Raw genomic sequence first — 288,358 nt, forward strand, 5'->3', positions numbered from 1 at the left:
TTATTGGGCTACTGCATTAGGAAAAACTAGACTTGAATCTCCCTAACTTCAGGACCACAGAAAACTTTCATCATAAATGGAGCCAATTCATTGCCATAATGCTAACACACGCAGCTTTAGATCCCAACCGCTTCAACCCTGGCAGAACGACCACACTAAAAATCTTAAAAGACGCAGTCGCACGCTGGAGCAATTATGGCGCAAAACCAGACCCCTCGAGCATTCTCCCTCTACAAATCTGCCTTCCTCACCTACACCTCCTCCCTCCACGCCACCAAACAAGCCTACTTCGTAACCCTCATCAACACCCTCTCCACCTGTCCTCGCCGGCTCTTCTCCACTTTCAACTCCCTACTCTCTCCCCCCCACCTCCACCCAGTACCTCACTCACCGCCCACGAGATTGCCAATCACTTTCAAAACAAGATCGACACAATCTGTAAGGACATCGCCAATGCTCAATCTACCTCCCCACCTAGCCTCCCTCCCACTATAACCCCATCAACTCTCCCCTCCTCTGACCTCGCAACCACCCTGCCCCCCACCACACCTAACATCCCTCACACTATAACCTCCCCAACACTCCACTCTTTCAGCCTTGCTACCACTGAGGAGGTCACTAAGGTCTTCTCAGAAGCCGCCCCACCACTTGTCCCTTGACCCTGTCCCCACACAACTCCTCTGGTCACCCTCCTCCTCCATCCTACGCTCCCTCACCCACATCTTCAATCTCTCCCTCTCTACTGGCGCATTCCCCTCCCCCCTAAAGCACGCGCACATCACCCCCATACTCAAAAAACCCTCCCTGGACCCCACCGACTTGAACCGACATCTCTCTGCTGCCATTTACATACAAGCTCCTTGAGCGCTTAGTCTACAATGGCCTAAATTCCCACCGCACTGACAACAACCTCCTCAATCCACTACAATCTGGCTTTCATCCCCTACACTCCACCGAAACCGCCCTACTCAAAATCACTAATGACCTGCTAACCGCCAAAGCTAATGGCCACTACTCAGTGCTCCCTCTCCTCGACTTCTCCACGGCCTTCGACACAGTCGGCCACCCCCTCCTCCTTAATAAACTACACTCCCTTGGCATCAGAGACTCCGCTCTCTCCTGGCTCTCCTCCTATCTATCCCAACGCTCCTTCAGCGTTACCTATAATGCTACCACCTCCCCCTCTCTCCCCCCTCTCTGTTGGGGTTCCCCAAGGCTCTGTCCTCGGGCCCCTTCTCTTCTCCATCTACATCTCCTCCCTCGGCAAACTGATACATTCCCACGGCTTCAACTATCACCTCTATGCCGATGACACGCAAATTTACCTCTCCACCCCTCACCTCACCCCTTCAGTCTCTGCCCGTATCACCCACCTACTGAACGACATATCAGACTGGATGTCGCTCTATTTCCTCAAATTGAACCTTTCCAAAACCGAGCCCACCCCCATTCTCTCCATCACGACCAACAATGCCACCATCAGTCCCACCAAGCCAAAGTCCTAGATATCACTCTAGACTCAAACCTGTCCTTCCAACCCCATGTCCAATCTCTGGCAAACTCATGCAGGCTCCACCTCCGCAATATCTCCAAAATATGTATGTTCTTAACCCCAGACACTACTAAACAACTCGTTCACTCCCTTATTATCTCACGTCTGGACTACTGCAACTCCCTTCTCACCGGCCTACCCCAACACAGGCTATCCCCGCTTCAGTCTATCCTGAACTCAGCGGCCAGACTCATCCACCTTACCAACCGCTCCGTATCCGCCACCCCCCTCTGTCATTCCCTCCACTGGCTTCCAATTGCCCAACGCATTAAATTCAAACTACTAACATTGACATACAAAGCCATTCATAACGCTGCCCCAAACTACCTCACCGACCTGATACCCAAATACCACCCAACCCGTACTCTTCGCTCCTCACAAGACCTCCTACTTTCTAGCTCCCTGGTCTCCTCCTCCCACACCAGACTGCAGGACTTTTCCAGGACTTCCCCCATCCTCTGGAACTCACTACCCCAACCCATCAGACTGTCACCTACCCTGCTCACCTTTAGGCGCACCCTGAAAACCCATCTCTTCAGGGAAGCCTACCCCACCCACACCTAACTGCCGATCTCCTCCACTCCTCCTACCACTCCATCCCCCACAACCACTTCCTCCTGTACCACTATCCCCTCCCTCCTAGATTGTAAGCTCGAAAGAGCAGGGCCCTCAAACCCCTCGTGTATTGTTTTGTTACTGTATTGTCTCATGTACTGTCCCCCACTATAATGTACAGCGCTAAGCAAACCTTTTGGCGCTATATAAATACTGTATATTAATAATAATTATAATAATGCTCCCCTTAAATTAGCAAATTAATCTCCTTTCACGGCCTCAAATTAGAACTTTAGCTCCCAAACCAACAATACCTTCCACTTGACTGCAAAGGGCGTTACTCCTACTTGTCTCTCATTTCACAAGTAACCTCTTACTGCCAGTCCCCCCAGAACTGAAGACCACCTTATACAATATTAGCCATTCAAAAGTGACATGGTGCCCTTCCCCCCACCCCCTTTTACCAAATCCACTTTGGTTCATCCCTGTTTACCTTTATAACTTGTTTTTTTACTGCATTATTATATGTTACATGTTACAGGTTGACGGAGACCTGAGCCCAAGCTAGCAGCTACTATGCGGACTCTATTTTCAACATATCATATAGCACTTCCAAATGTGGAACACCCCCCACCGCTATTTAGGTGCTGGAGGGTCCTTCCCTCTTCGCTCTTTATTTCTACTGGCTTTGGAAGACTAATTATAGAGCATCTACTCTTTTAGTCCCACAGCAAATTCCCAGTTCTTACTTTCTTCCTCCATCAAAAGGGACATAATTTTACATTCCTGGTCATTGCCCCCTATCTTCCTCTCCTCTCCCGCCCCCATATATTTATTCCCCCTCTTAAACTCTATTCACAGACATTTATCCCAGGGATGGAAGGATTGGATGCTCCCTCATGGTCTTTCTTATGAGACTCAGCATGCTACCATAACATACGCTCTCTGTACAAATGTGATCTTGATCTCTATAACACTCATTCATTTGGACCAGCTTCCTCCTCAGCCTCCCTTTTTCATTGATATTTTGTATTTTTCTGTGTTGGGAAAACTCAATAAATTTTCTTAAAAAAAAAACAGCTAGATAATTTTAGCAAACCAATTTTGTAATGGGAAGTTCCAGAAAAAAAGTTAAGTCTCAAGTTCATTAGTACCTAGAGGGAACTTGACTGCTATATACAGGAAAATTGCACAAGTAAATTTAGTGAAGAACTTTAAAGTGTTTCTTGACTTTCTTACATTTCTAAATTGGGATTACCCTATGCAGGTAATCTGAAGAAGGAGACCATGTCACCTACTCATAGACCAGGATGCAAGATGATCAGTTTTGAACTTTTACATGTGACATGAGTAGCCCATTAGTTAATCTCCTTTTAAAGCAGTATTTAACACAAAAAGCAAACATTTGTTTTATTGCAGCTTACTAATGCTAAGATATTATGGCTGTATCATTTTTCTTTTTTTGGGATTTTTTTCTGCTATTTTCATCTGGTGATTAAGCCAGCAACTCTGCTGTTTTTCAGACTCTTCTGGCTCTCCAGAAGAATGTATCAGATTACATAGATGAGACCATCCATTTACCACTGGCAGGTGTGATTTGTGATTAAAATGATCAGTTTATATTTATGTAAAACCTTTATCCCAAAAGTAAATGCTGTAACTGATCATACAGTGTTAGCTGGAGTTTGGCTTCAATTTATTATTGTATTAAAATCTGCTAATACACTTACCACTCCCCCCCCCCCCCCAAACTGCAAATGCTGCTGTCTGCTGTGTCCTATGCTCATTCCTCCAAAGTGGTGTCTCATCAATACAGAAGGTGTGTTACTGGTCAGAATACCAGGTGAAAACAGAGGGAAAAAAGCCAAATAAAAGAAAACTGATGCAGTCACCACATCTAATGATTGGTAAACTGCAATATAATGCATTTTTGCTTTACTGCTTTAAGAGGTAATCCCCATACTACAGCCTGTAAAGACTACAGTGGTAAAGTCTCCACAATGTCATGCTGATGAGGTAGTACTAGGAGTCACCCTTGTTTAAGTATTGGAAAACCCATTTGTTTACAATGTACTACTACAAACACATGTTTCTGACCATTGCCTGTTTGCTGAAAATGATATAAATGCAGGTTTTTATTTTTCATTTTAATAGGACAGTGGTCTGTTAAAAACATTGCTGAAGCAGCTATTTTCTGTCCAGCATACACTCCTGTTTAAATCATCAGCATTTCAGCAAATAATGGGTATAAAGGGTCCTCTCTTTTAACCTCTAATTGTTTTATCACCTTAAATAACTTACCATATTTGATTTTTTAAGTTTTTTCCACTGGCTCATTTTGTTAACACCAACTTGCTGAGTTAAAATTAGTTTTATTACATTCTGAGATGTTGTTTATGTGGCACACACACCATTTTTACTGGCTATGAGACAATGCTAAAATTTAGCCAAGTTCATGCAAAAAGGAAAAACTATTATAACCGAATTTACATTAGTAATGATTCAGCTTCAATCTGTCAGTTTACCCATTCCTTAGCCAAACACCAGAATACTCTGTATCCAGTTAAGCCATAACTCATTGAATTACTTTTGAATCCACCATCAAAAATACCATCTTTTTGTTGCAGTGATAACATTAGGATTATTGCTTAAACATGAAGATATACCGTAATTAATGTTCGCCTTAAATATTGAAAAAACAAGCAAAAATGCAATCTAATTTAATGTATTTTTGGCTGCTGAACATTCATCTGTTCCCCTTGGCTGGCAAGAAATGTAAATCTAAACCAGAAAAGGAAAGAATAGCAGTTCAGAGGATATATTGCTGCTCACTTTTAGCAAACTATTATTCAGTAGTATTTTGAAACTTGAAAAATGTTGAAAAGAAAACAATAAAGTCTAAAAAGGCAAACACTGAGGATAAATTATGAGCATGCTGAATTCTAAGTGTATTTAAACTCTAACAATACATTTCTATTATTGTCCTCATTTCGGTCTGTTAAAAGAGAAGTATAACCAAAGCTATTTTGGCGATACTTGTATGGATCATAGAATTGAAGTTAATTCACAGAGCTGGTTCAGGGTCTGAAAAGTTTCAGACCATGTGGTCAGGATACACCCAGATGCCTGGACTGCCAGCTGGCTCAGTCTATCAGTGATCCAGCAAAAGTCAACTCCTCCTGCCCCATCCAGAGCCAGGTGCTCCTGTGAGTGCTGGAGGGACAGAGCAGAGAGTTGGTTACTGGCAGTTCCCGGCTCCCTGCTCACAAAATGCTGAGAACTGAGTGATTAGAAGTCTTTGAGTGCTCAGTTGTCAGTGCAGAACCGATGGGGGACAGGGCCGGTGGAGGACAGATGCACCATTGGATCTATGCTGCATCCTCCTAGGTGAATATAAATTGTTTTTTTTAAATTCCATATGTGATGGGAGTCACTTTGGGTGGAGTGCCATGCAACCCAGCTCACTTTGGAGAGGTGGGGAGACCCCTGTCTCAGCTCCCCATATCCCTATTATGTGTAAGTCACCCTGTGCCTGTTAGGGTTACAGGGTGATCTGTCCTAATATTATGTAGACATGTCTAGGAGATAGGTGGGGTGGGGGTTGTGGATTGTTTGGTGTTATGTGGTTGCATTCCATTGTTATATTGTGTGCCTGGCTTGGGAGCAAACTATTATGGGATGATGTGTTTATGTATATTGGCTTAGTGAGGGGGGTGTCTCCAGCAGCCCTCCCTCCTGATGGGACTGTCTGCTGGTGTGAAGTTTGAATATCTGTGGTTCTCCTGTTACTAAATGTAGATTGCCCCACCCTGTGTCATTATTCAGGGATGGGGGATTGCCCCCTGAGTGTATATATTGTGTGTCTGTGTTCAAATAAACTAGTCTACCTCCTGGTTTACTTCAAGACTGGTGTCGTCTAGTCTTGGTCGGCTCTGGTCGGTGTCAGATGGGGAAGCTGTATTCTAACGGAAGTACTGTCTGGGTTGGTTCTGTTACACCATACTTCTCTATTGAAAGCCATTTATTATATCTGTTCAATATATATGCAAAATATAAGTTAGCTGTTCATCCAGCCAGAAATCTTGTGAGCAAAGCCAAAATGATGCTGCTTTAGGTTTGTGACCGACTTTCACATGTTGTGACCTGGAATCCAGGGTGCTGCACAGCTCGTCTGTGAGATTCAGTAACATGCACATTAATGTTCCTGTCATACCTGCAATGTCATTTTAATGCTTCAATAAAGATACCAAGGATTGCTGCAATATTCTGGATTTATGTAAGTTACAGAAATCTTGTGAGCTGACAACTTCCTGTGCTCTCTGCCTCTGGATTGTTATCAGTTAGCATTGTACCCAGCTATTTCCTGTGGACTACAAAACACCTCTCCAATGCACACTGAAGAAGTTGGAGTACAATAGCCCCCAGCATTGATGTCAGTGAGTACATCAATGACACCCCGCATTGATGTCAGTGAGTGCAATAACAACTCAGCATTAATGTCAGTGAGTGCCATACTAGCCCCAGCATTGATGTCAGCAGCCATGATAATAGCCCCTGACACTTGTGTCAGTACTTTTAACCCCCACACACACATTGGTTGTTGCTGGCAATGAAATGTAATCCCTCCCACCCAGATTGATAATCAGTGGCAGTGAAAGTTAACTATTACACCCAACCCCCCCCCCCCCCGTATCGGTGACCATGGAAGTGAAAGTTAACACATGACCTGCATCAATGGTCGTGTAGGTGAAATTTAACTCCCACCGCCCTGCATCGCTGTTCAGTGGCAGTAAAAGGTAACCCCTATCCCCCTTATATTGGTGGTCATGACAGTGAATCTTACCCCCATCCCCTGCATTTTTGGCATTGGCAAAGAAAGTTAACCCCCCCATCATTTGCATTAGTGATCATTTACCTGACCACACGCTCCTTCTCCCCAGGTTGGGCCTTTAGATGTACTGTGGGCAGAGATAACTCACAGTAACATCTTTCTTTCAGTGCCGGGTTCTGGAACACAAAGAGTGTTCCAGCACCTGACACATCTCTGCCGTTCTGCAGCCCATCTAGTATCCAACAGCTTGCAGACCTCAACCAGAGGGCTGGCAGGCCTTGTGTTTGGAAACAGGGAACTAGAGCTAGAGAAACATATTTTTAAACTATTATAGGAACTGTAACAAATATGGATCCATGGCAGGACTATTTCTGAACCAATATATAGTTTTAGGAGGTAAGAGTGAAAAAAAGAGGTTTGAAGAGGGAAGAAGGGGAAGTAGGGGAGAGAAGAGTCAAAAAGAAAAAAATACTTGGGGGGAAGAGAGTAGGGAATTTGGGGAAGGGAGGAGACATACAGTAATAAAGAGAACTCCAGGCCCCCTTTGTTAGCATTTGTGACCTTTATTTTGTTCATTTAACCTCTTCCCACCTGCCCTCCTATGGCACTTTAACTGGGACTGAAGGCGGGAGAGCAGGACGGACTTCACAATCACATGGCCACTATGATTGGCTGTCACAGTAGTCACAAGACTGGGAGCCCATTCTACCAGCTCACAATAATGAATAAAGACCAGTGTCTAGGAGTGTGCAGCAAGTATACTCTCAGCATATAAAACCTCAGCCTTCTTGGACACATATGGGTGTTAAGGCCAACCAATGCTTGCTGACACATATATTCTTTATGTGGTCAGCAAGAGAATAATGTTGTAAGTAAACATGAAAGGTTACAGAGAACTGACATTTTCTTGAGGTAGCATCTCAGTTGAAAGGCCTCCATTTTGCTCACCTTTACTACCTTTTCCATGTAGTAAATATTAATTTTGCATACCAATTCAGCTATTGCTGGAGTATCATCTTTGCCTCAGTTTTGGGATATGATAGGTTGAGCTGCTGATAAAAAAGTGTCTAACAGTGCCCCTGTTTGAGGTTTTCCACTATAAACTGATCAGGGTAGTGTAACATGTGGGTTGTTTGGTATGTCTGAGTTATAAAATTTTTGGTATATAGTAAGCAGTACTTAAGACCAGAAAAGTGCATTCCTCGCATTGTGCCTATGCTTACCTATGTCTCCAGCACATTAGATGGGTTATGTTTATGTATAGTATGTCCGTTAAGCTTTTGTATTATCTGGTGTGAATTTTTCAATTACACTTCTAGGTTTTGCAGGAAACTGACATAATGTGTGAGATGATTAAACCATTATCATAATTTTGTCAGCTCAAAAGATGCTGTGAATTCCTTTCCAATTTGATCACAAACTTTGGAGGATCAGGGTAAATCTCCTTACGCGATAATATACCATTTTATGTGATAGTGCTTCTTTAAATCTGTCTTCCCTAATGTTGCTGAAATAAATGGACATGGTATTTATCAAAAAGAAAAATATATGAGCGCATACATTCAGATTATGTGGTCCAGTACAAGATCTTAAAGGAGTAATTATATTATAAAATAATATAAAAAACAATAGTGTTGCACTAACTCTTAACAATAAATGTATTTTTTATTTTTGTAGTAGTGCATGTAGCAATTGTACATACAGATATGGACGCGGACATCCATGTTGCTAAAGATCCTCCATCTTGTGTCATTCTCACTCCAAATCAGTCCCCCCCTCCCTTTTTTGTTGAATGGCATGTGGTCTGGCGTGGCTGAGTTCAGGAGTGCACAGGGCACAGCTGGATACCCTTCATGGTTGTAAACCCAATTAGCTGATGCCATGGTGTCTGTCCAACTCTGGCTCTGAGCTGCTCGTAAAGCTATGCCATGGTGTCTGTCCAACTCTGGCTCTGAGCTGCTCGTAAAGCTATAAACCCGTCAGTCACTGGACTTGAAAGCATTCCGGAATAGCAGTAAAACATACATCTCATTTGGCAACCACTTTTTCATACAATTTCATAACTTCTCGCAGGAAATACGTACAGTAACACAAAACATATATTCAGATAGGTCAGTTTAATGCGAATCACCTGATACCTTACATCCCTAGATTACGTCTACCCGAGTGCAGAAAGCGATATCTCTTTAACCGTCACAGGCAGATATGTCATATCTGATATCTGGACGTTCAGAATATCATTCTGCATATTATCCTACCAGTGGATAGGATGCTACATGTACCTATGGAAGGTTATTGACCCTGGTATAAACTCGGGAGGGATTTGGGTCACAGCCAGGGTCTCCGCCTAAACCCCCTCCCCACATGAGGCGACTGGCCCTTGGCTTCAGAGACATCCCCTGCTGGGGGACTAGAAAAGAGGCTGTCAGGCCCGAGACAGGTAAGATGAAGAGATCTCCCTTTTAACATCAGGAACCAACATTGGGAGAAACGGTACCCTTTTGTTCAGGACACTTGAATCTGCTTAAACCAGGACTCTGGCAAGTATTCTACCTCTCTAAACTTCTTTCTGTTATCTCTCTGGTTGTGTTATTGCTCTCTGTATTTATTTATATATATATATATATATATATATATATACAGTATATATTGGCTACATCTTTTTCTGTAAATATTTTTATTGCACCATTTTGACCTTTTTAGTAAAATCCTATTTTCTGAAAAGTGTTGAACTGCTTCTAAAGCTGTTTAATGCAAACTAAGAATCCCTGTCTCTGAAGAGCGCTACTGTGTGTTTTAAACTTCTGCATACATCTGCCTGCGGTGACAGTGTGTATACAGACGCTTATTCAAACATCATAGTGTCACTGCTAAGATTGGTGAGTTTCCTCCTTCTCTGTACAAAAAAAGGTGGTGGTGGCAGTGTGAAGGGTTAATTGAGTAATTAACCTGGCCCAGTAACAATCGCTCTCAGGCTGCGGCACATAGATTGTGGTCCAGTGAGCTGGAAAATCTTTGTGCAGGGTGCAGCTGAGCGTTGCATTGTTACGCATGTGACAGCGCGGTTTTAGATTGGCTAGTCCTTCGGTCACAAGTTGGTGAGAAGGGCTGGTGGTCTGACACCGCGCCCGTCACAGCGCACATTGCTCTTATTAGTATATCATTGGAGTAATTAAATTGCTTGCCACAGTCAATGTACCAAATTCTGCTGCCACTTTGTGTTTTCGACAACACTCACAGATGAGCTGAGACAAATTTACTAAACCCCTTATGAATTTCCAAGATATTTTCTATCTCTTAGTGGATGTGAAGGGAGTCACTTTGGGTGGGGGGCCCATGGAACCCAGCGCACTTTGGAGAGGTGTGGAGACCCCTGTCTCGGCTCCCCATATCCCTATTATGTGTAAGTCACCCTGTGCCTGTTAGGGGTACAGGGTGATCTGTCCTTATACTGTGTAGAGATGTCTAGGAGGTAGGTGGGGTGGGGGTTGTGGATTGTTTGGTGTTGTGTGGCATCCCATTGTTATATTGTTTGTCTTGCTTGGGAGCAAACTATTATGGGATGTATGTGTATTAGCTTAGTGGGGGGGGGGGGGGTGTCTCCAGAAGCCTTCCCTCCAGATGGGGCTGTCTGCTGGTGTGAAGTTTGAATACCTGTGTGTCTCTTGTTACTAAATGTAGATTGCCCCACCCTGTGTCATTATGCAGGGAGGGGGGACTGTCCCCTGAGTGTATATATCTTGTATCTGTGTTCAAATAAAGTAGTCTACCTTCTGAATTACTTCAAGATTGGTGTCATTTAGTCTTTTATGGTCAGCTGTCTGTTGTCAGTGTTCGGACGGGGAAGCGGTAATCTAACGGAAGTACCCAAGCGCAATCTGGGCCGGTTCTGTTACAGTGGACTCCAAGACTCCAGCACTACAGCATTGTTTTGCCAGCAGATCATATGCCTGGCCACTGCACCCATCACACTGACAGGCACATGGTCGAGGATTTCCAAACTAGATGGCCAGAGCCTGATGGGGAACTTTGAGACTAGCTCCCCATCAGGTCTGCGTAATTTTTGATCAATAGTGCTTGGCAGTGGTGAGATTGATAGCCTCTATTCAATCCAATAGGGGCTATCAAATCCACCCACTACTGTGCACTGTGAATTACAGGCAAGGTAGAGCTGATGGGGAGCTAGTCTGTCATAGTTCCCCATCAGACTCTGCCCACCATCAGTTTAGTGTGAGCTGCAATATCTTACAACCAATGATGTATATGTAAAACACATTTAAACATATAAATAAAGTAATGATCATACAACACATCATACCCCCACCTCCTCCTATATGCCAACTTTGATTTTAATTACCAACAGTTTGCTTATCTGCAAACTGGCAGTATTTTTTTTAGAATCTGTTGCAGCCATAGTGAGAGATTCTAAAAGCAACATTAGTAAGAATTGCATGAATTTGGCACACGTGTCAGTACTTGTACTTGGCGCAAGGTTTTCATGAACTGGGTGCAGGTCATATTAAAGGGGCCATACCACCAGGAAAGTGACATTACTGCTTTATTGAATTTCCCTATCTGTGTTATTTTGTGTGCCATCAGTATCTGGTCATGTACTTATTTTCTTTAAATAGTTAGCTTAAGTGTTTTGTTTGCTGTCTAAATTGAGGTTTTGCTGATCCAAATATACAAATAAGAATATATATATATATATATATATATATATATATTCCTGCACTGTCTCTGAAAAATATTAATGCCCATATTTCCAATTTCAACTACACATTTGTCTACCAAATTTGCCTTGGCATAGAATACCACCTGTGATGTCCTTTACATGCATTATCCGTCTGTTGGGCTTGCTGGTTTAGAGACCACTACTTGACATCCAAGGCTTTACATCTGACAGGACATTCTTGGAAGCCAGAATGTAAAGAGCAACAGGGTGAGACAAATTCTACTGCTGACAAACCTGAATGGGAGATACTGTACCTCCGTCATCAGTGAACAACCTTTTATCCATTTTTGACAGCAAAGATAGGACATCACAATCTTGTTGTCTGTTCAGAGCATAATGGAAACTCGCCTCTTCTGAAACTGCTTTCAATGTCTTAAAATCCACTCTCAACTCTTTGCAAAGTTGGACACTTTTATCACCCATTGAAACTCATCACTGACCTTGGACTAGGAGGTCATTGAGGTGAGAACCCCAGCAAAATGAAGAAATTCCAGATGTGGTGATTATTAGTTCAGAAAGCTGCATACAGCTGAAAAGATTGATTGACTTCAGCAACTACTATAAAGACTCATAAGTGAAGTCAATCTGATTCTCTGCAGCAGGAAGAAACTATTCCATCACTTTAGAATGCCTGTTTATGAAGGTCTTAGTCTCCAGTGAGCCCACATAACCACATGAATTGTTGCAAACAACTTCTCTATCACTTTGAAACCATGGGATGCAAACAGTTGGGAATCTGGGATGGAGCCATGACCTGTCCTCAATGGGATACTAATGCTGTCGCCTTCTCTAAGGAAGACTCTACAGTATTCTTCTGAGTGTCCATTCCCAAGAATGTCATTATTGTATTGAGATAAGTTGAGTTTTCCCAGTTGATGATCCATCCAGATCTGACCAGACTCTGAACCAGATTTTTCAGAACATGAGGCTATCAAGCTACCAGCAAGATGAAGTCTAAGTAATGGAGCACTTCAAACTCTTGCACAATCAAAACCGTAACTACACATAATGTATGTAGAAAGTCCACAGTTCAGTTAATTTGCCAGATACAACTGGTAGCTGGTAATAGTGTTGGAATCAGAAAACACTCACCATTGAAATGAACTGCTGCAGATAAAGTAGTGTACATAGACAAACAGAGTAATTTTTATGGCTGGATCAAGGTTAAATTGTTCATCAATGTCAATGTGATCTCTGTCTATGATGCTTTTTTGCATTGTAGGCATACTTTAACGATAGATTGCTATACTGTTTCACCATTGGAGAGATTTCTCCGCACCAGCACTGGAACAGGAAGTAAGAGAAGAAGAGTTCTACTTTCAAAATTAGGTGTTTAAGGGGGAGGGGCTAAAATAAATGAGTCTTACAAAGTTTACTCACTTCCTTCAGTCCATTCTTGGTAGTTAAAGTAATCATGTCAGGTACCAATGGGACTATACAGTAAATTCCTAAATCCTAAAACCATTCTAAACCTTTAAAGGAAACGACTCACAAATAAGCACCTAAATCTTCACTATCGGATGTTTTCTTGTTCAGTCTCTTTATTAGAAAAAAATGGATATGACAGAAAATAGGACTGGCAGGATACTAAGAGCAATAGTAACAGTAGATAGGCTGGTTGTACATCAAGATTGTTGAACAGTAAATCAACAAGACTGGCATAGGTCAGATAACAAGTCATCCAGTGTAGGTTGTGCCAAATTGAACATTGTGACCTACCCCATTATAGGGTGAAAATGGGTAAAGAAACCTAACTATACATTGTGAATAGATCTATAATGGAGATATACTGTACATTATATAGGGACACTTCCAGTTGTTTTAACAGTGTAGCCTTACCCCTGAACCCAAAGAAGGGACAGATCAGCCCCTATGGAGGCTTCACAGCTTGACACTGGGGTACCTTTTTATCTGACAGAGAGAATATTAACAAATAACAGCACATAATAGCAATGTTCTATTGTAATATCCTAGATTCAGTTTCTTAAAAATATCCATTGCCAGACCTGGCCCATTGCCAGGTCCAAAAAACATACTATATATCTGCGGTCCATGCTTGTAACAGTTCATATTTTATTTGTGTGTGCAGCTGCTCTTCTCCTCCAGTAATAACTTACCTCCCATGGTACCTTGGGAGCCAAGAAAAGCAAAAGATTATATAATTTTGTCCATTGCAACTGGTTGGCTGACTAAGTGCTTTAAGTCCTTGCTGAGCTGTATGTGAATGACTTATTGGTGCTTAAAACTAAACTGAAAGAACAAGGGGGGTACTGGCACACGTAGCAGCCATGCACCAGAAGATGTGCACTCCCTAATTTGCATGTTCTCCGCCAGAGGATGATCAGAAAAATACAAAAAGCAAGTTAAATCATATATTTTAGTAAATGTACAAACATACAGCTGTAGCTTAGTGTTCTAGCTTGATGTTCTCTTTTAGCAAGAGGATGCCCTTTAAATCTAATTATGTGTCTGCATGCTTTATGCGGTCAGTTGATGACCTTTGAAGTATGTACATATACCTCTATATGCCTTTCCACAAACAGCACCATCATCAAATGAGCTTCACAATACATACACAAATGAAGTAAGGTAGATGTGAAAACTATACTCAAGCTCTGATTAGTGAATTCTGCAGAAAATGTAGCTGGCACTGTCCTTATTGATCTTGGCAAGTGTAGTTTCCTGTCGTAATTTTAAACAGTTGGCTTGATGTACTTGCACCGTAGACCACACAATTAACATTAGAAAAGAATTTCTAGAATGTAGAACTCTCCTGTGTATTTCTGGTCTATTTGCAAACCATGTTTAATGCTTATGTTGCATTTTTTTATGATACAATATGTTACACTAAGATTTTTGACATGCATTTTGTTTTAAACGAGAAGCACTATAGATCGCATAGTAAGCAGTTTTTAGTAATTTAGCCAGTTCCTAAAACAAAATATAGAGTAAATGTCCTATATTGAACTCACATTGTTATTCTTTATAATGTTTGTGCTATGCAAATATTCATTCTATTTTTATAGTTAGCATACAGTATGTGTAGTACCTCCTTTACCCCCCCCCCCCGTCCCTTTAAAATACAAGATGGGCTAGTATTTGCTGTTTGCCCCAGTAAAGGTTCTCAGCTATAAATGGGGGTATGTAACAATTTGGCACCAGTCACTTTAATGCCCTTTTAGAGATATTATTCCACAATGAGCAACTCACAGGGAAACAGGAGTAAATAATTCAGACACCAAAAGGGCAAAAGGGCTTTTAACCTCTTAAGGACTGCCCTATAGCAGATATACATACGTGATTCTGCGCACAGGTGCCACCCTGTAGCAGTATATCTAATTTTGCATTTCTGGGTAGGGGCCACGGATGTCAATCACCGGGTCCTGGCTGGCAATTACCTGCCAGTGCCCAGTGATTACTGAGCATCTCCAACAGGGAGGAAGATTGTTTTGTTTACAAACAATCTTCCTCCCTGTCACCTTGAGCACACTGCTCAGGATGGCTGTGTACAGTACAGCCATCCCAATCAGTGTGCTTACAGTAAAGAAAACACCCCCCACCCCCTAGTAAAACACTCCCAGAACACAGTTAACCCTTTTATCGCCCCTCACATTAACCCCTTCCTGCCCAGTGCCATTAGTACAGTGTCAGTGCTTTTTTTTAGCACTGATCACTGTATTGGTGTCACTGGCGTGTCAATGACACCAAGTACATTCCCCCAGTGTCAGAATGTCCAACACAGTCCCGCTAAAAGTCGCTGATTGCTGCCATTACTAGTAGGGAAAAAAAATCCCATTATCTACACCGCCATTTGTAAACACTATAACTTTAATGTAAACCAATTAATTTACACGTATTGGGATTTTGTTTAGCAAAGACATGTAGCAGAATATATTTTGGTCTAAATTTATGATGAAATTTGATTTTTTTAAATTTGTTTACTGGACATGTTTAATAGCAAAAAGTCCAAAATATAGTTTTTCTCAAATTATCGGTCTTGTTTTGCTTATAGCGCAAAAAATAAAAAATGCACAGGTGATCAAATACCACTGAAAGAAAGCTCAATTAGTGGGGAAAAAAGAACGAACATTAGTTTGGGTGCAGAGTTGCATGACTGCGCAATTGTCAGTTAAAGTAAGGCAGCGCCATGATGCAAAAAATGGCCTGGTCATGAAGGAGGGTAGATCCTCTGGAGGGCAAGTGGTTAAAGTGATATGAAAGGCTCTGATTTTTTTTAATAGCAAAAATGTCATACTTACCTGCTCTGTACAATGGTTTTGCACAAAGCAGCCCAAATCCTCCTCTTCCTGGGTGTCCCGCCTGCACTCCTGGCTCCTCCCCCCTACTGAATGCCCCCATAGCAAGCCTCTGGGGGTACTCATGTATGTGTTCACTCCTAAAACCTGCTCTGTGTGTCTATAAGACATATAGGTTGTGACTCAGCCCCATCTACCACTTAACAGCATTGAGACCCAATAGCCAATGGCATCGCTATGGGGGTGCAGGGGGGGTGGACTGCGCCCAGAGTGACATTCACCAGAGGGGTGACACCAGGCCCTGCCTTTGGGCCGCGTCTGCCGGGCCACATGTATAAGGACAGTTGCATCCTGTACGGGGAAGACTACTGGGACACTCAGCGTCCCTAGGAGCAGCTGACAGCCAACAGACACCTTCCTCAGGTTGCACAGAAAAATGAGTGGTGCATTACTATGATTGGCGGTAGCACAAACCATGGAGAGAGAAGGCCGATCTAGAGCTCCACCCTCATGCATCTCCATGGATGCAGCAGAGCCAGCAGGCCGGTCACATGATGGAGAATCTGAAATATGCACAAACCTGAGAGAGAGACAGAAGCGTCACTGGAGGGGTATATGAGAGGAATATGGAGGAGGACTGAGAGACATGGAAAGGTATATGAGAGGGACATGAAGGGAAGAGTCATGGAGGAGGACTGAGAGACATGGAGGGGCACATGAGAAGGATATGAAGGGATGACTTAGAGTCGTGGAGGAGGACTGAGAGACATGGAGGGGTATATGAGAGGGATATGAAGGGAAGACTGAGAGACATGGAGGGATATATGATAATCACTGTGGCAGGCTAGGGGAGGAGAGCCAAGCCAATGCATTAGCCTGCTCAGTGTCCTACTGCTTGTCCTGCTGTCACTTCACAGAGGCAGGACAAACAGTGTTGTATGGGGAAAAAATTATTGGGGGTGAGACCATGTTTTATCGCACCAGGTGACACCAACCCTAGTGATGCTACTGCCAATGCCTTCCGCTGGTGTGTCTCAGCCAAAGAAGAGACAGAGGGAGAGCCGAAGGCAACCATGAACAGCGCTAGATCGAGACTGGGCTCAGGTAAATATTGAGGGGACTGTGGGGGAGCAGGACACAGAAGATGCATGAAGGTAAAAATCTCCAGCCTTTACAACCACTTTAAGCTGAGTCCAGCATCTTTTATCCTTTATAGCAGCCACAGCAGCCTCAGTCATCTTTAAAATGGGTCTCCAGCTTCTTTTTGAGTTCCTTGGCCTCAAAATAGACATGTGGATGCTGAAAATTCTTCTTTTGTTTTGGATGCATTCATTTACTGAAGAATTTCATTTCGTCATATTTGGTATGTTGAACCATTCCGTTTTAGGGATTCATTTCGTATATTCAGCATTCGGATTGTATATTTGTTGGTGCAGATGGATTCTAAATATTTTTCAGTTTTTCTAGAGGATTGCTATATATTCGATATATTATCAAATCAGGCAGATTTGAATTGTAAGGATTCAATATTTTTGGATGTTAGTCCAACCCACAAAGAGAAATTGCATGAGTTGATTGGACAAAATAGACTGGCGTCATGTACATCTGAATTAATGAATGGAACAAAATTCAGATACATTCGTTATCCGAATCCAAATTATCGAAGGAATTCAAAAATTGATTTAATTTCCCCATGGCCCAAACTACTATCGCATCATTTAATGTCATTTGAATGAAATAAAAAAAAAATTAACAAATGTATTTGTTTTATTAAACTTTTTCTGGATTTCTTGAGATTTGTTACTATGTCCATTTCGAGATTAGTATACATTAGAATCTCCCAAAAATTAAATTGTCATCCAAAAAATTAATCATAATGAAACGCACATGTCTACCGCGGGATCTCCAATTGCAGAGTCGCTTCTGGTACTCCATCCCAGGCATCACCTTCCAATTTCAGGGTACCTATCCTTTGCGAGAATCCAGCAGGACTACCCTGGAAAGGCTTTGCAAATGGCACTAGAAAAGGCCTCCTAAGCCACAAGCTTTACTGGATTAAGGACCCTGTGCACACATACCCCCCTCAGACCAAAACCCAGAGGAAGAGAGCTCACAAGGTCAGGCCCAAATATTTCCATCCTTACCTAGCATGCACCACTGGCAATAAATCTCCTAGTGGCACTTACTGGCAGCAGGCAGAATAAACAGCAATATTCATCTTGGGGGAAGATGAAATGAGTGCAACACTATCAACTAGATTTGGCACTCATTCCTTCTTAGGGCAGGGTAGCTACATATGCTTTATTCATCATGTGTTTGCCAAAGGAAACACTGAAAATTTTATCTGAAAGAGATAGTAGTTATACTAAGTATAGCTCCCCAAAATCTGGGAGAGGAGAGCAGCAGTACCATAAGATCAATTCTTCTGGACTGAAACAGAATTTGTCCCCAATGTGACAGCCAATAAATTTACCGGACTTCATTGTGCATTTGTTAGCATTTGATATGCTCCTTCTGTCTCTCTCCCTGTAGCCACCATTCAGCCACTCTCTCTTCCTGGCCCTGCATTGTCAACAACGCTCGTCTGCTCTCACTTACCAAAGGTGGGAGACGTCCCTGTTGTTATGCAGTATCTCATCGCTGCCTGTTCCACCTCCTCTGCCCTGATTTGCCATCAGGGTTGTGGTGCTCTTTTTAAACATCACAAGCCAAGAGACCTACGCTTGGTGCCTAACATTAAACTTCCATCTCCTGGACCTACAGCCACGCCAAGTGTCATGCCTCTGACTGTTCCTATTTGCTGACCCTTGCCTGGATAACTGATATGCTACTGATTACCCCCTGCCCTGACCTTTGCCTGGATAACAGAGATGCTAATGATTGCTGCCTGTCCCAACCCTTGCGTGGATAATGTATGCACTCCAAATTTCTGTTTGTCCTGACCCTTGCCTGGATGAATGAATACATTACTGATTCCCACCACCCTGAAGCTTCTTTGTATAGCCAGAATTCAGCCAGTCGCTATACTAGGCCATCTGACAGGATACATTAACTGTCTCTCTGAGGTTGCTGGGGATAATCTCAGCTCTGTGAATATAGGACAGACCCTAGGTCCTGGGGCATCCAAGTTGGTGAAACCATCTGAAGTGTCATGTTTATGCATAAACATGCATGAACTTGAAAATTTTAACCATAGTAATGATGGCATTAGGTAGCATTTCTGCAGAAAAAAATATTCTAGTCTGTCTGACATTTACAACACGGTCAAGTTCTTACCTACAAGGGAGATGGTTCTTGCGTCAGCTTGATGTAGCAATCTCTATTCTTACTAGCTGACATCAGCCAGTGTTTATCTGCAGACCGATATCATTTGTTTTTAAGGCTGTTATCAAAAAAATCAAAGCAGCGTAAATATAGTGTTTCAATGACAAACTTGTTTTCCTTGGGATGTTTTGTCTCCAGATTCCATTGGAGATGCACATGTGCAATATCTCTACCATTCTTGCACCTTGAAATGCATGGAAGAAGGAGTTTCTAAGGTGGGTGATAGTTTATTAGGTCATATTTTCTTTAGCTGGGAACCTGAGATACCTCATGAGGAATATACTTAAGAGGGGGCAACAGAGGGCTTCATGCTCAATAGATGGCCATGCTTGACCACTACCATGACATCTAAAAGCCTTAGTTCCAAGGAATCCTTTTATATTTGCATTGCAGTGCTGTGCTATGATAGCTATGATATCGGAGCCAACATCAAAACTTTAAAGCAGTGTAGGCAACCTTTGGAATGTTGAGATTTACCAAAACAACAAGGAAGAGGTCAAACATTTTTTTATTTAAAGTAATTAACTAGCAAGTCCTCAATAAAAAGTAAGGACTGTATGAAGAAAACATAGAAAAATATAATTAAACAAATGTCACTGTAAAAATATAAAGTTAGCCTACCTTAGAAGTTAGCTTCAATTAGAAACACCTTTCGCCTGGTGCAATGGATGTCTTTGGGGGATAAAGAAAGTTTCTTTATCCCCTGAAGATGTTTGTTGCACCAGACAAAATGTGTTTAGGTTGAGGCCAGTGGCATATGAGGGTGTACACCTACTGTTGATCCCTGGTGTGGTGTGTTTTATCTGTTTTACTCTGTAACCTTTGTGAGTATATATCCTCATACTCATTATTACTCTAAGGTGCTGCCTTTGAATAACCAGTGAAGGACCATGGAAGTGGTAGAGTTAGCGGTACCTTGAGTGGTGGCCCCCCAATTTGATGAGTTCTTTTCTGTTGATCTCTTATCATTTGTACATCTGTAATGTTTGATGAGAATCCACATGGAAGAATCCCAAACCACCTCACAACAAGTGTGCTAGTTCCCCTACCAATTTCAAGATTTCACATTTGGACTTCTATATATTTTTCCTTGAAGTTTACCCCTTTTCTTAAACACATGTTAATCATTTATTATGTGATTATTTCAACATTTATGCGATTCACATTGTTTATTAAGTTTTAACCTCTTGCCACTGATTGTACACATACTCTATATTGCCAAAAGTATTGGGACACCTGCTTTTAAATGCACATGAACTTTAATGGCATCCCAGTCTTAGTCCGTAGGGTTCAATATTGAGTTAGCCCACCCTTTACAGCTATAACTCTTTTGGGAAGGCTATCCACAAGGTTTAGGAATGTGTCTATGGGAATGTTTGACCATTCTTCCAGAAGTGCATTTATGAGGTCAGGCACTGATGTTGGATGAGTAGGCCTGGCTTGCAGTCTCTGCTCTAATTCATCCCAAAGGCATTCTATCGGGTTGAGGTCATGACTCATGGTGCATGCCAGTCAAATTCCTCCACCTCAAACTCGCTTATCCATGTCTTTATGGATCGTGCTTTGTGCACTGGTGTGTAGTCATGTTGAAACAGGTAGAAGCTATCCCCAAATTGTTCCCACTATGTTGGGAGCATGAAATTATCCAAAATGTCTTGATATGCTGATGCCTTAAGAGTTCCCTTCACTGGCACTAAGGAGCCAAGTCCAACCCCTGAAAAACAACCCCGCACCTTAATCTCAATGCTGTCAGGCAACTACCGTTCTCCTGGCAACCCCTAAACCCAGACGCATAAATCAGATTGCCAGAGAAGCGTGATTAGTCACTCCATAAAATATATCTCCACTGCTCTAGAGTCCAGTGGCGGAGTGCTTTACACCACTGCACCCGATGCTTTGTGTTGCACTTGGTGATGTAAGGTTTGGATGCAGCTGCTCAGCCATGGAAACCCATTCCATGAAGCTCTCTACGCACTGTTGTTGTGCTAATCTGAAGGCCACATGAAGTTTGGAGGTTTTTAGCTACTGCCTCTGCAGACAGTTGGTGACTTCTGCACGTTATGCGCTGACCGCACGCTGTTATTTTACGTGGCCAACCACTTTATGGCTGAGTTGCTGTTGTACCCAGTTGCTTCCACTTTGTTATAATACCATTAACAGTTGACTGTGAAATGTCCTTTCTACTAAATATTTCACAGATAGACTTATTGCACAGGTGGCAACCTACCACGGTACCAGGCTTGAATTCACTGAGCTCCTGAGAGCGACCCATTCTTTCACAAATGTTTGTAGAAGCAGTCTGCATGCCTAGGTGCTTGATTTTATACACCAGTGGCCATGGAGGCCATTGGAACACCTGCATCTAATGATTTGGAGAGGTGTCACAATACTTTTGGAAATATAGTATATATGCACCCTATCGGCAGGTGAGCTTTAACGCTGAGAGGCAGCATATATGCATGCCAAATGTAAACATTTCTGTGCTGAGAGCACGCACCTTGCATGCTTCTAACACGGTTACTGGCAGGTGCCGCAAAGCTCCTGATACCTACCTGAGATTAAGATGATTGAAATGCCTGCTTCTGCCTACCAGCATTTAGAACCTCTTAAAAGGCTGGGAGACAGTGGCGGAAAGAGATTAATATCGATTAAGTTTATTTTTTCATACATTTTACTAGTAGATATATTGGTTTTGCACACCTTTTAGACTAATTATTTTTGTATTCCCTTGTATTCAAAACAGAGATTGCTGCATTACTTCTTTTGCACTAAACGCACAATTGTTTTCTGTGTTTTTATGTACACTGATTTGTTTGGGGTTTTTTTTACCAAAGAAATGTCTCAGAATACAATTGAGTGAATGTATGAAGAAAAATTATTTGTAAACTTTTATCATGAAATGAAGAGCAACCATTTTTTTTTGCCCCAGAATCTTCTGCATTTTTCCCTTACAAAGTAAAAAATAAAAAACCCAGTGGTAATTAAATACCACCGAAATAAAGATCTATTGGTCTCCAAAGAAAATATATAAAATTTATTTCAAGAGTGCAGTGTTACATGACCATACTTTGGGAGTCAAGATATCAGTGCTAAACCCTGAACAATGGCCTCAACAGGAAGGGGGTATAACCACTTGCTGATCACCTGCCTGCACTGTACTGCAGGCAAGGTGATGTACTGGTACATCACTGCCTACTTCCCGGTTTAGGGGGCACAACCCCGCCCAACACCTGCTGTGATTGCGCACAACGGGAGCCTGTCAGCAAGACCAAAAACAGATCAGTTATTAAAAGCAGCACACTGTACATACATTACGCATAGTTGGGCACATATTTAACCCCTTGATTGCCATAGATGTTAACCCCTTTCTCAGCCAGTGTCATTAGTACAGTGACAGTGTATAGTATTATCACTGAATTAATGTCACTGGTGATGTCAGTGTCAGTCAGTTCCCCCAGCATCAGTTAGTTAGTGTCAGATTGCCCACCACTGTATCGCAGTCCCATTATAAGTCGCTGATCGCAGCTATTACAGGTTGAAAAAAAAAATCTAGTATATATGCAAATAGTTTGTAGGCACTATAATTTTCACGCAAACAATCAATGTACACTTATTGGAATTTTTGTAATCAAAAACATGTAGCAGAATACATTTTGCCCACAATTTATGAAGACATTTGATTTTTTTTTTAGTGGATATGTATTAGAGCACAAAAGTAAAAAATATTGTATTTTCTTCAAAATGTTTGGTCTTTTTTTGTTTATAGAGCAAAAAACCCAGTGGTGATCAAATACCAATAAAAGGAAGCTCTGTTTGTGTGAAAAATGATATCAATTCCCTTTGGGTACAGTGTTGCATGACTGCACAATCACCGGTTAAAGTAGCGCAGTGCCAAATAGCAAAAAATAGTCTGGTTATGAAGGAGGTAAAATCTTCTGGAGCTCAAGTGGTTAACGTGCCAGTCTTCAAGTTATTAAAGTACAAGTCAGCTAAGTTCCACTACAAACCTTTTTAGTAATACAATATGGTTGAAGCTATGTTACTATGTAAGTATTCTTGTTTAGGGGCCCTCATATATACATACAATACACATGAACCTATCAGTAATGTTTAGTTATTAGTTTTACGGAGATCATATATTTTTTTTTTAAAGGATCAGCTAAAAAAATCTTACTCAGCATAATTAAGAAACTCTATACAATATAGCCTTTGTGAAGCAGCATACCTTGAAAAACCCTAGAAGACAGTCTATGTATTAGAAATGGCAGCTTTGTTTCAGTGCTGTGCTCAGCATGCTGCTTGAAGGTATTTAAGATGTTCCAGAACTCAAACAAAAAATGCCTGCCCCAAAATGTAATGATCTGCTAACCAAAAAATAAATAACAGATGCCTGAAAGTGTCCATTTTTCCTTGGTTTATTTTTATTCAGTTCATTTTATGATTTACACAATATTTCAAGTGGCGTGTTTATATGAAAATTGATTTTACACAATAGCGCATTGTGCCTGTAGACACAAGTGAAGGAGGAACGCTAAAGGGATTGTCGAGAGTGTTTTCTGTTACCGTTGTAAAGGTTATTCCAAAGGAATTTGGCAATGTTCTGAACAGTGAAGTTTATTTAATGACAACCATTTGGGGAAAAGTTTTCAATTTCCAACCTGGACAAGAAAAATAATGAACATCACACACATTTTCCTTTTTGTCTTTTTATTCTTTTTTAATATTAGGCCAGTCTCACACTTTTCTTCTTTAGCAATGTGACTGACCCAGTCGTGGTGTGATGTATTGATGTATGTTATTGTATCTATTAGTTGCCATTTGGTAGCCCATACATACAGTGTGTTTAATTTGTATGTTAACATTGAAAAGGAAAAATTCTGAATGTGATGGAGAAAATGAACTAAAATCAAAAAGCTCTGCACGTTTCATTTTAGCACATATCCCAAAAACAAGAGGATTATTCCTCACTTGAGAATAAATGGACAGAGGTGTGACAATTATTTCTAGGTGCTTCAATGGCCAACTGTACATCCAGAGTTGCTGATACAGATACAGCCCAGTATCACAGAGATATTTATTCCAAACAAAAAATAGCTGTTCCAGGCTTGTTGGCCATCTTCGGTGCTGGGAAAAAATGGTTCTATAGGAGGAACACGGGTTTACCGCACGACATTCTAGTGTGAATGAGCCTAATATTGAAAAATGTAAAATAATGCACTTGGGAGCTAAATATATAGATGCAGTTTACTCACTAGGGTAAAAACCTCTGGGGAATAGAGGATGGAAAATAATCTGGGGGACCTAGCAGATCAACTCAGCAAAAGCAAGCAATGCCAAACTACAGCAAGCAAGGCTAGCAGGTCATTCACAAGCATTAAAAGGGTATTTCCTCAAGAGATAAAACTATAATTCTACCACTTTTCAAAAAACTCTGGTTTGGCCACATCTTGAGGATGCTGTCCAATGTTGGCCCCCAATCCTCAGGAAGGATGTGCTTGAACTGGAGAGAGTCTGGAGCAGAGAAACAAAGCTAATAATGGGGCTGGCAGACCTCAGTTATGAGGAACATTGATAAGCATCAGATTATTCTCCCTGGAGCAGAGAAGCCTAAAAGGGGATACGTTTGTGATATACTAATGGTGGTTCTGGCATTGGGAGGAAACTTATTTAATCTAAGGTGTCTAAAGAGGGGACACAGTCACAAAATGAAGTTAGACGAGAAGCAGTTCAATGTTAAACTGCATGAGGGGTTCTTTGCTTTTAGAGTGGTAAGGAAGAGTAACTCCCTTCCACAGTTGGTGGTGTCAGCAGGGAGTGTAGCAGGCAAATTTCATGAAGATAGCACCAACGGGCCATGTCTATAAAATGTGCATTGAAATAGCCACTCCAAAGCTGACCTGACAAGCTGATAATGCAACACACAACTGGGAGACAGGGACAGATTTATTTTCACCCCATAATAAGAAGTGCCTGAACAAAAACCTCCATAGCAGGATTACCAGGTATTTCATTACTGAAAGCTACAGATGTAAAAATAATGAATTACTTTTGAAATGACATTAGGGTGTTTAAAGTTTGTATGATATTTAAGTAATTAGATTTCCACATAGTTGTAGGATCTAAACAAAAGACACTACTCTAAATATTATTTTCTTCAGTCTCTGCTGCCCTTTGCTTGGTAAAGTGATGGTGCATTTGGCACTCTTATGACATTGCTTTTGCTGAAAAAAGTTTTTCATGAAGAGCTAACATGCTGGAAGTACCTGCCTGAGAACCACCCATCCCTAATGTGTTTCCTCCGTATGGGACACAAAGGCCCTGATTCACTATTGGGCGTGGGCGCATATTTATGGGCTTAAGCCCAATTTTCATGGGCGTCCGTCATTTTTTACCCTGCAACCTAATTCACTATTGAGCAGAGCCCATAAGCAGATGCCCAATCTAATTCACAAAAGGACACACGCCCGAAATCAGACTCACAAAACAGACTTGCTAAGAAGCAAGTCTAAAACCATGAAAAATCACTGCAGAGACATGTTCACTTAGAAATTTGCTTTGCCAAATATCAGGACTTCACTTTAAACAATATCTGCTATTTCCAAAAAAATTAAAAATGTGTTAAAAATCGTTTTTTTCAAGGAAATCGACACAGTAAAAATCTAGAAGCCCGTGCAGTGTCTTTGGCAGATACAACTGAGCATGTGCAGAACACATTTTAGACTTCTGCCATGGGCGTTTGCTTTTTAGCCACTGACTAATAGTGAATCTGATTGTGGATTCCTCTGAGAGCCGGTACTCGCTCGCGTCTATTGTGTTTAATAAACAGCACTCGGCATATCTTCATGTAATCTAACTAGATTTCCTTAGTTCTAGTGATTCTATTTTTGTTTCTTATCCTTTATAATTATTTCTGTAATGATTTTACTTATTTCAAAGGTCTAGATAATATTTATTTTGACAGCTGAATGTAAAAATAAAGGTCCACAATAAAAAAAAAAAAAAAAAAAAACAGCGTGGGTCCCCCCTCTTATCCATACCAAGCCCTTCAGGTCTGGTATGGATATTAAGGGGGAACTCCACGCTGAAATTTAAAAAAAAAAACAGCGTGGGTCCCCCTCAATATCCATACCAGACCCTTATCCGAGCATGCAGCCCGGCAGGTCAGGAAAGGGGGGGGACGAGCGAGCGCCCCCCCCCTCCTGAACCATACCAGGCCACATGCCCTCAACATGGGGGGGTGCTTTGAGGCAGGGGGGGCTCCCCCCCCAAAGCACCTTGTCCCCATGTTGATGAGGACAAGGGCCTCTTCCCCACAACCCTGGCCGGTGGTTGTGGGGGTCTGCGGGCGGGGGGCTTATCAGAATCTGGAAGCCCCCTTTAACAAGGGGGCCCCCAGATCCCGGCCCCCCCCCTACGTGAAGGAGTCTGCGGTAGATGCTCCCGCAGACTCCTTCACAAAAAAAAAAAGTGTGGTGTAAAAAAAACACAGTACAGGGTCTTTGACAAGTCCTTTATTAAAACAATGTCCCCCGAAGTAGATCCAACGTCAATCACGGCGGCGGCGGCAGGGACCCGAAAAAAGAAAAAAAAAAAAAGGTTCCGCTCCCGTCGGAGGCTTCCAGCCTTGTGAAGAGGCTAGCTGACAGTTCTTATATAGGTATGGGGCGGGGCCAGCCGGGCACATCATCCCCGCCCCTTACCTATTTGAGAAATGTCACCCTGTCTCTCCGCTGAGGCTAACTAGCTGAATGCAGGAGACAGTCTGACATTTCTTAAATAGCTATGGGGCGGGGCCAGCCGGGGACATCATCCGAGTGACCCGCCCCATGTCACATGCTTGCTGTTCCCGGCTGGCCCCGCCCCATAGCTATATAAGAAATGTCAGACTGTCTCCTGCATTCAGCTAGTTAGCCTCAGTGGAGAGACAGGGTGACATTTCTCAAATAGGTAAGGGGCGGGGATGATGTGCCCGGCTGGCCCCGCCCCATACCTATATAAGAACTGTCAGCTAGCCTCTTCTTCACATGGCTGGAAGCCTCCGACGGGAGCGGAACCTTTTTTCTTTTTTCGGGTCCCTGCCGCCGCCGCCGTAATTGACGTTGGATCTACTTCGGGGGACATTGTTTTAATAAAGGACTTGTCAAAGACCCTGTACTGTGTTTTTTTTACACCACACTTAGTTTTTTTGTGAAGGAGTCTGCGGGACCATGTACCGAAGACTCGTTCATGTAGGGGGGGGGGCCGGGATCTGGGGGCCCCCTTGTTAAAGGGGGCTTCCAGATTCTGATAAGCCCCCCGCCCGCAGACCCCCACAACCACCGGCCAGGGTTGTGGGGAAGAGGCCCTTGTCCTCATCAACATGGGGACAAGGTGCTTTGGGGGGGGGAGCCCCCCCTGCCTCAAAGCACCCCCCCATGTTGAGGGCATGTGGCCTGGTATGGTTCAGGAGGGGGGGGGCGCTCGCTCGTCCCCCCCCCTTTCCTGACCTGCCGGGCTGCATGCTCGGATAAGGGTCTGGTATGGATATTGAGGGGGACCCACGCTGTTTTTTTTTTAAATTTCAGCGTGGAGTTCCCCCTTAATACCCATACCAGACCTGAAGGGCTTGGTATGGATGAGAGGGGGGACCCATGCTGTTTTTTTTATTATTTATTTAATTCACGGAAATAATTTAAAATTCAGCTGTCAGTGGGAAACCCCGATGACAGCTGAAACATTCCTTCTGTCCCTGCAGAGAGCTCCGCTATTATATTTGACATTAAAAAGTATAGAGACTGCAACATTGTATCCATTTGTATCCATTCCGGATATAGATGTTTTTATTCGGATACAAATAGATACAATGTTGCAACCTTTATACTTTTTAATGTCAAATATAATAGCGCAGCTCTCTGCAGGGACAGAAGTAATTACTTCGCTATTATATTTGCAGGCCGTAGATGGGGCGAAAATCGAACAATTTTTTTACCATTGGTGGTAACGTCGGCCCATTGAACAACCGATTTTTTTTTTTTAAAACGGTCAGTTTTCGCCCCATCTAAGGCCTGCATTTTTCTTTTTCTTATTCTTTTTTTTTATTCTTCTTTTTCTTGCAGGTCATGGCTCATGTGCAGATTATTTATCTGTTAAAAGATAAGCCAATTTGCCGATCATTGCAGCTAAAATCGGCCGATCTGCAAAATTGGCCAATTTTTATCCAAATTTACCAATTAAAAAAAGTTGCAAAATTCCCAAAAATGGCTGACCAATTAACCCACTAACGGGCTGAAAATCAGCCAATTTTTTTTGCGGACGATTTTAGACCCATGTAAAGCAGGCCATAGATGGGTCTAAAATCGGCCGATTTTTCTGCCGAAAAGAAAATCGAACGATTTTCGGGCTGTTAGTGGGTTAATTGGTCAGCTGTTTTTCGGGATTTTGGCACATTTTTTTTATCAGTAAATTTGGAACAAAAAATTTTCAACTTTACTGGTAAAAAAAATATGCTAAAATCCCAAAAAATGGCTGACCAATTATCCCAATAACGGAAGAGGCCCTTGTCCCCATTAACATGGGGACAAGGTGCTTTGGGGGGGAGCCCCCCTTCCCCAAAGCACCCCCCCATGTTGAGGGCAGGTGGCCTGGTATAGTTCAGGAGGGGGGGCGCTCGCTCGTCCCCCCCCCCTTTCCTGACCTGCCGGGCTGCATGCTCGGATAAGGGTCTGGTATGGATTTTGGGGGGATCCCCAAGCTGTTTTTTTTTATTTCAGCGTGGAGTTCCACCTTAATATCCATACCAGATCCGAAGGGCTTGGTATGGATGGGAGGGGGGACCCCACGCTTTTTTTTTTTTTTTTACATTCAGCTGTCAGTGGGGAACCCCGCTGACAGTTGAAACATTAACACATGGCTGTCGCTCCTACAATCCCGCATGAGTTATGTTATCAACTCATGCAGCATTTTAGTAGTGAAAACCAATGCAGCGCTCATGTTTCAGCTGTCGGCGGAGTTCCCCACTGACAGTTGATGTAAAAGTATTGCAGGGAATTATAAACAATTTGTAAAAAACCCGGCGTGGGGTCCCCCCTCCCATCCATACTAAGCCCTTTGGGTCTCGTATGGATGTTAAGGGGTAACTCCACGCTGAAATTAAATAAAAAACAGCATGGGGTACCCCCCAAAATCCATAACAGATACTTATCTGAGCATGCAGCCCAGCAGGTCAGGAAAGGGGGGGGGGGACAAGCGAGCGCCTCCCCCCCTCCTGAACCATACCAGGCCACATGCCCATACCAAATTATTCAAACATTTGTAAACAGACCAATTAACTGAAATGGTTTGGCATTTGTACCCCAAATATGACGTTCCCTGAGGCATTGGTAAACCAAGGTACGCCTGTATTAGTATTGCAATCCTTTGTATTGGGATACATAGAACCATCATACATCTGAATTGGCAACATAGCACAACATTTGTGTCACATTGGAGATATCTGGCTAGTTATACTGAACTTGCCCAGGGACCTAAGATTGATTCACAGCACAGAAATACAGGCTGGGTTAGCAATGTAGCTCCGTGGATTAGTGGTTAGCACTGCTGCCTCACAACTCTAGGGTTGTCGGTTTGAATCCCAACCACGGCAAGGAAGTAGTATGATCTCCGTGTGTGGCTGTCTTCAAATAGATGTTCTGGCAACATCTTTGCTTTCTGTCTAAGTGATCCCTAAAATGTGAATTAGAATGAGGCCTTGTCTGTTGAAACACCTTCAAAGCTGCACCTTATGTGAATGTCATACAATGGTTTACACTCAACCCACTTTTGTGAAGGATTTGGCAAGCAAAGAGCTGACAGAGAGAGAGAAGAGCGAGCCAGTGAGATGAAGAAGAGTGAGCGAGAAAAACATACTGAAGAGTGATAAAGAGAGACATACAGAAGAGCGAGCCAGTGAGACAAAGAAGAGTGAGCGAGAGAGAAAAGACTTGGTTGGTGAATCCACACATCAAACTTGTCACAAATACTGGTATGGATTTTTCCACCAAATGCAAAGCAGACCGCACGCCTTCAAAGATTTATTTCCTTTGTTAATTTTCCTGCTTCGTTCACACTATATGCAATTGAAAATTACTGTTTAAGTTGCCAATTTTACTGTGTTTTCTAGAGAATTACTAACTAGTTGTGTTTTCAATTGTGTGTAGCATTGCGATTTCTATTTGAGTCTAGATGTTAAATTGCTAATAAATGGCCAAAATCTTCAAATACCTTTGAACTCTCACTGCAACAAATGGCGTACGTTAATACACTCACATTCACATTCATTATATCCAATATCAGGTACCATGTCAATTCACAAATCGCACCTGAAATTGCACACCCTGGATGCGACTTGTCATGCGATTGGCATGGCCAGCAACTTGCCCTTTGCATGGCAAATTGCACACAATGTTACTGGGGGCTAACACCACTGTCACATCTAATCCGATGCGGCAATTGCCCAACTTACAGTGAAGTTGCACGAGTTCACAATCCAATTGGATGTGAACAGAGCCTACAGTGGCCAATAGGGTGCGACTTGGTCTACGATTTGCAAGTCGCCTGTAATGCCAATTGCATGGCAATCGCAAACAATGTTACTGGGGGCTACCCGGTCACATTAAAGCAGATTTTTAAGTGGTGTTATTGACACCACAGTCACATCATGTGACTTGCATAGAAGTTGCATGATTTCAAAGTTAGGGTACATGGTGATTTCAACTGCAATTTGCAAGACAATCAACACCGATCTCTCAGCAAATTGCATGAAAAGTAGTGTATTCATTACTCTATTATTACTTGCGGCTCCAACCAAGTTTGAACCACAACAATATGAACGCTCCAATAGCGTGCACATTGAGTGGGACTTGGCATGTGATTTGCACAACATGCAAGTTGTAAATCGTCTGCAAAGTCGCACCCTATTGTCTGCTATTAGAGTGACCACATGGGTGCGTTTCAAACACTGATTTCTATAGTAGTACATGTACTACTTTAGTGGCAATTTGCATAGAGATCTGTGTCAGATGTCTTGAAAATTGCATTAAAATGGTCAACTTTACTGTAAGTTGCATGATTTGTAAATCAGCTTTGCCCAGAGTGTAATGTTTGGTGATGTTTGATTTCTGGAGTGTTTTACCAATTGATGGGAAATTCACCATACTAGTCAAATCGATTTGTCATTTTCAGTATTGCATACAAGATGTGGTCATGTGACTGTCTTAACTCATGCGAGAATCTGGAGGGAATTGTGACCATAGTAGCAATAACGGTTCCAATTGGGGTTCCCTTTCACATCCCTGCTCAATGGTCTGTTGTATGCTGCACACGTACATTTCACTGTATATTTCTTTCTGATTTGTGGGGCCTGTATACCAAGGGTTAATGCAGGTAGGAAGCGGATTCATCAGGTGAAAACACTTTCACTGACCAAACTAAGGTCAGTGGTGGGTGTGGCTTCATTGGGTGTGGGGCCTTGTTTGGCACGCTCCAAATACAACCTAGCTTATATAAAGATGTGCAGTAGGGAGTGATTTGGCCTGTTACTAGGCCGGGTGGTTTGTGACTAAGTCCTTGCTTGTAGTGGTTTGGGGGAAGAAGAGATTTTGTGCTGAATTGCCCCAGACACCACTCAGGCTGTGTTTGGAAGTGGGCTGGAAATGTTTGCATAATTTTGGCCTTGTAAAGTGTTTGTGTGTTATTGCACAATGATTGTGTTTTTTCTCTTTGCATTGAAAGCCTCACACATGTCAATCGTTTTGTTTAAAATCTGCCCTTGTTTTAACTTTGCTTGCTTATTTAGACTCCAATGCATTTTTCTGACAAACCTGCTGACAAATGTATGTGTAGGGGATTTGTAGAGGTGGGAGGGGATTTGTAGAGGTGGGAGGGTTTTTTTTCACATGCTTTGTTTTCTTGATATTTTGATCTGAAGACTTTTTTTTGTGAATGGATCTTCATACTAAGTGATTGTGTAAGTAAATCCTATGTGCATGAAAATGTTACTTGATTCATCTTCCCCTTTGTTTCCTGCTATAACCTGAGCACACACAGTTCACTAGAAGTATCTTTAGATTGTAAGCTCTTATGAGCAGGAGTGTTTTATTTTTGCCACATCAATCCTAATTTTGTGACTCACCAAGATATTGACTGTACCTACTTGTTCCTGCTGACCAAATAAATGACGATATATTTGATCAATAAATATTTGACCGATGTTTTTGTGTTTATTTTATGTTCAATATATGAACAACCTTAATAGTTACTTTGTATACTTATACAGTCATGGCCGAAATTGTTGGCACCCTTGATATTTCTCCAGGAAATCATGTATTTCTCACGAAACGTATTGCATTAACACATGTTTTGCTATACACATGTTTATTCCCTTTGTGTGTATTGGGACAAAACAAAAAAAGGGAGGAAAGAAAGCAAATTCGACATAATGTCACACAAACCTCCAAAAATGGGCTGGACAAAAGTATTGGCACCCTTTCACAACTGCGGATAAATAAGAATGTTACAAGCATGTGATGCTCCTGTAAACTCACCTGGGGCAAGTAACAGGTGTGGGCAATATAGAAATCACACCTGAAAGCAGATAAAAAGGAGAGACGTTCACTTAACCTTTGCATTGTGTGTCTGTCTGTGCCACACTAAGCATGGACAACAGAAAGAGGAGACGAGAACTGTCTGAGGACCTGAGAACCAAAATTGTGGCAAAATATCAACAATCTCAAGGTTACAAGTCCATCTCCAGAGAACTAGATTTGCCTTTGTCCACAGTGCGCAACATTATCAAGAAGTTTGCAACCCATGGCACTGTAGCTAATCTCCCTGGTCGTGGACGGATGAGGAAAATTGATGAAAGATTGCAACGCAGAATAGTCCGGATGGTGGATAAGCAGCCCCAAACATGTTCCAAAGACATTCAAGCTGTCCTGCAGGCTCAGGGAGCATCAGTGTCAGCGCGAACTATCCGTCGACATTTAAATGAAATGAAACGCTATGGCAGGAGACCCAGGAGGACCCCACTGCTGACACAGAGACATAAAAAAGCAAGACTACAGTTTGCCAAAATGTACTTGAGTAAGCCAAAAGCCTTCTGGGAAAACGTCTTGTGGACAGATGAGACCAAGATACAGCTTTTCGGTAAAGCACATCATTCTACTGTTTACCGAAAACGGAATGAGGCCTACAAAGAACAAAACACAGTACCTACGGTAAAATATGGTGGAGGTTCAATGATGTTTTGGGGTTGTTTTGCTGCCTCTGGCACTGGGTGCCTTGACTGTGTGCAAGGCATCATGAAATCTGAGGATTACCAAAGGATTTTGGGTCGCACTGTAGGGCCCAGTGTCAGAAAGCTGGGTTTGCGTCCAAGATCCTGGGTCTTCCAGCAGGACAATGACCCCAAACATACGTCAAAAAGCACTCAGAAATGGATGGCAAAGAAGCGCTGGAGAGTTCTGAAGTGGCCAGCAATGAGCCCAGATCTAAATCCCATTGAACACCTGTGGAGAGATCTTAAAATTGCTGTTGGGAAAAGGTGTCCTTCCAATAAGAGAGACCTGGAGCTGTTTGCAAAGGAAGAGTGGTCCAAAATTCCGGGTGAGAGGTGTCAGAAGCTTATTGATGGTTATAGGAAGCGACTGATTTCAGTTATGTTTTCCAAAGGGTGTGCAACCAAATATTAAGTTAAGGGTGCCAATACTTTTGTCCAGCCCATTTTTGGGGTTTTGTGTGACATTATGTCATATTTGCTTTTCTGCCTCTGTTTTATATTTGTTCCAATACATACAAAGGGAATAAACATGTGTATAGCAAAACATGTGTTAATGCAATACCTTTTTTGTGTGAAATACTTGATTTTCAGGAAAAATATCAAGGGTGCCAACAATTTCGGCCATGACTGTATAATCTGCTCAAATGTAGCTTGTAAGAGCGTGAATATGCAAGTGGGTGCAAACTGGCTTTTTCAAAACCAAAAAAAAACACCCACTTGCACCACAATATTGTTATGTACTAATGAATATGTCACATTCACTGTGCAGCCAGCTACAGGTTTTCTACAATTCGATTTACAGTAATAAAATAGTCCACACTTTGTTGATTTTTGGCCTTTGGCAACAAATATTAGCCAAGGTTAAAAAAAACAAATCAATAAGAAACACACATTTGCGAAAGCTATCATAGCCGCACATAAAAATGCGCGATTGCAAACAAATAAGCACCAAACAGGTGTCCGCATGGAGCATGAACGGCTATCCTGGAAATCCGTCATCACGTGCGCGCGCACCCGGAAGTGGTTGTGGGGAGTGTAAGTGGATGACAAGTGGTTGGAGGTTTTGTGTTGGTTGAAAATTTTGATAACTTTATTGGCATTTGGACATGGCGAGAGCACAGTTATCAACTGAGGAGATGATCCTTATATGTAAAGTAAGTGTGGCCATTGCAAATATGTTTATAACATGTGAGGGACAGGTAATTGTAATTTTGTGGGTGGGGCCTAGCAGAATCTCACTTGGTGCACATGCTACTTATCTGCACATTAGCTCCTGGGTATTGATGGGTCAATGATATTAACCACTTGCCTACTGGGTACTCCTACCCCCTTCCTGTCCTGGCCAATTTTCATCTTTCTGCACTGTTACCCTTTGAATGACAATTGTGCGGTCATGCCACATTGTACCCATCTTAAATTTATATCAGTTTTTTTCAGACAAATAGAGCTTTCTTTGGGTGGTATTGACTTGCTGCTGTGAGTTTTACTTTTTGCTCGATAAACCACAAAATAGCTCATAATGAATAAAAGTCTGTTTATATTATAACATTTGGTAAACTGGTAATTTAGCAACACTGATGTGCGTTGATGAGGCAGCACTGGTGGGTGGCACTGCTGGCCACAGGTGGGCGGAACTGTTGGGTGGCACTGGTGGGCACTGATCATCGGGGCCGACCCCTGCTTTGATAACTGCTGGTTCTCGGCAGTACTTTCCACACATTCTGATAGCGTGATGAAAGTGCAGCCAAGACCCGGCAAATGCATTTCCCGGTGATCAGCGTGTCATTGGACATGGCTGATCACATGGTAAAAAGCCGCTGTGATTGGCCTTTACCACATCACGTGATCAGCTGTGTCCTTAAGACACAGCAATCACGGAGAGCGCGTTCTGCCAGGATGTCATATGACGCCCTCCCAGAGCTGCCTGGATGCAGTGTAGCGTTATTCGGCTATCTGCGGTCGCCCAATAGGTAACCAGCTAGGCCTTCATGGCTAATCTTTGAATATCTGGACATGTATACTGCGTATAATGCATTACATTCTACAATGTGTTGGTGTACATGGTATTACAGTGTGCAATGCGTTGCTGGATTCTGCATGACAGTGGACAGCGTATCACAGTGTGCAATGCGTAGCTCCAGCCTGCATGACAGTGTACAGTGCATTACAGTCTACAATGTGTGGGTGTACACGGTATTACATTGTACAGTGTATTACAGTCTACAATGTGTGGGTGTACACGGTATTACAGTGTGCAATGCGTTGCTCCATCCTGCATGACAGTGTACAGTGCATTACAGTCTACAATGTGTGGGTGTACACGGTATTACAGTGTATTACAGTGTGCAATGCGTTGTACACTGCAGTGTGCACTAAAGCATTTTACACTCATGCACTGTACACACTAAAGCATTTTACACTCATGCACTGTACACACTAACGCATTTGACATTTTTAGTGTGCAATGCGTTAGTGTGCAATGCCTTGGACAGTACAATACATGTGCATACCCTGAAAAAGGGTCCTGCACATTTTTGGCCCGGATGCGGTGCAATTTGAGGTGTGCAAAATGTTTGTCTCTAATTGCAACGCACATAAATTGCATGTGATTTGCCCAGGAGTGCGGTGTTATACCACAATGCATGTATGTGAAGCCAGAATAAAAGGATGTGGATTTTGTCTACTTTTACTTGCGTATGTTAACATTATGTAAGTGCATTTTTTTTCTGTTTAACATGCTATAGAAATGCAACATGCATTTGGATGGAGTGTTTTTGTATGTGCATTTTGGAAGTATTCTAAACACACATTGACCCTAGGGCCACACCATATCTTATGCAGGCCATAGATGGGTCGAAAATTGGCCGATTTTTCGGCCGAAAATAAAATCGGCCGATTTTTGGATCGTTAGTGGGCTATTTGTTCGGCCGTTTTTCGGTATTTTGGCAGATTTTTTTTTCGGTAAAGTTGGAAAAAAAAACGGCCGAATTTGCCGATCGGCCGATTTTCGCGGCAATGATGGGCAAATTGGCCGATTTTTTACTGATAAAAAATCTGCACATGAGCAGTGACCTGCAAGAGGAAGACAAAAAGAAGAAAAAGAAGAAGAGGATGATGATGAAGAAGAGGATGATGATGAAGAAGAGGATGATGAAGAAGAGGATGATGATGATGAAGAAGAAGAGGATGATGATGATGAAGAAGAAGAAGAGGATGATGATGATGAAGAAGAAGAGGATGATGATGATGAAGAAGATGATGATGATGAAGAAGAAGAGGATGATGATGATGATGATGATGAAGAAGAAGAAGAAGAGGATGATGATGACGAAGAAGAAGAAGAAGAAGAGGATGATGATGAAGAAGAAGAAGAAGAAGAGGATGATGATGATGAAGAAGAAGAAGAAGAAGAGGATGATGATGATGAAGAAGAAGAAGAAGAAGAGGATGATGATGATGAAGAAGAAGAAGAAGAAGAGGATGATGATGATGAAGAAGAAGAAGAGGATGATGAAGAAGAAGAAGAAGAAGAGGATGATGATGATGATGAAGAGGATGATGATGATGAAGAAGAGGATGATGATGAAGAGGAGGATGATGATGAAGAATAAGAAGATGATGAAGAAGAGGATGATGATGAAGAGGATGATGATGAAGAAGAAGAAGAAGAAGAAGAAGATGAAGATGAAGATGAAGAAGATGATGAAGAAGAAGATGAAGAAGAAGAAGAGGATGATGATGAAGAAGAATAAGAGGATGATGATGAAGAAGAATAAGAGGATGATGATGATCAAGATGATGAAGAAGAAGAGGATGAAGAAGAAGAGGATGAAGATGATGAAGAAGAAGAGGATGATGATGAAAAAGAAGAAGAGGATGATGATGAAGAAGAAGAAGAAGGATGAAAAATGAGAGGAATTCCAGTATGGCAAAAAGTGTCCCTGCAGAGAGCTCCGCTATTTCTTTGACAGTTCCTTGACATTTACAGCGGTTGCAACATTGTATCTATTTGTTTCCGAATAAAAACATCTGTATCCTAAATGGATACAAATAGATACATTGTTGCAACCGCTGTAAATGTCAAGGAACTGTCAAAGAAATAGCGGAGCTCTCTGCAGAGACACTTTTTGCCGGCTGTAGACGGGATGAAAATCGGCCGATTTTTTTTTTTACCATTGCTGGTAACGTCGGCCGCTTGAACAGCCAATTTTTCATTTTTTAAAAGAAAAATCGGCCGTTTTTCTCCCCGTCTATGGCCTGCATAAGCATTAGTGTGCCTGGGGGAGGGGGGGACCTTTGGCCTTTCCAAACACAGTAGATGCTCCAAGAATGTTTCCTTGAACTCTTGAAATGGTTAAAAAGGAAAGACACTCTAGATAGCCTGCACTGAGAATTGACTGTCATGATGACGTGTCAATGATTATTTGCTCTCATTTTTCAGGAGTGGTACTGCTTGCGGTTGAAGCTGGTAGAAATCCACCTTCACGTCCTCCACTCACCTTCACTTGTGGCCAGTGGATATTTTGTGGCCGCAGGCAAGAACTGGCATCGAGGACCTGCATAATGACCCTGGCATGCCAGAGGTGATTTGGAAGCAGCACAGCAATTTGACCATCCCTTTCCTCTATGTTGGTTTTAGGGGTGCAGAATTGCTTCTCGTTCGTGAACGGACTGTCGCCGGATATCAGAGTCCCCATATTTTCAAGATATGTTTTAGCCATGTTGGCTTATTTTTATGTTATTTTCCAAGTGTGTCGCACCTAACCGCACAGTAGTGTGGTGCCATGCGTATTTGTGGCTGTGAATGGGGCTGTTTTTAATAGACGTGTGTAGGTGCAACAACGTTTTCATCATGGTACCTGCGCACATCTACATAGGGCATTGCATTTCTTTGCTGTGCTGGAAAATGTGTGTTCTTGCATGCGTTTCTGCACCACCAATGGTGTGAACAAGTCATAAGGGCTGGTTCACACTATAGAAACAGTCTAGATGTGTTCCTGATGGGTTTTTTTCATGCCCTTTTGGCATGCATGTTTAGTGTGTTCCAGTACATTTTGAATGCGTTTTGGACATGTTTACATTGCATTTTTATATCCCTTCCACTTATTTTTTTCTATTTTCTTTGTATTCAATGTAGTTAGGGACATGTGCGTTTTAGTACATTCAAGGACGTTTCAATGTGTTCCAGTACAGTTCTGTGCAGAAACAATGCAGCGTGGTCAACTTTGTTTACAGCACCTGCAATGCACTGAAAATGCAAGCGCTGATGTGAACTATGACATTGACAACCACATAACCTTCTTTCTGTGCGTTTGTGATGCCGAAAAAAGCAACTGAAACACATGTAGTGTGAACTGGCCCTAAAGTTTATTAGAGGTCAGGGAACGGGACTGACCAGGAATTGTGAATTCAATCAGACTAGTGGTGAGATACAATCAGCAATTGTATAATAATGTGAGATCTGAGCTGTAGCTGATAGAAAATGAGACACATTCACTTGATCAGTAAATAGATAGTTAAAGAGTGGGGCGGTGATCCATAGATTTGCATATGGGACAGGTGATGACGGGGTGGGGGAGGGGGTCAAGTTGTATAAGGAGACAGATTTAAAAGAGAAAAATGTTACAATGAAATATACACGGCATGAAACGTGCACATTTCCTAATTGGCAGAAGAGTACATTCATCCACTTTCTAGTCATTAGGCAAAATCATAATTGTTTGATCAATATTCCTGGCACTGACACAACCCAGAAAATTGATCTCCATTTTTTAGGATGTAGCCATGACTGGGATTAGAACCCATGACCCAAGTGCTGTAAGTTCTGAGCTCTAACCACTAAACCACTGTGGGAGACACAGTTTGAGTTATAATGTAGAATAGTTCCATTGTTTGAAAATGATAGAGCGAGCTGGTCGCTGATATAGACTAGTAAAATGGTATTACACAAGATAAATATAACCACGAACAGTAGTGCATGAACTCGTGAAAGGTCATCCACCCTTGTGACAGTGTACTACACTATTGAGCACCTTTCTGGCTCCTGTGGCTGAGCTAATTCCTCCCCAGGACCATTTGGGCACCCACCCTGATGGATGGATGGATGGAGCTGGATGACTAACCCATAACTGCCAGCATACCGCTGCACCCCCAGATGTGTGATGTGTATAACCCATGCACATTAATACTTTTGTTCTGGTGAGTGTAGACCAGTCCCAAGGGTGGTTTACCTTTCACAAGTTCATGCACTACTGTCCGTCACGGAGAGAGACCACACGTGCCATTCATAGGCACTCTCTGAGTTGGTACTCTCACACGAAGGACATTCCATTATTCAGGAATGATTCTATGAACTTATTTTAGCACCATTTACAATATTACATCATTGTTGCAATTCTTTGCACTTTTTGGTTTTTACATGCGTTCATTATTGATCACATGCATTTATAGCGCTGCACTTGTCTTTACCATAGAATAGTTACGTGATTAAAGAGAATGAAGATATATAATTATATTAGGAAATTAGAAGTATATAAATTATTTGAGATATAAGTGTGTAAATGTTTAATATTTGAGTACAGAATGTATGACATTCATTAGTAAATGCATTAGTTTCCTGATCATTTTGGAGACACAGCAAGAAAATAAATAGAAGAAAATAGAAAATTCTAATACAGGTGTATTTATTACATTCTACGAATTCTTTTGCCATCATGAAAACGCCAATGTTAATAAAGCCCGCGCTTGTGCGCCATCTAGCGAACATATCCGGTATTGCACCTAAAAATGTGCCAGTGATAGCAAAGTAGTCAATAGACGCTCGTCAATGAGCTTGCTAGACGCTGGTCAGACGACTGATTGATTGACCGGAGTCTGCCTGAATGGTCAGTCTCTGCTATTACACTCACATCTTAGTGAATCAGGGCCAAAGTGTTACTAAACCCACAACAGTAAAATCAGTCTGTATATGCAGTAAAGCATGCTTGTTATACTCACTGTGGAACCTAAGGGGTTAATCCTCTGAATTATGTAAAAAGGTTGTTCGATCCTGACTTCTCTGATCCTCCCCTTCTTCCAGTGCCTCCCTAATCCTGCCCTTCTTCCAGTGCCCTCCTCTTATCTCCTGATGAGACATATTGTGTGGAGTCACTCTGCACATGCTCAGATTGGTGTGTATTGCTAGAGAGGTTTTTTTTTTGGGGGGGGGGTGCATGTGATCAGTACTGGGCCAGTCAGCACTGTCTAGACAGAGGTCAGGGGTCCTGCATTCTCCTACAGCAAAATTAAAACTCCTCCTACAAGCTTTAACATATGCTCTGCTGGATACTGATAGAAGTCATAAGACTGCTCTAACTGCTGATGAGAAAAGGTATTTAGCTGTTTATATTTACTAAAATAATTGCACTTCCATTTTCTGTGTACTGTGGCAGACCAGATATAATGAATGCAGGGTCCTGGGTTTAATAACACTTTAAGCCCATAAGGGTAGAGTGCATCAGCAGTGGTGGTTTTCAGTTGAGGACTTCCAACATGTTTTTTTTGGCTGAAAAAAAAACATTTTTATGAGGCGTGACGTCAGAGTGAAAAAACATTTTTTGGTACAGTGGAGTTAAATATACTTTAATGTCGGTTACCAGTTTGAACAATGTCTAACTAAATAAAGACTATGAGAAAAAGATGGCAAGTCTTATAAAATATTTATTAGAATATCTCTAACAGAATATAAAACTCAAAGCATGTATCATTAAGCAAATGTGCCAAAAAAATTCAGAATAGTGCAGTTATTATGAGTTACAGAATATCAAGAGATTTACAAAAACACTCATCTGTAACATCTTCTGCCTTCATCAAGCACAACTACTCCTCATACAAATACATTTCAAAATTGAAATTTTTGTACCAACATGTGGTAAAACATTAAAAACTACCATTTTTCAATGAAAAACATTTAGACGGCATACCAAAACTGAATGCATATTAACTGCATCATAAACTACTATGCTGTACACTTCCTGGCCTGCAGGAATATTTGCCAGGTTATTACAAAAAGTTGCAAATTTATATAGAGTAATTTATTCATCATAAAAAAAATAACAGACACACACCTATTTGAATATATAAACAATATGTACATAATATACTGTAAATTCTAAAATTCCAAACAATACAATAATTTCCTTATATGAAATAGCAGCAATAAATGATCCACTGTGAGTAAAACATACTTCACATTTCTGAGTTGCTATTTCATTTTTGGCAATGTTCAAAGCTCTCATTTTCAGGTAAAGTGGTGGAAAAATGGAAGAGTGATTAGAGTTAGAATTTTTATTGTCAACAATAACTAGATCGGGTCTACCATATAATGTGTCAGTCTCCTGAGACTGCTCCTCACTGTTTCTGCCTTCCACTGTGTTAAAGCTGATGATAGAATCACATCACTCTAGAACAGCCTTTCTCAACCAGGGTGCCTTGAGGTTTTTTCAGGGGTGCCTTGACAAAATGAACTAAAAATTGCCCAAAACTTGTATACAAGCCAGCGGGTGGAACAAGCTTGCCTTTTAGTTACATAAAGCCACAGATTTTCATTGTGCGCCATTCTATCCACCGGCGTCCTGGCAACCAATAACATCATTAGTTGACAAGGAGGATGTCAGCTGCCTGCACTGCATCCTAGTTTGACCCTCACCTGCCCCTCTCCATCAGTGCTGGGGTCACATTAGCTCAGTGATGGAGAAAAACTGAAGGAGAAGAGAAACACTGGGATACTAGTCAGTACCAGTGTGCAAAAGAGTATTTGCTTTGGTAGAATAAATCACCTCTAATATTGGGTGTCCTGCATGTGTGGATGTTGCTGCGTTATATAAAACTATTAGAATAGTTTTTCACATTTCAGAATGGGTTGCCCTTTTAAAATGATGGACAGTCTTGAGGCACCCCATTTTAGAATGTGGTGCCTCAAGACTATCCAAATTTTAAAGGGTGACTCGGGATTGTCCATAATTTTAAAGGGTGCCTTGGGACTGCCCGTAACGTTAAAGGGTGCCTTGACTGAAAAAAAGTTGAGAAACACTGCTCTAGAAGATAGAGGCATCATGTACAGTGAGGGGAGGAGATTTCTGGAGGAACTTCATAACAACAACACACATCCACAAAGGGGTAACTAGAACGTTACATGTACTGATCTCTAACCCTTTCTCTTAGAGCAAGTTAATGGAACCTACACTGAAAGAAGATCATAGGCCATCATTGCCAAGCTCTCACTTTAAATGTTTTGGTTGTCTAGCTGTCATCTGATTCAGTGAGTTCAATACTTTGAGTCACAGACCCAGAGTAAATAAGGATCTGGAGTTCTCACTTTACTGGCTTGATATTTATTCTAGGTCAGTGATTCAGAAATGTACTGAAGCCATGTGTAACTGTATGACAGCCAAGCAATTTTGTATTTTCAGAGGTAGATGAGCAATGTCAGTCTATATAGTTTTTTTCCCTCATGTACATACATTAAAATCAATGTTTTATTTAGCTAACCAGAACTGATATTTAGGGTAAGTAAAAAACTTATCTGCCATCTTATTTTGAGACTGAACTATTGTATGCCCCAACCCTCCTCCCAGTCCTTCCCTTTGTGTTTAGCTACCTTCAATAAGTCTATTTCCTTGCAAGACTATGGAGAAGGTAACTCTTAAAATCTCTGGTTGCTAGCCACATACCATAAATCAATCTCCTCCCTAGTCTTATACTTACCTATCCTTGCTCTCTGGCTGTACACCACACAGTTCCTTCTTCAGAAGTCTCCCAGCCAGGCTCCTCTTTCATGTAGGAATCTCTATTCCTATAAACAGGCCTTCGACTGTTGGAACACATAACAGACAGCCTCTGCATAGATATTAATAGAGATTTCTCCATGCATGTGTCAAAAAAGAGCTGGAGCAGGAGGCTTTATAGGCGAGGTCTATGTGGCTCATGGGGTGCTGAAAATCAAATATATTAGTGGAGTGAGCACAGGTATGTATAATACTTGGGGATTGCCCAAAAAATGAACCAACTGTATCTTTGTTGAAGCCTATTTTGTCAATCCTCTTGACTAATGATGAGCTTGAGTTTGGGATTGGATTTGGTACAAATGTCATTGACCCAATATGTCCTCATAGCCATATTAGGTCATTGGCGCAAGCATACTGCCCCTTTCTAAATGTGCAATCTTCCACATGCAGCTTATTGGCCTAGCATTGACAGATAACTTCTGGAGTCTTTGTCATGGTATGAGATAAGAGACTGCATATTAGCCTTTTCCTACTGGACGAAAAAGTATAGTGATGTCCTATTTTTTTTTATTCCTTCCAATTTCAACTTCTTTAAACACTGAAACCATTTCATTTTTATGGACCCAGTCAATGTTTTAAAACACAGAATAGTGTTCTTCTCTAACTATGGTTTTATGCAGCAATTAGGTGAAATACATTAACCTGTTTTTGATAAAGAAAATTGCCAACTTCTTAAAGTAGCCCAATTTGGCTGGAGCAAGCATACTTCTTCAAATTTCTTACAAAATTATTGTTATAATGAATAAATTTAAAAATATTTTAATATCAGCACATTTTAGTATAGGTAACCAACCTAAGATTCACATTGGCAGTAGGGGCAGTATCTGCCAAGCATTTCAATTTGAAATTTTTAAATATATTGATGTATAATACAATTTGAAATTACAGAATAGTAGATGCAAACTTTCTTACAGATATATGATAACTGCCTTTAAATTTTAAGCAAAAACAAATTGTAGCACCGGATATTTCAGGCTAGTCCTTCAAAAGTTAAAAAATTTTTTGTATAAGAAACAATACTAAGATTTATTGACCATATTCACAATTGATAGCAGCTGCCCAGCAATTATCTGTTCATTTCAGATTGGTCTTCCATTGGTGACTCTCTCCATGCTCTTTCAATTAGCATGAGGTAAATGTAGGAAATATAAAAAAATAAAGAAACAGCAGAAAAAGCACTGCTCTTTATTAACATAAAAAATATATCTACGCCTGAAAGGAAGCCCAAATAATATTCAGTATTATTGCATCATCCATTGAAGGTATTCTTCACCAGCTGTCGCATTAAATGTATGTTATGTAAAGATATAGTTTTTACAACACAAGTGGAACCATGTAGCTTGAATGCTGAGAAGGGGCAAATTACAGCAGAAATTAATACATTAAATTTCTTTTTAAAATTTTCTGTGTTTCATACTGCCAAAATATTTTAGGATCCACATACATACTGTATTATATTAAAATGGGTACTATATTCTGTACAAGAACAATACATCTTTATACAAACTTTGAAACAGTTACTCCTTGACTGCTGAGCTTTCCAAGTGCTTCTCCTCAACAGTTTCAGATGACTGCAAATATTCTGAAAGCCTTGCTACCCAGTGGGTTATGTAAACTGCAGAAACAAAAAAAGTGGACACCCTTAGTAATGGAATTTGGAGATACTAAGTTTTGCAAATTAAGGAAAGAATGGGTGATGGTTGGAATGTTCACAGACACATTTTGACCAAGATAGACACCCCAATCAACAGACCTTAAAGAAACATTCTTGTAACTCTTGGAGGATTAAAACAGATGATAGGGCGAGTCAACTTGATAGAATGTTTGTTGAGTGCAGTAACATGTATATTTATATAATTTAAACAGAAGGGTAGAAACATAAGCCCCTAAAATCAGGGCTGCACAAGAAAGATGTTTATTGGGTAACCATACTCCTGTCTGTATAAATAGTTTTGCCAGTGAGACACACACATACAGTACATACAAGTATATATTTGAAAATGGCAGCAGGGAAACCCTGTAGTCACTACAAGTGAACAAATATAAACAGGGCCAGCATACATCACTTTTTATACAGTGATGTGCAAAAGTATTTGCCCCCTTCCTAATTTTTTTTGTCACATTTATATGACTAAGATCAAATTTTATTACAAAAAGATAACCCGAGTAAATACAAAATGCAGTTTTTAATATGATGATTTCATTTATTAAGAGAAACAAGCTGTCCCAACCTGCCTAGCCCTATCTGAAAAAGTAATTTCCCCGAAACCTAGTATCTGCTTGTGCCACCCTTGGCAGCAACAACTGCAATCAAGCGTTTGCGATAACTGACAATGAGTCCTACACACCACTGTGGAGAATTTTTGTCCCACTCTATTTTGCAGAACTGTTTTAACTCAGCCACACTAGAGGGTTTTCAAGCATGAATGGCCTGCTTAAGGTCATGCCAAAGCATCTTAATTGGATTTAAGTCTGGGACTTTGACTAGGGCACTACAAAACCCTAGTTTTTTGGGGGGGGTTTAGCCAGAGGTGAACTTGCTGGTGTGTTTTGGATCATTGTCCTGCTGTAAACCCAAGTGCTTTAGGTCGCAAACTAATGGCCAGAGATGTTCCTTCAGGATTTTCTGGAAGAGCACATGATTCCATCAATTATGGCAAGTCGTCCTGGTCCAGATATTGCAAAGCAGCCCCAAACAATCACATTACCACCACATTTGTTGCTATGATGTTCTTTTTATGAAATGCTGTATTCATTTTATGCCTGATGTAATGGGACAAACACGGACCTTAACTGAGACAAGTGAGGCCATCAGTTCTTTAGATGTTGTTCTGAGTTGATTTATGACCTACTGAATGAGTAGTCGCCATGCTCTTGGAGTAATTTTAGTAGGCTGGCCACTCCTAAGAAGGTTTACCACGGTTCCAAGTTTTCTCCATTTTTGGATAATGGCATTCACCATGGTTCACTGGAGTCTCAAAGCCTTAGAAATGGCTTTGTAACCCTTTCCAGACTGGTACATGTCAATTACTTTGTTTCTCATCTGTTCTTGAATTTCTTTAGATTGCGGCATTATGTGTTACTTTATGAGATCTTTTAATATGTTTCACTTTGTCAGACATCTTCTATTAAGTGATTTCTTCATTCAACAGGTCTGGCAGTAATCAGGTATGGGTATGGCAAGTGAAATTTAACTCTGCTTTCCAAAAAAATGTTTCCTAATCACGGTTCATTCATGATTTAGCAAAGGGTGCAGCAATTACTTTTTCACATAGGGCCAGGCAGGTTTGGACAGCTTTTTTCCTTTAATAAATGAATTCATCATTTAAAAACTGCATTTTATATTTACTCGGGTTATCTTTTTTTAATAATAAAATTTGTTTGATGATTTGAATCATTTAAGTGTGATGAATAAAGCTTAGGGTTGAAGGACAGGAAAAGCATAGCATGGCATGTGTTTGAATGGCAAATAGTCCATGAGTGAGCTGCGCTACCTTCAGCCTGAGATCTCATCAAGAAAGTGGGTTCTGTTAATGATTCAACAGATGGTGCCATTGAAGAGAGTCACCAGCACTCAAAATATTTTCTTTTTCACCACATTAGTGCAAAATCATCATGTACCAGTTATATTGTTTCGTGAATCTTGTGACATGATGATTTCACAATAAAGCAGTAAAATAAAGTATTTAAAGTGCTGGTGATTTCCTACACTTTGATGTTGGAATAGAATCACCACAGGGAAATGTGCGGGTAGGTCCATACTACTCCAAGCATAGTTGTTGGGCATCCTAGAAAACGAAAAGTTCTATACCTACTTAGGGAAAGAGACAACCAGCCAGACCACTTGTGCACATACTTACCTTACAATGACTTTAAACTACAGGAAGATATTAAGAAAAAAAAAACCTACAATTTAAACCAGGTATGTATTAATTTAAAAAATTACATTGAATGATTTTTTTAATTTGTTAGAACAAAGCCTGAATTTTGTTTTTACATTATCTTTCTGTAGGAAATTAGAGATTTCAATCCAGTAAACCCTTGCTGGTTTACATTAAAAGTTCTCTCAAGCACTGGGTGCCTATTGACAAGTTAAAATAGCAAAGTAATGTCTAAATCACTAGTCCCTGACCAAGCTGCACTAGTCACCTCTACTGAAGAAAATGGAGTTCAGAATATAGGACTGGAAATCCTTTCACAAGTAAATCTGTCACACTAATTTTAACTGTGTATTTAGCCATCTGCCTGGACTCTAGATTTCCACCATCAGATTACTCGCTAAACAGTTATCAAAACCACATCCAATCTGTGATTTCTTTCCGTATTTTTTCAATATCAACTTACTGCATCTAATAATGCAACTTTAGTACAGTTAAAGCAAAACTACTTTTTCTTTTCTTTTAAATTTAAATGCAAACACTCAACATTGCCTTTTTTCTTTTTTTAAATGCAAGTTGCAAGTTAATATAGTGAATACATGCTTGCTTGCAAAACTGTCTTGTGGTCTTCTCAAAAGGATTTCCAGCTGCTGTGCACACAGAGTAATAAGACCTAGGATACTCTATGACCTGTTGGCTTGGCTACAGCTGGCTGCACAGCTCATAGGCTTTCCACATCTCCCTCTTAGCATATCATTATGCTCATACACCTGCATGGGGTGCAGAGACCATCACCGTACAGAAGATTGTGGCTTCTCCCTGCCCTGCCTTCTCTTAGACAGTTGCATTTTAACGCCTTCCACTCTGCCCTATAGCTGAAATACTGCTACAGGGCAGCAGGGGTGCGCAAAATCATGTATATGTATGTGATTTTGCATTTATGGGTAGGGGGCATGCCACTTGTTCACAGCCTTGGCTGTCAATCACCTGGTCCCGGCCGGTGATTACATACAGATACATGGAGATCACTGGGTTCCAGCAAGTAAACAATACAGATCTCTCCCCTATCAGCTCCTGCACACTGCTTTGTATGGCTCTGCATAGCGCCTTCAGTGAAGCACACACACAGCCTCCATAGTGAAACATCACACAGTTAACCCCTTGATCGCCCCAGATGTTAACCCCTTCCTGCCCAGTGCCATTAGTACAGTGTCAGTGCTTTTTATTAGAACTGATCACTGTATTGGTGTCACTGGGGATGTCAGTGACACCAAGTCAGTTCCCCCCAGTGCCAGAATGCCCGCCGCAGTACGCTATAAGTTCCTGATTAGCAACTTACTAGAATAATAAAAAAAAACACCCCACCACAACACACCAATCAGAGCTCAAAGCTATAGACTGCGAGCACTGATCGGATGCTGGTTTTAATTTGTCAGGAATATGGTGATCCTCAAAGACACCTGCTGGTCACAATGGAACACCCCCTTCCTGCATCTCAAATACAGAAAGCTTGATGTCAGCTAACACGTGCTTTTTATTAGCACTGATCACTGTACTGGTGTCACTGGGAATGTCAGGGACACAAAGTTAGTTCCTCCCAGTGTCAGAATGCCCACTGCAGTCCCACTATAAGTCGCTAATCAGCACCATCTCTAGTAAAAAAAAAAAAAAATCCAGTAAATATATATCGCCATTTGTAAATACTATAAAACTTTCATGTAAATAATTAATTTACACATATTGGGATTTTATTTTTTTAGCAAGACATGTAGCAGAATGCATTTTGGCCTAAATTTGATGAAATTTTTTTTAAATTTTTTTACTGGATATTTTTAATAGCAAAAAAAGTCAAAAAAATATTGTTTTTTTGTCAAAATTGTCAAGTCTTTTTTTTATTTATAGCACAAAAAGTAAAAAATGCACAGGTGATTAAATACCACCAAAAAAATCTCTATTTGTGTGAAAAAAGGACGTAAATTAATTTGGGTGCAGCGCTGCATTACCGCGCAGTTGTCAGTTAAAGTACCGCAACACCGTATCGCAAAAAATGGCCTGATAAGGAAGGGGGGGGGGGGCAAATTATCTGGAGGGCAAGTGGTTAAAAAAAAAAACTAAGTGTCTGACAAAGGAGCAGGAAAGAGGGGGGGATTACACACACGTTCTTGACAAATAATGACAATTTTCCTACAGATAATACCCTGAAAGAGAATTGTAGCGGAACCGACCCAGACTACGCTTCAGTACTTCCATTAGAATACCGCTTCCCTGTCCGAACACCGACAACAGAGACACCACAGCCGATCATACAAGACTAGACGACACCAATCTTGAAGTAATCCAGAAGGTAGACTAGTTTATTTGAACACAGATACAAGATATATACACTCAGGGCACAGTCCCCCCTCCCTGCACAATAACACAGGGTGGGGTAATCTACATTTAGTAACAAGAGCCAAACAGGTATTCAAACTTCACACCAGCAGACAGTCCCATCAGGAGGGAGGGATGCTGGAGACCCCCCCCCCCCCACCACTAAACTAATACACAAACATATACATCCCATAATAGTTTGCTCCCAAGCCAGACACACAATAGAACAATGGGATGCAGCCACATAACATTAAACAATCAACAACCTCCCACCCCAATACAATATTAGGACAGATCACCCTGTACTCCTAACATGAACAGGGTGATTTACACATAAGAGGGATATGGGGAACTGAGACAGGGGTCTCTCCACCTCTCCAAAGTGAGCTGGGTTCCATGGGCCCCCCACCCAAAGTCACTCCAGTCACAAGAATAATTACATCACTTCCCACAGATGGCACCTTCTTCACCTCCTGAAATGAGCACTTTTACACTGCGGCGGTGCTTGTTTCCTGCACCGAGGGTGCAGTGCAGCTTACCCTCATGATTGGAGTGTGTTTGCTGCAGTTTCATATAGAGTTATATTGTGTCCAACTCCAGCATGCTGCATCTTTGGTACACTTTCAGAAAGCACACCAAATATGCGGGACAAAATAGAACTGTGGGAAAGCACAGCTAACTCACTCCAAACATGCACTGCAGCAGTGTGAAAGTGTCCTAAATAATAAATGGAACAGACTTAACAAGACAGCATATTAATGGTATAAAATAAAGGCTATCACAGCTAACAAAGATTTGAAAGATTGCATTCATGCACCATTTTAACTTGCAATTTAAAAGTATTTGTATTAAAAAAAAAATAGTTCTGCTTTAAGCAAAGTCAGTGTATAATTAAATATTTATTAAAATAAAAAAAATAATGAGTTTCATATATTAAAATGCTACATAAAAATCACTTATGCACGCTTACAGAAGTTTGTACGCACCTGGTATTATGGCCTTACTGATCAGCTTAAAATACTTACAGGAAGCAAAGTCTAGGTGGAGACTGTGAGCTGCAGTGAATGACTGGTTTTCTTCACTCATTGCATGCCTATGGCAAAACAGTCTTCAGATGCTTAGAGGAAAGTATCGTATCAAATATTACATTATACACAGAGGGAGAAGTGAACCGCAGAGCTGCTCTGACCTATAAGCAGCTTGTTAGTCTATGATTTATGGGATTACGGGAGACAAGCATTTATGGTACCACAGCTTCTCCTGAATTCACTTAATACCATCAGTTACACAATTTAAGAAGTAACAATGGTTAGTCTATTCAGCTCTTTGCACACAAACACAAACATGCAGTTGTGTGAACTGCCGTCTTTCATTGGCTATGATTAGAAATAATTACACTACATGCAACTTTTTTGCTTTAAACTTTTACAGTTATTGCCACTTGCAAAAGTCCATTAATAAATACCGTACTTAATTCTAAGAACTACATAGCTGTTTTGTGAACATACAGTGAGGAACAGAAGTATTTGAACACCCTGCTATTTTGCAAGTTCTCCCACTTAGAAATCATGGAGGGGTCTGAAATTCACATTGTAGGTGCATTCCCACTCTGAGAGACAGAATTTACAAAAAAAAAATTCAGGAAATCACATTGTATGATTTTTAAATAATTTATTTGTCTTGTACTGCTGAATAGAAGTATCTGAACACCTAAGAACATCAGTGTTAATATTTGGTACAGAAGACTTTGTTTGCAATTACAGCGGTCAAACGTTTCCTGCAGTTCTTGACCAGGTTTGCACATACTGCAACAGGGATTTTGGCCCACTCCTCCACACAGATCTCCACTAGATCTGTCAGGTTTCGGGGCTGTCACTGAGCAACACGGAGTTTCAGCTCCCTCCAAAGATGTTCTATTGGATTTAGGTCTGGAGACTGGCTAGGCCACTCCAGAACCTTGATATGCTTCTTACAGAGCCACTCCTTGGTTATCTTGGCTGTGTGCTTCGGGTCGTTGTCATGTTGGAAGACCCAGCCACAACCCATCTTCAATGCTCTGACTGAGGGAAGGAGGTTGTTGCTCAAAATCTCACAATAAATGGTCCTATTCATCCTCTCCTTAATACAGCACAGTTGTCCTGTCCCCTTCACAGAAAAGCACCCCCAAAGCATGATGTTACCACCCCCATGCTTCACAGTAGGGATAGTGTTCTTGGGATGCAACTCATCCTTTTTCCTCCAAACACGACGAGTGAAGCTTAAACCAAAAAGTTCTACTTTGGTCTCATTTGACCACATGACTTTCTCCCATGCCTCCTCTGGATCATCCAGATGGTCATTGGCAAACTTCAGATGGGCCTGGACATGTGATGACTTGAGCAGGGTAACCTTCCGTGCAATGCATGATTTGAAACCATGACGGCGTAGTGTTCTACCGACAGTGACCTTTGAAACTGTGGTCCCAGCTCTCTTCATGTCATTGACCAGCTCCTCCCTTGTAGTTCTGGGCTGAATCCTCACCTTTCTTATCATCAGTGATACCCCACGAGGTGAGATCTTGCATGGAGCCCAAGTCCGTGGGAGACTGACAGTCGTCTTTAGCGTCTTCCATTTTCTAAAAATTGCTCCAGCAGTTGATCTATTTTCACCAAGCTGCTTGGAAATTGCCCCGTAGCCCTTTTCAGCCTTGTGGAGGTCCACAATCTTGTCTCTGGTGTCTTTTGACATCTCTTTGGTCTTGCCAATGGTAGTAGTTGGCATCTGCCTGACTGTGGGGTGGACAGGTGTCTTTAAAGAGCTCAGACAGGTGCTACTAAGTTAGATTAATGAGTGGAGTAGAGGTGGACTTTTTAAAGGCACAGAAACAGGTCTTTGAGAGCCAGAATTCTTGATGTTTCTTAGGTGTTCAAATACTTATGTTCAGCAGTGCAAGACAAATAAATTCTTTAAAAATCATACAATGTGATTTCCTGAATTTTTTTTAAATTCTGTCTCTCAGAGTGGGAATGCACCTACAATGTGAGTTTCAAACCCCTCCATGATTTCTAAGTGGGAGAACTTGCAAAATCGCAGGGTGTTCAAATACTTCTTTTCCTCACTGTATGGTACACTACAAGTGTGATTTCCTGACCTGTTTGTAACATTTTTATATAATAGAGAAATTTTAATTTATATCTTAAGCAGGAGAATGATGTGTAATGTCATTGTTAAAAAAGGCAGAGCAACAAAAGGTACCACATATGTAAGGGGCCATTTTAGCTTCTGTTCTATGACTAGAAAAAATATTCCTTCAGTCAGGAGATGGGTGCTAGATTGAGGGGAGTTCTGCAGAAGCTGCAGTGAAAGTAAAGCAGCCCACAGATGAGTCTTTTTGTTTTTCTTTATTCAACTAGTAGGTTGAATGAAAACAAACAAAAATGACTAAATTGCCCATTCACACATTCCATATGAATGGGGGACCCTTCCCACTGAGCCTTTGAAATATGACAGCTGGCTGTACACCACCAGAGTACACTGATCAGCAGTGGCTATAGCCGACAGGGCTGATCAAGCAGGGGAAAATCCAACAGGCTGGTTGTATAGAAGTCAATTGGTAGATCCACTTCTGTACAACCAGCCTGCCCATATATGGATTGAAATTCTTCCAGTGCCTGCTAAACCGGATGAACTTTTCAACTAGGCCTGCCATGTGAGTGACCTCCTGCTGTGTTCCTCTCTATTATGGGGGAACGCAGAACAGGGTCAGAGTTACCAAAGGATTCCTTTGATCTGAGAGACTGCAATGAGTCATGAAACTACAGAGACCGTCACTGGTAAAGTCCTTGGTAAGTTTTAAAGACTGCTCACCTTTTCTTCCAAAAGGTTTTTGGAACAGTGGATCCACATCATGCTGTTTAAACAAAACTTGTACTGATAGACATATACTCACTGGCCACTTTATTAGGTACACCTTTTTAGTGCCAAGAAAATACCCCCCACGCAATTACACCCCCACCACCAGCCTGAACAGTTGATACAAAGCAGGATGGATCCATGCTTTCATGCGGTTTACACCAAATTCTGACCCTATTATCTGAATGTCACAACAACTGGTCTGTCCATTCTCCTCAGAGCTCTGACATCAACAGGGCATTTTTGTCCACACAAATGCCATTCACTGGATATTTTCTCTTTTTCTGACTCCATTTTCTTTAAACCCTAGAGATGGTGGTGCATGAAAATCCCAGTAGATCAGTCGTTTTTTAAATACTCAGATCAGCCCATCTGGCACCAACAACCATGAAACATTCAAAGTCACTTAAATCCCCTTTCTTCCCCATTCTGATGCTCAGTGTGAACTTCAGCAAGTTGTCTACACCATGTCTACAAGCTTAAATGCATTGAGTTGCTGTCAAGTGATTAGCTGATTAGTAATTTATGTACCAAGCAATTGAACAGGTGTACCTAATAAAGTGGCCGGTGAGTGTATATAAGTTGCCATTGCTGAACTTCCTCTGAAAATGCTAGACCCTTGGCTCTCATGCTTATCTCTGATTTTAAGTACTTTTTAGGTCACTGATTTGGAGTAAATAAGCAGAAAGGAAGTTCTGACAGTATGACTTTCTTGATTTGAATGCTTTCCAGGTCATTGGCTCAGGCAATACTAAAGCCGGATGGGGAAAGTGGAAAGATAGCACTGGACCCATAGGTTTATTTTACTTGTATTGTTATCTTAAAAGGTATTAATGTTGATGTAAACAATCTGGTTCCTGGGCAGGCAACTTTTACACCCCAGAGGATCTCCACAGTTTCCTTGGCTTGTAGTGTGATGTAAAAAAAGTTGTAATTGAAGTGCCACACCACTGCTAAGAGGTACAGATACAACTTTATTCTATTAAAGGTCAGGTACAATTCAAACAGTAGGCAACACATTTCAGGGGTCTAAGTGCCCTCTTTACCAGGGCTTGACTGCCTACAAAGTTAACAAACCAGAAGTGAACTGGAATGGTTTGGCTACCAAACAAGCTGCTGATTAGGCCTGTGATTTTAACTCATACTGGAAAAAATACCATTGTAGGTCCAGTTCACTTCTAGTTTGTTCACTTTGTCAGTTGAACCCTGATGAAGCGCACACTTAGACTCCCAAAATGCATTGGCTACTTTTTGAATTGTACATCTGATGTTTAATGGAATAAGTTGTATCTGGACCTCTTGGCAGTGGTTGTAGTGCCTCAATTTCAACTCTTTTTACAATTTTAAAGCCAGAGACAGCCAAGCAGCTACCATTATAAAAACTGTGTCAGAAAAAGCTTCAATCAGTACAAGTTTTCTTTGATTAAAACACAAACCTTTCCTGCTTAATAATAAGTTATATATTTAATTAAACAAGAAAGCATTACCAGATTATTTATGGAAAGGTAGGCAAAAAGAATCTAACATTCCACCACCAAACCAATGTGAAGCAGAGTAGATCCATCTTAAAACAGAAAGCATCTGCAGGTCTAACTTTGATCACAACTCCCAAAATAAGGCTTAGTGAGTGGAGCCAGCAGATCATTCATTTATGTCCATAGGTTGGCTGTGCATCAATAACATTCGTCCTGCTTTTTAGCTGCCATTGTGTCCATGCAGTGCACCGATGATAGCCAACAAGCAAGAAAAAAAAAAAAGTGCAGTTATAGAATAATATTATAGAGAATTGTATTTCAATCTGTGTTGAAAACCTGCAGTTTTGGATGCACAGTTGGCCCAGGGGAAGGATTTTCGTGACTTCACCCACAATTCTGAAGTGAGGAATTAACCCTTTATTTTTGGCATTTAGATGAAAATGAAGCAAGGTGACATTCTGCTTTAAGAAGGCTCTGCTGTATTTAATCATATAAAATTTACCTCTCTGAAGTGATCCCATTCTGGGTTGATCCAAAGTAGTGTCTCTTCTTATCAATTGGCATAACATCCACATAGCCCCCTTGATGATTGCGGACCACCCCAGCATGTAGAGCTGCTTTGCAGATGCTAGATATCTATGGCAGAAAGAAGAACAATGAAATTAAATGGTTTCAAATTTCAACTTTTTTTTAATAGCACAATGAACTTTTTCCTCCTGCAGCCGCTGCCAATCGGAGGAAGAAGAGGAGAACCTGGCTTTCAGTGGTTGCAGGAGGAAAATGGAGAGGATCGGTTCCAAGATATGTCGGCCACGCCACCCCTCCTGTCCAAGTGTAAAACAGAATGTGACAGGGAGACCACATGGGGGGGGGGGGTCAGCGTTACAACCCCTGAACAACCCCAGTGGATCTCAACTATGGGGTTTTACCTCCTCCAAAACCACAAATGTAAACAAGCTCTTACTGTCCCGAGCCTCCTATAAGGCTGCTTTAAGACTGATGCTCTGCGGTTTACCCGCGCTGCAGATGCAGCGAGGTGCACCTGCGGTTTTTCTGTGGGTTAGCTGTGCTTTGCCATATACTTATATTATATCTTGCAGGTGTGGTGCGCCAACCTCCTGCATTCTGAAGTTTTGGTGCACTTTCAGAAGTGCACCAAACCTGCAGGATAGAATAGACCGTGCTTCCCTGGTTTTAGGTCAAGGGCCACATCAGAGCACCCCACGCACCACAGGTTGAGCTCCCTTGTCCTATATGTATACCTATATGGTATACAGTAGGAAAACCATATGTAACATGACAATCATATACGTGCAGACATACATTGACCAAAGCGGAGGAAAGACTACACTGAGAATTTGGGTTGCTTTTCAACAGAACAGGTGAAGAAATATCTCCTTTGCAAAACGGAACTCAACAACTCAGGTGACAAAGAAGCAGAATAAGAAGGGTACCCACCCTGATGAGAGATGGGATAACCCAAAATAACAAAAAGGAGGGGGGAGCTAAGGGATCTGTATCTTAAAGATGTACTTTCACAAGTTCAGCCAAGACAGTACAGTACAGCAGCCTGCATACATTCCTACACATATCAGAACCAAACAAGCACTCATAGTTGGCTGCCTCTACAGAACAAGTTGCCCATTTTAAATACAGAAACAATTGAGTACTGTCCGTGATACTTTTTTTATTTGCATTAACATACAATTTTGAGGACAAGCTTTCGGGGAATGTCCCCTTCTTCAAGGTCTAAGCAGTACTAAGTTGTTTCTGTCGCAAATGCACTAATACGGCTACAATCAACTCAACCCATTTTATATAAAACTTGTCACATCTGTCCTGGTACGTTTGTACCCATTCCTCTGCTTCCATAATAGAATTGGCTTGTTTCTACTTCTCCATTGAGGGCACCTGTGTCTTTTTCCAGAATATCAGTAAAAAACGTTTGGTAGCATTTAATAGGATCAGGGGAATAATACATTTTGTTATACTCCCCAATGGAGATGGTGTGAAGGAGAAATTTTGTCAGGTCATCATGAATTCAGACACTAATGATATCTGGGATTAGTTTTCCGATGTAAGCCCTCCCTTGGGGCACTCCCACCATATATGAATATGTGACCTTTGCTGACCACAGCCTCTCCAACACCTATCCAAGACTGAGAGATATGCCAATGTTAATAGCTTCAGGACCCTATACCACCTCATTAAGAGTTTATAGTTGGTCTTTTGTATTTTAGAGTAGATAGAGGATGTGCCAGTCCCAGAATGATGCGTCTTTGGGATTCTGAAAATGAGCAATCCATTTCTGCCTCCCACTCTGTAAAAACAGAAGACCCATAAGGATTCCATAGTAATTCAAAAGCCTATATGAAGTGGTTAGCAGCCCCTTATCAATGGACAACTTAAGCCAAAGGCACTGAAACCCAGTAAGATAGTCCAGTGTTCTGATTCCCCTCAATTGAGTAGTGATAAAGTGTTGCAGCTGCTGTCATCTCCAAGCATCCAAAGGAAACATTTGACACACCTTCCTGAGTTCCTCAAGCAGGCACAGTTTTCCAGTCTGTATGAATTTGAGGCAACTAATGTCACCATCGATCGCCCATGACGTGAAGAAAGACAGGGTTTCATCTGGGGGCGACCCAACAGAAAAAGGGGAAATATTGGTGGAGACAGAGCCCCCTTTATTAATGTTATCCCATACTTTCAAGTACGAGAAGTATGTAGTGAGGTGGTATCTGAAAGACCCCAAAATAAGTGTGGGATCCCCGAGGCATGAGCCAAGTTACAGCCTACCACAGTTTTCTTAAGTATTACCAGAATGTTTGATGTCTCCAATGGAGTATTCTAGCCAGACACACTGCCCTTTAATAATTTCTCGAATTGGAGAGGCCTAGTCCACCCTCAGGTTTAGCTCTCATAAGAATTTGGCCTGGGCTTTGCATTTCTCCACACAATTTGTGAAGATCTACTTGACACAAGAAAAGAAAGTCTTCTGAAATTTAATAGGTACCATCTACAATAGAAACAACACTCTTGGAAATATGTTAATTTTTATAATATTAATTCTACCCAACAATTTAAAGATGGCCTTATCCTAACTTTCAAATCTTGATTTATCGTTCAAAGCATGGGAACATAGTGGTCTTTCTAAAACTTGGTCAGATTCCAGTCAAAAGGAAAGGATTGTCAGAGCCAACCATAGCCTAAGGTAAGTATAAAGGCAAGACTTTGGACTTGGAGAAAGTGGTTTTAAAAGTTCAGTAGGGTTCTAATCTCATTCAGGTCCACCATCAAACTGGGGTCCGTGTTATCAGCGTGTCCGAAATGTAAAACAATATATCATCCGCATAGGCGGATCATTTGTGTTCAATGGAATACACCTTAATCTTGTGAATGTTTTGGTTCTCTCTGACCTTAGGAAGCAATGTCTCTATTAGTGCAAATAACAATTGGAACAGGAGGCAACCCTGTCCCATTTCTGATCTTAAAAGGTGGTGAGAGGGTACCATTGACCTTAACCCTGTCAAAGGTTGTCCCATATAAAGCTAGAATCCTGTGTAATAATTTGGATCTCAAACCTAGGGCAGTTATGGTTTCTTCTAGGAAAGTGCAATCCACTTTGTCAAACACCTTTTTTGATGTCAGTGAACAGGAGTAGACTATGTGGATGTACTCACTGAGTGAACCCAGTGAGTCAAATGGTAGGCCCTTATTGAGTTATCTCTGGCTTCCCTACCCATAATACACCCCTGTTTGATCAGGGTGGACCACTGCTTAGAATAAATAATGTAGACGAGATGTGACCAGTTTTGCCAAGATGTTAACCCCTACCTGCCACCACTGTATACATCAGGAGCTTTCTGGTCCTCGATGGTAACTGTGCACACAACACATGCAAAAGCTTTTACATAGGGCCACATATATGTGGCCTCTTGGCATTAAAGCCCACCCGCCGAGAGGCTGCATACCTCCTGCAGGAAGAAGTTATTATCCAAATTTAAGAGGGAGTTCGGACGGTAGTAGTGTCTTTACCCTCTTAAAGAATGACAGTTATATGGGCCATAAAGGTGGTATGCCATTGTCCTTAGTCAGGGAGTTGAAGTAATCACACATATGTGGAGTAAGGAGAGATAGGAATTTATGATAATAAGTGCTATTGTAGCTATCTGGCCCTGGACTCTTCCCTTTAGAGAAGTCCTTAATAATAAGACCATTTTCCTCTTGAGTAATCAGTTTCTCTAAGGAGGCAGTTAATTTCGCAGATAGTTTTGGATAGTGCACCTCTGGAAAATATCTCTGACTCTTATGTCTGTGTACTAGACATTCTTGTGGCGTGGTCTCCACAATTAAGGTATAGAGGCTGTGCAAAAATCATGAAATTGCTTGGTTATTTGGGTAGAATGAAAGACAGATTGTCCCACAGAGGATATAAATGTATGCACATGGCATGTCTCCCTCTTTTTCTTAAGGCCCTAGCCAACAGTTTTCCAAATGTTTTCCCACATTAATAGAATTTATGTGCCCAATACCTCACATTCTTCTGGATCTGTAGATTCAGGAGGTGTGACAATCTGTCTCTCAAATCATTAATTGGCTTCCCAACTCTGGGGATTGAGAACATTGACAGTATGTATGTTTTCTAATTGTTCTATCTCCACAATCAATTGCTGTTTATCCTTAATTCTCTGTTTTTTGACCTGGGATATCAGAACTCCTCTGATGACTGCCTTGTGTCCATCCCAAAGTGTGCCTCTTGATATATCATCTGTACTATTAATCTCAAAATTTGATTTATTAGTGTCTGATATGTCCAAGGCAGTGAGGTAATCCAAAATGTTGTGCATGTTGCAGGTCCATTACTTATCCACACTGACATAGGGCGTGCATGAAATCGGATCCCACTTAAGCCCATCCCCCACCATAACTGAAAGGAGATAAATAAATAAAAAAAGAAACACAGTAGAATGAACATAAGGCCTTTTGTGAGGTCTGGAGGCAGTAGACCAGGAGTAAAGGAGATGTTCCTTTTGGGGGTATGAATATCACCATGACTGAGCTGTCCTACTCCCCCCCTCCCCCACCTAGACATAATCTAAACATGGTAAAGTGTAGCCTAAAAGTGACCTAATGAGGTCAAAAATGTAAAGCACAACATATACTGTACTGTCCATTGTGGACCATAGACAGTCTAGCAGGGGCTCTAAAAATCAAGTTCTGATAATCTGATCTCTTGGTGCCGATTCCCTGGGCTTTGTAAAGGAGACCTACCTCTTGCTGGACATCCTCACAGGGAAAACAGGGCTGCCAGCAGGACCACGAAAGTAGAGGTTCAGTTTGAGAGAACGGGAGCTGAAAAACCATGCGTTCCCTCACGCACATAGCCAGGACACGCCCCCCCCCCATGGTGCTTTTTTAAACACAATCTACCTGCTGGGTCTCATATGACATACTGTTCCCCAACAGTTTTCAAGATAGTATACGATTTAAAAAAAATAATGAAGTGCCCCCTACTCCTTAATTATAATTCACAATATTTAAGTCAAGAAAAATAAATCAATTGATCACATATACCGAAATCAAAAATAAAAATACCACAATGCGTCATAACCTCTTCACCTTGACTTTAAATCTTCACAAAGAAGTGAACAAACACCACCGCTGTGCACAGATGGGTGTACCCTCACCTTGTCAGTTGGACCCAACTGTTTTTAACAGAGGTCAAACAGCGCTTATGGTATCTCAATGCACTTCCCAGTTAGGAATTTAAACCGCCACTTCTTCTATACAGGCCTTTTTAGTGAGGCACAAAAACGTATCTGTAGAAAAAGCCTAGGATCTCAGCATGGCAGATCCTTTTGTCAATTTCAATACATTACTCCTGCGGGGTAGTGGTGGCAGATCTAAGACACAAGGCAGGTAAGTGAGATCTGGGAAGTGGAGCTGCAATCTGGGGTTGGGAGAAAGGAACCTGATCTATACTTCTCGAAAACTTTGTCTCAACCTGTTTGGGAAGCTTCTTGGTTTCCTGTTGCTTGCTTAGTGGTGTTGCAGGCTCAGGTGTCTTTCAGAATAGGGGTATTGTATTTATACTGAATTTATGTGACAAATCATGCAACATTTTGAATGCAAATAGGTGGGACCTTTGAAGTTACTCGGTTTGACATCTTTTTAGGTGTTTTATAGCAAAGGGGTGAAAGCATATGCACACTAGGATTTTCAATTTTTCTTTTTTTTTTGTCTTAATTATAGATTGTGTAATAAAAAATATTTTGCACCTTCAAAGTCATAGGCATGTCATGTACATCACAATACAAAGCCTAAAAAAGTACAAAAATACATCTTAATTACAGAATGTAATGCAACAAACTACTTTCGCAGGGCACTGTACATAGCCATTTAATAAGCCAACTAAAAAACAGTAACAAAGTTTAACTTTAAATTCCAATATCTAAATTTAGCCCTAAACGCAAAGTGTCCTATGAAGTTAAAGTGCACCTACACAGTAGCAATGTTACTTGTTCCCTTCTGGTCTGTTAAATGTACGATTGAATATGTTTTGCTATATCTGCTTTATATGTGCAAGAGATACCTGTTGATTTTTCCTTACATTTTTTGAGCTGATAACTTCCTGTGCTTTCTGCCTGGCATAGAAAGGAGTTACACAGATAATGAGGGGGGAAAGAAGAGGCGAGCCTTGTGTTTTTTGTAATACTTTGGCTCTGAATTCTAAAATATGGTGTCAACTCTGTCAACCTAATTTCCAAAGACTTACTACTTTGTCATGTCAAAGAAGAAGGTGAGAGCACACTATATGGTCAATTTACTAAAGGCAAATAGGCTGTTCACTTTACAAGGAAAATTGCACTTTGTGAGGGAACTTCCCTCAGAGCTTAGTGATTGTGTTGGCATTTCACTTTGCATAGAAAAAACAAAAAAAATAATAATTTTTGCTTGAACATGATTGAATGATGGAAGTCAGCAGAGCTTCACCATAATTATTAAAGGATAAGCTCGCATTTTGGACAAAAAAAAAAATGCATATATTTTTGCAGGTAAAAAAATGTGCATTTATTATTTTTGTCCAAAAAGAAGTCTGGAAAGCATTGCACCAGCAATCAGTAGATCACTGATGCCATGCAGGTCTCCTGAAGACCTGTCAGAATATCTGCTTGCTCATACAACTCGTATGAACTCAATGAACTGCCACGGCAATCCACTGCACCATGGTAGTTCATTGAAAACTACAAGCCTACAGCCACTAAGGCTGTCGGGACTTGCAGTTCATTCATTCACAGAAGTCAGTGAATGAATGATGCAGCCATGTGGGCAGAGCCCCGCACGTCTGCACCATTTTAAAATCTGACAGATTTGAAAGGGAAACTTCTCCTTGTATTATCTGTCAGAGGGAGGGGGGGGGGGTGGCGGGCACTGCTGCAGCTATGGGAACATGTTACATACCCTTAAAACGGGTGGAACACGTAGCATGTTCCCAAAGGTGCACTTATCCTTGAAGCTCTGGGGAAACTTCCCTTGCACAGTGAACAGCCCATTTGTCTTTAGTAAATTAACCCCTATATTTCTAGCATTCTAACAGATTTTTTTTGTATTTGAAGCATGTTTAAAGGGATTAAACATAGGGAAATGTGCATGTTTTGGAGAGATGTACAAAGCCTTTTTTTGCCTTGACAAAAACTTTAAAATCTGTATTCCAAAACGGATCTAGATATAATTTGTGACAAACATTTTACAGGTTTACACTTATGTCTAAAATGATGTCTGCTAAGGTCAGAGGTCTCCAACTCAGGTCAAGAAGATTTAACCTTCTGCTGTCTTCTCATCCACTAGCCTGAAGGGCTCTGGTAAATTACCAGTTTTAGTCCGTGGGTGGTATCATATAGCCTAAGTGAGCTCTTTTATTAGGACAGTCTGTTATTGTAACACAACAGGTGACTTAGGCAGTAATCTCTTATAAAGCTGTCAAGGATATTCTAAGATCGCTGTGTTTAACAGTCCTGTACACATTATGCAAGAAAGGTATTCAGTGACTTAATAATTCTGAAGAATAAAATCGTCTTAGAGAACATGTACACCTAAATGGATGACATTTCATTTTATAAAAGTGCTGTGTATTTTTTTTGTGAAAGCTGCAAATTTAACAAGCTTAAATATGACTTTTGAAATTACATTAAGAAAGATGGCAACCCCTTCTTGTCGCCTCCTTCCAGCTCTTTAACTGGATCTAAATGTAGGGAGGTGCAGGCGGGCATTCTGATCATGTGACCGCTGTGATTGGCTGTCACAGTAGTCACATGATTGGAAACCTCCCAACCGCAAAGTATCCATCGAGAGCTTTCTGTTAGATGGTAGTTGCACATATGCAGCCACTTGGCGTTAAAGTTCACTCGCCAAGAGGATGTGTATATGCAACATTTAAGATTTTTTTTTTTTATACCAAACATGTCATACTTACCTGGTTTTTCACAGAGCAGCCCTGATCCTCCTCTTCTCAGATCCCCCTCCGGCACTCCGGGCCCCTTGCTCATACCTAGTACCCCCATAGCAACCAGCTTGCTATGGGGGCACCAAAGCAGGCTCGCTCCAGAGCAGCTGCTCTGTGTCCATTCATGCACAAAGCACAGCTTGCCCTGCCCCCACTCTCTCCTCATTAGCTCAATGGCTGTGAATGACAGTAGCAGGAGCCAATGGCTACCGCCTCACCCAATGAGGGAGGAGAGACCTGGAAGAGCCAAGACTCTTGTGTACATGGATCAAGAGGGAGATCAAGTAAGTTTTAGCGGGCTGGGGGCGCTGCACACAGAAGGTTTTTTACCTTCATGCACAGAATGCATGAAGGTAAAAAAACCTTGAGTCTTTACAATCACTTTAAAGCTTCTAATATAACTACAGGTCTATACTTTTTTCTAAACACCATACTCTAAATGAAAGTACTTACATCAGAATAAATCCGGGTTCCAAAGACTCGAGCATAATGTGGACTTGCTTGAGCACAATTACGTGGACAGTACACTCTAGGAGAAAAACAAGTTGCATGATGGAATTAAATAAAATACACAAATGTATATAGTTTTGTGTTAAACAGTCAGTGTTGTCATTGTGGTTTAAATCTCATATCATTAACCTATAAACTGACCAAGCACTATGAAATTAGGGACATAGTATAACTGTGCACAATGTAGATTCACCTTTCCCACGCCACTAGTAAAAGTATTGTATACATAATAAGAAGAGCTAAAATTTGACACTATACTTGTCAATCAGTGACTTGAACATGTCTGTAACTATTCATGTTTGTCAACCTTTCAAGGGTCTTATAATTACTGGTGGAATGTCATCATAATAAATTACCTACTGCACTGCAAAACACAAGAAAGGACAGATAAAGGTGTTGGTTTTCCATTAGTAATGGGGAAACAAGAGCCAGCACCACTATATTTCATATTAGGCCATTAGTGAGTTGTGTGGGTAAAATAATGATCTCTCAGTATCAAATCCCAACTCCAGCCAGAGGTACTTATTTAATTTTTGAAGGAATGGGAAGAGTGACAGTTTCAGATTTTTTTATTGCCATCTGTGTCCCTGCTGGGAAGGTTTCCCCTCACATCCTGGCAGGACAGGAAGTAATGGGAAATCTTTTCAAAGTAGACACAGGCAAAAATATTTTAGTAAAATGAGAAAAGGTTAGAACTTGAACTTTTTTTTTGGTGTCTGTGCCTTCCTGTGCTCATGACAAATGGTGTGCATCCCTGGACCTGCAAACAAGGGAAAATATTCCCAACAGGGTCACAGACAGTGGTAAAACCTGATAGAATTAGGAACTATTCCCCACGACACATTGTCACAAGTGCTTAAAAAATAAAATAAAAGCAAAAAGGTGAATAACATTCTGCCTAAGAGCAGAGACTACTAAATACTCGTGATATGCTGTATCTTAAAGTGGAATTCCAGTCAAAATCTAAGGCTAAATCAACTCCCACTCCCATTTTAAACCTATCTAACCCCATAAAGAAAGGATCCCTATACATACCTCTTCTAAACCCGCTCTGTGTAAGGGGGTGCCCCATAGAAAGTCTATGGGTGATGTCATCTTCCAGGTATTTGCAGCTTTCGCTCCTGCACATAGAAGTCGCCGCTGGAGACCAGACTGTAGTGGCTTCAGAATAAGTATAGGGATCTTTTCTTTACAGTGTTAGATAGAAAATGCTAATAGGGGTGGAAGTAGGTTTAGCCTTAATTATATTTTGACTGGAATGCCACTTTAACTTTTTTTTTCTAGGATCCGACTTCCTTTTCAGAACTAAACCCACAACCAGTAAGGACATGGAAAGAAAATGGCAGTTAGTGTATGGCTAGCTTTGGTCTTGGTTAAGCCCCACTAATAGATTTGTACATTCAGCCTACGGGTTAAGCCTCACAAATAGTTTTCTACATTCAGCCTATGGGTTGAGCATAAGAAATCTATCAGATTCCTCCATCCTGACAACTGGCGTGGATGGAGAAATCTTCTTGGCCAAGCTATTGTATTCTCCAGTGAAGAAAAAAGCACCCAAGAAACGCAGAAACTTTGGTGTGAGTTCAAACAAAAGTAGCAAGAGGACAAAAACAGTTGAGAGCTCACTGGCTCAGATAAGGCTGCTCAAAACAGACAGGGCTACCTTCCTCTGGATACCTAACAGATACCCAACACCAATAGAAGGAGCGGCAGAGCAAACCACAAAAAGGACTACAAATTAAATCACTGTTTTACACAAAAAACAATGTATTTAAGGGCCCAGAAAAGAAAAACTCTCCCTTCATCAGGGCTTCAGTTAAAATAAAACTTGAATGGACTCAAAATAGGGCTTTCCTGTGTGAATCTATGTAATGCAACTAATTGCTGGATTAGGAGAATTACTAGTCAGCAGCAGCTGCGTGATCAATCGAGATGTTGCCATTGATTCACTGCATGTTCGGCCTACAATGTTTGACCTGGCTCCTTTGATAAAAGGTGCTTGATTTTGTAGGCCGATGAGCCAATCAGCACTGATTTGGAGGGGAATAGGTGATCTGTTTCTGCAAAACTCAGCAAATGTATGAATGCAACCAACCCCATATCCTGGTTTATGTAACACTGCAGTAAACCAGCTATATGAAACTCTGAAAATACTCCCTATGGATGATTTTAAGAGACAGCACAGGAGAGCAGCTTGCTTTGCAGCTCTTGTCTGATAGAAACCTTTAACTCAGCCATTTGATAAAGCAGATGTCCCTGCTTTGACGATTCATTCCAGTTCAATAAATGGGCTTTTTTTTAGCACAACTGAAAAATTATCTTGCTAATAATGTAAAAAAAAAAACAAAAAAAACCAAACACTCAACCTGCTGGCTGGATAGAAGACAACACTTCATTCATTATGTGTTCTACATACATGTTTTACTTGCTTTTTTTTTTTTGTTTTAATCCACAAAATACAAAAAGCAAAAAATATGCTCAAAACCAAAAATTAAAATAAGGGATAGTAAGAGCAAAGTCTATGTCATCAAAATGATCTAGAATAGGATATATTTTTCTATTTAAACTATGTGAAATAAAAAATACTGAAATTGCAAGTGTGTATTTAGGTCCTTTTTAGCTGTGCACAGTGACATGTCAGTTTTCTTGAGAAAAGTTCTGAACAATTGCCACTGATGCAACACGTACTCGTCTATAGTAAATCAGCAGTGCCAGCACAAGGGCTGCTGTGCATATCAGATTACTTAATTTGAAACTTCATTCACTGCTGAACTGGAAGGCAGCATACATGAAACAGCCGCAGGCATAATAACTTGCGCGTAGGAGGGGATTTCAGTGGACCTATAATCATAACAAATAACACGGTTTCAAATTGCAGCCATAAGAGAATTTGGAGCAAGTCCACGCTGCCACAAAGACATTCCATGGATTATTTACACATTTTCTGTGTAGGAAGATAAACTTAGAAACTCATTCTGACACACATTAGAAACATTTAATACAGTTTTAATAGAATGAGAAGGTTAAAACATTAATATTTTGAATACATGGTCTCAAAAGAGAGATTTAAATTATTTTCACACATTACCAATTTACTTCAGGCACAGGTGTATCAATATAGGTGACGATACTTTGAGTTCATTTTCTATTTTTTCATCCAGAAAGTAGGAAGACCTTTCACTAAGGGTACTATGCCCACCAACAGAGGTCACTTACCCCATACCCTTGCTGAACAGCTTCTAGGTAGAATAGGCATCACAAAGGATGATGGAGGACTTTACTGAGGACTCCATTCATTTTAATGTGGTTTGAAAGTCAGAGGTGAATGATGAATAGTTTTTCTACTGCTTGCAGTTCCATCTCCTCAGCTCTAAACAGGCGCAAGTGTAGATTCCCAGCCAAGCAGGGGCTACAATTTTAGACCATACCTGCTTCCTCCAAAATTTTTTTATATTGAAACAGGTTATGACAGCACGTGCTGTAATGCCAAGTTTTTGCACTAGTGATCCATTAAAGGACAAGAAGAGTACCAAGAGAAGGAACCAGTGGGGATACCTTCAGAAAAATGACTGTGCAGTGCTGGAGCAGGTAGGAGGGTTGGTATTATACATTGCAGTGATAAACTCATGTGACACTATCTGTGTACAGCCCACAAAAGCTATTTATATTTGCCTGTCCAGTGTTCACATCTTGCTCTTTCTGTGGCTGCCACTGAAAAATACTCAATGCTTCCTGACATGTGACCTCCTCCCACAATGCATTGGTTGGCCAACTTACCCCGAACACTGTCACATAACACAGGGGTGATACTTGTGCTCCAACTGATACCCAGTGTTTTGGGTTTGACTCCAACCAATACTGGGTATTCCAATAGTGCCTGTGATGGGGAATAGGGTGGGGTTATAGCATCAGGAGAGTGCAGGGAGAGGAGCATAAAGTGGTTTGTGGATGGGATTTACACAGATATCATCTTTGCCATGGAAAGAATTCACCATGAAAAATTAGACACTTGGCCATCTTTTTGTTCACCACCATTAACAGCAAGCTAGAGCCACATATGCCTAAGCTTTAAGATGGTCATAATATTAGGACCTGTAACAGTAGATTTTTTTTTAGGTACACGCAGCCACTTCTAGAAACACTATCATGATTTTTGCTTTCGGACAGCATTGGGAAAATATTAACATCACTATCATTGGTCTATTTTAACTCTCATCATGTGCTTGCCTGATTCATGGGCTGATGGACAGAGACTTTGTATGCATGATTAGAATCCATGATGTACAGTTAGAATATGTGCACCTCAAATGTAGATTTTACTATTCCAAAGTCTTTTAAACATGTAAATGCCTAAGAGCAGTGTATATAAGCAAGCTTTTGCCACACTTTCAGTAAGTTTAGATCTGAATGTCACATTAAACAAACTGTTAGAGGAAGACTTCCAGAAAGCTTCCTGCACTACTTAACTTGTTGAAAGCCTTCTGAATCCTCCTAGCAGATTGGTAAATGTGATAAACACACATATGCGGAATGGTGACTAACATCCCCAAGCTGAAAGTTAATGCTTTATAAAAGCTTGCTGTACACAATGGTCTTTTACAGGGAAAAACCATGCATAATAAAGATCTGCATTTGAGAACCTAAACATATTGTACATTTCTGCTCATCAGTCCAGGAATCAATCAAGCACAGGATTACCTTTAAGGTCATCCACAACTTCACTCCTCCATACGTCTCTGAACTTCTACATATCAACAGACGCTCCTTTACTCTCAAGTCTTCTTCTTTCATCCATTTCAATGTTCAATCTGTCCACCTGGACTACTATGGGACAAAGAGCCTTTAGGTGTTCTGCCCCCTGATTATGGAACACCCTGCCACCTGACATCCACAACATTGATTTCCTACCCGGTCTTCAGATCATGTCTGAAAACTCAGCTTTTTAAAACTAGCATACTTTGTCGGATTTCCCTGATTTTGTTTTTTGTAATTTAATGGTTGTGTAATGTATATTTATTTTATTTATTTACTTTTTTCTTGCTCTGTTGCTATCTTTGTAAGGTGACCTTGGGTATTCTGAAAGGTGCCTATAAATACAATCTATTATTATTATTATTTTTATGAAGAGAGCAGCCCAACACTAGGAACTGCTGATAATGAGATCAATGATAGTAATTGTGACACTGGGCGGGAAAAATTACAGGCACCAAACATATATGGATCGCAATTCAGCCGGTTCAGCAGGGACCAGACAAATTCTGATCCATGTACGGGCAGGCTGATTGTACCCAGGTTGATCTATCGATCTGCCTAAAACCAGCTCATCAGATTTTTCTGCATGCAAATAAAGCCAGCAGCTATAGCCGCTTGCAGTAATCATTGCATTCCCTCAGCCAACAAAATACAATAGCACTGCAGGAGGGATTTCCCCATCAACATTGAATGTGTGGTGGAAGGAAAGAAAATCAAATCATCTATGGGGTGCTTTAGAGGTGGCAGAACTGGCAGCAAGTACTTGGAAACATCTTCATTAACGTCCCACAAAAGTGGTCTATTACAGTGACAAGGCAATAGAGAAGTACAGGAGACAACTTTACAGGAATCCAAAATTTGTGTATGAGTGTTTCAAGTACCTACAATTGCCTTATTTTATCCATGTATCAGTTTAATAGTTTTTAGGTAGTGACAGGTGTTTTTCGGATGGTTTTCAGTCGTCGTAATCTAACATTTTCACAGCTGAAGCAAAGTAAGTTTTAGGTAACACTCCAGCTGTCACAGAAAAACATGTCATATTATGGAAGAATCTATTCATCAACAGCTGCAGTTATACAGTATGTGTTGCAAGGTCTATGTCCCATCCTTCCTTCAATCAGCACTGATCATTTTCCTTTTGGAATGACCAATGACGTCATTCAGTAATTATATATCAAAATTTGCAATAACACCCCTCCCATAAGTCTTCCTTGAATTTACTGGAATTGACATGAAGACATCGTTTTCTCCAACACCTAAAGGTTAGATGCAGGGTAATGCTAACTGTCTATTCTAGGAATCTGAAGCGCAAAACTGCAACAAATCATCATTTAGGAAAAATGGAAGCTAAAGAATGATGTAAAACATTTGGAAACAAATCTGCAAATATTACCTTTGTATTCTGCATTTGTACATGTGCAAGCATTATTTTATTTTTCTAGGTATGGAAGGTGGGTGGTGGTGAACCAAAGACCATAAAGTACACATGCAACATTTAAGCTGGTCATAAAATTGGGCCAGTTCAGCAGGGACTAGTCAAATTTAGATCCACCTATGGGCAGGGAAGTTATACATAAGTGGACCTACCGATCAATGGCTGTGCAACTATAGCTTGCAACACTGATCAATGTATTCTGATAGAAGGGAAGTCTCCCCACTGTCACAATACAATACCTCAGCAAGAGTGTTCCCCCATCCACGGCGAATATGTGGATGGTGGAATTGAGTCAGTTTTTTTCAACAACCCATGGTTGAAAAAAAAAAAAAGACTCCTCATCTATGGGTGCCTTAGAAGCTCAATAAACCTACACATACACAAATGCTTTTAATTGTGTTATACTGATAAGACAACAGGATAGGCCATGAAACATGAAGCCATATGAATGGAGGATGGATGAGGGTAATTTAATTTACCTAAAAATAGAGTTTGGCTAAAATAAAACTTTCAGTCACTAACTTGTGACAGTGCTGACACCCTTGCTCAGCAATCAGCAACAGAACACTCTTGGGTTTCTGTGACACAGTCCTATACTTTAGGAATGTTTTTCATACATACCAATATACCCACTGCTGAGATTCAAGCAAGCATCTCTACATGTGTCAAGTCAAGTGAATGTTTGCAAATGTCTAACTTTTATGTCCAGCTTAAAGTTTGTATGAAAAAAATTTCTTGTTGCAATAATCTTGTATAAACTACATACCACATGTTCATGACAAAATGCAGTACAGGCAGTCCCTGAGTTACAAACATCCGCATTGTATAGACTCTCGAGTGGATGTCTCCAGACTGACTTTTTTTTTTTTTTTAAATCTGAGTTCCTACTTTGCCCTCTTCTGTTCCAAAAAAATGTTCATTTACATCTGACATTCTACACTTGTTTTCTAAATGAAGTACAGCTAGCTTTAGACACCAGCAGTTCTTCATGTGGCTGGAAACCATGTGACCACACTTTCCCACACCCTTTAAAAAGAAAATTAACGCAGTCACCTAATTTAAGGATTGGTAAGCTACAATATATCAAATTTTTTGGGGGGAGGTTTAATACCACTTTAAATATTTCTTCAGGTATGGCAGAATGGTTTGTAAAAGCCCCATATGAGAAAACCCCAAATTTTTAAAGTTTCAAAGGCTGAACTATTTCTAAGCCTTAGTTCACACTGAATAAGACTTTGAAATTGTGCAACGTCACTTAAAGTCGCATAATTTCAAAGTTAGATGTCAGTGCAACTTCAGGTGTGGCTTGTAAGAAGACATCTGTGTGAATTCATGCACAGATGTTTATGCAAGTCGCACCCAAAATCACCAAAAGGTATTGCAGGGACTACTTTTCAGATTGGTGCAACTCCGAAAAAAAAGTCGGAGTCACACGGTTCATTGCGTGCGCCTTGTCATGCGATTTGAACTGTCATGTCACATCGGTGTGAACAGGGGCTAAATGTTGTAAACCCAGTCAGTTGCAGTAAAAAAGTAGGCAATACAAAATTAAGATATAAAGAAACCACAGCCATAGCAGTAAAGCCTGTCTCTAGCCAGCAAGCTGCAGAAAAGTATCACTGCTCTCTGTGTGAAAACAGTGGACTCTCTGCAGCATTCAGACACAACCCTTATAGGGCACATTCACACTTGCTTTAACTTCAGCACACATTAAAGCACCAACCCCTTCAGCATGCTTTTTTGATGCTTCGGTGATGCTTCAATGATGCTTTTTTGAAGCTTTAATGAAGCTTAGCAAATGCCCTTTGTGTGTGTGTTGATTTTCTATTTGTTTTAAAGGGGCCCAGTAGAACCCCAGCTCAATAGTACCCCCCTTCAGCAGTTCCCCAGCTCATTATTACCCCTGTTTAGCAGATTCCCAGCTTATTGGCACCCTTGTTCAGATACCCAGCTTATTAGTAGCTTTGTTCAGCAGATCACCTACTCAGTAGTACTCCCAGCTCTGCTGATCCCCCACTCAGTAGTAACCCCCAGCTCTGCTGATCCCCCACTCAGTAGTAACCCCCAGCTCTGCTGATCCCCCATTCAGTAGTAACCCTCAGCTCTGCTGATCCCCCACTCAGTAGTAACCCCCAGCTCTGCTGATCCTCCACTCAGTTCTAACCCTCAGCTCTGCTGATCCTCTGGTTTGCTGTTCCTCTTCTCGGTCCCTTCTCACCACCTCCTATATTGATCCCACACTGCTCAGTACATGTGATATTGCTAGTTGGTTTTGCCCCAGTCCCCCAGCCCTGCTGATCCTCTCCCACTTGGTCCTCTCTCTCTGGTCCCCGTTCACCTTCTGCTTTAGTGTTTCCATGTTGCACACCATGTGTACTGTCTAATCCTCTCTGGTCCAGACCCCGCTCACCTTCCTGCTGCTCCATGCTACACACCAGATGTGACTTCTGCTCCAGACACTCCCAGAATATATAAATGAATCTGAAGCGACTATGGATTATATCTGAGAGCCAGCTGTTGTTGTACAATATCAGAAACACTCTAAAAATTCATGGAAAGCCTTCCCAGAAGAATATAGGCTGTTATAGCCACAAAGCGGGTGGGGGTGGGGGGTTGGGGTTAGTGGCAACATGAATATAATTTGGAATGGGATGTCTAAAAAGCTCATCTAGGTAGTATGGTCAAGAGTCCACAAACCTTTAACTATATGGTGTATGAGCTAGAAAAATATATTATGTTGCTTCTGAAAGCATAACCTGTTATCCAGTGAAAAAGGAAACAGAATACATAGACAGAATAGCCTTTTATAGAATATACATAAATATTGCATTTATTTTCAATATATTATTGTCCTCAGCAGTACACATATTTTGAAATTTAAAGTCCAAAGTCACTCTATTTGCTTTAAATCCGGATGGAAAGGTTCACATTTTGGTTTCCCAGTGCTTCCTGGGATATCTCGTACCTGCAAGACCTCCAAAACAAAACAAAGCTATAGCTGAATAAAAGCCTAAGTCAACAAACCACCTCTCCAACGCTCAAAAGGAATAAACGCCAGTAAGAAAATGTGGTGTGAAATAGATGCATCTCGGGAAAAGCTTTTGGTGGTGCAGCCCTCCTCAGACAAGGAAATCCAACCATAGACTGAAAAAGAACACACGGGGTGCAAACACCTAGCGCATTACCCAAGATTTATTGAGAAAAATATAAAAAGCAAATTCCATACTCAAACGACAATGCGATAATGCATATATAAAACAACCGATGGTCAACCAACATGGTAGCAGTTTCCAATTGTTGGTGATGCCGACACGCTGACATGTTTCCTCAGCTCTGAGAAAGGGGACACGTCCCCGAAACACATCAGCATGCCGGCATCACCAACAGTTGGAAACTGCTATCACATTGGTTGATCATCAGTGGTTTTATTTATACATTATCACTTCTGCCGTTTGAGTATGTAATTGGCTTTTTATATTATTTTTTTCAATAAATCTTGGGTAATGCACTAGATATTTGCACCCATGTGTGTTCTTTTTCTGAATAAAAGCCTCTCAAAAGCTGCAGTTGCTGCAAGCAATCTTTGCTTTAGACTTCGGAGATGGTCTTAAGCACCATTAAAGTGACATGGGGTATGATTTTTTAAACAAAGCAAAAGCAACGTGTAAACAGGACTGTAAGCTATTTTATTTAATGACGGGGGCTTCGACTGGCATTGAGAGCACTTTAAAAAAGCTGGTCTGAAGCCACATTGTGAAGCACATATAAACAAGCCCTTACTGGGCAAGAGCTAAAACTCTACAATCAGCGGGGAACATTAAAGTGACACTAAACTCACATTTTCATTAAATAAAAACATGTGAAATGTTTAAATATTATTAGGATGTACAGTACCTTCTATTTCTCCCTTCCATCATTTCATATCTGAAATGCAAGCTTTATTCCAGTATTCTGAGACTATTCGTTCTCCATGCCCCCCTTGTGTATGTCATCTTAACTATCCTTCACCGCTCGCTCCCGCTATGGACTACACATCTATGTGCAAACGTATTCAGCGCCGTAGCTTCCACACGGTCCTCCCTTTTCTTATCACCCCACATCTCTCCAGGCCTAGGCTCTTCATTGATTTACAATAGCCAATGTTCTGTCTTTCTTTCTCCCAACACCTCTGAGCTTGTTGTAGGAGTAGTAGGGTGGAAGGAGCCAGCATTGGAATTGTATTAGACATAAAGTGGATGTGACTGGAAGTAATGTGTACAGCTCATGCTACACGAGCAGCGGTAAGACGCATTAGTGGAGGATCAGGAGCATGTACAGGACATAAGTGAAACGTGAAAACAATGATATGAGACATTTAGAAGACAAACAAACAAACACAGAGCCACAATATACTTTTTGCTTTAGAAGGACTTGTGTTAAAAAAACGTGAGTTTAGCATCATGTAAACTTTCCCAACTAGAGAGCTTCAGTCTCGACTTAGCAGGAGGCATGGCAGACCACTTCAGACAGACCATTGCTCTCACACAGAGTAGCGGTTCTTTTCTGCAGTGTGGTGGTGGGGGGGGGGGGGGGCGGACAATTTACTTTAGCTTTAGCTGTGGCTGCTTTAAAACTAAACCAATGGTAAGATTGTGTTCATTTTTCCTTTCATTTCACCTGATATGTAATAACATTTAAGGCTCATTTACACTGGCAGTAGCCCTTGCCACCCATCTGAAAAGCGATTCGCGGTGGACCAGTTTTCAGAAGGTCGTTGACAGAAGGCTAGAAGTTATTATGTCACCTCCTCACCACCTGTTTTAACCCTTAAAGCCCACACCATCCCACCGCACCACAACAGTGTAGATTGCACGAGGTGGCAAAGCAGCAACAATGTGACCCCATTCCCTTGAATGGGTCACGTTTGGAGATAGAGAGTATGATTTTTTGCCGCACCTGCAAAATAACCCTGTCTGGCTTCTGTATTAGGTTAGAGGGGCAGTCAGCCACCTATTTTTACTACCCCCTGGCCGCTTGTGTGAGTTCTAAAAATAAGAGTTCATTTTGGGTTGAAAGGATAAGTACACTTTTTGGACAAAAATAATAAATGCACATTTTTTTGTAGGTAAAAAAAAAATGTGCATTTATTATTTTGTCCAATGGAGCCTGGAAAGCATTGCACCAGTGATCAGTAGGTCACTGATGCCATGCAGGTCTCCTGCAGACCTGTCAGAATATCTGCTTGCCGTACAGGATGTACGGCCAAGCAGATATTCTGAAAGGAAGTTTCAATGAACTATCATGGTGCTCCACAGTGCCGTGGTAGTTCATTGAAAATTACAAGCCAGGGCTGCCAGGACTTATAGGCACTTATTCACAGAACTCTGTGAATGAGTGATGTGGCCGTGTAGGCAGAGCCCTGCACAGCCACACTGTTTTCCAATCTGACAGATTGTACGAGGAAACTTCTCCCCATACGATCTGTCAGAGGGAGTGGGTGGAGGGCGCAGCAGCAGCTGTCGGAATACGTTACATGTTCCACCCTAAAAACGAGTGGAACATGCAACATGTTCCAAAGGTAAAGTTATCGTTTAATGGTAACTCCACTTCCGTTAGAAAAATTTAGCAAATAAAGAAAAAAGAAAAAATAATATAGCATATACAATTGTTACACAAGTCATTAAAAAATTACCTTTCCTTTTTAATCTGCAGTGCTGTAATGTTCTGTAAAATGCAATGCAATCTGGAGACATTCTGTACACAGATGGTGTACAGAACCCCCCCAGATATGTCATTTCCTGCTTGTGTGATTGGCTTACTGATTTTTCCAGAAGTTTGCACAGATTTTGGGCATCCCTCGTAACAAAAATTTATTTTTTGGTGAGATACTCCCAAATGGAGATAACGTTTAAAGGGATGCAGACCCTGACATTTTCCTCAGAGCCCTGCAGATACAGCAGCTGCTTATTATAAAATAACTCCCATCAGATTCACGTTCCACATGGGCATAGAGAAAAAACCAGCAATAATAAAGTTTGTTAAAACCCTTGCAATGTGCATAGATCACCCAGAGGGAAATGTTTTTTTTTCTCAATAAAAGTGGAGTTACAAGGCAGAGTTTTCTATTAGTGTATTCAAACAAATGATTTAAGCTCACCTGGGACAATGTGATGCTGGAGACTGAAAAGGGCACATTTGTTCTGTGGTTGTTTCACATGTCACAGCCTGAACTAGAAAACACATGATTATATGTAACTATGTAGCTTTAACATATTACACAGTGTACAGAATAATCTTTAACCAAGATAATATACTCACAGGCTACTTTGGAAACTGTGAATGAGTTTGCAGACTGATATTTGCTGTTGGATAAAAAAAAATGTTAATAGTTTACATGATTAAATTGTAATAAGGATAGGTTTTCACATACACTGTTGTAATCTATCCTGTTATGATGCGTTTTGTTCAATTACAGGAGTGTCTGACATTGCTTACCCAATTGACTGGATCCCATTCCTATAGGATTTGATGAAATAATTTCTTCTTCCTTGTCTTGTGACATCCACCCATCCTCCATCATTGTCTATTGCCCCAGCATGTATAGCTGCTCTGCAAATACTTGATTGCTGCAAAAAGGGAAATTCTCACTAAATTTATCAATGCTACAAACAGTAATATTCACAGAGATCACTATTATTACAATGGCCCCTTAATGTGTTACTAAACACAGGACCCTGCATTCACTATATCTGGTCTCCCACAGTACACACAACATGGAAATGCAATTATTTTAGTAAACAAACTGCTAAATACCTTTTCTCATCAGCAGTTAGAGCAGTCTTGTGACTTCAGCTGAGCACTGGTTAAAGCTTGTAGGAGGAGTTTTCATTCTGCTCTAGGAGGATGCAAAACCCCTGACCTCTGTCTGGACAGTGCCGATTGGCCCTGTGCTGATCACATGCACTCTCCCAAGAAAAAAAAAAAACTCTCTAGCAATACACACTAAGCTGAGCATGTGCAGAAGGGCTACTGCTTCAGTCTGTCTTATCAGCATAGATATTTGAACAAGAGAAGGGGCAGAGAAGTCAGAATCAACCAGCCTTTTTACACAATGCACAGGATTAACCCCTTAGGTTCCACAGTGAGTATAACAAGCATGCTTTACTGCTACACACACAGATTTTACTGTTGTGGGTTTAGTAACACTTTGAGTCAGCATGGATACATTCCTTACATGTCACCATATACAGCAGCTGTATCATTTTTTAGAAAAGCTCTACTTTGTATCTTTAAAAAGCAATCACTGAGCTCCAGTGACAGGCTTAGCTGATCTGCTGCATCCAGGAGGCCAGAAGGAAGAATTTCCTCAGTCTCCCCCCCCAGTAATCAGACAGCAACATTGTAACTTTGGAGCAAGTCACAGGGCGGCAGGCTGCAGCATGGGGCTGATTTATTTCAGACATACTGTATGTCAGAAGCATAGGTAACAGGATTTATATGGTTGTATCATCTCTGAGCCACCAAAGTCCAGGATGTAGATGCTAATGCCTGAAAAAAGATTGCCTGGTCCTTCTGGACAGAGAAGCAGATGAAGGCATTGTCAGAGGATGTACTGTGACCTCTGTGAGAGGTAATACCTGGAAGTCTTAAGCTAGCCATACATAAATCAATTTTGTGCAACCTCCCTGCCCATACATTGAAAACCAAAATTAATTCTGATCTATCTGATTTATTGTTCAACTTCTGTACAACCACCCTGTCAGACTTTCCCCACTCGATCAGCACTGCGGCTATAACCAGCAGCGTTGATCAGTGTATTCTGATGACAGGGAGGTCTCCCTACTGTCAGAATACAATATCTCAGTGAGGAGGATTCCCCCATCCACCTCGAATGTGTAGATGGGGCAAAGGAGTCTTTGTTCAACCCACTGGTTGAATGCCAAAAAAAAAATGATTCACCTATGGTCAGCTTAAAGCCGGCCATAGATGGTTCAAATCTCGGCCAGCTCAGCAGGGACCGGACAGGATTCAACCCATCTATGGGTAGGCTGATTGCACTCAAGTCGATCAATGGATTGACTTGTTTACAATCAGTATTTCAGATTTTGTACTTGCGATTATTACTAGAGGCTATAGCTGCTAGCAGAAATTGGGAGAACACAATAGCTCCACGAGACGGATTCCCCATCAACACTGACTATTAATGGGGGAATCAAGCAATTTTCTTTTCTACAACCTGTAGTCGCTGGAAAGAAAATTGCATCATCTATGGCCAGCCTTGCACTTACACATGATCAAAACTGGAGCAGAGTCTGGAGTAGCTCTGTATTGCAACCAGTTTCTCTCTTTTATTTTCAAAGCTTAACTGAATAATATGAAGATATAATGGATTGGCTGCCATGCATAGATTCTCCAGATTCTGTCTGCTCCAGTTTGGAAAAATTGTCTCTATAATATTGCATGCATTTTACATGAATAAACACAGGGGTCAGACAAACAAATAGAAACACTACATGATTTGCAGGTGTGAAAGTGACCACATGTTTCACATTGAAAGTGGGCGTGATGTAACATTCTTTTGCTTCCGCTGTGTGATGAGACACCTAGCTAACAGGTGGGAAGCCTCACTTTCATCATTCACTGCGTGCACTGCTAGTAATACAGTCATGTCAGAGCTTACTGAGCTTCAAAGAGGGCAAATTGTTGGTGCCCACTTAGCTGGTGCCTCTGTGACTGAAGTTGCCAATTTATTTGACGTGTCAGAAGGTACAGTATCAAAGGTCATGACGACATACAGTATATAGCTTCCGGGAAAACGTTGTCTGATAAGCATAAGCACGGTCTGCAGACTGAAAGAGACAAAAGGACATTGTGCGGGATTGTGACCCAGAATAAGAAAACAACTGCTGCAAAAGTGACTGCAAAGCTCAATCTCAGTCCCATGAAAACTGTATACTGTATGCTGTCATAACCTTTGATGCTGTACCTCATGACATGGCAAATAAAATGGCAATGGCAATGGTACATACAATGGTCAGTGCTGCAGACTTGTGTACGTTCAGCCTGCCCATACATGGATCCAAATTTGCCCGGTTCCTACTTAACTGGCCGAATCTCAATCCATGCCTCAACACTTCCCATTGGAACAGAAAGTGGGAGGAAATCTTCCAAAAGGGACACCTATTCCAAAAGACAACTAAGATGATCCTTCTTACGCTATTTTGACACAGGCGGCTGAGCTGTAGTTTTACCACCCACTGGTTGCTCACCCAAATGCTAACATTGCAGCCTGACAGGGCTGTACACATTTCACAGCAGCAATGCTTTGCTTCTTGACTGCTGCATTTTTAACTCAGACTATCACCTGTCAAACTTGCTAATTAAATTCAAGTTTTCAGCTCCTGGATGCAGAATGATTTTTTACTACCAAATCCTCTTTGGTGACATTCAGGAGGTGGCAGGACTGCCTCCTGAACACCTGTCAATCATTGCTATACTGCCCTCTGAAAAGGGGGACAAGCACTGCCACCTCTCTGAAAGACTCATTTCTCTTGTGTTTCAAGTACAGGAAGTGAAGGAAAATTCCCCCAAACAGGGCACACATAACAAAACAAAAAGCTGACAGAAGCTTTAAATGTTCCCTATTCTATAAAAAAAAATGTGACTATAGATACACTTTAGTACACGATTCAAGGTAAACAGTACTCTATCATTCTGTATTGTTCTTTCGGACAGAAGCATTGTTTCCGTATTGTGGTACGAAGACCTACTTACCTTCCCCTCCCTCCTAGATTGTAAGCTCGAAAGAGCAGGGCCCTCGTACCCCTCGTGTATTGTTTTGTTACTGTATTGTCTCATGTTCTGTCCCCCACTATAATGTACAGCGCTGAGCAAACCCTTTGGCGCTATATAAATACTGTATAATAATAATAATACTTACCATCTCATAATGAACACTTCCTATTACTTTGGCTGTGCTCTCCAAACAGCCAGCTGAACATTCATATCTGTGAATTCAAACACCACAAATGTACCTTATCATTACTTCTCCTGGAAGATCACACTGTTCAGTGGTTTATTTGCACAGCATACAGTGTTGATATTTTGAATTATTAGCCACATTAATAGTTATTAAGGAAGTCAAAGATTCACTAAAAATAGAACACAAAAGGAAATAAAAACCACCCTTTACACCAGGTTTATATTCACTATTACATCTTCTACTGCTGCTATAATCAACTCCATTCTATCTTTAGTTTACAGCGTATGTAAAATTTAACAATGCATTTCACTTATTTTCTCCCTTTTGGTCTGTTAAATATACCATTAAAATAAAAAAAATATTTAAATAGTTTTATCATATCTGTTCGACATAGTCCCTAGTCCATTTTAGGAGAGAGAGAGGGTGGCTGTGGAGGAGTAACTAGAACCTTCAGGGCACCGATGCAAGAAACCATGACCCCCCCCTTCCCCCGCTGGGGCTCTTCCCTCCAAACCTGGGGACCTTCTCTACAAGCTCAGGAACCTTCCTACTGATCCCATCACGGGACCCTTTATTATGGTCCAGCAGTGGGACACTTTCATGTGTTCCTGCTGTCTTGGGGCCTGCCTAACAGGCAGAACACCAGGGCCCTGTTGCAAGTGCAACCTTTGCAACCCTGCTAGTTCCGCCACTGGTGTGAGTAGTTTTTAATTTGTGTTATTTAAAGTGGAGCTCCACCCAAAAGAAGAAGCTCTGCTTTAAGGCTTGGGGAGTGGGTACCCGAATGTGACAAGCATCCACTCCCACTTCCGCTGAGATCGCCTAGGAGATTGGGAGGGGACGTTGCCCCCCCCCTACCTCCCCATAGTCTTCTGAGACACGTGACAGGTACCAGAAGACTACGGGACCATTCACAAAGGGCAGTGCTACTTGCGCATGCGCATGCGCAGTGAGCATCCAGCTATGAAGCTGCAAGCTGTCACAGCCTGGTGCCCACATTGAAGATGCCAGCGCAGAGGAGATAGGATGGTCCGTCAACCAAGCCAGGGTGAGGACACCGTGGGATCGAGGGACAGGTGAGTGTCCGTTTTTTAAAAGTCAGCAGCTACAGTTTTTGTAACTGCTGACTTATTTTTTTTATTCCAACTGGACCTCCGCTTTAAATAAATTTTTTTAAAACCAGAGTTTAGTGTCATTTCAACTTTCCATAACTCCCTGCACACTATACTCAGCCCATCTCTGGGCAAAAAAAAAAAAAAGGTTTTCCCATGCAGTGGGAATTGCCCGAGCGGCAAGGGTAACTGCTCATTTTAGTCTAAAGGAAATATACTTACCTAATCCTCTGATCCTCCCTGCACAAGACTGGTCCCTGTGGCTCTTTTCCCCCACCGTTTAGCAGTTTTGTGTCTTGGACTGTTCCTCATGTCATCAAGCCCATAGACCTGCTGTGGATATGAGGACGTCATACACAGTCCACTGCTGGAGGATCACGGGGCAGCGCTGTCTGGGGTGGAGGTTAAGGTGGACAAAATGAGCAGTTAACCCATGAAGTGCATGCAAATCCCCCTGCATAGGACATTTTTTTTTTGCCCAGAATTGGGCTTTAAGAGTCAGTTAGCAGTGCAGTTTCATTAGTATAAAAGTTATACAAGGAACAAGAAACAGCAGGCTCTAAAGGATGGTGTCACTCCATGGCTATGAAGTTTGGCAAGAGAGTGTAAATCAAAAGAGCTGCCTAACAAAAATGACCTATAGTGGGGCATCCACCAGGACACTACCTGCATGGAGTCTGCATGTACTCTCTGTGCTTGTTTGGGTTTCCTGAAGGGTACTCCAGCTTCCTTCCACACTCAAAAAAGACATGCTCCTAGGTTACCTGCCTCTTGTATAAACTGGCCCTATATGTGTGTATGTATGCACAGGGGCGTATTTACTACAAGGCAAACAAGTCATTTGCCTAGGGCAGCATTTTTCAGGGGGGCAGCACTGCCACCTGGAGGAAGGGAGGGCAGGTGGGATCCATGAGAGGCTGCAAGCTGCTTGACAGTGTATGCAGAGTCTGTCACTCATTCCCAGGGATGTCCGGAGCTGGGGGGGGGTTGTGGTTTGCTGGTGTATGGGGGGGAGGCGGTAGTGGAAGCTTCTCTTGGGAGGGGGGGGAGCAGGGGTGTTGTTGGTCAATCTCAAGCTCTCTGCGGGGAAGGGGGGGGGGATTTTTTTGTTGACTAGGGCAGCACAAAACCTAAATATGCAGGTGAGATAGGGGGATCCTAGAGTGTAAGCTCCTTGAGGGTAGGGACTGATGTAAACATGTAGTATGTAAAGCATTGTGTAAAATGTTCTGTATATATAAATGCCTACAATAAACAATGCACTCCTGAAATGATAATTCTACTTCATAAATGGTACAATTAAAAAATCAGGCAAATGCAAAGCTTATCAACCTAAAAATACTGTGGTGTCAGAATACTATATGTTTTCAAGGACAGATCTTGTCTGATGAATGGATGGCTAGCAGCCGATTACCTGTTGCACGTTGTCCCTTTACACTGGTCCCTCAGCCGTACCTCACAAGACACAATTTGAGCTGTAAATTCCAAGAAAAACAGTCACATGTACCTTAACTGAAATCAACATAATGGATACTTAGAATTAAACTCAAATCTTTTTATTTATTTTGTTTACATTTTTCATAGAACTGAAAAGGAGTTAGAAGCTTTGTCATGTTTGTATTGCCATTTGTGTCCACAGCAGGGAGATTTATCCTCACTTCCCAAGAAAGTGACAGTGCACAGGAAGGGAGGGGAATATCCCTAACAAGGACAAAACAAGCAATAAATAAACTGGCCACCATTCTAACTTCTTGGCATATTAAAAAAAAAAAAAAAAGAAAAAAAAAAGAAAAGAAAAAAAGGTGCTTCCATTTTAGGTCTCTTGCCCTATTAGAGGGATTCATCTCATTTCTTGCATATAAAACTATCTATGTATAAATTTTATAGCGGAGTTGCACAAGTCTTAGTTCACTTAAAGCCGGACTCTAGATAAAAAAATAAAGATAAATTGCACTTCTCTCAGGCACTGTCCCCGGTAGACCTACCAATCTGAGGTACAGCGCTGGTCATGTTTAGGGTTAAATAATGTCAACCAACTTTCTGTGAGCTCTGGCCATCATGAACAGTACACCAGAGATTGATGATCAAGCTGGCCTGGGTTACAGAGAGATGCTAAAAGCCCAACTGTGGGCAGAAAACGTTTTTTTTTTAATAGAAATTATGGTTGGGAAGGGCACTGGCGAGCTGGGCTTTGATTGGCTGAATGGATTACTGCCTATTAAATTTATTGCAGTTGCACACTTTTGGACTGTCTCTCTCTAATTGATAGCACATACAGAGCTGTATGAATTAGAAACAGGGAGCAAAGTGTATCCCTCCATCTGACTCATTCATCTGTGTGTCCCCTGTATACTCCTAAACAGTAGAGGATCAAACTACACTCTCTTTACAGCAAAGAAATCAACAACTGCAAAAAACATATAGGCTGGCCATAAACTACTAAAATTTTGTTTGAAATTTTTCATTTTAGGAACATTTGTTTGAATGTTCCTGTCAATGCTGTGAAAAATGACTACTGATTTGACCCCATTACCGATTAGAAAATCAAAAGGAACAGGACTGTAAATTTTTTTTGAACAAATTTATAACAGCACACATGGTTTTCAAAAATTTTTATCATCGAAAGTTAAAAGCAAGTTAAGTTTTGAAGTACTTTCGAACGACATTTGTCAAGTCATTGTACTGAAAATATTGTTTGTTCGAAAATCTGCTCATACATGGCCAGCTTTAGGCAGGTAGGTATCAAAACCCCAACTGCTTGTTGTAAATAACTATTCATATCTACTTAGCAACTAATATATAAAAATCTCATTTTTAGTCCTGAACATATTAAAGTGAACATCTAAAATGAAAAATTAACAAATCATATCCTTCTATAGTGTGTACTTGCCTCTATGCAAAGCACCTAGTGTGATATCTGTCTTATCTCTTGTTCCTCTACTATCTGTCACTTTTGACAGTCTATGCCGACTTCAGACAATCCTGGGAAATGGCTACGCCCCACAGCGGATGACTGACAGCCTCAGCTGTGCATGTTTCCCTATGAGACTGTGTAGAGGGGGGGCATGTCCATTCTCTCCACTCAGGTCTCAGATTACACTGAACTCTGTGCTTCTGTTGTGCACTGGGTGACACCAGATCCACATCCACTGCCTTCTAAAGCTAGGAAATTATGTTTCAATTCTGGACTTTAGAGGAGAGGGGTGCTACAGATAAACAGGTACAACTGTAGGAGGATTCACTTAATTTCTGTGTATCACCTGTCACTAGTTGCTGCAGTGGGTATATGTAAGGGTTTACAACCACTTGAAACACCATATATTTCCTTTAGGATTACACAAACATTGTTTTCTTACACATTTGCTCTGTGCTGACCACTTCATTGCTGTCATAAGCATCAGGTCTGGTTGATGAGGTTGGGGAGTGAGTTCTTGCTCTGCTCTGTGAGGTGGTATCAATAGCTTTTGATCGCTGTCTCTCAATTTCATTTGTCTCTTCCTCCGGTTCAGGTATAGGATAGTGAAATTCTGAACCTTCTGTTAAAAAAAAATGTAAAAAAAATAAAACTGAAAATTATTAAAAATAAAATGCATTAATTTTCAAATGTGAAATTTATTTTCTGAATTATCCCTAGATGCTTCTTGTCCGCTGTACTTGTACGACAGTTACAGGCCCAGAAGTACATTCTATATGCTGAAGTGACCTTGTTTGATCTCCAGGAACAAGCCTTCCTGAGACCAGTAATAAGCATCTTCCCTACACGGCTGCCAACTGTGTAAATCTCAACCTAATTACTAGTTGTGGTTTAAAAAAGAAGACTCTGGTTCACTGGAGACCACCAAACTATTTCTCCAGGGGACATCAAGATGGCCATTAATCCTTGTGTTAGGAGGCATGACTCCAGTGCTGAAATGTCTTACAAAATATGGATTATTCCTCATGAATGCACAGATATATCAAATACACAGCCCTTTCACAGCAATAGGTAAATATTATTATCCACAGCAGAGTGCCAGGCTATTTAGAAAAACAATACCCTACAGGTTATTTTTAAAGTCTGGCTATTGGATAAAATTATCCAAACAGTGTGCGTATTCATTTTCAATATGAATGGTGACCCTGCACAAATTTGGCCAATATGGGCCAATGTTTTCACGAGTACACAGAAATCTCAAATTAACTCCTTTTTCATATAAACTTTTTTAACAAGGTATAATTTTGTGTATAGCTATTAATGTTAGATGCAGAACCTTGGACTTAAAGAAGAACTCTAGTGTTAAGAAAACAGTTTCTGCAATTTTTAATGAAGCTGTTTACAGATTTTCAAAATATAAACCATTTTTGATCTTTTAAAAGTGCATTTTAAAGTGATTCTGAAGTATAGATTTTTTTTTCAAAATAACTACTAATTACTTACCTGCTCTGTGCAATGGTTTTGCACAGAGCTGCCCCGATCTTCTTTTTGGGTCCCCCATTGGCAGTGCCCCCCTAGCAAACCACTTGCTAGAGGGGCAATTGAGCAGGCTCACTCGCGAGCTGCACTCTTGTGTGTCCATTCATACACAGAGCACAGCTAGTCTCTGCCACTCACGCTCTCCTTATTGGCTCACTGGCTGTGACTGACAGCAGCAGGAGCCAATCAATCCTGCAGCTGTGTGAGCCAAGGAGGAGAGAAAGTCTCTAGGGAGCAGCTACTCTCATGCACATTGCGGGATCAAAATGGAGCTCAGGTAAGTATAAGGGGGGGCAGGGCTGGCAGGGGGGCTTCATCCAGAAGGTTTTTTACAATAATGTACAGAATGCATTAAGGTGAAAAACCTAGAGCCTTTAGAACTACTTTAAGCTAAGGATTTTTTTCAGTTTTGGATAGTGTAGGAAGTGTTGGAACCCCTGTAAAGTTTTTACTACTGACCAAGTCTCCACTGGGTAGATTTACCCTCTGTTTCCCAAAACATGAATAAAGGAAATATGTTTCCATTGGGACACCTGTTCTGGTGATAGCTGTCTAAAAGGAAGTTTCCCTCCCATTAAAGAGATATCCTGTCATTTGCCGTTGGGTTTACAGGACAAGTGAAATGTCCCTCGTGGGACACACACGGCCAAAAAATAAAAATAAAAAGTCTGCCGGGTTTAAAGCGATAGAAAAATGTTCATTTTATTTTAAATTAAAATAATAAACATGTCATATTTACCTGGTCTGTGCACTGGTATTACACAGAGCAGCCCATATTCTCTTCTCTTTTTCTGGGGTCCCCGACTGGCTCCTCCTCTTTGGCGATTGCCCACCATGGAAAGACGTTTTTTATGGGGGCACTCATACAGGCTCACTTTTGAGTCGCACTGTCTGCATCTATAGACACAGGGCAGCTCGGGCCCCTTGTCATAAAATTTGATTGATAGTGGCACTGTTATCAATTTTCCCAGTGAGGAGAGAGAAAGCCACTGCTCTCATGCACATCACTGGATTGAGATAGGGCTCAGGTAAGTATAAGGAGGGGCTGGGGGAATCCTCTGGCACAGAATGTTTATTTACCTTAATGCACAGAAAATATTATGGTAAAAAAACTTAAAGGCTTTAGAACTACTTTAAAACACAATTTACAGAAATCCTAAAAGGCCAGCAGTCACGTTTAGCTGCTGTCTCATCCGTAGCAAACATTTCTTGCTGCAAGGGCTTGCCTTTAAAAAACAATATTGTGTATAGTGGTTTTTATTTCATGTTAATAGGGTCTTTTTTATGGCTAAAGTGCTTAAAGAGCAGATTTTACAATAGTTGAAGCTGCTATTTGTTCATAGCATTCTGCTGTATCGATTGAAAAAAAAAAAAAAAGTACAAGAACAGTATGTACTTAAACCAACTCACATTCACCGCACCGCCTATCCCCATAGTAAAAATAAAAGTTAGGCTTATTCTCTGTGATAAAAAAAACTGTGCTACAACTAGAAAATCTTACACAGATTTATTTAAATGAAAAAAAAACCTGCCTGTGCCCATGTCTCTAGCACATTTTGGCCTAGTCTTGATCATCAAAACATTCCCGCTCCTGGCCCATTTTACACTGCCTTATCTGCAGTTTCTTAATTATTGAAAAAAATCTGCTTGTTCTGTCACTTCTGATTGAATGCACAATACAACTGTCCTATACGTTGACAGTTTTTACACTGCTGTGTCATCCAAAGTTTCTTAAACATGCCAGTAAAGTCTCCTTTAAAAAAAAAAAAAAAAAAAAAACACAACACAAACATGTCATACTTACCTCTTCTGTGCAGTAGTTTTGCACAGAGCAGCCTCAGTCCTCCCCTCCTTGGGGTCCTCGCCGATGCTCCTGGCCCCTCCCATCGGATGTCCCCACAGCAAGCAGCCAGCTATGGGGGCACACGAGCAGGCTAGCTCCCAAGCCATGGCTCTACGTGTCCATTCACACACAGAGCCCTGGCTCGGCTCTGCCCCTCCCTTTCCTGATTGGCTCACTGGCTATGATTGATGATATACAGCTGTCACATGACCCATCTCTTTCCCTGCCTGTCTGCAGGGAAACATAAGCAGGAGGAGCTTCTAGTCCTCTGCTTCTGGTCCCATGTTCAAAAAAAAATAAAAAAAAATAAAATATTATATAAATAAAATAAATAATTAAAATCAATAAAACTGTTTTAAATCATCATACAAATATATATTTGAAATCAAATCTTTATTTTTTTTAACAATAACATGGTGTTGGTGGATTTCTGACAGTCACAGACTGTTACACCCCTCCAGCCTGTGTCTTCGAATAACAGGGAGGAGAAGCCTCCATCAATCTACATGTAATATCCCACCCCCATTGTGTTTAGCTGGTTAGTGGGCATTTAGGAGGGAGTAGGCTGTCATTTACCAGGGTGTATGCGCCCCCATTTGTGTGACTCTATAGTCACGTGGGCAGCTCAGATGTAGTAAGTAGGAAACTCTCAGCATAGAAATTCACTGAGAACTGAGCATGTGCAGAAGCTACCAACATTGCTCTGCAATATCCCCAGCTTCATTAGGGATAAAATAAAGGTGTACTTTTGTGAAACCGGAGATCAGCAACGATCCTCAGGATCGCCATTGATCTCTATCATTAGTGGTTTAGGAAACAGAGATGATCAGCGGAGAACATGTTCTCCGCTGATCATCTCAGCACACAGATGGTCAGGATATGAAGGAGCGATGTCAACCCTTCACTGGCGATCTGTGTTCTCCCTCTAGATTCTCCAGCCCAGAGCTGGAGAATCCGAGGAACCGCAAACAAAGCAGCGATAATTTACCGCTGCTTAGTAAACGGTGTTTGACTGATCTCTTGCTGTAATCTCGCGAGATTATAGTAAAAGCAGCCATTTTCCAGCGTTGAAAGCGTTTGTTGGTCGCTTCTCTCTTCATTCAGAGAACTGATCTACACTGCTTCATAAAAAGGCATTCAGAGCAGAACTGTCTTCTCTGAGAATGCCAGAGAACTGAGCAGCGGTCATTTACTGCTGCATGATAAAAGGACACCAAAGAGAGGGATTGAATCCATACCCACATACAGTTTTAAAGCATCCCCCCAGTCTGTATTTTAAAGGATTTGTGCTTATTCTATATCACCCTCGACACTGCAAGGCCTTTTCCTACTGTAAAGTATTTTTTTGATTTTTTGTTTTAAGTTTGGTGTTTGTACATTGCCCATTGTCCCATGCATTTTTTTGACAATAGCTTGCCTACTACCCTATAAAATGGCCAGAAGTTACTAATTGTACTACCTCCTTTAGACTTCAATTAAATTTCCAGCTCTGGCTCACATCCACCAAACCCTCAGTACATTGAACACAGGTGGCTTCCTGCATTCCTACTGCTAAATTATGACAGGCAAATGAGTAGGCATGATCACACTTCGGTCCTTTTTTTTTTATTATTCTTCCACATGCGTATGTATGACTGTTAGAGCAATCAGTGCTTAGCACAGTTCTTCAAAGTAATTATAAAGGCTTATTTTTTAATACTCTAAATAACAAACATGTTATACTTACCTGTTCTGTGCAATATTACTCAGAGCAGCCCCAATTAACCTGTTCTGGGGTCCTCCACCGGTGCTTTGGACTCTTCTTCTCCGTGTGCCACTATAGGAGCCTGCAGGCTCACTCTCAAGCTGGGCTGTGTGCTTCCATTAACAAACATGGCGCAGTTCCACCCCTGCTCTCTCCTCACAGGATTTGATTGACAGCAGCAGGAGCCAATGGCTCCCGCTGCTCATACTGAGTCCTGTGAAGAAAGAACGAGAGAGCAGTGCTGTTGCACTTGGGCACAGCTCTGGATCAAGATAGGACTTGGGTAAATATATGGAGCTGAGGGCATGATACAACCACTGGGACATTTTTAACTTGGTACAGGGAATGCATTAAAGGTAAAAATGTCATGCCTGTACCAAAGTTAATTGAGGACATGCTACCACTATGTACATTTAATCAGAAGCAGGTGCACATCTTTTTCTTAAATTCTTCCATGACATTTAAAGGGTTAGATTGCCCAAAATGGAAATTTCAGATATAGGTGGAGGCTCATAGACTGAATTGAATTCTGGAACTTGAGTAAAACTGAATGCTAAAGTTCCTGGCTCTGACCTTGCTGCTATGCAGTTTTGTTCTCATTGCTCTATAATCAAAAATGCAAAACACTTGGGAAATCTAATGGAATGCAAGACCACCATAATAGCCACAGCAGGTGGGCAGAGCTCTCAGCTCCAGCTCACCATTTGTGCCTTGGAGAGATTCAAGAGACTTGTGTGTGATTACACCTGGTGGCATCTATCTAAATCTGGAATGTGTCTGTGAATTGACCCTAAATATAACAGATCAGAATTGTATCATAATTTGAATGATGTAGACAGAAGGATATGGTAAGTAAAATTCTTGTACATTTCTAAAGGTAAAAGAAAGTTGATATTGATGAAAACGGGTAAATACACAGATGGAATACATATACGATAGCTTGGCAAAGTATTTATATTTCTATCCATCCAGTCCTGGAATTTAAACAGCTCCACCACACAGCACAGTCCAGTCTGGCAGTGCAGGAGGCTAGATTATTCTCTGCCACAGGTATTTGACACTTACAGTTCTTGTCCCCCCTATCCTGCTGCGGGCCACGTTAAAGGAGAAGCAGCAGAGTTATGAGCTAATTTCTCCGTTACTTTGCTGTTTCCTCCTATCAGCATTCTTCTTGTAAGCATTGCCACACACTTTGTTGGCTGCTTCTCCCTCTCCTAATCTAAGCACTGCAGGGACTGCAAAGGGCCGATACCAAGTCAAATTTAGGTACATAATTTAGTTTTAAATATCACATAACTTACCTTTGTAACAAAGATTGTCTCTGCATCCTCCTCCATAGCTAGGTGGGCAAGCAGAGCAAGAACGGCCATGTTTATATGGAGCATGTCCCCACCAGTTTCCCCTGTAGAAATAAAAATGCATAATTAATGTAAACCAATATTTACTATGCACACAGGGCATTTTTTGAGTCACTTTTAGGGGTGTCAGGGATTATTTTTGACAGCTTCCAAACGGCCCTCCATGTTATGCTATGTGTCCATACTTACACAGACTTTTATAAGATTTTAGTAGCAGTAGCTTTTACCAGCAGGAGAAGAAACCCAGGGCCAGAGAAAAAAAGCTTGACACATGTAAACATGTCTAAATGCCCCTTAACACTAGGCGCACGTAGCGCTTGAGCGTCAATTCATTTCAATGGCCAGAATACATTCTTATTTTGGCGAATGAAATTAACATCCAAGCGCTTGACACTTGTAAGCACGCTTAAACGCTCGTAAAAGCGTTAGACACTTGGACAAGCGCCAGTTGTCTTTTCTGCCAAAAGTCTGCTGCCGAAAGGAGGAGCGTTTTCAAAACGTCCTATGTGCATGAGGCTGCTAATTCTTTGTTCTTGGCAAACTAATACAATGAATGAGAAACTGAAGATTAGTAGCAACCTATTTTAAGTGAACTTGTACAAGAAATAAGAATAGAAAAAAGGCAAAGAGTGCAAAAGTACAAAAGGCAGTAACTAGAGGAAATGTCATCTTTCATTAGCCCATCTACCCTGACTACAGTAAAGTGGAAAGGACACATTCAGGAGTTGTTTCTGAGTACAATCCTCATTTCCTGTAGAATTCAGCAATCTCTGCCCAGCTGCCATGGAGAAATTTTAAATAGATGCTGCAAGCCTAAAAAGTAAATTGACCAAAAAGACCACGTCTAAGGGGTTGATTTACTAAAGGCAAACAGACTGTGCACTTTCTCCATGGTTTTGTAAATGAGCAGAAGCTCTGCTGACTTCCATCATCCAATCATATGCAAACAAAAATGCTTTTTTTTGTTTTTTTATTTTCCTTGCGTGTGATTGGATTTTCTTTGCAAAGTGAAGCTTTACCACATTTACTAAGCTCTACAGTCTATTTGTAAATAGTTTATTTAGTAAATCAACCTCTAAGTCGCAAGCACATTTGGTGTGTAGCCATGGTGCATGAGACTCCAGCGTTCAGGTTCAGGCAGAAGGCACAGGCACACCATCCAGCACTGCTGCCGGCAACCTGTAAAAGTCTATGAAAGGCTAACCACTGCTGTGCCTGGGTGGGTCACCAAACCATACTAATGCTTAGGGTAGTATGCACCCAGTAACAAATGCCAGGTCCCTGGCCGCATACTGCCCTAAAGGTTAGTAGCACTTGGTGCATTGTACAGCTCTCTCCAGGTGCACAAGTGGTCAGCCTCTCATAGACTTTTACAAGCTGCCAGAAGTTGGGTCAGACGATGTACCTGTGCCTTCTGCCTGCAGCTAAATGCTGGAGTTTCATGCCCAACATACATGAGGCCTCAAAATGGAAGCTGTAAGCAAGGAGGTTGTTAGATGTTAAAACTATCTGGGCTGCAGGGTCCTAGAATCATGCTAAATGTAACCTGTAGTAGAATGTTATGTACAGAAGTTTGGAAAGTGTTGCTTTTCTGTTTCTGGGAAGGTACCTACAGTTGTGTTCAAAATAATAGCAGTCAGACATCACTAACCTGATCAATCACTGTTTTTGGTAGAAATGATATTTCTACATGGCAAATAATTTACTAGCAGGTGTAGTAGAGTAATAGAAAGCCAACAGACCCAACAGTCATGACATGCATGCTGCTGATTCTGTGTAATTGAATCACTAATTGAAAGGGGCATGTTCAAAATAATAGCAGTGTGGAGTTCTATTAGTGAGGTCATTCATTCTTTGAAAAACAGGTGGCAATTATTGCCCTTATTTAAAGGAAGGAAGGCAGCAAATGTTGTACATGCTGGTTACAGTGCATTTATCTCTGAAATTCTGAGGAAAATGGGTCGTTCCAGACATTGTTCAGAAGAACAGCGTACCTTGATTAAAAAGTTGATTGGAGAGGGGAAAACATAAAACGAAGTGCAGAAAATGATAGGCTGCTCAGCTAAAATGATCGCAAATGCTTTAAAATGGCAACCAAAACCTGAAAGACGTGGAAGAAAGCAAAAAACTACCATTCGAATGGATAGAAGAATAGCCAAAATGGCAAGGACTCAGCCAACAATCAGCTCCAGGAAGATCAAAAAAGGTCTAAAGTTACCTGTGAGTACTGTTACAATTAGAAGACGCCTATGTGAAGCCAAGCTATCTGCAAGAAGCCCCCGCAAAGTTCCACTGTTGAAAAAAAAGACATGTACCGAAGAGGTTACAATTTGCCAAAGAGCACATTGACTGGCCTAAAGAGAAATGGCGCAACATTTTGTGGACTGATGAAAGTAAGATCGTTCTTTTTGGGTCTAGTGGCCGGAGACAGTTTGTCAGATGAACCCCAAACACTGAATTCAAGTCACAGTACACTGTGAAGACAGTGAAGCATGGTGGTGCAAGCATCATGATATGGGGATGTTTCTCATACTACGGTGTTGGGCCTATTTATCGCATACCAGGGATCATGGATCAGTTTGAATACATCAGAATACTTGAAGAGGTCCTGCTGCCTTATGCTGAAGAGGAAATGCCCTTGAAATGGGTGTTCCAAGACAACGATCCCAAACACACCAGTAAAGGTGCAACATCTTGGTTCCAGACCAACAAGATTGACGTTATGGAGTGGCCAGCCCAATCCCCGGATCTTAATCCGATAGAAAACTTGTGGGGTGACATCAAAAATGCAGTTTCTGAGGCAAAACCAAGAAATCGAGAACTGTGGAATGTAGTCCAATCATCCTGGGCTGGAATACCTGTTCACAGGTGCCAGAAGTTGGTTGACTCCATGCAACACAGATGTACAGCAGTTCTCAGAAACAGTGGTTATACAACTAAATATTATTTAAGTGATTCAAAGGAAAGCGAAATCTTCAAACATTTTTCAGTTTATATAGTGAATGTTTGCCTTTGTAAAGAAGAATACAAACACTGCTATTTTTTTGAACAGTCTAATATTCACTTGTCTTCAATTTTTTTTAGAGGAACAACACAAATTTGATATATTTTTCTTCATGTTTTGATTTGGAATAGAATGTGTAGTGTTCCCAATGCATTTGTGTGTATGGAAATAAAAGCTATTAGAAGGATTTTGAGCTTTATTCACTTTTTTCAACACACTGCTATTATTTTGAACACAACTGTATGTACTCCCGTTTCACATCTAGAATTACACTGACACTCATTGCAGTACTCTCTCTGAAAGGGGCTTTGCCAGAAGCTGTCAGTTTTTGCGAAGAACACTGCAATGCCTGCTTCTGCTTACTTTTCGTGGTCATTGGACTCACCTTGCCCCTCTGTAAACCCAGGACCACTACCGGTGAAATCATAATGAAGAGTGGGAGGAAGTCTGAACTGCAGTTCACCAATCTCCTTAGGCTGATTGAACCCAGAAGTGTTCAGTCCTGAGCACATTTGTGTTCAGAACTCTCAAATCCCAGTTGCAGCATCGGTTATGACGCATATCAGATACTCTCTGGGGTTAAGGGCAAATAGACTGTGCGCTTTGCAAATGCAGTTGTACTCTGCAAAGTGCAGTTGCCCTCATTTTCTTTAGTAAATGTAATTCGTTAAACTTCACTTTGTAAAGAACACCTAATCTGAGAGCAAGGAAAATAAAAAAAAAAAAAAAAAAAACAGAACACATTTTTTTCTTTCACATGATTGGGTGATGATAATCATAACAGCTTTTCTACATATACCAATTCATTCAATCTTTTGTTGTGATTAGCTGTAATTGGGCAAAGCTGATCACATGATACAGACTGGCACTGTCTGTATCATGTGACTGCTTTGACCAGTCACACCTAACAACATAATTGTATACAATGGATGGCATGACAGGATGCCATGCAATTGACATGTGATCTGCTGTGATTGGTCACAAGGGTCACATGACACTGGCAACGGGCCGTCATAGCGATATGTCATCGGCTGTGTCCCGTGGACACAGCCGGTGACAGATTGCGCTGTTGCACATCCCCGCAGCCGTGTTAGCGGCTCGTTTTGACAGGACGTCATATGATGCCCAGTCACAACAGTGAGTGTCCCACCCGGCCGTCAATCTGCTATAGGCCGGGCGGGAAGGTGTTAAATTATGTGACTTTGAAATAGCAATTAACATGCAATATTACTTACTTTGGAGAATAATTGCACACTAAATATATTGCCTTCGCCCAGATTTGCCCCCAAATGTTCATGTTGTGACACAGGTTTATGGCACATCCAATTCGGTTACTCGTTGCCCAAACCACCTGAATCAGAAAATACAAACACAATAAATGACTAAGTAGATTATGTTCAGTTTAGGTTAAAAATTACAATCATTGCATCTAAAATGAACAACACAATTTATATGTGTGGAATGGTTTCGTTTTTTGAGTTCATGTAAGCAGTGGACTTTAAAGAAGCTACTCTGAAAGAGTGGCATGCAACAGAATGAGGGGGTTCCCTGAAATCTTTTTAAGGATGCAAATCTCCTTTAAAAATAAATAAAACATGGCCATACCTGTGTATAGTGAGTGCAAACAGGTCCTGAACACCTGAATGGGCAGTAGGGGTTACATTCTTGTGGATATGGAAATGTGTAATCTCTCACTTCGTCATACCAAGCCTGGACATGGTAGGTTGGAGGCCTATATCTATATAGGAATGAACATAAAAATCATATAGTTTCTCATCTTATACTGCATCATCACATGTTATTGCTAAGAATCTCATCACCTACCTCCCCCAGTGAGCCCCTAGGTTCTGTCCAATGGATGGAAGCAAATTTGCTGGACCATGTTCCCACAAGCAAGTAGATGCCCATTCTTCAGCAGATCGTTCAAGCTCCACGTCCCATATCTGCAAATGGTATATGAAAACATCTCACATTGGAGACAAGAAAATGCTTAGGTCACATTTATACCATGCTACATTTAGGTACCTTAAATTAATGTCAATATTAAATGTACATTAACCACTTCAGCTCGAGAAGATTTTACCCCCTTCATGACCAGGCCATTTTTTGCTATTTAGCACTGCACTACTTTAACTGGTAATTGTGTTGTCAAGCAACATTGTACCCAAACAAAATTTATAAAAAAAATTTTCACACAAATAGAGCTTTCTTATGGTGGCAGTGGATCAGCACTGGGTTTTTACATTTTTATTACATAAATGAAAAATACCAAAAATTCTGAACAAAAGGTTTTTTACTTTCGGCTATAAAATATATCTAATAAAAATTGTAAAAAAAAAATCTAATTTCTTCATAAATTTAGATCAAAATGTATTCTGCTTCATGTCTTGTATAGTTTACATGAAAGTTATAGAGCCTACAAGCAACAGTATATATACTGGAATTTTTATTTATTCTTTTAATACTTCTAATGGTGGTGATCAGTGACTTACAGAGGGATTGTGAATGTGGCAGCCAATCTGATACTGAAAATGGGTGGGACCCGAGTAACTGACACTTCTATTACCAGTGATACGAATACAGTGATAATACTAATTTACTGTCACTGTACTAATGACACTGGCTGGGAAGGGGTTAACATCTTGGGGTAATCAGGGGGTTAACTGTGTGTCTAACAACTGTTAATGTGTGTATTATGTGCTGCTTTTTACTAAAAATCTCTGTTACTTGGCAGAGATCATTCCCTCTGTACAAAGCCCTGTGTTGATCATCAACACAGGGCTCTGGGCTGTGATTGGACACAATCATCAGCAGGTACAGGCCATGAATCATTGGCAGGGACCTGCTGAAAAATGTCCAGTGTGCACAATCACAGTGGGAATCGATGTGTAGGGGAGCACACACTTGCCTTGTAACCAGCTACCATGGGGACTAGAATAAAGATCTCGGCACTGGGAATAGAGACTGCAACAAACCATTTTTCTCAGTAGAAAAGACAAGGGATAGAATCTGTGCCAGAGTATTACTTTCTGTAGCTTCCTGACTCAGTGACAACAGCACCTCTTACAGTATATTATTGTCCTACAGTCTCTGGGACAGGAAGTGAGGTAACAATCTCCCCAACAAGATCATGCTCAGCAATTACAATGACAAAAACAGCTCTCGGTCCCCGCTAGTGATCCGTAGCCAGCAGAACCGTCAATCTCCGTGGCCACATGATCGTCACTCCCTCCCGCCCCTTGGGCATTTAGAAACTTTCAAAGGGATTTTGGTGTGGGTGGGAAGAGGTTACGGAAGAGAATTCTGTGTATATATAGTTACATAACGGCTGACGTAGGCTCAGAGTCTAAGCACTAATCAGTATTCACCAGATTTCCTGATGGTGGAGATGGGTTTTGATGCGTGTTAATACTAGGTTGTGGTCCTCAGGATCGCCCCACCAGGAGGTAAGCAAGCCAGGGGTCCAGTAGCAGATATAGCAGGTAGAGATCAAGCAGAAGTGTAATCAGTAAACAAACCAAAAGGTCAGTAACAAGAAGTTGCAGTTTAGGATCAAGTGGAAGTGTAGTCGTGGAAGATTCTACAAGATTTCGAATGAATGGTTGCAGGTTGGGATCGAGCGGAAGCAAAATCAAGGAAGAAATCAAAGGTCGGTAATGATCGTTAGTGGCGACAAGGACAGCAAGGAGCAAGATATCGGCTGGAAAGAGCACAATAATCTGGCAAACAGGAAGTGCAAAGGCATTGCTTAAAGTATGGCTTACTAAACCCAATATCCTGCATTCATTATCTCTGGTCTGCCACAGTACACACAACAGAAATGCAATTATTTTAGTAAATGCTAAATACCTTTTCTCATCAGCAGTTAGAGCAATCTTGTGACTTCCATCAGTGTCCAGTAGAGCACTAGTTAAAGCTTGTAGGAGGAGTTTTCCTCCTCCCTATGAGGCTGCAGGGCCCCTGATCCTCTGTCTGGACATATCTGATTGACCCTGTGCTGATCACATGCACTCTCCCAAGAAAAAAAAAAAAAAAAACTAACAATACACACCAAACATGAGCATGTGCAGCCTGTTCCCAAACCTCTGTTCTATCAGGATCTATTGGTGACAGTAGAAGAAGAGGAGGATCAGAGAAGACAGGATCAAACATCCTTTTTACAAAATGTGGAGGGTTAACCACTTAGGTTCCACAGTGAGCATAACAAGCATGCTTTACTGCATATACAGACTGATTTTACTTTTGTGGGTTTAGTAACACTTTATATAGAACGTTCATGGGGGGAGTTCAAGGTTCACCAGAAACCAGGTATTAGGCAAGATTGTCCAAAGGATCAGACAGTGAACTATCCAGCATCTCAGGTGGTTCAGCAAGAAGAGCTACTGCCACATGCAATAGAGGTTGAGGGTTCAAAACCCAGGCCTGACAATGCTGTGAACACAAAAAAAAACCTTTTTTTCTGTTTTCTTGCATATGATTGGGTATTCTTTGCAAAGTGAAACTTCCCCACATTCAATAAGCTCTGGGGCAACTTCCTTTGCAAAATAAACAGACTATTTGTAAATGAATCCCCTGTATCAAATGAACGTCAGCATAAGGAAGGAACTTGCTATCCTAACCAAACATCTGCCTTATAAAATGACCTCTGCAATAAGCACAGGCAAGGTGTCAAATGGAGATTACAGGCCATTTTCTCTCAATTACAATGTATTTACTGTTGCCCCAAATTCAGTTTACGTGAGCATCCTACAAAACTATTTTCTCTTGTTCTTTTACAAATATTTTTTTTAATGCAATTTCCCGCTCGCTGATTTTTTTTCCCCATAACATCCAAAAAGAGGTTTTATATTCTGCTTTATACTTATCTTGGCCCTTGCTCGACACGCCAGAGCTGCCATTTTGGCCTCAGTGAGGCTTTTCTCACCTCTTCAGCAGTTTCTTTAACTTGAAAAAGTATCTGTCCTCTGTTAATATGAGTTTAAATTATAGGTGTAAAACAAGGACACATTTTGGTAGCATGGCAACTGTCTGACTTCCCCCAAGTCATTTTTATAATAGGTTTTTCAACCATAGGTAGTTATACATTAAGCAAGGCAGCAGCTGTGCAGTCAGTCATTTTCTATTTTAGGAGAATAGTATCATTTTAGGTCATTCAAATATGTACATATAGACACTTGACTACACATTTGGAAAAAGGGCCAAAGTGCAAATAAGGGCAAGATTTTAGGTTTGTTTTACCAAAGTGAAAGCAGCTCTTTGCTCTTGCCCACTTTCCAACAACTTCTACTGATTAATTATATGTTTTATTGTGGTTTTTGATCCTACAAGGCTGCCTATACTTGCTGTGCTAAAGAACCGTTCATATTTGTACAGATAAAAGTATCTAGGTGTGGGGAACTGACAATTATGCTAAAGAAAACACAGACTGGATACTGTATATTATTCTATCATATTTGTTGAATACAAGTTTTAACTTTTTTCTAAATCACCTTTTTTGTCATGAATGGCTGTTTTTAGAGGTACATTTATCCACAGAAACAGCGAAATGAGGGGATCCCTACTACATACCTGTGAGATTTTTATATATATATATATATATATATATATATATATATATATATATATATATATATATATATATATACACACATACACATACATATATACATATATACATACACACATACACACATGCACACAGTGAGGGACAGAAAGAATTTATTTGTCTTGCACTGCTGAACACAAGTATTTGAACACCTAAGAAACATCAAGAATTCTGGCTCTCAAAGACCTGTTACTGTGCCTTTAAAAAGTCCACCTCTACTCCACTCATTAATCTAACTTAGTAGCACCTGTCTGAGCTCTTTAAAGACACCTGTCCACCCCACAGTCAGACGTCAACTACTACCATGGGCAAGATCAAAGAGCTGTCAAAAAACACCAGAGACAAAATTGTGGACCTCCACAAGGCTGGAAAGGGCTACGGGGCAATTGCCAAGCAGCTTGGTGAAAATAGATCAACTGTTGGAGCAATTGTTAGAAAATGGAAGACGCTAAAGACGACTGTCAGTCTCCCTCGGACTGGGGCTCCATGCAAGATCTCACCTCGTGGGGTATCACTGATAAGAAAGGTGAGGAATCAGCCCAGAACTACAAGGGAGGAGCTGGTCAAATGACATGAAGAGAGCTGGGACCACAGTTTCAAAGGTCACGGTCGGTAGAACACTACGCCGTCATGGTTTCAAATCATGCATTGCACGGAAGGTTCCCCTGCTCAAGTCATCACATGTCCAGGCCCGTCTGAAGTTTGCCAATGACCATCTGGATGATCCAGAGGAGGCATGGGAGAAAGTCATGTGGTCAGATGAGACCAAAGTAGAACTTTTTGGTCTAAACTTCACTCGTCGTGTTTGAAGGAAAAAGAAGGATGAGTTGCATCCCAAGAACACCATCCCTACAGTGAAGCATGGGGGTGGTAACATCATGCTTTGGGGGTGCTTTTCTGCGAAGGGGACAGAACGACTGCACTGTATTAAGGAGAGGATGAATGGGGCCATTTATTGTGAGATTTTGAGCAACAGCCTCCTTCCTTCAGTCAGAGCATTGAAGATGGGTCGTGGCTGAGTCTTCCAACATGACAATGACCCGAAGCACACAGCCAGGACCCTGATGAAGTCACGTGTTACTCGTGACGTAACGCGTTGGTACGCCTGTTGTTTGTTCCGGGACGCAGTGACGTCATTTCCAGCGCACGCGCCATATTGGTACTCCATGAAGCCACATGTTATGAGGACAGCCAGCATTTAGGCTTATGATACCTGCAAGCATGTTAGTGGGCATTTTTAATTAATTATTATCAAATAAAGTGACAATATTACACTATGGAGCGTATCTATTTGTGTCTCTGAGTGGAACCTAAGGGGACGTGAGGTATTGCCAGGACGGTGGCGTGCAGTAGAAGGTCTGGTTGTAGCCTTGGCTTAACATCCATTACGGTCCAACTGGGAAGGTGGTCCCTGGGAGATCGTTTGGTGGTTACTACAAGGTTTGCTGGCCCTTGTGGTCACTGCAAGGAGGTGAGGGGGCACTCAGACCACTTTGGGATTCATGGCACCTTCACGTCTATGAAGAGTTTTTTTTCACTTGTGTGCAAAGTGGACTGATTTATCACATTTTACCACATACTGAGTGTGCTACACTTGCACTAGTGACTGTTATCTCTACTCTGTTCATTGACGTGGATTTATGTGCACTGTGTGATTCACCTGCTCCTTTTATTTTATTTTAAGTGTCACCTATAAGGTTATGACATATTTCCCATGGTCATAAGGAGCACTTCATTTGACATATGCATATTTATCTCTATTTTTTTAGCTGTAGTCTATTAGCTCTAAGAGTATTAGTGCTACACCATTTATATTCATTTGTTCACACAGCCAGGATAACCAAGGAGTGGCTCCGTAAGAAGCATATCAAGGTTCTGGAGTGGCCTAGCCAGTCTCCAGACCTAAATCCAGAAGAACATCTTTGGAGGGAGCTGAAACTCTGTGTTGCTCAGCAACAGCCCTGAAACCTGACAGATCTAGAGGAGATATGTGTGGAGGAGTGGGCCAAAATCCCTGTTGCAGTATGTGCAAACCTGGTCAAGAACTACAGAAAATGTTTGACCTCTGTAATTACAAAGGCTTCTGTACCAAATATTAACACTGATTTTCTCAGGTGTTCAAATACTTATGTTCAGCAGTGCAACACAAATAATTTCTTTACAAATCATACAATGTGATTTCCTGAATTTTTTTTTTAATTCTGTCTCTCAGAGTGGGAATGCACCTACAATGTGAATTTCAGACCCCTCAATGATTTCTAAGTGGGAGAACTTGCAAAATCGCAGGGTGTTCAAATACTTCTGTTCCTCACTGCGTGTGTGTGTGTGTGTGTACACACACACACATATATACACATACAAACACGCACACACACTATGATGCCAAAAGTATTTGGATGCCTGCCTTTACACGCACATGAATATTAATGGCATCCCAGTCTTAGTCCATAGGGTTCAATATTGAATTGGCCCACCCTTTGCAGCTTTAACAGCTTCAACTCTTCTGGGAAGGCTGTCCACAAGGTTTAGGAGTGTGTCTATGGGAATGTTTGACCATTCTTCCAGAAGTGCATTTGTGAGGTAAGGCACTGATGTCAGACAAGAAGGCCTGGCTTGCAGTCTCCACTCTAAATCATCTCAGAGGTGTTCTAATGGGTTGAGATCAGGACTCTGTGCAGGGTAGTCAAGTTCCTCCACCCCAAACTCACTCACCGTGTCTTTATGGACCTCACTTTGTGCACTGGTGTGCAGTCATGTTGGAACAGGAAGGGGTCATCCCCAAACTGCTCCCACAAAGTTGGGAGCATGAAAATGTCTTGCTATGCTGATGCCTTAAAAGAACTAAGAGGCCAAGCCCAACCCCTGAAAAACAAGCCCACACCACAATCCCTCCTCCACTAAACTTTACACTTGGCACAATGCAGGCAGGCAAGAACCGTCCTCCTGGCAACCGCCAAACCCAGACACGTCCATCGGATTGCTAGACAGAAAAGTGTGATTCGTCACTACAGAGAACACGTCTCTACTGCTTTAGAGTCCAGTGGCAGTGTGCTTTACACCACTGCATCTGACACTTTGCATTGCACTTAGTGATGTAGGCTTGGATGCACCTGCTCGGCCATGGAAACCCATTCCATGAAGCTCTTAATGCACTGTTGTTGTGCTAATCTGAAAGCCACACGAAGTTTGGAGGTCTTTAGCTATTGACTCTGCAGACAGTTGGCGAATTCTGTGCACTTCAGCATGCGTTGACCCCACTCTGTCATTTTACGTGGCAGAGTAGCTGTTCCCAGTTGCTTCCACACGGTTTTATTACCACTAACCCTTGACCGTGGAATATTTAGTAGAAAGGAGATTTCTCGGATCGACTTATTGTACAGGTGGCAACCTATCACAGTACTACGCTTGAATTCACTGAGCTCCTGAGAATGACCCATTCTTTCACAAATGTTTGTAGAAGCAGTCTGCATGCCTAGGGACTTGATTTTATACACCTGTAGCCATGGAGGTGATTGGAACACCTAAATCCAATTTGGAGGGGTGTCCCAATACTTTTGGCAATATAGTGTATTCTCAAATAAAATATCATCAAAAAGTTAATTTACTTCATTAATTCAATTACAAAAGTAAAACTCATATAGATTAATTACACACAGTGATATATTTCAAGTATTTCTTTTAATTTTGATTATTATGGCTTACAGCTAGTGAAAACCCAATAAAAAAAAAAAAAAAAGAAAAAAAGATTTTTAATACAGAAATGGCTTACTGAAAAGTATGTCCATGCACAGTATAGTATGCACTCAATACTTGGTTGGAGTTCCTTTTGCATGAATTACTGCATCAATGCTGCATGGCATGGAGGCGATCAGCCTGTGGCACTGCTGAGGTGTTATGGAAGCCTAGGTTGCTGTGATAGTGTCCTTCAGCTCATCTGCATTGTTGGGTCTGGTGTCTCTCATCTTCCTCTTGACAATACCCCAGAAATTCTCTTTGAGGTTTAGGTCAGACGAGTTTTCTGGCCAATGATACCATGAACATGAAAAAAACCGTATTGGTACTTTTGGCGGTGTGGGCAGGTTCCAGAGGTGCTGCTGAAAAATGAAAGTAGCATCTCCATACAGGCTCGTTCACACTTGACTTTATTTCTAACTCTTGCCAAACGCCCCTATAGTGTTTGACAGGCATTAGACAGGCATTTGGGAAGCGTTTGACACTCCTCAAATGCTCCCTAAACGCCCTATGCGCAGTTTTTAGGTGTTTGATAGGCATTTGCCAAGTGTTAAAACCACACCACAAATGCCTATAATGAAGTTAAATGGTATTAACACTCCGCAAACACCTTGAAAACGCCTGCCAGGCGTTTGAGGAAAGGCACCATAGGCTTGAATGGGAGGCTTAAACGCCTCCTGACTGAACATGAGGCGTCAGTTTTGCCGCGATGCTAACGCTTCAGTGTTAACAGCACTGTGTGCTACCATGTGCCTTTTAATGTTGCTGAGCTCACCAGTGCATTCTTCTTTCCTCAGAATGTACCAAACTGCTGATTTGGCCACTCCTAATGTTGCTGCTATCTCTCTGATGGATTTGTTTAATTTTTGAAGCCTTACAATGGCCTGTTTCACTTGCATGGACATCTCCTTTGAACACATGATGTAGGTTCACAGCAATAGATTCCAAATGCAAATACCACACTTAAAATCAACTCCAGACCTTTTACCTGCTTAACTGATGAAGAAACTACAAAGGAGTAGCCCACACCTGGCCATGAAACAGATTTTGATTAAATTGTCCAATTACTTTTGGTCCCTTGAAAAAAGGGGGGGGGGGTGGCTACTCTTAAGAGCTTTAATTCCTACACCTTTCCTCTAATTTGGATGTACATACCCTCAAATTAAACCTAAGAGTGTGCACTTATAGCCCATATCCATTATATAACTATAGCTTGAATATGTTTTGGTAAATACCTGAAAAAAAAACTAAAAAGTTGTGCCTGTGTCCAAATATATATGGACCTAACTGTCTATATAATATAGCATTGGATAGGGAAGGGTTAACTAGCCATGCAGTGATGTGGGATTACTGACAGGTCCGCCAGACAGTAGATAGTAGCATGCAGTGAGCAGCAAGATGGTCACCCAGCAATTTTTGGGACTTGCTTCTGTTCTTGCGTATGAGATGTATGCAAATCAGATGTTTGTAACTCAGGGGCTGCCTGTATATTAAACAGTTTTCAATACAGTATGTACAATTTTTTTGACCTGTTCCTTCATTTTTTAGATTTAGTGACAAGAAAATTTGAACATCTATTTGACCCCAACAAACAAAAAATGTGAATCAAACTCCTGGTGTATGGCAAGCTTTAAAGTAAATTCATCTAGAAAGCCAAAACTCCCCCCCCCCCTTTTTTTGTACCTCCTCACTCCTTCCCTGATCCCCATCCCTGACAGTTCAGTTCATAATACATATGGTTATATACCTCTGGTATGACACTCATGTTGTCAGGACACTAATGCCTTACTTTGTGCCTATATCTTTTCATGATATGGATCTCTTATCTTGATGTATTTTTTTTATGTTATGGGGCATATGTCCCACCTGTGCCTAATGTTAATAAGGTCAAGATTTCATTGCTTTATGTTCCTGTTTGTGTAATGTCTCAAAACTTTAATAAACCTCATGAAAATAAAAAGCCAACCCCCCCCCATTTCGGACAGGATAGATAACCAGAGGAGGAACCATAGAGTCAAAAACAGTGCATCAACATTCTCTAACACATCTTAAACCCTGCTGGCTCATGTGCACCTTTTCTGTGATCTAATGATGATCCTGCTTCCGATATTGTTTTTCAGAATATGGATTTGGTGCCTTTTCAATTGGCAGTTAAGAGAGGACAAAGTTTGTGGCTCTATATCTAAATAAGAAGTTGCAAAAGTACTCAGCGAGTATGATGACTAAGTTGTCAGCACATGTTATATACTGCTAGAGTTCTAAATTCAAATTTCCAGTTGGACATTATCTGCATTCTGCCAGTATGTTCTTCTTGTGTTTTTACATATATTCTCCTGACATTCCAGTATAACATACTGGTATGCTAACTAGCTCCTGTCCAAACTGGTTGTTGCAAGCATGTTTTACCACTGTAGGAGGGACATTTTAATGTAAGCTCTTTCGGGGTAGGAAACAAAGTACAATGGCAGCTTTGAACAGAATGCCAAGGCTCACAGGGTGTACAACCTAAAGTTTTTTTTTCACACCAGCCAGCTGCCATAAGACAGCCTTTATGGAGAGCTGAATGATCAACCCAGTGCCCTTTTGGGGCCACTGCACTTCACAAGCAGACAGTTAGGGAGATGGAATTCCAGAAGCTGCAAGTTGGGGTGTGAAATCCATGGTTATCTTCACTTTTGGTATCTTCACTTCCATCTTATCTACTTTTTTAAACTGCTGCAGGAACAAAAGGCATCTGATTTTGATTAACCTGTCTGCAAGATTAACTGTAAGTAAAAAGAGCCCCACTGAAAACAATGGGATGCTGCCTGCTCTTACATTTCTTAAGCAGCAATCACATGTAGGTGATCGGACCTTGATGCAGACTGCCTTTGCCCAGGGCCAATCACTCACATGTGATTGCTGCATGAGCAGTTACATGCAAGTGGGCATGAGAAGTTGCAAGACCCAGCAGCCTCCCATTCTTTTGTAATGGGGATTCCTACTCACAGCTAATTGCAGACATGGTGCACAAGCAAGCGTGAATGCTCCCTAAATGTGAACATATATTCATTACGTGAGTAATTAAAAATATCCAACAATAAAAACAGTAAAAGCTTGATCCTTATTTATTTTATTACAGGTATTTATATAGCGCCATCCATTTTCACAGGACTTTACATACAATAAATATTATACATTCAATCTAAGGTCCCTAACTCACATTCATACATACACATAGTAGGGCAAATTTAGACAGGAGCCAAATAACATAGCAGCATGTTATAGAAGTAAACTAGGGTACACAAAACTCAGAGGAAAACCATGCAGGCACAGGGAGAACATACAAGCATGATGCAGGTAGTGCCTATGGTTGAGATTCAGCCTGGGTTCACATATATGCAGTGCGGTATAGCACATGTGATTTGCACAGGAACCGCACCACATACCTGTGCAAATCACATGCGATTTGTGTGCGGTGCAATTGGAGCCATACATTTTGTATGGCTCTAATTGCACCACACCCGCACCAAAAAGGTGCAGGGCCCTTTTTTGGGTCCGCACTAGAATCGGATCACATGGGTATTCACACTTATGCAATCAGATTCTGCACATCACACCATGTTTTGCGGATCGCTTTCAGGGTGTTGTTAACACACACCCGCAGCAGTTTGCATGAAAGGGGTGCAATTCTGATGCAGTGTGGATTTCACAGAGAAAACACTGCAAATTCCGTACCACATCAGTGTGAACCAGGGATTAAACTGATGACCCTAGTACTGCTAGGCGGAAGTGCTAACCACTTAGCCACTGTGCAGCCCATGATCCTTGAAGTGAGCCTTTATTGGGGCCTTTGTTGATGAACTTTTGTTTACATAACAGCTTCTCTCTCCATAAAAGTCAATTGGAATGGAGGAGCAGCTTAAGGGTATATGCACATGTATGTCTGCAGGCACAAGGGGGCTTTAATGTAAAACTCTAGGTGTTTTCTCATATCCAGGGAGCTGCAGCTAGCATGTACAGCTGGCTATAGAAGTGTGGAAGTAGCTTTCTTACTTGGGAAATAAGTCATATGCAAGTAAACTCCTGTGCAAAACAGTGAGTAGAGCAATGCACTTCGCTGGATGTACTTACCACCTATGGCTTCCCAGGCACAGATAAGTGCGGAAATTGCAAATGCAGGTCAGAAGGAGGTCAAATGCACCTGTCAATGAACTGGGAAATATCTCAAACTAAAGTTAAATACCAACAGACTTCAGAGAGCTTGCTGTATTCACCATTTAACACTAGTTGCTACAGGTTTGTGAAAAAGAACTGCCTGTTCAGTTCCAGTAACCATCAGTATGGTACTTTCCAACTATCATTTGTTTATTGCTTGTTTGACATTGTTGTCTTATTGCAGCCAATCAAATTCAATGTGTACTTTAAACATTCTGACACTGAGGACTATTTAGAAACTGTAGTAAAAACTTAACTGAGCACACACGACCATAAAGAAGGTGAATGTGTCTTTGATGATTGGAAGAAAGTTTTCCAATTAAACATTTGAAAGGATAAACACTGGTTTTAAATGGCACACCATGTGTTTCACAACCCTGGATTTTAATATATTCCAATCCAGTAATCCAGTAGAATCTATGCCACTGGTAGTAAACAAATTCAATAGATTTGGAACATGGCAGCACAGTGGCTACCACTCCTGCCTTTCAGCACTGGAGTCCTCCGATTGCATCCAAATCAGGACACTACCAGCATGAAGTTTGCATATTCTCACTGTGCTTTGGTGGGTTTCCTCTCACACTCCAAACACATGCTTGTATGTAAATTGGTTACTGTCTAAATTGGCCCTATTATGTGTGTACGCATATGAGATAAGGATGTTAGATTGTAAGCTTGAGGACAGAAACTAATATGAAAACACAATACAGAGCTGCATAGACCAGCCATGGGCGGAACAATGCTTGGATGGTTTAGCAGGGACCAGCCAAAATTCGATCCATCTACGGGCAGTCTGGTTGTACTGAAGTCAATCCGTCAATCAATTTCAGTCCAACCAGCCTGTCAGATTTTTTACATGTGATCACTACTGGCGGCTATAGTCACTGGCAGTGATCATTGTGTTCTACAGAATGTAAAGGCTCCCTACCGGCAAAACACAATACTGCTGCAGGAGGGATACTGTGACTGTGTTGACGGAATAATCTAGCAGTTTTATTTCCTTTCACCTGTGGTGTAAGGAAAGAAAATTGTTTTGTATAAGCTTTGGCCTGCCTTACTTATAAGTGCTATAAAAACACATGTAAAATATACAATGCAAAGTTTAGCATCCAAGGACCGGGGACATGGCTTTCTCTCAAGTGCCATGTAACAATAATTGACAGACGATAAAGCAGGCAGACTGAAGCTTTTGTAGGCTCCAGGAACTTTTTTTCAGAGTGCGGTATATTAGGTCCATGTTGGGATAGAGAAGGAAACACAAGGAACTCTCTGGAAGTACAGCACATTTGATGGAGAGCTGCTGGTTAGCACTGTGCTGTGACAAAAGTGGTGCAGCAGTTTATATGCCTGGTAAACAAGAAACATTTAATAGTATAGCTGATGGAACCTGGACTTTGCAAATGTTGTGATGGTCATACAGACAGCAAATCTAAGCTGAGCAGTTAGGTTACCACCTAATCACTAATATAGACAAAATACCCCTACCACCTCTTGCCAATTTCTGGATTAATACTGATAGGTCTCCAAAAATCTAGAGAAATTTTAAGTTAGCAGAAAAAAATTAGAGCTGGACTTACAATTCACCTGCTAAATCACCATACACACAAGTATACTCTTGATGTGTGGAGCTGGCCAGCAGCTAAACACAGTTACTCATTAGCACATATTTTTTTCGCACTGCCTACAAATCATTTGTGTCAATACTCAGAACTCATTTCCTGTGTACTAAAGTAATGCATTAACAAATTATGTAGGGGAATAAACATCTAAAATTATTTTACTTGATTGTTTCTTTTATAAAGACACATTTGGACTTGGTAATGAAAACAGAGAAGAAAATAATGAACAAAAGCTGAATAATTAATCAAGCCAAAATGTTTCAAAGAGAGGTCTGTGTCCTTTCCAAACATATACCGTAGAGAGCTCTGCCTGTGCAAGTCATACTGGAAGCAAAGTCAATTTCTTTAACTTGTATTTCAGCTCCCACGCCACAAAAATATAAAATCTGCAGAGCGGATGATGAACAACAATGAAGGGGTATGTTTCCTTTTATGAATGGAAGCCTTTCTAAAAAGACATCTGTCCGAATCTAACCAAGAGGAAGGAAATATTCTTTTAGAATTCTGACAAACATAAAATTAGCATTTAGTACACTGTAGAGGTCTTCAAAGGGGTAGGAAAGGCAAAACCAAAATTTCACCTCTTCAAGAAAATTGTTACACAAATGGGTCTCAAAATGTATTAATTTTATTTTACGAAGATCCTGAGAGGTAATTTCAGATTTTGTCACCTAGTGCCCCCTACAGATAAAATCTTATATCTCACCTTAAAATTTCTCCTATTACAAGATGGAATTTTAGTTTATGCATAGCAAACACTTTAGAACAAGAATAAATGAGTAGCCAGCTTGAAAGTGTATATGTAAAGTCATTCAAAGGCATGCCGTGTCTTCAAAGTCAGGTTCTATGGTAAGCACATTGACCACACAACAATATGTCTAAAAATGCAATCTAAAGTAATACAGTAAAATGAATTAGAATGTTGCACTGACACTTTTTCCAATTTAGTGTTTTTAGAACCTTATGAAATATACACATTTTGCTAGCTTGGAGCTGAAGAGTGGGAAATTTGAGAGGAGATTGGTGGTTGCAGTTGTTTTGTTTTCTGCTATGAGGTCTTTGCTAGTAGCTTTTTAAACCATCTTTTCTGACACTTTTTAAATAGAATTTTTTTCCTTCCTTCACTCTGCTAATTAAAGGGAGTGGTTATTTGGTCACAGGTGCTCCATTTAATATATAACTTTCTGTTGAACCAACTGAGCTTGCCCACCTTTTGCTTGCTGGAACTTCAACAAAATGGGAAATTTGACTAAGTGGAGTTAAAAACCAGAGGTGAAAACAGAAGATTATAACAGGAGTCTTCTACCTATAAGTAAAATCTGAAATTTCCTGTTAGGAATATTAATATTGTATCTGGGAAAATGAGTGCTAGTAAGGTTGAAGGTTTTGTGCAGTGCACCATGTACCGCATGTATATAACAATGGAGCAACTGCTCCAGGATGGATACTGCTGCAACAGATGTGAGCAGGTTGCCATTCTGGAAGCTCACATTAGAGATCTGAAGGAGCAAGTTGCAACACTGGGCAGAACTGACTGACTGGCTATTGTAGTCTGTGGGAGTGGTAAGGTTCATAGAAAAGGACGGACAATCCTGGGTTTGAGCACCCAAACAGATTTGCCAATTTGGGTGAAGATGTGTCACTGGCAAGCTCAGAGGTAGCACCCCTAGATGTCACTACTATCCCTAACAGCCAAGAGCAGCCCATCTAGTACAGGTGGTGAGGGTAGTGCAGGTAGGCCTAGACACATTGTGGTAATAAGGGATGCTATAATCAGAAGGACTGATAGAATAATTTGTTGCCAGGATTGCCAGCTCCCTGGTGCCAGGGTTCAGCATGTGGTGGACTGGGTTGATAAATTACTGGGAGGGGATGGGCATGACCCAGCTGTCTTGGTCCATGTTGGTAACAATGACCGAATACATGGAAGGTGGCGTTTCCTTAAGAATCCATTTTAGGAACTAGACTGCAAGTTGAAGGAAGGACTTCTAAAGGTGATATTCTGTGAAATATTGCCTGTGCCATGTGCAACATAGGAAAGTCAGGGGGAGATTAGAGAAATGAATGCATGGCTAAAGATTTGGCGTAAGAGGGAAGGATTTGGGTTTCTAGAGCATTGGGCTTACTTTTCATTGCAGTACAACCTATTTGCTAAAGATGATTTGCACCTAAAACGGAAGAGGGTCTGCTGTGCTGGGGGAGAGGTTTATGGGAAGGCTGGAGGAGTTTTTAAACTAGGATTGAGAGGGGAGGGAGAATTTGATTATAATGGGGAAGACAGGTCAGAAAGGGGTCAAACCCTATTGGTGGGTGCAATGGGGAGGGGGTATGGCAGGTGTTAAGAAGGTTCCCATGTTACAAGCAACCATTGGAATTGGTACTGTTTGTACTAAAATAAAACATATGCAAAAGGCTTGTGCAAAATGTGACAATGAATTAAAGTGTTTGTTCACCAATGGCAGAAGTAAGCCTAGCAAAATAGGTGAGTTGGAAGCTTGAAGCATGAAGAAACTATGATTTCATTTGTATTGCTGAATCTTTGCTTCATTTGTCACATAACTGGGCTTTTAAAAATTTATGCTATGCTCTCTTTCAGAGAGACAGGGTGAAAATGTAAGGTGGTGGTGTCTGTCTATGTGAGAAGTGACCTCAAAGTGAGTGTGAAAGAGGACCTAGTTGATGCAGAGTGTGATGAGGCTTAAGCATTATGGGTGGAACTGCACATGGATGTGCGTAATACAAAGATAATCACTGGAGTTTGTTATAGGCCACCTAGTGGTAATGAGGAGGCAGAGACTCAGCTCCTTGCCCAGGCAGGAAGGGCACATGGGCTGACATGGTGATAATAATGGGGGGGGGGTTTACTAACCGGAAGTTGAGTGGACTAATAGCACTGCAGGAACGGTTAAAAGGGCAAACATTTATTACAAAACAATTGTATGGTACAATCCATAGAGGCCCCGACTAGGAATGATGCTCTGCTGGACCTGGCAATCTCAAACCATGCAGAGCTTATTACAAATGTCCATATAAAAAGAACATCTGGATAGCAGTGACCATAACATGATTTCATTTAATGTTAGCTGTAAACAACAAACACATATAGGGAAAATAAAAAAACACTCAACTTTAAGAGGGCAAATGTTTCAAGACTTAGATTGGGAGGGAATATTGGTATCAATAAACATATAACAGAAATGGGAATTCTTCAAAAAGACAGTATGTGAACACACTGCAAAATATATTCCCTTTGGCAATACATTTAAAAGGTTCATGGCCAAAGTTAAAAAAGCTATAAAATAATAAGAAAAGAACTTTTAAAAAAATATAAAAAAATGAATAAAACAGAATATGTAAAAAGGAAATTGAGGCCACAAAAATTCAAAACCAGCCACAGATTGCAAAAGATAGGACAACCCCCCCCCCAAAAAAAAAAAAAAAATTCTTCACATATATTATTGTAAAAATGTCAGGTCTTAGTATGAAGGCAATTTACAAAATATTCTAGAGTGGGTGACTGGGAACAAAGAGAAAGCAAATTTATTCAATATCTTCTTCAGCTCTAAATGATCCACAATGGCTCAAACGTTATATGCTCCAGAAATATTTAGACCGAATAAAGGTGAATAAAGCTGCTGGACCAGATGACATACATCCACAGTTCCTAAAAGAATTGAGGTCTGTCATTTCAAAGCCATTGTTTCTAATTTTTAGAGACTCTTTAATGACTGGAATACTAACACTGGATTGGTGTAAGGCCTATGTGGTGGCTATATTTAAAAAGGGGTCAAAGTCTTTTTGGCCCTTTGCTTGCCTTTATCTGGCCCTTGAGGCATGATTTCTTTCACGGACAGCAACAATGAGTCTATAATTCCAGCCACCGACACCCACAATAAAGCATTATTCCTTCCCCTGACACCAACAATGAGGCATTATTCCCCCCACACTGACACCAATGATGGGGTACTATTCCCCCCCCCCCATTGACACCAACAATGGAGCACTATTCCCTCCCCCCCACTGAAACCAATGATGGGGCACTAATCACCCCACAGACACCAAAGATGGGTCTCTATCCCTTCTGCTGACACCAACAGTGGGGCACTATTCCTTTCGCTGACAACAATGGGGCACTATTGCCTCCACTGACACCAACGATGGGGCCCTATTCTCCCCACGGACACCAACTATGGGGCCCTATTCCCCCCACTGACACCAACAATGGGGCATTATTTCTACCCTTAATATCAGAGAAGGGGCATGGTTTTCTCCCACTGGGCACAGTCTGGCCCCCTAAGTTTTGAAGGGCATTAAACTGGAGTTTGGAGACCTCTGATATAGGGTCTGGGATTAAAAGTACAATTTCAGTCTTTGCAGATGACACCAAGCTATACAGTGGAATAATATCCTTACAGATTGTTTCCAACTTACAAGCCGGCCTCAATGCACGGTTTAAGTGGGCAACCATGTGGCAAATGAGGTTTAATGTTGATAAATGTAAAGTTATGCACTTGGGGGACTAATAAAATGCATGCATCATACATACTAGGGGCGTACAATTGGGAATCAATAGTGAAAGATCTGATGTTCTGGTAGATCATAAGCTTACTAATGGCATGCAATGCCAAGCTGTAATTTCCAAAGCAAGCAAAACCCTCTGAGAGAGAGTGAGAGAGTGAGAGTGAGAGTGAGAGTGAGAGAGAGAGAGGGGGATCATTTTACTCCTGTACAAATCATTAGTAAGACCTCATCTAGAATATGCACTTCAGTTTTGGGCACCAATTCACAAAAAAAGATAAAAATCGGGGAACTGGAGAAAGTGCAGAGAAGGGCAACCAAACTGATAAGAGGCATGGAGGAGCTCCGCTATGAGGAAAAAATAGAGGAATGTATCCTAAATGTATTTTCTCTTCAGAAAAGGAGATTAAGCAGGGATATTATTTTATTTCAGGTACTTATATAGCATTGTCAATTTACACAGCGCTTTACATATATATTGTACATTCACATCAGTCCTTAACTCTCAAGGGGCGTACAACCTAAGGTCCCTAACTTACATTCATACATACACATACTAGGGCCAATTTAGACAGGATCCAATTAACCTACCAGAATGTCTTTGGAGTGTGGGAGGAAACCGGAGTACCTGGAGGAATCCCATGCAGGCACAGAGAAAACATGAAAACTCCAGGCAGGAGGTACCATAGCTGGGATTCTGAACCAACGACCCAAGTGCTAACCATTTAGTCACTGTGCTGCCAATGATCAATGTGTATAAATACATAGGTGGTCCATATAGTTAACTTGGTGTAAAGTTATTCACTTTAAGGTCATCACAGAGGACAAGAAGGCACGCTTTACGTTTGTACGAAAAGAGATTTAATCTCCATATACAGAAAAGGTTTTTTTACAGTAAGCTGTGAAAATGTGGAATGGACTGCCTCAAGAGCTGGTTCCTGCCAGCTCAATAGGCCTGGATTCTTTCCTAAATGCATATAATATACCCAGATGCTAATATTTATAGGTAAAGATGATCCAGGGAATAGAAGACTGCCTCTTTGGGAATTAGGTAGGATTTTTTTTTCCCCCTGCTGGAACAAGTTGAATCACGTTTTGCTGGGGTTTTTTGCCTTCCTGTGGATCAACTGTGGTATAGGATTGTGTATATAGAATTGTTGTGGGAAACACAGTGATTATTGCTAGCAGCTATAGCCTCTGGCAATAATCGCAGGCTTGAAATCTGACATGCTTGGTGTACCGATCTATCGATCTTCTTGGGTAGAATCAACCTGTCCATATATGTATCGAATCTTGGCCAGTCCCTGATGAACCAACTGACATTCAAACCATCTACTGCCAGCTTACGGGAGGGTCCACTGATAAAAAAAGGTATTAATTGTTAGGGATGAGCTGATGGAGAAGGTAAAAAAAGTACAGTTCGTCAGTTAGAAGGAGGATGGCTTCTCTGTAGAGATGGGTTCTCAGCATACAGAGTAGGAGATTGTTGAACAGATTAGGGTTGGGGGTTGGTGCAAGTCCTGGAGGTGAGCATGGAACAAGGTGACAAGGGAGCTAGAGAGTAGGAAGCCTTGAGAGAAGTGAACAGAACAGTTTGGTTGGTATTTTTAGGCGAGGTTGGTGATATAGCTCACAGCAGAGCAGGCAAATGCTGATATATTTATGCCAGGCAGCCCTAAATCTAATCTAACATGTCCTTCCAAGTCCTATCCCAATCCCTCCAACCCCCAGGTTCTTAAATTAAAACTGACCTGCCAAATTACATAATAAAGAGGTACCTAACTTGGTTAGCTGTGCTCAAAATAAGGCGGTCAGATGGCAAAAGGAGTAGTTGCAAGTTTTGCCTTTGGTCTCCCTGCAGTAGATCTTTTCCCCATTATCAACTTCCATAACAAGGATAGTTTTCTTAGCATATATAAAAGGTTTCTTAGAAAGCATTTAGCATGGAACTCCATGTGAAGGTCCTCCACAATTCCAAGAAGGCAACTCATGGGGTTACAAGTATTTGGAAGACCTAGAGATATCCCAAGAAAAGCTGTGGATTACTGACAAAACTGCTATTTTTCAGGAGGCATTCAAGACCTAAAAGATAAATATTTCAGGGTACTGCTTTAATATAATTAGCACATGCACACCCTCGGCTGAAAAGATCACATAGACCCACAGGGCTGAATGATTTTCATTTTTAGGTGATCTTTCCTTTTCAGGAAAAAATAATTAGGGCTACTGGGTTGTGTCATACTATTGTGCCAGCTGTGATTCTTCAATCATAAAAGTTAAAAATCACTTGTGCAGTGGGGTTGTGAGATCTATCTGCATCTGCTTGTTAAAATTCAGGAAATCTGCACATAGATCACACAGCTCCACAGCACTGGGTGATCTTGTATTACTATGAACGGAAAATCAGCACTGTCCGGGCAATGAATGCAAAAACCAGTAGTAGGACCATCAGCAGAAAGAGAAGCAGGGATTGAGTACTGGTTGTACCTACTACTACAGAAACACCCACAAATTGGACTTCAGACTGAGGTGAAGCTACAGCCAGCATCAACAGAAATAAGGAGGTGCTTTTACTCCTCAACTGGGCCACCAATCAGAACAGGACCATGTGCTATATGCACTTGGTCCACTGGGGATTAACGCCATCCCCTATATAAAGTTTTAAAATAATGTGGCAGTTTTATATTCCTAATCTATGTGTACTTCATAAATCACCCAGCACAATTAAAATATTGGACAGGAACACAACAGGACTGGGAGATAGAGAGCTAAAGGAAAGGTGGTCTGTAGAAGAGGGAATGTAGATTATATAGGGCGTGCTCTAATACAGTAACAAGAAAAAGAGAGGAAGGCGTCTCTAAGTGCAGTATTAGCAATTTATTAGTAGACAATGGAAAATTTGCACTTACAAGATAAACGGTTAAAAAGACTCATCGTGTGGTAATTGGATCCAGGTGGGACATCCAGCCGTCCAGCAGCAAGCTATGCCTATAGGATCAGGAAGTAGAGTCCAGGCTGTGCCTGTGCATCAAAAATGAAGCTTGGAGAGCAGAGTCAGATGTAGCAGGTGAAAGGGGCGGTAATGCATTTTGGAGCATGCTCAATAGGCTCCTTCTGAACAATAGGCTCCTTCTTCAGAAGGAGCCTATTGAGCGTGCTTCGAAATGCATTACCGCCCCTTTCGCCTGCTACATCTGACTCTGCTCTCCAAGCTTCATTTTTGATGCACAGGCACATCCTGGACTCTACTTCCTGATCCTATAGGCATAGCTTGCTGCTGGACGGCTGGATGTCCCACCTGAATCCAATTACCACACGATGAATCTTTTTAACTGTTTATCTTGTAAGTGCAAATTTTCCATTGTCTACTAATAAATTGCTAATACTGCACTTAGAGGCGCCTTCCTCTCTTTTTCCTGTAGAAGAGGGAAGCCTGTAAATATCAGATTAAAAAATCTACCAAAGGAGGCATGCTATCAGAGCTGTCTAGAGAATCAATCAAATAATTACTGAAAAAGCGATTAAATAAAATAAAAGATAGTTTCGTTTTATCCACACTGGGCATTTTATGTAACCTTAAAATACAGCTTAAAAAAAAAAAAAAAAAAAACATGAAAAAAGCTATCATTTTTGATTTATGTTAGCATTTGTTTAAGCTTTGTAATCAGTATTTATGTGTTCTAATAATAGCTATTACAGAAGGTTCTGCGTGGGTGTAATAGAATTTCATTTCTACAACAAATTGTTTTTAAAGTGCATTTGGGATCAGAGGAAAAAAATTAGTTTTCAGGTGTGCCTTTTCTAATGTTTCCAAGCACAAGTTCTGAACAGACTGTTCATAAGCAAATAATATGGTATCGATTTATCAATGACCATGGCAGCACAATAAGAGACCAGGTGATATATGACTCAGAGCAAAGAAAAATCGATTCAAAAGAGTTTATTTATTAAAGAGAGAAACAATTTCAAGAAACTGTGTTCACTTTAAATATTTAATCATATGCAAGTGAACTTAAAAGGGCAACTTTCATTAGAAGTAAAGCAGAGGTACTAGCAGCAAAGCCAAGTATGTTTGTGGACACCTGTTCATTACACTTATCTAGCATAAAGGATAAAATTCACCTCTCATAACATGTTACACCCATATTCATGGTGTAACATGTTACAATCAGACCCCCTCCCCATTTTGACAGCTAGCTATTTCATTCATTCTTCCTGTCAGTATATCTGCTTGCTCGTACATCTCGTACAAGCAAGCAGATATACTGACAGATCTGCAGGAGACCTGTATGGTACCAATGGTGCAATGGTTTACAGACTCCTGCAGACAAATTAATAACAAATTTTTTTAACTGCAAAAAAAGGTGCATTTATTATTTTTTTGTAAAAGGTGAACTTATCCTTTAACCACTTGCCTACCAGGCACTTATACCCCCTTCCTTACCAGGCCAATTTTCAGCTTTCAGCGCTGCCGCACTTTGATTGACAATTGCGCGGTCATGCAACATTGTACCTATATGAAATTTTGATCATTTTTTTCTCACAAATAGAGCTTTCTTTTGGTGGTATTTAATCGCCACTGGGCGCTTTACTTTTTGCGCTATAAATTAAAAAAAGTGCAAAAAATTTGAAAAAAAAAAAAAGTTTGTTTCTTTTATAAAATTTTTCAAACAGGTATTTTTTCTCCTTCACTGATTTGCGTTGATGAGGCGGCACTGATGGGCACTGATAGGCGGCACTGATGGGCACTGATAGGCAGCACTAAAGGGCACTGATAGGCAGTACTAATGAGGTGGCATGGATAGGCGGCACTGATAGACAGCACTAATTAGGGGTCACGGATAGGCGGCACTGATATGCAGCACTGATAGGCGGCACTGATAGGTGACACTGATGATGGGTACTGATAGACGGCACTGACTGGCATCACTTCTGGGCACTGACTGGCGGCACTGACTGGCACAACCCCTGGGCACTGACTGGTGGCACTGACTGGCAGCACTGCTGGGCTGCACTGGTGGGTGGCACTGGTGGGCAGCACTGGTGGGTGGCACTGGTGGGCACAGGTGGGTGGGCACAGGTGGGTGGCACTGCTGGGCACATGTAGGTGGCACTGCAGAGTGGCACAGGTGGGTGCACTGCTGGGCACAGGTGGGGGCACTGCTGGGAACGGGTGGGCGGGGCTAGTGGGCGCACTGCTGGGCGGAACTTGCGGGTGTCACTGCTGGGCACCGATCATCAGGGCACTGATCATCAGTGCCCTGATGATCGGTGCCGATTCCCGCTCTGACATCTGCCGGTTCTCGGCAGTACTTTCCTCACGATCTGACAGCGTGAGGAAAGTGCAGCCGAGAACCGGCACTTGCATTTCCCTGTGATCAGCGTGTCATTGGACACCGCTGATCACGTGGTAAAAGGCCGGTGGGATCGGCCTTTCACCACATCACGTGATCAGCTGTGTCCGTAGGACACAGCGATCACGGAGATCGCCGGGTGCGCGCCCCCTGGGGCGCAGGAGATAGCGTTCTGGGAGGACGTCATATGACGTCCACTCAGAACTGGCCGGCCGCGGTGAAGCCGTCATTCGGTTATGCGCGGTCGGCAAGAGGTTCATGTATGTTTTATTTATTACAAGTACTTACGTAGCAGCGTCAATTTTATGCAGTCCTTTACATATATTGTACATCCACATCAGTCCCTAATCATCAAGGAGAATACAATCTAAGGTCCCTAACTCACATTCATACATACACATACTAGGGCCAATTTAGACAAGAGCCAGCGAACCTACCAGCAGGTCTTTGGAGTGTGGGAGGAAACGGAAGTGCCTGGAGGAAACCCACACAGACACAGGGAGAACATGCAGACTCCAGGCAGGTAGTGCTGTGTATGGGATTTGAACCAGCAATCCTAGTGCTGCTGGGTGAAGTGCTAACCACTATATACAGTACATACCCCTCCAAATCATTGAGGTAACATGTTTCTAGTGAAGATATGGTTAATGCTGCAGTGTATAGTACAAAGACTTTGTTTTTATAATTATATTTTTCCAAGCTTGTGGTGATAGTTTTGGTAAAGTACTTTTCTATTCTTTCATGACTGTGCCACTGTACAAAAAGCAAATTCAATAAAGACATAGTTTGACCAATTTTGATGTGGAGAAACTCAAGTGGCTAGCACGAATCCCAATCCTCCTGAACACATTTGGGATAAATTGGAATGCAGATTCTGATTCAGGCCCCCTTGTCCATCATCAGTACGTGTCCTGATATTTTGGCTAAATGAACAAAAATTCCCACAGACAGCTCAAAGTCTTACGAAAAGCCTTCTTAAAAAGAGTGGAGGCACCCATAACCACAAATAGGATGGGGGCAATTCTGTACTAATGACATTGGCCTGGAAATGGGATTTCCAGCACATTCATATTGGTGTGATGGGCAACCCATTTGGGAGGTTTTCCTTCACTTACTGACCTCATGACACCCACACAAGAAACGTCTGGTGTGGTTGGTATACCAAATTTACATACCATTTATGGTATGGTGTTTATGTCTTTAGCATCTTGCAATCATTTAGTTCTGCTGAAGGTATGTTGAAATGGAGACCTACTAAACCAAACCATTCTAGCAAGATAAATAATTATGAAGATTTATGTTAGAATACAGTGTTATAGGGTAGATTAACCTTACACCGCAGTACTTAAAGTAGTATATGCAAACTATCATGTTGGTATATTACTACTTGTGTGATCAGAAATTGCATTTTGATCAGCAAGATATTAGTGCTGATGAACTCCTAGGAATCAACAAGTATGCAACACTACTCCGTGCTCCCCCATTCTAATGTGGCAAAACAAACACTGGAAGACGGGCTCATTTATATTGCATTTGACATGAAAACCTCAATCCTGTAGGAGGAACCTTTTATATTTTGATGATCAACCAATTCTAGTTTTTTTCAGGAAACAAGGCCGCTCACATATAACGTCACTCATTCACACCAATCTTTATTCAAGCAAACAAATGCTGCAAGTCCCCACCTGAGAATTGTCCCTCTCTGACATATTTCACTCTTATGGGTTTAGTCAGACAGTTCTGAAGAGAACATGAGATGTCATCAGTGTGCAACCTTCTAAGTTTGCTCGTAGAGTTTCCATGAAGTTTACGTTCTCTGCATGAAATCCACTTTGTTTTAAAAGTCTTGTTTTTAATCATATTGTTGCTGTCCAGTTATTTTGTATGTTAAGCATCCGGTTTAGGTCCATTGTTTTCTGTTCCTACCATTACAAAAATCTATAGGATATTCAGCTTAAAGAAGTGTAATCTCCGGGAAACAGCGTTTCCATATTCATAGTATGGAATTGTGTTACTGCTGTCACTACAGTTGTTCAGCAAAGATGTTAACTGCAGCATGTTAAACAAGAAGCAATTAGAAGGCATGCCTATAAATATGTAGAAGAAAGGTGATGATGCAACAATGACAGAGCAGGCATGTAAAAATGTATATCTCCTATTGAGGTATACTGAGGCCAAAAGAGAGATGCATACAGGGAGTACAGCCTGCCAAATGCTTAGTACACATTCATCTTATCACTGAAAAAAACTGAGAGATTGCTGTACTAACTGAGTGATGTAGTACAGCGATCTCTCCTGCTGTGCCTTTGTGTTCTGACAGAGGGACCCACCACCACCACAACCACCAGAACACACCAATCAGAAAACACCAATCAGCAAAACGCAGCTATTGACTGCGAGCACCGATCGGATGCTGGATTTTAATTTTGTCAGGAATATGGTGATCCTCAAAAGACACCTGCTGGTCATAATGGAACACCCCCTTCCTGCATCTCAAAATACAGAAAGCCTGATGTCAACTAACACGTGCTTTTTATTAGCACTCGTCACTGTACTGGTGTCACTGGGGATGTCAGGGACACCAAGTCAGTTCCCCTCAGTGTCAGAATGCCCATCACAGTAAGTCGCTGATCACTGCCATTACTAGTAACAAAGAAAAATAAATAAATAAATTCCAGTATATATACACCATCATTTGTAAATGCTATAAAACGTCCACGTAAACAAATTAATTTACATCTATTGTTTTTTTAATTTTTTTTTACTGGACATGTTTAATAGCAAAAAGTCAAAAATGTTTTTTTTTCTTTCTTTTTTGTTCTAGCACAAAAAAATAAGAAAAGCGCATAGGAAATCAAATACCACCAAAAGTAAGCTCTATTTGTGGGGAAAAAAAGGACGTAAATTTAATTTCGGTGCAGCATTGCATGACCGCGCAATTGTCAGTTAAAGTAACGCAGCGCCGTAACGCAAAAAGTGGCCTGGACAGGAAGAGGGGGGTAAATCCTCTGGCGGGCAAGTGGTGAAAAAAAAAAAAAAAAGTATTTAAGACTTTAAAATCACTTTAAATAATGAAAAATTAATAGTTAAATCAACGTAGGAGTTTCACGTCAATATTTCTGCGTGAATTACCGTCCCTCATATACAGCATTTCTGACCTACATACCTTAGGTACCACTTATTTTAAAGTAGAATTGAGGGAAAAATGTTTTTTTTTTTTACTTTAGTGTAGAGAAGGGTTAAAACCCTTGTCGATTTTTTTATTTTTATTTTTTTTTGCCATCTGTATCCCATAGTGGAGACTTCCCTTCACTTTCTGTTCCAAAGCCAAAACAGGAATAAGACATTCCTCCAAAGTGAGTAAAATCTCTAGAAGTCACCCGTGTTACCAGAACTAGCGTCTACTGGAAGATTTTCAGTGATAACCGTACATATGACACAATAGAGAGGGTGAATCTCCCTAACCAGGACAAAAGACACCAACAAAAACCTGACAGGTGTTCTATTCCCTCTTCACCCTAACTAAAATTTAGCAAAGGTTTTGCCTTCCATTCTACGTTAAATAAAAATGGTATCACACTACGATATATCTCCCTATCAATTCCAATAACTAAAGCCTGGTTTCACATAACAATGGCCTACTGTCCATTTTGCGCACTGGTATTTTAGTGACAGAACTGTGCTTTATACATCTGAAAAGCCATTAAAGACAGGAAGAATGGGCTCTGGTTTCATAGGACACAGGATCAGTTTAGGTGGCTGAAAGCAGGACTGTTGTCTGACAAACCAAGCATAAACTCTAAAATAAGCATTCTGTTCTCAGCTTTGTACATGTTCTGTATCAGTGATACACATTCTATGAATCAAAGAACATACTGCAATGTATGCACAGTATTGTTATTGCAATCCTAGTTGAACCTGCTTGAGGTGCTTGTAGCTGTATTAGTGCACTTGCGACAAGCAATTGAGTACTGACGTGATACTTTTTTTTATTTGCACTAACATACAAACTAACATACAATTTTGAGGACAAGCTTTCGGGGTATGTCCCCTTCTTCAAGGTCCAGGCAGTACTACCTGGACCTTGAAGAAGGCGACATACCCCAAAAACTTGTCCTCAAAATTGTATGTTCGTGCAAATAAAACAAGTATCACATCAGTACTCAATTGTTTCTAGTTGAACCTGCAAACTGCATCTAGTTGAAATATTGCTGTTCTTGCTACAAATAAGGTTCTCTTCTCAATGATGAAAGATACATTGCTGAGGAGAAAAAAAAATAACTCTCAAATAGATTGATAATAAACAGACGAGGTCAGAACATATTAGCTCCACAAGAGATGGTCAGAGGAAGTTGGCCACAAGTGACAGGGAGAAAGCAACTGTAATAAAGTACATTCTTCTTCTCAGTTTATGCAAATGAAAAGAAGAAGGGGTATAATAAACAAGACAATGATAACACTGTATTGAATGTACCATTGTGGCTGACCCAAAGCGGTGTTCAAATAGGATTACAAAAACATAATGTGAATAAATCACCAGGACCAGCTAGCTTACACCCAAGAGTTCTCAGTGAACTTAGCTATGTTATGGCAAGACCACTAGTTCTCATTTTTTAACCACTTCAATACCGGGCACTTTTACCCCCTTCCTGTCCAGGCCAGTTTTCAGGTTTCAGCGCTCTCACACTTTGAATGGCAATTGCACATGCAACACTGTACCCAAACTAAATTTTGTTCATACAACTAGAGCTTTCTTTTGGCGGTATTTAATCACCACTGGGGTTTTTATTGTTTGCAAAATTAACAAAAAATACTGAACATTTTGAAAAAAAACAAGGTTTTTTTTGTTTCTGTTATAAAAATTTGCAAATAATTGTTCTTCAGAAATTAGGCCAAGATGTATTCTGCTACATTTCTTTGGTGCAAATAACCCAAATCAGTATTTATTATTTACTCTGTAGGAAAGTTATAGAGTTCACAAACTATGGGATATATCTGAAAATTGTGCAAACTTGAAGTACTAACAGCCAATCTAATTTCTTGAGGCCCAAAAATGTCAGAACAGTACAGATATCCCCCAAATAACCCCTTTTTGCAAAGTAGACAGTCCAATGTATTCATTAGAGGCATAGCGAGTTTTTTGAAGTTGTAATTTTTTTGTAATAATTTTTTGGAAAAGAAATTAAAAAATTTATTTTCACAATTTTTTTTTTTACATACGGTCACCAGTGCAGTACAGCATCATCATATAACTGGTGTGGTGATGATCAGGGACACTGACTGGTGGCAGAATGAAAAAAAAATTGATCATTTTGTTTTTAATTTTTTATTAAATTTTTTTCTCTATTTCTAATATTTTTTTTTTTCATATTACACTATGACCAAAGTAATATAATGTTACCATAGGAACACTGTACTACTTTGGCGAAGTGATCAGCATTTAACTGAATGAAATCGATTAATTCAGATTTTTTTGTTGTGATTAGCTGTGATTGGCCACGGCTAATCACATGAAACAGATGGGCTGTGATTGGCCCAGCCTGTGCATGTGATCACTGTGACCATTCACAGCTAGACACACTTGTATACAATGGATGGCATGAAAGGAAGTCATCCATTGTTTACAACTGTCATGTGACCTGCAGTGATCGGTCACAGCAGGTCACATGGTACTGGCAACGGGGTCGGTACACAGATCTGTCTTCGGCCGTGTCCGAAATACACAGCCGGTGACGGATCCCACCATAGCGCAGCCCTGCGGGCACGTGAAGGCGCGATCTAGGAAGGACATCATATGACGCCCTTTCGGATCGACGAGAGTCAATGGTTAAGATAAGTGGTTAAGGACAGCTTAATAACTGGAATGGTACCAGCAGATTGGCCAAAACCAAACATGGTGCCAATATTCAAAAAAGGGCCAAGATACATACCTGGAATCTACAGGTATGTAGTTACAAAACAATAATGTAAGCAAGTGGGGGGGATGAAAAGGGACCATAGCCAGGAATTTGCTGATAGGAATGTTATCTTTAGTAGTATTCAACATTTATGAAAGACTAACTGTCATCATATCTGGCAAGAACAGTTGTGGTTTCAGTTTTTCTTGTGTTACTGACTGAGAACAAGTTTGAGTTCTTACTTCACATGCTAATTGTTTGTTAGTGGTTTATAAATTCAGCTGACACCCGAGACAGCCAATTAGCCGTAGGGCCAACCTACATATATACACACAGTGGCTTAGTGGTTAGCACTTCTTTCTTGCAGCACTAGGGTTATTGCTTCAAATGCCATCCAGGACAATACTCACATGAAGACAGCATGTTCTCCATTTGTCTGCGTGTGTTTTAGCTACTGCGTAAATTGGCCCTCATATATACAGTACATATGAGTTAGGGACCTAGATTGTAAGCTCCTTGATAGTAGGGACTGATGTGACTGTACAATATACATAAAGCACTGTGTAAAATGTTGGTGCTATATAAATACCTCTAATAGATAATAAACATCACAGTACAAGATTTCTCTGGAGGCTTCATAAACACTAGCTTATTCATACTCTAAGTGTCTTTTAAAGAGTGTACATAAAATCCACATTCCAGTTGATTTTACTTTCCATTAGTTTCTTACATTCAATCCCTTCCTACATTCAATCCCTTCCTAAGCATCCAAACTGTTAAAGCAGCAGAAAAAACTTTTTTTTTTAATAAGTGTGCCCCCTGCAGGTTTGTGTCATAATGTGCTAGCTTGCACCACATACTTGCCCATTACAACACTTACCAAGCCATCCATCAATGTACTGTCAACTGCTGCCAATGTTTTAAGTTTGCACAGTCTTCCTTCTTGGTTTGTCCTCTCTAGCTGTTTGAATAGCCAGGCTGTGATGAAGTCACAGGAATCACTATCGCAGCACAGTACTCTCTGCATTCAGAGTACACTCAATCTGCCCTTAATGCAGAGCGCAATTCACATGCACAGTGACATCATCGTTCACATGCACAGTGACATCGTTCACATGCACAGTGACATCGTCTAGAGCTGATGCGAATATTTCATAAACAGCACACATATAGGAGATATTAGCATTACCTACAGGTAAGACTTATTATACGCTCATTATAAGTTAAATATCAGAATTTACTACTGCTTTATTAACAGGCAGACAGAACTGTGCATACATGTCACAATGTGAATACTATTAAATGAGAAGATAAAGTGTGGCAGAGCTTATAACTTGACCAGCTGAAAAACAGTTGGAATTAAGGTATATATGATGCATATTTCTTTTCATTTGGTAGAGGGTTAAGTTCAAACAGAGTTGGCCTTTAACTCTTTCACTGCCAGGCCCTGTGCTCCACTTTTAAACCCAGGTGGACAGACCATTTTTGCAATTTTTCCCATTGCTTTTTTTTTTTCCCCATACAGCTTTCAGAGTTTGTAAAAGACCCCGCAAACCATATATTTTCTGAAAGTACATGGCCAGTAGAAACAAAAAAAAAGAAAAAAAAAAAAAAAAAAAGGAGAAGGTGCTACTGACTTTTTTTGTTTAGCCACAATAGACCATACTTGTGCAAATGTTTATCAAATTCCTATTTTCACGAAAAAAAACCATGAAAATCCTCATTTGCACACAAAACCACAACATAACTTACAAAATTCCTGCTAAATTCTAAATGCTAAAGGCCTCATTCAATGGGATGTGTTAAAGCGTATGCCCATGGAGGGCTGTGTTTACACGCATGGGGATGCACATATGTTCTATGCATCCCTGAGCAGGCAGTCCAATTCATTTCAACTGGGACACAGCAGCTGCAAGGACAGATCTGACATCCATGAGGGTGTAGGTGCATGGCCCAAATGCAGACAGTGCGAGTCCCGGGACATACCTCCACAAGTATGCCAAGTTGTGAGTTGGGCTGTGTCGATACAGCCACCGCGTCCCAAATGATATGGATAAGACTGCCTGCACAGGAATGCAAGGAACACCTGTGCATTCCCATGCAGCCACTGTGTCCCAACTTACATCAATGGGACTGCCTGCATCTAAATCTACCTATGTTTTATCTTACAACTTAATTTTTTGCCCTCACACACACTGCTGCTCATAAAACAGGAGTTCAAAAGCTTTTGGTGTTTTTTTGCCCAAGCCCTTGAACTCAACTCAATAAAAGCCTATGTGCTAGGTACCTACAGACTTTTTTCAGAGTTTATCAGCAGCAGAGTTAAGGCCCACTTAAACGTCCCTCTCCTGAACGCAGAAGAATCGTGTTCAGGAAAGAAACATTTTGGCCCAAAAACACCAAAACACGGCAAAAACATGTCTAAACGCGCCTAAGCGCTAACTGTGTTTAGCTCTTGGGCATTTAGTCATTTCAATGGGAAGTACTCTGGCCAATGAAATGAATAAACAAACAAGCGGTAAACGCAGTACTGTGTTCCCACGCATTTTTGCCACGTTTAGTGTTTTCCTGCTGCTAGCAGAAAAATGTTCCAGTGTACATGAAGCCTATTTTTGCACAGGTACATTTTTATTTTTAATATGTTACATTTTTTGGGGAGGTGGGGGCTTTGGAGAAACATCAGAGGTCTAAACAAATCTCTAATGTCTTGTTTGAATCAGAGAGGGACTGAGGGGGGGAGGTCAGAGCAGCAATGGGGGGGGGGGGATAGATCACTTTGACTGGTCAATCCCTCTGTGGTTGCCCTACCCCTACCAACAGCTTCAGGGCTGCCACAGAAGGAATGGGGTGGGGGCCGTTTAGATGACAGTATAGATGACAGCAGGTGGAGGGACGGGGTAGACAGGGCAGAGAAGCAGAAGCGGGGTGGGGGTCACATTTCAGGTAAATAGCACTAATCAGAGCTATCAGTTTGCTCAGCAGTGTCCCCATGAGCTTATAGCAGAGGAAGAATACAGCGCCATACGGCGTACAGACCTGACCAGCTAGAAGCAATGCTGTAGGTCCGTACAGACCTGTCAAGTAAAAGAGTTACATTTTCAGTTCACCTTTTTGAGAAAAGAAAATGAAAAAAAGTAAACCAACACTCTATACCCTCCCTGGTTCCCACTGTACTTACTTCTATGGGTGATTCCAATCAGAATCTCTCTGATCCGTTTCAGAAGCTCTGAAGAAAGAAGGGGAAGAAGAGCAGTCATTTCAAATCCCCGGACCATTACACCGGCTACTTGGGCACTGACAGCTCATTATCCATGGAAGTAAGTACAGAAGGGACCAGGGAGGTGTGTGAAGGGTGAAAAGATCCAAAAGGTGAACTTATGCTTTAAAAGCAGTGCTCCACCTATAACAGTGTTGGCTTTTTTTATTTTTTCTTAAGTGCGAGTGGCATAATGATTACTTAGAACCTCGGTCAGGTTTTTAGTGACAGAACTATACTCCACTAGGAAAACTCTCTTTCTGTTCTACTGACCTGAGGGGAAGTCTAGGAGCAGAATTAGGGGGGAGTCTCCAAAATGGCAACACCTATCAAGGTGAGAATTCGTCTTACTTCCTTCTGTGTAATGGCAAGGCTCATCAATAAGGATATAGCCAGTAATAAAAGCCTTACAACAGAATCTTGTCAAATCTGAAATAGAGAACCTGATCTATGCTAGTATTGCTAAACCATACATTTACTAAGAACTAGATCTGTTTCTTTTGTCTATTTGGCAGTTTTACCCTCACTTTCCTCCTCCCTGTTCCACACTGTCTTATTGCTGTTTTAGAATAGGCATACTATGTACTCTTATTTGCGACTATTTCATGGCATGTTAAATCACAAAGTACTGGTACTTTCTGTTGATTGTTCTTGTACTCCTTTTGTTTGAAATAAATACAAAACAATAAGAATTAAAACACCTTAAAATAATTCTAACTCTTACCCATTCTACTCAAAAATGAATAAAATTAATTATCATCAAAAACTCGTTTTGATTGATTCAAGTGCTTCCCCTTCCTATAATGCCAGTTCAAGCGTAGCTCAGACCAGAAAAAAAAAATTGTCAGCTTACAGCATGGGTTGTGTTTATCACTAAATCCTATACAGGATCCAACATTGAGTATGTTAGAACATTGCTTGGTAAGTACAAGCAGGGAAACTGACGCAGAATGAGTCTGAGGAATAAGGAACTGCCAAACAGCTTGCTGGACTGCACAAAAAAGGTATTTACATGTTAAACCATGTAATACTTTTCTACTGAATAGAATAGAGCAGTAAAACTATTTAGTGAATTTCTCTACATGTCAGTGGGCATTCAGTTAATTTGCACTTGAATCACCTAAAAGTTTGTCACTCTTCCAATTTTTTACTTTGTTCTCAAATAAGCACCGTCTGCTTACTGCTAATGAACCAGCACACGTCTGCGACCTTAATTTACCTGCTACGTATCTCTCACCTTGGCTTGCCACTTATGACGTGTTTGCTGCCGGCCCCTGTTCCTAGTCTGCCTTTTCTCCTCTGATCCATTTGAGCCTCCAGATGTGCTCTGTGACCATTTCCAGTTCAATAAGCACTGCCCAAAAGAATTAAACCCAACACTATGCTGCCTTAGAACGCAACTGCCACTTTGCACGCTGTGCTCTGATCTCTGGCTGAGGAAGAAACCAGAACATTGGCACTCATCCTGTTTGTGTGACACAGTAAGGGAATTATAGTAAACTATAATCCTGAAATATATGTACATTCACAGCCCCACAGGAAATAAGATCTAAAATAGATATATGCATCATATAATTTACCAGGAAATTTGGAAAATGCCTGGTATATCAATCTTTGAGCTTGACTACTAAATCTTTTTCTGCTTCATGGCTGAATCCAACATTAAAAACAGGATCTTTTACATTTTCTACTTAAAGTGGATGTCAAAACTAACCCACACATAGAATGATCTATTTCTGACTCACACTGTGCAAAAGCATTGTCAAACAATTAAAAATGTCCCATTAAAGCACCATTTGCTGTTTTTTTGGGGGGTAATCACGTACAACTAGTTTATCTCTTCCCCAGAAACTTGGCAGCAGCTGTTGGTGAGGAGAAGCAGCACCCATACCTCAGGTTGTACTGGTATTTTATTATCCATGGATAATGAGCTCTTTTAGTTATTTATAGACTTTCTAGTACAGTTTACTAATAAGCTGGATGTTGGGCTATAGGAAGAACAGTCAAGCCCTTCAGTGGTCACTGTATCCTTAGTTATAGTCCATGCCTATAGTCAGATTATAGGGTTAATGTATGATAACCCTTTTTATAGGTCTTTGGTATGTGCAATTTTCCTTGAGTGGCATGTGTTACAGATATATTCACCTAGAGCATGGGTGCTCATCCTGTGGCTCTCCAGGTGTTGCAGAACTACAAATCCCATGAGGCACTGAAAGGCTGGCAGTTGCAAGCATGACTCCCATAGGCAGAAGCATGATGGGACTTGATGTATGATGTCGTTTCGTAACAGCTGAAGGGTCACAGGTTGAGAACCCATGACCTACCCCATATAATAAATAATGAAGATCTAATTTTTTTGCTTTCCTTAAGGGGAGTACAAATGTTTAGTTGGCATATATGAAGTTTTACGTAAGCAAAAAAAAAAAAGTTATGTTTTAACCTAGTGGCAATGATGCATGGATTGCACTTATCCCCATTTTTCTTTTTGAGTCTTTCAAAGTCAGGTTGCTTTATTGTGTAAATTCCTATTTCAAGTTGGAAGCTGGTGCTTTGGCCCATCCTTGCCTCCTTCAGTGCTTCTCTACTGATCTCTAAGTATTGCAATTTCATAATGCATTAGTCTAAGTCTCAACAAAGGTGCAGAATCTCACAAGCTCTTGTACATCCGATATTGGCAACTAAGGCTTGGACAAATGCTGAAAATTTGTGATTTGTAACATACAAACCTAGAAGAGTGACGGAAAAAAAAATACCAAAAATGGTTCATTGAGAGTCACATTTTTTACTTATTATTTTTTTTGTTAATTTTTTTCTGAATATAGATCTGTATGTCCCAAGCATGACTGAAGCCCCTTACTGTTGACTAAATCACTACCTCTGCTGGAAGCCTAACTGAAGCATCAACTACTCTCTCAGTAAAATAATACATTCCGATTAGTTTTGAATGTTTTCTTCATTGTAGCTTCATATTGAAAATACTGCCCTCCTTTTCTGCCCAGGCCAGTTTTCAGCTTTGAACGCTCTCACACTTTGAATGTTTGAATGACAATTACTCATGCAACACTTTACCCATATGAAATTTTTATCATCTTTTCACACAAATAGAGATTTATTTTGGTGGCATTTCATTAACACAGGGTTTTTTATTTTTTGTGCTGAAAACAAAAAAAAGACCAAAAATTGTGTAAGAAAGTTTTGCAAATAACTTTTTTCTTCATAAATTTTGTCCAAAAGTTATACTGCTGCATTTCTTTGTTAAAAATAACCCAAATCAGTGCATATTATTTGGTCTCTGTGAAAGTTATAGAGTCTACAAGCTAAGCTACCCATTATTGAAAATTGATCAGTCCTGATGTACGAATGGCCTATCTCAATTCTTGAGGCCCCAATATGCCAGGACAGTACAAATACCCCCCAAATGACCCCTTTTTGAAAGCAGACATTCCATGGCATTTAGTAAGAAGCATGGTGAGTTTTTTTAAGATGTAATTATTTTCCCACAATTCTTTGGAAAAGTAAATACATTTTTTTTTTCAAAATAAGGTCATATTAACAAGTTATTTCTCACACACGGCATATACATACTTGTAACTACATCCCAAAACACATTCTGATACTCCTCCTGGCAATACCACATGTGTGAGACTTTTTTACAGCTTAGCCACAGAGAGCAGCCCAACATCCAAGGAGCACCTTCAGGCATTATCCACTTTAAGACCAGGCCTTCTTCTGACACTTTTTGTCTACAAGTAAAAATCTGTATTTTTTGCTTAGAAATTACTTAAAACCCCCCAAACATTATATTTTTTTTTAGCAGAGACCCTAGAGAATAAAATGGTGGGTTCTGCAATTTTTTAATGTCACATGATATTTGCATAGCGGATTTTCAAACACAATTTTTTGGGAAACAATACACCTTTATGGATTTTAAATGCACACAAACACAGTACAATACACATTTGTTTTGTGGAGGTGATTGTAGCGTATACAAAAAAAGGACAAAACTATCAACACCAGCATAAACGCAACCTTGAAAACCTGAAGAGAAAATCTACTCCAATACAAAGAGAAAAAAAACAACCGTGTACTTCTAGTAACCACATACAACCCAGCACTAGAAGGAATAAGAAAAATAATTAAAGATTTACAACCCATCATAACAGAGGATGAAACTCTGAAAGAAATAGTCCAGCAACCCCCAATACTGGCTTTCAGACAGCCCCCCAACCTCAGACAAACTAATCATTAGGAAACTTCATTCTGATTATGTCGTCACAAATAATGACAGCAAACCCTGCAATAAAAAAACGCTGTAAACTGTGCAACCAAAGGAATCCATCAAAAAGTGTCACACATTCTAAAGGGACCTTCTATATCACCGGATCATACAGCTGCCCCTCCAGTAATGTTGTGTACCTTAAAAATCTCTATAGCAGATGCTTTATAAGCCTTTACAGGTTACCAGTTTAGAGTTAAAGAGGAGGTCTGGTGCTAGAATTATTGCTCTTGCTCTGACGTTCGTGACAAAACCCCACATGTGTGCAGCGATCAACGCTTATGTATGCATATGAGAACAATACGTGCATTCGCTTTTTGTATGTGAGCATGGAGGGACAGTGGTGCTTTAATTTTTTTCAACTGTTTCTTTCAAAAATTTTTTAGCACTTTTATTACTGTCACAATGAATGCAAACATCACTTGTGACAGCAATAGGCAGTGACAAGTACTCTTTATGGAGAGATCTGGGATCCATCAAACCTCAAATGTCACCTCTGCCCTAAAAGCATCTGATCACACCACCAATGGTACACTGGTACAGTGACAGATGTTGACGGTCCACTAGGGGCATCAACAGATGTTGATGTTGCACTGGGATACTGACAGATGTTGATGGGACACTGTGACATGTCAATGTGCACAGGGTCAGAAGGTGCTTGTGCACTGGTGTGGGGTGGCTGCAATCTGTGTAGCTGAACAATAAAATCATCAGCTACACAGAGAAGCGCTCAATGAGCTCACATGATTAGAGACGTGTCTCCATTTAGGTTCTGTGATTGGACACAGCCATTACGTGATCAGGAGGGCCAGTCAGAGAGCCTGTGTCCCAATATGTGATGTGCGGTGTCCAAGGGACACAGCTATCACAGAACAGCGCTGCTGCACAGCTTCGGGCCCTGCAGGCAGGCACCCGTTTGGAGGGATGTACAGGTATGTCCATGTCCACTCAGAACAGGGAAGCTTCCACCCAGCGTTTATGGTCTGTTGGCCAAATGTTAGGTATTTTCATGCAATTAAGCCTACAGGATTCCTCAAATAGGAAAACAAAAATACCCAAGAATCACCAAAATGAGCAATTTTTGACCAATAAATATCCTGCTTTTATACAAGTTGGAGATGGTTAACGACCAAAGGTTTTAGCTATGCCCCTTCATTGCAGCATTGTGCAATGGTGGGAGAACGAGCGCTCAAAACATGCTTCTGAACTCTTTTGTGTAGCAATTCTTATTAAAGGTAATATAATGCATACAAAGAAAGTGATATGAGATCTTTGTCTTACTAAAAATTGCCAATGTAGCCCTCTGCCTGGGTGTATATACTGTATACCTAAACACAAATCTGCCTTGTCAGAGGGTAGGATATATTCATTTCTCTTCAGACCTCCTTGGAGACAGGGTGACCATTCAACTCTTTAGCTATAAGCTAGCATACACATGTAACCCTCCACCTCCCAAGAAAATAAAATGTCACAATAGCTGATCATCTGATCTAAGCGTTTTGTTTTCTGAACAGAAAGGTGAAGAGGGTGTTGATTTTACCCTTTTATACTAAACAGGCGTCATTTGAAAGCAATAACATAGGTGAGTATTGCTGCTGACTATATGCATTATGGATTCTGGAGAATCGTACCTAATAAAATGGTAACTGAGTGTATATCACCGAGGCAATATTATATTCTTGACTCAGTTCACAGGAAACATACCCACAGCATTTTGTTCTGTTCTAGGCTTAGTTCATGGAAATACCACCACAATATTTTTACTTCAATTTATTACAAAGTTAAGACCAGTAAGAAAAAAAAAAAAAGAAAAAAAAAAAAAAAGATAGAATTACATGACTCCAAGGCTGAAAGTTCTTCAAACCATTTTTTTTTTTTTTTTTTAGGAAACCGAATTCTATCCTCCCTGTGCATAATATTTGTGCTCTTTTAGCCAACTTTAAACAAGTTAGTAGCAGTGGGATTTTTTTCCAGGATATAAACAACATTTAAAATGCTAAACATATGTCCCACATATGCAATTATTGGAAAGTTTTGCCTTTTAAGAAATATGGCTGAAATGGATTTTAGCTGGTAAATGTGACAAGGTTAATTAGTCTTTCCCCCCTCTCATTCTCACTTTCAGCAGGTTGAAGAAGGAACTGCAATGCTGTAAATGTTAGGAGTTCTAGTCACGAACATGTCGATTGGACAAAATCCAAAAGTAATCAGCAGGATTTCCTTATATAGTACAAGTGGAAAGGAAGAGAATATTATTTCCTCTCTGGCCAGCTTTTCTTGAAAATTGAATGCATATGGATAGAGTGAAGTAGATGGCTATAAGAAGCCACCTCTTTACATTATATGCCTCATCATTAACGCTATATGGTTTAGAACTTCTAGTGTGTTATGTCAAGGGGATAAAGTATATACCATCTTCACATTCACATCACTGAACTCTTACCTTGTAAAACAATTCACACAATATACATATACACAAAAGTATGAGATATAATGGGAATGAAGTTTCTATGCTCCAAAAGGGCTCCGTGAAAGGGAGATGCTGGCCAAGGTTACTCGGGGTGGGTTGTCAGGTATACCTTGGAACACTGATCAGTTGCATTCCAGCCCTCTCAGGAGTGGAGACATTCTTTTTTGTGGCACTCTGTTCAAGTGCCTCGTACAGTCATGGACAAAAAAACTGGCACCCCTGCATTTCTGTCAGATAATGCACCACTTCGCCCAGAAAATTGTTGAAATTACAAATGTTTAGGCAATCTCATGTTTATTTCTTTTGTTTGTATTGGTATGACACAAAAAAAAAAAAAAGGAGTAAAAAAAAAAAAAAGCCAAATCTGACAATTTCCACGCAAAACCCCAAAAATGGACTGGACAAAATTACTGACACCTCAAAATTGTAAAAAATAACTGCATTCCAAGTTCGTGATGCTCCTGTAGTTTGTAATTCATATCACCTGTATCAATTAACAGCTGCTGACAATATAAAAATCACACTGGCAACCAGTTAAAATGGTGAAAAATGGATTCAAACTTAGTTGTGTGTCTCTATGCGCCACTTGGAGCATGATGAAGAGAAAGAGCAGCAAAGAATTGTCTGAGCATTTGAGAACAAAACATGGTGGAAAAGCATGGACAATCCCAAGGTTACAAGTCCATCTCCAAAGAGCTTGACAATGTTGCACTCAGTGGACACAGGAATATTAAGACGTTTACAGCCCATGGATCTGTAGCTAATCTCCCTGGAGGTGGACGAAAGAGAAAAAAACTGATCAAAGATTGTAACAAAGGATTATTCAAATGGTGGCTAAAGAACCTTCATCAGCTTCAGACTAACTGAAGCTGACCTTCAGGCACAGCATACAACTGTCAGCTCGCACTATACGTAGCCATCTGAATGAAATGGGACGCTGTGGTAGGTGAAGCAGGAGGACCCCACTGCTGACACAGAAACATAAAAAAGCCAGGACTGGAGTTGCCTAAACTTATCTGAGGAAGCCTTTTGGGAGAATGTGCTGTGGACAGACAAAACAAAAATAACAGCTTTTTGGTAAAGCCCATCATCATTCTATGGTTTTCAGAAAAATAAATGAGGCCTTTAAAGAAAATACAGTCCCTACAAGCAAACATGGAGATTCACTGATGTTTTGGGGTTGCTTTGCTACTTCAGGCACTGGATGTTTTGAGCATGTGCATGGCATTATGAAATCTGAAGACTACCAAAGAATTCTGGGGTGCAATATAGGGCCCCATGTCAGAAAGTTGGGTCTCAGTCAGAGGTCTTGGATCCTACAGCAGGACAATGACCAAAAGAACACGTCAAAAAGCACCCAGAAATGGTTTCAGACAAAGTGGAGAGTACTGAAGTGGCCAGCAGGGAGTCCAGATCCCAATCCCATAGAGCACCTGTGGAAAGATCTCAAAACAGCAGTTGGGAACAGGAACCCTTCCAATCTGAGAGACCTGGAACCTGGTGTAAGAAACTCATTGATGGTTACAGGAAGCAATTGATTTCAGTTATTTTTTCCAAGGGGTGTGCTACCAAATATTAAATTGAGGGTGCCAATAATTTTGTCAAGTCCATTTTTGGAGTTTTGCGTGCAATGGGTCAGATTTGCCTTTTTGTTTCTCCACTTTCTGGTGTCATACCAATACAAAAGAAATAAACATGAGAATGCCTAAACATTTGTAATTGCAACAATTTCTTGGGCAAAGTGGTCCATTATCTGACAGAAATGCAGAGGTGCCAATATTTTTGGTCATGACTGTATTAAGAAAAATGCAAACGAGTTTGAAACAGCATTATGGGATAACATTTTTTGTGAATTTCAGTAAACGTGCATCAGAAATGGTAAGGAAAGCTTATGGAGAAGCTGCGCTATCTGCACAAGTGTTCCAAAAGATGAAAAGGCATTGAAGACAAATGATCATGATGCCCTTCTTTGTCAAAAAGGGAACAAAATGCAGTGGGGTCTTTTTTCAACTGTGACCACCGTCTCACTATCATGACTGCAGAGGAAATGGGAATTACTAAGTCAATTGTTCATTAAATCGTGACTCAGGATTTGAACATGAGAAAAGTGTGTGCAAAAATTGTTCCAAAGTACGTTTCACCTGATCAAGTGGAACACTGTCAACTAGTTAGCCAAGACCTGTTGGCCCAGTTGGAAAGAGAGCCTGATTTTTTGAGTCAGGAGATGGTATGAGTGATCGCGGCAGATGAATCCTGGGTGTCTGAATATGATCCTGAGATGAAGAAACAAACTTCAGAATGCCACACACCCATGTCACCTCACCCCAAGAAAGCTTGAATGAGCAAATCAAAAGTCAAATCAATGGATTCTTTTTATTTAATTCACATGGAATTGTCCATAAAGGAATTTGTACCTACTGGTCAAACTGTGAATCAAAGATTTTACCTGGAAGTTCTTGATCGCATGCTCAACTTGGATTCTTCATCACGACAACGCACAGTGCTTTTGCTGTCAAAGTATTTGGCTGAAAAACACATCATGGTGCTTCCCCATCCACCCTACAGCCCCAACTTGGCTCCTTGTCACTTTTTTATATTCCCAAAAGATAAAGAAGGGTTTGAAAGAACACCATTTTGGCAGTGTAGATAACATCCAAAGATCCACGATGCAGTCTCTGAAAGCCATCCCACTTGAAGACTTCCAGGGATGCTATGAGGAATGGAAGAATTACTGGGAGTGTTCTGTACACTCACATTGTGCATTCTTTGATGGAGACTATGTTCAATTAAAAAAAAAAAAATTACATACAGTCATGGCCGAAATTGTTGGCACCCTTGATATTTCTCCAGGAAATCATGTATTTCTCACGAAACGTATTGCATTAACACATGTTTTGCTATACACATGTTTATTCCCTTTGTGTGTATTGGGACAAAACAAAAAAAGGGAGGAAAGAAAGCAAATTCGACATAATGTCACACAAACCTCCAAAAATGGGCTGGACAAAAGTATTGGCACCCTTTCACAACTGCGGATAAATAAGAATGTTACAAGCATGTGATGCTCCTGTAAACTCACCTGGGGCAAGTAACAGGTGTGGGCAATATAGAAATCACACCTGAAAGCAGATAAAAAGGAGAGACGTTCACTTAACCTTTGCATTGTGTGTCTGTCTGTGCCACACTAAGCATGGACAACAGAAAGAGGAGACGAGAACTGTCTGAGGACCTGAGAACCAAAATTGTGGCAAAATATCAACAATCTCAAGGTTACAAGTCCATCTCCAGAGAACTAGATTTGCCTTTGTCCACAGTGCGCAACATTATCAAGAAGTTTGCAACCCATGGCACTGTAGCTAATCTCCCTGGTCGTGGACGGATGAGGAAAATTGATGAAAGATTGCAACGCAGAATAGTCCGGATGGTGGATAAGCAGCCCCAAACATGTTCCAAAGACATTCAAGCTGTCCTGCAGGCTCAGGGAGCATCAGTGTCAGCGCGAACTATCCGTCGACATTTAAATGAAATGAAACGCTATGGCAGGAGACCCAGGAGGACCCCACTGCTGACACAGAGACATAAAAAAGCAAGACTACAGTTTGCCAAAATGTACTTGAGTAAGCCAAAAGCCTTCTGGGAAAACGTCTTGTGGACAGATGAGACCAAGATAGAGCTTTTCGGTAAAGCACATCATTCTACTGTTTACCGAAAACGGAATGAGGCCTACAAAGAACAAAACACAGTACCTACGGTAAAATATGGTGGAGGTTCAATGATGTTTTGGGGTTGTTTTGCTGCCTCTGGCACTGGGTGCCTTGACTGTGTGCAAGGCATCATGAAATCTGAGGATTACCAAAGGATTTTGGGTCGCACTGTAGGGCCCAGTGTCAGAAAGCTGGGTTTGCGTCCAAGATCCTGGGTCTTCCAGCAGGACAATGACCCCAAACATACGTCAAAAAGCACTCAGAAATGGATGGCAAAGAAGCGCTGGAGAGTTCTGAAGTGGCCAGCAATGAGCCCAGATCTAAATCCCATTGAACACCTGTGGAGAGATCTTAAAATTGCTGTTGGGAAAAGGTGTCCTTCCAATAAGAGAGACCTGGAGCTGTTTGCAAAGGAAGAGTGGTCCAAAATTCCGGGTGAGAGGTGTCAGAAGCTTATTGATGGTTATAGGAAGCGACTGATTTCAGTTATGTTTTCCAAAGGGTGTGCAACCAAATATTAAGTTAAGGGTGCCAATACTTTTGTCCAGCCCATTTTTGGGGTTTTGTGTGACATTATGTCATATTTGCTTTTCTGCCTCTGTTTTATATTTGTTCCAATACATACAAAGGGAATAAACATGTGTATAGCAAAACATGTGTTAATGCAATACCTTTTTTGTGTGAAATACTTGATTTTCAGGAAAAATATCAAGGGTGCCAACAATTTCGGCCATGACTGTATATATATATACACACACACACACACACACACACACACACACACACACACACACATAAATACATACATACATACACATATACATACATACATACCACACTGCATCCAGAAAGTATTCATAGCGCTTAACTTTTGCCACATTTTGTTATGTTACAGCCCTATTCCAAGATGGATTAAAATTTGTTTTTTTCCTCAACATTCTACAACCAACACCCCATAATGTGAAAGAAGTTCGTCCATAGACCTCGGAGACAGGATTGTATCAATGCACAGATCTGGGGAAGGGTACAGAAAAATTTCTGCTGTATTGAAGGTCCCAATGAGCACAGTGGCCTCCATCATCCGTAAATGGCAAAAGCTTGGAACCACCAGGAATTTTTCCTAGAGCAGGCCGCCCGGCCAAAATGAGCGATCGAGGGAGAAGGGCCTTAGCCAGGGAGGTAACCAAGCACCCAATGGTCACTCTGAAAGAGCTCCAGGGTTTCTCTGTGGAGAGAGGAGAACCTTCAAAAAGAACAACCATCTCTGCAGCACTCCACCAATCAGGCCTGTATGGTAGAGTGGCCAGATGGAAGCCACTCTTCAGTAAAAGGCAAATGGCAGTCCACCTGGAGTTTGCCAAAAAGGCACCTGAGGGACCCTCAGACCATGAGAAACAAAAAACTCTCTGGCCTGATGATTCAACTTTTTGGCCTGAATGCCAAGCATCATGTCTGGAGGAAACCAGGCACCGCTCACCACCTGGCCAATACCATCTCTACAGTGAAGCATGGTGGTGGCAGAAGCATGCTGTGGGGATGTTTTTTAGCGGCAGGAACTGGGAGATTAGTCAGGATTGAAAGAAAGATAAATGCAGCAATGTACAGAGACATCCTTGATGAAAACATGTTCCAGAGCGCTCTGGACCTTAGACTGGGGCGATGGTTCATCTTTCAACAGGACAACGGCCCTAAGCACACAGCCCACTTGAACCCGACTGAACATCTCTGGAGAGATCTGAAAATGGCTGTGCACCGACGCTCTCCCTCCAACCTGATGGAGCTTGAGAGGTACTGTAAAGAAGAATGGGAGAAATTGCCCAAAAATAGGTGTGCCAAGCTCGTAGCATCATACTCAAAACAACTTTCTAGATGCTGTGTGTGTGCGCGTATATATATATATATATATATATATATATATATATATTTATTACACACACACACATATACATATATATATACACACACACACACACACACACACACACATATGAACACAATACTTTTTTTCTGTTTTTGTAAGTGATCACATAATCTCTGTTCTTAGATGCATAAAGGCTTGGAGATGTGGGGATGGAGAAACAGCAATACACTGATCTTCCAAGGGGCTGTCCAGGGGGGCATGTCAGTACAAGCCTGAGTTCAGAGCACCTTATAAAACATCCCATTCAGTTTAAAACAGAAATGAAAGGCAAAACATTTGTGTATAGATATATATATATATAAAAAAAAAAAAATTATAAACCCCCCCCCCCTTTTTTTTTTATCACATACCCTCTGCTTTCAGCTGCATAATGAGCACAGAGAGATGGGGAGGAGTAACAGCAGCTCACTGGTCTTCCCAGTGTATGGCTGTGAGGGGAGGGGATGGGGTGTCAGAACAAGTCTGATCAATGGAGGTGTTGTGTAGGTTAAGATGCACTCAACATAGGATGTTTGCAATGCTCAAACCACAAAACCTTTCCCCAGCTCTCTGAAATAATCCTTGCCCTAGACAACAGGACTCTGCAGCTACCCGGCAGGATAATTTCTGCTTTGAGAGCCTGCATTTTGATTCATTCCCTAATTCTCATCTTTATGACTGGCAGTTTAGAGCTGAATTTTTTCAACATAATTACAAAGTTAAAGCACAATTGTAATAATATACTCTTAAAGATCTTTTACGAAGGATTCCTGTCCATAATCAATATCAAGAGTGGCTTTTCCCCATGCTGTATCTTTCTATTGACCCATCAAAATAGCAGTTTCCCATAGAAAGAAGTGGAAAGAGGCAAACTATCATAATCACTGGGTAGAGTAAAAAGTCGCAGAGTAAAATGACTTTGATCTCTCAGATTGTAAGCTCCAAGGAGCTTCTAACCCTCCTAACCCTCTTGTATTGAACTATATTGTCTCCCGTTATATTGTAAAGAGCTGAGCAAACTGTTGGCGCTATATAAATCCTGTATAATGCTACTAATAATAATAATTCATGTCTCCTGGGGAGCTCCTAAAAAAACATCTGAAAAAAAAAAATCAGTCTAATTTATCCACATGCATTGTAGTAATGCTTCCTTTTAGTTCCTGTTAGGATGTGAAAGGTGTACTTTAATTTTAAATGGCCTGGTTGCCATCGCCTAGGCAAGTATATTAATAAGTAATATTAAGAGAGCAAATTGCTTAGTTACTGGCACAGAGCATTCTTAACCACTTGCCGACCGCGCATAGCCGAATGACGGCTTCACCGCGGCCGGCCAGTTCTGAGTGGACGTCATATGACGTCCTCCCAGAACGCGCTCTCCTGCGCGCCCCAGGGGGCGCGCACCCGGCGATCTCCGTGATCGCTGTGTCCTACGGACACAGCTGATCACGAGATGTGGTGAAAGGCCGATCCCACCGGCCTTTTACCACGTGATCAGCGGTGTCCAATGACACGCTGATCACAGGAAAATGCAAGTGCCGGTTCTCGGCTGCACTTTCCTCACGCTGTCAGATCGTGAGGAAAGTACTGCCGAGAACCGGCAGTTGTCAGAGCGGGGATCGGCACCGATCATCAGGGCACTGATGATCAGTGCCCTGATGATCGGTGCCCAGCAGTGACCCCCGCAAGTTCCGATCAGCTGTGCGCCCACTAGCCCCGCCCACCCATTCCCAGCAGTGCCCCCACCTGTGCCCAGCAGTGCCCCCACCTGTGCCCAGCAGTGCCCCCACCTGTGCCACTCTGCAGTGCCACCTACCTGTGCCCAGCAGTGCCACCTACATGTGCCCAGCAGTGCCACCCAGCTGTGCCCACCCACCTGTGCCCACCAGCGCCACCCACCTGTGCCCACCAGTGCCACCCACCTGTGCCCACCCACCAGTGCTGTCCACCAGTGCCACCCACCAGTGCCACCCACCAGTGCTGCCAGTCAGTGGCACCAGTCAGTGCCCAGGGGTTGTGCCAGTCAGTGCCGCCAGTCAGTGCCCAGAAGTGATGCCAGTCAGTGCCGTCTATCAGTACCCATCATCAGTGTCACCTATCAGTGCCGCCTATCAGTGCTGCATATCAGTGCCGCCTATCCGTGACCCCTAATTAGTGCTGTCTATCAGTGCCGCCTATCCGTGCCACCTCATTAGTACTGCCTATCAGTGCCCTTTAGTGCTGCCTATCAGTGCCCATCAGTGCCGCCTATCAGTGCCCATCAGTGCCGCCTCATCAACGCAAATCAGTGAAGGAGAAAAAATACCTGTTTGAAAAATTTTATAAAAGAAACAAATAAACTTTTTTTTTTTTTCAAATTTTTTGCACTTTTTTTAATTTATAGCGCAAAAAGTAAAGCGCCCAGTGGCGATTAAATACCACCAAAAGAAAGCTCTATTTGTGAGAAAAAAATGATCAAAATTTCATATGGGTACAATGTTGCATGACCGCGCAATTGTCAATCAAAGTGCGGCAGCGCTGAAAGCTGAAAATTGGCCTGGTAAGGAAGGGGGTATAAGTGCCTGGTAGGCAAGTGGTTAAAGGACACAACAGAAATGTCCCTTCAAACTGTATAAAGTCATCATTGGAGAATAGCTCTTGGCATTGTATTTCAAATACAAGAGAGAAAGACAACCATTTTACAGAAGCTTTCTTCCTTGTTTTAAAGCTCTCTTCATTTTTTTGTATTCTTCTAGCCATGGCCACCTTTCCTTTTTTAATTCTGTTGACTGCTGTGGGTAAGTTGAACAAACATGTACCTTATAAGTATACAGAACAAAATAGCTGGTGGAATTACCTTAAAATGCATTGATTTTTGCCGTTCAGGGTCAAAATAAAATTTTGCTTTTTTTCTCCCATCCTCAGCAGGAGGATCGCTCAATTCAATGAGACGAAGAAAATACTTCTGAGTATGAAGGAGCATGTGACTTCCTCCACATTGAGCTGAGCCAATTTGTGTCATCACACTAGGAGTCCACAGCCCTGTGTAAGTTGTGTCTTTGGAGACCTGTAGCTTAAACAAGACTTTTCTTCACTCCGCTGAATGCAGCAACAGGTTAGAAAGCTAAAGCCAAGTATGTGTTGTCAGGTTAAAGTGAACCTGTTGCTTTACTATGGGTCAATATTGTACAGGTTTGCTTTACTATGGGTCAATATTGTACAGGTTCACTTTACCCTGAATGTTACTCTCAGTCTAAAGAGAAGCCATGTGCACATGACAACAGAATCAATGAAAGTGTAAGTACTTAAGCAAGTATGGCGTAGTAGGAGGTAATGGCATTACCGATGTGGAAGGTTTACACACCACCTTCAAAAATAGTCCCCTTGCACAGCAATACAGCGCTCCCAGTGTTCTTGACACTTCTAGAATGTCTAGTGTCCTGGAAGTCTTCTTTTCCAAGCATGTAAAACACCTTCTGCTATTCTTACTGGATCTGCGCAATGTTGTCAAAATGGTGTCCTCTGAGCTGGATCGTCATCTTCGGGAAGAGGGCAAAGTCCGCAGAAGCCAAATCTAGCGAGTAGGGTGGGCGCACAAGTGAAATCATGTTTCCGGCAGGAATATCACGTGTGAGGAGAGCTCAGTGACAGGGTGCAGGGAGGATTGCCTGGACTGTTCCTTATGACACACCGACAATGGCAGCAATGTTGTGGATTGTTCACCGGCGATCATCTTGTAAAAGTTGCTGAATGGTTTTGACATTTTAAGGGGTTGAGCTCATTGAAGGTCTTCCTGATCTTTTGTCTTCCAGCGATACTTTTCCGCTCTTGAAGTGCACGTGCCACTCAAAACACCTCAAACGACTCCTTGCAGCATCACCACAAACTTGCTGAATCATGTCAAACGTCTCTGTGGCAGATTTGCCCAGTTTCACACAGAATTTCACGTTGTTCTAACTTGCTGTCCATGATTAAATAGACGTGGTAACACACGTGGTCAAAACAGCACCAGTTGCACAGCTCCAAATTTACACAGGGCGATGTCTTTTGGTACTCTGACTTATGAAGGTCGGTGCTCCCTGTGGCTGTGTATGCAGCCTTGTACTGCCAGCTGTTGGCTTGTTACAAAATTAGTCTCAAAACTTTCTGATACCCCTCATATTTCTTTTAGGTTGGTGATGTAAGGTTTTGAAACTGTTCATCAGCATAGCAAGGCAACTAGCATTTTTAGCTATTCATAACCACCACCAGCCTCCATGTTCAATTCGGGAAAGGCTCATTTATATCCGAACGCTGAGCAAACCTCTACACACTCACAATTACTATATACAGTATCTCCCAGAAGGGAGTACATCCCTCACATTTTTGTACATATTTTATGTGACAACACTGAAGAAATTACACTTTGCTACAATGTAAAGTAGTGAGTGTACAGCTTGTATAACAGTGTACAAACAGAATTTAAAAGAGAAGTATGGCTTTGGTGTTTTTCCCCCAATTATACTTACCTAGGTGGAAGAAGCATCCATTTCCCACTGGCTCAAAGTGTGAGACCTCAGCGATCACATGACTGCTGATCGTCAAGTTCTAACAGCCTCTCTGAGCAGACAGCGGCGACTATCGGTCACCGCTGTCTGCTGAAAGCTTCAGCCCTCTGTCAGCTGTAAACGGGTCACAGGAGTGCAGAACGAACTGCATCCCTGTAAATCCAAAAGAGCTTTGGCTGTACTTCTCTTTTAAGTCTGCTACTCCAAGCACTACTCTGCTACTCCAAAGATCTCTACGAGCTTCCAGGTCCCGTGCCAAGCAGTTGCCCTACTGCATTATAAAACACAAGATGTCAGCAACTCGGCCCGGATGCCATTCAGAGAATGCTTTACATTTTCTCAATGAATGCATGTGTTCTCTGATTGGACAAGGTGGCAATGACATCACACTCTCAACTCATGCAATTAGAGAATGCTTTCCCAGCTGGACCAGTGTAACTATGTAAAAAATGCCATAATTTGAATTCTTCTTTAATGTGAAACTGTGGTCTGTAATCTCTGCCCAAAAAGGCAGAGAGAGGACAAAGGACTACTCAGAAGTATTACCCCTGGTCTCCATACATCTGATATTCTTCAATTACGGACTTACCATGCCATCTTACCAACTTTTTCTGCAGTGTCTTCTTGTGTAGGTGGCCACTTTAGTAGAGGTGGGGTTTTGCTTTCTCATGTCAGAGCATTCAGCAAGAAAGACAGCGGGAGACACAGTAATGGCATCACCAACTTTTACTCTAAATCTGATAAAACTAGCAGTCAGAGGCAACAATACCTTAGATTTCAAACTACAGATACAGTTGTGCTCAAACGTTTGCATAATCTTGGAAAATTGGTAAAACAAAGTTGCATTATTTGAAGAAAACATGAGCAGGCAAAACAAATTTCTTTTATTTCTAATGGGATTCATATTCAGGTGTGGGTCATAACAGAATGGCACAATCATAAAACAAAACATGGCAACAAGTAAACAAATTAAATGACACTTGTTCAAAAGTCTGCAAACCCTTAGTTTTTAATACTGTGTATTGCCCCTTTGATCATCAATGAGTGGGCAGTCTGTTGTAATAGTTGTCTGCAATGCCCCGAATTCTTGCAGGTGGTATTGCTGCCCATTTGTCTTCGATGCCAAAAGTCTTTGGTTGTCTTGCATGAACCGTACTTTTTCGATGTCTCCAGAATTGTTTGATTATATTAAGATCAGGAGACTGATGGCCACTCCAAAACCTTCACCTTTTTTCTGCTGTAACCACTGGAGGGTCAACTTGGCCTTGTGTTTAGGGTTACTGTCATGCTGGAAAGTCCAAGAGAAACCCATGCGCAGCTTTCGTGCAGAAGAATAAAAATGGTCTACCAGTATTTTCTGATAACATGTTGCATTCATCTCACCATCAATTGTCACAAGATTCCTCATGCCTTTAGAGCTCACGCACCCCAAAACATCAGTGAGACACTATAATACTTCACAGTAGGGGTGGTATTCTTGCCGTTATAAGCCTTGTTGACCCTTCTCCAAACATAGTGCTTAAGGTTTTGACTTTAAAGCTCTATTTTGGTCTCATCACTCCAGATTATAGTGTGCAACAAGCTGTGAGGTGCGTCAAGGTGTTGTTGGGCATATTGTACCCAATTTATTTTGTGGCATTGGCGCAGTACAGGTTTCTTTCTTGCAACTCGACCATGCAGCTCATTTTTGTTTCATCATATTGTAATCCTTGAAACAGCCACACTGTATTTTTCCAGAGAGCAGCCTGTATTTCTACTGAGGCTACCTGTGGGTTTTTCTTTGTATCCCGAACAAGTCTTCTGGCAGCTGTGGATCTGCAATCTTTCTTGGTCTACCTGAGCTGGCTTGGTATCAAGAGATCCTAAAATTTTCCACTTCTTACTAAGTTATTGAACAGTACTGACTGGCATATTCAAGGCTTTGGATATCATTTTATATCCTTTTCCATCTTACGCATTTCTCTTTTAGGTATAGGCAGAGTGACATACTGGTACATCGCTCTGGCTGTACTTAGGGGGGGCGCAGCCACGAAATGTGGACCCCAGTCATCTAGACTCAGTGGTCATGTGATCGCTATGCGATCACATGATCACAGTGTTAGCAAAGCTGTTATTAATCAATCTAACGTAGAACTGCTTTGCTTCCCTTCCTAGTGAGCTGTGATTGGGCCACAGCTCCCACATGGTACATGGGCCAATAGGTTCTGCCAGCTGACCATAGAGCTGATCAGGGACCGGGATAGCTCCAATCATCTCTATGGTCTAAGAAACCAGAAGCAACAAGCACTTCATCATATCAGTTTTGCTAGATATAAAATAGCACCATTTTAAAATTGGGAAAGCATCTGTTCACATCAATCTTGGTGTGATCAGATGCTTTAGGGAAGAGGAAAGATCTAGAGTCTAATAGACCCCAGATTTCTCAGAAAAGAGTACCTGTCACTGCCTACTGCTATCACAGGGGATATTTACATTCGCTGGGACAGTGTAAAAAATTAAATTAATAATAATAAAAAAAAAAAAAACACAATCACCCCCACAACAAGTTGCCACAGGTTTTTGGAAAATGGAGAAAGTAAATGTCCATTTTCTCTTCTCTCAAAACCCTGTGACAAAAATGATATCTGCAAAATACTCACCATGCTTCTTATCAAATTCCTTGGTGTGTCTCTTTTGCAAAAAAAGGGGGGCGTTTGGGGGGGGGGTGTTTGTACTATCCTGGCATTTCAGGGCCTTTGAAACTGTGCTAAGTAGTGAGGAAATGACATGAGAGAATATGCCCTTTGAAAGCCTGAAGGTGGCCATTGGATTTTGGGAGCCTGTATGTGGCTAGGCTGCCAAAAAGTCTCTCACATGTGGTATCCCCATACTCAAAAGAAGTAGCAGAATGTGTTTTGAGGGGTTATTCCACATATTCCAATGGCATGTGTGAGCAATATATTGTTTAAATGACAAGTAAAAAAATAATAAATTAGCGTGTAATTTTCTAAAAATTTGTGGCAAAATATAAAATCTTCCATGGATTCAAATTCCTTGATTATTTTATTATGATCTAACCACTTCAATACTGGGCACTTTTACCCCCTTCCTGCCCAAGTCAATTTTTAGCTTTCAGCACCTTCACACTTTGAATGACAATTGCGCGGTCATGCAACACTGTACCCAAATTAATTTTTTATCATTTTTTTGAGACAGAACTTTCTTTTGGTGGTATTTAATCACCACTGTGAAGAAAAAAAAAAAAAAGGATTTTTCAGGTTTTTCTTAGTAAGGTGACACTGATGGGCACGAATGAGGCAGCACTGATGGGGCTGCATTGATAACACTGTTCAACAGGTAAAAAGTTTTGGGCATAAAATTAGCTAATCTTACATAATTTTGGGGTGCTGAAAACGAAAATGACCCTAAAAAATGTTGATTGGCTCTAGTTTCCATGATATATTCACCCATCTAATGACGTAAGCCATTCAAAATTATGATGCAACTTCAGCTGCATATTGCGCAATTGATACTGGTGACCAATAGAAAATTGCATGTATACTGAGATGATGCAATATTAGCCTTTAATTGCATCACTTTACTGCATAAAAGCTGCAGTATCTGTAGCTGATTGTAGTTCGACAGCGTCTTTACATTTCGTTTTATGCTTATACAGGCTACTCAGTAATGCCTCGAACTTGTGTGAATAAAGCAGATAATTTCTGCTATATCTGCGGTGAAATAACTTTTATCTCACAAAAAAGGAGGATAACAGGAATGATTAAGAAAGCCTACAACTTGTATTTTGGCTGCAAGATAGGAGACCAGGACAAGAGCTGGGCACCACATATATGCTGCAATTCTTGTGGGACGGCACTGGAGCAATGGTTGAATGGAAAAAAGGCATCTATGCCTTTCGCTGTGCCAATGATTTGGAGAGAGCCAACAGATCATGTTAGTAATTGTTACTTTTGTATGGTTCCTCCAATTGTAAAAGGGCTAAATAAGAAGAAAAAGTTATCTGTGCACTATCCAAATATTCCATCGGCAATACGTCCAGTTCCTCATGGAGAGGGGCTACCAATTCCTAAAGCACCAGAATCCTTCGTGGTTGAGTCAAGTGAGGAAGAACCTGAAGCGTGTAGTCATCAACCGTCAACCTCACATGACCCAGACTTTCTTCCATCCACACCCACTGAACCACACCTCATTACACAAGTGGAATTGAGCGATCTTATCAGATTCAACTTAGCTTATGGCTATAATTTTTCTTGGTAATCCTATGCAATATATTATGCCATTTAGGCTTTGTTATGTAGTCAATATCACTTGCTTTATATTTGTGGAAAGACATCTATCTATATAATTATTGTGCATTATGTAGTCATTACGCCTATAGTAGAAAACTTTCCGTTTACAGAAAAACTAGAGCCAATTGACAAATTTCATTGTTATATTTGAACTCAGAATGTGAAATTCATTAATAAATGGATCCTTTTGTTTCCAAAACTGGCAAAAAATAAAAATTTGTTGAACAGTGTAATCAGGGCCCTGATGATCAGTGCCATGATTATCAGTGTGAAGGTCTCCGGTCAGAATTGCCGGTTACCTGCTCTTCTCATACTGTGACAGCGCGTGAGGAAAGGAATGCCAATAACCGACAAGTTTGTTTACAGTGTGATCAGCTGTAATTGGACACAGCTGATCACATGGTAAAAGACCACTGTGTTTGGCCCTTTACTGCGATCTGTGATCAGCTGTGTCCAAAGGACACAGCAATCACAGAGCACACCAGATGCACACCCCACGGGGAACATGGGGTTAATGGTTCTGGGAATACATCTATAGACGTCCTCCCAGAACTAGCGAACTCCGTTGTAGCCATCTTTTGGCTATAGTGAGGTCAGCAAGTGGTCAAAAAGAGCCAAACAATGTGATAACAAATGGCTTCATATGATCACTATCTTAAAATTAAAGAGTTCTTGGCATGGTCATATTTTCAATAGAAATTCCAAAATTTCACTATTTTTGCCAGGGTATGCAAACTTTTGAGCACAACTGTATGTAGCTACAAAGCTGCTGCACAGCAGTTCACAGCAGGCACCCTTACATACAAGAAAGTGCACTGCAATTTTTACAGGAAAATTAAGGACCACAAAATACATTTTCTAGGTACTGCTTGGAGACAAGTAACATTTCTAAGTTTTGACCTACTGTATAGCAAAGCAAATTGTTTGGGTTCAGATGCACTTTAGCATGTTTAGTAACTAAACACACCACATTCTATTACAGACTTCCTCCAAATTTCTTTGTTCATTCCCTATGGTCCCCACCATATGTAGGAACATAGTCACTCTCTTGCTCACTCCCAAGATGGACAAAGGACTATGTTATTTATAGTGTGCAGAGAGCAGTGCAAAGTAGTACAACGAACGTGAACGGCTTGATACACATGAAGTGAAAAGGAAAAAAAAGTTACAAGAGCTCATAGGAGGATGTTACAAAGGAGGCAGAAAAACACAGTAAGAAGCAATTTCATGACAAATGAATTACAGGGCCATAAAAGTGTTACTAAATCCATGGCCCTGCATTCACTATATCTGGTCTCCCACAGCACACAGAATATGGAAATGAAACTATTTTAGTAAATATAAACAGCTAAATACCTTTTCTCATCAGCATTATATATGGTTGTGTTCAAAATAATAGCAGTGTGTTGAAAAAAGTGAATAAAGCTCAAAATCCTTCTAATAGCTTTTATTTCCATACACACACACGCATTGGGAACACTACACATTCTATTCCAAATCAAAACATGACGAAAAATATATCAAATTTGTGTTGTTCTTCTAAAAAATAAAAAATAAAAATAAAAAAAAAAGAAAGGAAGAAGAAGAGTGAATATTAGACTGTTCAAAAAAATAGCAGTGTTTGTATTCTTTACAAACTCAAACATTCACTATATAAACTGAAAAATGTTTGAAGATTTTGCTTTCCTTTGAATCACTTTATTAATATTTAGTTGTATAAGCACTGTTTCTGAGAACTGCTGTACATCTGTGTTGCATGGAGTCAACCAACTTCTGGCACCTGTGAACAGGTATTCCAGCCCAGGATGATTGGACTACATTCCACAGTTCTTCTCTATTTCTTGGTTTTGCCTCAGAAACTGCATTTTTGATGTCACCATACAAGTTTTCTATTGGATTAAGATCTGGGGATTGGGCTGGCCACTCCATAACGTCAATCTTGTTGGTCTGGAACCAAGATGTTGCACATTTACTGGTGTGTTTGGGGTCGTTGTCTTGTTGGAACACCCATTTCAAGGGCATTTCCTCTTCAGCATAACCTCTTCAAGTATTCTGATGTATTCAAACTGATCCATGATCCCTGGTATGCGATAAATAGGCCCAACACCGTAGTATGAGAAACATCCCCATATCATGATGCTTGCGCAACCATGCTTCACTGTCTTCACAGTGTACTGTGGCTTGAATTCAGTGTTTGGGGGTCGTCTGACAAACTGTCTCCGGCCACTAGACCCAAAAAGAACAATCTTACTTTCATCAGTCCACAAAATGTTGCGCCATTTCTCTTTAGGCCAGTCAATGTGCTCTTTGGCAAATTGTAACCTCTTCAGCACATGTCTTTTTTTCAACAGTGGGACTTTGCGGGGGCTTCTTGCAGATAGCTTGGCTTCACATAGGCATCTTCTAATTGTAACAGTACTCACAGGTAACTTTAGACCTTCTTTGATCTTCCTGGAGCTGATTGTTGACTGAGTCCTTGCCATTTTGGCTATTCTTCTATCCATTCGAATGGTAGTTTTTCGCTTTCTTCCACGTCTTTCAGGTTTTGGTTGCCATTTTAAAGCATTTGCGATCATTTTAGCTGAGCAGCCTATCATTTTCTGCACTTCTTTATATGTTTTCCCCTCTCCAATCAACTTTTTAATCAAGGTACGCTGTTCTTCTGAACAATGTCTGGAATTACCCATTTTCCTCAGAATTTCAGAGAGAAATGCACTGTAACCAGCATGTACTACATTTGCTGCCTTCCTTCCTTAAATAAGGGCAATAATTGCCACCTGTTTTTCAAAGAATGAATGACTTTACTAATAGAACTCCACACTGCTATTATTTTGAACATGCCCCTTTCAATTATTGATTCAATTACACAGAATCAGCAGCATGCATGTCATGACTGTTGGGTCTGTTGGATTTCTATAGCTCTACTACACCTGCTAGTAAATTTATTTGCCATGTAGAAATATTTCTACCAAAAACAGTGATTGATCAGGTTAGTGATGTCTGACTGCTATTATTGTGAACACAACTGTAGCAGTCTTGTGACTTCTATCAGTGTCCAGCAGAGCACTGGTTAAAGTTTGCAGGAGGAGTTTTCATTCTCCCTTGATTGTCCTATGAGGCTGAAGGACTCCTGACCCTTTATCAGTACGGATTGGCCCTGTGCTGATAACATGCACTCTACCAAGAAAAAAAAAAACTCTGGCAATACACACCAAACTGAACATGTGCAGCTTGCCCTCAAGACTCTGTACTATCATCAGATGGATTGGGGACAGATGAAGGGGAGGATCAGAGAAGAATGGATCAAAAACAGCCTTTTTACACATTGTGAAGGATTAACCCCTTAGGTTCCACAGTGAGTATAACAAGCATGCTTTACTGCATATACAGACTGATTTTACTGTTGTGGTTTTAGTAACACTATAAGTAGTGGATGTTTATAGATTATCTCCAAACCCCTTCTTGTGCAAAGGCAGAAAGCATAGGATGTTATCAGCTTAAATTATTGCTGGTAATCAACAGGTATTTTTTAAACTTACAAATGTATGTTTGTGGAAGATTGAAGGTTCTCAAGAAAATGAGTTTTTAGAGCATTCTAAAAAACGAAGACTGATTCCCCAAAAAAGAAACATTCCTCTTTTCCAATCCAACCTTCTATATTTTTTATTGGGAAAAAATTACTTAAAAAATAAATTATAAAGTAAGTTTTTCCCAATAAAAAATATAGAGGGTTGGATTGGAAAAGATGAATGATTCTTTTTTTCTATACTTACCTGACACTTCAGTTACATGACAGGCCTCATGTCTTTCTTCTGGTTTGATTATGTGATAGGGTCCAGTCTGCAGTCTTCCTAATGCTTCATGGTGATGTAGTGGCTGTCCATTCCAGAACATGGAAATGCTATTTTAGTAAATATAAACTGCTAAATACCTTTCCTCATCAGCAGTATATAGCAGTCTTGTGATTTCTATCAGTGTCCAGCTGAGCACTGGTTAAAGCTTGTAAGAGGAGTTTTACTTTTCCTTTGTCTTATGACGCTGCATAACCCCTGATGTTCTGGCTGGACATCGCTGATTGGCCCTGTGCTGATCACATGCACTCTCGCAAAGAACAAAAAAAAAAAAAAAAAACACTTTCTAGCCATACACACTAAACTGAGCATGTGCAGAGTGACTCCTAGAGCTCTGTACTATTAGCAGATGGATTGGGGACAGTAGAAGAAGGGGAGGAGAAGACAGGATCAAACAGCCTTTTTACACAATGCAGAGGATTAACCCCTTAGATTCCACAGTGAGTAGAACAAGCATGCTTTACTGCATATACAGACTGGTTACTGATTTGTGGATTTAGTAACACTTTAAGATAGTTGTCACTGGAACAGGTGTCTCCATTGGATGATTTCCCTTCACTTCCTTCCTGAATTACAACTGTAAAGGTTTGGATTTCCCATTACTTTCTGTTTTGTCATCAATGGTCACCAGGATATATAGAGAGGATGACTCTCCCAAGCAGGGATTCATACAATGGAAATGTGACAAGGGTTTCAATCTTCTGTTTGCATATGCATAGTCTGAAGGCCTCTCTGGGTATAAAATTAAATAAATTGTTAACGCAAGCCCTTGCATTACATAATTTTTATAAAATCTAAAAAGTCATTTGTACAATCAGATTGTAATGTGTGTGACCAGCTTGTGGCAGATCGAAAAACATACAAATATAGCATATACAAACATTTTTACTAACAAGTTTGACAGCATGGTCAAACAAATGTATATTGCTTTTTTATGGCCAAAACCAGGAATTTGTCTTTGAAGTGTATGTTCTCCATGGTGATTCTCTTTATCAGCTACAATTAGAACATATTATGCAGTACACATGATTTACGAATACTAGAAGATTCTAATTCCTGGGTAAACAAAATAAAAGTGAATATCAATCAGAAACTACAACACATATTATTAAAGTTGAACTTTATCTTGTACAGTTGCACAGACTCCTCTTCTGTACTGAAAATTACTTACTCTGATTCCACTGCACACCAAAACCTTCCCACAGTGTGCATTAGAAGCTGCAGCAAGTCAGATACAGCCCAACTCTTTTCCTGTTTAAAGAACATCCAGCATCATGTGATCCTTTCCTCCACAACCTGTCTATGACATGTGTCTCTCATTTATTGGATTCAAGTTTTTTCAGTCATGGATGCTCAGCAGCAAATGTGGAAGCTACCACAGCTTCATGTTTTCAGGAAGTTCTGTACAGCACCCTGCTAAGCCCCCCCACCAGCCATGAGTTACATCCATTCCATAAAGAAGTGAAGACATGAATGAAGTCATGAATGAGTCTCAAAATGAGGAATGTAATGAATGAGGATTGTAATGATATTTATTTAAAGTGTTACTAAACCCACAACAGTAAAATCAGTCTGTATATGCAGTAAAGCATGATTGTTATACTCACTGTGGAACTTAAGGAGTTAATCCTCTGCATTGTGTAACAAGGATGTTTGATCCTGTCTTCTCTGATCCTACCCTTCTTCCACGTTCCCCTTATCTCTTGCTAGAACAGAGCCTCGGGGACACTCTGCACATGCTCAGTTTGGTGCTAGATAATTCCAGACAGAGGGTCACGGGTTATGCAATCTCATAGGGGAGTGAGAGGAGAATCGAATCTCCTCCTACAAGCTTTAACCAGTGCTCAGCTGGACACTGAGAACAGATATAGTGAATACAGGGTCCTGGGTTTTCTAACACTTTAATATTTTAATTACTATGTTGATAGCAATGATTATAAGGGAGGAAGAATGAACCAGGGAAGGCAATATATAAGCAAAATAAAAACTTCAGCTTTAAAGGTTTCTCATTCTCACCTCAGTATTCAATAGTCAAGGACAGCAAAGTTGTTCAGCACTGCTACCTTGTAGAGAGAAGCCTTGAGTTGTATTACGAGGGCTCCATCACCTAGAACTTGTTTTCATCCTTCTGTCTTTGTGGCTTGTCTATGCGCTCTGCTGCCTTTCACAATCCAAAAACATATTGATAAGACAATTGGCGCCAGCTTACAGTGGTCTTTCTGGGCAGCAGTGGAAGTTCACACCAGTGTGTTGTGGTCTGGCCACAGCGCAATAGTATGCCCGGCTTATCCACGGTTTTAAGTGCAATCCCATTAAATACTATTAGACCACCTGTGTGAAACACAAGGCCACATTGCACCAGCAGAGAGGAGGACAGAACTCCTCTACCAGATCCTGCGCTTCTCCGTGCAGCTGCAGAGAGGCTCACCTCTGCCCCCTGTCTTAGCAGTCGGCAGCAGAGAGGAGGACATAACTTTCTACAGGTCCTGCTTCAATGCTGTCTGAGCCACAACAAGAATGCAGATCAGGAAAGTCAAAGGAAAAGGTCCATATTTGCATCCTTGTTTGAAATTTTTTCTAAACATTCAAGTTTCAACTCTAAAGCCAGCAATATATTTTGATCTATCTATTGTATGTGCACGCTAGCTGTACACAAGTTGATCTCTCGCTCAATCGGTTGTTGACTTAAAAATCTCAGATACAGCAAAATTCAGACTCCCTTTATTAAAGCAAGTTATTTTACATATAATTGAGTGTAAATATTTAATAAACTGCAGGTATAAACAGAAATGTTCATTCTGCACTGGTGCAGGCATGTTATCTTCCCCTTGCCTCTTCGCCTTTCTCAAATTTTACGATTTTATTCACTTGGGCTATGCCCTAAAAGAGAGCTTGGTTTTTTCTTTTAAATTCCTCACCTTACTTTACTCCCTGGTAAATTCTTCAATGAGGAGGTCTCAGACTTTGAGGCTTCAGTATCCTACACATTTTGTAACGAGTCACAGGTTCTGTTGAAGTGCGTTGAAAGATCTTCTTGGTTAGTTAAGACAGATATACGTATTGTAAAAACATTCTTATACAGTATCTGTTCACCCACAAGGTTTTAATTCTCTGGTTTTCATGCTGATTGTCTGTTTTAATTCGATATATGTATTCCTACAGGTTTTTGCTTTTCTTACTTTGATTCTGAAGCCTTCACTTCTTTCCCTCAGTGGGTCTTATCATAATTCCCCCTTTCCTGTTGGTTTTACATATTTTTTTTTGTTCGTTGGTCCAGTGGATTTCTCCAATTTGGTTTGAAGTACTGTCTTGTTTTTTTTCAGCATCTGTGTATCATTTGACATTCCATTAGCCAAAAAAAAAATAAACATTTTCCTACACCATTGAATTAAATTCTTGGGATTGACTACTGATTCAGTTACCATGGACTTTAAGTTACCTTTAGCTAAGCTCAGAAAGGATAAGGTCTATGATTATCTATCTTTTTGTCCAAATGGAAAGTTACTCTTAAGGATGTCCAGTCCCCTTTGGGCCTGTTTGCCTTTACAGACAGAATTATTTCCATGCTAGAATATTTTCTTGCAGGTCTGCTTTGGCTAATAGAGCCTTACCTGTGCCACAAAGATGGTTTAAGAGTTTGGAACAAATTTTTGGTTGTTTTTAAAGGGTATACCATATGGCAGTAAGATCTTGTTGAAGTTTATTCACGGTTACATTGGGTTTGGTAGGGGACATTGGTGCACTTCTCAATGGCATCTCTAGAAATCTCAGTTCCAGAGATTTTGTGCATTTTGACTTATTTAGAGTGGTTCCCTGCCATTGTTGATCGTTAGAGTATTTGGAGACATTATAACAAAAGGTGTCATGTTCCCCATTAAGGTCCCAGTCACACCAAGCCAACTTTTCACTGGAATTCACACGATTTCAAAGTCGGATGTCATTCCAACTTGAGGTGTGACTTGCAAGACATATTATTATTATACAGTGTTTATATAGCGCCAAAAGGTTTGCTCAGCGCTGTACATTAAAGTGGGGGGAGAGTACACGAGACAATACAGTAACAATACACGAGGGGTTCGAGGGCCCTGCTCTTTCGAGCTTACAATCTAGGAACATCTGCCCAGATGTCTATGCAAGTTGCATCTGAAGTAATGCATGCACTACTTTAAAATTTGGTGCGGCTCCAACCAAGTCAAAATCGCACCGATATGACCGCTTTAATTTCGGGCAATAGGGTGCGACTTGCCATGCGATTTGCAACTTGCACGGTATAGTAAATCGCATCTGGTGTGATCGGGGTCTAATAGTCAATTGTCCAATTCAGAATTAGCTTGTTTGGTTTTCTGTTGCATTAAATTTAACTTTTTGCTCAAGGACAAGCATGTACCTAGTGGTACTAATGAAAATGCAGATTCCTTATCTCATTTACAGTTATCAAGGTTCCGGAGGGCAAATCTCGATGGCTTTTTCCTCTCGAGATTAGTTTAAGATTAGTTGCCATTAACTTGAAGAACGCCCAAGACTTGGGAATATCTTGATCAAAATGGTGTTCATTTTGTTTGAGTTAAAATTGATTTTAGTAAATGTTAATTTTTATAAGTCCCTGTCCTTCGTGTCTTTTTTACTGAAGCCCCTTTATGTCCTTTTTACTGAAGCCAAGCTTAAATCCATAAAATGTTAGCAGATGTCTCCTTTTTCCTAAATGGTATGGTCTACTAGCATTATGTTCCCTTTTTTCCCCAGATCTAAATTGCTGATATTAGACATCCCATTTTAACGGATCACTTATAAAAATTAATCACACACGGGTAACCACTACTCGCAGCCCCCCTTTTACCTCATGGATAGTTTAGAGCTCTCTACACTTCTGCACCAGCTTTCCTCTATAGGATGTACTGAGCCTCTACTCACATCCTCTGCCCCCCCCCCCACCCAGCCTTTACATGATGTTAGACATATGGAGGAATAAACAACTGTTCTTGCCCGTCTTGTGGATTTCCTACGCCTTATTATGGTTTTGGGTGCCTTCACCCTTGATGTGACCATTTGTCGTCTCCTCTAATCGAATATCATTAATATAATTAATAGTATGTGCGACATGAGATCTTTCTCTCTGTCTGTTTACCTTATCTCTCTATGTATGGTATTTGCTATTGGTTTTACATTGCGACTTTCATTATCACATTGTATCTCTTTGTACTTTTTGTATGCTCTGTGCTTTCCTAATAAACTTTATGTAAAAAAATAAAAAATTAATTTCTGTGTTAGAGTCAATTAGTTTATCTCCTTATGCTTATCAGCTTTTTTCAGTCTGTTTTTGTTTGACATTTTAAGTGCATTCAGGATTAGGGAGTTTATAGCACAAAAGAAATCTTTATTATTCTGAAACGTTTCCATAGGTGACACGTTATTCAGAATATTCATATGTAGGTCTAAAACTGATCAGTTGGATAGAGGTCATTGGATTACATTGCTTAAAGCACCTAACTCTGCTTTTGCCCTGTTTTGAGAGTCCTTGAGCATTTAATAGCCCCCCTGCATTAGGTAATTATGCTGATTTTGTCACCACTAACAAGATTTCAGTTTTTCACTGTCCTTTCTTCTTGCCTTAACCTGACCATACAGGGCTCAGTTTTTTTTTTTCATTCAGCCAGCGAGCTGAACAAAGAAAAACTGAACCAAATTTCCACATCAACATAATCGAGATGGATGTGGAAATCAATCATACCCACTGTCTCATTGTATTCTGACAGTGGTACTCCCCCACCGTCAGAATAAACTGATCAGAGCTGCAGCCGATTTTCCAACAAGCCCATTCAATAGAAGTTGATCATTAGATTGATTAAATTCAGCTAGCAACTGCTGAACTAGCCACATTTTGATCCATCAGTGGACAGTTTTAACAAAAAAAAAAAAAAAAAAAAAAAAAAAAAAACAGAAACAAAAACACTTATCTTATCTAGTTTTCACTTTTCTTCTCATTCTTTTCAAAAGCAGCTACAAAAACTGGCTTCTTTAGATTTTCCTTAGCTTAAAAGGGTTTTGCATTGGAACAGCAATACATATTGAGTTTACTGTATATTTGTCCTGATCTTATTAATAATTTTTCTTTACTAAGTTCAACCAAAAATGTATTAGGTGGATAGTTGTCCAGTCTTATTTTTGAGACTAGAACGGGAGAACCAACTGAGAATTATACTTGGATGGTAGTCAACTCTGAGATTTATGGCAGGGATTGAGAGAAAAATCTTCGGGACAAGCAGATTCTTCTGACAGGATGCACTCTGATCTCAATGGTTTTGCCCCTGGGCTTTATAGATCAGATATTGCCCAATCCTCCAGCACTGGTTTAGACAGTTTTAATATGGGCTTGCAGAATACTACAGATACTGTGTGTGGGGGCTCAATTGCTTGATTCCTCATTGGATGACGTCTCCCACCAACCAACCTATCCCTGGATGCACAATGTACTATGATTACTTGGAAATCATTTATGATTGGATGTGGGCCTTTAAGGCTAGGCCTATTAGTGCACTTTTGTACTATGCCATGACCAGATCCCTAGTGTCTAGCAGGAACCCCATGGGACACTACAATAGGTGCTTTGCTTCCCTCTCTGGCCGATTTCTATTGAAGATTCTTGCACAGAGTTGACCAGCAATAGCTCACTAACTCTTGTTTTTGGTGGGCTATTTGTTCTCACGCCCGCAGCCTATAAATAACTCTTCGTTCCCTCACGTCAGACTGTCTGGGAGAACCGGACCATGGCTCCCATCCTCCTTCCCCTTTTATGTTGTTCTAGTTTTGTCACAGTGTTTTTTAAAGGGGGGGTGGGGTTAGTAATCAGGTCTAGTCCTGAATGGATGATATGATTATCTGGAAATGATTTATGGTTGGGTCTGCACCTTTAACGCCAAGCCTATTATGTTACGAGGTTGTTTAAGGTTTCTTATACATTTTGAGATCGACCTTTAAAGTAGCATTAAATGCTGTACTTTTTTTTATTAATCCACTCTGTTCAAGAAGGGAAATATTCTGAAATATACTGTTTAAATTATTATTTTTTTCCCAACACTTACATTTTAAAACTTGATCACCGATGCCAGCTCCAGAGCCCTCTGCACTGCTACCCAAACTTCCAGATAGCAAAGTGCATGCACTGAGCAAGTCACAGGGTACTAGTCCCTTGGAGAGTGAAAGCTCAAGTTGCTGTCAATCAAGCTACTAGCAGTGTGATGAGAAGGGGAATGGCTTGCCACTGTAGGCTTCTGGTACTATCTGAATGTTTAAACGCATGCAGCATAAGGACACTCTGCTTCAGTCCCACCCAAGAGAATAAACTCAGAGGTGACCCCATGGGACCCTGCAAGGGGATGAAGCCATCTTAAAGTAGGAACTGGCAGAGAGTCCTGATTAAACCACTGGAGCTCTGGAAGAGTTTACCCCCTTCATGACCAGGCCATTTTTATACAGCACTTCACTACTTTTAACTGGTAATTGATCACTGTACGCAAACGCAATTTATATAATTTTTTCACACAAATAGAGCTTTCTTTTGGTGGTATCTGATCACCACTGGGTTTTTCATTTATTGCACTATACATGAAAAAAATACCAAACATTTTTGAAAAAAAAAAAATATATTTTTTAATTTCTGCTACAAAATAGATCCAATTATACAATTAAAAAAAATCTAAAATTTCTCTTAAAATGTTGACCAAAATGTATTCTGCTACACGTATTGATAAAAAAGTGCAATAAATATATATTAATTAATTTTCATAGAAAGTTTTTTTAGGAACGAAACCTTGCCCTGCCAGAGAACAGGACATGATGAAAATGTTTTGTTAAGAAAAGCAACAAAAAAACTGCTTGGAAACATTCCATTAAAGCAGTGGTTCTCAACCTTCCTAATGCCACGACCCTTTAATACAGTTCCTCATGTTGTGGTGACCCCCAACCATAAAATTATTTTCGTTGCTAATCTGATTGCCAATTGAATCTGATAGTTAAATTGAAGTGTGTATGACCAGTATTCCCCCCCTCCCCCCAGGGATATCAGCCCTCTCCCACACCAAGTCGTCTGTCCTGAGGCTCCTTGTATGACCCCGGAAAGTTTGGGATTGCTGGTCGCTGTGTACTTCCCTCTAGCGGGCCGTGTGCCCCGGTGCCAGCCCTCATACAAGTGCTGTGAGGAGAAAACTCCAAGGGAGGTGAGCGGCTGTAGGGCACACGCTCTGCGGGTAACCAGATCCTCCCTCCCCGGAGACAAAGGGGGGCCCGGCTCACATCTATCCAGCTGTTGTGAGCAGCTGCCCACCAGGGGAAACATGCAGCAGGTGCAAGGGCAGCCAATGGGTGGCAGTGGGGCACCTCTGACCCGCCCCTTTGCAGGGGAGGAGCCTCCAGCCTGGCCGGCCGCTCATAATGCACAGGGAAGAGGGAGCGGGCCAGTCAGTGTGCTGGTGTTAGTTCAGCGTGAGAGGCTCGCAGCAAGCCGGGAGTGAGGGACACCCTGCCGAGCCCCTCCGGCCGCCCTCACCACTACCTCATAGAGTCTATCTGCATGTGGGCAGACCCGCCTGGAGACGGATAGAGGAGCTGTGTCTCGGTTCCTAAGACCATCAGAAATATGTGTTTTCCGATAGTCGTAGGTGACCCCTGTGAAAGGGTCATTTGACCCCCAAAGGGTTCGCGACCCACAGGTTGAGAACCACTGCTCTAAAGGCAAGGAGAGCCCGATACAAATTATTCGTCCATTGTTGGTTCACTGGAAATCGCATGACCATTTCCTTGGGGCTATGTTCTGTGATATGTCGGTGACTGGGAGGAACACCCTAGGATAGCCAGAGGCTGACCTTTCTGCATACTGTCAGGGACCATCACGACGCATGGGTCTGCACATGCGTAGGTGTCTGTCAAGACATGCAGGCAGCAGGGCACTAGGACCCAGGCGCACCCGTCGCCTATGACGGTGCTGGGCAGGCACTAGGACCTAGGCTGCGCCTGTCAGGTGCAGGGCGGGCTACTTAAACCAGCTCTGCACAGACACAAGTTGCCGTATGGTCTGATCTGATTCCTGTGTTCCTGTATTCTGTTGCTCAAGATTCGTTGCTGACCTGCCTGGACCTGACCTCTGCTGACTTCTCCTGCTCTGACCCCTGGCTAAGTTTGACCTCTCTTTGGATATCCCTACCTGATCTGAACTACTGGTACGGACCCCGGCGAGTGACCTGACTATCCTTCTGCCTGCTGCCTTGTACTACGCTGACCTCTCTGTTACCGACCTGGCCCGTCTGACCACGCTCATCCGTCCATCCATCCGGCACGGATCCAGCCATCCCTGCTTCCGCCTTCTGCCTCTTCACGTCAGGCTCTCCACCTGCACAGACCCCCGGCGGATTCCTCTACCACAGACGGGTGTACTCAGGGGCCGCGACCTGGTTCCAGTCTGCTCCAAGTCCATCCCCACCATCAGGGGCCCTGGTGAACAAGCAGGCTGGGGCTTAGACTCCGCGCTCTGGGGAATCCTGTCCTGTGGGCTGCTAGAGGTACCGCCAGGCGGTTGCTAACACATGCACTATCATAATGCATTTTTGACCGCCTTATCCAGGGTCAAATAAGTTTGGTGAGTGAGCAATTCACTTATTCTTTCTGGCACGTGGTGAAAACACATGGACTCACAAGCTCACAGCACTGCATCCTAAAAAGACTGTCACATTTTTTTAATGCGGTATCATGTCTATTGTTATAGACATTTTTCGGGAGATTCGGAGCGGATTCAGATTAGGTAAGTATACAGATCTTTCCTTTACAGGGTAGACAGATGAGAAGCCTACCCCCTTTGAGCGTTTCTGCATCCAAGGCCCATACCAACAGGGCATAATTTCCTCCACGTATAAGCTGCTTTTAGATGCTGGCCCTCTATCGATATCCACCTTTATATGCGTAAATGGCCCAGATTCTTCCAATGCGATATTGCCTAAGATCAATGGAGCAGGATTTGGGAGGCTGCCTCAAGATCCTCTATATGTATAGTGTATAAAGAAAATACTTATAAAATCCTGATGTTTTGGTATAGGACTTCTGAGGTTCTCCATGCTCCTGCCGGCATTGTGGCAAGGAAGCGGCACTCTTTTCCACATTTTTTGGGCTTGCCAGTATATTGCACCCTTTTGGAGAGAGGGCCTTTCCCTACTATGGCTATTTTTGCGGGCTCCTATCCCATTTGAGCCCATTTACTTTTTTGTTGGGCCTACCTTTTTCAGGCCTCTCCAAATTCACAAGGAAACTTTCCTCTCATGTTTTAACGGCAGCCAGATTAGAAAAATGGAGTACCTCACTGCTTTACACGCTAATTCTGTTCCTGCATTTGAGGCAGTTTGGGACTCATGGGATACCTCTGACTCGTCTGCTCAAAATTGTCTGAAATTGATTGCCATTTCACTGTTCTGTTTTGATACTGTATGTACTTCTCATCGATGAGCCTGTTTTTCTGTTTTTTCTTCTACTGCTTTGTGCTTGCCTATGCAACCTGTTTGTTGTAAATGTCTGAAAATTAATAAAAAAATTTTGGCAGCCCATTGAAATGAATGGGCTGCCAAAACCAGAATGCATGGGACTACACAGGAACGCACACATTCCAGTGTGAACCAGCCCTAAAAGAAAAAACACAGCAAACAGGTAAATGCTGAGGCCTGCAGCACTACAGGCTTTGTTTAATAACTCTTTAAAGCAGTTCATACGCAGAACAAATTTATTTTCCCGCTACCACTCACTTCCCCCATCAACACGGGGGAATCAAAAGCCATTGTATTCTCCCAGCAGGGGAAGCCACTAGCAATAATCGCATGTAAAATCCGGTAGGCTGGTTGTACCCAAATTAATCGATCGATCAACTTGGTACATTCAGCATGCCCATACATGGTTAGAGACTCGGCCGGTTCAGCAAGGATTCTTACAGTCTTGTGGTTGGCCTATGTAAACACCATGGCCAGTTTAGCATTAAAACTGATCTGATCATACTATCCCATGAATGGTACCACAAAACACATACTGTATACCTGTGCAATGATGTACATTTAAACCATGTGTGTGCATATTGTGCTCAACCATGAGTTACTGTAACCGTAAGTGAGAAAGCACCTTTAAAAATGATATTTACTGATACAAAATGATCACTGATAAGGGGGTATCACCTATCCTTCTGTATGGGGCCCAGGCAGCTGGGTGAATTGGATGTGGGCAGGGAGGTTGATCGGCATGGCGGGTGGGCACAGTTACTGGAACTGATTCTCTGTATGGCGCTCTGCAGCAACTGAAAGCTGAATTCTACCTCCCACCACACAGATCACCATCCCTGTGCACCATACATCTTCCTCTGCTGCCCAGGCCCCCCGTGTGCGCCTCCTACACCCACAGTGCTGCTAGCTTCCTGTCTCTCTTCCCCACCAGCAGCTGCAAACACACAAAAGGATCCTTCAGGATGGAGAGTGGGGGGGGGGGGGGGAAGGGTCTGGTAAATATGTCACATTTGACAACTACTTCCTTTCCTTAATGAACACAATGAGTGATTGGTACAATCACTCACTGTGTTCATTCATAACTGAAGCCCTGTAAACTGTGTTTATTTGGGAGGGCCCTTTCAGGTTGGTTGTATGGGGCCCCGTGGTTTCTAACAGCAGCACTGAGAACTGGCATGCCTGTCCTCTGGGACCCCAAATGTCATTCTTGCTACTTCCAAAAGTGGTGCTGTCTACTGACGTTATATTAATCTTCAGTGTCCCAATCATACACTCTGAGCTGCTAGGTGGGTCCAAGAAACAGGTCATGCACTTTGAACTGTAATATAGGATCTTCATACATTTTCCAGCCAGTTACAGAAACTCATATACCCATTGTTATTGAAATCAGTACATAGCAAGGCATGCCACCCTGGGAGTATGTAGAGAAGAGCCTCCCAGTGAAGATCTAGGCACTGTACTCTCTATATATATATTTGTCAGTACAACATATTAAACAATGGAAGGTAGCTAAATCATATTTAATTTAAAAAGGACAATTCAAACAGTGCACAAGAGCATTGCTCTATCTCTCAGCCAATATGGCAAAGTGGGATGTCAGTCTCACAGTAAAGCTCCCATCAGCCCACACACTTCAGAGGCTGGAGACAAGTCTTTGTAAAGCCGAAACGCGTTGGTGTCTTGTTGCTCTACTGGATTTCCTGGATTTTAACTAATAAAGAATTGACCAATCACATCTGGTCTCTAGCCTTTGACATTTCTAGACAGTTCAAATAGCAGCGATTGTCAACCTTTGCAACCATTCATATTTCTGCAAACTCAAATCAATGGATGAACAAATCTGACTGGGTGTTAGGATTTACAATACACATGGATATCTGCTTATTAAAGTGGATCTAAACCCATTGATTTAACAGTTTCAAAAAACAGTGACATTCCCGGCATGCTGGGAATGCTAATGGTCACATTTAATTATGCTCTCAGCCAAACTGTCAAACGATTGGGATCATAACTGGTCACATGTGCAGCACCATGGCAGCTGCAGATCAAACAAAAGCCAAGATAGCAGCTACCTTGGCTGAAAGGGATAGTAGGGTTTACTTCAGCCTTAACAGATCCAAAGCACATCGTAAAGGAGAACTAAAAGCATTGATTAGTTACATTCAAGGCATGACATGTACTATAACTGTGACAGTTGCTTGTGCTATCAACCAAACTATCAAATGGCTGGTGTCATAACTGATCACATGTGCAGCACTATGGCAACTGCAGATCAAACAGAGACTAAGATGGCAGCTTCCTTGGTTGCAAAGGAGAAGAGGGTTTATTTCCGCTTTAAGCTGCCCAAACCCTATGCAAATTTTGTCCAGTTCCTGAGGAACCATCCAAAATTTGCTCAGTGGGTGGCCATGCCAGCCCTACTCTGTTAGGCAAAAGTCAATCGACTTTTGTTGAAGATGCCTGCTGGAGAAATTTTGTCTGAGTAGTGGCTGCATCCATTTAGGCTCCGTTCACACCTACACAGTTTGCCTTTTGTCAGTTTTGCAGTGCTTTTCGTAGTTCATTTTGCGTTTTTACCGCATTTTGTACAGCTTTTTTTTTTTGTTAAAGTAGATTTTTTTTTTTGCTAGGCAGAGTAAAAATGCAAAACGCGGCAAAAATGTACTACCATGCATTTCAGCAGCTTTTCCATTGAACTCTATTGTAGCAAAAACGCTGCTCTTTGCTCTACCTGATCCTTTCCAAAAACGCAGCAGCTCAAAAAAGCATCAATGTGAACATGTTCCAGAGGAAACCATGCTAAATTGACTGTAGTGCGTAAATACAAAAATCACAAAAAAAAAAAAAAACGCATTGGTGTGAACAGAGCCTTAGATGGGTACTTTGACAGCTGATGGACCTGGCTGTCAAAATACAATAGCAGGAGAGATGTTCATCTGCACTGTAGAGATGTAGGCTGAATGAAAAAAAGTATGATCAGTGTGTAAAGTACATGTGAATCCTCACCTCGTAAAACAACCCATTCAATTTATAATAGAATAGAAATGAAAGGCAAATCATATATATATATATATATATATATATATATATATATATATATATATATATATATATATATATATAAAGATTTATAAACACCTTTTTTTTAAAATAAGTGATCACATACCCTCTGTTCTCAACTGCGTTAAGAACTTAGAGAGCTAGGGGAAGAGAAACAGCAGGACACTGGTATTCCCAGTGAATGGCTATGTGGGGAAGGGAGGGCACGTCAGCACAAATATGTTACTTGGAGAAGAGTCCACTGAGTTCCCTCACAGCTAGAGAACTGACCACACTGTGCTCTCATGCCTAGTGTAGTCAGTTTTTAATAGGAAAGCAGAAGAACTGGAAGGAACACCAGGGATTTCACACAAAGAGAACAGGATACATTTTCATACAAGTACATGGTACAGCAGGAACATATGAATATGAAATGTTGGGTTTACATATTCTTTAACAGTAGATGACTGGGAACACCTCTTCAGATCTCTAAGAAAAGAAAAAAAAAATCTTACCATATACTCCATATTTGAGGCAGGTGGATACACTTCACCTCTCAATTTATTATGCAGATCCAGAATGAGCTTCATGTCACTCTCAGTGATGGCTCTTTTTCCTCTGTGTTTGGCGACCCACCACTCGCCATCCTCGTCCATGTACTTTTCCAAGAGGCCTTCTAATTGTGTGCCATTAGGAATGAGCATTGCAGCAACTGTTGGGGCTATGAATAGCAAGACAGTCACTTTGAGCCATGCTGGTGTTCTACCATTCATGATCAGAGAGGTCTGGGAGGCTGTGGGCTTCAACTCCAGGACAGAGCTGGCTCCTGATTGTGGACCCTGTGTGAAGAAGACAGTGGGTGCACGGACTACATCATATACAGCGAGTGCATGCACGCGTCATATACAGTGAGTGCACGCACACATCATGCACATACACATCATATACAGCGAGTGCACGTACACATCATATACAGCGAGTGCACGTACACATCATATACAGCGAGTGCACGTACACATCATATACAGCGAGTGCACGTACACGTCATATACAGCGAGTGCACATACACATCATGCACGCACACGTCATATACAGCGAGTGCACATACACATCATGCACGCACACGTCATATACAGCGAGTGCACATACACATCATGCACGCACACGTCATATACAGCGAGTGCACATACACATCATGCACGCACACGTCATATACAGCGAGTGCACGTACACATCATATACAGCGAGTGCACATACACATCATGCTCGCACATGTCATATACAGCGAGTGCACGCACACGTCATATACAGCGAGTGCACATACACATCATGCACGCACACGTCATATACAGCGAGTGCACGCACACGTCATATACAGCGAGTGCACGCACACGTCATATACAGCGAGTGCACGCACACGTCATATACAGCGAGTGCACGCACACGTCATATACAGCGAGTGCACGCACACGTCATATACAGCGAGTGCACGCACACGTCATATACAGCATATGGTATACAGCAGCCAGATCTCCATGTATGCAGCCACTAGGGTGCATTGTTCTGCTGATCCCCTCTGCAGACCTCTCACTGCTCAAGTGCCTCCACACTGGGAATCCAGCAGAAAGCAAGCATACAGAGAAGGAATGTCCCATGCCTCTGCACAGCCAGCACATACTGTATACTCTGCCCCATGCACTGTCACAGGACATGCCTACAGCTGTGTACACAGTAATCCATGACCTGTATAGAGGTGCACACAGGATCCAGCACACACGTCGCCCTCCCAGCCCCGAATACTCACTGCTGCCGGGTGTAGAGTGTCGGGAGCGGAGCTCGGGCAGCCTGTCACTCAGTGATCGCACCGGCTCACACAGCGCAGCTTTCAAAGCCCATCTCCGGCTGTGTGTGGGCGGAGCCGCTGGGATTGTAAAGTGCAGAGCCTGCGGGAGGGAGGGGTCCGCTCCGCTCCATTCACATCAACGGGAGAGAGAGACCCGGCTCAGGTGGGTGGCCGGCCGTGTACAGAGAGGATCCCTTTGTATGAAGATGTCTGATCTCCTCTGTACAGTTGTAGGCGAGACCAAGAGAACAAGCACATGTGGACCTTGCACAGATCGATTTTTTTTATCAATGCTGTATCTATCTAGCATCAGATCATATGTATTTATTAATATTATTAGACAGGATTTATATAGTGCAAACAGTTTGCTCAGCGCTTTACAATATAACGGGAGACAGTACAGCAACAATACAGTTCAATAGGGATAGGAGCAGGGGCGGACTGACAACTCATGGGGCCCCGGGCAATAGGGGATCATGGGGCCCCTGTGTCCTTGCCCAAACTCAAAAAAGCCTATGAAAAAGGTACCAGGGGCATCTCATGGGGCCCCCTACTGACCGCAGGCCCTCGGGCAGTGCCCGAGTTTCCAAATAGTTAGTCCGCCCCTGGATAGGAGCTTACAATCTAAGAGGGATTTATTGCAGGTACTTCTACAACGCTGTCAATTTACTCAGCACTTTACATATAGTGTACATTCACATCAATCCCTAACCCAGTGGTGTATTTAGGTTTTGTGCCCTAGGTCAACCTTTCTCAACCAGGGTGCCCAGGCACCCTGGGGTTTCTTGAGGTTTGTTCAGGGGTGCCTGGCAAAATTTCTAAAAATTGCCCAAAACTCATATACAAACCAGCGAATGAAACAAGTCTGCCTTTTAGTTACACAAAAGCAGAGGTTTTAATTGTGCACCATTACGACCAGGGGCGGACTGACAACTCATGGGGCCCCCTGGCAATAGGGAATCATGGGGCTCCTGTGTCCTTGCCCAAACTGAAAAAAGCCTATAAAAAAGGTACCAGGGGCATCTCATGGGGCCCCCTACTGACCCCAGGCCCTCGGGCAGTACCCAAGTTTCCAAATGGTCAGTCTGCCCCTGATTACAACCCTCTATCCGCCAGCGTCCTGACAACCAATGACATCATCAGTTGATAAGGAGGATGTCAGCTGCCTGCACAGATTCCTAGTTTGATTCTCACCTGCCCCTCTCCATCAGTGCTGGGGTCACATTAGCTCAGTGATGGAGAAAAACTGAGGGAGAAGAGAAACATTGGAATACTAGTCAGTACCAGTGTGCAAAAGTGTATTTGCTTTGGAAGAATAAATCACCTCTAATGTTGGGTGTCCTACCTGTGTGGATGTTGCTGTGTTATATAAAACTATTAGAATAGTTTTTCACATTTTAAAATGGGGTGCTCTTTTAAAATTATGGACAGTCTTGAGGCACCCCATTTTAGAATGAGGTGCCTCAAGACTGTCCACAATTTTAAAGGGTGCCTTGACTGAAAAACGGTTGAGAAACACTGCCCTAGGCAACACAAAAATTGGATGCTCTCCCAACCCCCTCTCAAGGAGAGAGCCTAACATTGACATTGAGAGTCTTTCACTAAGGGCTCATGTACACTGCAGCTGATAAACTCACATTCAGGAGCTGTTCAGCGTTTTTTTCCAGCAGCCCCTGAACTCTCCCTAATGTATTCCTATGTGTCCATGTACACTATGCCGTTTACAGGCAGTTGAGTTTACAGTTGTTTTTTTGAACTCACCAAACTTGCATTCAGGAGTAGATTTTACCAGCGTTTCAAATGCTTGTAAACGCGGTTATCCACATTTATAAGCATTTGCATTTAACTGTTCCAACTGTTCCATATCCAGATGCTGTCCAGAGCCTTTTTTCATCATCAGAAATGCATGCAAAGTGTTTTCCATGCATTCAAATGGACCTAGCACATTTATTTATTTCAGGTACTTATATAGCACTGTCAATTTATGCAGTGCTTTACATACATCTATATATATATTGAACATTCACATCAGTCCCTAACCCTCATGGGGTGTACAATCTAAGGTCCCTAACTCACATTCATTCATACACATATTAGGGCCAATTTAGACAGGATCCAATTAACCTACCAGCATGTCTTTGGAGTGTGGGAGGAAACCAGAGGATCCAGAGAAAACCCACACAGGCAGAACATGCAAACTCCATGCAGGAGGCACCATGGTCGGGAATCGAACCCATGACCCATTTACTGCAAGGCAGATGTGCTAACCACTAAGCCTCTGCCGCCCCAGTACATGGCCTGCTTCTGCTCTCTCTATTTCTCTCAAAATGTCTGAAATAGTTAATTATTTACAATTTTTCAGTGCATTCTGGGCATTTGGGAAGGTCTCCTGAGGTTATCTTTTAAAAACTCTTCTAAATGCAAACGGGCATAAAGGCGGTATGCAAACGCAGCTAAACTGATGTTTTTTAACCTACATTTTCCAGCAGTCAGTTTCCATCGTTCAGAAGAGTTTTCCAAATGCCCCGTGTATATGAGCGCTAACACACATTCCCCTCCCCTGGCGAGAGAGAGAGAGAAAGATGCACACTTTCACAGCTCCGGACATCCCTGGGAACGAGAGTTGGGCTCTGCATACACCATCAAGCAGCCCGCAGCCTCTCTCAAATCCCTTCTGGTTCCCATGCTGCAAGTGTCCCTTCTTCCAGGATGCAGTGCTTCCCCCCTGAAAAATGTCGCCCTAGGCAAATACCTTGTTTGCCTTGTGGTAAATACGCCCCTGCCCTAACCCTCAAAGAGCGTGCAATCTAAGCATTCACACTTGAGTTGTTTGTAGCTCAAAGCTCCAAAAAAAAAATCAAATTTAAATTAATTGTTCTCTATGGTGCCTTTTCATACCTGATCATGCGCACGGGCACCATAGAGAACAATTTTTTTTTTAAGTTTGAGTGTTTTTGCAGCTTCAAGTTACAAAAAGCTGAAGTGTGAATGCAGTCTACATTGGCCCTAGTATGTGTATGTATGAATGTAAGTTAGGGACCTTAGGCTGCATTCACACTTCAGCTTTTTGTAACTTGAAGCTGCAAAAACACTCAAACTTAAAAAAATCTGGTGTTCTCTATGGTGCCTGTTCATGTTCAGGTGTGAACAGTAACCCCTATAGAACAATTGATTTTTTAAGTTTAGTGTTTTGTAGCTCAAAGTTCCAAAAAAAAGCTCAAAGTGTGAATGCAGCCTTTGACAGGATACAATTTGGCCTACCAGCATGTCTTTGGAGTGTGAGAGGAAACCCATGCAGGCACAGAGAGAAAATGCAAACCCCAGGTAGGGGGATGCTCTGGTTTGGATTTGAACCAATGACTGTAGTACTGCCAGGTGGAAGTGCTAACCATTTAGCCACTGTGCTGCCCTATATTTTTTTTTTTACAGGTACTTATATAGCACTGTCAAATTACACAGCTTTACATATATATTGCACATTCACATCAGTCCCTAACCCTCAGGGGGTGTACAATCTAAGGTCCCTAACTCACATCCATACATACACATACTAGGGACAATTTAGACAGGATCCAATTTGACCTACCAGTATGTCTTTGGAGTGTGGGAGCACCCAGAGGAAACCCACACAGAGAACATGCAAACTCCAGGCAGGTGGTGCTGTGGTTGTGATTTGAACCAATGACCCTAGTACTGCCAGGCAGAAGCTCTAACCATTTAACCGCTGCGCTGCCCTATATTTTATTTATTTATTTTATTACAGGTACTTATATAGCGCCATCAATTTACATATATTTAGTACATTCACATCAGTCCCTAACCCTCAAGGAGCATAAAATCTAAAGTGCCTAGCTTACATTCATACACACACACACATACCAGGGCCAATTTAGACAGGAGCCAATTACAATGCCAGCATGTCTTTGGAGTGTGGGAGGAAACCGAAGTACCCGGAGGAAACCCACGCAAGCACAGGGAGAACATGCAAACTCCAGGCAGGTGGTGCCATGGTTGGGATTTGAATCAACGACCCTAGTACCGATAGATAGATATATATATATATATATATATATATATATTTTTTTTTTTATATATATAGCGGGTATAGAAAAGAATCACCATTTTAAAATAATCAAATTTTTTTTGCTTTTCAGCCTGAACTGAAGACACCATTTTCATTTTATCTAGCTTTACTCAGTGCAACTTAAAACATCCAAGTGAACGATATAACATCATGTCACACAAAAAGTAAGCAAAATTAAAAAACGGAGCCACTAAGTTAGAAAAAGGGATCATCCCCTCCACCCCTCTAAGTCCTCATGCACACTGGACATTTTTACAGCTGCTGTTTGTGGCTTGTGGTGTTTTTTTCTACAGCCAGTAAACTCCCCAGCATGTTAACCTATGTATCCATGCACACATAGGCTGTAATCAGTGTTTTTGGCTGAAAAAACCCCAGAACTAGTGGGTTTTTTAGCTGTAAAAATGCTTTAAAGCTGATAAACACAGTAAAATGTGGCAAAACAGCATTTTGGCGTGGGATTTTTTTAGCCAAAATGGACTTTGTTTGTGTGTAAAAAACGCAAACACGGAAAAAAACAGCTGAACGCTAATGCAAAAAATGCGGATAAAACTCGCTTTTTTAGTGTGACTTTATAGAGCTAATGCTGCTGGCATTTTTAAAATGCCCAAAGTGCATGAGGACTAAAAATAACTTGTAAACTCAATCAGGTGTAGATATCACCTTCTCAATGGCTCACATAGCCATTTGGCTTTTAACTGTGATTAGCTGTTGTCATTTTGATTAGCTCAGAATGAAAAGAACTTTCCTGGAACATTTTAGTCCCTGGTAGTGCAACTGAAGCAAACAATCAACTATGGGTGGCAAAGCACTGTAAAAAGATTTCTGGGATAAAGTTGTGGACAGACACAGGTCAGGAGGTGGATATGAAAAAAAAATAAAAGGCTTTATCAATACCTATAAGTGCAGTGAGGTCTATTAATAAGAAGTGGAAGTTATTTGCTACAACACAGACCCTCCCTGGATCAGGACGTCGCTCCAAATTGGATGAAAGAGCCAGGAGGAAACTGACCAGAGAGGCTACCAAGAGGCCTACAGCAACTCTGAAGCAGTTGTAGGAATTTATGACAGAGTGGTCATTGTGTGCGTGTGACAGCAATATCACAAATTCTCCACATATGTATCTTCCATCAGAGGGTTGCAAGAAAAAAGCCACTCCTCAAGAAAGACTACATGCAGTCACGACTGAGCTTTACCAAAAGGCACCTTGAAGATTCTGAGGCCATATGGAAAAAGGGGTTCTGGTCAGATGAGACTACAATTGATTTATTTGGCCTCAACACTAAACTATAGGTCTGGCGGAAATCCAATACAGCTCACCATCCAAATAACACCATTCCTACAGTAAACTATGGAGGTGGTAATGTCCTGTTATGGGGGTGTTTCTCTTCAGCAGGGACTGGAGCACTTGTTGGGATAGATGGAAAAATGGATGGGAGAAAATACTGTCACATTGTTGAGGAAAATCTGCTGCCCTCTGCCAGAAAGTTTCTAATAGGGAGAAGGTTTGCCTTTCAACATGACAATGACCCAAAGAACACAGCAAAAATGACCACACAGTGGTTGAAAGAGAAAAGAGTGAATGTCCTTGCCTAGTCAGAGCCCAGACCTAAACCCCATCGAAAATCTGTGGAATGACTTGAAGACTGCAGTCCACAAATGGTCACCATCAAATGTAACTGAACTTTAGCAGTTATGCAAGTAAGAGTGGGCAAATATTGCAAAGTCTAGATGTGCAAAGCTAGTAGAGACATATCCCAACAGACTAAAAGCTGTAAATAAAGCACAAGGTGGTCCAACAAAGTACTGACACAAGGAGGGTGATCCTTTTTCTATACCAACAGTATATATGCTTAACCTTGTGTGTTTATTGAGGGCAGGGACATGTAATTGTACACATGTATGTATGTGTGTGTATATGTATATTACATTACATTATACAGTGTTTATATAGCGCCAAAGGGTTTGCTCAGCGCTGTACATTAAAGTGGGGGGACAGTACAAGAGACAATACAGTAACAATACAATACACAAGGGGTCCGAGGGCCATGCTCTTTCGAGCTTACAATCTAGGAGGGAGGGGGTAGAGGTACAGGAGGAAGTGGCTGTGGGGGATGGAGTGGTAGGAGGAGTGGAGGAGAACGGCTGTTAGGTGAGGGTGGGGTAGGCTTCCCTGAAGAGATGGGTTTTCAGGGTGCGCCTGAAGGTGAGGAGGGTAGGTGACAGTCTGATGGATTTGGGTAGGGAGTTCCAGAGGATGGGGGAAGTCCTGGAGAAGTCAGGCGTGGGAGGAGGAGACCAGGGAGCTAGAGAGTAGGAGGTCTTGTGAGGAGCGAAGGGCATGGGTAGGGTGGCATTTGGGTATCAGGTCAGTGAGGTAGTTTGTTGCAGCGTTGGGAATGGCTTTGTAGGTCAGAGTTAGCAATTTGAATTTAATGCGTTGGGCAATCGGGAGCCAGTGAAGGGATTGGCAGAGGGGGGCGGCCGAAGTGGAGCGGTTGGTGAGGTGAATGAGTCTAGTCGCTGAGTTCAGGATAGTCTGGAGCGGGGATAGCGTTTGTCGGGGTAGGCCGGTGAGAAGGGAGTTGCAGTAGTCCAGGCGTGAGATAATAAGGGAGTGTACGAGTTGTTTAGTGGTGTCTGGGGTGAGGAACGTACGTATCTTGGAGATGTTGCGGAGGTGGAGCCTGCATGACTTTGATAGTGATTGGACATGAGGTTGGAAAGAAAGGTTTGAGTCCAGGGTGACGCCTAGGACTTTGGCGTGTGTGGTGGGATTGATGGTGGCGTTGTTAGTCGTGATGGAGAGGATAGGGGGGGGCGCGGGCTGGGGGGAACACTAGGAGCTCGGTTTTGGACAGGTTTAACTTGAGGAAATGGAGCGACATCCAGTCTGATATGTCGTTTAGGAGGTGGGTGATACGGGCAGAGACCGTATCACCCATATAAATATATATATAAAGCACTGCACACATTGGCGGTGCTATATTGTATAGGTACCTGTAATAAATAAAATAAAGTTAAGCTCCAGAAAAGCTAAAGGCTGTCTGTTCATTTATGTCTGGGGGCCACCAAATGTACTTTTACCTCCATTCCCCCAAGCATATAGTGCTTCTCTACACCCTGGCAGTGGACCTTAGCATCCTCACATCCAGTGCAGGACTATGGACCTTGCATCAGTCTTGATGACATTAGATAGCTTAAAATAAAAAAGAGATTATACTTGCCTGCTGTGTGCAATGGTATTGGGCAGAACAGTCCCTTACTTCCTCTTCTGGAGTCCTCTGCCAGCACTGTCTACTGCTTCTTCTTTCAAATTCCCCCTCATCAAGCTTTGTGCTGTGGGGAAACCTGTGCAGGTGTGCTCCTGAGCTAGGCTATGTGAGTCCATAGACAAACAGTGTGACTCGACCATGCCTCCTCGCTCCCTCCTCACAGGATTTGACTGCCAGCAGCAGGAGCCAATGGCTCCCATTGTTCTCAATATTTCCTGTGAAGCCAGGAAGAGAGAGTAGGAGCACTGCAGATGGGCACAGTGCTAGATCAAGGAAGGATTCAAGTAAATGTTTAGGAAGGAGGGGAAACCGATAATGGGGCTTTTTTTCTCGAGTCCTCCACCAGTGCTCCTGGTCCCTCCCCTCTGCTGAGTGCCCCCAGAGCAAGCTGCTTGCTCTGGGGGCACTCATACGTGCTCACCCCCATGCCACCTCTGTGTATCTATAAGACATACAGAACGCTTCTCGGCCCCACCCTCCTCTCCCTCATCTCTGGCTCTGTGTTTCAGCCAAGGAGAAGGGAGAGACCCAGGAAAACCTTGGCTTTCATACACATCATTGGATGGAGATGGGGATCAGGTAAGTATAAGGGGGGGGGGGGGGGTGAAGGGGGAGCTGCACACTGACGGTTTTTTACCTTACTGCATAAAATGCATGAAGGTAACAAAAACCCTCAGCCTTTAGAACCAGTTTAACCCCTTCACACCTAAGGGTAAAACAAATCTAAATGCCTAAGCACAATTCTTCAACGTTGACATGTGTTAGTAAAGCCATACATATCATCACAACTACTTTGTATAGCCAGTTGAATTATACCTTGATTTTTTCAAGACAAATTGGGCTTTCATTTGGTGGTAAATGGTAATGGATATCTCCTGATTTTTTTTTTATTATCAGAGGAAAACTGTCCCAAAATAGTAAAAAAATATCATTTTCTTTTTATTTAGCTGTGTGTTTCTTGTTACGGCCATAACCTACCACCAAAGAACAACCCAAAATAAATTCTCCAGCTCTTGATGATCGCAGCAATACCATATATGTGTATGTTATTTGCTGTTTGTACCCATAGTACAGCCCAGAAACAATAGTGCACATTTTGTTTTTGTCTTTTTTTTTTACCTAAAACACACTGACAGCAATTTTTTTAAAATCCTGACCTTTGACCTTGACCTTGACCCAAACACTAACCCTGGCACTGAACTAGGTCAAACCTTCATCTAGATATTTTTCATTATTATTATTATTATTATAATTAATAAATATAAATTTTTAACATTTATTTATCTTTTTTTTTTTTTTTTACAAACATTTTTTTTCTCTCTATGCCAGGAGTTAGAAAGATACAATGTATCTCTCTTCTCCCTTCATAGATTGAGAAAAAAGCAAGGGGGCCGGGCTGTACGGTGACTGGTCACTGTGATAGCCGATCAGAGGCTATCACAGCGATCATGTGACCCGTTAGAACGGGACCCGGGGCTCTCGGTGACACCCCGGTCTTTGTGCTGGGAGCGCACCGAGCGGCTCGCTCCCAGCACAAAGACAGATACGCAAATATGCGGCCCCACGGAAAAAAGCCAGTTCCGTGAGGCTGCATATTTGTGTGACGTCAGCATCAAGGTGTTAATTTGCCTTATAGAATGCTTAGGCTTTAGAACCACTTTAAGGCGTCAATTGGCTAAGAGATCAATACCGCATGAATTTGTGAGTTAAAATAACTCATGCAACATTTATCTTAAAAGCAGTCAATTCACAATTTTTTTTTTGCAGGCTAACACTGCACACAGCAATACTGGGAAACTATGAAAACATTGTAGTGTGCTTTCATTCACAAAATGATCTCCCGCTGATAAAATGTTACAATTTATTTTCATTCCTGAACTCAGAGGAGACCATTTTCACATTGATACATTGTATTCTTTTCACTTCCTGACCAGTGTAGAGTTCCTCTAATTGTTATTTTGTACATTTCTAACAAACCGCCAGCAAACACCAGGCGATAAATAGTGAATGTGTGTTATTTAATGAATTTACTTCATTGATTTATCTCATGTTTCTTTGCAGTATTTATCTGTTTTAACATATGTGCTGTATTTATCTCACATTCGTTTTTTTACTTTGATTAACCACTTGCCTACTGGGCACTTTTACCCCCTTCCTACCCAGGCCAATTTTCAGCTTTCAGCGCTGTCGCACTTTGCATGAGAATTGCGCGGTCATGCAACACTATACCCATATGGAATTTTTATAATTTTTTTTCCACACAAATAGAGCTTACTTTTGGTGGTATTTAATCGCCACTGGGTGTTTTTTTTTTTTTTTTTTTTTTGCACTATAAACAATTTGTTTCTATTATAAGATTTTGCAAACAGGTAACTTTTCTCCTTTACTGATGTGCGTTGAGTAGGCTGCACTGATAGGCAGCTCTGATGGGCAGTGACAAGTGGCACGGGTAGGCAGCACTGATGGGCACTGATAGGCTGCACTGATGAGGTGGCACTGATGAGGTGGCACTGGTGGGCATTGATGAGGAGGCACTGGTGGCCACTGATAGGCAGCACTGACAGGCAGCGCTGACTGATGGCACTGACTGATGGGTGGCACTGCTGGGCAGCACTGGTGGGTGGCACTGCTGGGTGGCACTGCAGGGCACTGATCACATGATCATGTAGAATGAGGCTACATGACCCCTGACCTTCAATCTGGACAGTGCTGATTGGCTCTGTGCTGATCACATGCACCCCCCCAAATAAAACTCTGTAGCAATACACACCAAACTGAGCATGTGCAAAGTGTCTCCTAGGGCTCTGTACTATCAGAGAAGACAGGATCAAACAGCCTTTTTACACAATACAGAGGATTAACCCCTTAGGGTCCATAGTGAGTATGACCAGCATGCTTTACTGCATATACAGACTGATTTTACTGTTGTGGATTTAGTAACACTTTAAAACCCCCAGAATTTCACCTTGCCCATTGACACCTTCATATTTTGTGGATGTTTTTGCAATGTAAATCCTCTCTAGGGGACTATGTTGACAAACTTTGCAATATGTTGATGGTGCTTTCAGGTGCATTCCACTTGCATGTGACTTTAGTAGGATATTTTTTATTATATCCGTTACAGTTGCAGACAGGTTGATTGCACTTGCTGTTGATGTCCTTGTGACTACATTTGCCTTGCTTCTATGCTGCCTCAACATGCTTTGGAATTGTTCACACTAATGGCCAGAGGTGGTAAAGCCAGGTGGTTGAGCTGCAGTTTTACCACCTTGTAATCAGGAGCCTGAATACTTATATATAGCTGCTCAAAGCAGTACACATCCCTCAGAAAAATTTTACGAGCATGTAGCATTGAGTTACTGCCGCCTAACATGATGCATTGAATCCTATGGGGCCACACCACAAGCATTAAATCAGGCGTTGAGGAGGCGACTTGCTCAGAGGGCATGGCACATGTGAATAAGCCCTGAGTCCAACTCTACTTTTTGCAACATGTTACACATTACACCCATATTTAAGGTGTAACATGGTGCCAAGCTAACCCCTCCATCCCCAGAACACCTCCCCCCCAACAGTGTGCAGGGAGTTCTCTCCAGCAACCACCGTTAAAATGGGCTCAGCAGAGATGCCATCACAACAGAGTGATTTGTAGTTCTCAGTGGATTACAAGTCTAGTGTATCCAGCTCTGCACCTGAAAGCCTATACATCAGTACAGGCAGGGAGCTGGAGGAAGAGTCTGCAGGAGTCTGACATTGGGCCCTGATTGCGGGTGTAATGCTCTGTGCAAAACACGTGCACTTACTACTATTATTTTTTACAGGAGGACTTAGTCTTTAAGCTACCTTTGTATTCCCACTGATTTGTATGGAGAGAAAAGCAGTTTTGAAGCACACAAAAGTAAAACCAGATTTTCTCAACATTTTAAATGCAATGCATCCAATAAAAGGTTATTTTGTATCCTGTATATTTTGTTATATTTTATTGTACACATTTGTTGTGTACAATTTTGTTTGTAGAATTACTTATATAGTACATGGATGCTGAATCTCAGATTTGACCTATGTTTGCCATGTCCTTAAGTGGAACGTAAGTTCTGCTATGATACGCTGTGAACAGGCAGGCATTTAATTGCAGAATAGACATGCAATGTCCCTTCTGTGATAAAAGATACCTACCTGCTTGCGATACCTGAGTTGTATACTGAGCTGCACATGCGCAGTTCAGCTTACAGTGGGTGGGCCAATCCTGTGTGCTGGAATGGGTAGCTCCATCCTACACTGACCAATGAAGAAGGCCAAAACCCAGCATACAGGAGTGTCCTCCCTTTAGTTCTGCTTTAACACCCAACCCCAGCCAAAACTTTTCATTTTGTTTTGGATACAAAGGTTAGAGTCACTATCAAATTTTTGTTGCTGTCTGCATTCCTGCTTAAAAGATTTATCCTCACTTTCTGTCAGGCCTCCAGCCAGCTGTAGATCCCCGTAACATTACACAGTTCCTTCCAGCTCCCATAGTGCCCTAACACCTCCCATAGTGGCCTACAGTGCCCCTCAATTTCCTATAGTGTCCCAAGACCTCCTGAGATATCTCAGCACCCCAGTGTCCTGCTAGCTTTGCTGCAGCACTTCCAGCCCCTAACCTCTCACAGTGCCTCCATCTACCATAGTGACTGCAACCTTCCATAGCTACCCACAGTGCCCTTCAACCTTCCACAGTGGTCCAGGCCGTCTGAGAGCCCATAGAGGCCCTTTAACCTCGTACAGTGGCACCCAGCACCCTGTAGTTCCCCTTTTCTTGCTGCAGATTCTCCAAACTATCCTTTAGTGTCCCCAACCTCCAACAATGTCCTCAAAGGGCAGTACAGTCTCCCCAGTGTCCCTGCAAAACCCCCAGGCTCTTTGAGAGATCCCATCCCTCCCAATTTCCCCCCAGCTCCCTCAAGAAACCTCATTTTCTACAGGGCCACCAAGTCTGCTGAAGAGTTCCCTAACTCCCTCCAGATTCTCCATCCCCCTACAGTGACACACAGCCTCATCCAGAGCCTTCCAGCATTACAGTACATATTTTGTACACCTATACTTTTATTGCGCACGTATTAACTTTTTTCTTTTGGAGCATGGAAGGATTTGAAGCATTTATCAGGCCCTGACTTTAATTACGTTGTGAAGCACCACTATGGAGCACTAATAAACCCCACTACCTTCAGGCATTTTTCTGATGAATTGTGAATTCCTTCTGCATAACTGTTTTCAGTGCAGACAAGTTATCCCTAGTTATATGCATTATGGCTGCCTGGAAAATTCACATTTGCTACATTATACATTTGTTTTGTTCAGCCAGCAGGTTGAAAGAAGAAAATGTGCCAGTTCCCCCATCAATACATTCTCTGCTGCTGGGGGAATCCTTCCCATTGTGCTATTGTGTTCTGCTGACAGGGAGCCTTACCTTCCAAAAGAATACAATGATCAGTGTTTCCAGCTATAGCCAGAGGCCCTGATCATTTGGGAAAAACCCAACAGGCCGGTTGTGCACAAGCTGATCGATAAATTGACTTGTGCACAACCAGCTAGCTTTTAATGGATCAAACTTTGGGCAGTCTCTGCTGAACCAGCTGAATTTTTGATCCATGTATGGCTGTATTTAGTCCCCATTCACACCTGTGGAATTTGTTGAACGACTAAAAGAAGCCCATTATTTTCTACAGGCCTATTGATGGCTATGCTGTGCTCTTCTATGTGACTAGGGAAGAAGGCGCAGATGCTTCTTTTGGTGCAATATGGTGCATTTTTGGCTTGTAAGCTTTATTGGGATTGTATAAGAAAAATGCTTAAAAAATCATTTAAAAATTAGAATGTAAACGCACAAGTGTGAGCCTTAGACTCACCCACCCTACATGTGAGGTGTTTACTGGGATCTGGCTGAATGAGATCACCTAGAACCGATATTTAAAGTGGTTGTAAACCTCAGACATTACATATCCCTCTATAGCAGGGCTCACAATTTCAAGTCCTGAGCTACTAGCCAGGCCTTAGGAGTTACTTGCCACCAGTTGCCCCACCCAACCCCCCCCCCCCCTCCTCCTCCTCCTCCTCCTCCTCCTATTCCACCTCTAAACACACCTTTATAAATGTTTTCATAAAATGACACTGTTAGGGCTCATGTACACTGCAGCTGATAAACTCACGTTCAGGAGCTGTTCAGCGTTTTTTCAGCAGCCCCTGAACTCTCCCTAATGTTTTCCTATGTGTCCATGTACACATCGTCATTTACAGGCAGTTGAGTTTACAGTAGTTTTTTTGAATAGAGAAAACTTGCGTTCAGCAGTAGATTTTATCAGCGTTTCAAACGCTTTTATAAACGTTTGCGTTTGAAAATGTTTTTCAACTCTTCATTTCCAGATGCTGTCCAGAGCCTTTTTTCATCATGAAAAATGCATGCAAAGTGTTTTCCCGGTACTCAAATGGACCTAGCACACCATACTTTGAGGTTTTGCATGAAATAAAATATGTTAGACACTGCTGCAATAATTTCTGCACAGAAATGAGCTGGAACACATCAAAACACCACAAAAAAAAAGACAGCTAATCTCAACAAATACTGCTCTCTGCTTCTGTTCTCTCTATTTCTCTCAAAATGTCTGAAATAGTTAATTTTGTTACTGTTTTTCAGTGCATTCTGGTCTCCTGAGGTTATCTTTAAAAAACACTTCTAAACGCAAATGCTCATAAACAGGCATTAACGCGCATAAACGCGGTGTACAAATGCGGCTAAACAGACATTTTTTAACCTACGTTTTCCAGCAGTCATGTACATGGAGCCTTAAATGTTTTTTATGCAGAATAAAGTTGCACAAATAAATATTAACAACAACAACTTTAACAATAAAGCCTACTGGCCATTCCACTGAGTCCTTCAGTGCACCCACTTTTATGTTAACATCTTACAACTTAATATATCCTCCATCCCATGTCCTCAACCTCCTCTACTCCCATCTCCTGTTCCTCCATCCCACATCCTCCTACATCCCATATCCATCTCCTTCTCCATCCCATGTCCCTCTCCTCCTCTGCCAGTCCCATCAATCTGTCCCTCCTCTGCCAGTCTCATTTCCTCCATCCCATGTCCTCTTCCTCCTCTGTCCCATGTCCTCTTCCTCCTCCAGTCTCATGTACTCCATCCCAGATCCTCCTCCAGTCTCATGTCCTCCATCGCATGTCTTCCTCCTCCTCCTCCAGTCCAGAGAGAGAGAGAATGAAAGAGAGAATGAGAAAGAGAGAGAAAGAGGGGGAGAGAGAGAGAGAGAATGAGGGACGTTTACATACAGGCATTTTGAATAGCGGGCAGAATTGCCCACAATTTCAAAACGCTCTGCTCAAATGACAAATCGCACAATGCAATTTTCAGGTGCCATTCATTTTAATGGCAACTAAAAATGCGGTGCAGTCCTGCTGCAATTGTCACATGATAAATTGCACAGCAATTGCAGCAAACCACACTGTGCAAAGTTTGTTGCCCAAAAAGTAGCAGGAGCTTCTTTTGGGTGACAAGAGCTTTGTGCAATGTGGTTTGCCACGATTGCAGCATGATTTATCGTGTGAATGCCACCTGCAATTTGCGTTGTGCGATTTTTTCATTTTAGCAGAACATTTTGAAATCAATTCAAAATGCCCATATGTGAACGGAGCCTGAGAGAGGGAGAGAACGAGAGAGAGAGGGAGGGGAAAGGGGAGATGAGAAGGAGGAAGAGAGGGGGAAAGAAAAGAGGGGAGAAGAGGGGGGAAAAGAAGGCAGAAGGGGTAGAGAGAGGAAAGGGAGAAAGAAGGAGTAGAGCAAACAGGGGTAAGGGGAGAGGGGGGCTGTTCTGAGTGCGGAAGGCTCACTCACCAATTATGCCCCCCTGCAGGCTGGTCTCCTCCAGGGCTGTGCCAACTAGCAGCTATTGCTCCAAAACTGCCACTCAGCTGCCCATAGAACTCCTCTCACAGTGCAGTGCATTGCATGCAGGTGGCTGGAGTGTGGGCAGGGTTGGGTGGACAAAAATGGGAGGCAGAGTCTAGGTTTGGACAAGCAGTAGACTGAGGGAGAGGTAGGAGGACAGTGGAGACAGGATGACAGGACAGGAGACGGAGCGGATACAGCCCGACTCCCATGCAAGCTGCTTTCCCTACTCTCACTTTAGCACTATGCCAGGCTGCCCGTGCCTCTGGAGGGCAGAAGCCAGAGGGGTTAGTCCACTCTCCACACTGTCCAAGTTGGTCATGGTATCTGGGAGAGAAGATGCTCCTCCGGCAGCTGCACACATAGACTCTACATCCTTCTCCTCCTCCAGCTCCCCCTGATGGCAGCCCTGCCTGGGACACACTCGCCACCATGCTTTTTACACTCGCTAAATGTGAACAGGCAAGTGGAAATTTTGAGGCCTGCTCTATAGTATGTACAGTACATTTCTCAATTAATTTCTCGCACTAAGTCATTTCTGTCTGCTACTGTCTGCCCTGGGAGAAATCTCCAGCAGATATCCAGCCTCAGCTCTGTTCCTGTGAGCTGTGTGAAGGGGGGCAGGGTCTTTTCCCTCCAATCAGGTTGCAGAACTCTCCTCACTGCTGTAACGTCAGCTCCCCACCCCCTGCTTTTCAGAGCTGAAAGATCCTGTGTAAATTCTGCACTTTGAATGTAAGTAGAGGAAAGACAATTGTAGATAAACAAGTACAACTTATGTAGTAGGATTTGTTTCATCTCTGTGTAATCACCTGAGGCCAGTCACTTTACTGGGTATATGTAAGGGTTTACAGCCACTTTCGGCAATTATTAGACATTCTAACTAAATCACAGCTTCTGTGTGTCCTGTTGTTAGCACTTTAATATAACAGGATTTCCTATTAATAACCTTTGTATTTAGGTATTGTATGCATTTCGTCTTGCTGTCTATTTTAGTTATTTTTTCCATACACCATTGTAGTCCTAGTGCCGTCCTTAAATCTGCTGAGTCTTTTTGTCATAGTTTGTCAAAATTTCCAGTGTTCAAACCTTTTCAAAATCAAAGGTGATTTAAACTATTTTGACAGTGGTACTAACGTAACCTAGTTTTCTTTAACTTGTACCTGTCCCTGCAGCTTAGTTTACAGTTTAATTTATACTACAGCACTGTTGTTTACCATTGACATGACCTTTGTGGTTTCTTAAAAATCCCACAAGAAAAACGCACACTAAACAATAACTGCTATTAAAATAACAATGTAGTGTAGCTAAATATATTAAATTAAGATTTTATGATGGTAACATACTGTATATGCGTATTACAACTAATACAAATGACTAAGGATTAGGTTCAGGTTCACTGATACAGTGGGTTCGAGGAGAATCCTGCAGAGATTTGCACTCCTGACAAATATATGTGCAGATTTCCCCAGGAGAGCTTTTTTTAAACCTTAATGCACTACACAGCCTTTTAACTTCTGCCAAAAGGCTTAAGCTGGCCATAGATGGGTTGAATTTTGAATTAAAATTCTTGGGAAAAGAAAGCTCTAGGAAAGTGTTCATTTTACTAATCATTAGTGAGTTAAATCAACGTTCATTTTTGACTGCAGCGACAAGACAATTCAAAGGCAGAGGATGAACAAACAAATTTCTAACAGTATATGTTGTTTTTATTCAGTAAAGTCCATTTATTCCAAAATCAAATGTTAAATGCAAACAAAATCTTTCAAACGACAAACAAATGTTCTAAAAATTTTTGTACAAAATTTCCTAAAACGTTTCCTAAGAATTTTCATTTTGAAATTCTATCCATCTATGGCCAGCTTTACAGAGGTCAATTATGGAGCTTTTGGATAAGGCTAGGTTCACGCCTATGTGATTGGTGCAGCTCGCGTTTATGTAGGCACAGCAGCCCATTCATTTCAGCTGGCTGCTGTACCTGTGGAAAGTGTAGGAAAAAGGTCCCTGCGCCATTGTAAAAATCACAGACGCATGGAGATTGCATGGTCCTTTTGCAGGAATATGTGATTTCCTGTACCCAAAAATGCACCTCTGGTGTCTGTAGGTGAGGGAATGCATGTGATTTACATGCATTCCTGCACCTGCATGTATGTGTGAATCTAGCCAGCATGCTTACTATAAAAAGGGGGAGCAAAGAGCTGCCTTAGTGACAGCATAATAAAACCTACTATAGGAAAAGCATGGAGAAACCTAGTCCTGAAAAGCTGCATAAAGAGAGATTAAAGTCAGATAGGATACTGTATTTTAAAAGAGAAGTATGGAGATATTAACAAAAAAAAAAACATAATTACCTAGATGGCTGCATCACCAATCCCAGCTGCAGCTGTCCCCCGCCATTTTATAAGCGTTTGCGTTTAGAAGCATTTTTTAATTGTTCCATGTCCAGATGCTGTCCAGAGTCTTTTTTCATCATCAGAAATGCATGCAAAGTGTTTTCCATGTATTCAAATGGACCTAGCACACCAGCGCAGTCAGTTCCAGGTTTTGCACGAAGGAAAAAATGGTAGAACTCGCACCGCATTATGATCATGATGGGATCCATAGTGAATACAACCAGAAAAGACAGGTCATCTCAACACATACTGTTCTCTCTGCTTCTACTCTCTTTATTTCTCTCAAAATGTCTGAAATAGTTAATTTTGTACTGTTTTTCAATGCATTCTGGGCATTTTGGAAGGTCTCCCAAGGTTATCTTTAAAAAACGCTTCTAAACTCGAACGCACATAAATGCGCATAAACGTGCTATGCAAACGCGGCTAAACAGGCGTTTTTTAACCTACGTTTTCCAGCAGTCAGTTTCCATCTTTCAGAAGTGTTTTCCAAATGTCCCGTGTACATGGAGCCTTAGTGAGCAGACTGTCATTCTCCGGCTCTCACTGGAGTACCAGACTGTGGAGGGGGTGGATCGCCTGGCACAGGCTCTCAGCAGGTCACTGGCCCAGGCATCTGGGTGGATTCTGACTTTAAAGTCGGGATCTTTTCCCATCCTGGGCCAGCTGAGTTACTGCCTGCAAACAACTGTAAACGACATAGTGTACACGGACACATAGGAAAACATTAGGGAGAGTTCAAGGGCTGTTAAACAAAATACAAAAAAGCTCCTGAACATGAGTTTATCAGCTGCAGTGTACATGAACCCTAAAGACTGAGAAATGAGTGATCAATGGTCTTTCATCACTCAGTTCTCAATCTTAGAAATGGTGGGGGGCAGCTGCAGCTGGGATTGGTGATGCAGCCATCTAAGTAATTATGTTTTGTTTTTTTTAATATCTCCATACTTCTCTTTTAAATTACAGTATCCTGACTTTAATCTCTCTCTATGCAGCTTTTCAGGATTAGGTTTCCCCATGCTTTTCCTATAGTAGCTTTTAATATGCTGTGTTGTGTTCCAATATCATCAGAATATTGACAAAAGGACTAAGGTAGGTAGGTGGCAGGTGCATGACAACGTCTGGGTGAGAGACTGAAGTTCTTAGTAAAAAAGCTATGCTTCCCATATGCATTTCCAGGTTTTAATTTCACTATTGAATTGAGAATACCTTTCAACTTACTAGCATCAGCTGCCATAGGGGTTCTTTTGCTTTTTGCTTTAGATTGACCAAAAGCCATATAATATTAGGTCAAACCTAAACAACTTTGAATTGTATCCAATTAGGCAAGCCCTTGCACTACCTATTTGAAGGTAAATCTAAAGGAAATTGGGTAGAAATTGGTCAGAAAACGGTATAGTGTATGGCCAGCCTAAGGATAACTGCACTTTGCACATTATCAGTGCCCTGTACCTGACAGTTTCTCTCTCTGTTTTATTCTCAAATTCTATAAAAACAGTCTTGTGGCTCATAGGGAAATTAATTAAGTTGTGTATCCCCAAGAGACCTGTAGCCCACATGTCAAACCCAGATCATATATCAAGTATCATGTATCCATGACACATCCGGGGTGATTTAGTAAAAGTGGAGAGTGCAAAATCTGGTGCAACTCTGCATAGAAATCATTCAGCTTCTAGATTTTATTGCCAAAGCTTAATTGAAAAAGCTGAAGTTAGAAGCTGATTAGCTACCATGCATAACTGCACCACTATAAAGTTCAAATAGGGATTGTTTGTGTAGTTTCTGTGTTTTTTTTGTATTACTAATTTTAGTTTTTTTTCCATTCAAAATGCATTTTATTATGATAAAATGTATATCCACTTAAGCTTCGGAAAGGTTTTACCCCCTTCATGACCAAGCCATTTTTTTGCTCTGTGTCACTGTGTTACTTTAACTGGCAATTGCACGGTCATGCAACACTGTATTTCAAATACATTTTTTTTATTTTATTTTAACTGGCAGTCATGTGCATATGTATAAACACAAGAAGGTATGGCAAGTAATACAAACAAACTCAATGTAGTTGCTAGGCCAATATACTCTTAGCATATCTATAGAAGAGAGCAAAGAACAAAATAAATAACAACAAAAGGTCACTGCTGGGTGTGACGGGAGTGACTTTGGGTGGGAGGGTCCATGGAACACAGTCCCCTTTGGAGAGGTGGGGAGACCCCTGTCTCAGCTCCCCATGTTCCTATTATGTGTAAGTCACCCTGTGCCTGTTAGAGGTACAGGGTGAAATGTTCTAATATTGGTGTGGGGGTTGTTCATTGTTCACTGCCATGCGGCTGCATCCCATTGTTCTAGCAAACTATTATGTAATGTTTGTGTATTGGTGTGGGGGTTGTCCATTGTTCACTACCAGGTGGTGCATCCCATTGTTCTATTGTGTGTCTTGCTTGGGAACAAACTATTATGGGATATATGTGTTTATACTGGCTTGGTGGAGGGGTGTTTCCGGCAGCCCTTCCCGCTGATGAGATAGCCTGTTGATGTGTTTCCTGTCGGGAGTGTATTTCCCCGCCCTGTGTATAAATCTTGTATCTGTGTTAAAATAAAGCAGTCTATTTCCTGTTTTAATACGAGTCTGGTGCTGTTTCGTCTTGTATGGTCAGCGGTGGTGCCCGTGGATCTGTGTTCGGACAGGGAAGCGGTAGTATAATGGAAATACCCTAGTGCAGTTGGGGTCCAGTTCGGTTACACTGGGTTTTTTATTTTTTGAGATATAAATGAAAAATTTGATACGCATCACGTCTTAAACTATAAGTACACATATTTAATGTGGCTCATTTAACATGTTGAGAGCCATCTATCCGCAAGCATACATTCCTCCTTCCATTCTACCTCACCCTAAGCCCCCCCTTCCCAACCCATTCTCCCACCCCCCCCTTTTAATTTTTTTATTTTTCTCTCTTCCTTCTTTCTTTCCTTTCTATATACTTACCTTTATCATCACACTCCTCTATTTACTAACTAACCTTTTGTCTACCTGAGCTCTAGCTCCCACCTATATCCTACTCATATCTTCGTTTTCGTACCATAACCGATACAGAACACTATCCTTCAAACAGATGTACTATGCCCCATATCACTCACACATCCAATTCTTGGACACACGAAACAGATCTAAAGCTTTAGCATGTGCTGTTCATATTCAATATCACATACTTCACACTTCCCTGACAGAAAATCTTGCTCAAAGATCAAAAGACAATATATCTCTCTGCTCACTTCTTATATGATGTACATTTCCTGGATTGTAATATTATGTTGACACAGTGTTTTACAACGTTATGTTTTGTATTGCCTGTTATGATTTGACCCGTCTGTGGCACGGGAGGCGACATACAGTGCCATGTCCAACTTTGGACTCACGTCTGTATATGTATTGTTCTGTCTGCTTTTTTCTAATAAAAATCTTTTTTGGAAAAAATAAATGAAAAATTACTAAACATTTTGAAAAGAAAATGATATTTTCTTCTTTCTGTCATAAAACATATCCAATAAGGCCATTTGTTGCGTTACGGCGCTGCTTTACTTTACCTGACGATTGCGCAGTCATGCAACGCTGCACCCAAATTAAATTTACGTCCTTTTTTCTCACGAATTTAGCTTTCTTTTGGTGGTATTTGATCGCCTGTGTTTTTTTTATTTTTTGCGCTATAAAAAAAAACGATTAATATCATAATAAAATGCCTTTTGAATGGAAAAAAATGGTAATAAATAAAAAACACAGAAACTACACAAACAATCCCTATTTGAACTTTATTCTTTTGAACAAAGTTTTTGACATTTTGCTATTAAACATGTCCAGTAAAAAAATTTTAAAAATCAAATTTTGTCAAAAATTTAGTCCAAAATGTATTCTGCTATAAAATAAAATGCCTTTTGAATGGAAAAAAACTAAAATTAGTAATAAAAAAAACACAGAAATTACACAGACAATCCCTGTTTGAACTTTATTAGTTTGAACAATATTTTTTACTTTTTGCTATTAAACATGTTCAGGCCGAAATAACAAGATAAAAATAAATAGCTCATTAACAGATACTTTGCAAAATAAGAAAAGCAAGTTTTGCTACAATATTTACCTTACGCCCTAGTTCACACCAGTGCGACTTCAGGTGCAACATGCTATTTACAAATCGCACCTAAAGTTGCATCTAATGTATTTCTATGGCACTGTCTTAATCAGTGCAATCTAGAGTAGTGCAATTTCAAAAATAATTCCTAAACTACTTTTTTTCTGATTTCATTGCATCTTGCATTGACTTTTGTTAAGTGAAGTTGCAAACCACAATGAAATTGGAGATACAAAATCTCACTGATTTGCAGCTTTGAAATCGTGCTGCTTCAAGTGAACTAGCAGGATTTCAAAGTTGCATTTAGTGTGAACCAGGGCTAATCCAAAGATTTCCCCCACTCAGTACTTTTTCCTGTAATTAGATCCTCAGTCTGATGGCCAGCATTATTCAACCCACTTCCTCTGAGCCCAGGTCATCCTAAACTTTTGCGACCTGTAAATGCAAAGTGAAAGGAGAAGCAGCACAGAGATGAGTTTGTCTCTCTGTTACTCTTTTTCCTCCTCCTATCAGAATGCTTCTTGTCAACATATGAACTGATTGGTGGTTTGTACTGCTTCTTTCACAATCCAGCCCTGATGTGTAGGGACTGCAAGAGGCTGATAACAGGTGATACTCAGGTCATTACATTGCTTTGGCTCCTTTCACTGAGGGTGGACTCCGTTTAGATCAGCAGGGGATCTATCCACTGATCCCCTGCTGATCAGAGCAGAACGGGCAGATGACACGTGTCCATTCAGTTTCTGCAGAGCAGACACAGACCAGGCCCACTCTGCTCTATGGGTGGTTGGGTGTAAACAGACTTCACTGTCCATTTCCATCCAGTTACCCATCAATCTGATCTGCGTAGAAGCAGGGGGAAAGATCCCCTTCCTTTTTTTTTTTTTCAAGTGGATCAGATTTGGAGTAAGCTGGGAGTAAATGGACACAAGACTGTTTACACCCATCGATCCATAGGGGTGAATGGAGGGTCCGATCAGATCCACCTGAAAAACTGACAGGCAGGACCCTTCCAGTGAAAGTGGCCTTACATTTAAAGCTGAAGTTTAGATATGAATTTTATTGCATTGTTCCAGCACAGAACAGCTTTTTTCAATGAATGCAAGGCATTCTTTGATAGGATGAGGTGGAAAGACAGGACAGTGACATCACAATCTCTGCCTTGTCCATAGCTCCATGAATGGTGGCAGTGCTGATACCAGTGGTGTATTTAGGGTTTGTGCTGCCCTAGGCAACAAAAAAATCCTCTGCCTCCACAGACACCGACCAACACCACCCCTCCCGGGGAGAAAGCCTGACATTGACCAACAACACCCCTGCCCCCCACCCAGGAGAGCCTTCCTCTACCCCCCCCCTTCCCGGTGATAGAGAGAAAGACACTCATCCTCGCAACCTCAGACAGGAACGAGAGTCAGGCTCTACATACACCATCAAGCAGCCGCAGCCTCTCTCGGATTCCACCTGGTTCCCATGGCGTGCATGTCCCTTCTTTTATACCTTCTTCTGGGGGTAGGTGCTGCCCCCATGAAAAAAACCACCCTAGGCAAGTGCCTTGTTTGCCTTGTGGTAAATACGCCCCTGGCTGATACAGCGACCCCCTGTGGTTACCAGACTGGACCAGGAAGACTGCTGCTCTCATTGTAGTAGCTGTGGCTACTGCAGTGATTTGCAGCTTCTACAGGGATCACCCAGGTATGAGATATGCAGTCTTACATTGACCCAAGCTGAACCAATGTAACTATGCAATACAATTCATAACTAAACTTCAACTTTAGCCCTGGTTTAAAATGATGTGATTTCTCATGCATTCCAGAATGCATGGAATTTCATGATAAGTGAAATAACATGAGTTTTTATGGAGGTCATTCGCATATATGCATTGCAATTTTGATGCAAATTTATAAAGGGGTCCGTGCAACTTTAGTGCAGTGCGGTGCGATTTGTAGCTACATAGTCTTGAATGGAAATCACTTATCTGTCCTAAGATAACACAATTCCAGTATGTTTTTTCCAGGTCTTTACTTTGTTCATTATCTCCCATTGCTAGTCCATGCCAGGAGAGAGAGAGAGACAGAGAATGCTTCCAAACCGCATCAGAATCGCTGAACAACTACCCCTTCCAATTGCACTGAAACTGGCAGGAAAATCGCACCGCACCTATGTGACCTCGCATTAATGATTACAGAACTGCATTCGTTTGTGGCTTTAATATCTGCCTAGAGCTCAGCCTTAACCGCTTCCCTACCGCCCTATAGCAGAACTACTGCTACAGGGCGGCATGGCTGTGAAAAATCACGTATATATATATATGTGATTTTGCATTTCCGAGTAGGAGGCGTGCCGCCATTGGTGGCTTCAGATGTTGATCACTGGGTACCGGCAAGAGGTTCCCCGCTGGCACCCAGCGATCGCTGAATATCACTGACAGGGGAGAGTCCTGTGTGTAAACAACACAGGTCTCTCTATTGTCAGCAGTAAGATGCTGCTGTGTATTTCTCTGCACAGCACATAAATACACAGCAGTATGTTTCCCTAGTAAAACACACAACACACAGTTAACCCTTTGATCTTCTCAGATGTTAACCCCTTCCTGCCCAGTGTCATTTGTACAGTGTCAGTGCTTTTTATTAGCACTGATCACTGTATTAGTGTCACTGGCGATGTCAGTGGCAGTTAGTCAGTTCCCACCCAGTGTCAGAATGCCCACTGCAGTCCCGCTATAAGTCGCTAATTACCGCTAATACTAGCAGAATTTTTTTCTTATTCCAGTATATATACACACTCATTTGTAAATGCTATAACTTTCACGTAAACCAATAAAGTTACACGTATTGGGATTTTTTTTTTGCAAAGACATGTAGTAGAATACATTTTGGCCTAAATTTATGAAGAAATTTGATTTTTTTTTACTGGATATGTTTTATAGTAAAAAGTCAAAAATATGTTTTTTTTTTTCAAAATTGTTGGTCTTTTTTTTATAGCGCAAAAAATAAAAATGCAGAGGTGATCAAATACCACTGAAAGAAAGCTCTATTTGTGGGGGGAAAAAAGGCGTAAATTGCATTTATGTACGGTGTTGCATGACCGCGCAATTGTCAGTTAAAGTAATGCAGCGCTGTATCGCAAAAAATGGCCTGGTCAAGAAGGGGGGAAATCATCTGGAGGGCAAGTGATTAAAATGTTCTGTGCCAATGTTAAATATCTCTAATGTGTACTATACTGTATATCAGCTTTAAGGCAAACTCTTTTGCTGATTTAGAGTAATGGTATTTGATAAACTGAACCAGGTCTACACAAGCATATATTTATATATTCCTTATGCATTACTATGCATACGTTAGAGGACAGAAATTTTTTTTATTCCAAAGTATGACTGAGTGCAATATCTGCAGTTATATCAATAAACAGACACGGCAGTATGGCTCCATCTCTCATGCATAAATTATTTGAAAACTAAATTTATTTCACACATGTGATATTCATGAATAAAATCAGAGTTATGTTGCTCCTTAGATTTGGTTATACCACATTTTTATAATTCTTTTTGGACTTTTTTTTTTACAAATAAAGGAAATTGCGTTGGTGAAGTAGTGACATCAGCAGTCGATGTTTGAAGTAGGAATGAATGAACAGACCTTCAACATTTACTGTGATCTCTAGGTGACCAAAACTGATGTTTATCCATCTGTTTTTACTTTTAGAGCTAGCCACAGATTTTCTTAACATACTGTACTTGTGGATGATGTCACAACCAATTCATGACCACCTTGTAAAACATTCTAAAAAAATTAAATAAACTATATGCCTCAAACATGTAATTTTATGCAAAATAGTCTAGAAAACTTGTGAAACTTAACTATATAAGCTAAAATAGATGACATCACAGCAATCAAATGCTAAAGAAGAATTCGATGAGGTTCCATTTGAGTCCAAAGGGTTAGATATCATGACCTCAATGTATGGCTAGAGGTTTACATTACACTTTAAAGAAAAAAAACCCCCACTAAATTAACCAAATAGCGTTCATCTATTTTTACAGTTAATAAATAAATAAGTCAATAATGTCTCAATAATAAGCTGATGACTTTACAGTTTAATCTTCCAGAGCAAAAAATGCTGTTGTTGTGAAATTGTTCATCATTGCCTCACATTGAGTGCCAACAATTTAAAATTGGGTTTTTTGGTTGTTTTGAAATTATTCAAATGCAGTGGCTTGGTCAAATAAAACAATCATTACTAGTACCAACTTCTTATTAGGGATGTGTGAAATTGAAAATTTTAATTTTCCCAATATTTTGGCAAAATTTTACCAACATGTTTTGCAGTCAAATGTAAAATGTAGGTGGTTTTTAGGTGGCTTTAAATGGCTCCTGAAGGTTACTAAAGCTCATTTCAACTATCTTGGACCCAGTCTTGTGCCAAGATTGGTCCCTCTTTATCCTCATTGTTTTATATTTTTATAACAGAAACAAAAAACATCAGAAAAAAAGTAAAATAAAAAAAATGTAAAAGGTCAGTACATATTAACAATCATATACACAAAAAAGAAAGAAAGCACACTACAAAAAAAAAATGCTAAATTAAATACACCCTCTCTGTAAGGAGAAAAAAAAGTAGATTTTTTGTTTATGCTAATTCTTCTTTACCACATAATGCAGCCTCCTGGGAACCCTGGAGGGCTTTAATGTCCTGGAGTTGGTGCAGCTACTGTATCATGTTACTGCTGTGATTGACTCCCAGCGTGGACACATGGTCGGAGCCTATCCCACTGGTTTCTGATTGGAAGCCTTGACAGCTTAGTGAGTAAGCACAAAATCTCCTATCATTGTGGATGCATATGTGCGCGGCTCAGGTGTTGATTCATGTTATATATATACTGTATATACGTTATGCAGTCAGCAAGATGTTATCTCCTTGGTGCTGACTGTATGCAAATATGTACCCTCTCGGTAGCTGGGCCTTGACGCCGAGGGACCGCATATTTGCGTACCCAATGTAAATAAAGATATGCAGAGAGTGCTCACCCTGCACGTTCCCAGCACATTTACGCTCCCAGCACTTTTGTGTCTATTTAGTTTTTGGCTGAATATTAACAGTGGAACAATATTGGATCTATGGGCATCCAGATGAAAACAAACTTGAGTCTGTTTACATCAGCCTACTCCTCATTTTCCATGTTTAGGTTTGAAAAAAATGGAAAAGGATGCAGTCCTTCTTAATTTTTTTTCTGGGCCTGGGTGGACTCAGAAGTAGGTGGGTATAAACAGATACATTTTCATTTACATCCACCTGCCCATTAACATGAATGGGAGGTCCAAACAGGTCCGCCTGAAAAACTAACAGGAGTACTCGATCAGAAGGCCTGTGTAAAAAAGGCCTTAGCCCAGGTTCACACTAATGTGGTTTGTGCATACTACGTTTGCATGGGCACAGAAACCCATTAATTTGGTTTGAATGGGCTGCTGTACCTGTGGGAACATAGGAAAAGGTTTTACAATCCTTTCTTCGAAAGTGGACCACAGGTTGTTTTCAGATGCTGGCACCCCCAAGTATCTGCTAAAAAGCATCACGTTTTGGTTGCGGGTACCTGCAGGTGCAGGAATACATGCGATTTACATGCACTCCCGCACCTGCAATAGTGTGAACCTAGGCTAAAAGAGGTCTATTTATAAAAACTGGACAAAAAAAGAAACAAAAGTGTAGGTGTCTGCTTATTGTGACCAATGAAAATTCATCGTATTAAAAATTTAACTAGGAATCTGATCAGTCACTATAAGTGCCAGCTCCATTTTTGTTGTAATTTACTAAATTTATAAAAATATATATGCCAAGTATGCAAGTTTTCATATACAGTGTTTACCATCCTCTGTTCTTTCTGCGTCCCTTGAAAGCTTAAAGCGATTCTAAAGGTTAATATGTTTTGCACAGAGCAGTCTGGATCCTCCTCTTCTCGCATCCCCCAACTCCTCTCTCATGTCTGTCAGGTGCCCCTACAGCAAGCAGCTTGCTATGGGGGCACCCGCTGCTCCATGCTTCCATTCACATACGGAGCCACCGTTTTCACTCCACCCCTCCCTCCCCTCATTGGCTGACTGGCTGTGATTGACAGCAGCGGGAGCCAATGGCTCCCGCTAGCTGTCTCAGCCAATGAAGAGGCAGAGACCTGGGACAGCCGAGGTTGTTATTCACATGGATTGAGATGGGGCTCAGGTAAGTATTGAGGAGGCTGAGGGAACTGCTGCACACAGAAAGGTTTTTACCTTCATGTATAGAATGCATGAAGGTAAAAAACCTTCAGTCTTTACAACCACTTTAACTGGAATCCCCAATATCCTAGAACGGCTACACTGTTTAACATTAAGGCCCATGAGGCCCTCTTTATGTTTTCAGTTTAAAGGTTAGGGTACTGTTAAAGTGTCTAAGGGCAAAAACAAAAATGTAAAACAATACAGTTTACTAGATCTTAGATGTGGTATCTGTATTAGTTTTCCTTTTTCTCTCTATTATTTTGACCTAGTAATCCTGCCAGGAATACACTTCCTGTCCTGCAGTGACTTCCATAGATAAAATGCAGTTCATGCTCACTCACTGCATTTTATCTATGGAAGAGCAACATTGTCACCCTAGGACAGGAAGCATGTTAGGACTATAGAACTGCACCACCTCTCCTTTCTTTCAGCAGCAGGAAATTGTTTTTCAAATCACCGGATAGGTGAATATTCCCACAATTTATTGAGTGAAGATTCTCAACTTCTTTAGTAAATCAGCCTCCATATGGGTTCCGCTGATTGTTACATATAGTGATGGGGCTTGTGTTGTAAATTGTTGAAATGATTAAAATTTGTTTTTTTAATAAATTACATTTAATTAAATCCTCATCAAGGAGTGTGGAAATTTGTTGTCTGTTGGGTATTTATTCACTTTAATGGTAGCGGTATGTTAAAGGGTGACTCCACTTTTGTAGGAAAAAATAGAAAAAGAAATGAAAAAAAAAAAAAAAAAAAAAAAAATATATATATATATATATATATATATATATATATATATATATATATATACCGTATTTTCCGGCGTATAAGACGACTGGGCGTATAAGACGACCCCCTACTTTCCCTGCAAAAATGTAGTGTTTGGGCTATACTCACCGTATAAGACTACCCCTCTTCCAATGCACATCAGTGAGAGGAATAGTGTACCATCATTGGTGTCAGTGGGAGGAATCGTGCCCCATTGTTGGTATCAGTGGCAGGAATAGTGCCCCATCATTGGTGTCAGTGGGAGGAATAGTGTCCCATCATTGGTGTCAGTGGGAGGAATAGTGTCCCATTATTGGTGTCAGTGGGGGGTGGAATAGTACCCTGTCATTGGTGTCAGAGCGACGAATCGTGCCCCATCATTGGTGTCAGTGGGAGGAATAGTACCCCATCATTGGTGTCAGTGGGAGGAATAGCACCCCATCATTAGTGTCAGTGGGAGGAATCGTGCCCCATCATTGGTATCAGTGGCAGGAATAGTGCCCCATCATTAGTATCAGTGGGAGGAATCGTGCCCCATCTTTGGTGTCAGTGGGAGAAATCGTGCCCCATCATTGATATCAGTGGCAGGAATAGTGCCCCATCATTGGTGTCAGTGGAGGAATAGTGTCCCATCATTAGTATCAGTGGGGGGAATAGTGCCCCATCATTGGTGTTAGTGGGGGGGGGGGAATAGTGCCCCATCATTGGTGTCAGTGGGGGGGGGAGGAATAGTGCCCCATCGTTGGTGTCAGTGGGGGGAGGAATAGTGCCTTATCGTTGGTGTTGGGGGGAGGAATAGTGCCCCATCGTTGGTGTCAGTGGGGGGGAGGAATAGTGCCCCATCGTTGGTGTCAGTGGGGGGGAGGAATAGTGCCCCATCGTTGGTGTCAGTGGGGGGGAGGAATAGTGCCCCATCGTTGGTGTCAGTGGGAGGAATAATGCCCCATCATTAATATCAGTGACACCAATGATGGGGCACTATTTCTCCCACTAACAGCAATGACACTTGCTGACCTCTGTTCTAGTATGGTGCTGCTGCAGCCAGCATATGTGGTTGCAGCAGCACCTCTACACGGCACACTTACCGGCCGCTCCTTCACTCGATTTTCTTGGGGCTGCTCGGCTCCGCCTCCTTGCCAGTGATTGGCCGCCTGTGTGCCTTTCCTGAGCTACAGTTCTGGTGGCCAATCACCGGTGAGGAGGCGGAGCCGAGCAGCCATGCGAACATCCAGTGGCCGAACTGAAGGAGCAGCCGCACTTCCTGGACCGTATCGTCGTGGGACCGGAGCCAGGTAAGAAACAGCCCCTGCCCACCCTTGTACTTAGTGTCCCTTCCGTTGGAAGGGGGGGGCGGCGGCACCCCGTATACCGTATACCGGCGTATAAGACGACCCCCGACTTTTGAGAAGATTTTCAAGGGGTAAAAAGTCGTCTTATACGCCAGAAAATACGGTATATATATATATAGTTTACAATTGCAATTGAAGTCATATTGTAATTGAACATTATTAAAAATTACCTTTTCATTCTGCAGTGCTGTAATTTTCTGTAACATGCAATATGGTTACCTGGACGTGTTCTATACAAAGATAGTGTACAGAACTTCCCCCGAGATGCCATTTCCTGCTTGTGTGATTGGTTTACTGATTTTCTCAGAAGTCTGCACTAAGATACTTATCAGATTTTTGGCATCCCCTGCAACAAAAATATCCTGTTTGGTGAGAAATTGCCAATCGGAAATCATGTCTAAAGGGATGCAGACCCTGCTACTTTCCTCATTAAAGCCCTGCAGGTGCAGCAACAGATTGATAATTATAAAACCACTCCTATACAGATTCACTTTGCACATGGACACAGACAGACAAACAAACATCTACTCCTTCAGAAGGACAATAGGATGGTGTTTTTTTCTCAACAAAAGTAGAGTTACTCTTTAATTTTTACATGGTTAGAAAGGGGGGGCTTGTGCAAAGTTGATAAAGACATCCGAAGAAGTGTTCATACAGAGAATTAGTTATATTGAATCATATCTTTAGATATGTCTGTTCCTATCTCAGAATTCCTAGTTCGCATGCTATATTTGGAGAGCCTGGAATTCAGCTTTAAATAACAGAAGTCAGCACTTACAATGTTCAATAAAGAGTGCTTAACCTTGCTTAGAGTAGAAATACATGCTTACTGTACATATTCAGGAACTTATAAACTAGAAAGACTTGGAATATAAAGTATGCATGTTTTGGATTATTCATACAGTAAGAACCTCAAAAATAAATAAAGGATTAATGCTTTTGAATGGGTTCTCTTGAAAAGACTGCCACCTAGCCGATGTATAAGGTTCTGCAGAAAGCTGTAGTTTTCCTGTTAGAACTGCTGAATTAGCAGGAGTGTAATGTGCAGAGCTAGGCCTTTTTTTTGCAAGTGTTTATTGAATCAGCCATTAAAAACTGAAAATTAAGCTTAGACATACGTGCAAGGCATTTCTGCAGGGCAGCCACATCCACAGAATCACCTACTTACTGGTATCATAGTGTTCTGGGGACATCATCTCATTTATTTATTATTCAGGCCATGATGCTTCACAAGAGGACTGGGTTGGTGTGTTGTGCATTAATAAAGTCCTTTTCCTGAGCTGTGTGCTATCTGCTTGACATTGACTCTTTCAATGTCACAACTGATTTCCATCCCATCCATAGTTCTCCCCCCCCCCCTTCCTTGACTCTCTTTGGAAGTCAACCCAGCCTCATCTGCTGTCAATACGTAGACTGTGTGATGTCTCCAACCTGCTGAACATTTCCTCACATTTTCACATTTACTCACTTTAGCATTGCTGAAATGTTAGCTAGATACAATTTGCAGTTGACTGGATTGCATTCGCTTGTTGTCTAGCACTAAATTAAGGTTGTTTCACAATAGTGATAAGGTTAAGTGTCACCAGTGATAGAATTACCAAGGTCCAACCGACACCTTCTGTCATGTACCTGATCAGAGGCTGGAGTGCTGAGAGGGCTCCTCTTGTAGCTGACTGCGGAACAGCCCTGAAGGTGGGAACAGGAGGTGCTCGGCCTAGAGAAGCATGGGTTGAAAGCTGGCTGGAGCCTGAAGAGCCGGGAGGAGGAGCTGCAGAGCTGATGTCCCCAGATGTGGCAAGCAGAACTTGGCAAGAAGGTATATGTTCACCAGACGTGGCAGGCAGAACTTGGCAGCAAGTATATGTTCCCCAGACGTGGCAGGCAGAACTTGGCAGCAGCTATATGTTCACCAGACGTGACAGGCAGAACTTGGCAGCAGGTATATGTTCCCCAGACATGGCAGGCAGAATTTGGCAGCAGCTATATGTTCCCCAGACATGGCAGGCAGAACTTGGCAAGAAGGTATATGTTCCCCAGACGTGGCAGGCAGAACTTGGCAGCAGCTATATGTTCCCCAGACGTGGCAGGCAGAACTTGGCAGCAGGTATATGTTCCCCAGACATGGCAGGCAGAACTTGGCAGCAAGTATATGTTCCTCAGACATGGCAGGCAGAACTTGGCAGCAGGTATATGTTCCCAGACATGGCAGGCAGAACTTGGCAACAGGTATATGTTCCCCAGACATGGCAGGCAGAACTTGGCAGCAAGTATATGTTTCTCAGACGTGGCAGGCAGAACTTGGCAGCAGGTATATGTTCCCCAGACATGGCAGGCAGAACTTGGCAGCAACTAATAGTCAGAGCTGCAGTCCTCTTAAAGGCAAATGGGAACCAGAAACGATTGCGTCCTGCATGTGTCATCGTGCATGCGCATCCACGGATTTGTGCATTCACACACCCACTTACACCTATGTGCTCAGGAGTGGGCAACCTGTGACCATGTAGGGTATTGGTGACCATCTTTTTCCGTTTGATCTCCTGATACCTTCCCTACTCACTTTTTTGTTGGTGCTTCTCCATAGGTTTGAGGCATATCGTGCTGGTTTGGAATTTGTGGTCCCAACTAATTTTTGTGCATATTCGTCGTGGATATTTATTTTAAGCTATAATGCATTGCATTACATTTAAACTATAACCAGCAGGCTTAGTTGGGTCCCAAAAAGAGCTTTTGGATAAGCCAGACCCCTCACTATACAAGGAAGAGGCACAGGGCAGCCTTAGTGTAAGTGATTTGAATTCTGCTGTAGGGAAAGCATAGTGAAAGCTGGCAAACTGCATAGAGAGAAATTAGGTTCAGCTAGGAAACTTCACTTTAGTTGTGATTGCTGGCTTCTTAGGAAATCAACCACTATGTTGTTATTTTTGTTCCTGTTATTGAGGGATTTTTTTGTCTTTCAATTTATTTGTGATTGATTTGAGGTCAACAGTCACTATTAGCTGCCTTCCCATCCACCGCAAACTTTTTTGTGCTTCAAGGCTTTCTTTTATGGGGTGCTATTTTGGGGGTTCCATTTTGGGGGTAGATTTGTTTTTTTTTGATAGGATGTAAACCACAAAAGCTTTCAGCGTGCCACATCAAAAAATATATACTAGTAAGAAAAGAAAAAATACTAGAAAAACTAGATGGTACAAGAGTGGACTTTATAGGTACCACATGAGACCACATATAATTGTCATAAAACATACATACTTTATTTTAACAAGTATAAAATTGGACACATACAAACATATGTCCTGTTATAAAACCATGGGGAATACCCCCAAATATATAACCTCCTCATGATATACGTTCTACATGAATACATAAAATGTATTCATATCTTATCCAGCTTCAACGGTCAACGTGTTTCGCATATGGTTTCTTCAGGACCATATATTTGAGGAGGTAGAACACTAATACTGTAAAAAAAAGTACAACATACATTAATATACAATAAACAATGAGTAATCTCAGCATCTTAGTATATGTTGATAAGATGTTTTAGGTTAAACTGCTTTTTTTCTGCAAGCCTTTTCTTAAATATGGCTTTTGTTTCAGGGGTGGTATTTAGCAGTTTTCATTTATTTTGTGTTTTTTCTAATTTGTTTTTTCTCATCTGTTCTTCAAACTGCCTTTTGTTTGCAAGTGCAAGAACAGTGTGCACCCAAACCTCCTCCCATCATGTCACTCGCATTTAACAACCCACCCTATCATCATAGATACAATAAAAGTTAGGCATAAACCAGTTAAACCTACTATTCCCAATTAAAACAGCTGTTGACCAGTTTTACACTGCTGTATCCTGTGCAGTATTTTAATTCTTGTAGTATAGCCTCAGCCTGTGCTCTTTGTCTCTAGTACATTTTGGCCTAGCCTTGCTAAATAAAATTGTCCTGCTGTTTGCTAATTTTAAACTCCAGTGTCATCTATGGTCTCATAATTCTTGTTGTAGAAAAACAACAGCCTGTATTCTTTTTTCCTAGTACATTTGGCCATTTCTCCTTTATCAAAAATGTCCTGCTGCTGGACAATTTTATTTTCCTGTAACATCTGTGGTCTCTTAATTCCTAATAGAGCAAGACAGCTTTGCATCAGTGAGAACAAGGACAGTCACAGCAAACTACTGGACAATTTCTATTTGCCTGTCGAAGCAAGCCCATTACCTTTTCAAGAAAAAAACATGTGTTGCTGCTAAAGCTACCCAAAAAAGCATATTTAAAACTGAAATGAATCAAATTGGGCTGCCGCTGCTGCTACTGTATCTAAGTCAAGCTAACTATGAAGAGATCATCAGTCAATTCACAGCCAAATATGTGCTGCTAGAGTACTCTGCCACTGAAGGTTCCTGTGATAGTCATACTATTCCATAACACCAGGTACATTTTTAAGCCATACCCCATGATGTTATTTAAAGGATTTTCAATATGCCTTTCCCTTTTCACTGTTGTATGGTATTTCTTAGATTTTGGATTGGTACATGTTCCTCCATGACAGTGTTCTGCCTACCATGCCTGTTTTGGCAGTACTTTAGCAATAAATATCACCATAATTTAACAAGATGTCCCCCCCCCCAATAGACTTCAAAGGGATTTGCCTCTAAGCTGAATTTGCTGAATTTTAAGCAAGATTCTCTGAACCCTTGGTGAATCAATCCTGGACAGATTTGCCCATCACTATTATGTAAATAATGTAAAGACCGGCCATTTTACTGCACTACCTTGAAATAAAGGATGACCATTTGTGCTGACATATCGGAGTGTCGGCTTTACCTATGGACAGTCCACTGCCCAACCTCACAATCATAATGACAGACCACATAGCTTCAAATAGAACTTAGAAACCAAATTCAGCTAGTGGAACTGATGGAAAATTTAACCCAGAGCCCCAGTGCTTCAAGGTGTGTCACCACTTGGCCAACATGCTGCATATGTTATTTCATCCATTTACAAAGTGCCACCTCTAGGATAACAAGTTAACAGAACATGTGGCCTTCACTTTCCTCTTGTCCAACTAATTCTGTTTCAGTTATTCAGAAAAGAGGCAGATAACACAATCACAATGCACAAGCAAATAACTATGAGAATGCACATACTATTGTAATGCATCTACAACTGCTGTACTATATGGCTGCATAGCATCATGAGCAAAATTCAGACAAGAGCCTGCCATTTTGCAGGTTCTATGTCACTGCATCACTTCCACTCTGTTCCCAGGACTTCTAATGTTCATTGGCATGCCATTCAGCCAACCTCCCCCTGTCATCAAAGTAGCTTGCAGAGCAGGCATTTCCTCTGCAAGTCTGATTTTAGCTATCAGCTGGCTATAGTAGGAAAAATATGGTGATCTAAAAAAAAAGTAGCATCTGCAATTGCTGCACAAGCCATGTTATTAAATATGACCTTTCCATTTTTCATTTGCAGCCACTTAAGTTGTATGTACAATTCAAAGCGATATGGCAACCTGGAGGCATTCTGTACACTGATGGTGTAAAGCAGGGGTCCCCAAACCTTCTAAACAAAGGGCCAGTTTACTGCCCTTAAGACTTAAGGGGGGCTGAACTGTCGGCACTGGGAGTTAAAAAGGTCCCAACATCAGTGGGAATAAACAATGTCTCAGCTTTGGTGTCAGTGGGAGGAATACAACCCCATTGTTGGTGTCATTGAGCCCCATTGTTGGTGTCACTGGGGTTAATTGTGCCCCATGTTTAGTGTCATTGGGAGGAACTCTGCCCCTTCATTGGTGTTAGTGTGGGGGGGGATTATGTCCCATTGTTTGTGGATAAAAACCGAGTCCCAATGGCCAGATAAAAAGCAAGCAAAGGGCCACATCTGGCCCTTCGGCTGCAGTTTGGAGACCACTGGTGTACACGAAGCCCCCAGAAATGTAATTTCTGTCTTCTGTGACTGGTTCCCAGAATTTTCCAGAAGTCAAATTTTAGGCACCCCCTGCAATAGGAATTTCAGTTTTGGTGAGATACTCACCAAGGGTTAAATATTTTTAAAAAGATGCAGACTTTCCTGCAGCTTTTCTCATCAGAACACTGAGAGTGCACCAGCTCATTATTATAAACCAGACTCCCCCATTCAGAATCAGACTGTAAAGGACATGATCAAACAAAGAGCTATTTCTTCAGGGCAACAAAAGGTAGGAATCTACATTTGTTACAATCCTTGCACTGTACATTGATCGCCCAGACCGTTTTTTTTTTCCTCAAAAAAGTGGAGTTGCTCTTTAAAATCAACAAAATATAAACACAGATTTCAGGTAATTACTTGAGCTATGAAAAAGGATGTAAAAAGAAAAGGGAAAGTCAAGTACAGTTGTGTTCAAAATATTAGCAGTCAGACACCACTAACCTGATCAATCACTGTTTTTGGTAGAAATGATATTTCTACATGGCACATAATTTACTAGCAGGTGTAGTAGAGTAATAGAAATCCAACAGACCCAACAGTCATGACATGCATGCTGTTGATTCTGTGTAATTGAATCACTAATTGAAAGGGGCATGTTCAAAATAATAGCAGTGTGGAGTTCTATTAGTGAGGTCATTCATTCTTTGAAAAACAGGTGGCAATTATTGCCCTTATTTAAGGAAGGAAGTCAGCAAATGTTGTACATGCTGGTTACAGTGCATTTCTCTATGAAATTCTGAGGAAACTGGGTCGTTCCAGACAGGGGCGGACTGACCATTTGGAAACTCGGGCACTGCCCGAGGGCCCGGGGTCAGTAGGGGGCCCCATGAGATGCCCCTGGTATCTTTTTCATAGGCTTTTTTAGGTTTGGGCAAGGACACAGGGGCCCCATGATCCCCTATTGCCCGGGGCCCCATGATTTGTCAGTCCACCCCTGGTTCCAGACATTGTTCAGAAGAACAGCGTACCTTGATTAAAAAGTTGATTGGAGAGGGGAAAACATATAAAGAAGTGCAGAAAATGATAGGCTGCTCAGCTAAAATGATCGCAAATGCTTTAAAATGGCAACCAAAACCTGAAAGACGTGGAAAAAAGCGAAAAACTACAATTCAAATGGATAGAAGAATAGCCAAAATGGCAAAGACTCAGCCAACATTCAGCTCCAGGAAGATCAAAGAAGGTCTAAAGTTACCTGTGAGTACTGTTACAATTAGAAGACGCCTATGTGAAGCCAAGCTATCTGCAAGAAGCCCCCGCAAAGTCCCACTGTTGAAAAAAAGATATGTGCTGAAGAGGTTACAATTTGCCAAAGAGCACATTGACTGGCCTAAAGAAAAATGGCGCAACATTTCGTGGACTGAGGAAAGTAAGATTGTTCTTTTTGGGTCTAGTGGCCGGAGACAGTTTGTCAGATGACCCCCAAACACTGAATTCAAGCCACAGTACACTGTGAAGACAGTGAAGCATGGTTGCGCAAGCATCATGATATGGGGATGTTTCTCATACTACGGTGTTGGGCCTATTTATCGCATACCAGGAATCATGGATCAGTTTGAATACATCAGAATACTTGAAGAGGTCATGCTGCCTTATACTGAAGAGGAAATGCCCTTGAAATGGGTGTTCCAACAAGACAACGGCCCCAAACACACCAGTAAATGTGCAACATCTTGGTTCCAGACCTACAAGATTGACGTTATGGAGTGGTCAGCCCAATCCCCGGATCTTAATCCAATAGAAAACTTGTGGGGTGACATTAAAAATGCAGTTTCTGAGGCAAAACGAACAAATAGAGAAGAACTGTGGAATGTAGTCCAATCATCCTGGGCTGGAATACCTGATCACAGGTGCCAGAAGTTGGTTGACTCCATGCAACACAGATGTACAGCAGTTCTCAGAAACAGTGCTTATACAACTAAATATTAATTAAGTGATTCAAAGGAAAGCAAAATCTTCAAACATTTTTCAGTTTATATAGTGAATGTTTGAGTTTGTAAAGAAGAATACAAAACACTGCTATTTTTTTTAACAGTCTAAGATTCACTTTTCTTCAATTTATTTAGACACAAATTTGATATATTTTTCTTCATGTTTTGATTTGGAATAGAATGTGTAGTGTTCCCAATGCATTTGTGTGTATGGAAATAAAAGCTAATTATAAATATATCCTGAGCATGACTGTCTCATTCAGTAACCCATTTTGTACAAACATTTGTATCTCATTGTTTTGTCACAAGTGTAAAGCATTATTTTTTTAACTAACCAACTGACGTAATACTCAAAAGAGCAATTACTAACCCACAGGTAGAAAAAAGAAATTAACATGAGCACTGTACACAGATACTATATAATGAAATATTTTTTTTGTAGGAGCTGTAAATGAATAAAGTGAATACTTCAGGAAAAGAAAACATTTGTTCCCCCCTTAAAAATATAAAAATTCTGTTTTTAAACGCCTTAAGAAATTCCACAGCAAGGTGTTACCTGTGAAGTCTGTGGGTTATTGGTTACTACGTCATATTAACTTCTGGCCTGCAATGGTAATACCATAAAGTCACGCAGGGTGAGGTAACTGCTGGGGAGAAGCTGGGTGGAGTGATATGTTCTGGACTGAATATTGAGATTATTAGGATATTGCTGGCTCCAATTTATCCCAGGAAGACATAACTTTGCATTCTTTAGCACAAAATAAATATTGTTCACAGGAATCTGGATTTTAATGTATTTTAGTAATTTGGTTTGAGATGGTTCAAAATGAATATTCAAGTAACAGACTTCTTCTTGACCTATGAAAAAATTAAAACGATGTGCTGTTTGTCATAATAGTATATTAATAGGTATTCAGAAAAAAATAATGCACCTTAAGAGATGGATTTTTTCATTAACAGGGAACCCAAAATGTTAAATTAGAAAAGTTTTTTTTTCCATTTTGGATAGAGTAAGGGAGAGTTATAACCCTTATCAGGCTTTTTTTGCCAAACATGTCCCATTGGGAGGATTTCTCTTCACTTCTTGTTCCATAGCCAACACTGGAAAGGGGAAGAAATCCCTCCAAAGTGACAAAGTGAGAGAATCTCTGGTTGTCACCAGGGTCACTGGGAGTGTCCTCATTGGAAAAAAATCCCCTCTATTCCTATTCTGATTTCATCCCAAAATATGGGATTTTCTTTCACTTTCTTTGATAACCTTAATAGGTGAAATGGAAAGAGTGACTCTTCCTAATGGGGGCACAGGCAGCAATAAGAACCTGACGTATTCTAATCCCTCTCTACTCTATCTAAACCAAACAAAAAAAGTTTTGCCTTTAGTTATACTTTGAAGTGGTTATAAATCTTTACTTACTTTATTTACTATACCCAGTGAAGTGACTGGCCTCAAATGATACCCAGAGATGAAACAAATCCTCCTACCTAAGTTGTGCCTGTTTATGGGCAGCCTTCTCTCCTCTACAGCTATTCAAAGTGCACAGTTTGCACAGCATCTCTAAGCAGCAGAAAGCAGGGGCAGGAATCTGACATGATAACCGTCAATATTCCCATTGCACACATTCCTGGAAAAGGCTCTGATATTGGGTGCTGGAGCAACCGCCAGCTGGGGACTGGATCATACAGTATATGACACAGTGTAGATATTTGCCAGGCACACCATGGATCTTCAGGTTGAGTCCAAACTTTTTTTTGATTGAAATATCAAATCAAATCACAAACAAGAGTGCAATCTTTCTGAGTCACACAGGATCCGTTTGTCAGGCATGTCTCCACATGCTTGAAAAAGGGGTCCTACATGACTCTGAAACATTGCATTCTATTGTTTGTGATTTGATCATATTTCAATAAAAACGTTTGGACTCACTCTGAAGATTTGTATTGCACTAGCAAATATCTACAGGTATCTGACATGACACACACTGCACAGCTAAAGCACAGAGCTCTGTGAAATTGGATAGCTGATTGGAGGAAGCCCCCCCAAAGGCTAATAGAGAAAACCACAGAGCTGACCCTATGAGTCACCTGCTGTGTGCTAGAGATTTGGGGGGGGGGGAGGGGGTGACTCATTTAGATAGCAGAGGGATCAGAGATCAGAGAAGAACCACACTTGGTGCTTTCGATTTAGGTTAGTACACACTATAGAGGGATATGCTTTGTTCACTTTTTATGTCTAAGGTTTACAACCACAATCATGGAACTGCTAGTACTGGATCATTGACCCATTCAATATAAACCAAAAAGAGATGGGCTCTCTATCCTCTGTCAGTAAGGGCACCTGTCTCTTCACTTTCACCCACTGTGAGCTAAATGACAAGGTTCTTTCGTACATAAAGACTTTTGCATGAAGCACATTGGAATGGAGACTCTGGCATATAAACTCACTGGGGTTGAGTTACAAGGGAATTCCCCTAGTTTAGGCCTCTTTCACATGGGCATTCAGATCAGGTCCACCTGTCAGTTTTTCAGGTAGACCTTATCGGAAGGTCCATCCCTATGGACAGGTGGGTGTAAACGTACTTTTCTTCAGACTTTTTCACCTACCTCAGGGTCTGATCTGGTTCATGACCTCTTTCTATTTTTGTTCAGCGGATCAGAGGTTGTCAGATGTAAATGGACAGCAGAGTCTGTTTTCACCAGGCTGCACATTGAGCATAGCGGCATCTGTCTGCTCTACATCAACTATGACATCCATTCTGCTCTGCTCTGATCAGCTCACAGATCCCATGATTCCATGCTGATCAGAGCAGAATCCACCTCATGTTAAATGTGATGAAAATTCGCTTTGCAGAGAATACCCACTCATATGCAAAGGAAAATAAAAAAACTGCATTTTTGCTTGTATGTGATCGGGTAAAGGAAATCAGCAGAGCTTCACCTCATTTTCTGAGCTCTGGAGCAAATTTCCTTGCAAAGATCAACTTCCCTTGCAAAATGAACAGTCTATTTTCCTTCAGCATCTTTGCCTTTAGTAAATCAAACCCACTAACTCTGGTAACACTCTAAACTCAGTAACTCATATAACGTATATGACCGCAGGTGACTCTTATGTATGAGAAAAGTGATCAATACATGTGATTGCATCTGCTCTGGCTTGTTAGTGCTCTGACTGTGACATGCACGTGCAGTGACCCTGGAATGTGAGACAACTGATTCTGGGATGTGAGTGTAGTGAACATGACATGATAAAACAATGACTGAGTGCCTCTACCATGTAAGAGCAGTGATCCTGGTACAAAATGTAGTACACTCATATCCATTCCCTTTTTGAAGCCTAAGTTTAGCTAAAACTTAAAAAAAAAAACAGTGCAAGAATGGTGGATACATTTAATCAGACATATCCCTTGTGCAGGTGCCGGTTGTCATGAACCAGGTCAGTCAACCAGGAATATTTTAGGTATAGGTGAAGTCGTTTGGGTCATGTCACATACTGGCTTCTTTTATCTTCAACTCCATGGCATAATTTCTAAACAATATTTAAAGTTTCACTTCTTCTACTACAAAGGAGTTCTCACTTTTGTTATTTTCATTCCTAATATAAAATTAAAGGGTATGTCTAGCCAAAACAATTTTTTAATGTTTTTAATAAAGTGGGCAAGTATTAGAACCTCTGTCAGGTTTTACTGCTCATCAGGGCTTCATTACAGACATTTTCCCTCACTTACTGTCACAGTGACAATGATTTGGCCAGACACAGACTTCAATGAATATCTGACAGCAGGGCTTGTGCTGCCATTTGGAAAACTAGGCAGCCGCCTAGGGCCCAGGCACAGCCAGGGGCGCTGAAAGGGCACTACAGCTAGCCCTGATGTAACATTAATTATATTTTCCCTGGGCCCCATCAGTTCACCAGAGGGGCCCAGGAGGCTAGGAGCAGAGGTGGACTCTTTTTTTTAAATTTCGGTTGCAGGTGGCTAATGCTGTGCTGTAATGCTGATCAGTGGCAGCTGGCCACGGCTACCCATAGCCTTTCACTGTGGAGTGATTCTTTCACTGGTGGAGTGATTGTCCCTATTTCTGCTGGAGGACTGAAGGTGAAAGTGAGGTTGTAGTTGGGAGGTCATTCAGCAGAGAGATGGGCGAGGGCACAAGCAGCAATAGGAACCTGATGCACAGGCTTACAATTTCTGTTTTCTGTGGCACAGACAGAGATACAGCCATACGCTGTATACAGGCAGACATACAGCACCTTCTGTACTGTGTGATCATTATCATGATAATGATGACAATCACATAAGCACAGTGAGATGCTACCTGTTACATATTATCTACACTTGTGTTTGAGAGGCATTAAAAATGTGTGGCTGAGCCACACCATTACCATCCCCCAACCACTCCCCATTATGCTGATAAGGCACTTCCACTATAGCATGACAACAGTGGCGGAGTGTTGTGTAAAACCCCTCGCTGCCATACTATGGTGGCAGTGCCTTTGCAGTATAATGGGCAGTGGTTGGGTGATAGTAAAAGTGTGTCCCTCAAACACAAGAGTAAATAAGAACTAACAGGAAGCATCTCATTGAATGTGACTAAATCTGACAGGCTGACTGTCAGCTGGAAATGATCCAATAGCTGTGCAGCCTCCAGATTGCTTCCACACACCCCATGTGTCTTGCCATGCTTCCCAAGCTCTGCACTCCCAAAAGCAGACCTAGGACCTGCATGGTGGGTGCCACCAGTAGAAGGGAGGGAGATCAGCGAACACCTGTTTACTGATCTCCCTCTTTTATTAATGACCCAGAAGCAATGTGTAAAACATCACTTCCTGGTGTCGCTGTCCCTAGACAGGATTGGATGATATTAGTTGGAGATGAAGCTGTCTCCTGCAAACTTCAAACGATCCGTGAAGAAGAGGTATCCAGCCAATGAGGTGCTGCACAATCTGTGCTTCCTCCCAGCTCCCCAGTCAGTCTCCATAAGGAGCTAACATTGGCAAAGATTAGCTCTGCGTGGAGTTTTGTTTTTAAGTTTTATCAGATTTTTTTTTTTTTGGGTGGGGGGGGTTCTTTGTTTGCTGCCACGACTCTTTAACCGTCTTGGTCCCCACTGACACATCTGGTTACTCAAATCTGTGTAGTGTAAGTGTCAATATTCTATCGCTCTATACTAATGCACAGGAAATAGACCACAATCAACTTATGAATTAATAAATGAATTGATTACTGAAAAGTAAGGAAATGCACAGAACAAATAAACAGGATGAATAATATGTTAGAGTAATTGACGGGCAGGTTAGCCTCACCTATGACCAATAATTTATGCCGCAATAAGGCTAAGCCCTTTTACAGTATTCCATCAACCATAAAATATAAATGGCAAACCTCTTCTATAGCTACCCAAAGAAGTTTCTCTGAGTGCACTCTATACATACTGCCCCAATAGTGGGTGGGTGTACGTGTTACTGGCAAATGGGAACTCCAGGAGGTGACTGTAAAGTACTTGGTGCCTAATTGTCAGTGTTGGCTGTTTTTTGTTGGGGCTCTTCTGTTGTTAGTGCACATATAACTGCCCTTTTAAAACTGTACATCAGGGGTGGCTGATAGGCTTTTAAGTAGGGGCAGTGTCAGGATTTGGGTCTGAACCTACAGCCTCTGTTATGTCTGGCAATGTCTCTTCTTGCTGAGCCACCTGGAATGCTGGACAGCTCCCTGGACAATTCCTTGAATGATACTGCCTTGAACTTTGTTTCTCTTGAACTTTGAATCCTTTGCTCCTCCCATGAACTTCCTGATTTAAGCCACGTCTCTGCACTTCCTATATGCCTGATTATTGTGGTCTTGTGCTCTCTCGAGCCTGTATCTCCTTCTTGTCACTCCTGCTGCCATCCGTATTTTTTGCTACTACTCGTTACTGACCTTTGGCTTATTCCTCAACTACACTTCTACTCAATCCCAACCTGCAACTACTTGTTACTGACCTTTGCCTTGTTTACCAACTACACTTCTGCTTGATCCCTACCTGTTATATCTGCTACTGCATCCCAGCTTGCTCACCTCCTGGTGGGGCAATCCTGAGGGCCACGACCTGGTACTAACATGCAGCAAAACCCATCTCCACCACCAGGAGCTCTAATGAACACCAGTTAGTGCTTTGACCCCACACCTCAGGTGAGCCACATCATCTGCCAGGGTAAACTGCTTGTGCACTTACTCCACTGGTCGGTCTGTACTGCTAAAGCTACTATTCTTCCAGCCTGACCCTTTACTGTGACAGGCAGTCTCAGTAAGCAGTAACTGTGGACAGCAAACTCTGTAGCTCCGCTTACCAATCCTGGCATGCAACAGGTCCATGAGGAGGGATGCTGGTTCACCACAGGTCCATGAGGAGGGATGCTTGTTCACCACAGGTCCATGAGGAGGGATTCTGGTTCTAGAACACACATAACATTGACAGGGGGGCATGAGGGGACCTCACAAGGTGGCAGGCACCTGGCTACACAGGTGCTGTGTTCAAACCCATAACACAAAATCCAAAAATTTGCATCTGAACATATGTTTATACGCATGCCAGATGCAGGAATTGGAACAAGAAAAAAAAACGGGACCATTTTACCCAAGTATTTACTGATCATTAAACAGGAACTTTAGTTCTAGAAAGAAATATGCGTAAAAAGACAGTATAATTTTTACGTCCATGTGACTGTAGTCTATAATTGCTGTGGTAGGTGACCCAAGAAGGACACCTACCTACAGGAGCAGAGATCTCATCAATCCCGAAGAGACATAAGCAACCATTAAATAGTGATTTTAACACTCTAACCTCTATCATTAGACTGTTTCATTCGGACTGACCCTTTAAACATTATCTGGCTCACTGTAACTTTCCTATGAACTGTGCAGTTTAAATCCAAGTACCAGGGAGATTTTAGAATAAATAAATTGAAAGAATAAAACAGAACAAGAATTAAAAAACACACACATAGAGTATATATATATATATATATATATATATATATATATATATATATATATATATATATATATATATATATGTGTGTGTGTGTGCACACATAGGAGTGAAAATGAATACCATATATAATATTACTATGAAAATAAAACAAGTCTCTTAATAAACATTTACATTTATTTTAGTACATCTAGCGTTCATTAGCAGCTCATAAAATAATAGCAAAATGAAAGAAGGAAATGAGGAATAAAATCACAATGCAGAGAAGGTAAACACTACCGAAATCTACTATGGCCAGTAATATTCTGAAATGCGTCATCTGTGTTAATTCCGCTCTTCTTTTCCTTCTTTATTCAAAACTAATTATAGCTTAATACGCAAGGAAACAGAAGTACTTTTTATATGTGGGGTTAAACTTGCACCCTTTGGCGGCTGGCCCCACCACAACATCAGTCTATTTGTTTAAGTAGTAAGAGAGGCAAACTGGGCAGATAAATGATACAGCAATCACCACTACAACCACAGTTCCACAGTGGCACAACCACAATACTCGTATTCATTGGACTATATTTGCTTTTCTACTTGTCATGCAGAAAAAATATTGACCAAGGCTTAGGTGAAAAAATAAAAAAGAAATATAAGAGTGACTTACATCTGCAGCACAAGACAGTTCTCTATAAGTATTTAATTACATTGACGATTTAAAAGTCCTTCTGATGATCCCAGTTAAATGGTTATTTTATTATTAGTAAAATATAAAATGAATACACGTTAAATGCCAAAATAATACTTATGCAGCATTTAAGGTAGCTGTTAAAAAAAGGTGTTGAAACTTTTTGCTTAGTAAAATAAAAGTTCAGATACATTAGTAAGACTGTTTAACTTCATGCTTGCTATATAAAAGCAGGTGTTGTGGTACTAGAGTCAGGTGTCTCCTACATAAGTTACTTTTCACATGGATGCCTTTGCTTCATCTAAGAAGGAGATCCATTGTCTATTGATGGATCCCCTGCTGGGTTGTATCAGAATGGAAATAGATGAAGACTTAGGACTGCACCAGAACCCTGCCTAAAGTCTTTTTCAAATAGGTGACTTTGTTCCATTTCAGAATGAGATCCATTGATAGATCTCCTGCTGGGTTTTATCAGAACAGAGATGGATGTCACATTTGTGTCTGTTCCAATTTCATACTATTTTTCCTCCATCTTGAGATGGAGGAAAAAATTAACCCATGTAATCCCTGTGAGTGGCCAGATGCAAATGTACATTGATTTATTTTCATTTACCGCTACTTATAGCATTTGGGCCAACAAACCCGAACAGACCCGGTTGTAAATAGACACACATCCTTTTACATCTGGCCACCCACAGCGATACACTAAAATTCATTTTTTAACCATGTAATCATAGGTCAAAATGGACTGCTAGAATGCCCATATGAAAGTAAAGCGCAAGGGTAGGAGAATCCAGAAGTGGCATATGATAGTTTATTTCCAACCAAAGACCATAGGTACTAATGGGCCTAAACAGACAGGACAGCATCCAAGGAGGAGACAAAAGATGAGAAAAGAAAAGGGGCAGATTTTTTGGGGACACTCTATAAATCTGTATTTTTCTCTTGGACAGTTAAGCAGTGCAATATCTTTACATACCAATAAGTATGATGTCATGCCTGTGAAGGTTCTCATTTATCCAGGTCATGGTATATCTAGTAGTAGACTGTTGCATTCAACTGGACTTGTTCTTTAATGTACCTATCGGGCTTGTCCATCAGCCCTTGGCCACTGCTTCCTGGATTGACAGCACTGCCTCTGTCTTTGAAACCCTCTCACTGTGAGCTGCAGCGCCTGGCAGGGGGAGCACGTGAGACACAAATGAAGGAGGATTTGGCTCAATCAGGGAAGATAAAGGAAGGTTTACTGTATAAGGTTTATGCATCTATAGAAATTAGATTTGGGACTTGTTTGAACTTTCATACAGGCCTCAGTTGTACTTTAACTCTAAAGTGACATGCTGTTTTTTTAAATGTGTCACCTACTGTACTTCAAATCTAACCTGCTCTTTTGCTGGCCATGCTATCCATTATAGGCAAATGAAAATCAGGTACTAGTCTTTCTCCATAGTGGGGAAAATGTTTACTCTTACATGAAGCACATGTAGATTATGTGAATATATTAGATATGCATTTCAACATTTTTGCTAGGTTTATTATTAAAAAGGCACTCCTGTATCCAGTCCTATACTGTATATTAAAGAGCAATTTCAGGTATGGGCCAATGTAACTATGTATATACCATACCTGACCGATGCCCCTGGAAGCTGAAAATCACTGAAGTAGATATCACAACTCCAGTAATCTCGACTTGCTTCTGGGTCCCCCGCTGAACAATTGGTCTGCATTTTGAACATAGCATCTTGCCACCCCATGCTTTGCATAAATTCAGAAAGAGCATTTTATGAATGGTGCTAATGCCAAGCAGCTATCTTCCTGTGTTCAGAATGAGTATTCTTATTTTTTTTTATTCACAGATGTTTGTGAATGAATGACATGGCTATATGGGTGGATCCATGCATGGCTATGTCAAATTTAAATATGACAGATGCCAACAGGGAGAAGAACCCCTGGATTTTGTAAGTGGGATTGCTCCTTTGCAGGTAGGGTGCCATATTTATACCCATAAATATGGGTATAACATGAAATATGGTCAGAAACATGGACATAGCTTTGAAACAACTTGAGCTGCCATTCCCATTCCCAGACTTCATTAGATAATACATCTTGCCTGCAGTGGGTAATAGATTTGTAAGTTAAAGGGTTAGTTCACCCCAACCCTCCCCAGATATCAGCTCTACTTACCTCAGGGGTTGTTAAGCTGTCAACACCCCGCAGCTGCTCCAGCGGGCTGGGAACTTGAAATCACCACTGTTCTTCCTCTTCTCTGTCAGTGCTCCCAGGATGGACCAGATGGATTCTGATTCACAGTGAAGGCACTGACCAACCAGAATCCATCTGTCTGTCCTGGAATCACTGAGAAGCCTTCGTCGGGGTTGCTCGAACTTGAGCAATATGAAGCATACAGTGGGGAAAATAATTATTTGATCCCCTGCAGATTTTGTATGTTTGCCCACAAGGAAATGAAGGATCTATCATTTGTATCATAAGTGTATTTTAAATGATAGAGACATAATATCAACTAAAAATACAGAAAAAAACACATGATACAAATGTTATAAATTGAGTTTCAGTTCAGTTAGTAAAATAAATATTTGATCCCCAACCAACCAACAATAATTCTGACTCCCACAGACTGACTATGTGCTCATGAGGTACACAGATTTGTCCTGTCAATCTAAGAAGGTGCTCCTCATGACAACTCATTATGTGTATAAAAGACACCTGTTCACAGAATCTCTTTCTTGGGCACCACCATGGACAAGACCAAAGAGCTGTCAAAGGACATCAGGAACAAGATTGTAGACCTGCACAAGGCTGGAATGGGCTACAAGACTGTCATCAAGAAGCCTGGGGAGAAGGAGACAACTGCTGGAGTGATTATTTGCAAATGGAAAAAAAGCAAAATAACTACTAATCACCCTCGGTCTGGAGCTCCATGTAAGGTTTCACCTCATGGGGTAAGGATGATCATGAGAAAAGTGAGGGATCAGCACAGAAATAAACAGTTGGAGCTTGTGAATAATCTCAAGGCAGTTGGGACCACAGTCACCAAACAAACCATTGGTAACACAATACAGTGCCATGGATTGAAAGCCTGCAGCTCCTGCAAGATCCCCCTCCTTATGAAGGCACATGTACAGGCTCATCTGAAGTTTGCCAATGAACATCTTAATGATTCAGAGAAGGATTGGGAGAAAGAGCTGTGGTCAGGTGAGACCAAAATTGAGCTCTATGGCAGTAACTCGACTCGCCGTGCTTGGAGGAACAAAAATGCTGACTATGACCCTAAGAACACCATCCCTACAGTCAAGCACGGAGGTGGAAACATTATGCTTTTGGGGATGTTTCTCTGCTGAAGGTACAGGCCAACTTTGCCACATTGAGGTGCCAATGGATGGGGCCATGTATTGTAAAATCTTGAATGAGAACAGCCAGAATACTGAAGATGGGTCTTCCAGCATGACAGCGACCCAAAACATACCACCAAGGTAACAAAGGAGTGGCTCAAGAAGAAGCACATTAAGGTCATGGAGCGGCCTAGCCAGTTGCTAGACTTTAATCCTATAGAAAATTTATGAGGGGAGCTGAAACTTTGAGTTGCCAAGCGACAGCCAAGAAACCTTAAGGATTTAGAGAAGATTTGTAAAGAAGAGTGGACCAAAATCCCTCCTAAAATGTGTCCAAACTTGGTAACCAACTACAAAACAAAAGTCTTACCTCTGTGCTTACCACCAAGGGTTTCTCCACCAAGTACTAAGTCATGTTTTGCTTGGGGATCAAATACTTACTTCACTCACTGAACTGCAACTCAATTTATAACATTTGTACCATGTGTTTTTTCTGGATTTTTGGTTGATATTCTGTCTCTATCATTTAAAATACACCTATGATAAAAATTATAGACCCTTTGTTTCTTTGTAAGCGGACAAATTTACAAAATCTGCAGGGGACCCAATAACTATTTTCCCCACTGTATCTGCTGGACCTGTACCAAGGTTACAAAGCTATGGATACAGATATATTATATGGTCAATACAATTCTCAATGTCAATCTTCACAAAAATCACTGGGAAGCACTTTTGCATAAGCCAATCAACAATTTTTCCCAATGTGAGTGTACACTTATCACCCATATTTTTATGGCAATAAAACAGACGGTCACGAGAGCATGGAAATCACCGCTGCTTGGCTTCAAATTAAAGGCAGGTGCAGGGCACACTTATTAATGAAGTTAACACAGATTCTCAATTACACCCATGCTAAATTTCTACACACCTGGAAATCTTGGCTCAATCATTTTCTATTCTCACAGTTGACCACCCACTTCTTGGAATTGTACAACTAAAGATTGCAGTCTGATACATGTGAGCCTCTGGGGTAAATTCCCTTCCCCCACCCCACCCCTTTTTTTCCTCTCTCCTCCTTCCCCCTCCCTGGTTTCCTACCCCATTTTACCCTTGCTCTTTTATTTCGCTGGATCCTCTCTATTTCCTTTTCTTTCCAAACTCACTAGTTCTCCTTTTTCCTCTTGCACAACCCACCCTTGTATGCTTTATGACTACAGGGGTTAGAGAGGTTTCTGTTTCCCCTTTTGTACCAATAATTATATTGCATCCAAACCGAATAGATACTACTCCATTTCCAGTTGGGAATTTTGGTGATATCGCCAGTGGTGTATTTAGGTTTTGTGCTGCTGTAGGCTACACAAAAATCATGGCATGCACCCCCCTCCTTAAGAGAGGGAAAGTGTTAGTTCTTACAGCCCTCACAGCCGGACATGGCCAGAGCCATTATCAGGAAAGCCTGGGTGAGCTCATCCTCTTAGTAAATACACCCCTGGATATTGCTTTGATTGCATCATGGATAAAAGTTTCCTAGTCAGTTGGTATCTGTAGAGATATGTTCACATTAGCGACTAAATCCCTTTTATCTGTTAACTGGTGCTCTGCTTGCACTATATTCATGAGTATACTCATTAAGTCAAAACCTGTACCTTTCTTTTGTTCTGAGGTTAGAGCCTCTGCACAGGCATTTTTTGCACATGTTGGTGTCATGTTATATACTGAATGTATCATCCCCTTATGCAGTTTTTTATCTCTTAAATAAAAAATATAGTAAAAGAAGGGAAGGAGAAGAATTGGGATTTAAAATACCCAGACTGCAGGAGTGGCTGTGGAAGCGCTGACAGCTTGGCAACCCTGGAGGTAGAAGTAGAAGGGGTATCGGGGAATGAGGGTGTACACTGTTAATTCAGCTTTAATTTTTTTCAGTAGACATGAACTAACTATTTAAAATCTCCCAAAAAGTTTTTTTAGCTTTTCAGATAATTGTGAAGTATTTATTTCTGTATGTATTACCTTTGTAGACAGGCACTCACAATGACAAGAAGTGAAGTCCAATAGTAACTTAGCAAAAAAATACCTTTTGGTAGATTAGAGCAGAGTGTGTTAGAACCCTAATATTAGAAAAGTTGTTTTTTATTTCATTTGAAAATGACAGATAATTAACATATTTCTGCATATGTGCAATTTAGAAATGCTGGTTCTTGTGTTCGATAAAAGAATATAGTGTGCGTATATTTTTTTGCTTTTTTTTTTTCTATCAGAGATTGTTCAAGTGGAGGCTAAACTCAAAGCAGACAGATAGCAGTAAATTGCAGGCAAAGCTGATGTCAAGGTCACAATCTATTCTGGGTGTGCAGAGTCAAAGAGGGGTTAGAACCGAAGAAGCAATCCATCCAGGAAAAATAGTCTAGTCACATGCTAAGGCCAGTGAACCTCTTGCATCTGCAAATTCTGTGAGAAACTGAAGAGTTTATATTGGCTGAACGCTCACTTGATTGGCCAGATGTGGGACTCGGATGCAAACAATCACATAACCTGATTCTGAGAAAGTCTCACTCTGAATGACCTGGCAGATTTCCGCTGATTCAACGGGGCCTTTAAAGGACACAAGAAAACTTTTTTTTTGTTTTGGATAGAGCAAGGAAGCATTAGGACCCCTTTAAGACTGGTATTTAAGTGTTTCTTTAGTCTTTAGGGTAAGAAAGGGTTACAATCCCTAGCAGGTTTCTTTTTTGCTGTCTGTATTTATTGTGGAGCTTTCCCTTTACTTCTTCCTATAGAGAGAGAACAGTAAGGTCCTTGTTCACACTAGTGGTTGAAGAACGGTAAAAACAGGTGTCACCATAGTGACATTGTACAATTCTGGGGGGGAATGATCAAGGCTTTTTTTTATTGCAGTTACAGTGATGATCACAGTAACAGCAATTATTGCACAATTGTATATTGCATAATTGGGTTGCATTCCTAACAGCTCTAATTACTGTTGTGTGCTGTGATTGGCCCACAGCTACCACATGGTACCAGGTGCAGTGATTGGACCCAGTACCATGTGATGGGCCAATCACAGGATCACTATAGGAATCACAGCTGTTATGAATGAACTTAGTTATGAATGAACTTATTCATAACAGCTTTGTTGACATTGTGATCATGTGATCACATAGCGTTCACATGATCCCCTGGCCGATCAAAGCGACCGGGTATCAGGAGCTGCAAACCACTGTGTCCGATGGACACAGCAGTCACAGGAACTGCATGCTGTACTCCCCAGGGGGGCACGACAGTGCATATTTACTAAGTGATGTACAGATATGTCGCTTACCCTGCTTGTGCTGCCCTCCCGTAGTTCACGTCTGGTCAATTTGGCAATTGAGTAGCAAATGAGGTTTCATATTGATAAATGTAAACTTATGCACTTGGAGGTTTAAAAACATGGATGCATTGTACATACTAGGAGGAGAACAACTGGGGGATCAATGATGGAGAAGGATCTGGGTGTTCTGGTAGATCATAGCCTTAATAACAGCATGCACGTCCAAGCTGCAGTTTCTAAAGCAAGCAAAATACATTCTTATATTAAAAGAGGCACAGACTCCATAGAGAAAGAGAAACATCATTTTGCCTCTGTACAAATCATTAGTAAGACCGCATGTGGAATATGCTGTTCAGTTTGAACACCAGAACACAAAAAGGAAATTGGAGAACTGAAGAAAGTACAGAGAAGGGCAACCAAACTGACAGGAGGCATTTAGAAGCTCAGCTATAAGGAAAGATTAGCTGGACTAAATTTATTCCCTTTTGAGAAGAGGAGATTAAAAGAGAAGTATGGATTTAGCTCCTTGAGCTCTGTTTTTTTATGTTTTTTTAAGGGATGATGAACTTGGATAGAGTAAGTGGTGTATGGGATGCCCAATGGAACTTCAATTGAGAACAAAGTCCTTAGCAATTATGAACAAGTCTCTTTACAGCAAAACATTTCTTCTGCAGAGCTCTCCAGCCTCTCCTGGTGTACCACCCCAGACCCCAGATAATCCTCTTCTTATCCAGCTGTCTGAGGAAATCTTTGAGCAAGGGAATCCATTGCTTGCTACCCTAAATGAAACAGTCCTGGGTAAGGAGCTAATCCGTTTTCCCACCAGAGTGCTCTTTTTCCCTTGATTGGCCCAGGTGGTGTAAGACTACTCAGTCCTGCTAGCAGATTTAGGTAGGTGGCTGCCTTCAGGCCTTCTGCTGGGCTGTTTCCTTTCCTGGCTCTACAGGTGGCCCTTGCTCTGGGAGCCAATAAGGCTATGCTATCTTCCTTTCCAGCACCCTGCCTGTAGGTAGGCCTCTTCCCACTGGGCACCCTCCCAGGCTCCTGAATCTCAGCTTCCTCACATCTTCCACCCAATCTCTCCTACTGCTGACAAGGCTCAGTCACTTTTAAGGGCTGTTCTAACCTCATGCCAAGCCTCTTGCTTGAGGATTGGTCAGGATTCCCTAAGAGTGCAGCCCAGCTCCTCCTCACCCCACCCACTAAGTTTTAGAGACTCCTCCAAGTTTCTAGATCAGGGGGAGGTGTCAGGGAACTGTTCTACAGAGCCTTTCAGCCCTGACCTGAATTTGACCCAGCTGACTATTGCCCAGACTACTACTGACTGAAAAAATAATCAGCTAGCTCCCCCTAGTTAACTAGGAGGTTGTTACAATTAATACTTACCTAGGTGGATGCAGCATAGATCTGATGCTGATCTTTAGGCTGTTGTTGGCTAAAAACTAGTCCCAGGAATGCAAAATGAAATGTACTCCTGTGATCCCCAGGAAACATATAGCCAGAAGAGCTTTGGACATACTTCTCATTTAAAGGGGAATATGATCACCATGTATAGATATATAAGTAGTCCACATAATGAATTTGTTGTATAACTTGGAGTTATTCACTTATTCACTTTAAGGTCATTACAGGGAACAAAAGGACAATATTTACATCTGGAGGGAAAAAAAGATTTAACCTCCTTGTATGAAAAGGCTTCTTCACAGTAAGAGCTGTGAAAATGTGGAATAGACTCCCTCAAGAACTGGCCAGCTCAGTAGATTGAAAAAAGAGCTGAATGCATTCCTAAATTTTTCAATGTAAAAATGATCCAACAGGAACACACCCCTTCCTGTCTTAAAGTGATTCTAAAAGCTCAAGGTTTTTTATTTTCATACATTGTATGCATGAAGGTAAAAACGTTCTGTGTGTATCAACCTCCCCTTACACTTACCTGAGCCCCATGCCGATCCAGCGATATCCATGAGAGCCTCCAGGGATTGTCACTCCTGATTGACTGAGGCTGCTGTTAGTCACAGCCAGTGAGCCAATCAGGAGAGGGTGGAGGCGGGGCCAAGCTCTGTGTGTGAATGGACACGCAGAGTCATGGCTCGGGATCATGCCTGCTCCAGTGCCCCCATAGCAAGCTGCTTGCTATGGGGGCACCCAACAGGGAGGGGCCAGGAGCGCTGGTGGGGAACCTGATAAGAGGAAGATCTGGGGTGCTCTGTGCAAAACCACTGCACAAAGCAGGTAAGTATGACATGTTTGTTTTTTAAAAAAAAATCTAAACTTTAGTATCATCATCATCAAGTCTATTCACCGATTACTCTGCCTGTAATATAATCTGTGATTGAGAAGAGTCTGATCAGTTACAGAATTCTCTCCCTCATTCACAGATCATGTTACAGGCAGAGTATTCAGTTAAAAAACTTTTCTCAATGTAGAAAAGGGCAGGAGGGGGGGTGTCGCTGTCATATTGTCTTTAGTGCAGGTGAGTACGGAGACCTGAAGCTTAATAGCTCAATACCCCACAGCCCAGGACAGAGCAACCCTGCAGTGAAGGTTTCTACAGACTCCAGGAGCCTGCACATCACGAGACATCCTTCATTACAGGAAAATTGTGTAACTAAAACTGTAGAGAAAAAAAAGTTTTGTAGCTAATGTTTTAGCTTTAACATGCCTGGTTGGTCAGAAAAAAAATCATGTTTAAGTCTACGTTCCTTGTTTTTTTATTGTCAAGAAAGATGGCTGTCTGCATGTTTGCATTGGTAGTGGTGTCTGAACAAAATCACTTTAAAAGCGGATGTCCTCTAATTTCCGAGATCTGATTCCTTTAAAGGAAGTTGCTATGTTCTGATTAGAGCTATGGAGTCATACTGCTTGGTCCATATTAAGGAAGACAATGAATGGAAGACTGGCTTCACCAAGAAAGACAGATTCTATGAATAACTCTTTCAGTTGGACAATGTGCTTGTCTTCCACAGTTTGAAGAACAAAGCTGCCATGACTTTGCAATGGAAAAAAAGTAATATGGTTTGATAACTCCTCTTTAAACTCATTTTCTACAGCCAAATGGGTTTGCATGGCAAAGAGGATGTCTCCTTCAGTAACTAAATGAATAATGGATTTGTCAACCTAGGTCCTTCAACCTGTACAATAATGACACGGACTGCATGACATGGGTTTTAAACTGCCACAGCAGCCAATTTATTAACCAATGAATAAATAACATCAAAATAAACATAACAATAAATAAATCAATTTAACAATGCAATTCTACCAATGTAACCAGCAAAGGGTCTTTGGGTATCCTTAAGGCACAATTTTAACTAGAATCTTCCATGTCCACAGCCGCACCCAACCAGCTCGAAGACATCATGATCTCACCCATTCTTCCATTTTCCCCCAGGGGACCTAGCTCCTCGGAGAATCAATAACCAACCAAGTGAAGCGCCATACCCTAGATGGGCCCCACAAATATGTAACAATGTCATTTATCACTAACCCCCCCCCCCTAGACCCCCTGGCCTGCTAAGCTGCTGTGACCACAGAAATTGCTGGTATCACTTGTTTCATGTCTTTTTTTTATATTGGTGACAAAGAGTACAGATATCAGTGTTATATACAAATAATAGCAGAAGTTAGATTTTCTTGACAACTGCTGCTTGCTTTGAATCCGCCTACCAGGCCAGACATCACTACAGTGCCAAAAATCACATAGGGTCATTAGACTGAACCACTGTGTGCAGCAGGGGACCAGGAATCCAACACTTAGAGAAATGTGGGATTCTGCAGGATCTATAGCCCACAATTTATCTCAAATACTCTCTTTGATGAGTTAATAATGAGAAATGCAGAGGTTCCTTTATATACCATCCAGGAATTTTCTGACCTTGTCAGAGGGACACCACAAAAAAAATAGGAATCAGCTGTTGTCTGTAATGTGGAAGCTGCTTGCAGCTTTTTACTTTGCAAGTAATGAACTTTGCAGTTTGTCACTGAAGGGTTTTTTGAATCCCAATTTTAAGGTTCGGTAGCAAGTGTTGGAAGCAGCTTTCTACCACAAGCATGTCATCTTAACTTTTTCCACAACTCTAGCATAGTAGAAAAGTTCAAGAAGGAAGTTTACCTTTTAGTGAATGGCCAGCAGCCTGGGGACCATATTAGCACCAATATTGTGCTTGCATCAGCTCACTGGAGGGAAGAAAAGTGGAGTGCTATTAGATATTGTATGTATAAAAGAGTCATGGTGTAGATTTACTAAAACCGGTGAACTCAGAATCTGGTGTAGCTGTGCATGATAGCCAATCAGCTTCTAACTTCAGCTTGTTCAATTAAGCTTGGGCAATAAAACCTAGAAGCTCATTGGTTTCAATGCAGGGTTGCATCTGATTTTTCACTCTGAAGTTTTATCAAATAGCCCACATAGTAAATAGGCCTTGGTAATCAGTATTTTATTATTGCTGCATCTGTTGGCCACAACACTACACACCAAGGGTTGTATAATTGCAGAAGCACACAAAGAATGCAATAAATCTCCTTATCATACTAACAAAAAACAGGAATATATAAATCATTAGGCTGTTGACAAACTGATTTGATCTAACATTATATACACTACATAAAGGGGTCTATAAACATTTTCTCTTTGTGAATATTTCGTCATTCATACAGCCACCATGAATAATCCCCATGAAGTATATTATGTTTATTTCCTGTGATTGTCAGCTTCATTTAGTGGCCATAATGTAGTATTAAAATACATACTAGAAAATCACTAGATCAGTGCAATAGCAAATATAAGTGTAATGACAAATGTTTTTACAAAATTAATTGTGACTGCAGCACTCACTGATTCACACATCAAATACCCAACATTGATTGTTTCCAAAAATAGTGTAGATCTATCACATAAATCATACATTCATAAATCATATTATCAAATAAGAGTCCAATAAAAAATGTTTAACTCAAATTGTCCATCGTGAATGCAAACTCTTTACACTAAATGTGCATTGGTAACCTTATACAAACAAACCAGCTTACTAAACATTTAGACCTCACACCTCCAGAGGTCTAACAGTACCTTATTCTATTATTACAGGTACTTATATAGCACCATCAATTTACACAGCTTTACATATATATTGCACATTAGCATCAGTTCCTAATCCTCAGGGAGCATACAATCTAAGGTCCCTAATTCACACATACACATACTAGGGCCAATTTATACAGGAGCCAATTAACCTGCCAGCATGTCTTTGGAGTGTGGGAGGAAACCAGAGGAAACCCACACAGGCACAGTGAGAACATACAAACTCTGTGCGAGTAGCTCCATGGTTGGGGCTCAAACCATTGCCCTTAGTACAGCTAGGCAGAAGAACTAACCACTTAGCCACTGTGCTGCCTTAGGATGATAGATCCTGCCTGGATGAATGGCTTCAGCTCCCTCTCTCACAGCAGGATGTGCCTCAAGCCTGTCACATTTCAGAATGGTATACCCCACACAGCCACTGGATCACTTCACATAAACCTGTCTCAGCTACATTAATACATAGCCAGAAAGAAGCAAGGAAATCCCATAGTGAAGTATAGTTAAAACAGATTTATTAATAAGCTTGATAGGTACTCACAAACAAAGCAATCTCAAAAAGCATATCAAACAGCCTCCCTGGACGGACGGACTGAGTTCAGCGGTGAATGACTGGTCTTCAGCTGTATCTTGTGACCTGATTGTGTTGTGTATATGACTTGCGTTACCAACTCAGCTTGCTTCTGACATGATCTTGGATTCTACTCATACTTCTGCTTACTAGTACTTCCTGACGCTCTGTCCATGACTCTGATCCTGCTTACGCCTCTGTACCTTGCTGCCCACCTGCTGCTTACCTTGGCTACCCCTGTGACCCCACTTCTGTGAAGGACAATGACAACAGTACTACACACAGTGGCAATACAGTGTCAATAAAAAACTTACACACAACACAGTTTGCAAATGAGATTATAACAGTCAAGGATAATGGGGAAAACAACAACCTCATTAAAGGGGAAAAGTTTAGACTTCTTAGAGCCTGGAATATTGGGATGCCCTAAATAAGGGAATCCACACAACCCTTATTAATCCACTGGACAGTGGTAAATAACTGTCTCTGTCTGGCGTTGGGACCAAAGGTCTGTAGTGGAGCACTCTAGAGTTTGGTAATCCCAACATAAAAAAGAGAACTTCTTCAAAAAACATGGTTCCAGAAAGGGGGTAGTGCTGTCCCTCTAAGCAGGATGTGAAAAATATGGTGGTCAAAGGCCTCTCATAACTCTGAAATCCTGAATTAGATAAGGACTAAAATGTCCGGTGACTATCTGCTCCTGTCCAAATTAATCATTCTAGCTAGCTTTGGAATGTGCGCACACTGGAAGAGGCTCACGCTGACACACAAGTTCAGTCTATGAACACTTCTAGTTTATTATAATGAGAAAGTGAGCTTATATATGCAAAATGATGCAAGAGTCATGTGAGCACTGCATAAGCATTATATTAGTCTTTGATTGGTAATTTCCAAACAAAAATAATCTTCGTCAGAGTATAGGCGTAATCTTCTTCTAAGTCTTATCTATAGAAAAAAAAATATGTCTTTGTCTCAAGTTGGTACGATGGGAGGGGGTCGGTGCATGTGAGCAGACACCTCCCGAGCAAGGATTTCTTAAAGTACCACAAAGCCCAGCAGGCAGAAAATATACACACAACATATATATATATATATTCATACAAAACATTTAGAAATATAAAAAAGTATTAACGTATAAAAGTAGATATGTATAAAATGTATAGAAATATGTATATATTCAATAGGAAACCAAATAGGCATTTTACCATATCCATCACAGTACGACACAAGGGTTTCTCCCCCCTTCTGAGGAAGTAGAGTCACTAGATACAAGAGGCAGGCTGACTATCAAGGTCTTAAACAGAACAACAGTGACCCAGATGAAGCAGCAGATGTCCTGGATGCAGACACTCTCTCTCACAGTTCTCTGAGCTGTGCAGGCTCAAAGCAGCACAGATCTGGACACCACAACATTTGCGGGGTCCCATATGGGCAGGGAAGCAGGGAAAATCACCAATGCAGCACAAAGTCCTCCATTCACAGCCTCGTAAATACCTATGCTCCTGGGCACTGATCTCTGTAGATAATAATCCTAACCAATCTATAGTCAAATTTTCTTTTATCTATGGGAATAAGAGGGAGTAGTGATTGTGAGTGGTCCTGTGAGGTGGTTTAGGTCCTGCACTTAATTCTTTTTTTTTTCTCCAAAAATAAAAAATAAGATCGTACACAAACTATCAGTAACTACTGCCAGATGATCTCCAATCTAAGGTTATCACTTGTCCCTGTTTTCTGGTCACAGCCCCAGGAAGCAGTGTCCCTGGATTCCTCCTTGAAAGCAGGGCACTGAATAGTAACTATTGCAGCGTGTAGGTTCCAACTCAAGTTACACTGCACAACTCTCTATGAAAAAAATGCCATGCACGCGTAGGCCACTCCAACCATGGCATTTAGGGTTGACACTTGCAAAGTGAGATTTGAGATGGGGGCTGTGGTTACTATACAGTGCCCAGCTCCTGGGGACAATGCTTGAGATGACCAGGATAGGAAAGAGGAAGGGTGAAGAAGTCATACACCAGACGTGAGGGGTACTAGCCACAATCTGTGAGTTACTTGCTTTTGACTTTACCCCTGTACTCTGGGCATTACTTAATCCTGACCCCTGAAATCTGTGCTGTACATGCTCCTAACATCTGTACTCTGTGTGTTACTTACTCCTGACCCCTGCGCTCTGTGCATTACTTACTTCTGACCCCTGCACTTTGGGCCCTATTTAAAGTGGTATTAAACACAAAGGAAACATTTATTATATTGCAGCTTACATATTCTTAGATGTGATGACTGCATTTGTTTTCTTCTTTGGGCTTGCTTTCCTTTATTTCCATCTTGTGATCCAGCCAGTAAGTCTTTTGTTTTTCAAAAGAACAATTTCTCCTACAGATGTGGCAGTTAGTGGGATAAAACAAACAATTAACCATTAACAGGGATGGTTGCAATGATCAGCTTTTATTTATTTATGTAAAACCGTTATCCCAAAAGTCGTTGTAGCTGCTTATAAATAATTAGGTGGAATGTATCTTCAGTTTGTTAATGTATCTAAATCTGCTAGCACATCTAACACTCCACTCACCCCAGATTAACAATGCTGCCCTCCAAAGGTGCCCCTGTGCTTCTTATACAGAGTGGGGGGATTCTAAAAGAGGAGGTGGGATACTGGCCAGATCGCAAGGTGAAAACAGAGGAAAAGAGCCTAAAAAAGAAAACTAATGCAGCCATCATATCTAATGATTGATAAGCTGCAATATATTAACTTTTTGGTTTAGTGTTTAATACTGCTTTAATCCTGACCCAAGCACTCTTTAGACACTCTTTAGATTACTTAAAGTGGAGGTAAAGGTAAATCATAACTAACTCTAAACCTACTCTCAGCCACATTCTAAGCCTAATCTTTCTAGCTCTGTAAAGAAAAAAATCCATATTTTACCTGTTCTGCAGCCGTTCCGGTCCGATCACACGCTGAGCTGGCAGGGATGGCTTCAGTGTGTAGGAGTTTGCAGTAAATGTAGCCAACAATAGTAACTCTACGGGTGACGTCACTTCCCAGGCATTTCCCAGATATTGTTGGCTGTCTCAAGCACATAGAGGGCACCGCTGGAGACCGGATTGCATCGGCTGCAGAGCAGGTAAGTATAGCGACTTTTTCTTTACAGGTCTACATAGATTAGGCTTAGAATATGGCTGAGAATAGGTTTAGAGTTAGTTAGGTTTTGTCTTTACTTCCACTTCAAAGTAATATTAAAGCCTATTTTTTTATTGAAACAAAAATGAGGGTATACTTACCAGATCTATGCAATATTATTGCACAGAGCAGTCCCTGACCTCTTCCCTTTGAGTTCCCTGCCAGTACTGTCCACTCCTCCTTTCCTGCGGGTACCCCCTCAACAACCTGTGTGTCGGTGCACCTCTAGCCGCTTGATTGACGTGAGGTGGGGGGTAGGGGAAACCGTTAGTGGGGAGTTTTTTACCTCAATGCAGGAAATGTATCACGGTAAAAAAAATTGCTAGACTTTAGAACCACTTCAACCGTGACCCCTGCACTCTGTATATTACGTAATCCTGACCCCTGCACTCTAAGTTTTACACTCTCTTCCTCATAGCAGCATAGACTCAGGCTTTAATTAACCATACCTCTTTAAGCTCTTCCACTGCTACTGCAATTTGGCCGCACCCAAAATTAGTTGTGGTGTTCATAACACTGCATAATTACCCAAGGCATGGTGCCCAAGATATTTCGTCTTTACACCTACAATTTCTGCCTCTTGTTCCAAATGTATGTGACCAATTGTGTCAGGGCATGTTAAAAATAAGGGTGTGATTTTGTGTGTATGGTTAAAAGTGGCCATGCCTAGTATGATGTCCCCAGATTTCATTATGAAAATCTAGTAATCTTTCTTTAATCACCCCAAGCTTAAAATTATAATCCAAAGGCTCATTCATACCATACGTGCATGAAAACTGATGGAGACTGACATGCAGATTTCACTTGCAGAGACATCAGTTTACATCAGCTTTCAATGAGTTTTCTACACGTTGCAGATTCCTGCGCAGAAAAAAATCTGCACATGATACTAGTGTTGTGGTGTGAACAGGGCACAAAGAGAACAATTGATTTTGTTGTGCCCTTGCAGAATGCGTGCAGAAAAATTGACTTCTCTGCACCATGGTGTGAATGAGCCCTAAATAAAGGGAAAGCACCCCACTGGATAAAGAAAAGTAGCTTAGCTGTAAACCCGACCACTAAAATGTTGTGTAAGCTTTTACAGCTGGTGATACTGATATAAAGGTCATTGTCTGAACAATTTGGGTTACCAGATGACAGCACTTTGCCCCTGTCTCCCACAATCTCCTGCTTGTAAATCACCCTGTCAAATGCCTTGCTGAAGAAAGTAATTAGCTTTTATGCTGATGCACATTGCCTAGGAATTATTACACTGTTATACCCAAAAAAAAGCCTTTACAAAATTGCAGCCAACTATGTGAATGTACAATATATATGTAAAACACTGCATAAACTGATGGCGCTATATAAGTACCTGTAATAGTAGTAATAATAACTATGCCATGTGAAAATACACATGTAGCCGGTTAGCAGAGAAATGCATGTGGTCTCAGGACAGGCTGTGAAGAAACTACATTTCTGCAAGCAAAAAATCTAAAGTGTGCTTTTTCAAAAACACACAGCTTGTTATGATGTTAGATTATGCACTTTATTAACAACACTTTTTAGGCTTTCCCTATTATAGCTAAGCACATTTATGCTGGGAACTGTGCTGTTCTGTATTGAGGGGATGTAAGCCACCTGACCTAAATGCATTGGTAGCTGGTTGCTATGTCGGCAAATGGACAAACTAGTTTGCCACGTCTACAAAATGCAAATGCATTGGGTTTATAGTGAATCCATGTTCAAAATAAATGTTACTACTGGCATGTCGAGCATATTTGGTAAACTTGCCAAATATGCTTCTGTATAAACTAGTTGAGATAAATATTCCCACAATAACTAGCTAAACATTAATCAGTTTATAATCCTAATGCTAGCATACACCAAAGCATGATTACGTACTGTATATAGAAATCACTTAGGCTCGGTTTATGTATTTTTGTAAGCGATGCCATTCTGATATTTTGCTGCTCTATATTTTTGTTTGTATGCTATGTTTTTAACAAAGCCTTCATCTATATAATAAAAGATGAATAATGCCATACAATCATATAAAAAATTACATTTAGGTCATTATGAATTAATACTACAATAAATAAATGCAAAAGAACTCAACCATATAAATCAAGAATCCAGGATCAATGTGCTATCCTTACAGCAGATGGCAGCATGAGACAATTGTATGAAATATACAGAAATATGTAATGCACGGACTTTTAAGAAAATCTATGGAATAGCCATAAATTAGATAATAAAATCTAAAATATTAAAGTGTGTGTTATAATGGTCTTCCTGTATGTGACTGGTCATTTTTAGTCCCATGTGCCAGAAAGACTTTTTTTTTAAATACATTAAGACTATATTTTGATGTTCCTGCAGTGTATTATCATCATTGTCCCAAAGAACCCATGCAACCCCCTAACCCTGGGGTGTTTTATTATACAGATACCAGTAGTCGACTCTCAGGCATCTGCATATTGATCAGTGAGCCTTCCATCAAAGTAATGAGTGAATGTCAAGGCAAAAGGAGAGAGTGAAAAACCAAGCATCACCTATCAAATGAGAGTCTGTATAGAGTGCTTTAAGACATGCTTAATATATTTGGGCTCCTTATTACTATTATGCTGCATGTTTACATGTTGATGAGTACAGATTCTATACATTTTTTATTTTTCATTTCAAAACAAAGTATACAGTAAAGCTAACTTGTACACTATATTGCCAAGTATTGGCACACCCCTCCAAATCATTGGATTCAGGTGTTTCAATAATCTCTATGGCCACAGGTGTATAAAATCAAGCACCTAGGCATGCAGACTGCTTCTACAAACGTGTGAAAGAATGGGTCACTCTCAGGAGCTCAGTGAATTCAAGCGTGGTACCGTGATGTAAGGATGTAAGTCCATCCTTGAAATTTCCTTGCTACTAAATAATCCGTGGCCAACTGTTAGTGGTAGTATAACAAAGTGGAAACAACAGCAACTCAGCCACAAAGTGGTAACCCACGTAAAATGACAGAGCGCATGCGGAGGCGCACAGTGCGTAGAAGCCGCCAACTGTCTGCAGAGTCAATAGCTAAAGACCTCCAAACTTCATGTGCCCTTCAGATTAGCACAACAATAGTGTGTAGGGAGCTTCATAAAATGGGTTTCCATGGCCGAGCAGCTGCATCCAAGCCTCACATCACCAAGTGCAATGCAAAGCGTTGTATGCAGTGGTATAAAGCACACCGCCACAGGAGTCTAGAGCAGTGGAGATGTGTTCTCTGGAATGTCAAATCATGTTTCTCTTTCTGGCAAACTGATGGAGGTGTCTAGGTTTTGTGGTTGCCAGGAGAACGGTACTTGCCTGATTGCATTGTGCCAAGTATAAAGTTTAGTGGAGGGGGGACTATGGTGTGGGGTTGTTTTTCAGCGGTTGGGCTTGGCCCTTTAGTTCCAGTAAAGGGAACTCTTAAGGCGTCAGCATACCAAGACATTCTGGACAATTTCATGCTCCCAACTTTGTGGGAACAGTTTGGGGATGGCCCCTTCCTGTTCCAACATGACTGCCTACCAGTGCACAGCAAGGTCCATAAAGACATGGATGAGCGAGTTTGGGGTGGAGGAACTTGACCTAAACCTGATAGAACGCCTTTGGGATGAATTAGAGCAGAGAGTGCAAGCCAGGCCTTCTTGTCCAACATCAGTGCCTGACCTCACAAATGCGCTTCTGAGAGAATGGTCAAAGATTCCCATAGACACACTCCTAAACCTTGTGGACAGCCTTCCCAGAAGAGTTGAAGCTGTTATAGCTGCAAAGGGTGGGCCAACTCAATACTGAACCCTACGGACTAAGAATGGGTTGCCATTAAAGTTCATGTGCGTGTAAAGTCCCAATACTTTTGGAAATATAGTGTATATATCTTGCTTTACATCTATTTTTTTCTGTAATTATCAATAATTATTCAAGTGTTTGCTTTATTCTGTCAAAGAATACTATGAAAGAGAAAAAAATATGAATATCTATACTATGTAAGTCGATTTGGTCTTATTGGAATTGTGTGTTTGTACTAATATCTGACCTTACCCTATCACCTATAAAGCCATTACCTGAACTTACTATTACACCTTAACATAACAGGAATTTCATCTCATGCTAAGAGCAGGGTTTGTTTTCTCAGAGAATAGGTGGAGGAACTCCCCACCTTTTGAGTCACCCCTTGTATCTGCCCCCATCCACCTCCAAGCACTGTCCCTTGGTTCCACCACCTACCCACCTCCCAGTATTGCCCCTTTTACAGAATACAGAATCAAGTATCATTTTTGGTGCTAATAATTTTTATGTAATGTGTTAATTATAACAAGAAAAGCAGTAAAATACAGTAGATACCCCGCAGCCAGCAACAAGAAAGCCTCACACAACAATAGATCCACCCCAGCAACCATAGACCCACAGCAACAACAACAGCTCTCCCAGCAGTCAGCATCATTAGGCCTTCCAGCAGCCAGCAACAATAGACTGCTTCCTCAACAGGATATCCCTCCCAGCAACATAAGACCCTCCCAGCAACAATACACCCCAATGCAAAAATAGATTCCCACCACTGACAACAGATCCCCTTGCAGCCAGCATCAATAGACCTTCCAGCAAAACCCAGCACCCCTTGCCATTACATTCAGTGCTGGAGGTGCTGGAGGTGCCGAAACTGCGTTCCCCCACGTTCCCACTGAAAAAAATCCCTGGCTAGGAGTATTCACATTCTTTTGGCAGCATTTGCACGCATAGATTGAAGACCTCTAATATGCCTTTTTACTATCTGACGTCATTGATGAAGTAAATTTGTACTGCTCCTATGAAAGTATGATGGCCTTAAAAAACAACACCCTACATAATTTCCACAACACATGGGATGTCTGGATCAAATCTCATTTTGCAACATAAATCACTAAATTGTAAATCATTATTTTTGTTCCTTTACTTCTTTATTGATGATATATGCCTCTTAAAATTTCTATGGTACCCTCTACCCAACTACCCATGATGCTTAATGTTCTAATGTATATATATGGCTATGCTTTTCCCTTTTTTTTTTCTCTAACAAAATTTGAATGACCTTTGTATAGATGTATATGTGCATTTGTTCAAGTATGTGCCCCCCATTTGTTTTTTTGGTTTTTTTTGGAGGACACTCTTATCTTTTCATACCTTTGGTAAAATTCAATAAAGACTTGTGTTAAAAAAAAACCCTATACTATACTTTATATTGGCTTGTAAGAGGGGTGAGGTGGTTGGTACCCAAAAATGGAGTACATACGTACAGAAACTGAGGTATACAAAAGCATGTATATATAATAGGACCTAAGTGCAATCATCTTAAAGATATTTTTGTGCTGTGATATAAATATATTAAATACTCATACCAATCTACTCTGAAAAACAGTGGGACTTAACCTTTCCCAAGATGGCGGACCATGTACTTCCGGTTTAGTATGACGTCATGCCGCTAAACTGGAAGTAAAAGTGAGGAGCCTGTGACATCACACCGCTAAACCTGAAGTAAAATGGAGGAGCCAGTGACGTCACATCGCTAAGCCGGAAGTACACGGTCTGCCATCTTGGAAAAGGTTAAGTCCCATTAAAATGCATGTAAACTGCTGTGCACCAGGGAGAGTGCACATTTTAAGTTGAGTTGTTAGACATGTGGCTATTTTTATTAAAGAAATACTAGTGGTTATACAGAGAGCACTAGATGTCCTTTGCGTTTTTGAGCTTTGTATGAAGAACAATCTAAAGATTTGGAGGGTGAAGGCGGATTAAACTGGCATATGGGCAGTGAAAAGAGTGAACAGCAGCCCTAACCTGGGAGACCCTTTAAAGGGAAAGAGCATGAGACTTGATAAATACTGGGTCAATACATAAGGTGAGAATTTTGGAGCGTTGGTGAAGGGATACACACTCAAGGTGAAAGAATGTCACAGAGAGAAATTTATAGGAATATATGTCATATGTCACAGACAAGTTATATAAGGATCATGAACAAAGTGGACTTTTTTTCATTAATTGAGGACTATCTAGCACTTCATCAGTAGAGATTGGTTTATTTTAATATATAGATTTAATTTTATGATATTGGTTGGTCAGTACCAACGTGGCATTATTTTCCTATATAATTTTTAAAGCACTATATATTGACACACGGGGGGTCTTTACTAAAACTGGAGCATGTAAAATCTGGTGCAGCTCTGCATAGAAAACAATTGGTTTCCAGGTTTTATTGTCAAAGCTAAATGAACAAGCTGAAATTAGAAGCTGATTGGTTACTATGCAGAGCAGCACCAGTATAATTGAGTGCTCCAGTTTTAGTAAATCAACCCCAGAGTTCCAACAAGATGGCAACAGGGCTGTATTTCAAGATCAAACCTGGTACATCAGTACCTCTCAGCAGGATTTGCATAACACAGTCACAATACTATAGAAGAGTAGTAGGAGGCTTTCGATGCCCAGAAGCATCCTCCAAAAAAGGTGGCTGGAGGGCAGTGTGGAAGCAAAAGGCACCAGCGAGGCAAAAATCGGTACTAGCAGATGTCCATATGTAGAGTCCTAACTCTGTCCCTTTTCCACCAGAACCTTTCCCTAGGTTAAACACACTGTTTTCCATCAGCAGGCTCCTGTCCTTGACTTAGCTACTCTGCAAATGCTCACCAACAGCAGAGGGGCAGTGCTATTTATTAGCAGGGCCCTCGCTGAAGATGGTCATCCAGCGTAGCAGCATCCAGTTGCTCCTTAGATGGTGCTATTGGAGGCCTCCCTCCTCTCTGTGTGGCTGAAGCCAAAACAGCATCACCTAAACAGAGAAGCTGCATTACACCTGCCAACAACTGCTTTAGCTATACATCAAGTCCAGGGGTCCCACTATAAGTCTAGTTCATTTTTAGCATAGTTTAGATGTTTCTCCAGTAAGATACAAGGAAGAATGGGCCACGCAGATTGCTCCTGCATAGGCACTAAATTAACTCATGAGGAATGTACTGACCAAGAAAGAAACAAACTTTGGGAGTTGACATTTTCAGAGTACATATGCTGTAATTGCAGTGATATCCAGTAGGCAAGTGGAAATGCCCACTAGTTGTGTAATATGAAAAAATATGACTGCACACTGCAGGCAATAGTGATGCCAGGGAGCAAACTTTGAAGATGTATAGTATACGGATAATGGATCAGCGAAGTATAGGGATCAATTTAACAAATGTATTTTATTTTTAATTTATATTTACATAAACAATGAATGAACTAAAAAGTCAAAATGGTGCTGGGCAGCTATGAGTTTCAGTCCATGCCAATAAGTAATTTATTATTGCAGTAAATAATTTTAAGTATGATCATTTTTTTCTAAGTTAATTATGCAAAAGACCACACACTGGATACCTGACTGATAAGGAAAAATGTGCCAGATACATTACCATGTAACAGTATACAGAATGACATCAGTAAGATTGAAGATCAAATATACTATCTGTATAGCTTTGAGGATGTACCCTGTTTATCCTAACAAGTGGGATCATAGTACAAATTAGAATATTGTGTGTTCAGGGGGTAACCTAAATTCACTGTATGATTTTTGAGTGTTTTTCCAGGGGGTGAAGGGGTAGAAAAGTTTGCAAGGAGTGGAACTGGGTACAATGAAAACATTGGGTGGCTGGGTAACATTAAGGGATGGGTTGAGGAGGGGTGGGGACAGGGAGAGACAATGTGGGTAGGAGGAAAGAAGGGCTAGGAGAAAGCAGGAAGGTAGCTCTCCTCAAGCCTGACTCCAGTTCTCAGTAAAACCTCTATTGCATGGGTTGCGACATGTAATCAGCAGTGCTTGAGAAAGAGGTCCAGCAGAACCATGTCCATCAAAACTTGCTCTAAGCACCTCTACTGGAAGAGGAGAGACTTTCGATTGTTTCATTCCATTTTTTTTTACTATCCACACATCGATAGACGTATGCTTAGCAAGTGAGGAAATTAAGATATTTTGTACATTTTCCTGAGCTTGGTATTATGGTGGAGAAGAAGGAAGGCAGAGTCATTTGATATCAGGAATTCTGTAAATTTTTGGGCTAAATGCTTTATTTCTGACCAAAATGGTTTGATGGTGTAGCATGAACTGAAGATCTGGAGTATCTACATCTCCAGCCCGTGTCTGGGGTTATTGGAAACATATAAAGTTTTGGGTCCTGTACCAATGCACCAAAGGTTTAAAACTGGATTCCTGGTATTTAGTGTTGATTGATGCTTTCTGTGTATAATAGAACATTTTTCCTCTTTGGGCAGATGTAAATTCCATCTGTAGCTGTTTTCTAATTTTGATATATACATGAAAACATAGGCATTTGGGGACAAGTTGAATAGCTTGTACAATACAGAGACAGTGGGGTATATTTACTAAAGCTCGTTCACTCAGAATCTCATGTACTTCTGCATAGAAACCAATCAGCTTCCAGGTTTTAATGCTAAAGCTTAAAGCGGAGCTACAGTTCCCCTATATATTATTTTTGTTAAAAGCAGATCCACGATGACCTTTCAAATAGCATTACCAATTGGAATAATTCATTATTAAAAGCATTGTAATTACTTAGTAATTCTTAAACATTTACCAGGATCTCGGAAGCAGGCAGGCGCCATGATGGCTGTGGGCATCTGAAGCCCGCAGGTATTTATTTCCTGGAATCGTGCTGCTGGCTATCCCAGCATGCACCACTCATTCTCGTGCATGCGCAGTACAGACACTGCTCAGCACGACATGTGCAGTACAGGTTGCCATAACAATGGTGGGGCGGATGAAGTTCCTGCCCCCTGCCCCCATCAGGCAAAATATAGAGCACTGTACTGCAAGGAAGGGAAGGAAAAGGAAAGTCTCTAAAGGGAGCAATGCTATTCAAGCACAGCAGGATACTGCATACACATCTTCCTGTAATCATGGACTCCAGTAAAATGGCGCAAAACACCTCCTATTCTCGTCATTTCCAGTTTCCAAGTCCCGTGATTACAAGAAACCAAAAGACTCCTGGGATACAGGAAACGACATCCCAGGAGACCTTGCAAATTGCCTTACGACATCATCGCCTAGGCAGTCGGGACCACAACTGCAGGCTTGCAGTGGATTAAAATATATGTATAATAAAAAAAGAGATATCCAACTTGTTCTTTATTTCACAGGGAATACATAATAAGGTACAGTATTAAAAATGGGTGGAACTCCACTTTAATTGAACAATTTGAGCTTAGAAGCTGATTGGCTACCATGCACAGGTATACGAGATTCTGAGGGAACCAGCTTTAGTAAATAAACCCCACTGTGCCTAAGGGGCTATCTTTGAATGCAATCTCAAACAACATAGTGGTTTTATTTAAGTCATTTGCTGGATGTAGAGTCCTGAGGAAGTCTGAGATTTGTGTTGTGCTCCAGAAACCTAACTATGCCATTTGGGGATTCATGGCCAGCTGGGTTGGTGTTGGCCATCTGCAGGTCTCAATGAAGTGGTGTGCTCTGTGCATCCATTGATAGATTAGTTCTTGAAAGCATTGTTCTTTCAAACATGCTAGAAAGTTTAGGTTACCCAAAATCTGGAACAGAGGGGAGGGCAAGGAAGAAATGTTCATCTTAAAAAAGATTCTCTTACAAATTGCCCATCAGTGAGCTGAATGTAGATGCACAATGGTATAGTATCGGGACATCACAGTAGGTAAGATAGAGTGAACTTACAGGCTGCTTGTTCTACTTTAACCAAGTCTTTTTACTGGCCATAATGGCACCATTAATTCTGAACTTGGTTCAATTAATGAAGTCCAAATTTAATAAGAAAACACTAGCTGAAAGACTTGGGCTATGAATAAACTATTTAAGCAAATATACCTCCTGTGAGGAGTTGTATTTATTAACCTCCCTAGCGGTCTGATTATGTCCATATTTCTGTGCTCAAAGCGATACATTTTTTTGCATGGAAATATGTATTTTTTTTATTGTAGGCCTGTAAGGAATAACTCACTGAAATCTGTCCGAACAAGTCTAGTAAACATCCCGGGTATGTTACAATTTGAAACATGAAATCATAAATTATAATTTAATAAATAATAATATAATAATACATTTAATTCAATAATATAATCAAACCAAAAACACTGACATTTGAAATAGAGCGCCAAGTTCGCACATCACTGAGCAAAGTCGCAAAATCGTTTTCAGTGTCTGATGACGAATTTCCCCACAAATCATTATCACTCAATTCTGCAAGTGGTTCTCATTTACTATCGCTGTTCTCTAGCTGGTCTAAAGCCGCTTTTGACCTAAAGGAGCGCTTTTTGGACGCCATGGACGTGTCTCAGTTTCCTGGCAGAAAGAACAGTAAAAATGCAGGCAGGGCACAGGACAAAGCACTAGGGACAAAATGTATGTGAAATGCTTTGATACAGTAATGTTTTACTATGGGATTTTAGTGTATTTAGTAAATGTCACTTTTTATCATTTTCAAATTTCCCGCCGTTCCGTCCCCCTTACGTCCCGACGCTCGCAGGGGACGGAACCCAGATGACAGATGCCGGCATCCACCGGAGGACATTGCCGGGGACACTGCAGGAGGGACATCGCGGGAGCGCAGGACAAGGTAAGTGAAGAACAGATACCGGAGCAGCGACGCATGGTAAGCCCGAGTGTAGCTCGGGGTTACCGCTTGTGGTACTGAAACTTTACCCCGAGATACACTCGGGAATACCGCCAGGGAGGCTACGCGCTGTTAGCTTAGGCTGTCTTTGGCAGCAGCACAATGGCTTCAGGAAGCAGATAGGTAACACCAGTGTGCAAATATATATACAGTATAGTGTATATGTACAGTATATTGTGCTGCACATTACCTATTCAGGACCACTACATTCTGTATGCTGCGGTGTATGTATATTACACACTGCTGGATGCAGAGGTGCTATTGTTACGTCTGAGTAATCTGAGTAGTCTCCAAATATTTTAATTTAAACTATTTTCAACATAGGCCCAAACAAAGTGTTAGATTATGCGTATTTTTCTTTCCTACAGACAGAATACATACTTCTCATACGTCTCAACGTCTCAACTAAGCTCTGTGTAGTGTAATAGTAATATGGTAAAGAACCTAAAGAATAACTTTTGAGAAACAAAATGTAGCACCCAGGGCTGTAGGGGCTGCTGAGAATGTACCCAGGTGTCCTTTACCAGTACAAAGGCTGCCAGCCACAAGCACAGATCCTTGCACACTGACAATAGAGGCTCACTCCAGAGGATGTCTTTTTACAATTTTTATTGCTGAAAAACTTGAACAGGAGAGTGATACTCCAAAATGTAATAGCAATCAATGAGAGGACAGACTCCTTAGTAGAAAATCCTTATGGGAGCAGCACACATTACAGTCCCAGATCAGGTCTTACACACAGGTCCTAGAACCTGTCTGCTATCCAGTATCCACAGGTAGATCCTCAGTGAGAGAGACAAAAAGATCTTTTTCCAGAGCAGGACTTCAGCACAGTTCCCTCCAGCAAAATGTCACTGGCAATCTCCTCCAGGCCTTCAACCCAGCTCCTGTTGATGACCAGACTGCAATCTCTTGTTTCAGTAGCTCTCTCCCAGAGGCAGCAGCCCCAGGAAAACTGAAATCCTCCCTGAAGAGAAAAGAACACTCTGGAAGGGCCTCTCAAACATGTACTGTATCACCTCCCCACCCACCTTCTGGATGTCTCCTTCAAAGGACTAGCTGGAGCATGATAAATATTCACAGTGGTCAGTTGACTCTCCCTGCCCTATACGATGGAAACCTTTTTACAGAGGCAGGTGGGAGAAATTAAACACCCAGCCTGGAAACCCTGACCAGACAAAAACAATCTGTCAGGGATCCTACAGTGGTAGCCCCTAGCACTCCACAGACCAGACTCCCCCAGGGCGCGGAATCTAAGCTCCGACCTGCTTGTTCACCAGGGCCCCTGATGGTGGGGATGGACTTGGAGCAGGCCGAGACCAGGTCACGGCCCCTGGGTTCACCCAGCTGTGGTAGAAGCACCGTTGGAGGTGTTTAGCAGGTTAGAGTCTGATGTGAGGAGGTAGCAAGAGCAGCGTCGGGCAGGCCGGGTCGGTAACAGTGGTGGTGGCGGCGTAGTACAAAGTCAGCAGGCAGAGTGATAAAGAGGTCACAAGCCGGGTTCATTAACAGGAGATCAGAACATACAGGGTTAAGCAGGACAATGGTCAGACAAGCCAGGGATCAGAGCAGGAGACAGACAGCAAATCAGGATCAGGCAGGGTCGGCAACAAGACTATCTACTAATCAGGAACTCAAGAAACAATTAAGACCATACGTCAATTCAGTGCAGTCTAATCCTGTTTTAAATAGGGTGCCCTGCTCCCTGATTGGTGCCAGGCTCGCGCCAGCGATTGCGAGTGCGCCGCTGCAGTCGCGGGTGCCCTGGTCCAAAGGCTCGCACGCTAGTGCGGCTGGGCACACCGTGCATGCGCAGACCTGCACACGATCGCGGCAACCACTGGGGTCCCTGACACAATCAATTGCTGCTTTACTGGGTACAGTGAAGCTGAAAAAACTAAATTTAACCTAGTGGTCTAACTAGAGGTGGGCACTACAAAAACAATCCTCCCCTGGCTGACCAATGCATATTTCATTTATTTTAAACGTATTCCTATCTGTTTCTGCTCTGAAGAAATAGCTGTTTGATCATGTCCTGTACAGAAAACTACAGTGATTGTTGTAAAAATTACAGCTATTATTTACTATATTTTTCTATGAATGTGGAGTTACCTATTAAAGAAGAATTCCAGGTATGCATACTTTTGTACATAATTACATTGATACAGCTTGAACCAATGTAACTATACAAATATCATACCTGGCCAATGCCCATGAAAGCTGGAAATCACTACTGCTTCCGCTATTCTAGTGATCTCCACTTACGTCTGTTTACTGAACACAGAAGGGTAGGTGCTTGGCATAGGCACCATGCAGAGAATGCTTTGCATTTTCTGAAGGAATGCAAGGCATTCTTTCATTGGACAAGGTGGAGATGGGGTGCTGACATCACACTCTCCTCTTTGTTCTACTCCAAAATGCTTTACATACTTTCAGAAAATGTTAAGCATTCCCTGAATGATGCTTCTGTTGAGTAGCCGACTTCCTGAATTTAGTAAGCATCGAGCTGGCCGTTCAGCACAGGACCGGGAAGCAAGTGAAGATTATTAAAGTGGGGGTGCTTGCTTCAGTGATTTCCAGCTTCCAGGAGAATCGGCCAGGTATGATATAGTTACATTGGTCTACTGTAATTATGTATAAAATATCCATACCTGAAATTCATCTGTAAGCTACTTCACTGGATGCTGTGAAAGTACCATCGCAAAGCCAGATCCTTGTCAATACCTACAGTACATAGGTGGGAAAATGACCATTATATATGCTCACTGAGTGAGGGTCCACTGAATGCTCTAGTATTCTGAGCTGTTTTACTGATTAAATAAAGTAAATGTAAGTAACTATTAAATTACTTTGGTGTCTATCACCAAAATATAATGATATCAGTCTCATTTGGAGAAGGGCAAACTTCATTACTAGCTTAATTATTCTGGTCAGTCCCATTTAGCCTGCTAAACATACTTCTGTTTTAGCTTACTATGTAAACTTTCTGCCCCACAAAGTCATCATTGCTTAACAAAATTTGGCAAATATCTGTGTGAAAGTTATGTTGTCATGGTAACAGTAACATTAAATGGACAAGATGTTGCCACTTGTCACTTTGCCACCAACATCTGAACAGCAATTTAGGACCTACAAGAAGAACTTAACCTAACATGCACCCAAACCCACAAATTATATTTGAGTCTGAATTGCTACAAAAACCAACTTAACTGCTTTACTAACCTCTAATTTTGTAACGCTAGAAAATCAGACTGGAATTATTTGTACCACCTCCCTAGTGGCTTCAAGTTACTGCTCTGGTTTTACTGCTCAGTGAACTGCATTAAGCCAAGAAAGAATTTTAGAGAATCGTTTGTGGCAATGGATTCACTATGTTCCCTAACTCACTCCCTTAAAAATAAAAGTTGGCATACAAAGTAAATCCTAATATTACATTGTATATTTCAACGGCCACCAACAGAGACATTCAGGGGTAACAGGTGTGGGAAGTGAAGGGGATTTCTTGAACGAACCCAGGGCTGAGATAAAAATCGCAATATGCAGCCAAAAGAAAAAAAGTTTCATTTTCTGAAATTACTAAAGATAATAGACTTGCAGTTTTTTTTTTATTTGGATATTCCAAGACATAACAACAAGGATAGCAGCAAGCATACTGTAGCTGTCTAGTTCTTTTTTACAGTGCCATCATATAGCTAGGCAGATATAGGGCAGTATTGCTTTAGATTTAATATTAGTTATGAGTGGCTTTGGACTCTGTATCAAATTTGAAGTGTATTCCCACTTTTGCTCTCTCAATTGAGATAACCCCACTTTTTGTGTGTTATGTGTTCCTATTCAATCAACATGCCTAAAATAATTCAAAACATAGTAGGGTTGAAATATTAAAACTGGACTGAGTTTCTTTCATAAACACAGAAACATAATGTAGAAGCCCAGTTTCTTAATCTTTAACCTTGTGTTGGGACAGACTGTTCAATTCTAGTATACAACTGATAATGAGATTTGCCAGCACAGTATAGACAGGGTTGATTATAGTAAACAAAACTCCCCAGCCACTTGTGCATAGTAGTGGTAAACTTAATTTTTTCAGTTTTCAGAAAAGAGTGAGTAGAATGTAAGCAGGATTTAGTTTTAAGGTATACTGCGTGAATGGAAACATCTAACAAATATAAATTGCGGCAGTTGTTTTCCCAATCTGGCTGCAAAAATAGAAATACACTTTAAAGCAGAAATGTACCCATAACAGTTTGATAACAATTTACATTCATTAACAAAAGAAGATACATTCCACATTATTATTTATGCTACCAAATTAGTGTGTGCTATAAATTGCCTCCAGCATTGTTCCTGTTTCTTACATAGTTAGTCTGGCTGAAAAAAGGCAAAAGTCCATCCAGTTCAAACACAAAAAAACAAAAAACAAAAAGGTATAATCCTACACCCACAATTGATCCAGAGGAAGGCAAAAGAAAAGCATGATCTAATTTGCTCCTACTGGGGAAAAATTCTTTCCTGATCCCCCGAGAGGCAATTGGATATTCCCTGGATCAACTTTACCTTTAACCCCCCTGGCGGTATTCCCGAGTGTAGCTCAGGGTAAAGTTTCAGTACCGCAAGCGGTAACCCCGAGCTACACTCGGGAATACTATGCAGCACTGCTCCGGGATCCCTCGATCACTTACCTTGTCCTGCGCTCCCGCGATGTCCCTCCTGCAGTGTCCCCGGCAATGTCCTCCGGCGGATGCCGGCATCTGTCATCTGGATTCCATACCCTGCGAGCGTTGGGACGTACGGGGGACGGAACGGCGGGAAATTTGAAAATGACAAAAAGTGACATTCACTAAATACACTAAAATCCCATAGTAAAACATTACTGTACCAAACCATTTCACATACATTTTGTCCCTAGTGCTTTGTCCTGTGCCCTGCCTGCATTTATACTGTTCTTTCCGCCTGGAAACTGAGAAACGTCCATGGCATCCAAAAAGCATCCCTTTAGGTCAAAAACAGTTTTAGACCAGCTAGAGAACAGCGATAGTAAATTAGAACCACTTGCAGAATTGAGTGATAATGATTTGTGGGGAAATTCGTCATCAGACACTGAAAACGATTTTGCGACTTTGCTCAGCGATGTGCGAATTTCAAATTTCAGTGTTTTTGGTTTGATTATATTATTGAATTAAATTTATTATTATTATATTATTATTTTTTATGATTATTTATTAAATTATAATTTATGATTTTGTGTTTCAAATTGTAACATACTGGGGATGTTTACTAGACTCTTGTTTGGACAGATTTCAGTGAGTTATTCCTAAAAATTACAGGCCTACAATAAATAAATACATATTTCCATGCAACAAAAATGTACCGCTTTGAGCACAGAAATATGGACATAATCAGATCGCTAGGGAGCTTAAATGTTAGTATCCAGTTATATTCTGTGTATCCAAGCCTTTTTTAAAGCAATCCACTGACCTGGCCAGAACTAACTCTTGAGGGAGTCTATTCCACGTTTTCACAGCTCTTACTGTGAAGAAACATTTCTATATTTGGAGATTACATTTCTTTTCCTCCAGACCTAAAGAGTTCTTCTTGCTGAAGGCCACCGGTTTGTTGAAGCCCAGAGATGTTGCTTCCTTATTGGAATCTGAGACAGTGCATTACTGGATTTTAACAGTAATGTGCTCCATTAACCACTTGCTGCCCTGCCACTGCATATATACGTGTGCAGGGCAGCACTGGGGCGCAAAAGCACGTTTTAAAAGGGGTTCTGCGCTCCCGACGTTTTCGCCGGCAGGGGGCGCGCGTGCACGCTCCCGCGGGTGACACCATTTGATCCCGGAGGGATCAATCATTTGATTTCAGCCAGTGATGTCTGGCTGAAATCAGATGATCGGTCCCTGTCCTATCCTGTCCTGTGTTGACATTTACACAGGACAGGATATGATGTCATTCTTCTCTGTCTGGACACATTCCGTTCCAGACAGAGAAGTGTCACTGATCAGTGAACCGATACTGATCATTGTATCAGTGTCGCTGGCGACTTCCGATAGTGTTAGCGCCCCTCCCAGATAGCGCCAGTTTACCCGTTAGTACACCAGTAATCCCATTTAACCCCTTAATCTCTCCCCCCCCCCAGTTAACCCCTTCACTGCCCTGTCACCAGTGTCACTGATCAGTGAACCGATTTTTACTGATCACTGTATCAGTGTCGCTGGCGACCTCCGATAGTGTTAGCGCCCCTCCCAGATAGCACCAGATTGCCAGCTAATACACCAGTAATCCCGTCTAACCTCTTGATCGCCCCCCCAGTTAACCCCTTCTCTGCCCTGTCACCAATGTCATTGATTACAGTGAACAGATTTTTACTGATCACTGTATTAGTGTCACTGGTGACTTCCGATAGTGTTAGCGCCCCTCCCAGATAGCGCCAGTTTGCCCGCTAATGCACGGGATTTTTTTTACCAAAAACATGTAGCAGAATACATTTTGGCTTAAATTTATGACTAACTTTGAGTTTACTATATATTTTTTATAGCTGAAAGTAGAAAATATTGTTTTTTTTCAAAATTTTTGTGTTTTTTTTGCTTATAGCGCAAAAAATAAAAAGCGCACAGGTGATAAAATACCATCAAAAGAAATCTCTATTTGTGTGAAAAAAAGGACGTAAATTTAGTTTGGGTACAGCATTGCATGAGCGCGCAATTATCATTTGAATTAGTGCAGCGCCAAACAGCAAAAAAAGGCCTGGTCATTAAGGGGTGTAAATCCTCAGGAGCTCAAGTGGTTAACTAAAGCAGATTGCATGCAGCATTTAGGTGATCTGATATATTTTTCCCAAATATCACATGAGATGCTGAAAATGTTAATTCACTGTCCATTTATGCGGTATTCACTATATGAAATAAATAAATTCATGCATTAAATAAGTAATAATCCAGGCATTCAATATTTCAACACTTCAATACCACCCACTTTCATCCCCTTCCTGCTCAGCCCAATTTTTAGCTTTCAGCATTGTCACACTTTGAATGACAATTGTGCAGTCATGCAACACCGTACCCATATTACATTTTTTTTCACACTAATAGAACTTTCTTTTGGTCATATTTAATCACCACTGGGTTTTTTTTATCTTTTGAGAACTAAACGAAAAACACCAAAAATTTTGATAAAATGCATTTTTCTTCATTTCTGTTATAGGATTTTACAAATAAATAATCTTTCTTCATATATTCAGGCCAAATGTATTCTGCTACATTTCTTTGGTGAGAATAACTCAAACCAATGTACTGTATATTATTTAGTCAGTAGGAAGGTTATAGAGTCCACTAACCATGGAATATACTGTATATCTAAAAAATTGATTAGTCCAGATGTATTGATGGCCTAACTCATTTCTTGAGGCCAGAAAATGCCAGGACAGTATAAATATCATCCAAATGACCTCTTTTTGGAAATTTGACAGTCCAAAGTACAGGTGAAACTCGAAAAATTAGAATATCGTGCAAAAGTTCATTTATTTCAGTAATGCAACTTAAAAGGTGAAACTAATATATGAGATAGACTCATTACATGCAAAGCAAGATAGTTCAAGCCGTGATTTGTCATAATTGTGATGATTATGGCTTACAGCTCATGAAAACCCCAAATCCACAATCTCAGAAAATTAGAATATTACATGCAATCAATAAAACAAGGATTGTACATAGAACAATATCGGACCTCTGAAAAGTATAAGCATGCATATGTACTCAGTACTTGGTTTGGGCCCCTTTTGCAGCAATTACTGCCTCAATGTGGCGTGGCATGGAAGCTATCAGCCTGTGGCACTGCTGAGGTGTTATGGAAGACCAGGATGCTTCAATAGTGACCTTCAGCTCTTCTCCATTGTCTCTCATCTTTCTCTTGGCAATGCCCCATAGATTCTCTATGGGGTTCAGGTCAGACGAGTTTGCTGGCCAATCAAGCACAGTAATCCCACGGTCATTGAACCAGGTTTTGGTGCTTTTGGCAGTGTGGGCAGGTGCCAAGTCCTGCTGGAAAATTAAGTCAGCATCCCCGTAAAGCTCATCTGCAGAAGGAAGCATAAAGTGCTCCAAAATCTCCTGGTAGACGGCTACGTTGACCCTGGACTTAATGAAGCACAGTGGACCAACACCAGCAGATGACTTGGCTCCCCAAATCAACACAGACTGTGGAAACTTCACACTGGACTTCAAGCATCTTGCAGTGTGTGCCTCTCCATTCTTCCTCCATACTCTGGGTCCTTGGTTTCCAAATGAGATGTAAAAGTTCTCATCAGAAAAGAGGACTTAGACCTGGTCTGTTGCTCAGTGGTCCAGTTTTTCGTTAGCCTAGGTAAGACGCTTCTGACGTTGTTTGTTGTTCAGGAGCGGCTTGACAAGAGGTATATGACATTTGAAGCCCATGTCCAGGATCCGTCTGTGTGTGGTGGCTCTTGATGCACTGACTCCAGCCTCAGTCCACTCCTTGTGAAAGTCCCCAACACTTTTAAATGGCCTTTTCCTGACAATCCTCTCCAGGCTGCGGTCATCCCTGCTGCTTGTGCACCTTTTTCTTCCACACTTTTCCCTTCCACATAACTTTGTATTAATGTGCTTTGATACAGCACTTTGAGAACATCCAACTTCTTATGCAATTACCTTTTAAGGCTTTCCCTCCTTATGGAGGGTGTCAATGATCGTTTTCTGCACAACTGTCAGGTCAGCAGTCTTTCCCATGATTGTGATTCCTACTGAACCAGACTGAGAGACCATTTAAAGGCCCAGGAACCCTTTGCAGGTGTTATGGCTTAATTAGCAGATTAGAGTGGGACACTTTGAGCCTAGAATATTGCACCTTTTCACAATATTCAAATTTTCTGAGATTGTGGATTTGGGGTTTTCATGAGCTGTAAGCCATAATTATCACAATTATGACAAATCACGTCTTGAACTATCTTGCTTTGCATGTAATGAGTCTATCTCATATATTCGTTTCACTTTTTAAGTTGCATTACTGAAATGAACTTTTGCACGATATTCTAATTTTTCGAGTTTCACCTGTATTTAGTAAAAGGCGAGGTCAGAATTTTTTTAATTAATTTTTTGTCAAGATTTTCTGGAAAATTAAGAAATTGAAATTTTTTTTTTTCACATACTGTCGCTAATGCAGTGCAGTGTCTTCATATAACTGGGGTGGCGGTGATTAGGGACACTGACTGGTGACCGTATGCAAAAAAAAATTTTTTTCAATGTTTTTAATATTTATTTTCTTTTTTATTACTTTTTTTTAAAGTTTTTTTTTAACATACTGTGACCAGAGCACGGCATTAGTATCATTGTAACACTGTACTACTCTGGGGAAGTGATCAGGATCAGGCCGGTGCCTGATCAGTCGTCTACTGAGTCCGATGGACACAGTGGGTGATATATCGTAATGCGGCGCGACCCGTGGGGCGCGTGAGAGGTGTGTTCCGGGGAGGACATCATATGACGTTCACCCGGAATGACGAGTGTTCCACTCGGCCATTATTTGACAGTAGGCTAGGTGGGAACTGGTTACGGAATGTAAAAGTATAATAGCCAATTTGGCGTAGTCTCTACTTTTTTGGATCTGTAGTCTCTCAACAGTAATGCATATCAGCCAAAATATTGATAAAAACAGGGAAAGTTTACATTTAGTGAAATATATTTATTTTCTCCTGTTCATTCTACAGATTTTCAGAGACATTTTTGTTTTTATACAAGCATATACATCATTTGCTGCAAAAAAACTTCCAATCACTCCAAACATAATATAATGTACTACATAATACAATATCACAATGGTCTAATCCCTTGATAGAACATATGTAGTGGAGATACATTAATTTTTCATAAATACACTATGTTGCTAAAAGTATTGGGACACCTCTCCAAATCATTGCTTTCAGGTGTTTCAATCACCTCCATGGCCACAGGTGTATAAAATCAAGCACCTATGCATGCAGGATGCTTCTACAAACATTGGGACACTCTCAGGAGCTCAGTGAATTCGTGCTCCCAAATTCGTGGGAACAGTTTGGGGATGGCCCCTTCCTGTTCCAACATGACTGCGCACCAGTGCACAAAGCAAGGTCCATAATTATATGGATGAGCGAGTTTGGGGTGGAGGAACTTGACTTGCCTGCACAGTCCTGACCTCAACCCGACATCAGTGCCTGACCTCACAAATGCGCTTCTGGAAGAATGGTCAAACATTCCCATAGACACACTCCTAAACCTTGTGGATACCCTTCCCAGAAGAGTTGAAGCTGTTATAGCTGCAAAGGGTGGGCCAACCCAATATTGGACCCTACAGACCAAGACTGGGATGCAATTTATGTAGATGTGCGTATAACGGCAGGCATCCCAATACTTTTGGCAATATAGTGTATCTTTGGAGATCTCTTTGGTGAAAAGTTTCGCAAGACAGAATCAGATTAAGAATAGACAAGTGTTCTTCCAAAGATGTAGAACTTGAGCAGTTAGGAGAGGGATGTCATCAGTTTGAAGGTTTGACAGATGGATACCAGAGTAAAGAAGAATGACAAAACAGACCTGTCCATAGATATAGCAATGACTTTGCCAAATATCACAGCAAAAATTACTTTAAAGTGTAACTAAAAGCAAAACTTTTTTTTCAAATAGAATAAGGGAGGGTTAGACACCTCCCCCCCATTAGTTTTTGTTTTGCCCTGTTTCCCATTGGGGATTTTTCCTCTGTTAATGTTTCAATGTCAATCCAAAATGTGGGATTTTCTGTCCTTTTCTTTCAATGATAAGGAGAAACAGTAAATATAGTAGTAAATCTCTCTAATGGGGACACAGACATAAAAAAAAAAACTGACAGATGTTCTAATCCCTCTCTGCTGTATCCATCCCAGAGAATATGACGGATATGATAAATTACCAAACGGTTTCATGATATAAATTTCAATGAAATACCACATTCAGTATTTTAGAAGCATTTTTTACTAAATTCTAAAAAATGTTTTGAAAAATGCTAAGAGGCATCTACTACGTATCTTAAAGTGGCGCATACCACTTCATGAATGAGCCCAGTGTCACTTATTTTAATGTTTTACATAGCTATACTTCAGCCCAAAGTGATCCATCAGGACCTTACTTTAAGGCTCCATGCACACTGGGCGTTATAATAAAGGTGGTAACGGTAGCTGTATAAAGTCACATTAAAAACATGAGTTTTTCAGCGTTTTTGCATTAGCGTTTAGCGGCATTTTGACTCCTTTTTTGCTCTTTTTCGTTTGTGTTTTTTGTGGGTTTTAGCGTTTTTTTTACGCCCCCAAAATTTTTTGGGCTCAAAAAAAGTCCAAAAATGCTGGTTTGCTGTGATTTACCGCATTTTACTGTTTACTGTTTTCTGCATTTTTTCAGTGTTATAGCATTTTTACAGCTAATAAACTCCTCTAGAAACCACTAGCTCTGGGGTTTTTTTCCCAGCCAAAAAACGACCCTGGCAATAAACGCTGATTACAGCCTATGTGTGTATGGACACATAGGATAACATCCTGGGGAGTTTACTGGCTGTAGAAAAAACCATCAAAAGCCAAATACAGGAGCTGTAAAAATGTCCAGTGTGCATGAGGACTAAGACTAAAGTTCCACATTAACACAGCTGAAAAGGAGTTGAACTTTGGAGAAAATAGTAAAAGGCAGGGCTTTTTTTCAGCAAAAATGTGGGGGAACTCAGTTCCAGCACCTCCAGCACTGAATGTATGGAATAGCATGGGTGCTGAGATGTGCTGGAGGGTATATAAATGGAGGCTGGTGGAGGATCTGTTGTTGCTGGGGGTGTCAATTGTTGCTGGGAGGGAGGGATCTACTTTTGAGGAGGAGTCTATTGTTTTTGGCTGCTGGAGGTCTAACCATGCTGACTGCCTGGAGATCTGTTGGTGTTGGAGAGGGTTTATTGTTGCTGGGGAGTAATTTGTTGTGGGGTCTATTGTTGCTGGAGGATTTATTGTTGCTGGGGGAAGTCTATTGTTGCTGGGGGAAGTCTATTGTTAAAAGGGGGTGTATTGCTTCTGGCTGCAAGGACTATATTTTACAGCTTACCATTAATAAATTCCCTACAAATTATTTACCACCACAAAATGATACTTGGTTCTGTACTCTTTGAAAGGGTGGTACTGGGAGGTGGAGGTGGATAAGGAACAGTACTCAGAGGTGGGTAGGAGTGGAAACAAGGGGTGACTTAAAAGGAGAGATTCCTGCACTTAATTCCTGAGAAAAAAGGCCTGATGAAAGTTAACACTATACCTTTTTTTCAAAATGATTTTGTACATTGGCCACACAATAAAAGGCGACACAGTGGCTTTCTAATGTAGTATAATAGACACTGATGGCTCAACAGTGGATAGGGCTTGAAGTGCACCATTCTTTACTGGACAAGACATTCTATAATTGCGTACTTGTAAAAATATATCATTAACATTTATTTGGTATTACTAGGGGCCTGTGTTCCTGTATCTAGAAGTGAACTGGTAAGACATCCAATGGAACCTTTTATGTGTTCACTTTAATCTTTGTTAATCTAGGAACAGTCAGATAATAATAAATCAATAGCAGAAGCTGATTCAGTAATGCCAGCAAAGCAAATTTATCTAGATTTCCTCATCATTAATCATAACATTCTGTACAAATGTATACAGCTACATTCATATTAAAGCCAAACACTGTACTTTAGGCTAGAAAGTAAATGCTTTCGTGAAGAGTATATATACAGTACAATATGCAAGGTAAAATATCTCAGTATATCTAGACAATACAAAAGCAGAGATTATCTCTCAATGTAGATACATAGATAAAAATATAAGAACACATTGTCCAATCAAACTGTGCTGTGTAATACTGTAACATATTGATTTAGGTTTTAAATGACCCCCTCTGTTTATTTAAAATTAGCTAGTTTAAACATTAGCAATCATTATAGTGATTTTTCAAAATGAGAAGTGGTTTCATTTTATAGCCTCCAGCAACATCTTTTTTCATTTGGTTAAATTGTTATAATTACAAACACAGCACAGCCAAAAATAACACAGGCAATGTTGAAAGAATATTCATTCTACTGCTGATGCGGAGAGCCAAACAATCCCATTACCAGTATAGAATTTCTGCCTTAATGGTAATCACTTTCCATTCATTGTATTCTCTGTATTCTAAAATTCCTGCCTCAGTTACATGTGGCATCAAATCTCCTAAAGCAGAAATATAGAGAACGTAGAGGTAAATTTACAGAGTGAATATAATTCATCCATACTACCATGATGACAAGCTGCCAGTTAGCTTCCAGTTTAAAGGAAATTTGTAGTAAGGAAGCATGGAGCATGGCTGACCTCTCCTTCTGAAAATGCTATTTCCCTGGCTGTTATTATCTCTGAGTTGTATAGATATGTACAGGACAAATTGCTACAAATAAACAGGTACAACTTCTGTGGGAGGAGTTGTTTCACCTCTGTGTATCACCTGAGGCCAGTCACTACATTGTGTATATGTAAGGGTTTACAATCCCTTTTACCCCAAACTTTCTAATCTGCATGCTTATTGCCCATTGGTGACTGAAAAGGTAGTCAGAACAGCCGGGCAAGCAGCATTTTTTTAGAAGGAGGTCAGTAGTAACAGTCCCTTTTTTCCTCTCTACAAGTGAACTTTGAAGTTTGGTGCTTCATTCCTGCGGTTTTCCTGTGTCACTTCTGTATTTAATGGTGTTGTACGGATAAGTGGCTGGTACAGGTGCTCAGGTGTGACTACCTTAGCTAATGGGATTGGCATGGGATTTGAATCTTCATCTGCATGTCATCCTGTTTATACTTTACTATGTTACACGTTATTATTTATTCAAAATGTTGGAGTGCTTACAGTACAGGTAGAGCAATGGGAGTAGTGTTGATCATAGACATTTATCATCAATTCATGTAGATTTATTTAAAAGGTATCCTACTGACAATAACTTCTGCTATTTCCAGTTATATATGCATTATATTATATTAGCAGTATGATATATATCAATCTTAGTCGGATTCTGCATAATCCCTCTATCTGTCATTTTTTTTGTCTTTGCATTTACAACTTTTGCTATTGCTTGTCTGTATGACACTAACTTTCAATAAAAAATATTTGAAAGAAGATGCATGTCATCTAATGTTTTATACTCATTCTAGTTCACTGATCCCTGCTTAGTGGTAGTGATTGCATTTCACATATAGTCCACAGTTGAGCTTGTTAGTATGCTACAGCTGGCAGCTTTATAAATAAATACATGCTTTTTTTACATGTGTAGAATATATATTATATTTATAGAATATAGTTATAGAATATATTTATAGAATATAGAATATACATTATATATACTTTTGCTAAATAAATAAATTTAGACTTGCTTATACATAGAGGAACATGACATTGCATGGCAGGGACAGCTAAAACTTGCTTTGTCAGTGGAAAGTGTCCTTTGCAGCGACCTTTTCACACAAAAATTTTTTAGTGACGCAAAAAATGGGTTCTAATTAGCAGGGGCACAAGCGGGCACCAATGCAGCATGCAATTGGCATGCAATGCAACAAGGCCTATTCAGGGGAAAACCATAGTGTTGCTCCAATATTACCCACTCAAAGACAAGGCCTCCCAGGACATAGTCCCAATGCTGCTCCAATAATACTAACGTAAGGACAGGGCCTGTCCAGGAAATATCACTGTTGCTCCAATACAACTTACCCAAGGATATGACCTCCCTAGGAGACAACCTTAGAGTTGCTGCAATATTACTCACCAAAGGACAGGACCTCTACAGAAGACAGCCTTAGTTTTGCTCTATTACTTCACCCAAGGACAGGGCATCTCCAGGAGACAGCCCTGGTGCTGATCCAATAATACTTACCCAAAGAGAGTTACTCTCCAGGAGAAATACTCAACTTTGCTCCAATTCTACTCCCCCAAGAGCAGGGCCCTTTTAGGAGACAGCCCTTACATTACTCCAGTATTGCTCACTCAAGGACATGGGCTCCTTTCTCATACTACTTAGCCAAGGACATGATCTATCCAGGAGACAGCTCTAACATTGCTCTAATACTGCTTACCCAGGGATAGGGCATTTCCAATATACAGCCCCAACGTTGCTCAAATAATACCTACCCAAAGAAGGGACCTCTCCAGGAAACAGCTCCAGCATTGCTCCAATACTATCCAATGGGATTCTCCAGGAAATAGACACCCAGTGCTTTTCCTGTGTTATTTTCCCAAGAACAGAGTATTCTACGATGAAAACCCTAGTGCTGCTTTGAAACATCTCACAGAATGGGGCCTCTCCAGGAGACAGCCCTAGTGTTGCTCCAGTACTACTTACATAAGGACAGGTCCTCTCCAGGAAACAGCCCTAGTATTGCTCCACTTCAATATCATTTACCCAAGGGCAAAGCTTCTCTAGAAGATTGGAGCTTCTAGTGCTCCACTGCTACTCACTCAAGGACAGGGCCCCTGCAGAAGACATCCCTAGAGCTGCTCCAATACTACTTACTCGGGTATGGCCTCTGGATTTATACCTAAACATAGGTGATTTTATGTGTTTTTTTTAGTGTTTTTGCAAATGTAAATGAGCATTTTAGAAGTTTATTTCAAGCATTGTAGTTTTAGCTAATGCAGTGAAAAACAGTACAAGGAAGGGACCTATACTTACAGACTCAAAAACTCTTGTTTTCATGTTGCTTAAAACCAGTATGGTAATTTTTTTTATGTTGATGTCTAAAGAATATGTTTTCCAGTGGGGCTATGAGGAAAAAATAGAAAGAGAGAACATTTCATAATAGAAAGCTTGATTATACTAGGGGGCCCAGGAGAACCCTACTTAGATTAATATGTATCACAACGTTTCTGTTATCAAGCTGTATAATATGCATGGGATGATTAATTAGATGTTAAATAACCAAATAAATATCTAGTTAAGATATACATTGAAAAATAGAAGTATTTACCATGATCTTAATATCCACAATATGCTTTTTGTCACTTCTGTGATGCACATTATCATTTTGGAGGTATTCTCCCACTACAGCAAAGAATGATGATAGCACAATACTTTCTAAATCTTTTATGTACAATTATATTTGTTTGGTATTTATTTATTGGGCAGGCATTGGGCCGCAGTTTGTCCCCTGACCTGAGGGTGACGCTGTGTTGCTTTTTCAGGCTGGCAGGAACCCATTGGAGACTACTTTGTTCCCCATTATAGGCTTCAGGCAGCGAACGAAGAGGAACATATATAGAAGTTTCTGCAGCATTCAGTGTGTTTAGAGTGTGGGAGTAGGTCAAGGATAGAGCTCCATTTGTTAAGGAGAGAGGAGAAGCAGTGTTTGGGAGAGGTACTTGATGAGAATGGAAAGAGAACGTTTCCACTTACAGGGTATCTTTTTTGGTCAGTTTCAGGGAATTTTCTTTCACTATCAGCCAGAATACTACAAGGACTTTGGGGATCTCAGGTCGACCCAGTAATGTGGATACCTTCTCCTAGGGAAGTGCTCCTCAGGCATTCTGTGGTCTATAAGCACAAGTTGTTTTGCTGTTGAAAAAATGCCTTGTTGATGGACATTACCTTTCTACTTGAAGAAGTGTTTAACCGTAAACATACACTTTGTGGTACCATTTCTGTAAAGTATCTTCCTGTGATTATTCAGTTTCTACAATATAAAGCAACATTGAACATCAACGTGAGTTCACTATTCCCAATGCTCAGGTATGCTGGGTAAACCTTACCCACAAACTGATGTAACGAAAAAAAGTAAGTCTATCTTTTTTCTACCAGCTATGCAGCACTGTGGAATGGATGAAAACGTGATCTTGGGAAAAATAGCATCTGCAGAATGCTAGCTCTAGGTGCTATATCATTCACAACTGACCTTTCTCGCACTGTTAAACCCTTTTACTGCCACAGCGAATGACAGACATTTGCAGTAATGGAGGATTTAACACACACTCCAGGTTGCTACAGCAGCTAGGAGTGTATTCAAATCTGGCAAGCTAACTGTCAGCTTCCATGGGATCCTGTAACTTTTAACCCCTCCACCCTGCCTGTCCCACCACCACCATGTTTCCTGGCCTCCACTATCCCACTTGATGTCTTCGGGTTGAGGGGAGGGAGGCCAGCACACATCTGTTTTCTGATCTTCCCTGCACTTCTCTGAAGCTAATGAAGAACAGGTCATGCTCTATTATCTTCTTCCCTGGCCACAGCTGGAGAATAAGTGATAGCAGAATCCAGAAATGCTGAATCTGGGTTATTACTGGGTAGGGAAAATCAGCAAAGAGATGTGTGAAAACCTTTCACAGTATATATGCTACCACATATGGGGTTATTGGTGCTCTATATGATAGCAATAAAGTTAAAAAAGTAAAAAATGAAAGGTACACCTGAACATTTAACCCCCTCAAAAAAATATTGAGCCCTCTTCTCACACACACAAGGGAGTACCTATTTGCAAAATTGTAGTTTAAATAATTCCAGGGTTATTATTATGGTTAACTCTAAACTGATGACCTGTACAGACTTTTAAAGTGTCTCCTAAGGAAAGTATTGTCTACCGAAGTTTTTAACCATTTCACATGTAGTCACATTATTTACTCTGTACAATCTCATCTTTTATACTTTACAAAAAAATTAGTAATATACAGTCCTGCATATGCGTGCACTAGAATTAATTTTGGTGTATTTTTTACTTAAGATGTGGGGGTTTTAGCTAATCATTAGGCCTAAAATGATTGTTTAACATGTGTGCAAAAAACTCACAAATGTCTCTTGCAGTCTAGGTTTGCTTTAAATTGGAATCAGAGCTTTTAGTCTTGATTACCTGAAAGAATGTATTTGTATCGCGCTGTTGTTGTATCATAGGATCTATTTTCCTGTTACAGCTGACTTGTTTTTGACTCCTTTTCTGTCTCCTATTGCCCTTGGATCATTCTAGTGTATGTATTAAATCTGGGGTTATGATTCAGACTGCTTTCAGCTTTTGCCTGCCATTGGCCTGTCCTCCTGTTAATTTTTTTTCCACTAGGCTTGCCTGCTGGCAGTACTGCCCTCTGGCCTGTCCTAACCATGTTTTTAATTTGGTAACTGTCTCTATTTTGAATTGGTCTTCTGTCATTTGACTTGGTACTGTGGTTTGGTTCTGGCTGTTGGCTGTTTAATACTATCCATGCAATCCTGAGGGTTGCAATCTAGTGTTGTTTGCAGTACAATATTAGCAGCTCTAGTGAAGACCAGACAGGATCCTGCAAAATCAAACACTTTCAATGACTCCTACGCCCAAACCATCCAATCCTTTAATCACTAACAGCAACATAGGTTAGCCATTCATGCATAGATTTCTCCATCATTGCCAAACAGTGTGGATGGAGGATTAACTGCTTCTAGCAGTTGAATAACCAAATAGTATCTGTCAACAGAGCCACCTAAGGCTTACATTTCAGATGATTATGCACAAATCTGCTGAAATTCAAACAATGTATGGCCAGCTACATGTAATGTATTGCATTTATGCATTTTTCTTTCTACAATAACATGTGCTGCTTTAACCACTTGCCCTCTGGAAGTTTTACCACCCCCCCCCTTCATGACCAGGCCATTTTTTGATATTCAGCACTGCGCTATTTCAACTGGTAATTGTGCAGTCATGCAACGCCTCACCCAAACGAAATGTATGTCCTTTTTTCACACAAAAAGAGCGTTCTTTTGGTTGTATTTTGTCACCACTTGGGTTCTTCTTTTTTGCGATATAAATTAAAAAAGACCAAAAAATTTGAAAAAAAAAAAAAGATATTTCCTACTTACGGTTATAAAAAATGTCCAATAAACTCAAAGTTAGTCATAAATTTAGGCCAAAGTGTATTCTGCTACATGTCTTTGGTATAAAAAAAAAAATGTATATTGGTTTGTGTGAAAGTTATAGCATCTACAAACTATAGGATATATACTGGAATTTACACAGATTTCACTTTCTGACTGCTTATCACATTTCTTGACATGCTAAAATGTCAGGGCAGTACAACCCCCCCCCCATGGCCACTTTTTGGAAATTATATACCATAAGTAATTTGCTGAGAGAAATGTTGAATCCATGGAGGATTTTAATTTTTTGCCACAAATTTTTGGAAAATGACTTTTTTTTTTTACACAAAGTTGTCACTTAAATCATATATTGCTCATGTATGTCATGGGTATATGTCGAATAACATCCCAAGACAGATTCTGATACTTCTCCCATGTATGAGGATACCACATGTGAGAGACTTTTTGGCAGCCTAGCCACATCACATACAGGCCCCCAAAACCCAATGACCACCTTCAGGCTTTCAAAGGACATATTTCCTCATATCACTTCCTCACTACGTATCACAATTTCGGAGGCCCTAAAATGCCAGGATAGTACAACCCCCCCATGACCCTTTTTTGGAAAGTAGACACCCCGAGGAATTTAATAAGAGGCACAGTGAATATTTTTCAGATGTCATTTTTGTCAGTGTTTTGAAAACGAAAAAAAAGAAAAGAAAAAAATCCATTTTTCATTTTCCAAAAACTTGTGGCAACAACCTAGATCTGAAAAATACTCATCATGCTCCTTAACAAATACCTTGTGGTGTCTACTTTCCAAAAATGGGTTATTTGCTTCTATTATCCTGGCATTTCAGGACAAACATTGGAAGTTGATGCCACACATCACCCACTTGAAGAACAAGCCTTTTCTGACACTTTTTGTTTACATGCAAAACCATTTTTTTGCTAGAAAATTATCTTGAACCCCCAAACATTATATATTTTTTAAAGCAGAGGCCCTAGATAATAAAATGGTGGGTGTTGAAATTTTTTATGTAACATGGTATTTGCGCTGCAATTTTCAAACGCTATTTTTTTGGAAAATATACACTTTTTTAATCTTAATGCACAAAAACACAATACATTGCCCAATTTTTGATAAAATATAAAAGATGATGTTACTCTGAGTAAATAGATACCAAACATGACATGCCTTAAAATTGCGCACACCCGTGCAACGGTGACAAACTACATAATTTTTTAATATCAAGAGCTGATGCTTTAAAAGCCTTTATAGGTTATCACTTTATATTTACACAGGAGTCCTAGTGCTAGAATTACTGCTCTCGATCTTATGTTCGCGGTGATACCTTACGTGCATGGAGCAATCTCTATTTACATACCGACACGGGACTGACAGCAAGGGGGCGGCAGGGATGATTTTTTTTTTATTAATTGGTTTTTTTTATTTTTACACTGTCCCTTTCTTTTTTTATCATTGTTATTGTTATCACAGGGAATGTAAATATTCCCTGTGATAGCAATAGGCAAGGACAGGTACTCTCTTTGAGAACCCTCTCTCTGAGAAATCTTGGGTCTATTGGACTCTCCTCTCCTCTACCCTTAAAGCATCTGATCACACCAAGATCGGTGTGATCAGATGCTTTCCCAAATTAAAAATGGCACTGTTAATATCCTACAAAATGGAAATGATGAAATGCTCGTAGCTTCTGGTTTCTTAGACCATAGAGTTGATTGGAGCCATTCTGGTCTCTGATAAGCTCTATGGTCAACCGGTGGAACCTCCGGCTGCATTCTTGGGTTCCCCTGTGGGACGGGAGAGCCCAAGAAAACCGTGGAAGGTGGCGGGAAGGGGGAAGGGGATGTCCCTTCCCGCTGCTTGAAAAACAATCCAGAAACTAATTAGCCACTAGGGTTGCTTTTACATGAAAGCTGACCACCAGCTGAAAAAAACAATACCAGGATTATGCCTGTAGCTGCAGGCATCATCCCAGTATAACTACTCAAAATCCAGAGATGTACCAGTATGTTGCTAGTCCTTGTTGAGCATATATATGTAACAGCAGAGAACATAATCATATGATGAATCAGGTCTGTAGACCAATATAACCGCAATTAATTTTTTTCTGTAATGTCCATATTGAGGGTTAGGCTCAAAAGAGTTTTGAATTAAGAAACCATGAAAGGTTTGCATGCGGGTTGCATGGCAAGAGCTGAATTTGGGTGGGTGGCGATGTATTGTTGTGCATATTAATTGCTTTGGCCCACAATCAATTAATACAAATCTTCTGTGAAAAACAACAGAAAGGCTAAACGCTAGTGCTGGCAGTGAAAAGGGGTTGATCCTGCTAACACTCCGTTTTTAGGGACACTATACAAAGGAGGCACTAGCATAATTCTGTTCGTGATCAATTTATTGTTCCGTACAAACACTAAACTAGTAATGGCTGTGATCAGCGACCTATAGCATGAGTGCGATAGTGTGCAGGCAATCTAATGCTAGCTGACCCTGGCTGGGAGAGGAGCTTAAAGACCCTGGCACTATCTGATGTCACTAGTGGTACTAATACAGTGATCAGTGATCAGTGAAATTCTATATACTGACACTGTACTAACGGCACTGGCTGGGTGATGGGATGATTAAAGGGTTAATAGGGGCGATCGGAAGGTTAAATGTGCTAATCTAACGTGTGTGTAAAATGCAGTGCTTTTACTCACAGTGCAGTGTTCTCTCTTCTCTCCCTGGACCGACGGGGGGCAGAAGGGGGCACAGGCGTGTTCACACCCCATAAGGGGTAAGGGCTCCGGCTGATGCATTTTGTCATAAATTAGGTTGTAAAGTGCCCTTGATAACTTAATTTATGATGAAACACGTCAGGCAGGACCAGAGGCCATCACATCTATGCGCATGCGTGCATTCTGGGATGTGTTATTTTTTACTCTGATGCCTGTGTACACGGCTTACATGTGAGTGCTTTTAACCATTTTAACATTACATTTATACTAGTGGAGCATTTATTTTTTGTACATGGGGTTTATTGGGCCTATCCATATATATGGGAGATGATCATTTAGGAATATACCTTTCTGATGGCAATCGGTTGGCGATTGGTGGATTGATGTACAACTCTGTTGTTGACTTGAGGGTCACAGAACTTTTGGTAAGCCTCAGAGTAGTTGGTGAAACACATGTGGTGGTTTATATTCAGAATGCATTGCACCGGTGAAGATGATTGCTTCTCTTTGGACTTTCATTTTATTTATTTCTATTTACTGTATGCCATTCATGTATTTTTTCACTCTTATATTTAGCACTGCACAAGTTTAACAATTTGCTTGATATAGTGTAATCTATATATCCTAGATATGGTGCTGGTGACTTTTTTGCAGATCAGACACTTTTAGCGCAGTTTTCTTTTATATATATACACTAACAGAATTGTTATACAGTATATTGGCTCCTGGTGGATAATTAAAGTATAACCAAAATGTTTGACATCAATAGAAGGCTACAGAATGTTTACGGAGATGACACTTTGACAAGAGCAATGTGCACAAATGGATGAAATAATTTAAAGAAAGGGAACCCAACACTGAAGACAAACCACTCATTGGGAGACTATCAATGTCAAACAGCATGCATCCTTCCTTTGTCAAGAACTCGACAACAGCATGTGACTTCTGCTTGGAATCTATTATTTACCTGTAATGGAAAAGTAGAAGAGTTACTATAGAAGAGGAGTTACTCTACCAACATGTGCAATTTGAACACCCTATGTAAGTTAATAAAAATGTTATGCCCGCATTTGTAATACTTTAAGTACAATCCTCATATTTCAAAGAAAAAAACAAGGGTCAACTCAGAGTAGAATTCTGCAGGACAAGAAGAGAACTGAGGTTTCATTGTCAATGCCATGGACAGCAATGAGGACCCAACTCTTTCCAATGGTCACATGAAAGCTTTAGGTGGGAGTTCTACTTCAACCACTGACTAAATACACACTATCAGCTATTCTGATATTAAAACAATGAACCCTTAGAAACATCAGAGCATGGTGGTGTCTTATACTGAAGACTGAGGTGTCTTATTTTAAATCTATATTATATTGCAGTTGCTAATTGTAATCTTTGAAGACAGTGTGTATAATATAGTTTCCAGGAGCCATAAACGGTACGTTTTGTACAGTTGCTGGTTTATTCAGTTAAGCTGTAAAAACATAAATCATTGTGAAGTCTTTGTTAAGCCTGTATAAATTCCAACGTCCAAAATGTGTATTTTTGATTAGTCTACAGAAGCTCTAGTAGCCATATACCCAACTAGAGTAATAATTAGTGTAATAAAAAATGAGTATGACATCAATGGGCTACAAAAGATACATTAAAAAGAAGACTTTGTAAAATTGCATCAGGAATACTTGAAAATAATCCAATAAATATTTGAAAAGTGTCTTTCTATGAATTAGAATTATTTGCTTTTAGCAAATTTGCTATGTGTTGCTCAAGTATACTGATTCTTATGTTCCAATAATAAAATATTTTCTAATATGTTGTCATTCAGCAAGAACACTAGATTACACTTGTCAGCACTCCCTAATTGACTGGTAACTTATCAAAGCAGTTGTAACAGTATCTCTGACATAAGGGAAGCAGTAACTATGGCAGTAACTCTGATATAAGGGAGAGTTGGGGCCTGCATTGTAGGACTCCTGAAAATGCCAGTTGCCTGGCTGTGCCTGACATAAGCAAATTTAAATTACAGACCCAGAAGTCTCATTTCTTAAAGTCCAGTTGAGCCTTCTTAAAGGAGAAATACAGCTACAACACACATTTCCATTTATTAACATCAGCATTGTAATAGCAATACAAACAATAGTTAAATGTGACATCCTGCATAAGCTTAGTTGAAAAACCTCCTTTCATGTTGTGAGTGCTACCTGTCTGCTGGCCATCTCCTTCTACAAATTCTTGGATTTCCCATGTGTAGTTCAAAAGGCAGGCTCTGTGAAATGTTTGACACAGAGGTGCCACACACAAGGTGTAGGGAATATATGTCACAAAATTCAAGGAAGTAAATTTGTGTAGAACTTCACAAAATAAGTTTACAGATTAATAGGAGTAGACTAGAAATAATTGAAATATAATGGATTAGTATATAATTTTCTATTTTGTTTACAAACTGTTTATTTGGTGACAGCATTAAAAACAAAAGTGGCGAGGAAGAGAGAAACTCAACAACCATAGTGTAGCATGTAAAGCCTAATTTTAATAGAAAATGTTAAAAAGCACTCAAAGTTAAAAAGGAGCTCAACATGACAGTCAAGTCACCTCTGGGACAGAGATCAGACAGGCAACCAGGATGCTTTGCCTTGCCATGGCCACCGGCAAGGGTGCGGATATGGAATGGAAGCAGGGAACCACTGTCCCTGGAGAGCCAAAGCCATGAGTGGAATGCAGGGCCCAGGCTATGAAGCCACCTTTTGTTGTTGGTGAAGCTGAAACAGGACCACGTTTCAGAGCAACATTGCTTCTTCTTCATCCAAAAGTAGTACAATCCAAGTATATAAAAGAGTAACAAGAGGAAAAAAATCATGAAGACAGCAAGAAATACAGGCGTGACAAAGCTGCACACAATATATAAAGAGGTAATAGACTGTCATATAAAGTATTATAGACCTCATACACCTCAGAACAAAACCAGTATAAGAACAAAACAAAGAAACAAGAAAAGTATCATATCACAAATTTTTAAGAAAATAAACCTTAATGAAGTCCTTATACAGAATCACTTTAATAAATGTTGAAGACCATATGTCCCATTTATCAGCTAAGTGGGACACAGAGTCATAAATGGTGTAAAAAAATTCTCTCCATTAACATTATAGAGTGAGAATGGAATTGAGGTAGATTTCCAGTTCAGTTCAGTTCTAGTTTAATAGCCCACCATGTAGCTACACAAATAAGATAATATGGATTAACTTTCTAAGTGATATGGGCTAACAGTGCAATTTATAAAGTACCGTATTTAGACTCCCTTCACTTTTTTAAATTTTGCTATGTTGCAGCTTGATACTACAGTTGTTTATATTCATTTTCTCTCATTATTCTGCACTCAGTACACCATAATGACAAAGTGAAAACAGATTTTTAGAAATGTTCCTGAATGTATTAAAAATAAAAAACTGAAATATCAAATGTACAGTACTTAAGTATTCATAACCTTTACTCAGTAATTTGGTGAAGTACGTCTGACAACAATTACAGCCTTGAATCTTTAGGGTATGACACATTTGTAAATCTTCTCAAGCTCAGTCAGGTTGGATGGAGACAAGGCCCGGACTGGGACAAAAAGTAGGCCCGGACATTTTATACTGAGCAGCCAGTTTCTGGGGGGGTGCAAGGGCATTCGCGGGAACAGTTGGTGACGGAATATTCACGGAGTCGGTCCCCCGCACTGTAATATAAAGGGGCACTTTGATATAAAGGGGTCTGCATTGTAAAGGGGCACTGTATTGATTACAGTGCCTCATTTATAGCGCAGTCCCCTTTATATCACAGTGCCCCTTTACATTACAGTGTACCTAGAGATCTAATCACAGTGCCCCATATATATTCAAAGAGATGGCCCAATCCAGCAAAGAGGCATCCCCATATAGCAAAGAGGGGATGTCTCTTTGCTGGACAGAGATGTCTCTTTGCTGGATGGGGATGTCCCTTCTTGGACTTGGCTGTATCTGTCAGGAATCAAGGAGTGACCAGAAAGGTGTGGACTGACACAGGGAAACGCAGGTTTCAGGTATAGTATAATACAGGTTATTATTAGCCACCCAGATATATATATAAACACACAGTGAGCAAACTAACCTTCCACTAATCTAGGAGGTGCAGGAACACAGGCGTAGTCAGGGCTGGAGAGGTGGAATAGTCAGGCCGGCCGTAGGGTTCTGTAACGACTGCCTGGTGGTACCTCTAGCGGTCCTCAGGGCAGGATTCCCCAGGGCGCGGAGTCTAAGTCCCAGTCTGCTATTCACCAGGGCCCCTGATAGTGGGGATGGACTTGGAGCAGACAGGAACCAGGTCGCGGCCCCTGAGTACACCCGCTAGTGATAGAGGGATCCACCAGAGGTATGTGCAGGTACGGCTGGATCCGTGCAGGATGGATGGATGGCAGAGTAGTGAGCGTGGTCAGACGGGCCAAGTCAGCAACGTGCGGGCAGCAAGGTATCAAAGGAGCAGGCAGAGAATGGTCAAGGTCGCAAGCCGGGTTCAGTAACTCACGGACAGCGCAGTACAGAGGATCAGGCAGAAGGATGGTCAGGGATGAGCCAGTAGTCAGAACAGGAGACGGTCAACAGAGATCAGGATCAGGCAGGGTCGGCAACAAGGTATCTTCTCACAGGAACTAGGAACAGGATACAGGGGCTCATGGGAAAACATACACCAAGGCCCAGAGCACAGGCCTGGTCATGCCTTATATACACCTTTCTGTAATCAGCCCCAGGTTTGGCTGATTGTGAGCTTCTGGCTGCTAAGAGCACCCGCTGGTCAGCTCTGGTACTGCAGCCCACACGGCAGGAGAGTCCCACCACCAGTGCTGAATCCATTCCTGACAGAACCCCTCCCTCAAGGAGCGGCCTCAGGACGCTCCAAACAGTCCTTAGTGGGCAAAATGTTCCACCGCCCGGGTCCGGTAACTGGCTGAATATCCTACTGCCAGAGTAAACCGGCTGGCTGGGTTTCCTGCTGGTAGACTTCTCTTTTTGTAGGAGAATCAAGGAAGGCAGGTCACTGGGCACAGGATTTCCAGGAGCAGGCTGGGTATCAGTTATCGGCCAGTTTAACTGGACATCAGGGCCTGGCATGTCGGGCTGTGTAGCGGGCAGAGGCACGTCAGCGGGCACCGAGTCATCTGGCACGACAGCGGGCACAGAGTCACCGGGCACGTCAGCGGGCACCAAGCCTTCTAGCAGAACCGCGGGTACCGGGTCACCAAGCTCGACAGCAGGCACCAAATTAACTGGCACGACAGCGGGCACTGAGTTAACTGGCACGACAGCGGGCACCGAGTCAACTGGCATCGAGTCATCTGGCTCGACAGCGGGCACCGAGTCAACTGGCACCGAGTCAACTGGTACGACAGCGGGCACCGAGTCAACTGGCATGACAGCGGGCACCGAGTCATCAAGCATCAAGTCATCCGTCTCAACAGCGGGCACTGAGTCATCAAGCATCAAGTCATCCGGCTCAACAGCGGGCACTGCGTCAACTGGCACCGAGTCAACTGGTACGACAGCGAGCACCAAGTCAACTGGCACCGAATCATCAGGCATCAAGTCATCTGGCTCGACAGCGGGCACCGAGTCAACTGGCACCGAGTCAACTGGTACGACAGCAGGCATTGAGTCAATTGGCACGACAGCGGGCACCGAGTCAACTGGCATCGAGTCATCTGGCTCGACAGCGGGCACCGAGTCAACTGGCACCGAGTCAACTGGTACAACAGCGGGCACCGAGTCAACTGGCACCGAGTCAACTGGTATGACAGCGGGCACCGAGTCATCAAGCATCAAGTCATCCGGCTCAACAGCGGGCACTGAGTCATCAAGCATCAAGTCATCCGGCTCAACAGCGGGCACTGAGTCAACTGGCACCGAGTCAACTGGTACGACAGCGGGCACCAAGTCAACTGGCACCGAATCATCAGGCATCAAGTCATCTGGCTCGACAGCGGGCACCGAGTCAACTGGCACCGAGTCAACTGGTACTACAGCGGGCACCGAGTCAACTGGCACCGAGTCAACTGGCACGACAGCGGGCACCGAGTCAACTGGCACGACAGCGGGCACCGAGTCAACCGGCATCAAGTCATCCAGCTCAACAGCGGGCACTGAGTCAACTGGCACCAAGTCAACTGGTACGACAGCAGGCACCAAGTCAACTGGCACCGAATCATCAGGCACCAAGTCATCTGGCTCGACAGCGGGCACCGAGTCAACTGGCACCAAGTCAACTGGTACGACAACGGGCACCGAGTCATCAGGCATCAAGTCATCCGGCTCAACAGCGGGCACTGAGTCAACTGGCACCGAGTCAACTGGTACGACAGCGGGCACCAAGTCAACTGGCACCGAATCATCAGGCATCAAGTCATCTGGCTCGACAGCGGGCACCGAGTCAACTGGCACCAAGTCAACTGGTACGACAGCGGGCACCGAGTCAACTGGCACGACAGCGGGCACCGAGTCAACTGGCACGACAGCGGGCACCGAGTCAACTGGCACCAAGTCAACTGGTACGACAATGGGCACCGAGTCATCAGGCATCAAGTCATCCGGCTCAACAGCGGGCACTGAGTCAACTGGCACCGAGTCAACTGGTACGACAGCGGGCACCAAGTCAACTGGCACCGAATCATCAGGCATCAAGTCATCTGGCTCGACAGCGGGCACCGAGTCAACTGGCACCAAGTCAACTGGTACGACAGCGGGCACCGAGTCAACTGGCACCGAGTCAACTGGCAGGATGGTACAGTGAGTGGGAGTAGGGTACCGACATGTGGCAGATTGCTGGGTATACTGGGCTGTCACTGGGGGGGCTGTCACTGGGGGTGCTGTCGGGAATGCAGGAAAAGAGCTTTGAGCAGAGGAATGATGAGAAACAGGACTGGTTCGTTGCAAGCTGATTGAGGCTGGGTGTAACAAGTCTGACCATGTCTGCAGTAAGGGTTGGACAACGCTCAGCTTACACAAGGCCTGTCTGATCAAAGTTTGCACTGCGTTTATACACTTCTTTAGCACCTGTGGTGAATATGCTGAATAATGCTCCAAGAAGCAATCCGGATCATCCTCCAACAACCATACCAGTGATATTATTTGACTCGCCCTGAATGGAGGAAGAAATTCATCCCTGCTTTCAGGGGTACTAGATGAAGCCAACTCAATACAAGCCTGAATCAATGGTTGCACCTCAGAGAGCTCTAGGTCCTGACCTACTAGGGAATGAGCGACCCGTATGCACTCTAGCAGCTGATCCCGGGTATACTCGCGCAGAGTCTGATAGGCATATTCCCTGTCATCAAAGACTAGCATAGACAAATATATAACCTCATCAGGATGCATCCTTCACAACAAGTCAAGATGGCTTCCCTGTGCAGCCACTTCTGGTCAGGAAAGGCCTTGGTGTGATGTCAGGAATCAAGGAGTGACCAGAAAGGTGTGGACTGACACAGGGAAACGCAGGTTTCAGGTATAGTATAATACAGGTTATTATTAGCCACCCAGATATATATATAAACGCACAGTGAGCAAACTAACCTTCCACTAATCTAGGAGGTGCAGGAACACAGGCGTAGTCAGGGCTGGAGAGGTGGAATGGTCAGGCCGGCCGTAGGGTTCTGTAACGACTGCCTGGTGGTACCTCTAGCGGTCCTCAGGGCAGGATTCCCCAGGGCGCGGAGTCTAAGTCCCAGTCTGCTATTCACCAGGGCCCCTGATGGTGGGGATGGACTTGGAGCAGACAGGAACCAGGTCGCGGCCCCTGAGTACACCTGCTAGTGATAGAGGGATCCGCCAGAGGTATGTGCAGGTACGGCTGGATCCGTGCAGGATGGATGGATGGCAGAGTAGTGAGCGTGGTCAGACGGGCCAAGTCAGCAACGTGCGGGCAGCAAGGTATCAAAGGAGCAGGCAGAGAATGGTCAAGGTCACAAGCCGGGTTCAGTAACTCACGGACAGCGCAGTACAGAGGATCAGGCAGAAGGATGGTCAGGGATGAGCCAGTAGTCAGAACAGGAGACGGTCAACAGAGATCAGGATCAGGCAGGGTCGGCAACAAGGTATCTTCTCACAGAAACTAGGAACAGGATACAGGGGCTCATGGGAAAACATACACCAAGGCCCAGAGCACAGGCCTGGTCATGCCTTATATACACCTTTCTGTAATCAGCCCCAGGTTTGGCTGATTGTGAGCTTCTGGCTGCTAAGAGCACCCGCTGGTCAGCTCTGGTACTGCAGCCCACACGGCAGGAGAGTCCCACCACCAGTGCTGAGAGCACCCGCTGGTCAGCTCTGGTACTGCAGCCCACACGGCAGGAGAGTCCCACCACCAGTGCTGAATCCATTCCTGACAGTATCTTTGCTGGATTGGGATGTCTCTTTGCTGGACAGGGGTGTCTATTTGCTGGATGGGGATGTCCCTTCTTGGACTTGGCTGTCTTTTTGCTGGATTGGTATGTCTCTTTGCTTGACACAACTGGGCAAAGAGACAGCCCAGTCCAGCAAAGAGACAGCCCATCCACCAAAGAGACATCCCCATATAGCACAGACAAGATGTCTCTTTGCTGGATGGGGATGTCCAAAGAGACAGCCCATCCAGCAAACAGACAGCCTTCCAGCAAAGAGACAGCCCATTTAGCAAAGAGACAGCCTGTCCAGCAAAGAGACAGCCCATCTAGCAAATAAACAGTCCATCCAGCAAAGAAACAGCCCCTCTAGCAAAGAGACAGCCCCTCTAGCAAAGAGACAGCCCCTCTAGCAAAGAGACAGCCCTTCCACCAAAGAGACAGCCCTTCCACCAATGAGACAGCCCTTCCAGCAAAGAGACAGCCCTTCCAGCAAAGGGAGAGCCCCTCTAGCAAAGAGACAGCCCATCCACCGCTGCTACAGATCTGTCACATTGTGCCGGTGGCCGCAGGTGAAGAACAGAGGCCGCCGTTCTCCCTTCAGTGCATTGGTCATCTGAGGAGGTTTCCATGTGTCAGTGGAGCTTCCTGCTTGTCTTCAGGAGCCATCACTTCTGGCCCTCCTGTTGGCCTTGCTTTGGGCATAGCCATACAGCGGGAGGTGAGCGGCTGCCGCAGTCTGTATTAGCCCCATCCAGACCGCAGTCGCCACTCACCTCCTGCTGTGCGACCTGGTCATCTTAAGCCTGGTGGCCCCAGCCCACTGGGCAAATGCCTGGTGTGCCCTATGGCCAGTCTTGGCCTGATGGAGACTGTAGGTGAACAGCCAATTTCAGGTTTCTCTAGAGATGTTCAATAGAGGTTCAAGTCAAGGCTCTGGTTGGGCAACTCTAGGACATTCACAGAGTTGTCCCTAAGCCACTCCTGTGTTGTGTGCTTAAGATCATTATCATGTTGGAAGGTGAACCTTTGGCTCTGCGGTATTTAGCACTGTGGAACAGGTTTTAATTAAGGCTATCTCTGTACTTTGCTCCACTCGGCTTTCACTCAATCCTGAGCAGACTCCCAGTCCCTACTGCTGAAAAACACCCCCACAGCATGATGCTGCCTCCAGCATGCTCCACTGTTGGGATAGTATTGGACAGGTGATGAGCGGTGCCTTGTTTCCTCCAGACATAATGTTTAAAATTGAGGCCAAACAATTCAGTCTTGTTTTCATTAGACCAGAGACTCTTGTTCCTCACAGTCTGTGGGCCCTTCAGGTGCTTTTTTACAAACTCTGAGTGGACTTTCATGTGTTTCGCACTGAGGAGAGGATTTTCTCTTGCCACTCTGTCATAAATCCCAAATCAGTGGAGGGCTGCAGTGATAGTTGTCTGTCTGGAACTTTGTCCCATCTTCACACAGGATCTATGGAGCTAAGTCAGAGTGACTGTCAGGTTCTTGGTCACCTCTCTTACTAAGGCCCTTCTCCCCCTATTGCTCAGTTTGGCCAGGCAACCAGCTCTTGGAGTCCTGGTTGAGCCAAACTTCTTCCATTTGAGAATTATGGAGGTCCCTGTGCTCTTGGGAACCTTCAATGCAGCATACATTTTTGTAGCCTTCCCCAGATCTGTGCCTTGCAATAATCCTGGCTCTGAGCTCTGCAGGCAGTTCCTTTGACTTTATGGCTTTTGCTCTGATATAATATGCATTGTCAGCTGTGAGGCCTTTTCTAGAGGTGTATGCCTTAACAAGTCATGTCCAATCAATTTTATCTACCACAGGTGGACTCCAATCAAGGTGTCAATCAACTTATTTTACCACATGTGTACCCCAATCAAGTGGTAGAAATATCTCAGCAATGATCATGAAAAATGGGAGGCACCTGAGCTAAATTTCAAGACTTGTTGTAAAGGGTCTGAATACTTAGGTCAATGTGATATTTCAGTTTTTCCTTTTTCATAAATTTGCAAACATTTCTAAAATCCTGTTTTCACTTCGCCATTTTGTCATGTCAATACTACTGAGTGTAGATTAATGAGAAAAAAAATGAATTTAAACAATTGTAGTATCAGGCTGCAACATAACAAAATAAAAAAAGTGAAGGAGATTTAAATACTTTATGAATGTGCTGTATCTGGTATTGGAACAAATAGCATAGTTAGCAACACTGTGTGGCCTGCCAACGTAGAGGATATCTCAGAGATCATTTGCCTAATGGGTAGCAATTTGTCACTGTTTAAAAATAAAATATATGTTGTAAGGAGCTGAGGGCGATACAACCATGGAAGCAGATATTTAAGACCTCTATGAATTACTTTAATCAGGGTATAATTCCACCTGGTAAAAACCTTAAAGTGTTACTAAACCCAGGACCCTGCATTCACTATATCTGGTCTCTCACAGTACACAGAACATGGAAGTGCAATTATTTTAGTAAATAAAAACAGATAAATACCTTTTCTCATCAGCAGTAAGAGCAGTCATGTGACTTCAGCAGAGCACTGGTTAAAGCAGCATTTCTCAACCTTTTCAACACAGAGGAAAACTTGAAATAACTTTCCGGTCTCAGGGAAGCCCTGCTAAATATAACTATATCTACAACTCATGATAGATTAGTGTGATGGTCAGTGGGAAGAATGCGCTTTACACTTGTGGTCATTGGAAGGAATTACCCCCTTACGGATAGCTAAAAAGATCAATGGTATCAGTGGGAACTTATCTGGGAGGCAGAAATTGCTCACTGCTCAAGGAATCCCTGGCGACCTCTGAAGGAACCCTAGGATTCCATGGAACCCTGGTTGAGAAACCCTGGGTTAAATCTTGTAGGAGGTGTTTTTTTTCTGCTCTAGGAGGCTGCAAAACCCCTGACCCTCTGTCTGAATAGTGCTGAGTGGCCCTGCGCTGATCACATGCAAACCTCTCTAGCAATACACACTAAACTCAGCATGTGCATGTGGCTAGGGTTCCGTCTGTCTTATCAGGAGATAAGACATAGACATTTGAATAAGAGGAGGGACAGAGAAAACAGGATCAAATAGCCTTTTTACACAATGCAGAGGATTAACCCCTTAGGTTCCACAGTGAGTATAACAAGCATGCTTTACTGCATATACAGACTGATTTAACTGTTGTGGGTTTTGTAACACTTTAAGAGCAGTGTCTCTGATAGTAAGTGATCTAGTATATTTCCATAGGTTGGAAAGCATATTATCCCAATCCTGAGAGGAGTTTTGCTTCCCACAATCCCGTTCCCACTTCAACATATGTGATAGTTTATCTAGAAAATGGTTGTCTGTTAAAAGACTATAGAGAAAAGAGATCAATCCTTTACCTCTAAGATAGTTACAACAAGTTTGCTCATAGAGAGTAGGTTCGGTTGAAGGGGATAAAAAATAGTAAGAAGCATTTGAATTTGAATAAAATGGAGCCTTTCCTGTTGTGGAATATTCCTAAAGATCTAAAGATGAGCAAATAAATTATAGGCTGAATCATCCATTCCCTTTCCACCAAAGAAAGCTTCACTTTCCACCAAAGAAAGCTTCCAGAAGAAAGAAGCACAAAGGTAAAGTTAGGTTCCCCTAAAAAGAGGTCCAGGGAGAGACTGACGATAACAACCAAGCGCTCCAAGTCCATCCCCACCATCAGGGGCCCTGGTGAACAAGTGCTCCGGTGCTTAGACTCCGCACTCTGGGGAGGCTCTACCGGGGGACTGTTAGGGGTGCTGTCAGGCGGTCCGTTACACCAATATTTATGTTTATAGAGGTTCCATATACACAGCAATTGGGCTACCAGGGCATTTAAAAGAGCTATTGTTTATTATGTAATTGAGGAAGACCAAAGCCCGATCTATAGAGCCCAATTCAAACTTAATTCAGGTGACCTTAAACTCCACAATATTCCACTGGGCAAGTTCCATGGACCTAGCTGCAAGGTAGTATAACCAAAGTTGTGGAACGCCAAGACTCCCTTTACGTTGGGAGCTATAGTGTATTCATCTGAATCAGGGTCTTTTATCTGACCATATACATTTATTAATCTCCATATGGAGTTTATCTATAAAATATTTAGGAACAATAATAGGTAGAACTCGGATATAACATCTTAGGGAGTGTATTCATTTTAATAGCTGTTACCCTACCTAAGAGATAGAGTAAGATTTCCACATTTTTAGCATTTGAGCTGTTCACACTGAGACAATGTAAGATTAATGGGCATAGCAGTGGATTTAAAGAGATTAACCACCAACCCCGAAATAGTGGCAAATTTATGTTGAACTGATAACAAGTTTGGGAGAGAAATTAGTAGTTGGGAAAAAAATAGCATAACATTGTCTACATACATGCTTAATATAAAACTGCTATGACCATTTGAGTATCCCAAAATATCTTGGTTCAAATTAATAGCAGTACCCAAAAAGTAGGGGAGAGAGGAGGCAACCTTGACGGGTACCTCTGCCTAGTGGGAATAACCCAGAGTTACTGTAATTCTGGGAGTTTAATTTTAGTTTTAGGTGTATTGCATGTTGCTTGAAGGCTTTATGTATATTTAAACTGATCAATAGTACTCATTTGAGTGCAGATTTGAGAAACTATATTATCTGTAATTTGTCTGAGGGAATAAACCCAGAATGATCTGGAGAGGTCATGAAACAGAATATAGAGGCAAGTCTACGCTACTAAAGTGCTTAAGATCATCAAAGGGAATATAACTGCACAGCCAGGGGGTAAACACTGAGAACAAAGATGGGCTCAAGCATACATAAAATACTGTATGAGAATACTCAAACAGCTGTGAACACCACAAGAACCAGGTCCAGCTTCTACGTGAAAATGCGTTGCTCGAATACTAACACACAGATGCAAGATGCAAAGGCTTAATAATACTGAGGTTCAGGGCGGATAGGTAGGTACTCGAGCATTGCTTTTTAGCGTTTTGCATTAGATTTAGTGGTGTTTTGCCACAATTTTTTTAGTTTTTGTTTTTAGCATTTTTTTGGCGTTTTTTTTTTACCAAAGAAATAAAATTTTTCTGCCCCAAAAAAGTCCAAAAACACTGGTTTGCCATGTTTTTCAGAGCTAGAATGTTTTTACAGCTAACCAACTCTTCTAGAAACCCACTAGTTCTGTTTTTTTTTTTTTTCAATCAAACAACGCCCCTGCCAAAAAAAGCTGATTACAGTCTATGTGTGCGTGGATACATAGAACAACATGCTGGGGAGTTTATTGGCTGTAGACAAAAATGCCAACAGCCACAAACAGCCGCTTTAAAAATGTCCAGTGTGGATGAGGACTTACGGGAGGCAGCGATACTGATTAAGTGTCCTCTAGTTTATGTGCAACCTATAGGGATGTAATAGAAACATCAGGTGTAGTATTCAGGCTAAAATATTCCTCTGTGGTGCCAAATATCTCCTGGCATGTGGTCAGATCAGATAAAAGGTAGTCGTTAAGACAGCAAGAGCAAATAATTTTCTGTTTTGACTATATATATGCTTTAATGTAATTCTGCAATGCAGTCACACTATATACAGTAAAAAAATGAATTTTTTTCCTTTTTTATCAGATAAGGGCTGCAGCAAGAGTTTAAATTCCCTGTGGTCTTAGTACATAGGAGAGTCAGGCCTCAGCTTTAACACACAGGTGCTTTGGTGGTCTGATATGCCCCCCTAAGCACTGTTCTAATTAACATTTCTCTCTCCTTGAGTAGTGTTGTTGAGTACAGCAGTGCTGGGGGGGGGGGGGCAGTTTCATAGCTGAGATGCTGCTTCTACATGAGAGCAGTAGTCCAACTCTCCTAGTGATGTCTGCATCGGGTTTACCGTTGCTGTAGCACATAGCAGAGAAAAAAGAAAAAACAGGCATTATCATTATTTTATATACAGTCTGACTATAATAAAGTACCCCCCAAAGACACCTGTGCCACTCCTTGTCCTGGTTTGCCCTGTTGCCAACTCCAGGGGGTAGTGGCTCAAAGGTGTAAGAGAAGGCCTCTCATCAACTTGGCCTCTACCAAGTGCATGACTTTGGTTATTGCAGATTCTGATTGAAGCATTCACTGACCACTGTACCATTCTTTTTATGCCCGCACTACACCAGTGCTGAGCAAAAATCCATTTGTGCCGTGTTCACATTTTTCAGTGTTGAATACATGTTTAACAATAGTAAGGAACCAAAACAAGCAACTGAGGCAGGCAGATCAATATTTACCAGTGTTAGGTGCCAATCCAGCACAGTCTTGTGCACAGTTACTAGAGGTGAGTACATACTTCATAACTCACAAATGTCGCTGTTTTTTGGAACCAAATACAATATCAAATCCTTAATGCTCCTCTTTCCTGAGTTGTTCTGGTGATACGTGCAGCGCTGATCAGACATCCAGACATGATGATTTTTGTGAGCATGGATGTGTGCACGTACATCCATACAGACTATGATGTTAAGATATTATTGTTTTTTTTTTTATACTTCCTCTAAGAAATCACTGAAAAGATCTGGTTGTCATCCCACTTTATTAAATTTAGAATTCCTCAAAAAAACAATCAAAAACTCTATATTAGAATGGCCCTTTTTTCTCTTGACTACCCAGGAAGAATTCCAGTATATTTCAATAAGCCTTTCTTTGACTATCATTAAATTGGCACTAAACTCATTTTTTTTAAATGAATCATTTTAAAATATCAAGTATACCAGGGTTGCTCAACCTTTTGAAGAGTGAGGGCCACTTAAGTGATTTGGTCATAATGAAATGAAAAGGTTTAGAATTTTGAGTTTTTTTATTTTGAAAAGCATAATGAACATTTTCTGCCTGCAGCTGCTTAATGCCAGAGGGAGGGAAAGGAGGAGAAGCCAGCTTTCAGCAGTTGCAGGAGAAAATTTGAGAAGATTGAATCCTGTATACGCCACCCCCTGCCACCCCTCCTGGCCAAGTGTAAAACAGAATGTAACAGGGAAGCCACATGGGCCCCCTGGAGCATGGAGCAGGGTCCCCATTGTGACCATCAGTATTTGACTACATCAGTATTTGGGTAGTGTGGTACAAACACTTCTCAGCTATGGGGTTTTACCACCCCAAACCGCAAATGTAAATTAGCCCTTACTATCCTGAGCCCCCTTTTAAGGCTGATTTCACACTGATGCGCTTTGGTTTACCCATACTGCGGGTGCAGCTCAGTGCATTTGCGGTTTTCCTATCGGTTAGCTGCGCTTTTTAATAGACTTCTATTATATTTTGTGGGTGCGGTGCACTATCTGAAAGTACACCAAAACTCCTGCATTCAGTTTGAGGTCAAGGGCTACATCCAAGGGCTCTGAGGGCCATGGGTTGAGCATCTCTGAAGCATACCATGTGATTGATTTACTAAATGCAATTAGACTGTGCACTTTACAAAGTGCAGTTGCACTCCACAAGTATAGTTGCTCCAGAGTTTAGTAAATGAGGTAAAGCTTCACTTTGCAAAGAATACCAGGGCAGCACAGTGGCTAAATGGTTATCACTTCCGCCTGGCAGTACTAGGGTCGCTAATTCAAATCCCGACCACGGCACCACCTGCATGGAGTTTGCATGTTCTCCCTGTGCCTGTGTGGGTTTCCTCTGGGTACTCCGGTTTCCTCCCACTCTCCAAAGACATGCTGGTAGGTTAATGGGCTCCTGTCTAAATTGGCCCTAATATGTGTATGTATGGATGTGAGTTAGGGACCTTAGATTGTACACTCCTTGAGGGTTAGGGACTGATGTGAATGTACAATATATATGTGTAAAGTCCTGCATAAACTGACGGCGCTATATAAGTACCTGAAATAAATAAAGTACCCAATCATATGCACGTAAATTAGCCAAACAGCATTTTTCTTGCACCTGATTGGATGATGGAAGTCAGCAAAACTTCTTCTTATGTACTAAGCTCTGGAGCAACTGCTCTTGCAGAGTGCAACTTCACTTTGCACAGTGGACAATTTATTTGACTTTAGTAAATCAGCCCCTTTGCCTCTATTTTTTTAGGTCTCTTACCTTTATTTTCAGGTTTTGTTTTGTTCTGTACACGCTCCCTATCGTCCACTGATGCACCTCACAACTACTTTTGTAGAGCGAGCAGTGCCATTATTTTTATCACATGCTTTTCTCTATGCGTACTACCATCACAATAGAGCTGAATGTGCGAGCAGGAAAGGGTGGCACATACAGAAGGGGGGGGGCAAAAAAAGGGTACCCACTTGTCACAGATTCGTACTGCCCTATCTCATTACTGATGACAGATGTCAAAATTTCAGGAAAAGTTTTAGCTCTACGCTTGAATAGTTAATCACTACAACATGCACCCAAATCAAGCCAACGTTATGACCCTCAAATCGACGATTAATAATTTTCTGTATGCTTCCCTTAATATTCAGGTGCCTACCAATAATCCAGTACCTCATGGTACTAGATATTGCAAAGGCCTTTGATAATGTGAAATAGGCTTACCTCTGGGTGACCCTTTCCAAATTTAGATTTGGCCCCACCGTTACTCAATGGGTGCAACTGCTGTATGCTAAACTGAGGGCCAGACTTAGAATAAATCAGTCCCTTTCTCCTTTGTGTTACACAAGGGTATAAGACAGGGCTACCAACTGTATCCATTATTATTTGCAGTATCCACAGGACCTCTTGCAGCCTGTGTGAGACAGGACCCTGTTGTTGTTGGATTTAGAAGGGGCACACTAGAGGAGAAGATGGCATTAAACACCTTGTTATTCCTTTACTGATGCTAAAGCATTGGATATCCACAGTACCCCCTCTATTAATCAATATATCGATCCCAATCTAATCCCCCTGTTTCATACATTTAGACTGAAAAGTCATACATGGTGTAAGCTTCCATTATTAGTCAAAGGCAGAATAATCATATAAAAATGATCTAGATGTCTCAACTATTCTATATCCTTCATAAGTCCCCCACTTGGATCCAAGCACAGCTATTTGTGCAATTTCAAGGTGTTTTTCAGAAGTTAGTTTAGCAGAAAAGCCCCAGATAGCTTTATCAACATTGCAATTTCCCAAAGACCTTAGTGGTCTCCCTCTCCCAATCCACCATCTGTACAACACCTGTTTGGGCAGAATCAAAGCAGCTACATTTCTGCTTCATATTCTATGCTGCATTATCTCTTTAAGGGGCAAAACCTTTTCTTTGCATTAGGTACCCTTTGATATCCCACTGTTTACGTTATGTGGAAGATTTGGGAAAATGTAAAACAGGTACTTCATGTACATCACTTCACAAAACTTCCCATCTGGGATAACAAACCTTTACCTGAATTTTTTAATCTACAAGGCTTCCAGGACTGGCAGAATACAGGTGTTGAGAATGTCTCCCGGTTATATTCTAGTGCCAAGTTTAAGTCGTTTCCACAATTACAACTAGACTTTCCTTTGCACATAAATATTTTACCTCTAAAATAATAGTGCAGCTCTAACAATGCATGTCACAATTTCATAAACCCATGTAAATTGAGCTCCATAAACGCATGTGAATAAAGTGCAAAAAGTGCAATATCAATATAAATAATTCAAAAGTATGTAAAAAAATAAAAGGAGTTTGTAGACTTATTGGTGAATATTAAATCGTCTTTTGTGCAAAGATATCAGGTGAAGTAGTGCCTATGGTTGACACGTGAAGTTATCCGTGAAGGACAATGGTGCAAGAACTTGTGAAAGAAAATCCACGGATGTACACTCATCAGACCATAAACAATAATGTGCATGGGTTATACTACATCGTACATCTGGGGGTGTAGCGACAGGGTTATCCATCCATCCGTCAGGGTGGGTGCCTGGTGGTCCTGGGCAAGAATCAGCTCAGCCACAGGAGCCAGAAAGGTGCTTATAGTGTAGTATTTTATTATAGTAATGATAGCAGGTCTCCATTCTTCCTCCATACTCTGGGTCCTTGGTTTCCAAATGAGATGCAAAAGTTGCTCTCATCAGAAAAGAGGACCTTGGACCACTGAGCAACAGACCAGGTCTGTTTTTCTTTAGCCCAGGTAAGATGTTTCTGACGTTGTTTGTTGTCCAGGATCCGTCTGTGTGTGGTGGCTCTTGATGCACTGACTCCAGCCTCAGTCCACTCCTTGCGAAAGTCCCCAACACTTTTGAATGGCCTTTACCTAACACAGGCTGCGGTCATCCCTGCTGCTTGTGCACCTTTTTCTTCCACACTTTTCCCTTCTACATAACTTTTTATTAATGTGATTTGATACAGCACTTTGGGAACATCCAACTTCTTTTGCAATTACCTTTTGAGTGTTTCCCTCCTTATGGAGGGTGTCAATGATGGTTTTCTGCACAACTGTCAGGTCAGCAGTCTTTCCCATGATTGTGATTCCTACTGAACCAGACTGAGAGACCATTTAAAGGCTCAGGAACCCTTTGCAGATGTTATGGCTTAATTAGCTGATTAGAGTGGGACACTTTGAGCCTAGAATATTGCACCTTTTCACAATATTCTAATTTTCTGAGATTGAGGATTTGGGGTTTTCATGAGCTGTAAGCCATAATCATCACAATTATGACAAATCACGGCTTGAACTATCTTGCTTTGCATGTAATGAGTCTATCTCATATATTAGTTTCACCTTTTAAGTTTCATTACTGAAATAAATGAACTTTTGCACGATATTCTAATTTTTCGAGTTTCACCTGTATATTTGTCTGGAATTCAGCTTTACGTCATTGACCTGGGACAAGTATATACTCACCTACAGCTGCGTCCTGTAATTGTTTTCAATGGGTCGCTGTATACAGCAGCTGTGGAGCATGGTGAACATCATACATAAGTACTGTATGCTCTTTCATATGGTACAGCTCTGTTGTGGCCTGTGCAGGAGCCCTTAAAGCTGAACATGAGTATTCTTACTCAAATCACGGTATAATTTCTTCCAGATCTGTGCACTAATCCAGTGCAGGGGTGGACTGACCATTTGAGTACTCGGGCACTGCCAGAGGGCCTGGGGTCAGTAGGGGGCCCCATGAGATGCCCCTGGTACCTTTTTATTGGCTTTTTCATAGGTTTGTTTGGGTGTGGGCGAGGACACAGGGGCCCCATGATCCCCTATTGCCCGGGGGCCCCATGAGTTGTCAGTCCACCCCTGATCCAGTGTGACACTTTTCCTCTGTGTAAGAACATCCTCTCTCTCCTTGTGCAGGGTGACTGGTCTTGTCTCCGCCCATTGTAGTTTTCTGCAGGCCATCTATAGTGGTTGGAGCCTACTCTGCCAGTCCTCTCCAGCAGCTCTGCTCACTGCTCAGGATCTGTACAGCATAATGATGATTTCACTGCTACTATTAGAAGGTAATATTTGGGTTTGAAATAGCTTTTCATGCACACAAAGTGGATATATATCCTTTGTGGCTTTCAGTGAATTTATTCAAATTAAAGATTTCATGTCCAGGTTCAGCTTTAATGTGTCAGTCCGTATTTGTTTTGCTGCTGGAGCCTCCTGGAAACTCCCCTATTTTGGGTATAAGAAAAACACGAACACCCAGCCTGCATCCCACAATGCAAGCCTCAGTCCCCGAGGGAGAAGAAAGGCTGTGTCAATGCAATTATTAAGCAACAGAAACTCTTTATTTACATACGAACGTTGGGTAGTTCTAAACCTACAAGGGAGGTAGTCTGTCATCCTAGAGAATATCTACACCCAAGAAAAAAATGTAATATTTATTTCTTCAGACTAAATCCATTTTCAGCAAATACAGTAAATATCTGTAGATCTTGTCAGAAAAGCAGCATCCTTGTCACTTCCTGACAAGCATAGACAATGTAATCTTTCTTCTGTAAACTACTAATCCTCCATCCGCCATGTAATGGAAATGAAGACATGTTGAAAGTCCAACCTAGTAGCACCTTCTATAGATACTGTGAGGGAGATAGTGTAATGAGTAGAAGAAGATGAAAGAAAGAGCGCACAAACCTTGCGCATTACCTCAATAAATAGTGACTAATTTTATTATTAAGGAAATATACTCACAAAGTGATGGTATAACAGGCATAAGTAACCATAAACCATAAGACTGAAGTCTCTATGTGCTCAGTCCAGCTCTGATGAAGAAGGGAGCACCCTTCGAAACGCGTTAGCCTTCATTCCCCCCCTTTTGGATTTACCTGTAACCCTGTTTGGATTATGGTTACTTATGCCTGTTATACCATCACTTTGTGAGTATATTTCCTTAATAATAAAATTAGTCACTATTTATTGTGGTAATGCGCAAGGTTTTTGCGCTCTTTCTTTCATCTTCTTCTACAGTTTTATCAAGCTTCCCCAGCTTCATGATAGAGCTGCACAACCTCTGATCACCAGCAGATGAACACACAACACGCTGCTTGTTACTAACGCCCTTTTGATCTGAGTCTTTGAGCGCAAGAGATAATGGATCTTTGGAGATAGTGTAATGACCCTAGGGAAGGAAGTGTGGTATTTGCAGGATTACCAGATGAATATAACCACTTGCCCTCCTGAGGATTTACCCCCCTTAATGACCAGGCCTCTTTTTGCTACTCGGCGCTGCACTAATTCAACTGATAATTGCGTGGTCATGCAATGCTGCACCCAAATGAAATTTACGTCCTTTTTTCACACAAATAGAGCTTTCTTTCGGTCGTATTTGATCACCTGTGCGCTTTTTATTTTTCACGCTATAAACAAAAAAAGACCAAAAATTTTGAAGAAAAACAATATTTTTTAATTTCAGCTATAAAAAATATATAGTAAACTCAAAGTTAGTTATAAATTTAGACCAAAATGTATTCTGCTACATGTTTTTGGTAAAAAAATCCCAATAAGTGTATATTGATTGCTTTGTGTGAAAGTTATAGCGTCTACAAACTATGGTATAGATACTGCAATTTACGCCATTTTTTTGCTATACAGCGCTGCGCTAGTTTAACGGACAATTGTGTGGTCATGCAATACAGTACATAAATGAAATTTACATCCTTTTTTTCCCACAAATTGAGCTTTCTTTTGGAGGCATTTGATCGCCTGTGCGTTTTTTATTTTTTGCACTATAAAAAAGAAAACGGCTGACAATTTTGAGGAAAAAAAACAATATTTTGAACTTTTTGCTATAAAACATGTCCAGTAAAAAAAATGTAAAAATCAAATTTAGTCATAAATTTCTGCCAAAATGCATTCTGTGACATGTCTTTGCTAAAAAAAAAACCAATACGTGTAAATTAATTGGTTTAGGTGAAAGGTATAGCATTTACAAATGGCGGGAAAGATACTGGGATTTTTAATTTTTTTTCATACTAATAATGGCAGCGATCAGCGACTTATGGCGGCGATCACTGACTTATGGCGACGATCAGCAACTTATGGCAGGACTGCGGGACTGTGGCGGACATTCTGACACTGGGGGGGAACTGACTTGGGGTCACTGACATCCCCAGTGACACCAATACAGTGATCAGTGCAAAAAAAAAAAAACACTGACACTATACTAATGGCACTGGGGAGGAAGGGGTTAATCTTTTTATTCACTGAAAGGGTTAACTGTGTGAGGGGAGTGTTTTACTAGGGGGTGGGGGGTGTACTGCATCGGAACACGCTGATCTGGAGAGATAAACTCTTCTCTCCGGATCAGCATGTCAGGAGCTGACAGGGAACTGACAGAAAGCACAGCTGCAGTGTAAACACTGCAGCCGTCCTCTCTGTCAGTGATTGCCGCTAATCGCCGGGACACGGTAGGTAATGACCAGCCATGACCCAGCGACTGACACCCGCGGCCCCGATCGGCGACGCAGGTAGGGTGTGGGTGCACCTCGCGCGCGCCCCCTGCCTGTTTTGCAAAAGCACGTTTTAAAACGTATTTCTACAGTGGCTGGTCGGCAAGTGGTTAAAAGAGAAGTATGCGAATGTAAAAAAACAAACATACATATTCACCTAGGTGGATACAACAACACTCTGATGCTGCATCTGTTCCCTTCCGCCTCTAAGAACATCAACTGTGTATTCAAAGACCACTGATCACTCAGTTCTCGGTCTGCCATGAGCAGAGAGCCAGTGGCTGTTACTACTCTGTGCCTCCAGAGCTGCAGGAGCCCTATCTCAAGCTCTCAGCAGCTCATTGAGCGGCTGAACCAGCTGCAGGTCAGGAATCTGGGTGGATCTTGCATCTAACCCTAACTCTTGCCTCTAACTCTGATAAGGAAAACTGATGTATGGGGGCACTCTGATGGACATATTTGATGTAGGAGGGGCTTTGATAGGGACAACTGATGTATGGGGGCACTCTGATGGGGATATTTGTGGTAAGGGGGCTCTGATGGGGACAGTTGCTGTAAGGAGGCACTCTGATGGGGAAATTTGATGTAAGGGGGACTATGATGGAGACAATGTAAAGGGACATTCAGGTGGAGCAGTTGATGTAAGAGGGCACTCTGATGTGAATATTTGACATAAGGAGGTATTCTGATGCAAGAGGGCACTCTGATGGGGACATCTAATGTAAGAGGGGACTCTGACAGGGACAGTTGCTGTAAGAAGGCTCAGGTTCTGTTTAATCATCCTAAGCTAATGACAGCCAAATACATACTAGTGTTCCCTGTTCACCCCTGCACCACCTCTGTCTGTCAGAAGTTATTTTCTGGTTGTGACTCATGGTACAGAAGCACACTGAGTGAATGGGGAATAAAGGTTCCCTATATCTCTGTCACACTATTGACATTATGCCCCCTGACTTTATATACTGCATCCCCAGGTCAGATTGGTTAGATCCAGCCCTGTTGTAAAAGACAGGGGATTTAGTGGAGCCATACACTTTCTAAAAGCACATGACCTGTAGAATATTGTGCTACTGATTTTTTAGGCCCCGCAATAGTTGCGCAAATCTTTATCAATTCACTATTTTCACTAAAAATACACTAAAATCATTATTATTGATAACATAAGTGGCAAAATTTACAAAATTCATGCTAAGTTCCTACTAAATATAAAAGCTAACACTGTACTGAGTAAAAAAATAACAACAGGGGGTGAACTGCAGGGGGTTGGATTGGCGGGGGGGATTTCTTTTAGTTATTCCTCTGTGGCTCTCCTGTGGCCCCTAAACAAGGAGGTAAGAGGAAGGAAACTGGTGGCTGCAAGAAAGACACAGTGAGTCAGGGCCAACAAGATTGGTGCTGGTGGGAGGGGAGGGATTTCATTGGTGCAGGGGAGGATCAGTCCCGGGAAAGTTAGAATGGTGGCATGGGGGCAAGGGGGGCAATTTAGTGACAGTTTGTGGAGGTGGGGGAGCTGGGGGGAGAAATGTCACAGGCAGTGGCAGCAGAAGCAGGTTGGGGTGGATCACATTTTAGATCAATAGCTCTGATCAGTGGATTGTCAGCCATTATTCAGAGCTATTGATTTGTTCAACAGAATCTGCTGAATAAGTTCATGGTCACTGAAGTGTAGGTTCGTACAGCATACGGACCTGGCCTGCTGGAAGCAGTACTGTCGGTCCGTATGCCATACGGATCTGGCAGCAAAAGGGTTAAAATCGGGATGTCTCTGGAGCCTTGACCGGCTGAGTGGCGTCAGCCAACAGCTGACTTTAGCCTATTGTTTACTGAATCTGGGTCACAGTGGGTCCTTTAGGTTACAGGAGAAGTAGTGCCAAAAGAGCTTTGGCCCTATTTCTCCTTTAAGATAAAAAAAAGGCTAAAAAAGAAAACAAATATTGTCACCTTAGGCATGGTAAACTGTTATCCATTACATTTTTGTTTTGGGTTTAGATATGTTTATGTTGTGATTTGCCTCTTTATGGTGCCTTCTCATCAATCTTAGTTTCTTTTTTTATTGTTTACTTGTGGGTTTAACACCCACCATTTACTTAAACGTAAGTGGAAGCAGATATTTTGCAGGGGAAGCAGTTATATGTAAAAAATCACAAGTGGACGTGGTCTTGCTGTGATCCGGAATGGCCACTTGACACAGGAGCTCCTGCCTGCTGAGGACCTGCACTCTCTACTTGCAGTGGTATCAGTAAGAGTACACCCGTCACAGAATGGGGAGAGCGGACCGGAACACCTCCACTTCCCGCTCCCGCTCTCCCCGAGCTCCTAGATCACAGTCAAACAGAAATATACTGGAGCTCTTCCACTCACAACAGAGGGACACACTGCCTCCATCTTCCTCCTCTTCTCCTCAGACTGCACCACTCAGAGCCCTGTGAGAGACAGTCTACCGCAACATGATCTCTCCTCAACGGTTCACACACTTTCTCTGGGAGATCTCTATGCAGTGGCAGCTGACATTAAGGACAGCCTAAGTACAGCCCCAGCTGATCTATGCAGTGACCTCCAAACCCTGGGCACAAGACTAGAAGGGATTGAACTCACTACCAGATCACACGCGAAAGCCATACACCAGGTGCAGCAAGCGACCGAAAACCATTCTCATCACATCCGTGATTTCTATAAGCACCTAGAAGAACTTGACAACCGTGTGCGTAGACATAACATCAGAATCCCAGAATCAATGGAAACGGGCATTGGTGGCAATTTTCAATGACTTGCTAGGGCAACTGCCCGCGACTCCCATTGAGATGGAACACATACAGTAATACCTCGGTTTACAAATTTAATTTGTTCTGCAAGACTTCTTGTATAGCGAAAAATTTGTAAACCGAAACACTGAAATACATTGAAAACCAATTAATCCGTTCTGTAGGTCAGAAAAACTGTAAATGCTACTAAAATACCGCATGAGTTAATAAAATAATATTTTAGTAGTGACAACCATGTGTCAATGTTTCATCTGTCAGCGGGGTTCCCCACTGACAGCTGAATGTAAAAGAATTGCCGGCAATTAAATAAATTATTAAAAAGGGCGTGGGGTTTCCCCTCCCATCCATACCAAGACCTTCAGGTCTGGTATGGTTTTTAAGGGGAACTCCCATGCCTAAATTAAAAAAAAAATGGCATGGGGGTCCTCCCCAAACACCGTACCAGACCCTTATCTGAGCATGCAGCCCGGAAAGTCTGGAAAGAGGGGGGACGAGCGAGTGCTCCCTCCTGAACCATACCAGGCCACATGCCCTCAACATGGGGGGGTGCTTTGGGGCTGGTACCCCATCCTCATTCACAAAATACAGAAAGTGTAGTGTAAAATAAGACAGGACACGGTCTTTAGACAAGTCCTTTAATAAAAGAAAAATCTAAAAGAATGTCCCCCGCAGTAGATCCAACGTCAATCATGATGTCTGAACCGAAAAAAGAAGGAAAAAAAAAAAAGTTCCGTTCCCAACGCTGGCTGCCAGCCTTCTGCTCTGAACTGGCTTGATAGTTCTTAAATATGTAAGGGGCGGGGCCACCCGGGACATCACGCATGTGACCCATCCCATGTGACATCAATGATGTCCTCTGGTCGACCTACCAGACTGGTAATGCTCAGTTCGTCTTCCTGATTCTTGGAACTCTAATACAGGAGCAAACCACATGGAATGGCAAGGTCAACAACTTTGCGTCGCAGATTGATCCCTTCAACTCCCCCGAGACCTGTGGTCTGAGGGTCCCACACGGAGAACAGCCTGACAGCCTCTCCAGTGCATTCAGAGACCTCGCCATGAAGTCTGACTGAAAAAGAATAGATACACACCTGATTATGCATAGCTTTACGCGTATCCTCCATATCACATTTTTTGAATGAGGACTGACCCCTCACGGAGTTGATTACCTATTTGGATTTATCTATATTCTATATTCCCTGGTTCCTGCCTGCTTCCTCCCCCTACTGGATCTATTCCTGTGAAAAGCGCACTCTGGGACTGGGATCCTCCGATTCCTTACTGGCCCCCTGGCCTATTTACACACGGAAGACTTCTCCTGAGGAGATATTCAGTCTACACAACCCCTGGCGAGTGGAGAAATCCGACTTCTCATTCACTCTTTACCTGCCCTCCTCCTTGTCTCCGGTTTGCCTAGCAGGCCAACTCCTTCCCTCATGCCTTGGAGATGTACAAGCTCATGCATATACACAGACAAAGGTCTCTACTGGCATACCAAAGCTTTAGGGGTGGGAATTCGTGGGCTCTCTTCCACAATATGAAACCTTTCTGGATCTTACATGAATGGTCACAAGATGATGAGCCCTCACTTCTACTACTGTCGCCTTCACTGAACGTTCCCGATTTGCTACATCCTGCTGCTTCAATACGAGGTCCCACTATCGGATATTACTGCTATGGCCACAACAACTCTATCACCATACTTTTCAACA

At 41.4% G+C, this 288,358-nt stretch overlaps 1 protein-coding gene across 1 annotated transcript; it reads right to left on the reverse strand.

The window, feature by feature from the left end:
* Positions 1–41,226: 41,226 nt before the first annotated feature.
* Positions 41,227–168,346, reverse strand: CRISPLD1 (cysteine rich secretory protein LCCL domain containing 1). Its single transcript, XM_089661022.1, has 15 exons — positions 168,217–168,346; positions 166,928–167,251; positions 95,484–95,602; positions 95,265–95,397; positions 94,895–95,010; positions 90,599–90,699; positions 84,614–84,793; positions 82,672–82,732; positions 80,104–80,170; positions 76,659–76,789; positions 76,482–76,525; positions 76,321–76,393; positions 63,941–64,016; positions 55,487–55,620; positions 41,227–44,985 (listed from the first exon to the last, which is right to left on the reverse strand). The coding sequence occupies exons 2-15, from the start codon at positions 167,183–167,185 to the stop codon at positions 44,934–44,936; spliced, it is 1,545 nt and encodes a 514-aa protein (XP_089517148.1). The 5' UTR covers positions 167,186–167,251; positions 168,217–168,346; the 3' UTR covers positions 41,227–44,933.
* Positions 168,347–288,358: the final 120,012 nt, after the last annotated feature.

The sequence above is a fragment of the Staurois parvus genome, unplaced genomic scaffold (genome assembly GCF_062004578.1).
Source record: "Staurois parvus isolate SC_StPar_1 unplaced genomic scaffold, SC_StPar_1.0 ptg001302l, whole genome shotgun sequence".
Taxonomy (NCBI): Eukaryota; Metazoa; Chordata; class Amphibia; order Anura; family Ranidae; genus Staurois; species Staurois parvus.

Coding starts and splice junctions, on each gene's coding strand:
- CRISPLD1 (XM_089661022.1), bottom strand. CDS start 167,185: ATGAATGGTAGAACACCAGCATGGCTCAAAGTGACTGTCTTGCTATTC. Junction 95,603..166,927: donor CCTCAAATATGGAGTATATG/GTAAGATTTTTT, acceptor TACCATTTGCAG/ATATGGGACGTGGAGCTTGA. Junction 76,526..76,658: donor AATGGGATCCAGTCAATTGG/GTAAGCAATGTC, acceptor TTTATCCAACAG/CAAATATCAGTCTGCAAACT.